Here is a 288,358-nt window from a genome sequence, read left to right as displayed (position 1 = left end):
CCAAACGTTCATTATGTTTCACTCAGGTAGTATAGGCAATATATGCACATTAAACAGTTTAACTTAAAAAGGCAAGTAAGTGAAATCAGATATACTTCAGCACAGCATAACAATGGATAGGTTAATGCATTAATAATCTAAAAGTAATTTTGCAAAGGGATAAAGATTTATAGGGGGTACATAATGTATTGTGTCTAGTGCTAGGCATATGAGATAATCCGACATGGGAAATTCCTCATTTGGTTACCAGTCCAATTGAAGTTTACATCTAGTATAATGATTTCATCAATTTCCCATTTCATAATGATCCATCTGTACATTTATGAGAGAGCATGCCATCAGTTTAATCATTCTAATACCTCATCACATTTATTATTTTAATTCATATTAATGAGGGGCCCTCTCAGCAAATGGCTTAATAAGGATTATTGGCTGTTGTTGTTATCTAAATCATTGACAGCCCTAATCTCCTGAAGACTTAGGCCGGATAAATACTATGAGCGTCTCTTGGAAAATAGCTTTCAGATATCTCTGTGAAATTATCTAGGCTTGGGGGGTTGTCCAGTCAGGGGGCAGGTCAAGAAAGCTAAGGCGGACATAGAACTAGGACTAGAGTCGAAGATCAAAGATAGTAAACGTCCTTTTTCAAATATATAGGGAGGATGAAGAAAGCACCGGGAAATGTGGGCCCCCTGCAAGATTCTCTGGGCAATCTAGTGGTTGCGCCAGAGGAGAAAGCAGACCTCTTTAACCAATTCTTCACCTCCTTTTTCTTGTGCAGGGACCTGGGCTTCCCCACCGTGATGCAAGACAGACTTGAGGGGAATGCCTCCAGACCTCAGGTTGGGGGAGGACCACGTTAAAGAGCTTCTGGAGAAGCTGGACGTGTTCAGATCAGCGGGTTCAGATGCTTTCCACCCCAGGGTGTTGAGGGAGCAGGCAGGGGTTATTGCAGGGCCCTTGGCACAGCTTTATGAGCACTCATGGTGCTTGGGCCAGGTGCCAGATGATTGGAAGATAGCCAACATGGTCCCCATCTTTAAAAAAGGGAGGAGGGAGGATCCGAGCAACTATAGGCCCATCAGGCTTACCTCAATCCTAGGGAAAATCTTTGGGAAGATTATCAAGGAACACATCTGTGATGGGCCGGCTTCAGGGATGATGCTCAAGGGCAACCAGCACGGTTTCATGAGGGGCATGTCATGTCAGACCAACCTGATTGCCTTTTATGATCAGGTCACAAAAGCCTTGGATGTAGGTGTCGCTGTGAACGTAGTCTTTCTGGACTTCAGCAAGGCCTTTGACACCGTCTCCCACCCCATCCTCATTAAAAAACTAGGCAACTGTGGCATTGATGCCTACACAGTGAGATGGATTGCAGATTGGCTGAAGGGTCATACTCAGAGAGTGGTGGTGGATGGGTCATATTCGACCTGGAGAGAAGTGGGCAGTGGACTTCCCCAGGTCTCGGTCCTTGGGCCGACGCTGTTCAATTTCTTTATCAGTGATTTGGACGACAGCGTGAAAAGCAACCTGTTTAAATGTGCTGATGATACCAAAATTTGGGGTGAAGTGAGCACGCTAGTAGGGAGGGAAAGACTGCAGCAAGACCTGATAGGTTACAGGAGTGGGCTAACAAAAACAGGATGCGTTTCAGTACTGACAAGTGCAGGGTGCTGCACTTGGGCAGTAGTAACCAGCAGCACACTTATAAGATGGGAAACTCCCCTCTTGAGAGCACGGAGGCAGAAAGAGATCTTGGAGTCATTATTGACTCCAAGATAAACATGGGCCAACAATGCGAGGTAATGGTTGGAAGGACTAACTAGACCTTGTTGTGCATCTACAGGTGTGTCTCAAGTAGGGCCAAGGAGATGATCCTCCCCCCTATGCAACACTCCACAGCTGGAGTAGTGCGTCCAGTTCTGTGCGCCCCACTTCAGGAGGGATGTGGACAACATTGAGAGGGTCCAGAGGAGGGCCACCCGCATGATCCGGGGACTACAGGGCAGACCCTACGATGAGAGACTGCGCGACCTGAACCTGTTCAGCCTTCACAAGAGAAGGCTGAGGGGGGACCTGGTGACGGTCTATAAACTCACTAGGGGGGACCAGAAGGGTTTGGAAGAGACCTTGTTTCCCCTAGCACCCCATGGCATAACAAGGAATAACTGCCATAAATTGTTGAAGAGTAGGTTTAGATTAGACATCCGTAAGAACTACTTCACAGTCAGGGCGGCTAGGATCTGGTACCAACTTCCAAGGGAGTGGTGCTGGCTCCTACCCTGGGGGTCTTTAAGAAGAGGTTTGATGCCTACCTGGCTAGAGTCATTTGAGCCCAGTGTTCCTCCTGCCCAGGCAGGGGGTCGGACTTGAAGATCTACAAGGTCCCTTCCAACCCTACTGTTATGATTCTATGATTCTATGGATAGCCCAGTCAGGTGGGAATAGTATAGTCCTGAGGCTGGGGCAAACAGCTGAGCTTTCTGAGGCCCCGGGCTGTGCTGCAAACACACACAACCATTAGCGAGATCAGGTTAACCTGATATTGATCTGAGTTAGTGCATTTCCTCAGGTGAGATAACTTAGATGGAGTACACTCTTTTTGGGGTGATTTAAACCCTCCGAACACCTGCATGGTTGGTCATTTAGAATGACTTAATTCAGGTTAGGTCAGTCTAAATGTAACACCTATACATACCCCATTGCTTCAATATATACTTAAGTGTTTTACCAAATAAAGATAAAATTTATCACATGCTTAATCTTAAGATTATTTCAGACAAGGTTCTTTGGGTAAATTTGATCTCTTTTATTAGACCAAGTCAAATAGTTGGAAAAATTCTTTTGAGCACAAATACACTTTGCAAGGCTAACAAAGCATCTGCAGTTGTTCTGTGCTCTTCCTGGACTAGTAAAGAAGCAAGGGACTGGCATGCATTCAAGAAAGCCAGGCAAGGCTCTTTAGGTAGATGTGATATCTTTTGTTAGAACAACTGAGTAGTTGGAAAAACATTGCAAGCTTTTGGGCACAATCACCCTTTTTCAGGCATAGGAAGTCTCTGCTGTTCTGAGACTTCAAGGAATGAAAGAAACTAAAAGTGTGACAGGATGTCAGTGAGAATGTAAATAGGTGGAAATTAGGAAAAAATGTAGAGCAGGGAAGAGAGAGAGAAAAAATGAGGTGGGGGATGGGAGCCAATGGTGTGTAAGGGAGACTCTACAGTAGTAGATTTTCACTTTATACTCCTAAAACCACATTTAAACATGTATGCTAAGCAACTGTGTAAATCAGGCCAACTATTTACATAGCTAAATATGGATTTTTGAAACTCATATGTGGCATCCCAGTTTGAAAATTTCAGCTATTTCTTTTCTGATTTTGTGCTATTTAGAGAGATTTCCTGCCATTTTTAATACTGTTTCAAACTATTTTTTCACCAAAAATGTCTATATGCCTATATTTGGTACTATCACATGAAAGAAAGTGACATTATTAAATAACAGTAGAACAATACCAATTTTTTATAAACATACAAAAAAAAGGCATGCCTGTATTGGTTCATGCAATATTGTTTACATGTTCAATGAAATTCGGAGGTACAACAACTATGGGTAGATAGCATTAATGTTCATGCATATTTCAGCTACAACCCACTTGAAATTTATCTTAAAGGATCTAACTCAATCTAGAAGAGAATCTGATTATCTGGTTACTTTCTTGTTGGATACCCATGTTGAACAAGGAGAAGGTAAGGCTGGGTGGCAGCTTAGGGACTAATTGGATCTGACAGACATGAGCTTTTGTAAGCAACAACTTACTTCCTCAGATGCCATAAATGAACTTGCCAAAAAGAAAGGGTTTAAAATAGAAAGTAGTTTAAATACAGGAGGGGAGCACTGCTAAGAAAAGCAAAAAGTGGACTGAGTAGTTCAACAGAGATAAACAAAGCAGTTGACACATAGAAGGACAAAGGATTTAATAGCTGTTGTTAATAGCTAGTCCTAGTAATGGGATATGAATCCATACTCTCTGTTGAGATCATGCTTAATACGATTCACTCTGTGGATAATTCCACATTTATGTTGGTTTTTAAAGTTTTGTTGTTTAAGGAGAGCTACCGAGCAGTGATAGAAAATACAGAGTTTAAAGTGTTCTGCCCTGGGCTTTTGTGCGTTTCTAGAATTGATATCAAATTTGTGTCCAGCCATTCTGTTTGTCTCTATCAGCCGTGTCCCCTTTTCCTTTCCTTTGTATTTACATTCCTTTCTTTTTGTATTTACATTCCTTTCTGTTTAAAACCCTTTCCTTCTGCAAGTCCATTCATAGCATGTGAGGAAGTAGTCTGTTACCTATGAAAGCTCATGCATCTCAGAACTCATTAGTCTCCAAGGTGTCAACCCGTCGACTACCTTCTGCCTGACTTTGTACTAACATGGCTAACTGCCTCTGTATTGAACAATTTAACATGTTTCCCAAGCATCTTGTTGAACAAGAAGCAAAAACTTAAGCACTGCAGAGACTTCAAGAGACAATTAGTGAATCTCATTTCTGAATTTCATGGCTTTTGTGGGATTAAGTCTTATACTCTTACAGTAACACAGTTTTCCCTGATCTAATTATACATTGCTTTTAACTGGAAGTGACAATTAAAAATGTCTCTTTACTATTATTCAAAAGAGAAACTTACAAGGGGCACAGAACCTGAAGAACAATTGGAAAACAGCTGCTGTTTAGCATTTTCAGTAAAACTTCCAGATTCCTAGTAGGTATGCTTTAGAAAAAGTCAATTAGTAATTTAAAGCAGAACAGAATTCATCAGTATCTATATCCTCACCAGCATCAGGGGAGTTTTCATTTAATTAGCAAACTTGCAGTGGGGGTTTCCTTTGTATGTTTCACAATTAAATTTACATTACACGGGCATTTTTTAAAGCATTACAAACCTCCAAACAGTGATAGAGAGCAGTGTGTCCATCATTTTTATCATAAATAACATGGACCAAGAACACTGGTTGACTTGTCAAATTAGTCAGTGAAGAGGGAGGATATTCCCTGACTGGGCTTCTGTTATGCAGCTAGAGAACAAGGGAACACTCAGATATATGCCTCATCTATGCAATGAAATTACTAGAGTAATACAAAGCCATTGCACACTGGTGTAATACTATTGAAGATACTGAAAACTATGCAGCTGATCTGTAGAAAGTAAACTATATCCTTCTGCAACTGCCCAGAGATTACCAATTAATGTCTGGACTGGGGATCCAGCAAAATACCAAAAGAAAAAAGTACCAGAAGAAGAGCAAAAGCAAATCAAATCTTTCTAAAGATACTATTTATTCTATAAGAACACATACCTACTAGATGAAGGGTGCATCTACACATGCAATTGATGTGCCTTAAGGCTACTGTGCAAGGTTACTGTAAAATAAAATAAGGCTCAGTAAGTTTTGCCAAGGAATGTGTCTACATGTGTGTCCTGTTGGGCGCAAATATGCACCTAATGGGTACATCCACACATGCAGGCATGTGCGCTTGCAGCAGCTCAAATAGGAGCAGCACAAATTTGAGCTGTCAATTTTTGCCTCAAGGCATGTGCCCAGACATTCACTTTGGTGTGGTGCAAGTTGTGCCACTTGGGGCAACATAACCCTGCCCAGCTCATCCCAGTTCTGTAGCCAGGGGGAGCTAGAACCTGGGGCCAGCACCTGTGCTGGCCCCAGCAGTGTACAAACCTGCCCTGGCAAGCAACTCAGGGCTACTTGCCTTCAGGAGCTTCTGAGGCCCAGCCAGTTGGTTTCTGGGGACACTACCCCTTGCACCAGCTGGACTGCTGAAGCAGCCCTGACCTGGAGTGATCCCTAACCTTCTGCCCACTGCAGCAGCCTGGAAGTGGGGACTGCTGCCTGGCTGTGACTTCCCGCCACCTGTGACAGCATCCGCCCCCTTTAACCTGCAGCTTCATAGCTGCAAGCCTACCAGACCCAGTACTCTGCCATCTGGGTAGTAATCGCCCAAAAGATGTACTCCTTTTGATGGCCTGCTCTGAACTGTCCAAGTATGTCCTCTTGGCCCCAAATGGCCAACAGGTCAGCCACCTTGTCTGTCCCCCAGCTGGGTCTCCAGTGCTAGCCATCAATAGGCTCCTCTGCCCAGGTCTCGCCACTTGTCTCACCAGCAAAGATCCTGGTGTTCCCTGTTTAAAAAATTCAAAATTCTCTGATAATAAACCCAAATTCTCTCATTAAAATACCCAAAATAGTGTTCTTTTGCTATTAAAATGAAATGCCACTATATATAGAGAAATCAGTTGGACAAAGTTTTATTGATATATTTACAAGTTTAAAGCAGTTTGAAAGTCTACCAGTGCTTCTATCAGCATGATAAAATGGATTCTAAATATCTATATACTTTGGCATTTAATTTTGGCTTGACATAGAAAAATCAGAGCTGCCCCTACCCCCTTTGGTCACCAGTATGTGCAGCACTGAGCAGTACTAGTGCCCTGCCCCTGCCCTTGCCCCTCACTCTCAACCCACAGCCTGCCCCCCCACCCCAGTCCTCTCGCTCCTGACCCACAGGACCAGGTATGTGGGTGAGATGTTTGTGGGAGTGGCTTGGGGTTGTGGGGTTTGTGGGGGAAATGTGAGTGTGGGGGGACTGTATGGGGGGGCTGCTCAGGAGAGGTGGGTCCCCTGCCCCCTGCAGGGCACAGACCACCTTCACAGCTCATGGACTGCCCCTCCCATCACAGGGGCTACAACTCCCCCAACAGGGGCCAAAGTTTCTATGCATGTCCCCCCACCCCCTACTTACCTGGAATGGAGCCGGGGTCCAGGTCCTGCAGCCTCCACTGCTGTTTGCCTTGCATGGGCAGGCAGCGTGCTTCAGTACCAGGGCAAAGGGCAGGCATAGAGACAATCTGGCACCTACCAGAATGTCTCTTTGGAGGCTCTGGTTGCCTCAGGGCATAGTCCTGGACCATACCCTGCTCAGCTTTTTTCCACCATGTTTTATTTTGATACCTGGATAGCCAGGTATCAAATTTTGAGCCCCTGCTGCAACTATGCAGTGCAGGGACCTGTTTTTGTTGCTGCTTCATAGTTCCCTGGCCACATGCTTCTCTGGCCCAGAGCAGTCTGCAGCTGGCATGGACCTCCAAGTTGTTGTCCCCAGAGCCTGTGCCCAGCATGCCACACCTGCTCCTCTCCCAAACCCTGGTAGTGATGACCAGCACCATGGGCTTCTGTTTGCTGCTGCACTCACTGCATTCCATAGTTGCAGTGACTATCTCCCAGGTGGGCCTCAGCCCTGTTCACCTTACCTTGCTGCATGACCAGGCACAGGGCCCAGTCTGTGGCCCAGTGCCCCAGGACCATTGGCTACCAGCCCCTAAGCTATCTCCCATGTCATAGCAGGGACACTGTTAATATTTAAATTGTCTTTGCCATGGGTGCTGTCCATGAATTCCTGGGGCTCTGGCCCTGGTGCTTCTGGGTCTGCCCTACCGGCTGGGACTGGTGGCACCACATTGTCCAGCACACCCAGGATGATGACCAGTCATCTCTGGACCCCTTTTGAATGACTCATGCCATCTTACAGGAGCTATTTCACCATCTTGGCCCTCCAACTAGAGACCTGGTTGGCCGTTGGCAAGCCCACCACACCTACAAGCCTGCGCAACTTTTGCCACCTGTTTGAAGTGGGCAAGGCAACCACTGGGGAAGCTGTCCTGGAAGTCTGCCGCACCCCCTAGGCTCTAGGCTGCACCGTGCTCTGAGTCACTGACCCCTGGAGGTGGTGGTGGGTTTCTAAGCCCTCAACCTTTCACTGTGGATTGGTCCCTTAGATAGCACTCATATCTCCATCACCTGCCAACCTCAGGTGGGACCACCCATACTGGTGGGGCTTCCACTCAGTCATGCTGTAGGCTGTGGTGGACCACTGAGATGCCTTCACAGGCTTCAGCACTGGTTGGGCTGGCAGCACCCACAATGCCTGGATCTTCCAAAACTCCACTCTATCAGCCCCGGTGGAGAGAAGTCGCCTTGCACCAAGTGTCCTAGACCTGAAGCTGGTCAACGTGACTTCCCACCCCTCCTCATCAGGGACTCTGCTTACCTGCTGCTGCCATGGCTCACGTGCCCCTACACTGGCCAGCACACTTCAACGGGTAACTGGGCCAGAGCCACCCTTTGGTTGAGTATGCCTTTGGGCACTTCAAAGGATGCTGGTACACCCTCACCACCAGCCTCAAGTTCACAGAGGCCAGAATCCCTTGGGTCATTGCTGCAGCCTGTGTGCTGCACAACATATGTGAGGCCCAGGGGCAGTTCTTCTGTGAGACCTGGGCAGAGGACGCACAGAAGGTGTAGGACACTTGGCAGTAGGAGCATCAGGTACCGTAGCAGTGGCAATGAGGATTCAGATTTTCTCTATGCCCTCTATGCAATGTGGGTTCAGATTTTCACCCAATCAGCCATTTTTAAGTGGTCTGCAGCCATACATTTGTGTTTGATCACAACTATAGATCACTTTCTGTGGCCAGATCAGGGGAAAATTGTCACTTCCATGGGTGACTGGTACCACCCTAGTCAGGGGGGGCATGTGCCCCCCCCAGCAACCAGTCAGGAACTCCCGCAGCCAATCACACTGACTGGGGGGGGAGATCCCCCCATGGCTGATCATGCTGACTGGGGGGGCAGTGTCCTCCCACAGCAAAACTTATCAACTGGTGAGTGGCCATGCTGCTCCTGAAAGTGGCCAGGGCACTTGTGGAAGTGGCCACGGCTCTTCTGGATGCAGCTGCAGCCTACATCCGGCATTCACACACCCCAGCTGGCACTTGCAGGGGAATCACCGATGCTCCCGCCTGCTCCCCCGCCCATCGCCTGAGCAGGGAGCGCAGCCTGACAGGGGGTGCATACATCGCCACTGATCATTTCTGTCTGTGCCCTTAGATCTGTGATGTCTAACTGAGCTCCATTCAATCCTGGCACAGCTTCTATTTATATACACGAAACTGAAAGGGAAACTCATAAAATGAACTAAAAACTTCACTATAATACAGACAAAAGGATTCTGAAACCAAAATTTTGATGAGTCTGGCAATCTTGATAGAACAGATACTGAAATATAGTCTGTGATATAGTATTTAATACAGTATAGGGATTATGCAGAGGGGGCACTCTTGCTTTTATAGGATCCATTTGTTCTCAGATACAAGAGGTATGGACTTTAAGTGTGTTTTAAACCGTGCTTCAAAACATAAATGCATGGTGAGATGTATGTAGCTTTGTGAATGAAAAATGCCATTGCATGGAAAATGTTATGAGGATACAAGTGAAGCGTTTATTCTAAGACATTATTCTAAGCATTTATTCTAGGAAATTAGTAATAAAAGGAATGAATAATATCTGTCAGTGTGATTTCTGAGGTATATAGACTTGTGCATGCTTTTCAGTGTTTTATAAGTCTGGGCCCTCTTTGGTTTGAATCCTGCTCATGGTCTTACTAGTAGTAACTAAAAACTCTTGTTGTATGATGTCTGTTTGGAAAATCACAGTGAAATGAGCCTGTAGTTTTACTTCAATTCCTGATGCATAGAATAAACATCATAAAAAACATCCCCAAAGATACTTACTCTAGGCGCAAAGAATTAGAAGAGGCCCAAGACTGAATTGCCCCCTGCTCTTAGTGATACTATCATTGGCAATAATCTAAGTGGTGCAATCTGTGGTAGTTGATATACTAGTTGGCTATATTACCTAACTTTTCTATGAACCTCCAACCTCAAATACCTCTTTTAGGGAATCATTTTTTGGGCCCAGCAACAGTTAGTATAGTGCATCCCAGCATATGATTCCAATTAATATTTGTATATAATTTATTTCTCTTTCAAATTCTAATAGTTTGCGGTTAATATTTTTCATATGATCTCCACTGAAGCAAATCAAGTAAGTCAGGAATTACCAGGCAAATAAATTTTGATGCTTCATGGTTTTGGGTTTTACCAAGAAATGAAAGCTTGTAGGATTTCTTATACAATCATTTGCTGAAAAATACTTTATATATTGCCAAATAATATAATGCTTTGAAAGTGTTTCCATCTAGTAGAACTATTTGTTGTGTGACAGTTAACTGCACAGATTAAATGTAACCATGTAATATAATTTGTATGCACACAATATGTCGATATACTTCAGAAATACATAAATGTAAATTTCAGCAAAACAACCGTTCTGGTTTTTCATCTTCCTTTTCTTTGATTCATACAACCCACACTATGGTTTTCTCAGGCTTGATGTAATTTTGCCTGGGAATGAAATCAAAAGCTAAATTAAAAGAGTAGTCGAGACAGACTGCATTTTCAGTTTGCTTTCATTGTTATTTAATGACCTAAATAGCTTCTCCCTTTTTAATATTGTTTTCTCTGGTTTCTGCTGTAAAGGAATAGGAAGCAGTGGCAGGCATTTACTTAAAAGCTCTGGCATTATCTACAAAGCAAACACACACAAAACACACTCACACTTCATACAGTGGAAATGTGACTTCTTGCTCTGCCATAGCTATAGGACCAGCATTTAGAACGCAAAGCCTAAACCTGATAGGAAAAATCTAATAAAATGTTTGTTTCTTGAAGTCTGAATATTCTCAACAGCAGTCAGCTATTGAAATCCCATGTAGAGTCTAAAGCCAAAACTGTACAAATACTTTCTTAGCCTGAATTAAATCCTTAGAGTGTGACGTTGAAGAAGTATGTTGTCAGCCATGCAGCATCCTCAGAAACATGCATTATCCATACTAAATGGAGTACTCATAAAGTACTCTCTGTTTCTCTCCTGAAAATAAGTGGAAGGTTTTTCTGGTGTGGCTCTTGCTAGAGGATAGAGTAATTTAAAATAGCATGCAAGGCAAAATGTAAAATGAGAGATTTAAAGAGAATTACAAAACTAGCTTTTAATAATTTAGCCTTTTTTATGTAAGTCTATGCAGAAACTGAAACATTGATCTCTAGTTTGCTGTCCTAATGAACAGCCCAATGTAACATTTTTAGGTGGTTTTATAAAGTCTTTCTGTTTCTTTCATTAGAGAACCTCTAAAACGTACTGGAAATGCTTACAGAGAAGGCCTCATTTAACTGACCATTTCACAAAATTTATGGCAGCAGGGCCACATGTCCTATTTCCACTGATTAGGGAAGGTTTATGGAGATAGAACCAAAGGAAAATGGAACCAGCTGAGCTCTGTTCATAAATAGTGTCAGCTTTGACAGGGTTTACAAAAGTGTTTATTAAATACAAGACCTTTTTCATACTGATTGCTATATTCTATCTCGGGCACTATGGCACAGTCACCATATTTCTACACACATAACTGTTGAAGTGTTGGACTTCTATTCGGTATGATATCCTTCTGTTCCCTCTTGTAATGCTGAAAAAAAAATCCTAAAAACAAAAAAACTCTTTAGCTGAGTAATTTGTTCTATGATGGAAGTGTCTTACTAAAACTATGATCCAGCTGCATGGAAGAGGCGAAGAAGAACTGAAAGCCTGAGAGATACCATAACTATTTCAAAATGTGCCCCTTTTAAGTGTTTTATAATGAAGCTATATTTCCATATTTATCTGAAGCCAGACAAACAAAGCAAAACCTACCATGAAGCTGTTCAGATGGAGCTAATGATGTTCTCTTGGCCTTTTGTGCAGACGACATATCACATTGTATAGTGGAATATATACTGTGAAATGTGGGTTGTAAATAATCCATGCATAAAAAGTATTTAGGAATGATTCAAATATTTCTAGCAAATTGGGTAATTCTATTCTAAAATATTATTTATTTCAGATGATTTCTTGTCATGTTTATGATGCATCTTGCTGCAGTATATATTTTATTATGTCATTTTCACATCTTGTTACTGTATATTGATATACAATTTGAAGTTAACTACCATAAAATAGCAGGCTTTAAAATAAAGCATATTGTATCATACAACAACTAAGGTGTTACAGAGAACATTTATTTCCTGATCAAGTGTCATCATCCCTGAAAAAAAATTACTTGTGTTTTCTGACTGCTCTATTTACCTTTGCTATGTCAGTAAACATGTTTTTGTTAGTTTTTCAGTAATCAAACAACAGGCTTTTAATGTTCAGTCAACTATAGCTTTCTGTTCCTATTGATGCAATTCATGGGACTAAAATAATACAACAGCTCTCCAATTTGAAGGCATGTGTTTCTCAGCAGGTAGAAGACTCTTTATATCGGGGTGGGCAATTATTTTGGCTGGAGGTCACTTAAGTTTTGGTGAGCTATTGAGGGCCACAAGGGTAGTGCCACCCCCTGGTTGCTATCTTGGTACTGGAAGTCCCACCCCTAATCCCTGATCTTTACCACTGGAAGTCCTTCCCCTTGTCCCCAGAGTACTCCGGGGGAGGGGGGCGCAGGGGTTGCCAACTCAAAACCAGGGAAAGAAAACCCAAAACCAAATCGTATACTAAAAAAAGAAACATCTACTATGAATTATTTTAATTTTATTTTTAAAAAATGCTCTCTTGATTTATGTGCATTTGCATAGTGTATCTAGAAGCAATTGCATAATAGCTCAAAATACAGTCTTACTCTTGTATATTGTGTGTGGGGGGGTAAGGGGTATGCGTTGGGGGCGTGATCGGGGAGTGTGTGTGTGTGGTGCATGGGGTGTGTGGGAGAGGGTAGGGTGGGTATGGAGGGAAGTGGGTGGAGTGGGGGTATGTAAGAGGGGGTGTGTGCAGGTATGGTGGAGGATGGGAGTCTGGAAGTGTGGGGGGGCTATGGGAGGGTGTGGGTGTGTGTGGGGTTATGGTGGAAGGATGTTGGTGGCATGGAGGGGCGGTGGAGTGTGTGTGGGGGAGAGGTCCTCAGAGTCTGTAGAGTGTGTGAGTCTTGGCCCCATAGCACGCAACTCCCTATGCTCCCACCCCAGTCCCCAGCTGCAGGTGGTGGCAGTGACTGGGGCCAGCCATGCCCAGCCCAATAGCATGCAGCTCCCATGTTCCCAACCCAGTCCCCGGCTGCAGGTAGAGGCAGCATACAGAGCTGGCCCCATCCAGCTCCATAACACCTAGTTCCTACCCAAGTCTCTGGCTGTACATGGTGGTAGTGTGTGAGGGCAGCCCCACCCAGCCAGTAGAGCTCCCACCCAAGTCCCCAGCCTCACCTGTGGCAGAGTATGATGTCAGCCCCACCCAGACCCATAACATACAGATCCCCATCCTCCTGCCTGAGTCTCCAGCCGCATATGGTGCCTGCAAGTGGGGCCAGTCATACCTGGCCCCATAGCATGTGGTTCCCACCCCGGTCCCTGGCAACATGTAGTGGCAACTTGCAGGGCCAGCCCTACACTGCACAGCTCCTGTGCTCTTGCCCGAGTCCCTGGCTGCACACGGCTCTGGATGGCCAAGCTTCTGTTTCTGGTGGTACATGCTGCTGCCATGTGTGCCAGGCTGCTTTTTCCCGAAGCAGGTTTTGTTTTGTTTTTTGACACTGAGATGTTTTTGTGCCATGCTGCAAATTAGCAGTATGATGAATTGGTGCACGTGCACTGTGTTCAGTTTGCAGTGCCTCAACTTTGAGGTGCCACAGACTGCATATGTTTGATCTTCTGGGCATGCCTGTGGTGTCTTTTACCTGCTAGCTATACAGTGGCTGAGCTATGGCCCCTTTACCTCTCTGTCCATCTGCTTGCACCAAAGAGAATTCACGCTTGGCTATATAAAAGGGATATAGTACTCTGGGCTATACCTCCTTAGAAGTACCTGTGTTCAATGGACCTAAATCAGAGACAGAGGGTGATATAACCTGGGCCCCACCAACATGGAGAATAGAGATATTTACTATGGGTATAGGTCACTACTGAGTTGGAGCAATAAGGAGCAGGGAGAGGATTTTGGCTCTCTATATGACTGTTTCTTTCCTTGGCTGTACCTTGAGTAGTGAATTTACTTCAGGCTTTGTCTTTGTGACAAAGCCTAGCCCTAAGTATTCATTAAGTGCAGTGAAGACGAAAAATACTGTTAAAGCACTAGGAATGAGGAGAGGGATAAAAATGAACATTTTTACCTGTTAAAACATTCATTATAATTCTATCTTCTTTTTTTGTGTTGGAACATTTTGTTCTGACTTTTGAAAAAATTTTGTAAGATTCCTCAGGCTCTATTTTCTTTTATAAAAATAAGAACATTATGATGCTACTCTGAGGTGAAAGAATGGTAAGTAGTTGTTGACCCTAAGCTTAATTCTTGGAAGCGAAGTAGGAAGAAGAGCGGGAGTTGTTGAATAGGCAGGATAGGAAAGGAACCGATTAAGTGGTTGGTGAGTGAATCCCCAGGTGTGTACTATTCATTTTTCAAAGCAAAAGAACTATTTTGGTCTTTCTGGGATGCTACATGTTTCAAATGCGTTCAAAACACAAAGAATAAAAGAGCCTAAAGGTTATATACAATTCTGCCTTTATCTGTTCAAAGGCAACAAATACTACAACAGCCAATCTGAGAATTCTAGTACTTACCTAAGACAATGGCTCACATGGTAGACAAAGAAGTCAGTGAAGGCTTTGAGTAGATTTGCACCCAGATGTTCAAAGTGGGCTTGCACAAAAAGAGTTTCTGATCCTCTTTCCCCACAATCGCTCAATTCCAATGCTTTGGAGGTGGGGAGTGGGGGTGAAAAGACAGACAGACAAAGTGAAAATGAGAGTTTCATTTAAGTAGGAAAAAATAAAATAGAAGGTAGAAGAAAGAAAGCACTGATAATTTGAAGGGCTGAGCCAGACATTGGTGTGCAAAGCACAGCTTGATGTTTTCATATTTTCCTCTTTTATTCCCCAGCTCAGAAGTGAAGGACAAATTCTGAGATGCTGTAAACTGTTATGGCTCCACAGGAGTCAATGGCACCAAGAACTCAAATGAAGGATCAAATGCTCAAATTACTAAATGAAGAATCTGGTCCTGCAGAATTATAGAAGATACCTCACATTTTCTTTCAAACATTATTTGTGCCTATTTGGCTATAACCTTAAAGGAAAGAAAAGGGGCGGGGGGAACAGTTCAAAGCAATGAAATGCACATTCAGTGACACACAAAATTCACACAGTGTAAATACTGTGAAATTAAGTTAATTAAATATTTAATTTTTTACCTTCAGGTAATAGCCCTCTCTTACTTAATCACATCATTTGTAAAAACAGTGATCTGCTATAAAACCAGTGACCTTTCTAGCCAGAGGTCTCCAAAATGTGGAGTTCACCCATTAAAGGAGTGCAAAGGGCTTGTGGTAGGAGTCTGCTTTTCTCTCCTTAGTCTTGGCCTGCATTTTTAAAGGAACCAATGTTTTTCTGTCTTGGCAAAAAAAGAAACTTTCAAAATGCAAAACAAGTATAACTGCTGCAGAGACTTCTGCCTGAATTTAAAGAGTCTAACATGATGGTTTTCAAGTCTGAATGGAATACATTCAATGAGTGCTAGCTCAGATGCCATTAATACTATGGCAGCACAGTTGACTGCTCCATTGGTTACCAGAGAACACGTGAAAAAGAGGAATTATCATATAATGAAGATCTTCATTCATTACATTTTTTAAAGTGTGGAACATTGTGACTGACTAGATAGGAAGAGTGTAGAGATTTGTTACTTTTATTGTCCATGAAGAGACCTCGGATTTTCAACATTTAGGCAATATTGTGGTAGTCCCTGATTGGCGAGAGTGAATTTGGCTTAGATAAAAAGTATGGGGGGAAAGAAGGCTTAATATTAGAGCTTGTTAGTCACTTGTTAGAAACTGTAAATCATTTTCCATCCCTTACAAGTATTTCATATTTGCATGAAAAGCGTACCATTTCCAAAATGATTGTCATCTCCAGGTACTGAAAAGCACCTGATGTCTCATGGAAAATATTTCATTAGAACAGTTCTGTCCATTTTTATTTTCTGATTGTTTTCCTCCTCCATTTTTATCAGAAGGGACATTTATATGAAAACAGTATCTTTTTGTCATCTATTCCTGATGCTTATTTCTCACTTGAAGTCACAATTATCTCCATATAAATCAATAAATTGTTCACTCACAGCCTGGTTCAAAGCTCGCAGAAGTCAACATTAATGTTTCCATTCACTTTTATAGGCATTCAGTGGAAGAGAATTTTATTTTGGAATGTGTGAACAGATTGTTAGCTAGAGTGTTTACTTGAATTATAGATGGTTACAGACATAGATGCTAATTCTCATGTGAAACTGAAGTGGCTCGTTAGTACCCACAAAAATTGGTGAAAAATGCAGATGTTCCTCTTTACCCAAGGAAAACACAGATTTCTCATTTTAACGGGGAAAACCATGGATTGTGCAGTTTTGCAAAGAGCAGAGTTCCAGCCTGCAAGGGCATGGGAGGGAGTGGGAGGAGGGAGGTCAGGCAGGGAGCACCATGTGCATGTATATGCACATGACCTCCAGGCACACTGGAGAGCAGCTCCCATAGGTAAGTGTGTGTGTGTAGGGGGGGAGTAGAATTGAGGACCCCATAGGGAGGGAGTTGGGCAGGCCTGGGGCTGCTGCCCAGCCAGGCAGTGCATGGGGCTTGGGGCCCAGGGCTGCAATGCCTGGCCACAGGGCCCCAGTGAGGAGTAGGACAGGACCATGGGCAGCTTATCTGTGGAGCAGGGGTGGGTGAGGCTGGCTTCCTGCCATGGTGTGCACTCCCAGGGGGGCAGGGGAGACCTGTGCCATCCAGTTCTGTGCATGGGGTGGGCACAGGCTGCCCACTGCAAGCTCGGGCTCCTGCCCTGCTGTCTTCCTTCAGGGCCTCCACAGCCCAGCAGGTGCGACTCAGCGCTGCTTGCCACTGCAAACTCCGTACTGCCCTGGCGAGACATCCCCTGTGTGCGTGGCTGCCACAAGGGTGGCAGTGCTGGGTTTTCCCCTTACTGCTCCTGCACAGGCGGGGGAGGTATCACCAGGGCAGCACAGAGCTCACAGCAGTAATGAGCTTCCCTGCATGGCCCTGCTGTTCCCTGCAATGCTGGGTTGTACCTGAAAAGATTCATAATGGGAGACTTAAGAAGCTCAACGTAGTTTATTAAAGAGAAGGTTAATGGATAATGTAACAGGGTATTCTGGGCCTTTAAGGGGGGGAACAGATGGCCCTATTGCATAAGCCTAGTTGCTGGAAGTTAGCTAATCACAAAATATCCCTCTAGTAGCTAAAAACTCAGAGATGAGAGAAGACAGTGGTGCTTTGGGTGAGGGAACAGTTTGTGGCCAGGAAGCTGACTTGAACCCAAGTAAGTTGCTACTAAAAACTCCAGCACAAAGCATGCAGCAGGGGCTGATGACCAGGGATCCTGCTTTTCTCTGATTTCAAAAAAATCCCCAATTTTCATTTTTTAAAAAGTAATGCAAAATCCACATTTTTCCATGTTTAAAATGAGCCACCACTACATAGTGGCGTTTCATTTTAATTATGGGAAAATGTGGATTTTGTGTTGCTTTTTTTTAATGAAAATTGGGGATTTTTTTTAAGTCAGAGAAAACCAGGATCCCTGCTGATAACCAAGGAAGTAGGGCTGTGGCAGCGCTGATAGATGAAGCATCTGAAGTTCAACCTGGAGCAACTGGAGACAGCCCTCACTTGCCCTCCTGCCACAGATCACCATTATGTGGCAGGCCTCTCCCCCTCAGTCATGCCAGTAGTCTGCTGGGCCAGATGAATCAGTTCCATGCACCAGATCCAGCCCATGGGCCACAAGCAAGTGACCTAGTGTACATGGGGGAAAAGAAACAAGACTATCCAGACTTTGTTTCTTGCTTCCTAAGCAGACCCTTAGCTGCAACCTTTTCAAAAAACCTAACTTTATTTCAGGCAAAGAAAAAAATCTTGTGATCATTTTTTCACCACTTGCAAATATAATGACAACATAGCCTCTTTGTAGCTTCCTCGTCCTTTTTTTTTTCAGAACTTGCACTAATGTAGCTCTGCCAAACAATGAAGGTTTCCCACATGAATATGTTTTTTGGACTCCCTAAGCACAGGAACAGCTTTCACAATTAGTCTCTGAATGATTAGCCAGAGAAGTGGTACCCTGCTAGAGGTACCATAGTACTTTGTAACTCTAAGAGGATGAATGTGCACTTGGGGCTCTTTTACTTCTGTATGCTCCAGTAATGCTGTACCAATACAAACCCATTCCAGATTTAAATGGGATGTTATGAGGTACAGAGAACAGTAAAAATGAAAGAACATTTCTTATCCAGAAATCATAGGACATTCATTGCAACCTTGTGCACCATCATTAAATCAGAAGGAGAAAGCCGGCAAAGAAAGGAGCACTGACTGTGCAGCTGTCAACCATATGATCCTTTTAACCTGTCTGCTTTCATTATTTTTCAGAAGATGAAAAACTACTTTGAATGGCAAGAAGAATATGGTGATACTGTGTTTATGAATGCACATATTCCAAAAATTGAAAGTGACATTTTATTCTACACAGTGCTAACCACAGAGCATTATTTTTCACCTTAGGTACAGTTCAGCTGCAAACATAGACACCTTTTGCATATGGAGAAAAAAACTTTACATATATATATACACAACTAAGGAAAATGACAGTGTTTGGGAATTGATTTTACAGCAAGAAATCCAAGAAGCACTTGGTGGTCTGGGGGAAAGGGAGAAAGTGTTTGACATGATACAATCCAGGTGGTCAGTACATGTATAACAGTTCCTAAGTCTCAGAAAGAGTCATTTGAGGTCTACTTTTATATAAAGGAATCCAGTGACAAAGTGGATTTATTTTACAGATAATAATACATCATGGAACAAATTCTGAAGGTAAAAGGATGAAAGCAGACTAGGAGTCTCCTGGGCTAGGAGTAGATACTCCCCATACTCACTGCCTGGTGCAAATCCAGGGCTAAATTCATCAAGCAAATTCCTCAACCTAGTGAATATTTATAAAATAATATTTGTAGATATATTTATATATTATACATATAAATATTTTTTAAATGTTCAGTAGACTAAGAAAGCTGACTAGTAAATATCTATTTATATAAAATGTAAGTATTTATAAATACTATAAAAAATGAAATATATGTCTTTATAAATATTCACTAGATTGAAGATTAGTTTTAGAAGAAGAAATTGGGAGGAAATGCTCAATATCCTGTTGGCTAGAGCCTTCTCCTGAGTGGTCTGGGAGGCCAGAGTTTAAATCCTTGCTCCAAATCAGAGGATAAGGTAATAAAGTAGTAAGTCTATTTCCAGAGAAATGCCTGACCCTTAGGCTAGTGAATAAAATGACACTCACACAGCCTGGTAGGTACATTTCCAGACAAAATAGGCAGTGGAACATCTAAGTGATGGATAAATGAACAGATTGCAGCAAGTTAAAAGAAGCAGGGGACTTGCATGGAGTAACTGACCATGGCAACTGTGTGCTCCCTTTTATCCTATTAGAAGTAAAAGCTGAATCAGCATAATTTAGTGCAGTGTCCATTGGGCACTTATACATGAGCATCAAGGCTACTCTGAACTGCTTGAATTCCAGAGTGGGCACATAGACATGTGCCCTTTTCAGCATGAAGCCCTCACCTCTATTTAAATTGCACAGTGTTAAACACCTAAACCCTTTCATATAAATACATTTGGAGGAGGAAGTGGGGGTGCTGCTCCCCCTTTTCAATTCAGAGGCTAGACCACTGGTTTTCACCTTTTTAGATGTAAGGCACCCCCTGTTGGACTTGAGGCACCCTCAGAAAATGCCAGCTCTTAGTTTTCACTCATTTCTTCACTAGAGACAAGTACCACATGGGTAAGGCAGGGGAACCACAATTGCCAATGTCCTCCTTCTATGAAATGTCAAAATATGCTCAAGAGATCCGGGGTAGAAGGCCATACCCCTGCTACTGAGGAAGGTAAAAAAACCCAAAGTCTTTACCAATCTGACCATAGGGTAAAATTCTTTCCTGACCCCAAATATGGCAATTGGGTTGACTCTGAGTGGAGGTGCAAGACCCCCTAGCCAGAAACCTCTGGCTTTGGCCCCAGCAGAAGTACAGGCACATGCCAGTCAAATTCCCCAACCTTGGCTGTAGCTAACATCCAATGCCTCTGAGGGAGACTTAAAAATACCCTGACATATATCAGACAGAGGTGGTGGGGCAATCAGGAAAGCCCAGAAGCATGGGAAATACCAATAGTAGAACACAAGCATAGCTACAACTAGATCATCCCTGGCCAGTGGCTGTCCAGCCACTTCTCAAACACCTTGAGTGATGGGGAGTCCAAAACTACCCTAGTCAGTCTATTCCACAGCCTCACTGTTCTTCTAGTGACTAAGTTGTGGTTTTTGTTGTTTTCTTGGGGAGGGAGGGTTGTTTTGTTTTTGTATCAAACATCAAGCTACTCTGCTGCAACTTCCAGCCATTGACCTGCATCCTCCTCTTCTCTGCAGCACTAGAGAAAAGGTGCTTTCCCTCTTCTTTATGGCTTCCCTTTTATTATTTGCATGTTCAGCTTGCCCCCTTCCTTAACCAGATAATCCCTGTTAGGTGTATTGCTGCAGCTTAAAATTTTGTGAAGACTAAGGCAAAATAGCTGTTGAGTACTTCTGCCTTCTTTGCATCTTTGGTTAGGAGTTCCCCCTGGCTTGTTAATAGAGGACCCTCATTGGTCCCTCTTTTGTGACCAACATACTTACAGAACCTGTTCTTGTTATCCTTAACCTCCTTTGCCAGGTGCAGCTCCTTCATTATTTTTGCCTTCCTGATAGAGCAGGTCTGTTCAGCTGCAAAGTGGTCAGGGGAAATATGCCCCATGGCCACACCAGCAAGGCCACACACCATAAGGTAGTACTAGCAGGTACTATGGGCTCCCCAAAGCTGCATGTATGTGTGTGTGCAGGCACTCCCCACCCTGCTGCACTGACTGTGCATTCAGGTACACCCCTGGCAGTGCAGCACCCTGCTTCATCTTCAGCTCACTGTGTGGTCCCTATGGCACTGTGCTACACAGGCACTCTGGGATGCCAGCTCCTTTGGCACCACAGCCTACTCCATGCTTTACCATACTGCTCTGCACCCAGGGATGGAGGCGTGCAGAAGCAGCTGGGGGAAAAGGAGAGTCCTGGGACCCCAGATGCTGCTTCAGCCAGAGCAACAGGGGCAGCAGTGGCTGGGTGGGAGAGCAGGGGTCACAAGTTAAGCCTTCATGGGCCACATGCAGCCCATGAGCTGCTGGTGGGCAGTGTGAGGTGAAGCATTCACCAAAGATATGGGAGATCCAGGTTCAATTTTTTCCTCTTCCTACAGAGACTTGAATCTACATCTTTTTTATGTATTCTGCTGTATTGTGTGTACCCCTTAGGAACTCTGACAACAGGTCTTTGGAAATACTGGCTGTGTTGTGCAGAAGCTCAGAACAGACACTGAATGATTACACACATGGTATTGAGAGTAAAATGAACTAGAACAATACCCTGAGTGGAAGAATGCAGCAGTTAAATCCCTGAAAAACTTAAATCCTGTGGAAATGCTGGGGAGAACTAGTGAAGGGTTAAACAGTGCTTTATTCTATACCTGCATTTAATGGATGCCAGGAGAAAGGAAGACTGAAAGTGACTGTATTTCTACTCACATCCGCTTCTGAACTTCTAATGCTTTCAGTGATTTTCAGATTTTCAGGCTTAGTTTCAAAGACAAACTTATCTGTGGCCATATAGTTGTGATAACTCTCTGTTCCAGCTGGGAAAGAGTCATCCTTCTTATGGACAGTCATCGACTGCTGTGTTTGCAGGAAGCTGACTCCACTCAAAAACAGCTTTCAAACTAGCAAGCCAAACAGTGGTGAACTATCTGCATAGCAAGCTTCCAGATGAGCTCATAGACCACCCTGATCTCAGCACCTTGCCTTGATTTTGGTCTTTACCATTCTTTCCTATTCCTCTGTTCCTGGTATTCATGTTTGACTTCTGGTATTTGGCTCGTTTCTGACAAGGACTCTCGGCTCCTGACCCCTGCATAGCTGGGCTCTGGCATTTTACCCTAACCTGCCTCTTAGCTCCTTCCTTGGCCCCTAGTAAATGTCCTGATCAGTAGAGATGACTGCCCTCATCCTGGTTACTGGCAGTGGTAGACTTACAATGTCCAGCAGTTGTGCTCTCCAGCATGCTATGCCACCCTGAGCAGAATACCTTCTCTTCCAGAAGCAGCATAGCCATCTTGGTGTGGCAAAACAGCACAGGGATGGGCTCATTGGCATTGTTACTCAGCCATGCTAATTAGTCCATTCAAAGCCATGGATATGGCTACACGTAATAATGTTTTAAAACAAATTACAAGAAAGGTATCTTCCCCAAGGCTGAACACTTTATCTGTGCCATAGACCAGTGGTACCAACCATTTATGCCTGGCAGGCTGGATGGGCAGTGCCAGGTCCCTCTGCAGGCCAGATCAGCCAGTGGGCCCAACCCAGCATGGGGGGGCAGGCGTGGTGAGGGGCGCCAATCCAGAGTACAGGATTCATAGATTCCTAGATTCATAGATGCTAGGGTTGGAAGGGACCTCAATAGATCATCGAGTCCGACCCCCTGCATAAGCAGGAAAGAGTGCTGGGCCTACATTACCCCAGCTAGATACACATCTAGCCTTCGCTTGAAGACCCCCAGGGTAGGGGAGAGCACCACCTCCCTTGGAAGCCCGTTCCAGACCTTGGCCACTCGAACTGTGAAGAAGTTCCTCCTAATATCCAATCTAAATCTGCTCTCTTCTAGCTTGTGGCCATTATTTCTTGTAACCCCCGGGGGGGCCTTGGTGAATAAATACTCACCAATTCCCTTCTGTGCCCCCCTGATGAACTTATAGGCAGCCACCAGGTCGCCTCTCAACCTTCTCTTGCGGAGGCTGAAAAGGTCCAGTTTCTCTAGTCTCTCCTCGTAGGGCTTGGCCTGCAGGCCCTTAACCATACGAGTGGCCCTTCTCTGGACCCTCTCCAGATTATCCGCATCCTTCGTGAAGTGCGGCGCAAAAAAAAAAAAAATCATTTGTGAGGGGTTTTAAAAGGAATTCCCAGCTACTAAGATCTCCTAGTAAATTCATCCCGAGCCTCAAAACTCAAGGTGGAACTTGAAAAATCCTGACAAAAAACCCCCTCAAAAAACCAAGAAAACTCATTAGCAAACCCTTCCTTTTCTTCCTAATACTAACCAACTTCCATATGCTCTAGCATTCATTAATTAGCAGCAATCATATACAAACTCAGGAGTTGCATAAGCAAAAGAATACACAGTCTGCTTCAAGGTCCAAAGACTGTTGTTGAGAAAGTACTCAGCTTCCTTGTTGCCAGTTGACTGTCCCAGAAAGCCTGGAACACTAAGTGCTTCTGAAGTCTTAGTCTTAAAAGCAGCCATGTGTGTGGGGTCAGAGAAAAGAGCAAGTGCTATAAAAGTGCTATGAAAGTCCAGTCAACAGAACAGGGAGGAGTTCTTGTCTAGGATTACCCTGGAAAAGGAACAGATAGTGATCATGAAGCCTAGGATGGGCATAGCCAGGGCCAATTCTGGGCATGGAGTGGGTGCAGCTACAGCCCAATGCAGCCATGTGGCAGCAGCCCAGGGCTCAATCCAACCATCTGGGAATGCTATGCCTAGGCCTTGATATAGCAATGTGCAACAGCATAGTCCAGTTCCAATCTGGCTATGTGACAATGACCTGGCCATGCCCTGATCTGGCAGTGCTACAAAGTCCCAATCTGGCTACATGGCAACAACCTGGCTGGGCCCTGATTGAGATGTGAGGCAATGGCCTGGGCTTGGCCCTAGCTGATCCAGCCATTCAGCAATGGCCAGGCCCAGATCCATCCCTATTGTAATAGCCCAAGCTGATCTGGCTGTGTGGCACTTGGAAATCTGGCTTGCAAGGGAAGTGGTGGCAGTATTAAAAATTGCTACTATTGCCCTGCCACCAAATTTCCCGACCTGTGGAGAGACCCATGGACTAGATGCCACAGCTTCATGGCTTGCATTTGGCCCATGGTCTGGGAGTTGAGTAACCACATGCTGGACATTTCCTTCTTTGCTAAAAAAAAATGAGTACTTTAAAAACTGCATGAATAGAGTTGCAAATCTTCATAGTTTCATAGTTGGTAGGGTCAGAAGGGACCTGAGCAGATCATCAAGTCTGAACCCCTGCCATGGCAGGAAAAAGTACTGGGGTCAAACGACCCCAGCAAGGTGTTCGTCCAGCCTCCTCTTAAAGACCCCATGGATAGGAGCCAGCACCACTTCACTTGGAAGTTGGTTCCAGATCCTAGCTGCCCTGACAATGAAGTAGCGCCTCCTGATGTCTGGTCTGAATCTACCCTCTGCCAGCTTGTGACCATTATTTCTAGTCACTCCTGGTAGTGATCGGGGGAACAGGGACTCCTCCAATGCCCGCTGGTCCCCTCTGACTAGTTTGTAACAGTCCACTAGATCCCCCCTCAGCCTTCTCTTGTGGAGGCTGAATAGGTTCAGATCCTGTAGCCTCTCTTCATAGGCCCTGCCCTGCTGCCCCTCTGGACCCTTTCCATGTTGTCCACATCCCTCTTGAAGTGCAGCGCCAAGAACTGGACGCAGTACTCCAGCTGCAGCCTGACCAGTGCCGCATAGAGGGAGTATCACCTCCCTGGACCTGCTTGAGATGCATCTGTGGCTGCATGACAAGGTTTGGTTGGCCTTCCTGACCACATCCCCACACTGCCAGCCCATGTTCATCTTGGCATCAATGATGACTCCAAGATCCTTTTCTGCCCCTGCACTGACGAGAAGGGAGTTCCTCAGCCTGTAGGTATGCTGCTGGTTCTTCTTCCCCAGGTGCATTACTGTGCACTTGTCAGTGTTGAAACCTATGCTGTTCTCATCCTCCCACCCTGTAACCTGTCTCGGTTTGATTGCAGCCTGTTCCTCCCTTCTAGCATGCCCACTTGCCCCCACAACTTAGTGTCGTCAGCAAATTTGAACAGGGTGCTTTTTACCTCCTTTTCCAAGTTGCTGATGAAGATGTTGAACAGCGCGGGCCCAAGGACTGAGCCCTGGGGGGATCCGACTGCTCATATCCCTCCAGGTCAAAAATGACCCACCCACCACCACTCTCTGGGTGCAGCCCTCCAGCCAGTTAGCGACCCATTTGACTACATAGGTGTTAATACCACGGTCTCCTAGTTTTTTAAGAAGAATGGGGTGAGAGACAGTGTCAAAGGCCTTCCTAAAATCCAGAAAAAAAACTATGTCCACTGCTAGCCCTGCATCTAGGGAATTTGTGACTTGGTCACAGAAGGTCACCAGGTTGGTCTGACAGGACCTGCCTCTAATGAACCCATGTTGGTCACCCCTAAGCATAATCTCCCCTGCTGGCCCCTCGTGGACATGCGCCAGGATAATTCTCTCAAAAAACTTACCCAGGATCGAGGTAAGACTAACTGGCCTATAGTTTCCTAGGTCCTCCTTCCTCCCTTTTTTGAAAATGGGAACCACACTGGCCCTTTTCCAGTCCTCTGGCACCACACTAGAGTACCACCAGTGCTCTTAAAGCTGTGCCAGGGGTCCCGCAATGACCTCTGATAATTCCCTCCTTTCAATATCTAGATTTTTCACTCCATTTTGTAGGTGGGCTTTTGAAAACAATAACATTGATCAGAGAGGGCTATGATATTAAAGCATTTTAGTCAGGCTCTTGGTGTCAGCAGTTCAGTTCTGCTCTGATTAATTTCAAACATAAAATCATTTTCTTTTCTGAATAAGAATCTGCAAGTTTGCAATTTTTTCCTAAAAACATGCATTCAGCTGGGTTAAATAATGGTATTCCTCAATGACTTTACATTTACATCACAAGAAAAGAATTGTTAGTAAATTAGAAAAAATGAATCCCAGAGAAAATGTGAATTGCTATTGACCTACATTGATGCTCATCCCATACTTTTTAATCTTTTGTTAGCCATTGCTGACTTTGCTGAAAAATGATTTAATGAGTTTCATTAGTGTTTTTCAAAAGCACATATGCAAGTACTATATGAATAAAATTAGAAAGGCATTTAAATGCCATACTTTCATTTAATCTATGATGAATTAAAGTAGACCTTTTAATTGTGTTTTGATTTTTTTGTATCATCTTGGGCTCCTTGACCCCTATTTATGAGGCTGAACACTGGATAGCTCTTCATCTTCACCATACCGAATATGAGACATTACCTAACATTTAAAATAAATTACAAAACCAAAGTCTGTGCTGGATGTTTTGAATGAGTTCCTTCTTCAAAAATATCTTTTGAAGGAAAAGATAGAGTAAAGCAAAATGCAGGTCCACTTTCTTTGAAGAGCATCAGAACATGCCTGGAGTAGTATGACTCAGTTCCTGAGTACCTCTGTTAGTACTTCAGTGGAAAGCTCAAATTAAAATCAAAGATTGGCTTTCTGTACCTTTGCCTTGGTAAAATAAATTGTTGATTGTACCACTTATATGAAAGCACTGTCTAAAGAGCAGGTCTGAACCCAAGCCTTGGCTCTGAATTAGTACTGAAGAGCAGCTCTACCAGGTTCACCCAATGCTGTCTCTGAAGTGAAGCAGACAAGTTTTATCAACTTATTTGATGACTCCTGATTGGTTAGTGTCTTTTTCACATCCTTTCAAGTCCTGGAAACACTAAATCTTGGTGGTTTCTGGGCATAAATGATTTTCTAGGTTATCCATGTATATTTATCAGGGAGCCAACAAACACATTCAGAAAGAGATTGAACCCAGTAAAAAAAGAGAAAAAGGAAGATGTTTGTAGATCATTCATTCCTGATGAAGGTCTTTTGGCCAGAACATGCAGCGAACTTTATTTTTATTTCCAGCCTGTACTGAAGGCTCTTCTGTATGAATGCATTGATGCAAGACCCTCTAGACATAGTTGCCAGATCTGTTATTTTTAAGGATAAAAGATTAAAAATAAATAAATAAAGTAAACCATTTCAGAAAATGGAGTGCATTATAGTACCTATTGCTATGGAATTTGTTTACTTCTCACTTGAATAAATCTTTTCTCAAGCTCTTTATGTATATTCTCTGCAGATTAAATTTGACCTTGAAACTTGGCCTTGACCTTTTAGTTACCTTGATTCTAGTGACTTTGGGAACAACGTATCATTGCATCTCATACAAAATGAATAAATACAAAATTTTCAAATTGTTTTAGAAGGTAGAGAGAAATGAATAATATCTGGGCAATGATATTTACCATAGCTATATTGTCAGAAGAGTTTAGTGCAGAAACCTGGAAAAATAATGGCTATGTCATTTTGTTTGTTTGTTTCAAACAGCCATCGTTAGGTCATTTTTTGAAAATACACTCTAGGGCTTACATGGCTATCAAGGCAACTGTTAGTTAGCCGGAGACCTGCTCCTGATTATTTTGAAAGGTCACAATGACATTATTGTCAAATTTCATAGAAAGGAAAGGATTGTTGCCATCAAAGTAATTATTTATTTAAATATCAAAACATTAAGTGTTTCAGAATGAAACAACCTGATGAAGTAATGTGGCAGCAAAAGGGACAGAACAGTTTTACCCCTCTGGGCAAGGCTTGAGTAGTTTTACACACTTTTTTTTATTTAAGTAATATGCTTTGATACTTACTGTTCTTAAAATGATTATGACTATACAATACTCTGTTCAGAGGAACATGTCGTCTCCAAAGGAATGCTTGATTCAGCTGAACAGAAATGGCAGGTGTTATTTTGCATTACAATGGAATCAGTAGAGAAATCCCCTACAATATGACCATCAGTAGTACTAGTGCAATTACCATCAGCGTCATTACCAGAGTTCTGGAATATCTTCAAGGTATATGATTAGTAGTTATGGAATCCATTAAAATAGCTATTGATTCTATTCACTATTTTAAAAAAAAGATTTAAACCTGAATGCAGCACATGTAATTGCAATTTTGTATTATCTGGCAAATGTTTCTCCTCCCTCTCTTTTTCTTTTACAGAGGTGTATTGAATCTCTGTTATTTTTCCCTCCCACCTTCCTCTTCATTAGTGAGACTATGCAAAAGACTTGGTAGAGAAAAACGCATTCTTCAGAATGCCAGAATGCTTTAAGAAAAACAATATGATAATTGGAACCTGCCTTTCCCTTATCATTCCTTCCTCCTCTTCCTCTTTGTCACTGACATCAGGGTTTTTTACCTAAACTAGTGACCATAGTCTTAAGTCCTCTTTTGCTCCCCCTCTTGTCTCCACTTTCTCTCTCTGTTATTTTAGCATCTTACTCTTCACTCCTTGCTATTCTGTGGTTTCCCCTTTTCTAATGAAACTCACTTTGACCCAACCTGCATCTCTACATAAAGCTTCACTGAATAGATGCTTGTTCCCCTTCCAGTTGACTGAAAAAGTGTTCGCCTGATCTCTAATGACTTCTGCTTAGTGAAATCTCACTCTTCCTTATTGCTTCTTGATTTCATTTTTGTTTGGACACATTTTGAACATAACTTCAGGTCTTCAAAAAGATTAAATTATCCCACTAAATTTTATTCTCTTGTCCTCCTCTTTAGGACTTCATGGGAGTCTTCAATTTTGGTGTCTTATTAATACTGCAGACAACAGTTGGCCAATAAAAATGTATGTAATTAGTAGACACTCTTTGTATTTTCTGTGAGATTTCATTTCTGCCCCTTATTACATGGAATATAGCTCAGAAGACTCAATTTTCAGAAACAGTGGGGAATGTTTGTAAAATGTTATTTCTCTTTGTCCTCTTAGATTCTCCGCATCCATCTATATGCTTTCCATTCTCACTATCTGCATCTAATAATATAATGCTTGCCAATTTTCATTAGGTTTGAAAGAAAGGCATCTACTAATCTGCACAGATATGCTGTAGAAATGAAGGTGAGTGTCTCTGTATCTTTTTGAAGAAAGCATTAACTCTTCAACTTCTCTCAACTATGAAAGTCAAACTCTTCTCTCATCCTTTTCCCATATTTAATCTGAAAAGAACCTTGCTTAATACATAATCTTTTCTTTTTTTAGTTCTGATAATGAAGTCATCAAGGTACGTATGTTTGTGGAGGCCCCAAGTCAGTTGTGTGTTTAAGTATGTGCCTAAATGTATTGACTTCACTGAAGCTACTTACTTGTTTAAAGTTAAGTAAGTGCATAAAAGTCAGAAAACAAATGTGTTTAGGTACATAAAGGTATGGCTTGTACCTCACGTGATTAAAAAAGTATGTCATCATTTATGGAATGTATTTGGTAGCCATGCTGGTCTGGGACAAAAAGAAATGCAAAACTCTAGAACTCTTGGTTCAGAGATGATACCTATTATTATAGTATATAACTGATGATACCTACTTAGTATACTAGGTATGATCTCTGAGCTAAGAGTTCTAAAGTTTTGCATTTCTTATAATCTTTTATACAATTTATATAATCATGTTAATTATATCATCCTATTATAAGGATGATATAATCCTGTTAAGTTTTATACATTTCTTCCGTGATGACATGAAAGCAACTGTTCAGTTTGATGGGTCCACTTCCAACAGCTTTGTGGCAGGGCACTGTTTGTGCCTGCCACTTTAAGGGCCTGAAGCCAGCAGCTGGCAGGTGCCTGATGAGGGCACTTATTTTGCATTCAGGGGTGCCCATATAAATAGGGCATTTTGCTGCTGAAAGTCCAGGCAACAACACTGCCTGGCTGCAAAGCTGCTGGTATCTACTGGAGGTAAGGGAGGAGCTGTAGGGGATGGTTTAGGAGGCTCCTGGTCCTGGGCATGACCTAAAACTGCACCCTGTCAGGAGTGGGTGGCCTGGTGGGGCTCTCAGTGGCACAGGAGTCCCCAGGAAATGCCAGAGCAGTTACCACCCCAGTGAAAGATGGGTCGAGGCACCTTAACCCCAGCTCCCACCTTTGGGTCGGTCAGGTGACAACAGAGGTAGAGGGGGCCAGGCACAGCTACAGCCACCTGAGCCCACCTGAGGAGGGAAGCCCCAAGACCCCGAGTAGAGGGGGAGAAGAAATAGAAGGCTGAGGGTCCAGTACACATACAGACCCTGAGTATTACCCTGAAAGGGGCCCAAGTATGCTTAGACCCAGTCAGGTAATTGGCTGGCCACTACCCCGGTGAGGGTTGTGGGAGAGGCCCAACAGATGGTACATCTGCCACCCAAGGAATGGACTAGCTAAGCCTAGGGCCAAAGGATGCCCACTCCAAGAGGGAGCAAGGCAACATAAATTGTCAGCATGAGTGTCCCGGGGAGCTAGAACAGGACTTACCAGCACTGCCGGAGGAGCCTGCATGGCGCATCTGCCACTTGTTTATGCAGCTGCAGCTGGAAGATGACGCCATCGGGAGCAGACAGCCGATGGGGATAAGAGCGGCTGCGGAAGAGCAGAAGGGAGAGGCGGAGGAACTGGGACCGGGTCCAGTGGAACGGGAGGCTGAGAGCCCAAGAGCGGGGCAGACGACAGCATCCCCAGCATGAGGGGCAGAGAGCCCCAGAGCAGAGCAGGCGGTGGCTCCCACAGTAAGAGGGGCAGAGAGCCCCAGAGCAGGGCAGGCGGCAGCTCCCCCAGGAAGAAGGGCTGAGAGCCCCAGAGCGGAACGGATGGCGGTTTCCCCAGAAAGAGGGGCAGAGAGCCCTAGGGAGAGGCAGCAACCCACTCAGCCAGAGGAGAGAACAACAACAACAACCAGCTGCAGGGCCTCAGATGAGCGGAGGTGGGCAGTAAGGTTGGAGACAGACCACGAGGCCGAAAGAACGGCCGACAAGGGACCTGCAGGTCATGAACTTGAAACCTGCAAGACCCCCAGGTTGAGTGCTGGAGTGGCGTTGCGGGGACGTGACCCTATGAGAGGGGGCGAGGACACGGGGAGCCCCAGGAGGATATAGTCGGGTGGGAGTCGCCGCCAACTGGTCGGGTTTAGGAACCCCTAGGGGGCACTAGGGAGATTTAGGGCCAGATATTGCCCAAGGGGACCCGGGGAGGTCCGAATAGTAGCCACAGCCGGTAAACGGCTGAGGAGCTGGGCTTTAAGTTGTTTATAGGTTTGTTTCTCAGTTAAGAGTACCCCAGCAGGGACAGCTGAGGAGTCACTTAGATGAAGATAGGATTAAGCGTACGTTAGAGGGGCACAACCGGTGCTGTGACCCGGTGCCAGGTCAAGAGGGCATAGGAAGGAGAGGACGGAGCAGACTGGCCCACGAGTGATTTGACTAGGGCAGGGCAGACCCAGGGGAGCTACAAGTCCACTGACAAGAGGTCTGACCCACGAGAGAGGGGGAGCACTAGAGGTGGCGTGAGGTCAGGGTACAGGGTTGGCGGAGCCCCGCAACGTGACTGCTGAGGGATCCCAGGCCGTGGAGTACCCACGAACCGACCTTAACTGAACTTAACATCAAGTCATGGCGGGTGAGAACTAAGGCGGAGACTGGGCCGTAAGAGATCTCTCCGAACCCACAGCGATCCAGCGTGCTCAGCAGCGTCTCCTCCCACCGAAGGTGAACCACCTATGGGTGAGGGTCCCAGCCCAGCAGTCACAATGAGAAAGAGACCCTGTGAGAGAAGGTGGAGTGAGTGAGGCCCAAATGAGAGGCGGGTGGTATGACTGTGTGTGTGACTAAGGCCTGATGGTGTGGCCTAAGCATGCTCCGGCTGTAAGCCAGGGGCGCTGTAACACCTGGATGCCATCTGTGGGGCTTGGGCTGTGGTGTAGGGAAGTTATGGAGCCGTGGACACCCCCAAACATAGAGGCGCAGTAATGGGCAGCCTCCCACCTTATTTAACAGCATATTATTATTCCAACAAGGCGTGGTGGGTGAGACAGGCGGACAGCATGCCCAGAGGTAGGTGGGGGGCTAGCTGCAGGTAGCATGGATACCCACTTTGCCACAAGCTTCAAGGTGAAAAGTGGATTAAAGCAAGGATGTGTTCCTGCCCCCACACTCTTTGGAATCTTCTTCTAGGTAGTCCTGAATTGCATGTTGAAAGACATGGAAGGTGGGGTGTACCTCCATCCAAGATCAGACAGGAAACTCTTCAACCTGCCATGACTTAAGGCAAAGACTAAAGTTAGAAAGGTGCTTATCAAGTTATCAGGGAGCTTCTATTCGCTGATGATGTTGCCCTTATAGCCCACGATGAAGACCTACTACAAGAATTCATGGATTGGCTCTCTCAAGAACTTGCCAGGCATTTGGTTTCACCATCAGCATAAAGAAAACAGTTGTACTAGGACAGGGAGTTCCACAAGATCCATCAATCATCCTTAATGAGAACCAGCAAGCAACAGTATTCTAAAAGTTCAGCTACTTATGTTCTATAGTAACCACCAACCTCTCACTGAATGAAGAGCTTAGTCTGCAGAAGGTGATGCGACAATTATCTAAAAGAGCATGGAACAGCTCAAAGCTTACCATCAAGACCAAAATGGTAGTGTACAAGGCTTACATACTCAGCACTCTCATGTATGGTGGGGAAACATGGCCAGTTTATGTACTGAGAAAAGGTTAAAGATGCTGCATATTCAACATCAAATGGCAAGACAAAGATATCAACACAGAGGTTCTTCAAAGGGCAAATTTATTAAGTGTGACAACCCTACTAAAACACAGATGACTGAGCTGGCTAGGCCATCTAAGCAGATCAGAAGTTGGACACATAGTTCCATGCATAGCATGTTCTTGGGTATCAGAGGCAACAACAACAACAGGACTTCCCAAGCTCACTACAAAGACAGATGCAAGTAAGATATGAAGGCAGTTGGAATCAATACTGACCAATCAGAAACTGTGGCAAGTGATCATAACATGTAGGTGTCATCATCTCCACTGGGGCAAAGTCCATGGCAGAAATTGACTCCAAGAGCTTGGAGAGAAAAGAGCCCATGGGAAGCAAGCAGCTCTTGAACCACTCACCCATGACATACTTTTGTAACCACTGCTACAGATCATGCAAATCTCAGATTGGACTATTCAGTCACTTGAGATACTACAAACCATCTACATCATAGGCTGCAATATCCACCGTCTCTGGGAGATGAAAGGATTCCAAAGCAATAATCTTTTAGGCATCTACCTCCCATTTAACTGGAACACTGAAGGTGTATATTCTCTTCATTGTGGTAAAAAGTAATGTAGCAGTGAAAATGCTATTAGTGAGAGAAGGGCAGTGCTACGCAGTGCTTCAGAAGTGTTGCTGCTCTAGGCCCCTGAAACAGCTAAGTGCTTCCCTGTTTGTCTCAGCTATGGTCTGTTATTACATCCCTGCATACCACTAATGTTCCACTTTTTTTCTCAAGTTTTGCCTGTGACATTCTGTGTGAACTGAACAAGTTTCCTGTGCTCGAGCATCAGGGTCTCCATATTTGATTCCTTACTGAAAGCCTGCTTTATTTCTGAGGTTTACTAACACCAACCCACATCAACTTAACGCCATAAGTCAGTCAATAATAAGCCTTCACCCACTTAACTTAATGATAATAATACTATATAGCAATATCTATGAAGCCCATCTTTGTCTTTTTATTCTTTTAGAGCCAAAGGCTTTTGGCCAAATCTTAACATTGTGAACTGTAAGTTCATAGGATCAATAGGGGTGCCTTGATTCTCCATGATGTAAAGTAACAGCACAATATGGATATCTAATATATTTTAACAAAAATTTTATTAAAGGGTTATTTATTAAAATAATAAACCCTGAAAGATCAAGATTCACAAGGAAAATTACGACAGATTTTCAACGATACCAGTTTTTTTCCTGCTCACTTTCATGTTGGCTGTAAAGAAAGGAATAAATAAAAATGTATTCACATACTAAATGATACTGGTAAAGATAATGTGAAAAAACACTTTGAAAAAGGTCTTGAACCAGTGCCTAGGTATTCTTTATATGGCTGCGCAATATTTTGCAGTTGAGGATAATTGTCTTATCTGTGTGTCTGAAGATGGCTGATGAGGCCTATCTGGGATTGACAGACTCCACTGCACCTTGGGTATGTGATGGGTGGTACTAAATTCTTGATTTGGTCTGCAACATGCAGTTTCTACCGCATCTGCTTTTCCATCTCCTGTTGTTGTTGTGAGGTTTTGAAGTATTGAGATCCCTGTAGCAGACTTCCTTTAATTTGGGTGGTCCTGGGCATTAGTCTCCCATGAGTTGAAATGAATGTTGCAATTTTTTAAGCTGGTCTTGAGGATGTCCCCAAAGCACTTTCTCTGCCCTCCTCTTGAGAGAATGCCTTGACTGAGCTTGGAGAATAAACCTTGCTGTGGGAGTCTGGACTCAGATGCCCAATGTGAAATCATTAGATCACTCCATCATGAATAAATGAGAAACTGTGAGAACTATTGAAGATTCTGCAAAAAGAGATTAGTGTTTCAGCTGTTGTGGTAAAATCGATAAAGGAATGTAATGAAGTCTCCAAAGATACAGTCAGGAAATTCATGTAATTCAGTGGTGCTGCCTTTCATTGCCCAACAAAGATAATGGTGTAATATGCCAGACAGCATTATATAACATTTAGATACCAAGAATTGTCACTATGTCTCAGATAAAATAAAAGTATCATCCTTCTTCCAAAACTCTGCCCAATCCAACCTCTGTCTGATGTTTGATTATGTTCAAGTCTAGCTCCTTTATGTTACTGTTTAGGTTCTGAGGTCTCCATACTTCATGGAAGGCACAGCTGTAAACAGAAATGCTGGAATACTACAAGGGAAGCTTTCCAGCATGAAAGGAAGTATCAGGACACTTCTAAACCAGCTTCCAGGCTTATGATGGTCAATTATTGAGTGAAAGGTTCAGGTGAATGTCTAATTTTTGGTTCATAGTCTGAATCAACCCCGCCCCCCCCCGAGTATGACTTAGAATGCATGACTACACAGGGAATAAGAGCTCTGTGTGGGTTACCAGAACCTTGAGCCTTGGGGCACAGAAGTAAACAGACATGTCATGAATGCTTCTTCCCATATTGTGTGCCTAGATGGGTTGGAGTAGATCAGTAAAAGGTAGACCTGACAATGCGTGTATATGCATGTTAGGAAGAGGCGGAATAATTTGCCCTTGGTATAGATCAGTGGAGATTTATTAGGGAATTAAGAGAACTCTCATTCCTGTGTTCATTTGGATAGTTTATGCTTTCTGCTGAGCCTTGGGAAGCAGAAGAACCCAGGGCATTACAGCCTGTGTTTCAGAGCCCAGAGAAAAACTGTTGCTGGGACCCAATTCAAGGAGAAGGATAAAGGGTTTCAGAACTGATTTGCGTTGGGTGGAGCCAGGCTAACTGGCCACCTGCTACACTCACCACCCAGCATTAGAAGTGACTCAGTAACTGATTGGCACCAGATTATTATAAGGAGCAAAACTGATGCAGGAACATTTATTGTCAAAGTTGAGATCACTCCAAGAATTAAAAAAATACCAAAACCCTAAAACAATAGAGGGTCTATACCGATGCTTTACTCCTTTCTGAATTCAAAAAACCAGTTTGTGCATTCAGAGATTGAGGCAACACGGAGGCACAAACTTTGTAACATGGGTATTAATTTGCTATTAACTGTGGTTGTAGCACTCAACATATTCATAGGTAGGTTCAAAAGCGTTCTATAATAAATGCCAATTGCAGCAAAGTTTGTAGCTGCATTTTAATGAAATGATTAGAGGTGCACTGATACATCAGTCCCATATCATATCAGCACCAATACAAGGAAAACTGACATTTGTCAGCAATTGGCTTTTTTAACTAATGTTGCCGATAATGTCACCAATAAATGCCCCATGCCTGCGTGCAGCTTCAGCACAACACATAGGCAGCCAGGAGCACAGCCTAGTAGTATGGAAAGCAGTGTCCAGTTGGTAAGTCTGTTGTGGGGGTAGAGTCAGGGGGATGGAAGGGATGTTGGGGGATAGATCAAGACCCCTTCAGTGAGGGAGGGAGTGGGGCTGGAGCAGGGGCAGGTGCTGCACAACTGGGGCAGGGCTGAGCATGGGACAGAGCCATGAGTGGCTCATCTGGGGAAGGTGGGGGAGCCGCTCCTGATGCTACATGCACCCCAGGAAGGCATAGGGGGCGTGTGCCCTTGGATCTGTGCGTGGGGTGATGGTGGGATGCCACTGTGGGCTGGGGCGAGGGCTGCACTGAGCTCTTCCCAGAAGAGGGGCTGGGCGGGGCTTCACTTGGGTAGGGCGGTGCTGGGAGGGAGGCTATGGGGGCCTACAGCCAACTCCAAAATTCACTGTAGCCCCCCTCCCAGACCAGGCTCCCTGCTGGGAAAAGTTCCCTGCAGCTTGGCCCAGGCTCCCTGCTGGGAAAAGTCCAGCACCTGTCCTGGCCTCAGCCTGCAGCAGCACCCTTCCCTTGCCCTGTACACAGATCCAGGGTCACATGCCCCCATGCTGTCCCAGGATGCATGCAATGGTGAGAGCTGCTCCCCACCCCCATCCCCACACCCCCCAGAGAAGCTGCTCACAGTTCCATCCTGCAGCCACCCACCCTGGCTTAGCAGTGCCTGCCCCTGCCCCAGGCCCAGCTCCACTCCCCCCCTCACCACAGTGGCCTTGATCTGTACCCCCATTCCCCTGCTTCCACAACAGATTTACCAGCCGGATGCTGCTGTCCAAACTTCCGGACCACATATCAGAAACCAGATTGGTATCGGCCAATATGGCTTGTTAAAAATTGGCCATTGGTATTGGTCCAAAACCTCTATCGAGGCACTCCTGAGTAATTATGGGGTCATGAATTAGATCCCATCATGCCCTACTTCTGGCACCGGGAGAGTCTGATCCTGGGCTACACCTGCACCAGGAAGAATCAAGCTTCTGTGATTGGTAGCCTCCCAGCATGGAAGTGCATGGTGGCTAGGAAACCACAGCTTGGAGGTTTCAGGGATGCACATGGTTCCCCCAAGATTTGATCAGCTGATAGGACTCCAAGTCACAGGGGCCCCTGGCCACATGTTCAATTAATGGCATGATAAGAAGCATCTACAAAGTTATTAAACACATTTTGTGGGATAATTTTTTATCTTATTCCTCTTTTTAGTACACCATTGATTGATTGAATGTGTGGTCAGGTGTCCACTTAAGGCATGGTTAACTGGTTAATCCACCTTATGTGTCACATGGTGATGAGGCCTCTTGTTTTCATTGACAACTGTTTATGAGAAACTCTTTCAAAGCAAAGTTCTTTTTAATCTGCTCAATTTTTATTCCTACTTTATACTCTAACATCATTCTCTCTCAGGGAACTTAAGTCCCTAATTCCTTGCAAATGCAAGTAAAGCAGTTGCTAGGCAGAGATCTGTGATCTAGAGAGCACTGTGCTGCAATATTTAGCTGCACTGTAAATCAAAATCTGGACAAAATTTGTTGAAGTTCTAGTTTGAAATTCTTCAGCTACATAATGGAAAATTTATTGTACAGAGTGGTGATCATACACTAATCTGACTCATTCTCTGGTCCAGTTGCTGAACTTGTCAGGCACAAAAACTGAATGCAGGATATCTGGTAAACATTTCTCCAGGTGACATTATTTTGTTAAAAGCTTTGAGATGTGGATCAAGAGTGCTTCTCCTCTCATGTGTGAGGACTTCATGATCCTATTTTAACAGCACATTTGGTCATAACCAGTATTACACTTACATCCAAATGGTCATAGAGCAAAACAGTATAAAGATGCTGTTTCCTGGCTGGAATCACAAAGCTTACATATATCAACAATAATAACTGTTGTTGTAGCAGTAGTAGTAGTAATAGTAATAATAGCTTTTGCCTAGCAAGCATATGCCTCACAATATTCCTCTTCAGCAGTTGTGTATTAATTGAATAGTAACAAGTAAGGGTCTCAAAAGTTAAATAGTTTCCTGAGGGCACAAAGCAAAATAGAAGCAAAAGTGCGAAGAGAAGCCAAGTACTTTGACTCCAGTTTTCTGCTTTAACCAATAAGAAACACCTAACAGCACACAAAATATTCATGCATGCACACCTAAACAATCCTTTTTCAAAGCACCTTAGAAATAATTCTGAAAAAATGCTTTCCCTTGTAACAATAAGGCAGAATATTGCATAGAACTATACAGAGCCTTGATTCTTCATGGTCTGTGTATATAACCATTTGTATTCACTTCGAATCAATACAAGTTGCATATGTTCTTTCAGTAGCGTATCAATACACTTGCTGTAATGAACTCTAGAATCTTTATTGGCCACTAAAGCTCACTATGCTTGTTAAAATCACAGCACTGATCTGACTACACTATGCTGTTGCCACCTGGAATTATAGCAGGAAAACAATATTAGCATCACTAGTCCTCTATCTCAGGATTTAGATTGAAGGTAGCATGCTGCCAAATAATCCCCCTCTTTCATCAGGCAAATTGTATCCTGATAATTTTAAGAACTTGGGTTGAAAGAAGGTTTGATTTCTGACACAACTATGTACTTTCAGTCTTTTCATTCAGGCTAAGCTTATATTGCCTTTTCCTTGTAGCCAGATTAATAAGTATTTTATCAGAGATTCTCAACTATAATTTTAGCCTAATGATGGATAAAGACAGTGATAACTTGCATTGCTAAATTTTGCTTGGCTGTATAATACAATTTCATGGCTTCATGAACTTCCTTTGTTACTTTGTGCATCAAAGTTAATTAGTTCATTATATGGGAAATACATTGTTAATGCAAGAATAAGGATGAGATTTTAATTTTAAAAAAATCCAGAATGAGGGTTTCCACAGCAACTTTAGCCTCCTAGTCCTTTTTGTCACCCCATTTATACATTCTTTGCATTCCTTCATGCAGACAAGATCATCCTGGTAATGAACCTCTCATAAATAAAAGGAAGAATTTCTATTGTTATTTCTGTGTTTAAGGACTTGGGAAATATTCCAGTATTATGGGAGTGAAGCTATATATTATATTTACATATAACACACGAGCACAAATAATTCTGATCAAACAAAAAAAAAAACCCCCATGGAGCAATATATATTTTATTTTGAAAAAGATTAAAGTTAGTCTATAGTGGCTTACAGTAACCTGGAGTTTTATATAACTCTAGACACTTCAAAAAAAGAAAGCTTTTATTTGTGACCTCTGATGATTGCTGATATGTGTGGAGTATGCTATACTTCATCTGTTCTGCTCTGGAAAACAGGAGCCAACAAAGACTGTAGGATCTGTTCAGGAAATGTAAGTTAGGATAGGCAAAGCCTCATGTACTCCTGATGGTTAGAAAATGGTATTTAGGGGTTTCCTTTTGGGAATCAGCTTGTAGGTAAAGTAGATATGCATTAAAACAATGGTTTATAGCAACAGCAAGGGTTAATTAGTTTTAAACAGCCTGTTTTTACAAAGTTTCCTTCAAGACCACTGTGTCTGATACAGGCAAGTCACAAGACATACAGGTTGGAAAACTGAACACATGTACCACATTGTTCCATAACATGAGATAAGGGACTCTGCCGTGTTGGCCAGGGCACAGCATTATCAAATGGAGAGGTCATGGTCGGTCTGAAAGTTTGGGGGCTGCCCGGAACAAAGTATCTGGGTCATAAATTCAGTGCCAACACTCCTACATGCTTTGTTCTCCCACAGAAAAGCCAAGCGCTGTCTTATCTTTTATAGGTATCTAAGAGCATAGAAAATGCCATAATTTATTAGACTTAAATATTTCTTAGTACCTATTATTGTAGGCTAAAGTGTATGCTTAGCTTCATATGTGCATAAAATTAAGAATATACATGAAACTTTTGGGGAGGAGGGGGGCAAGCTGTGGCCTGGGATTTGCCTGGCTTGAGCTGGTTGGGGGTAGAGGGGCAGCTTTGAGATAGGGAAGCCTCCAATCCACTCACCCCCGTTCCAACTCAGGCCAGACAGAACCTAGCCCACAGCTTGCTCCCCCTTCCCTTCCTGCAGACAGCACTGATGATGAGGCTGGGCTGCATCAACCCAGCCCCAGTCATGCAACGGATTGACCCTGGGAAACAGAAGTTCCCTAAAGCACTCTAAAATTCAGTTCCTTCATCTGAACACTTGTTGAATGTGGGTTAATTTTTCACATGATTGGTCACTCTAAAAATACTCTGCAGCTGTGCATGTGTGTCATGGCACGGCTGTAGAGTGCTTTCAGGGGGCCAGTCACATGACAAATGTAACTTCTGTCTGTGCCATTAAGGGCATAGAATATTCCACCATGTTGGCACAATGTAAAATGGTGTTTAAATTCTATTTCAGAATTTGGGACACTACTACCCTAGAACTATATAGATTAATGTTATTATTTAATCATCAGTACACCATTCAACACAGTATTATAAAAGTAATGCTAATGTTCAGCTAATAGCACATGCATTAATAGATGTCTGAATCCATGAAGATAAACATTTATTCATAAGATAGTGATAAATAATCACTTCCTGAAGAATATTTCAAAGAAACTGTTCCCTCTTAGTTAGAATACAGAAGCTGCTAAATACCTTATCTATTGGCTATACCTGTGTAAGCATGGGAGAAAAAAAATTACATTTCATTTCAGAAGAAAAGACAATGAGTATTCATAATCGAACAAATGAAATAACATAGTGTGCTTGCCTCTCAACGAGGAGGCATGTTCTTAAAAAAAAAAAAAAAAGCAAACCAAAGACATAGGGCATGTGTAGATGAAATGGGGGCCCTAAATTGAAGTGGTGGGTTTTTTAAAATACTGCTTCAATTTAGGACCTTTTAAAGCCCTGTGTTGTGCACACACCCCACTGACTTACCTGCCTGTCTGGCAGTGGGATGGGGACTGCAAACTGTTAGTGGATGGAGGGGTCCCTGGGCTGCGGGGGCGGGGTCTAATGCTTCCCTCCGTGGCAGTGGTGCCGCCTCTCCAGGCAGCACCTGCCCGCAGGCACCCGGCTTGGGTGGTCCTGAGAGGCACCACAGCTGTGGAGGGAAGCACTGGGCCCCCACACAGCTCAGGCGGGGGGCTCCAGGTGGAAAAAAAAAAACAAAACTCACTGCTTTTTTGGGTGGAGCCTGCCTTCCCAGACTGTTGCCAGGCTGCCTGCAGGGCTTCCTGCAGAGCCCTTCTGCTGCACAGAGCCTGGTGCTTCATTTCACAGCTGTAGGAGCAGCAAACTTAAACTCTTCAGAGGAGTTTAAGTTTGCTGTGCCCCAAGGCATTTAAGGCACAATGCGCCACCAGATTTGCAACAGTGGCTGTAATTCATGCACAATATGCCGCTGATGCATGCAAAACACTGACACAATTAAAGCAGTGCAAAAGCATTTAGCCTGCTTTAAAGTGTCGTGTACACGTGCCCCTCGTTTTGTCTACCTGTAAGTACAATAATCCATGAGAACCAAAGTGCTCTGTAAGGACCTTGCAAAGGACCAGAGTTAACAGGGAACTGGCAAAGCGAATTGAGTTTTTGAATTTGGGAAATAAAATTCTTGTTGCTCATTTCTATTCCTTTTTATACATATAATTGGGGGGAAAAAATCAACATGGTAGAAATGAATGCCAAAGGGGGAAAACTTAGAAGTTGCATAGCAGAGAATGTAGTCAGAAGAACAAAAACTAAATATTCCATATACTCAATTTTCTCTTAGACTTCTACTGAATACTGACCAGAGCCAATCTGGCTTAGCAAATTAGATCTGACAAGATCACAGCCCATGGAGAAAGTGTGCAAGCTGGGCGGGGGGGGGGGGTTGTTTTGGTTTTGGTTTTGGTTTTTTTGCTCTTCTAGTCAGTGAACCCTGAGTAAAATGAGCTACACAATTAGCTGACTAGACTAGACATCAAATATATATATAATCCTTAAGAGTTAAATCCTAATATTGTTTCAAAATAATCTTTTGAAACAGCTATTATTACATAACAAGAAGAAAAATAAAACTTATAATGCTTGAATCTTCCTACCATATCACAAAAATCACCATGAGAGCCTAGAAAATAGCTTGCCTTCTGGTTCTTTGTTTCCGTGTCTGTACCCTAAAAAGAGCTTATCTTGCTTACCTTAGCCAAGCAATGGCTGAGGGAGATATGATTAGATCAAGGATGTGAACGCTAGAGGTATATAACTGCTAGTTAAGTTAAAGGAAAAGGTTGGTGCAAAAACAAATGGGAAGAAGGTAGCCAAGAATTAATTCATGCAGAATTTAGCATTTGGACTAACCTTCCAAAAATAGGACAAGAAGCCTAGATACTTTTAAGATGGAGGTGTAATAAGTTTATATGGTATGGTTGCCTGCTATAGCAGCAAAGTGGCCTTTACAACCCAGGAAATCTCTTCTAGTTCATATGGCAGTGAAATAATAAGTGGCACTTATTAACAGCTGTTTCCTTCTTCTCGGAGAACAGTCAGGTTTTCTATGAGTTTTTCTAAAGGATGGAAGAGACAAAACTGCTAATAAAAATAGATGATTTAAAAGCAATGGTAACAATGGGTAAGGATTTTCTTTGGATCTTCAGAAAAAATAACCAACTAGGAGAAAGCTAAGAGGAACTAAAAAGGTGGAAGCAACCTTTTTGTTTTTAAAGAAAAGCTAACATTTAAAATTTGAGGGTTTAAAGGTAAATTCTTAAATTGGGCGAAAGGTAAATTCTTAAGCCCAGCCTGCACAATTTCTCCATGGGCTGCACCTTATAGAAGTGGCCTAATTTTCAAAGATGCCAAGCACTTACAAATCTCTAGTGGACAACTTTTTTCAGAAAATCTATTAAGAGGGTTAACTGAAAAAAAACCACGGGACCTGCCCTACCACTGAACTTGCCAGGGTTATGTAGTAATGAGTAGGCTTCCACCTAATGATGGAAGGCAAAGCTTAGTAATGTGAGAGGGCAGCTTAGGACTTTGCTAATGCATTCACTGGGTAGTCTCCAGAATCAGAACCTCATTGTGCATAATTCGGCATGGAAATCAAAGAAGCAGCACCATTTTATGCCTGCTATAGTTGTCTTTGACTAGCAGAAACCCTGAGAAGGAGAGTGAGCAATACTGATGTTCCAGATTTGGATTGCTCTAAGAGAGTAGTTCTTACCCCAGATAGAGTCAGGGCACCCCTTCTCAACATTGTTTGAATGTGTCAGAATCCCCACTTGCAAACCACTATGGTATTCAACTTACCTCAGTGGTTCTCAACTGGGTGTGACAACCACCAGGTTAAACTGCCCCGTATGCCTGTTGTAGAGCCAGCTGGAAAGGGCTGTGTCATGCCTGCACTCCTCTTGCTCTGGAGTTCTCTGAGCAGCCTAAAGCAGGCATGAGAGCTGATTCATGCTGTAGCCCGTCCCAGTCTGACCATGCACAGCATCATCTGGAAAGAGAGGTGTGCGGGACAAGTGGAAGTGTCTTGTGAACCTCTGTTTCCATGAAGACTGCGGTGGGGGGTTGGACTGGAAAGACCTGTAGCCTAAGCCAGCTCTCCTGCCCACTTTAGAGTTATCAGATAACTCAGTTGAGAACCACACCTCTAATATGTAATACAGGTGCTTGTAATCCAGGGGTATGCAAAATGCAGCCACCAAGCCAAATGTGGCCCACCAGGCCATTCTATTTGGCCTGTGGGGCCCCTAAAAAATTTAGAAAATTAACCTTTATCTGTCCCTGGTGGCCTGTCATGTGGCCCTCGATGGTTTGCCAAAACTAAGTAAGCAGCCCTTCCCCTGAAATAATTGCCCGCCCCTATATGTAATCCAACCAGTATTTTCATTCCTGGTCTACAGACTAGCAATTTAAGAAAACTATTTCTTGCCAGATGGAATTGTGCTATAGGATTTCTGTCTTTGAAAGCTGGTGGGAAGGGGAGAAAATTATCAGATTAAATACATAAAAGTATTAGAATCCTCCCCATGAAAACATGAAAAGCATTGGGGGGGGGGAGGGGGGGGATTCTTCAACCAGAAAGAGTTTGAAAGCTTTCAAAACAGAAGTGTTTACAATAAATATAAGCCTACCTGGTATGAGCTGTAATTCTCCATGAGAATGAGTTGTCATTATGATTAAATTTCTGGAATACTACTACTCAGCATGCACCATAAAAAGGAGGTCCAAACAATTCAGTATATTCTTAGACACACACAAAACATGTATATTTAAATATGTACCATCATGGCAATAAGGTATGCTCACACCATCTGCTCACACCAATCATTCTACAGTTTTTTATATGATTCTATCACTGCATTGTGCTATTCAGGGCATGGCTCTGAGTTAAGTGAAATCTGTTATAAATACCCCACTGACTTCAGCAATGCCAAGTCAGACTTTTTGGAGACCCCTCCTATATCCACCAAAACAGGAACAATATTTTTTTCAAAAGCATCTCCATAAATTGGCTAAAGTTCCAAAGTGAAAAAAAGTCTTCTAACCCATTTCCAAAAGTCATTTAGGCTATGTGCAGACAGTCAAAAAGCCCAAGGCTGAATTGATTCAGTCTTTGCAGGTTAGTCTAAACTGCATAGATTAAACTGAACAGAAGTAAATAGATATTTACCTTTGAGCCAGGAAATGCAGCCATATGCCTACAGTAGCTCAGGCCAGAAGCTGGGGGGTGCTACAGCCTGGACTGTGTTTGTTTCCTCTTTCTGCTGCCCTAGGTGTCTCTGGCACTTGCAGTCCAAAATCACAGCACCAGGACTCTGCAGGGTTGCTCATCACTTCCTCTTCCTGCTTCCAGGTGCCTCTGGGATTTGTAATCCACATTTAAAACCAGCAGTAAGTTTAAGTGGGGAAAGGGATGTTTAACCCCACTCCCTCACCCTAGACGCTAGGCGGGGTCTCCTGGCTAGAGGTGGAGCAGTCCTACACAGCAAAGTGGGCTTCATCCCCAGCTGGGCTTGCCCCCACCACCCCCTTGTCAGCCAGCCCTCACTGCTCCAGTTAGGGAGCAGAGGGGCTGGGCCAGCCTTGCTCTCTGGAGCAGACAGCACAGCCCAGCCTAGGGCTGAAAAGCATGCTGGGATGCTGGGGGACTGTGATTTTACATGAACCAGGAAAGGGTCTGGGAAAGAAGTTTCATAAACAGGTTTGACCCAAATCAGTTAAGTCTGATGCTACATTCAACCAGGTTTATCTTAAACCAGTTTCAGCCATTTTGAAACTGGTTTATATGCACTGAGCTAGTGTTCTGTTACAGGTTTAAACCAGTTTCTGATGACTTAAACTGCTTTATGTGTAACTTCTGTCCCTAGCCTTAGAGACCTGGGAGCCTCACTGAAAATCCATTTAGGAACATTCAAAAACATTTACCAGACAGAAATTTTGGCTTAAAGGTGGGGAAAAACTACATGAAGAGGTTCTAAAGTGAATTTCTCAAACCAGAACAGGTGTCTAAACCAGACCAGAAGAGGGAGAAAGTGACTCTGGATTTTCAGAAGGTTGTGAGAGTGATCAACAGAATTTAAATTCATTATCATCTCACTAGGCTCTAAGATACCACCCATAACCAGAATGAAAATAAATTGCTATCCTGGTGCTTTTCTGTGGAAAGGTAGTTTGTTTCTGTCACAAATAACACATCTTTCATAGTAGAATAATTATGTGAGCACATTTTATTATTTTTGGTACAAAATGTTCTCTTTTTCAAGTGCACTAGTTATTACCTCTGAACTAAATTTAGATGACATTCCAATATGTTGTATATTTCTTTAATGACAGTGTTTTCTAAGTACATTTAGAGCCTGCAGAAATGGAAAAAACACAAGTTAGTTACAGTGTGATATATGTGCCTATGTTTCTGACTCTCGCCTCCCTTATTTCCACTTTGAAGGCCAAGGTACACTTGTACAGCCTGTTCTTTATCATAACAAATTGTCTGAGTCAACAGGGTGGATCTATTAATTGTTACATTCACTTATGACTAGAAATACGACAAGAGGAACAGCAGTAAATTAATTGTTTGTAATGGTACATTCAAGGTCAGCAACAAAATACATGCACTTTTGTACTGTTCTGAATTGCAGAGCTAAAGTACAATCAAATTTTCTCATATCAAAAGGACATTAATCTTGTAGAGGTGTACAAAGATGAGTTCATGAGTGAAAAGACAGTTATCAGAGACCACTTTCAATCAGTGATGAAGAAAATCTAACTACCTGCATTTGCTATTATCTTTTGGACAGTTTCTGGAGGAATGAATATCTCATCATTATAATGATGTGATTCGTAGTCAGTACATTATTAGCCAAGAAAGATGCTTCAGATTGCTGGTGTGACATGCATACTTATTTGTTTAAGTTCAGTTACATGCCATTGATCAAGGAATACAACAGTGATGGTGGCTAGACAGAGGATGTTATGGCTCTCTAAAAAGTGATATGAAACAAGTTTTGTATATTATTGCTAGGAAGGCCCAAATGTTGTATAAACTACCCATTGTCCCCTTATTTTGTTCTGGAAAGGAAACATACACCTATGGATATACACCGTTGATTATACACCTATTTTTATTAAATCAGTATTAATTGTTTTGAAAGGAGTATAATCTCAAGCAGCTTTCTGTTAAATGGGGTATCCATAAAATTTATCCTGGTGTAATTAGAGTAGAATAATATTTTTATTAATAGAACTGAAAAAAGTGATCTATTAAATGCTATGCAGTGTAAGTGTGTTGATTATATACTTAAGTAAGTATGTGTACATTTCCAAGTTCTTTCTTTAATGTATGAACCTTCTAGCAAATTCATGGCCATGGCATGGGCAGTTTGGTGAGAATCACATGATGGGACCAGGACTACAGTAGCAGTGAAAGCTGGTTAATAAACAGGATATTTTCCCCTTCATATATTTTCATGGGGACATTTTCCTACCAAAAACTGTGGTAAAAAAATAAGATGGTTACTCATAGGATGTTCAGAATATATCAACAGCACATTTGTTTACATTTCAAAATATCATATCTTTCACTTCAACCACTATGATATCTATACGTAGGAAGAAAGTTTCTACCTGTAAAATGGTCTCTCATTTGTACTAAGAACTGTAGTAAAAATATAAGTATTTCTTTTTTATAAGCCTGGAAAAACAGGATTTTTTTTCCCCATGACTATCATAGAGCAAGCAACTCCTTTTGCACCATTTTAACCATTGTCTCACACCCTGATGTTCAAAGGCATGCATCTTTCCACATGCTAAGTGCTTTTATGTTCCAAAATTGTCACCCAGTGCTGCATTAGTACAAATATTATTATTAAATGAATTTTCCCACACCTGCTTTGCTCACACAATAATTACTGTCATCTAGTGACAGGTCCCAGTGTTTCCAAGAATAAAGTATTATTCTACTTTGTCTAAAGAACTTTCATCATTGAACAATTTCCAGTACCCCAAAGTGATAATGGCATGCCTGCTTTCTAATAAAACTAGATTTGTTGATGCACATAAGCCTGGTGGTTATATATAAAACTCTTTTGAAAAGTTTAATACAATTCTTGTGAGAGGATTCAAAGTATGTAGGACATAGCAAACAATATTTATGGGTAGATGTACATGGCATTTGCTTGGGGATATATTAGTAGTTATGTTCAGCCTTAGTGCTTCAGGAAAAGTGCCCATAAATTGAACACTTTCAGCATATAATTGACAGAGATTATAAAAATATTGAATAAGATGATTTATAAATGTCCCATATTTTGAGCATATTATATGTACTTTTGTCACATAAAATAGGTTTACTCTAAAACAGTAGCAATAATAAACACTACTTGCATATTCAAATATAGTGCAAAATACTTAATATTTCCAAATGATAGTGATAAAAAAATGTAATTTCCATTATATCAGAGTTAAATGTCTCTGATATAAGCAGAGTTTGCCTCTGTATACCAGGTTTAGACTGTGTACAGACATTCAGGAGGTCAACAGAAGGTTAGATCATATTGAAATGGCCACCTTGATCTAACTTAGTTCACACTTGCTAGGTGGATCTGTGAATCCCCACTTCAGAGTCTGATTGCCCTCCCTGATCCCTCCAAACCCCCGCTACTAACCCCCCTTCCCCCATCCTGACTTATCTTAGTTCAGGTGGCTATTTTTCACACAATCTAACCCCGCCCCAAACCTCCACAAATGTCTGTATACAGTCTAAGTTCTCAAGTAGGTATTTCCATATTTTTTCAAAAGAGACCCCAGGCTCAGACATGATGGGGTCAAGGAGTTGGCCCTTTTTATTATTTCTTTACCCTTAACTGGTATGAAATGGTTGGAATATCTCCAATCATGTAACTAAGAAGTGTAGGCAAGTACCCTGCTGAATCAGGGCCTTATTATTTTACTGGTGTTTAATTCATTCACAGTATTTTTTACTCCACTGCTGATCCTAACTGAAAAACCTGTCTGAACCAATAATATTTTATAACAAAGAAGTAGATATAATGAATAATGTAAAAATGAACATGGAGTCACAATGTTTATTTTAAGAGTATATTTTAAATACTTACAAAGAATAATACATGATTACTCCATTGTTACTGCAAGTTAGGGTGTCAATAAGTTGTTTCCAGGTGTTATATGATTTTTTAATACTTTCTTACTAATACAATTACAATTACAATTACAATCACAAACAAGTTCACATATATGTGCTAATTAAATCTATTAGTCATTCATTAACCCTTTAAGAACTTTGTAATAGTCTCCTTTTTATATAGAGTAGGACTCCAGATAGATACTGAAAATCACTGTATGTTTGGCAGCTGGGTGTCTGTGAGGAGGGGCTGCCACATGGCGGTGCCCTGCTACTCCAGGAGCAGGAGGAGCTGCTCCAGGAGGTCCAAGGAGGTCACTCAGGTCATTCAGAATGCCTCCAGCCACTGGTCATCATCCCAAGCCTGCTGGACAACATGCAGCAGGCAGACCCAGAAGCAGTGTGGCTACAGGCCCTGGAGGGAGAGGGCAAGGCTGGTGGTGGCATCCAGCAGCCCATTGTCAGCATCCTTACCAGGGTCCAGCCCACAGGATGGGGTCCAGGTGATTGCTGTGTGGTGATGGTGGCAGCCCTGGGACAGCACAGTGTGGCCACGCAGGTGGTCGCTGTACATGGTGGAGTCAGTAGGGCCCATACAACCATGGACCAGCTGGTGATTGGCACAGTGAGCCAGAAGGAGCCCAGGATACTGGGCATCACTGCCAAGGGCAAGGGCATGGAATGGGGAGGCAGAGGCAGTGACAAGACAGCTGCTGCATCCTGCCTCTGAGTTATGCATGCTGCCCCTGGTCAGGGAGCAGGGAGTAGGGATGGCTTTTCAATATGGCTGCCATCTCCCCTTGGTGGTAGCAGGACCCCATTGCAAGGCCAAAGGAAGTGGGAACAGTTTGCTGCTAGGAGCAGCATATCTGCTCCCACATCCCTGTATGTGTAGATACCTGCCCAGGTACCTGCAAGTGAACTGAATCTGAATCAAATACATGTGTAGATGAACACAGGGGATTGGCTTTTGGGTGCAATGCTTTCCCTGTCCATGTTCTGCAGTACCGTAACTAGAAAATGATATAACCTCAGCCCATACTCAGATCTATGTCTTAAAACTCAATCTATCCATTAATGAGTATGGTACCAAATCTGCTGTTTCTCTTTCTTTGTCCCTTATAACTAGGTTAAGAATCACATCTTTATCACCTCTTTTAATATTCATGTTCCAGCTAACATCCAAACTGACCAATGAGCAAGAGTGAACAATGGAAGGCATTTGAAATGATCAGTGGAACAAAGATACACTGCATAACATGAAATTATTTTGCTAATGTGCAGTCAAGGAGCCTTAAAGTCCCAATCAGAGCATTTCCAACCATTCAAAATTAATTTAACTGAACAACACTGAGTTCCTGTAAAACTCCTTCCTTCAGGGAGTTGGGCAGACCAGAACCAGATGAAATTTAACACTTCCAAGTGTAAGGTACTCCATCTGGGGGCAAATAACCTTCAACATACATACAGGCTCGGAGGTGACAGCCTGATTTGCACCATGGCTGAAAGGGACCTAGAGGTAATGATTGACCATTGCATGAACATGAGCTGTCAGTACGATGCAGTGGCCATCAGGGCAAACAACATGCTGGTATGCATCAACCAATGCATCTCATGTAAAACTACGAAAGTGATACTCCCACTGTACTCAGCACTGGTGAGACTGCAGTTGGAGTACTGCATCCAGTTCTGGGTACCGCACTTCAATAAGGATGTGGCAAAACTTGAGAGAGTCCTGAAAAGAGCCACTCATGTGAGGCAGGCCATCTGAGGAAAGGCTGAGGGACATGGGCCTCTTTAGCCTAAAAAAGAGAAGGTTGAGAGGGTACTTGATAGTGGCTTACTGCTATATCAGAGGAGTATATCAGGAGCTTGGTGAAAACTGTTCACTAGGGCACCCCTGGGGAAGACCAGGACCAAGAGATATAAACTCCTGGAAGGCTGCTTCAGGCTTAATACCAGGAAAAACTCCTTCACAGTCAGGGTATCCAGACTGTGGCATAAACTCCTTCTAGAGGTGGTGCAGTCACCTACCCTGGAGGTTTTCAGGAGAAGACTGGACAGTCACCTTGCTGAGGTCACTTGGCCCCAGTTGTGTTCCTGCCTAGAGCAGGGGGGCTGGACCTGATGATCTGCAAGGTCCCTTCCAGGCTCTAACAATCTATCAATCTATGATGGAAGCAAGGTTCCCTCTAAGCTGTGTGCATGCTCAGCCACACACACTTTAGAGCCATGCCATGCACGAGCTCATTAATGCCATGCACCCACCTAGTGAGGAGCTGGGTTGCAGCTTCAAGAGGCAACAAGCTGAGCGCGATAGAGGCACCAACACTGGTGTGGGAAAACTTACCAGTCAGCTCAGGCAGCCTGCTAGAGGTGAGGTGAGGCAAGACAGGGACAGGGGTGGGGCTGGGAAACTGCTCCACTTCCCAGCACCAGCACCATGTGCCTCCTCACTCCCAGAGGCATGGCGAGGCAGGGACTGGGGCTGGCATGGGCTCTGCCAGAACCAGAAAACTGCTCCTCTTTCCAGTCCTGATGCCACATGACTCCTTGCTCCTGGAGGTGAGGCAAGGTGAGGCAGGGGCTGGGTTTGGGGCTGGGGCTGGGGCCAGGGCCAGGACCAGAACTGCTGGTGATGCAGGGGCTGGGGCCAGGACCAGGAAACTGCTCCAGTGACAATGCGGAGGCTGGGGCTGGGATTGGGAAAAATGCTCCCCAACCCCAATGCTCTGCTCCCAGAGGCAATGTGGGGACAGGGGCTGAGGTTCCTGGATTTGAGGGGCCTTCACTAAAGTATTCTTTTGTATGTAATGTAAGTGGAGTTGTTAATTAAATTGAAATTTCCAAACTGCAAACTAAATAACAAAGCAACATGCTGGGTACTGTAGAGGGAAAATTAAATTTATTTTGAAGTGTTTTTTATTTTTTGACTATTTCATTTAATTTTTTTAATATTTGTAAGAATTGTAATTCTAGTAATGGCAAAACACAAACCAATATGATATTTAAAGAGTTGGGTGGGTCTGTGCTCCCAGGGGCTAGGGCTAGTGTTAGCTTCTTTTCCTATCATTCTAGGAAGGCCAATATCTTCTCTGCAGCAAGGAACATCTTTATTTTCATTTTACAATGTCCAAGTGTAAGTGTGAAGAGGGTTAATGCAGTGAAACAGCTAAGAAGAACAGCTGCTCAAAATTCAAAGAAGACTGGTTGAAGGAGATGTTTGAAACTGACATGCTACATGCATCTAGTCAGCAGCGCATAAGTCTTGGAGATATTTTCCGGTATGGTGAAAGTGGAGCTGTCTCGTGTACCATCTGCATGCATGCAGGTGCCAATAGCATTTGGACAACCATAAAAAAATGGACTGACTGGGAATTAGGCTGTTTGAAACTGGATTTGACACACTAGATCCACACAGATTCTGTGATGAAACTACTCAATCAAAGCAGAGGAATCCTGAAAAGTTTATTTTCTGAAACACGTGAAACATGGGAAAATAGGATGGAGCTGTCTGAAAGGAAGCAATCAGATGCCAATGACGTCAAAATCTTAATTGATAATGTTCTCCTTGCAGTGAAGTTAAATTTACTGATGCAATCAGTGCAGAACATCCACAGTCACTTTGGCAAATATGTTAAAATTCCTGAAAGCTGGAGAAGTAAGAATTATGCATTTGAATTTATTGACTGCATACATTTTGTAATTAATCAGGACATACTGAATGAAGTGCATACATTGCCCTTCCACACTTTGATAGTTGACAAGAGCACAGATATCTCTGTTAGCAAAATGTTAATATTCTATGTAAAATTCCTAAGTATGGATGATTTCACTCATCAGACCCGGGTTGCTGGAATTTTAAAGCTGACAGCTTGTGATAGCTCTGCTATTGTAGCAGCAATTAGGCAATTTTATGTTTACAGCAACTTAGATATGCAAAAGATGGTAATGTTTACCTCTGATGGTGCTTCAGTAATGCTTGGAAAGTGCAATGGTGTGACTGCAGTACTTCGACAGTCTATTCCACATCTGCTCGAGCAGCACGCAGGGCACACTGGGAAGACTTGGGGATTGATGATGCTTGGAAAGATGTACCTTTGATGAGGTGAATTGAAACTCTACTACAGACCATATACACACTTTTTAGTAGGTCTTCTGTAAAAAAAATCTAAGTTTGAAGAACTATCTAAGGCTGCTGAGTGTGAAACAGTTTCATTTAGGCCACTGAATGAGGTGAGATGGCTTTCTATAAATTTTGCTGTTAGTGCCTTGATGAAGGATTATACTGTGTTGACAGACTACTGTGCACAACAAGTGGCTGAAGACAACAACCCAATTCACAAATACTGCTTGGACAAACTGCGGAAACCAGAATATCTTGTTGCACTGGCCATACTAAATGTCTTAGGTGAACTGGCTGAGCTGTGCAGAATGCTTTGATGAAGTTCACTAACAGCAGTAGAAGCATTTCAGTTTGCCAAAGTTAGAATTGCCAAACTTCATTCACAGTATCTTGGTGAGACTGTATATTTTTCTGAAGGTGTTCAAACCTTACCATCATCATTTGAATCACCCGTTGACACTACATCAGTTATTCAATTCATTAAGCATACATATGACCCCATGGACAACAAATTTCCAAAAGGCGAGTTGGAAGAATGGTCAATTTTCAATAAGGATTCTTTTTCCTCTTCATCAAACAGAAATGATTTCTCTTCTGGCCATGAGGAGCAGAAAACATTGACAACAAGATATAGCACCCTGCTAAACAAATCTGTAGAAACTTTTAAGAAGGATCTATGCAAACAATATTTGGACTTTAAATTAACTGTTAGTGAGAAGATGAAAATTGGGGGAATAAAGACCTTTGAAGATATGGTCACCTACACACTACAACAGGAACAGTTTAGCAAACTGTCATTACTTGTTGATATCTGGGCCACTTTCCAGGCATCTAGTGCAAATTGTGAGAGAGGGTTTAGCTTCATGAATGCAATAAAAGCAAAGTCTAGAAATTGTTTAGAAGTTGATAGTCTGGAAAAGCTGATGCAAATTAAACTTCATTTAGCATCAGGAAAGACTGTTAACCTGGACACTGTAAATTCTGTTTGGAAAACAGAAAAAGGTAGACGGGAGTCACTTTGGTAAATAAAGGTTATAGTATCATCTTTTGTTGTTATACTGTGTTTATACTGTGGGCACACGCCGAAAGGGAGAGGCGGGACCAATTCAGGAACAGACCGAAGCGGCGTTCTCACAGACCACTACACCTTAGAGGGAAATTGGATGGAAGGTTTCTGTTAACACACAGATATAACGGAGCCTATCCTCTTCTATGGTAAAATGTCATACCTATATTGAAGTCCAATGGCTCTGGACTTCCAGCTTCAGGGGTGTACTGGGAGCCATCAACTGATCCAGGCTCCCAGCCATTGGTGTCACAGTAGAGCTCTTGGCTCCAGCTATGGCCCTAAGCCTGGGAGTTCCAGTCTACCACTGTTCCTGGCCAAGGGGACATATCAGAGTCAAGGGCTCCAACGCACCCCTGCAAGAGGAAGGAGCAGTTCATCATGGCTCCCAATCTCAGGGACTCATCAGAGCCTTTGACTCCAATGGGTCCTTGAGTCTAGAAGCAGCAATCAACTGATCAGCACACTCTGCTTCTGGAGAGTATGGGAGACAAGAGCTCCCATGCATCTGAAATCTGGGAGCCTCAATCAGCCTGGCTACATGTTCAATTAATGGTGTGATATTTTGTGTAATAACTTTGTGGCATCTTCCTTGTTTTATCATACCATTAATTGTATTGACATGTTGTGACAGCTGAAAAGTATGCCTATGTGATAAAGGTGCTTGCTGAAGGCTCTATGAAGATCAGACCAAGTGTTTATCTGCATTTGTTTAGATATTAAGCTCTTTGTTGTTGCTAAGAGCCTAATTAAAGTTTAAGACATAGTAAGGCCTTGTATAAAGTAAGGCCTAGTAAATTTAGCAAAGCCTTGAAGTAGTAAGGCCCTGTGGTGTAGTTAAAATTACCTTATCAAAGGAATTCAAGGCTAGTACTGCTATTGGTCAGTCTAAGGACAGTTGAAGTAAAAGGAATCTGAGTGGTTGTATGTTATCAGTACCATTCAGAAGCTATAAATTAGCTGGAATATCTGAAAAGCATTCAGAAGGAAGATACAGCTCTGTGAAAAGGATTAGTTAGCTGTTACCTGTATCAGTGGGCCCACGGACCTTAAGGAGCCTAAGAACTGAATTCCAGGGTCCTTCCCAGTACCTCTCAGACAGCACTAATTGGGGACGTCTGATTTCACTGAACTTTGTGGAAAGAGAAACTTGTTGTACAACAGGCAGAGGGGACTGCCAATAAGTTGCTGATGTAAATTATTCTTGTCTGTCATTGTTTGTCTCGTTACTACACGTAGTTGTGTTTTTGTTAAGTTAATAAACTTTTCTTACCTTTCTACCCCCGACCATACTCTCAATCCCGAACCCTACTCAGGCAGCTGGGACAACATGTGGCTGGGTAACTACGTTTAAGTGCAATGTGTTCCAGAGACCTAAGGTTCATTTTATACCCATCTAAAGATAAGTAAAAACAGGAAATCTAAAAGTTAATCCATTCACTCATGCAATTGCCTTAACATAGCATTAGGGTTAGCTTCTTTTGTGTATTAAAATTTAAAAGATCCAAATATAATTTGGAAGTTCAGACCACCTTGAGATGAACGAGATGCTGAGCTAGCTGCCATGCTGACAAAGATAAGCTTTTCAGATATAATCTGTTTTCCTATTGTTATTTATAAATATCACTTCAGAAAGCAACAAAATACTCCAGACAGCACATTTTAAGTGGCTATTGTACTTCTGGGATAGTGACATTCCTCAGTCTATGCCATGACTTAGAAAACATACAGTAATGCACTGACACATATTATATTACTTAAGCAGATCTTTAGTTATTATTTTCCAAAATCATTCATGGCAAATCCATTTGATTTAGTCACTAATTCCTCTGGCAGGTAAGAAGCAGAATGAAGAATGCTGATAAAATGTGCAGTTCCTATATGAAATGTTGCATAAAACTTAAAGATTCTAAAAGGACATAAATATTTTAATTGCAAGAAAGATAAAAAAATTGAAATTATAAAGAGCTATAGCTTTTCTGAAGCTTTTCTAAAGCTTTTTAAAAAGAAATCTTCAATATTTAAATTCTTCATAACATAATTCTTAACATGCAATAGGAATTATATTATTGGGAAGAACCCATCTGTCAGTATAGCTGTTGTAGTGAAAACAAAATGTTGCAGTTCTACTGACTTATTCAATTAATTTCTGCTGCATTTGAATGAGTGATGATGCAGGTACAAATGTCACAGTTTTTTATACAGTAAGGGAAAAATGAAAATGCTATTCAAATCTAGTGCACAGTTACACTGGTACCATGGATAGCTATTACGGAAGTTTGGATGGTAATGCCATATATCAGTATGGCATAAATTTAACTTTGATTCAGAAAAGTAACTGAGCTTCTGCCTAACGCCATGCTTTTTCAGGATAGCAATAAGACTCATATACAAATCCTGAATAGAATATTTTCTGTAATTCTTCATAAAGTTAACAAAACGTGTTGTATATAATGTATGTAGTCCAAAGCTCTACTTTCCTTTGGGTTTTTTTGACACCTCAATATCCAGGGGTCAAAATAGCAGAAAAAAAGACCTGAAGTAGCACATACCCAGGCAGCATGCACTGCTGAAAAGTGGAGCTGGGCCACTTGGAGCCGTGCTGTGGCTGATGACCATGCTCCTCTCAGCAGGATCTCTATGGCTGCAGCTCTTGGAGGCCCCCAGGACCCCAGGTAAGGCTGCTGTGGCCAGCACAGTGCTGGCTCCAGCCTCCCCTATGCCACCTGGGCAACTTGCTGTGAGCCAAAGCATGCATGGCGTGGGCATTCCCCAGAGACAAGAAGTGTCTTGTCCCGGGGGAATCAAATGTCCACATACATCTGGACACACCCAGTGTGACAGAATATTCCCCCCTATGTTGTTCTCCATCCATTTTATTGAATGACTATTAAAAGCAAGGTGTGATGTCTAATCTGTGGTTTGGTATTTAGAACACTGTTCTGGGAAGTTGGAGAGATGTAATTTCAATCCTTTCTGAATAAGGAAGAAACCTAGTAACTGGAACCCCACATCCTTGGCAAGTGTCATAACCATTCAGCTACTGGGACTAAAACATGGGGGTGTCTTCCTTCTGTTCCTTCCCTGGCTTACTCTCATGTGTGCATACATGTCTGGTCATTGTATAGCTGACTATGCATGTTCTGTGCATGTGCCCATTTCCATATCCATGGCACAGAAGTAGGCTCAGAAACACCCAGGCACACAACTACATCAAAAGAAAAATATAACTCAGTCCATAAAGTTTTCTTGTTAAAATAAACAAGTGTGAGACCTTGCAAAAAAAACACATTTTTTTAAATTACATTTTTGCACTGAAAAATGACAATGAAATATATTACTAAGGAATTAAGGCAAGTAAAACCTTTGGGACTGGAGATCTAGTAGTAATAGCAGTTATAATCGATTGCCTATATTATTTTCTCCATACTGCTTACTCCAGTATATATTCCCTGTAGTTTATGTTTCAATCCTGAGCTGGTTGGCCAAGCTCTAGGGATAAGGGGAAATGCTATTTCCATGCTAATTCATGCCCAAAGGTTGGTATTAGGAGTGTGCAAAATGGGCCATATTCAATTAGGATTCAGATTCGGCCCAAATCGGGGACAAAAATTCAATTAGTTGATTCAGGTCACCGTCTCTGATCGATTCAGCCAAATCTGAATCTGAAGATTTGATGCTGATTCATAGAATCAGCAATTCAGCCATAGATACAGCTTTAAATGTTTTTTCTACATTCCTTGAGGTATCAGGCATGGCTCATGAACACTGAGATGGTGGGGCAGGTGGAGCATACCACAGGAGTGTGGGCCAGGGAGGGCACATGCTTGGTGGCAAACCCTGAAGTGGAGCGGAAGTACTTCCAGTCCACTTCCAGGTCCACTGGGGAGTGCACAGGGGACCCCCCACACCCTCCTCTGTGACTTGTTGATCAGCTGCAGAGGGACCCCGGGCTCCCCCCAGACCAAGATGCACCAGCTGCTGAGCCAGGGAGGTTGCAGAGGGTCCCCACTTCGTGCTCCCTGGTGGACCCAGAAGTGGACTGGAAATTCTTTTGGTCCAATTCCGGGTCCACTGCTGAGCATGCTGGGGACCTCCCCATGCTTTTGTGAGACATTCTATCGCCCTAGCATCTCAGCATTCACGTACCGCTTGGTACCTTGAAGTATGTAGAAAAACCATTTAAAGCTGTGTCGGTCTGAATCATTGAATCTTTCTGAAACTTTCAAGGCTTCTGAATGTCAGAGGGTTCCTATTCAATTCAGAGAGATTAAAGGGTTTCCTGATTCAGAGATTTCAGATTTGGAGATTCAGCCACCGAATTGGGCTGAATCTCTGCTGAATCAAGTCAGCAACCAAAGCTTCTCACAGCCCCAGTTGGTATGTCTGATGAGATTATTGAAAAGTTTGCCAAAGGCAGTAGTAACTATTGTGAATTAATAATAGGATAATAAGCTGTTCACTTAAGTTACTAGTCTGAATTTGGTCCAAGACAACAGTGACTGTATTTCATCTTGGCTGGTTTGTTTCCTTTATGAAATAAATGGAAGAGCTCAGTTTAGCTACTAGTACATGCAAGTACTACACATTAGAGGTGGTAAGAAAACAGGATTTTCTTTCACTCAAAATATTGACTTTTCATCAAGAAATCAAAACCCAAAATATAAACCAGCCAAAACACAAAATATTTCATCCCCAAAGCAAAAGGTCTTGAGTTGAAAATGTCAGCCAAGTGCCATATGTAAATTATAATTCTGCAGATTTGTGCTTCTCTGTAGACTGAATTATATCTCCCAAGATACTCTGGTCCACTAGAGAAGATACAGTGTATCCCCCCTTGGTGAGTTACATGGTGCACCCTGGGGGGCCTAGCCCAATGAGGAAAATGAGACATGACACAGAAAACAGCAATTCCCATGAAATACCATAGTGGCATTTGTCATCCCTTAGAGAGTCACTTTAAAACAAAACAACAACAAAACCATAAAATTTTCTAGGAACATTTTCATTTAGTCCAAAAACCTCACTTCTGCATTGCAAAAAGTTTCTACAAAATGTTTTTAACTGCTCTTACAGTGCTTATCCCAGAGTCATATTATCACTGGGAGGGATGTTGACAGCATGGAGAGGTCTAGAGGAGGGCCACTCGTATGATCAGGGGGCAGCAGGGCAGGCCCTATGAGGAGAGGCTACGGGACCTGAACCTGTTCAGCCTCCAAAAGAGAAGGCTGAGGGGGGATCTTGTGGCCTGTTATAAACTAGTCAGGGGGGATCAGCAGGCATTGGGGGAGTCCCTGTTCCCCTGAGCACTGCCAGGAGTGACCAGGAATAATGGTCACAAGCTGGCAGAGGGCAGCTTTAGGTTAGATATCAGGAGGCGCTACTTCACAGTCAGGGCAGCTGGGATCTGGAACCAACTTCCAAGGGAAGTGGTGCAGGCTTCTACCCTGGGGGTGTTTAAGAGGAGGTTAGATGAACATCTTGCTGGGGTCATTTGACCCCAGTACTCTTGCCTGTCATGGCAGGGGGTCGGACTAGATGATCTGCTCAGGTCCCTTCCGACCCTAGAAACTATGAAACTATGAAACTGGCTCTCACTGCCAATCTCAGCACAGTAGGTCAGCACATATCAGCACTGGGTGGGAAACCATTTTCCTTCCTTGCAAGACTTCAAAAAATGTTTGTATCCTGTATCAGGATGAAGAGTCAGAATCTCAAATATTTTCATGAACTAAGCACCATTTTTGTCCATCCAAACTACAGTTATAGTGGATTAGCATGGAGGTGCAGCAGATGATTTCACTGGTACTGCCTCTTCTGTTCTATGCTATGATTCTTATCTGGCCAAAAAGGGGATTTCAGTATATGAAGGTTTTTGGCTTGTGTTTACCTTTGCACTTAAATTCATCCAGCTCATCCACAATATGTCAAATCATACTTGTAAAGGTAATTTAATATGGTATTAGTAAATTAATATTTAACGCTCATAAATGTCCCCACTGTATTGAGAAGGAAACCAAGGCTCAGATTGGTTAAGAGACTTTTCCAAGGTCAAGCAAAGCCAAGAATATAAGCCATGTTACCAGATTCCCTGCCCACTTGCTCATACCTTTTGCTCTGTCTAGTATAGTAAGGAATTCATTCACTTTTTAAAAAAATAAGATTTTAAATACGTATTTTTAAATTCTATGGCAAACCCAGAAGACTTACTTTTATAATTGCAATGCTATAAATGACTTGTGTTGGGTACCAATGATAAATTAAATTTGGGATTCAGCTGCTAGCCTCAGTAAAGATTTATAAAAGTGCACAAACAACTTAGCATGGATATTCTGTCAATAAAACATGCAGAATGTTTTACTGTATATCATGATCATGCACTGATGTTTGTAGGCGAAGAACTTGAAACGTTTTCCTTTAAGCCCAGTATATGATTTCCTCCCTCTTTGGAAAAGAATCTAAGATTACATAATTAGCTTTTGATCATTTATTTCTGACATTCAGCAAATAGCTATTTGGTTTGCGTTGCAGAATATTGAGAGAGAGGCAAAAGTCAAATATTTTATTTGCCTTTATAAACATCAAGTAAATGACAGGGATAATTCCTTAAATGTAAGACAAAAAATGCAAGAGTGCATTAATTATTGATTAATACAAAAGCATATTCTCACAAACAGAAAACATGATTGTGGTCATACATTATAATGATTAATGACTGCTTTCCAAAAGGCTTCTAGTTTGCCTTAGCAAAATATAATCATATAAAGATTAATTAATCTAAAAGCTTTAGAAAAACATAAATGGGCAAATCAGGTCAGCAGTGTGCCCAAATCTGTACAAAGGGCAGCTTGTTTTAAAATAATTTAATGAATTTGACCTCAATTATGGCCTGAAAAGCCTTCAAATAAAACCCAGTTTAGCAAAGGCATATTTGACATAGCTTTTTCTTCATCTTGCCTGTGTATTTTTGTGAAATAATACCCAACACCAATGTTCTTGTTCTCTACTTCATATCAGAAAGTGTTTGTGTTATGTACTTGTACAGTAGTACGTTTGAAAAATAGGCACTTTAGCACAGCATCCTATCACTTTGTGCTGTCTGGGACTAATACACAGACATTTAGCATCAGGAAAGACTGTTAACCTGGACACTGGTAACAGGGGCTTGTTACAAGTTACACTGGGCATGTCTACACATGTGCCCAACTGTGCAGTTGTTACTGCACAGTCATTTAGTACTTGCTTTAACAAGTTGTTTTAACAAGTAACTGCCATTACTGCGGTCCTGGTGGTGCACGGGTCATTTCCAACCCTTTTGAGCCGTAGTAATGAGCTACTGCTCAAGACACTGACAAGTACCATCAGTGTCATGGTTCATGCCAACCAATGCTACATCGCCATAGTGATGAGCTACACCACTGTAGCTCATTGCTACGGCGATACAGTGACTCATGTAGACCCACCCACTGTGAGTTGCACAAAGGTTGACTGGTTTAGTGCTAGCTTGGAGCAGCCACACCTTTAGTCTAGAAATCTTCTCTGACTGTTCCCTACCTGCACAACTGTTGGGAAGCAGGAGCAGAGGAAGCAGGGTGCACGTGTGCCACACATGTACCCACCTTACCTCGGTAGCAAAGGCAGCAGCTGCAGAGAAGACAGCAGTGGAGGCAGCAACAGCTGATTTCCCCCTAAGGTAAGTGGGGCAGAGAGTACAGTGCAGCTGAATTGGATCTGGAGGGTTTCCCCTCCGGAGCCCTTTTAGCTCACCTGACAGGGAGCTGTGCTCCCCAGCTGTGTGCAGGAAGCGCGCGTGAACAGTGCGTGCAAACAGGTGTGCTCTGTAAGCATGCAACAGTGTTTGCGTAAGGCATTCGCGTAAGGCAGGTGTGAGGTAGCTGCCCAGAGTGGCACCTCCAGTGAGCAAAAGCAGCAGGAGACATGGTGCAGATGCGGAGCGTCGCTGCCAGGGTCCCTGCCCGGGCACAGCTGCCTGCCATGGGCTCTTCTGAGGCCTCCACCCAGACAGAGCACATGGCGGGGTCAGTGGCCCCTTGCCCCCCCGTCTGTGGGGGGGGCTCAGTGGGATCCTGGGGGGGGTTGGTGGTCCCCTTGCCTGCCCCTCCTGTGCATGGCTTAGGGCCCTGGAGGAGCATGTGAGGGAGCTCCAGGCTGAGGTGAGCAGGCTGAGGGGGATCAGGGATGCAGAGTATGAAATTGATGCCTATTTCTGTTCTCTGCAAGCCCGGTCGCCCACTGTACAGCCCACACAGGAGACACATCCAATGCAGGAGTGGCAGAAGGTGTCCAAATCCAGAACTGCTAGGCCTAGAGTGGTGGAAGCTCCCCAGGTTCACCTGGGGAACAAGTTCAATGCCCTGGCAGCTGTGATGGAGAAAGACAGTGAAATTGCCTCTGGTGGGGATGATGCCACTCCCCACATGGTAAAGAATGGGCAGAGAGCAAACACCAGCAGGCAGCAGGAAGAAATGCCGGGTCCACATCATTGGAGACTCCATCCTATGAGGACTGGAAGGTCCCATCTGTCGGCCTGACCCCATGACGTGGGAGGTCTGCTTCGTGCCTGGGGCTCAGGTTAGAGACATTATGGAGAGGATCCCAGCCTACATCCAACCTGCAGACCAGTACCCCATGGTTGTCATCCACATGGGGACGAATGACGTGGCCAGGGGCAACCCTGACTGCATCATGAAGAATTCCAAGGCTCTGGGGGACAAGCTTAAGCAGACGGGGGCACAAGTGGTATTCTCCTCTCTTCTTCTGGTGAGTAGGCGGGGATGACGACACAAGGCCTGCATTGGCTTATGCAGTTGGTGTCGCCAGGCAGGTCTTGGGTTCTTTGATAATGACCCATGCTTTCGGGTGGGGAGCTTGCTGGGGTGGGATGGGCTTCACATCTCTCCTAAAGGCAAGAGTGTCTTCTCTTCCAGGTTAGCTGACCTCATACGGCGAGTCTTAAACTAGCTTCCCCAGGGGGAGGCGGGGCCTGCAGGAAGACAAGGAGACAGACACCACCCGAGCAAGACAAGTAACAAATGCAAGGAGTGCCCAGGTAAGAAACAGGGGTCCAAACAGTCTCCCAAATCAGGGGGTGGCACATACAGCTGGGCAGGGCCTTAAGTGCCTATATACCAATGCTCATAGTATGGGGAATAAGCAGGAGGAACTCGCCCTCATAATAAGGCTTACAGAAACTTGGTGGGATTCATCCCACGACTGGACAGTTAGCATTAGGGGCTATAGGCTTTACAGGCGTGATAGAAAAGGAAGGAAAGGCAGGGGTGTGGCGCTCTATGTCAAGGAGCAATACACATCCTTTGCCAGCAAAATGGGGTCAGAGGGGCAAGCGGAAGTGCTCTGGGTCAAGATACAAGGGGGCCATGGGGAGAGGGATCTAACAGTAGGGGTCTACTACAGACCCTCCAACCAAGGGGAGGAGCTAGACGGGGAATTTTTGGGCCAGCTTGCAGAGGCACTTAAGGCAGGAATGTAGTTGTCATGGGTGATTTAAATTACCTGGACATCTGCTGGGAGAAACAGTCAGCCAGGTTGGACCTTTCCAGGAGGTTCCTGGCCAAGATACAGGACCTCCACCTAATTCAGGAGGTACTCTGTCCCACCAGAGGAAATGCCCTGTTGGACCTGGTCCTGGCCACAGGCAATGACCTGGTAAGGGGCCTCCAGGTCCTTGACCACCTGGGGGATAGCAATCATCGCTTGCTGGAATTCACCATCCAACGCAGGGTGTCAAGGGCCAGCAGCAAGGCGGTAGCCCTAGACTTCAAGAGGGCCAACTTCAATGAGTTGAGATTAGTGGGAGAGGCGCTGGGGTTATTGAGGGCAGGGGAACTCAGTGCCCAAGATGAGTGGTCGTTCTTAAGGAGACAATATTCAGGGCTCAAGGGGTGACCATCCCAACAAAAAGCAAGGGGGGCAGGACTGCCCAAAAGCTCCCCTGGCTCACCAAGGGTGTACGGGAATGCATGATTGCCAAAAAGGCAGCGTACACCCAGTGGAAGGGGGGTGCTATCTCCAAAGAGGAGTATACCTCCTCTGCTCGGGCCTTAGGGGGGCTGTCAGGAAAGCTAAGGCAGATATAGAGCTAGGACTTGCGTCCAAAATCAAAGATAACAAAAAGTCCTTTTTCATATATATATAGGAAGGGTGAAGAAAGCGCCAGGAAATGTGGGGCCCCTGCAAGATCCTCTGGGCAATCTGGTGGTTGTGCCAGAGGAGAAAGCAGACCTCTTTAACCAATACTTCACCTCTGTTTTCTTGGGCAGGGACGGGGACTTCCCCACTGTGATGCAAGATGGACTCAAGGGGAACGCCTCCAGACCTTAGGTTGGGGAGGACTGGGTTAGAGAGCTTCTGGAGGGGCTGGATGTGTTCAAATTAGTGGGTCCAGATGCTTTCCACACCAGGGTGTTAAGGGAGCTAGCAGGGGTTATTGCAGGGCCCTTAGTACAGCTTTACAAGCACGTGGTGCTCGGACCAGGTGCCAGATGATTGGAAGATAGCCAATGTGGTCCCCATCTTTCAAAAAAGGAGGAGGGAGGACCCGGGCAACTATAAGCCCGTCAGTCTTACCTCAATCCTAGGGAAACTCTTTGAGAAGATCATCATGGAGCACATCTGCAATGGGCCGGCCTCAGAGATGATACTCAAGGGCAACCAGCATGGTTTCACTAGGGGCAGGGCATGTCAGACCAACCTGATTGCCTTTTATGATCAGGTCACAAAAGCCTTGGATGCAGGTGTTGCCATGGATGTAGTCCTTCTGGACTTCAGTAAGGCCTTTGACACCATCTCCCACCCCATCCTCATTAAAAAATTGGGCAACTATGGCATTGATGCCTACAGAGTCAGATGGATTGCAGATTAGCTGAAGGGTCACACTCAGAGGGTGGTGGTGGATGGGTCATATTTAACCTGGGGAGAAGTGGGCAGAGGAGTCCCCCAGGGCTCAGTCCTTGGGCCCATGCTGTTCAATTTCTTTATCAGCGATTTGGATGATGGGGTGAAAAGCACCCTGTTTAAATTCGCTGATGATACCTAAATTTGGGGTGAGGTTAGCACGCTAGCAGGGAGGGAAAGACTGCAGCAAGACTTGGATAGGTTACAGGAGTGGGCTAGCAAAAACAGGATGCGTTTCAATACTGACAAGTGCAGGGTGCTGCACTTGGGCAATAGTAACCAGCAGCACACTTATAAGATGGAAAACTCCCTTCCTGAGAGCAAAGAGGCAGAAAGGGATCTTGGAGTCATTATTGACTCCAAGATGAACATGGGCCGACAATGTGAGGTCACGGTTGGCAGGGCTAACTGGACCTTGTCGTGCATCCACGGGTATATCTCTAGCAGGGACAAAGAGGTGATCCTCCCCCTCTATGCAACACTGGTAAGGCCACAGCTGGAGTACTGTGTCCAGTTCTGTGCGCCCCACTTCAGGAGGGATGTGGACAACATTGAGATGGTCCAGAGGAGGGCCACCCACATGATCCAGGGACAACAGGGTAGACCCTACAATGAGAGACTGTGGGACTTGAACCTGTTCAGCCTTCACAAGAGAAGGCTGAGGAGGGACCTGGTGACAGTCTATAAACTCACTAGAGGGGAGCAGAAGGGTTTGGGAGAGATCTTGTTTCCCCTAGCAACCCCTGGCATAACAAGGAATGATGGCCACAAGTTGTTGGAGAGTAGGTTTAGATTAGACATCCATAAGAACTACTTCACAGTTAGGGCAGCTAGGATCTACAACCAACTTCCAAGGGAAATGGTGCTGGCTCCTACCCTGGGGGTCTTTAAGAGGAGGCTTGATGCCTACCTAGCTGGGATCATTTGAGCCCAGTTTTTTCTCCTTCCCAGGCAGGGCGTCAGGCTTGAAGATCTACAAGGTCCTTTCTGACCCTACTTCTATGATTCTATGATTTGCCAATAGGGCCTGGTGATCAGGGGAAAGACTAGGACCTGTACCTCTGAGTTGCCGTTAGAGGTCTGGTGAACCAGAACAGGATTCTATCCCTGGTCTGTGGTTTGGGGTGCGGTGAGGGATGGGTTGAGGGAGGTTGGAGTCCCTGCTGGTCCACTGACTTGCCCGGGAAGCAAAAGTCCTGCTTCCAGGTGCTGGGAGGCAGCAGGGGCTTGTGGGCAGTGACTGATCACTTGCTGGGATGGGCTAAAGGGTATAAATGTAAATGCTACTCATTCTGTTTACTATAAGGAAATTAAGTTAGAAAATGGTGCTATGGCTCTTAATGAAGTTTAATATACAGTACAGTGTGACGGGGTCTGTAACAGGGGGTCTTTTTGGGGCTGATTTTCCTGTAGCCCACCCACCTGTTTCTGGGCTAACTGCCCACCTTCTCTCCTGCCATGCCTTGATGATAATTAATTAATTGATGTTAATTAAGTAGGAGGCTGCTCATTTCTTGCCCTGATGCCAGAGGCGTTATCTCCAGCTCCGTTCCTCCCCTACACTGCATTCCAAGCCTCACAGATAGCATCTAGATGTTATCAGTCACCCTGACCCCACACTAGCTCCAGAATCCTCCTGGCAGGACCCTCCTTTGATATCCCAGCTCAGGCAGCCTACACCGCCTTCATTCAGGCTGCCAAGCTCCTTGTAGCTGGCTCCCCTCTCAGGCATGGTCCCCACTCAGGACCTTCAGCCACACATAGGCCTTGGCCTCACCTCCAAAGCCAGGCACGGTCCCAGGCCCACAACTCTTGGTGCCCCTCGCGGTGGACATCTGGCCCTTTTGACCTTCTTGGTCCTGGCCGCAGCATGATCCAGGTGAGGGGGCACTCTACCTCAGGCCTCACTAACCCCACACTCTCTCTGTGTCCCTCTATTGGGGCTCCACAACACGTACCCCCCAACCTCCGATGTCCTGACCCACCCAAAGGTGGGAACTGGGTTTAAGACACCCTGACCCGCCTTTCACCAGGGTGGTAACTGGCCTGGCATTTCCTGGGGGCTCAAGCGCCACTGAGAGCCCCACCAGGCCACCCACTCCCAGCAGGGTGCAGTTTTAGGTTATACCCAGAACTAGGAGCCTCCTGACCATCCCCTACAACTCTTCCCTTATCTCCAGAGTGTTCCAAGAAGTATCACAGCCAGATGATGTTGCTGCACCCCCAGCCAGCAGCAAAATGCCCTGCTTATATAGGCAGCCCTGAATCAATCCTTAAGGTGGCAGGCACAAACAGTACCCTGCCACAGGGTGCTTTGGGATAAAGATCAAAAGATGCCTTCAAAGCCTTGCTCTGGGGTGCTATATGTTCCCTACCAAGCCTGATTTGAAGCTCAAGGAGGGAAACAGCCACCAGATTCTTCATAGGGCTATCTTTGGCTTGGCTGGGCTAGTTGGAAGGTGGGGAACTTGTGGGGAGAGCCAAAATGCACTCGTCAACTGGTCAACTGCCAAAGGCTGGAAATTCAAACTTTCTGGCCAGGCATATATCTGTTATGATCATAATTTCCCTGATCCAGGTGAAAAACAAAACAGATCCATGAATGATTTCTACAAAAAAAGAAGGCTTGGGGAAGGGTTGTCTCTCTAGATTTATCATGGAAGATTGTGAATTTCTGGCAATGTGCTTGCAGTTTATGCCCCATAGTAACTGCCAGTGTGGTGGCAGGGTGCATATACAGAATGTGTCTGCTGGGAAAGAAGTCAGACTAGCAGTAAAGCTATCAAAGGCACACAATTGTCTGTCCCATCCCTACATAGCTACACATGCTTCTCCCCCATCCTCCACCCTACATAGCTACACACAGAGGCCAGAGGGGAGTGTATGGGGAACCTGTGCGGTGCATGGTGCAAACTACAAAACAAAATTGTAGCATATACAGGGGGCTGACTACAATTTCTCCTGGTGCCTTGGGGTACTGTGGCATGCTGGCTGCACCTCACCCCAGCCTCACATGGACTTGGGAGGTGCATCTGCATAATGGGATGTTCTGACTCTGCACTGCTGGGGAGTTGAGTCAAAGCTTAGTAGCTTTCTTTTCATTGCACTCCCTCCGTGTTAGGGTGCAGGCATCTTGGATCCCAGTGGTGTTTCCTGCCCCGCCCTGGGGCAGCTGCCTCTTTCAGATATGCCACTTGGATCCTCACTCTCTGCTTGCCATCCAGTCACCCCGAGGGGTGGTGGCATCACAGGGGTCATGGTGGCTGTAATGTGGGGAGGCACGCATATGGCATGCCTGTGGAGCATTTCTATAGTCCCAGTGAACACCTGGTGGTAATTGCTAATCAGGGATGGATATGGGGAAATGGGGTACATGTCGCCAGTCTCCATGGTAGCTCAGGTCAGCTGGACACAGGAAACAGACTGTGCCTGTGCAGGAAACAGGCCAGGTGTTTGTCCAATCTCCTCTTAAATACCTCCAAGGAAGGGTACAGCACCACCTCCCTTGGAAGCATATTCCATATTTTGGCAGCCCTCATTGTAAAGAATGTTTTCCTGTTGTCCAGTCTAAATTTGCTCTACTTCAGTTTGTGGCCATTGTTTCTAGATACCCCCATGGGCACCCTGGTAAACATTGTATCCCCTATTTCTTGCTGTCCCTTCCCCGCCATCCCCTGCCCCTGATGAGTTTGTAGATAGCCACAAGATCACCTCTCAGCCTTCTCTTGTGGAGGCTGAAAAGATTCAGGTCCCTCAATCAGTTCTCATAGGGTTTTTTTCTGTAGGCCTTTAACAGGTGGCCCTCCTCTGAACCCTTTCCAGGTTATCTACATTCCTCCTGTAGTATGGTTATCTACATCCCTCCAATCATTGCTGCAGCAGTAGCTGCCATGGCCACAGCATTAGCTGTCTTCTCTATAGTTGTGGCCATGGGAGTTGTCCTGTCTATAGTTGTGGCCATGGCAGTAGTTGCCCTCTCTATGGCTGTGGCTCTCCTAGGATGTCAGGATGTCACCTGCTTCTCCCCAGCCCCAGAAGACTGCTGAAGAGCCTTTAGAATGGATGCTGTCTCCTCCTACCTGACCCTATAGCCAGAAAGCCAGTTCTCAGCAGTCTCTGCTCACCACTCAGATGAGCCTGCAATGTCATCAACAAGTTGATCTCAGTGCTCCCTCCTTCACCTTCAGCTATGGGACTCTGACTCAGATTGTCCATTTGAGATCATGTGGCACCATCTGTACTGCTGAATGCAGAGGCTGCTCTTCTCACCATGAGATTTCCTAGGGATTGAGACAAGAAGAAGAACAAAGAAATGGCTTTGAGACCATTTTCAGTGGTTCAGCTTGACCCTATGTGCTGGCCTGATGTACACTTAGCCATTCATTCAGTCCCACACAAATGCTGGCAAAACACTACAAAATTTAGGATAGTATGAGGAGTAAATTGTACTTGCCTTGCTCTGTCCAGTCACTTTCATGGGAACAGGAAGACAAGAGTACAACTCCACCATGGTAAGTGCCCTCTTGGCTACCTAATTTAAAGGCACCATTTTATAACTGTGTTGCTTTCCTTATAGTAAAGAGCAAGAGCAGCACTTTCACATTATTATTCTTCTGTGGGAAGAGGAGTGACTTATAAATCATTAGAGAGAGAGTGGGGCTGGTGGGCAAGTTAATGGAGCTAGGCAGAAAGTGCAGCCAGCACTTTTTACTTGTTTGGATTATTTGAGGACTCCCAACCCTCACCCCAGCCTCAGACAGTCACAGACTCAGCTGGGCTCGGCAAACCCCTGTACTCAGAGCATCAGTCAATCAATTAATCCTATAATCAGCATCGCCTGTAATCCCAGGTCCTAGCTAGCCCAGAGCACCAAGTTGCCCATCTCCAAGTTAGGACCCCAAGACACTCCAAACTATGAACCACCACTCAAAGGCCCAAGCCCACCCTCAAGCTCCTATCCCTCACCCTTCAAAGCTCCCAAACCAACAATAGCCACTCTCTCCCCAAACCAAACCCTCACTTACCAGAGAGGTTTCCTGCAGGAAGCTCAAATTTCTGTGTCATCTAAGTTGTCACCATCCTCTCCTGGGCCCATTTCCTGGGTCTTCTCAGTTCCAGGTTCAGCATCAGGGCTCAGGAATAGGGTCAGAGGACACCAGGTCCTCAGAACTTTCTTGAGGATCTGCAGATGGCTGCTGGGTAGAAGCTGCCTCACAGCTGTCCTCGTCTTGCTGGTCACAGTGGACTAGCCCTGAGTCTGTGGACTGTACACCAAAGAGACACAGCATGATCCCTCTCAAGGATCTCTTTAAGCTCTTCAAGGAAGCGGATCAGGGTCCTGGCTTCCCCAGACACCCTACTGGCACCCCCTCACACAGAAGGATTTCAGGGACTTTATCTTGGCCCTGACCTGGAGCCAGTTCTGCTGATGCCCCTGTGACACCAACTGGGCTGCAATCCTTTCACAAGTCACCTGATTCTGTCAGTTTTGTTTAGTCCCCTTTGCTGTAGTTGCAATGGTCCTCTCTTCTCCCAATATCACAACGAGGTCCAGCACCTCAGCTCAGCTCCAGTTAGATGCCCACCTGATGGAGTCCCGGGGAAAGGGGGTGGGTAATCCTTTGGTTCATGCTGGCTGAGTTGGAGGTTGATGGAAGAAAAGTTTGTGCTTGCTAGCTGGATAGCTGTCATGTGCTCTGCAGGATGTTTGCAAGGGGCTGAACTGCCTGGGGAATGTGAGGGTCACATCCCTGGGGCTGGAAAGGGAAGATGGCTTGGCACCAGAACCAGCCCCTGAGCAGTCGAGGTCAGGGGGTGGAAAGTTTGCCCACACAGAACAGAAGGGTGGAGGATGCCACTGCATCTTGGGATACTGGAGAACTTCAATGTGAACAGGACATCTATGGGGAGTAGCCACAAGTTAATGGAACAAGATCTGGGCTGCATGGATCAGAGGTAATCCTGTTCTGGAATGGCATAACTTTGGCCACATAATATGTGTTTTAAGCCATTTAAAGGTGTTAATTTGTGCACAATCCAGGGGTTAAGAGCTCCAGGAGCTACTCAAAATTAACATGCAGTCATGTGATTTTTTAAATAGGTTAGTCAGATAACATTTTAGGGGGGTTGATGCAGCCTAAAAAAGGCCTCATAACCACCATTTTGCTTCCAACCATTTTTTCTATTTCTAGCACACATTTTATCACCTACCTTTTTATTATGTGACATCCAGTGGTGTCATGCAGTTTATTTCCAGGAGTTACAATGATAACAGGATGCCATGGGAATTAATGCTTGTACAGTGCTGGAAACTAGTGCTGCTTCTGGGGGGAAAGTAGCAAGCTTCTATGTTTGTTAGAAACATATGTAAGTGATACAATAGCACAACTCATTGTTAACATGATGCTGATGTTCCTCAAATGCAAATGACATCATAATTAATTATATTATTTATATTGTTTTAGTACCTAAAATGTTCTAGACCAAAATTAGGATATAGTCCCTGTTGAAAATAGCTTACAATTTAAATAGACAAGACAAACACAAATAGATAATATACGAGCAAAATATTAGTCATGCATCTTGCTAATTACTCCTTTCCCATAAACAACATTTCTACAATGTTTCCCTTCCTCTTCCTTTTTCTGGGTCCAAATTGTCCCATCAGCCTGCTACTTTTTTACCCTGTGCTCCCCACAGATTAGTATCAGGTTCATGCCTTAGAAAAAGAAACAACTGTGTGGACAATATTTAGTATGTGTTAAATGCACTTAACATGCTAGCAACCATACACTCAAGCAGCAAAATACATGCTGAGTTCACTCATATGATAGCAAACTAATGACTTTTCATGTAAGGAGTATCTACAGATTGCATTAAAACACACATGTTCAGCTACCATTGGTCTGCTCCTTGGAGATAGTACAAGTCATTTTCAGTTCTTCAGCATCCTAGGAAGTACTGTTTCCAGGCCTCCCATTCCCAATCTATCCACCTTCTAGAATTCTACTGCCCAGAGAGATGGTGCAGGCCCCAAGGCAATACCATGACTCACACCAGGAAGGCCCTTGGGGCATCAACCTGAGCATCCATTGAAACCCTGAAGGTTTGCTGAGGTCTGCCACTTTTGCTAGAGTCATTCTGTATGAACAGCAATCACCTAGCTTTGTGAACTGAATTGAACCAGAGAATGTACTTCTTTGACCCCTTCAGGAGGGCCATTGACTGGAATCATAGCAAGGTGCCGGACCTCATCAAGGGAACGAAGGGTGACTGACAAACCCAGGATTTACATGAACACATTCCAGCTCAAGTGGTGGCTCAGGGGTACCAGCAGAACTGGCAGCAGATCTACATGAAAATTAAGTGCATGAAGTCTCAGTATGTTCAGGACAGGGACACCATCAAGGTCTTAGGTGCTGTGAGGACCATGAAGAAACTGTCCAGGGTCCTCAAGAAGGACTACACTATTGTTCCACGCCTGTCAGTCCAGGTCATGAGCTTCCAGGTTCATGATCACTTGGGGAACAAGATACCAGCCTGGGCCAGGAGGAATGAGCAGAATCCAAGTATGGGCCAAGCCAAGAAGCTAGGAAAACAGTTAAAGACCAAGGCATGAGAGGTCTGGTTAGGTACTTGAAGCGCAGATGCAGTCCACACTAGCTTCACAGGTACTGAAGTATGGAGTGGTCTGGTGCTGGTACTGGAACCGTAACTAAAGCCAAAGCCATAGCCCAAGTCAAGACAGACCAAGGTCAAAAGTCAGGGCCTGAGATGTGGTAAGCTGAGGGTTAATCAGGATCAGAAATCAAAGTCAGAGCTTGACGTTAAACCAGAATCAAGACCAGAAAGCTGGAATGAGGGCATGCTGACGACCTATCAAAATCAGAATCTGGTGTCAGAGCCAGGAGTCAAAACTAGACAACCAGCAAAGAAGTGCATGGAGGATCAGGACCAAGAATTTTTGCGTGGAAAAAGATATTGCAGTTTGGGCCTAGCTTTTAAAGGCTGGAACAGGTGTGGTCTGTGACTTCAGGGGTTTGGCTGTCCTGATTTCCTAACTCTTCCCAGCTGGGACCAGGTCATTGTTCTAGGCTTACTGGAAATGGTGCTTGTTCAGGGGATGAATACTCCTGATTTTGTTTGGGACCATCAAGGTCTAAGGTTCTGTTTTATCACAATAGGTCTGAGAACTGGCCAAGTCAGGAAACTAGAGGATAAAGCAGAGCATGAAGTCAGAGGGCACAATGGTTAGGAGATCAAACAGGGAGCAGGGTCTAGGGACAAGCTAAATCAAGAAGCCAGAGGCTCAGGCAGAGCGTGGAGTCAAAGAGTGAGCAAGGTCAAATGACCAGGAGATCAAGCAGACAGCAGATGTGGAACAGAAGCCAGAGGGAACAGCAAAGCAACCTGGGATCAGTTTGAGCCCTGTTACCCAGACACTTCCTGTTCCAGGCCACAGGTTTATATGGGGGAAGTGGAAAGTCAGACAATTCCTACCAGGATACATAAGTTAGGGAGAGCTTAGATAAGACTGTCATCAAGCAGGTAGAGATGGACAACCCAGCCAGGAAGAGGAAGGAGGAGGGGGGCAGCTCAGCACAAAGGTCCACAAATGTGCCATGGAACATCTTCAGTTGTTACTAGCACTGATCATCATCCCAGGTTCCCAGCACAAATTGTCTCCATCAGTTTGAGCTCACTCACAGTGTGCAGCAGAAATGAGCTGATATCTGATATTGGGCTTGCAGCACCCTGGCTTGCACAGCACCATGTTGTGTCTTCTGCAAGTAGGCCAGCATGATGTCCATGGCAGCATCACAGTCCTCAAAGTAGTGCCTCAGCAGAGCAGGAGCTCACACTGATGAAGCATAGAGTACCCATGGATTAGAGTAGGCAAGGCAGAGATTTTTTCAACTTTGCCATGTCATCCCAGGGAGCCCCTGGACATCCTATCCCAGATGGGACAATTGGTCCAAGACAGATTGGAAATCCTATGCCAGGCCAAGGAGACACTGGAATTCAGGTCATCAGTCAATCAACACTTTCTTCTGCACTTAACTGTTTTCAGCTACTGTCAAAAATATGGGAAAAAGTCACTCCAACATGGCATGCTGGGGTGCCTACTCACTGGCCCTCTAGTAGCAGAGTACAAGCTGAGCAAGTTAGGTTTTGTAATAAACATTATCCTGTGCCCACTCAGAACTTGTTCTAACTTTAGTAGCATGTCTCGTTCAACAGATTTAACACATACTAAGGGTGTTTTTACACCTGCTCCAGGGGTGGGGAATGCTTTAATTAGAGCGGCTCCAAGAGCTGCTCTAATTAAACACCTACAGCATATATCATCCCCACACTTCAAAGTGGTGGTGAGAGCACTTTAACTAAAGCTTGTTGAATGAGCTTTAGTTAAATCACCCCTGCTGCCATTTTGAAGTGTGGGGACACTGATACATGAGACATGGAGGCTGCTGCACCATGTTAATTAGCATGCTCCAGCAGACTCGATAAATTGATTAACCAAGTTTGCTCCCACGTGCTGTAGTTACAACACATCTGAGCAGCCTCCCTGCACATCTACAGGCACTGTAAGAGTCCTGTGCACCATGGTCCTTAAAAATCAAAGATGCACCCTCCCCAGTACACACACATACACACACACCCCCTCCCATCAGATCATGTCCATAATATAAAAAGTGCCTGAAAGACCAGGAATTCCTTGGACACAGGGGCACATATGACTTCACTTGCTCTTATTTCCTGTCTTTCAGTCTTACATCCTAGCCATCTCACTGTAGAGGTCCTGGAGCAGTTCCTGAGACTATTCATTCTATATGCTTCTCAGAAGAAATGCATCATGTTTGTTAAAAGCAAAAAAAGAAAATCTACCCAAAATGTTACATAAAAGATTTGATAAATCTGTCTTGTTTCAGTAGCAGATTGTCCACTTTTAAACATGAATTTCTCAGTCCAAATTTAATCATACATTTGTTTGTATAACTCTGCACACATTCACACAACATCCCAAATATTTCAATGTCATCTGTTCAGAGCCAGTGACTCACATTGTCTCTTGCCCTGCATATTGTCTAATCTTTTGTTCCTGGTTAAAGTAGATATAAAATACCACATCTCAGATTTATGGCCACTTTTTGATTACTTTCTTCCTGTGTAAATGACAACACAAGGAGTTAGACCATAGGAAATCAGGCTGAATACCTGTCTCCATGCATACAATAGACAACTACATTCAGTACAGAATTACATTCTGAACAAGTCCATTGTAGTCAACAGGATTAGCAATAGGATATTGCAGTGTAATATAGGAATCAAATTATGACATTATTTCAAAGCAATCCAGAGAACTGCTTTACATCCAGTGATGTTGTGTAGCTATACTGATGTTTGGTGGCAATGACAAACCTGTGTATTTCCTTCCAAATATATGAAGAAAAATTAAACGTTTATAGAAAATGATAGGCATGTATATTTTTTTTCAGTTTCTTACACTTCAAAATTGAACTTGTCTACCTTGCAGACTATGGATGATCAACACTGGTGGACTTATAACAAAAATGTAATGGATGACAGAAGGGAAGACATTTTTATTCAACTTGTTTAAATCTGTTTGCATGCTGTTCTCATGTGACTCTTAGTATAATGGAGCATCTGCCTACAAGCATATAGAGAAGAGTTTCTGTAATACAATTTCATCTGCCAGCTCTCAGGCCTGCAGGTAAATTTGCAGACCTCATGACTGAAGTCATCAGAGAAATAATTTAGCAGACCATGAAAACCTCTGAATGACAATTATAAGACTTACAATTTAAGAAACAAAACATTATAAGAGAAAAAATGTATGGCCTTAACTTAGCAATGTTCTTAAGAACATAATCAATTTTAATTATGTGTAGAATTGCCCTTTGGGACATGGTTAAAGTTCAGGGTATACATAAGTGTTTTTTGCTGAATCAAGTCTTTTCATGTTATATATACTATAATGACTCCTTTCCAAGACACTTCTAGTAGTCCTTAGCAAATCATATTCATATAAGGATGAATTAAATTGTTGTTATATAAACTACTTCATCAGATGCTATGAATGCTATAGTACACTGTATAGTACATATATATTATATGTACTGTATAGATCATTCATAGCATCTGATAAAATAGGCTGTAGGCTATGAAACCCCTGCCTCCTGCTTCTGAATGATTTAGTCTACAAGGTGCCATCTGGTCATACATTTTACCTATATGTTATATTGTTAGTGAGAGGATGGAGGAGAATATAGGAGGAAAAAAGGAGGCAGGAGACATAATTTTTTTCAAACAATTAAAAAACTAACATATGGAAACAAAAGGATAGAATAAAGTTAGGGTAAGATAATGGCATGTAACGTTCAAAACACTTTACTAGCTATGCAGTTTTAGCTATTGTAAAGAGTTTATAAGGGTGTGGGGAGGGGAAGAAACTCATTAAGAACTCCTGTACAGGCATTTTAAACTTGTAGCTTATATACATACAAAAGCAGAACCAGGAGTGTTCAAAGGGAAAACTGAAACCCTATCATTAGCATGCCTTTTTCTTCCATATGGGTATACCGGGCAACTGTGGGGAAAACTGTCTTAATAACAATCGTGTAGTATAGGAAACAGCACTTCATAATACTTTACCAAGTGTTCTTCTTCACGTATAATTAACCTGGACACTGACTTATCTTTGGAATCTGGAATCAAAGTTCAGTAGAACTTCATGAGGATCATTCTATAATGATATTTTTTTAACCTTGCAGCTTTTAGTCATCTAATCTAGAAAGAAAGATATAACCTGTCATCCATATTTACAGCTAAAAATCCCTATTTTTAAATACTTGTAGTGAATTTTTCTATGAACTAAAATGTATTAATTGATAATTCATCAATGACTTGCAAATAGCAGACATACAATCTGTCCTGGACACTTTGTGAACTGAAAAATAAACATTAAAATAATGATTTATTATATACTGCTTCCTTGGGCTGCGTAAAACAGCACCATTCCAATTTTATTTCCATTTTGATGATTTGACGGAACAGCGTGTCGTTGAGTTTCGTTTCCTTCTAAAAGCACTGTTCTGTTTTGTTTCATTGAAATTGTTTTGCTGTTTTGACACTGTTTTGATGTTTCACCCACAGGTTTTTATGGGGAAACAAAAAATGTAGCAGGTAGACAGATCAGGGGCTCACACACACCCCTGGAACGGCTTCAGGGGCTGTGCTGGAGTCCTCCCAGGGGTGTGAGGTTCTGATCTGCCTGCCACATGAGAGAAGCCAGGTGCTGCCACCTGGGACTTGCACCAGGAAGAGCAGTGCTGCTGCTGCTCCTAGCTGGCAGCACCCACTCCTCTCATCCTGCAGTCAAATCGGGGGCACGCACCTCGGGAGGACTGTGGCACAGCCCCCACAGCCTCCCATGGGGTGCTGGCCAATATTCCCTCTAAGGAGTAGTGGTCCTTGAGCGCACTGCTTCAGTCCGTGAGCATGCCACTTCAGTCCTGCCTCCCCCTTTCGGTGCAGCGCAGTCTGCCGGTAAGTGTCCCAAAGTAAGTGTCCAGGTGAGAGCGGGCAGAGTTTGGCCACCACCCTTCTCCATGCTAACTGCTGCCCAGAGCAGCACAGTGGAGTGCTGTGGCCCAGCCATGGCCCTGACACAATTAATCGATAGAACTGAAAGAGCGGCACTGAGGCCGGCGTGGGACACTTACCTAAGGTAAGCTCCTTACTCCTCATGCAGGGCAGTCAGCGGCTCCTCCCTGAGGCAAAGCAAGGCAGGGGCAGGGGCAGGGGCAGGGGCAGGGGCAGGGATGGGGACACGGATGGGGACAGGGGCTGGGGGCTGGCATGGGCTCCGCTGGCTCTGGGGAACTGCTCCGCTCCCCTGCATCACCTCAGGGAGTGAGCAGTCTCATGGTGTCAGGGCTGGGGAGTGGAGCAGTTCCCTGGAGCCAGCAGAGCTTCATGCAGGGCAGGCAGAGGCTCATCCCCAAGGTGAGGCAAGGCAGGGCTGGGGGCTGGGGGCTGGTGTGCACTCTGCTAGCTCCGGGGAACTGCTCCACTCACCAGCCCTGATGCCATGTGCCTCCTCACTCCCCAAGGTGATGTGGGGGAGTGGAGCAGTTCCCCAGAGCCAGCAGAGCCTGCACCAGCCCCCAACCCCAGTCCCAGCCCCCAGCCCCATCCCTGTCTCTGTCCCCAGCCCCAGCCCCACCCCTGCCTCACCTCACCCCACCTAGTCTCGGGGAGGAGCTGCTGCCTGACCTGCATGAGGAGTGAGGAGCTTATCTTCAGTAAGTGTCCCACACTGGCCGCGGTGCCTCCGCCACACTCCATGCCCAGCTTCTTTCTGGGCCGGTATACAGCCTTAAAAAGTTTGTGCAGAAAGATTTTTACTTGTGTGCGGCCATGCACACATGTAGCTTAGAGGGAACACTGGTGCTGGCAGGTCCCTAATCTGCCTGCCAGCTGACAGGAGCTGGGTGCTGCCACCTGGGGCCAGTGGCAGCCAGGGTTGTCCCTGGGGGAGTGAATCAGGGCAATGGCCCCAGGCTTTGGTGGGCCCCGCACAGCAACTCTGCACTGCCGCCAGCTTCACATCTGGCCATTTCCTACCCTCCCCGTCCTACCGCTCACTACCCTACCCCTGCTCAGTTCGTGCAGGGACCTGCCCCTGCCTCAATCCTGAATACCACCAATGTGGGGGGTCAGGGATATTCAAAGAAGCTACCACCACCAATGTGGAGTGAGTGACCAGATGCAGAGCTGGTGCCAGCAGCAACACAGAGTCACTCCGGCAGGGCCCAGGGTGGTCATCTGGCAGGCAGATCAGGGGCCCACTGGCACCCCCAGGAGAGCTATGTGGGATGTGCCAGTGGTGCACGCCCCTGATCTCTCTGCCAGATGACAGAAGCCATGTGCTGCTGCCTAGGACCAGCAGCAGCACCAAACTTCCTGGCGCTGGGTGCGGGATATGCCCAGCACTGGTCTGTCATCTGGCAAGCAGATCGAAAGCCCAGCCCCCACAGCCCTCCTGGAGGTGTGGGCAAGCCCCAAATCTGCCTGTTGGATGACAGGAGGCAGGTGCTGCTGGCTGAGACAGGTGCTGAAGCCAGTAAGCCTGCCTTTGAAACTTGAAACATTTCAAAACTTTTGACACGTTTTGGGTTCCCTTGTTTCATTTAAAAGCTCTTCCAAAGGTTTTTGTTTCATTTTGATTTCACCATTTGAAGTTCAAAGTGCATTAAAATAGCTTCGAAACAAAACACTGGGCAAAATTTTGCACAGCCCTACTGCATCCCTATCTTGCCCATGAGTTTTATATATATTTTTCAATTCAACCTGGGCAAATAAATTGTAAATTTAAACTATGGTGTAAAGGATGGGACAGGCATTCTGTTAAAACAAAGTGGATATATATACAAGAGTTGAAAATGAGATTATACAATTATTACAAAAAACCCCTACTTTAATATATTCTTATTATCAACCTTTTAAAAATAAAATTCTCTCCAAAAGGCTCAAATATCCGATAGCTATGAGAGAAGGCTTAATTTTTCTGTATATAATCATTTAAATTATGTTTCTCAAGCACTAAAACATCTTCACTCAAACATATAATTTTGTACTAGGCTTGCAGCAAAAAATATTCATAGCAAATCTTTTCTTTTTATTCATCCCTCTTTAAATCTTCAAGATGAAAAAGGACCAAGATATTTTGAAATTTTAAAAATTATGTTAACATTTTTCTTTTAATAATTCTACTTATTTTATCACAGTTGCCCATGAAGGGCCCAGTCAAGATGAGAACCATTGTGCTAGGTAGGGACAGTGCAAACATAAAATACAGCAATAATCTCAACATATTATACAATAGAAATTTTCAACCCCCTGCTGCCCTGCAACTGATCTAATCCTCACCACATGCACAGCCCTACAGTCACTGTGTAGTCCTCAAATTTGTGTGACAACAGATAACATAGCTACATTTGACTACAGAACTTCACTAAGGCAGATTTGCCTCAGCAGGTAGCACAAAGAGAGAAGAGTAGGGTCTTTGCAAAGTGATTTCTGGAACTATGGGAATGTTTTGTGGTGACTTGTCCTAGGCCCAGTGCTGTTCAACGTGTTTATTAATTATTTGGATGCTGGCACAGAAAGCTTCATAAGCAAGTTTGCAGACAGCATGAAATTGGGAAGGATTGTGAGCACACTGAAGGACAGAAGTGCAACTCAGAAGGATCTTGACAGACTGGAAAACTGGGGTGAAGCTAACAGGATGAAGTTCAATGCTGACAAATGCAAGGTGCTATACTTCAGGAAGAATAATCAAAACAACATATACAATATGGGTGACACCTGGCTGGATGGCAGCACTACAGAGAAGGATCTGGGAGTCTTGTTAGATCCCAGACTTAATATGCAGCTGCACAAAAAGCAAATGCAGTTGTAGGGTTCATCAATAGCAGCATTAGGTACAAGACACAGAAAGTGATAGCATCTCTATTTGGCACCAGTTAGGTCTTGTCTAGAGTACTGTGTGCATTGTTAGGCTTCACATTTTAAAAGGATGTGGAGAGGTTAGAGAGGGTCCAGAGGCAGGTGACAAATATGATAAAGGTCTTGGAAAGCAAATCACATGAGAAGAGGTTGAAGGTGCTAGGCATGTTCAGTTTGCAGAAAAGGAACTTAAGAGGGGACAGAATAGCAGTCTTCAAATACTTGAAGGGCTGCCATAAAGAGGAAGGAAAATACCTTTTCTCACTGTGGAGAGTAGGATGCAGACTAATGACTTGAAGTTTCAGCAGAGTAGGTTTAAAATGGATATCAGGAAAAACTTCAATTGTTATAACAGTGAGGCAATGGAATAGACTGCCCAGGTGAGTTGTGGACTCGCCATCACTGAAGGTGTTCAAGAAGAGGTTGGAGAGCCACTGGTCAGGGCTGATGTATGCATAGCTATGCCTAGGTTACTGTTTAGCTCATGGACCTTTGAGGGAATTCTACACCATACCCCAACCCCACTTTCTGCTATGTGTTAGGATTTTAAAATTATTATTAAGCCTTATGCAGAGGCACGGATGTTGGTCAAAACTGGGGACTTTGATGGGTGTGCCAGTGCTCCTGGTGGGACTTAAAGCTGAAGGCTCCTGCCTAGAAGGTCTCAGGCCCCCCCTCAGAGTCAGACCAATCACCGTATTTGGGGTCAGGAAGGAATTTTACCCTATGGTCAGACTGGTATGGACTGTAGAGGTGTTTCTCTTCCTCTGTAGCAGGGGACAGAGTTCTCTACCCAGGATCTCTTTACTGTAAATTAACAACATTTTACAGAAGCAGGACATTGGCTGCCACAGTTCCCCTGCTTTATCTGTGGCAAGTTATAGGGTTATAGCTTGTCTTGTGCTAGGGTTTACTGTGTAGTTTTGCTAAGAGGTTATATTATGGATTTGTATAGGATGATTTGGATAGGGATGATCCTACCTCAGGCAGGGGCTGGACTAGATGACCTATGGAGGTCCCTTCCAGCTTTATCTCTCTATGATTCAATGATGTCTCTCTTATTCAATACCTTCCCTAGCATCCACCAGTTATGGGTTTAGAGATGTCAGAGGAAACATATCCAACTATTATGTTCAATAGCTATTAATAGATATATCATCCATGAATTTATCCATTCCCTTTTTGACTCTGGCTATGCTATCTGCGTCCGTAAGTTAACTACACATGAATTCCATAAGTTAACTATGCATTGCATAGAAAGTACTTTCCCTTGCTAATTTTAAACCTGTCACCTACTAATCTCAGTGAGTGCCCTCTAGTTCTCATATTGTGGAATTTGGTGAACTACAGTTCCATGTTCACTTGGTCCATACCCTGCATGATTTTATAGCGTTCTCCCATATCCCCCTCAGCCTTCTACCTTCCAAACTGAAGAGTCCTAGCCTTTACGGTCTCTCCTAGTATGGCAACTGCTCCAGCCCCCTAGTCATTTTGGTTACTGTCTCTCTCTATACCTTTCCTAATTGTACTACTTCCTTTTTAAGATGTGAAGATCAGAATTCACACATATTCAAGATGTGGTCTCAACATGAATCTGCTTAATAACGCAATGATGTTCCCTCCATTTTTTTAATTCCCATCTTAATCATGGCAAAATTTTATTGCCTTTTTTACACATTGAGCTGATGTATTTAAAGAACAATCTACAGTGACTCCAAGGTCTCTCTCCTGAGTCATAATAGCTAATTCAGAGCCTAACATTGTGTAGTTGAAGTTATTTTTCCCCACATGCATTACCTTGCACTTGTCAACATTTAAATGCATCTGCCTTTTTTTGTGCACACACTTATCTTAATGAGATATTTCTGCAGCTCTTCTCTATCAGCTTGGGACTTGACTACCCTGAAAAATTTGGTATCATCTGCAAACTTGGAGATTTCACTGTGCACCCCTATTTCCAGGCCATTGATAAAAATGTTGAAAAAATACCGTATAGATCCCTGTGGGACTGCAGTTTTGATCTCCCTCCATCCTGAAAAGTGACCATTTAGCTTACTCTTTGCTTCCTATCTCTCAACCAGTTCTCAATTCAAAAAAGGGCCTTCCCATCAATCCTGTGGCAATGCAGGTTTTTTTCAAGCCTTTGGTAAAAGACCCTGTCAAATGCTTTTTAAAAGTCCAACTTTATTATGTCAGCTGGATTGCCCATGTCCACATGCTCATTGACACCCTCAAAAAACTCCACCAGTTTGATGAAGCAGGATTTCTCTTTACAAAAGCCATGTTGGCTCTTCCCCAGCAGACCATATTTGTAAGACTCACTCAGAGGCAGGACTAGGGAGGGGCTTGGGGGCTATAGTCACCTCAAAAATCACCTTAGCCTCCACCCCAGAACCATCCCTCCCAGAACAGCCCCTATCCAAGCCCCTTGCCCCAGGCTGTCACCACCCCGTGCCTGCCCACAGCCTACAGAGGCACAGCACCTTAAGTGGATATTGTTAGAAAACAAATAAGTATGTTTGACCAGAAGATGTATATTACAGCTCCCCCAATTTTATGTCTAGCCCACCTCAGCCCCCCTGTCCCCTACCAGGAAGAGGCTGATCCCACCACTGGACTCACTGGTCTGTAGTTTCTAGGATTGCTTCTGGAGCCTTTTTTGAAGGTGAGCATCCTGCTGGCAACCCACCAGCCCTCTGGTCCAGAGGCCATTTGTAATGATAGGTTACATATTATTACCAGCAACTCACTACATATATGGAACCTGCCCCCAGGGCATGTAATCATAGGTTGCACTCAGTACAATAAACTGAGTAGCCCCCACCCTGCTACTGGACTTCAACTGCATTTTTTTTCTAATGGTATAATAGCAGAATAGCAATAGGAACGCTTGTACACACTATACTGCTAGTTTGAACAAAGGCAGGAGATAACTGAGATTTCTCCAGAAGATTCTCATGAGCTTGCCAACCCAGTTTTGCAGGCTCATGAGTTTTGAATCATTTAGATAAATCTCCAGATTTTGGGTTTCTTATCCAAACAGAAAACAAAGGCTGAATCTTCCAATATTTGATCATCAGTATTACCTGTCAAAACGATCTGTAATCTGTTAATACTGTAATGTCTTAAGAATATAAAAATGTGTACAGTTGAATGCTGAAACATTATATAATGGTGTCAGTGTTGGCATGTAAGCTGACATATACAATGATTTGTTCTTGATTTTTTTTTGACAAAATCATGAAGTAAGTTTTGCCTGTATTTCCTAATAAATCTGATATTAACTTAAATCTCTTACGGATTGCATTGCTCACCAAATGTTATGTAGCTAAATCAAAGAGTTTGCTGTAATAAAATTGTAAGTGTAACCCATACTACCTACAATGTCAATGAAATCCATTCCATTACCAACAAAAACAAAGTAAGGAAGATAAAGAAAACAGAATATTTAAGCTTATGGAGAAGCTTCCATAAGTTTAAATCTTCCATAAACTGCTTCTAGCCAACATATCCTTGTTGGCTAGAAGAGCATTTTCAGGTAAAGATGGTTTTGAAGCACCCTACCCCTGGATTTCAACTCCCTAAAGAAAAAAAATAATGTAAAAATGTATTTGCTCACTTGGCCTGCTTGTATTATAGACAGATTATACAGGGCTGGAGAGAGACTTAGCCTGCAATACCTTAGAGCGCAAGGCACTCTTACATAGTCCCATCAGCATCCATTCCATTTTGGCAACTATATAGCTATTCAATGGTACAGAGCCCTTTACATTGCCACTGGATAATGCCTCTGAACATGTGACTAGGTATGACCTTTTTAACCCCATGTCATGTGGCTGGAGCCAGAAAATGAATATCAAAATCTAGCCAGTTCTAATATGTGACAGATATTTTTCACATGCATCAAGAATGGATTTTACCATGAAGGAATATTCAGGGAAATGGCACTTAGCTCTTCAGTGGACAACATACAATCACAACTAGCTAGCACTTTTTGTTTAGTCATTTATTTCTCTTTAAAAAAATCTGTAAGAGGTTTATTCTGTTCTTACAGGCACTGATATAAATCAGTACAGGTTTCTCTCGCTTTATGCTGTACATGCGTTCCTGGAAAACAGGGCATAACTCAAATTGGCATAAAGGGAACCCACTTTACAATGTAACAAATAGAGATATGTTCCAAGACCTCAACTGTACTGATCCCCACACCCATTGCTACCACTTTTACAAGGCAATTTTGGTACTCACCAATAGCAGACAGTATACACAAGCATAGGGTGGTGGTGAACATTACCGCAATGGGGATGGCAACTACAGAAACACATCACAGACAACAAGCAAGGAGCACAGATCCACACAGGAGACTATATTTCGGTGCACATCACTCTCACAATGTACCATACAAAGCAGCTAACTGTGGGCTACCACACTAATCGCATATGAGTGAATTTCCCTTGCATATAACAATTTTTTGGTATTAAAAGGGTTATCACATAACAATGAATTCACACATACAGAACCCACATAAAATGAAGGAAACCTGTAATACTTCCACTGAAGTCAAGCAAAATAACAAAACTAAGACACAGAATCAGTAACATAGCAAGGCCACAGGTACATAAATAAGTTACTTTGAGGAGCAGAAGAGTGGGACTTCACCATGCATCAGCTACACCAGTGGTTCTCGAAGGGCTTCTTTACACATGCTCTGGAGTATGGAGGGATGTTTTAATTAGAGCAGATCTCAGGACCCACTCTAATTAAAGCTCCCACAGCATCTCATGTACTCAGCATCCCACATTTCAAGGCCATGTTTCAAAGTTATTCAACAACCTTTAGTTAAAGTGTCCCAGCTGCTATTTTGAAGCATGGGGTTGCAGAATACACGTGATACCAAGGCTGCTGGAACACGATTAATTGAGTCTGCTCCAATGTATTCTAATTAGAACATTTGGGAGCAGGCATCAGGCATGTGAGGAGGTGCCCACACTTTTTAGGCTCAAGGTACCACATGTTAGAAACAAGACACTGCTCAATGCCCCCTTTTTTTTTGTTTTTTTTACTCATTTTTGGACTATGAATATACAATGTTTTTGCTGAACACAAAAAGAACACAAAAAGACTGCAGCAGGTCAGAATGCTTTGAATAGTATGAATACATATTTGAAATCCCTGGGTTTATCTTGTGAATCATGCTGCACACCTAACAGTAATAACATTGTATGGCACCTTGAGGCACCCTTAAAGGGTTTCAAGGACCCCAGGGTGCCACACCACACTTATGAGAATCACTGAACTACATCATAGTAACTGCATAGTCTTCCTCCTTAATAACTAAAAGTAATTTACTTCAAGTAACTGAAAATAAATTGAAGTAATTTATTTCTTTTGGAAGAGTGGTGAACAACGGTGGTTTAACCTTTTGTTCACCACAAAGTAAAGGTATGCCAACATTTAGTTAGTGCAATAAATCCCCTCTCTCCTTTAGCTCCTGGTAACTTGTTCTTGTGGTTGTGATGAAGGAGGGTAAGTGGGGTGATTTCTAGTCTGCAGTTCTAGTGGGGAACATTTTGGGGGCTCTGTGTGAGGATGTAAATAGCTGCTGTAAATAGTTTAAGTAGGGCATCTAGATGCCCTTTTTACCCCAGGGGGAGATGACAGTCTAGCTTGGCAGAAGGTTGCAGAGACTGATCCCTAATTGGTTTTCCATGACATTATGTTTAATTGTATTGGGTGACAGTTAATCCCTGTGTTAATACTATAGTTTTGCTGAGAGTGTGGCTGCTTCTGCCAGAGAAAAAAAGAGGCTCTGAAGCTGCTGGAATGAGAGAGGAGAGTGGTCCTAGAGAGAACAGAGTAGAAAGAAAAGAGTAGTCCCAGGGAGGAGAGAGAGAGAGAGAGAAAGGAATAGTACCAGGAAGGAGAGAGTGGAGAGTAACCAAGGATCCAAGTGTTGGTGTCACTGGGCATAACCCTAGGTAACTCAGAGGGATGGAAGACCACGAGTGTCGATGAAGCCCCTCTGCTCTAGGCCCAGGCGAGCCAGGGCCCCCCCTTGCCCAACCTTTGTAACCCTTTCTTTGGCTCCTGTAATCTCCTGTCCTTCTGGAAAACAGGATGAGTAGCAAGCTGAAACTGTTATCTGTGGAATGCAAGGGTACCGCTCAGAGAGAGAAGGGAGGAGGGAAAGGGGAGGAGGAAGGGGGCCAGCTAGTGGAAAACTACTGTAGAAATGACCAGGGTATAAATATACACTGTTGCAGGGCTAGGGGTGCAGGATTTGAGACCATACAGTCTCCCTGTGCCTTTTACTTGAGCTCAGATAAACTCTGTCTACTTCTCCCCCCAGTGTGTTTATTGGCGTGATGCACACCAGGCAACGAACCCAATTGTTGCCTCCCTTGGGCACCTTGTGCCAGCAACACAGGGGTGAATGAGGGAACTGCAATGGCACATGATTATTTGGAGCTGAGCAGTGTGCTGTTAGGGACATCAGCACTCTGCATCCCTTCCCCCTGCTTTTGAGGAAGAAAGCATCCCTCCTTCTAGAGAGCTGACCAAAAAGAAGGAGCTGTCTGAAGTGGGGGTGCTACAGATTGCAGAGGAAAGAAGGGAAAAAGTGGAGCCAGTGTCTCAAGCCAGAAGCTTGCCCCTTATGGAGCCATGCCAGGCTTCAGGGCAGTCCTTCAAGAAAGTGAAACTGACTAAGGCTTCTTCTTGGAGAGTCCTGAGGTAGAGCTTCCTGTTGAAAGCAGCAAGATCTGTGACAGTCCTCAGATCTTTAGCACTCTACAAAAAACAGTGTGTCTGCATATCTCATCATCTGACCAGATATCTCTTACAAAGACCTACAAGCAAATTTCTTGATCCACCAGACCAGAATTAAATGGTCTGCTTGATTTTACCTGACCTGGTTGTGAACAAAGATTGAGTTCCAAAACTTCTAACCGTATCTAGTAGGAAACACAACCTTTCTATGACTGTTTTTTGGGAAACAGATAACAAAAACAAACCCAGTGAACTGTTCCACCATTTGCATATTTGTACTGTTATACGGTATTAGAAAGGAAATTGGAACAGACAGTTGCAGTGTTTAAGCAAGTATCATCAGAACTTAAAGGAGGTACAACAAAAGCTGATACAGCATTTATCAAGTAACTATAGACTATTGTATCACTGCAATGTATTTAGCAAATTTTTTTTTTAATTTTTAGCATGGTGTTAAAACAAATCTTCTCTTTGCCAGCAAAAATATATTATCCCTTGGGAGGAAATAGGCAGACACCTGTGTTATGTTATGAGCTGTATTTTTCCCCCACCTTCCCTTACTGATATCTAAAAAAATACTATTACAATAGGTAGTATTTTGTGAAGATTGAGTGTACTGGAATACTGTGAAATCTAGTCATCTCTGTTTGCAAATATTTATTTATATATACAAGGAAACACATTTTTACTACCTGTGCAATGATAATCATTTTAGGGACTTATCATGTCCAGGTCTGGATTTGGTTACAAAAGATAATCTGTCATATTTCAGATTTATTAAATGGGACTCGGACTTTCTGTCAGCAACATCCTCTTACAATAGTTCAAAACACAGCTGAAAGTAAGCAATGAATTTAATATCTGATCCTGCAAGCTTTCAAGCAACACTTGGAGGAGATGGGCCCATTTTAGGGAGCTGCCAGACATTTAGTGTTTGTCCAAAAGAGTTTTAATATTTTGGAGCAGAGGTGATAGATTAGCCTTCTTAGTTTTAGGTGTTTATCTACTAGTTGCCTTCTGCCTTCGAGATATTTGGAAAAGATTGCATTCTCTGGGTCTGAATAGGCTTGAACCTTGGCCAAAACCTTTGAACTAAACTAAACTGGATGACCAAAGGAAATGGAGGTAGATTATTTTGGAATCCCACCCCACACAAGTAGTAATGACAGCAAGCATTTGTTGAAAGAATTATGAGCAGGTATCATAATGAGTTTGTTTTGTAAAAAGAGGCCAATACTGGTATGCCTGTTCTTCAGTTGAATTTTTCTGTTGTATCCAGCTAGAAAATCTTGCGAAACTAAACAAGTACATTTATTCATTCCTCTATAAGTAGAATATTTATAAGTATATATGTTACAAGTGAAAAATCAAGGAAAATACCAATCCGTTTACAATAAGAATAGAGATGAACCAATATAAATTAAAGTTGCATCTGCCTAAATTTACACTATTTTGGGTAAAGGACCACATGAAAGTTTCATATTAAGAAGAATAAACATAATGGGAGAAATATAGTGCTTGCTTCATTAAATTAATATGGCTAGTTTTGTTCTTAGAAATGTAAAACTGCACTTTCAGGGACAGAGAATAATTTTTTGGCTAACGCTATAGTTTTTGCCTTGCCCTTTGGAATGGTGCACCTCTTTACCATGCCTTCTCAAGCATGTGAATACAATCTAGGGTTGCGTATACATATTCAAATAATCTGGAAGAATTCTCCCTGGTTTGGTCTCTCAGTACAGATACTTGAGTGCTGACACGCTGAAGATTGAAGAGTTTGTAGGGCTGACACTATGCAGTCAGGAGGCTCCTTTGTCTATACAGCCGGGGGGGGCGGGGCTTAGTCATGACTGATTGGCTGCCTTAGACTGCCCATGGCCAGCCTGTGTGGGGACTGTGAAAGGGGTATGTTCTACTTCCTGCTAAAGCAGCTGAGTCCAGTGAGTGAACCACTCACTGCATACACATATTCAAATAAACTGGGAGGATTCTCCCAGGTTTGATCTCCTGATAGAGAAGCTAACTCAGAGCTACATGTACATTTGTATGATGAGGTCCTGAAGAGTAGAGAGCCAGTGCACATATCTCATCATGCTCTGCAGGCTCCTTTCATCATCCTGGAGACAGATGGCAGTAGTGCATAGGGCAGCCCTGATTGGCTGCTCCAGACTTCCTAGGATCAACCTATGTTGTCAGAATGTACAGGCATTCACTCTCCCAGGACAAATTCTCCTGGAAGTGATTTAACCTTGGTTGTTCCAAGGTTATTTTTTTCCTGGAGTACCCATTTTTACTCTAGGAGAAAAAGCCTGAACATATGCACATTTGTGGTTTCTTCTGGGAGAGTTGTGATTCTCCCAGGAGAAACTGAAAGTCTGTACAAGACTACAGTCTCCCCAGGGGAAGAGAAAGGGGGAGGGGGAATGGCTACTGCAGAATTATGTTCTCTTCTGAGAGAAGCCACAGCATGTACAGACATTTGCTCTCCCAGGAGAAACTCCTAGTTGGTCCCTGGTTATTTTTTTTCCTGGAGCAGCCATTTTTGCTCTGGGAGAAAAAACCTGAACATCTGTACACTTATAGTTTCTCCTGGGAGAACACTGAGTCTCCCAGGAGAAACAGAATGTCTGTATGGGACCTAACCCTATATGAAAAATGTATAATGTGTTAGATAGATGTATTGTGCTGAAAATACCCTACAAAATATGTTAATACTCTTTTCATGGAAATGTCTCTGATATTTCATCAGAAAGATGTATGTAACTACAACAAAATAATACAAACAGTGGCATGTAGTGAATATACAATTCAATGTCCTTACTGGGCGATGTGCTATTTTATAAGATCAACTAGCTTTGTCTGGTTCCTGGGTGATCAGTGTAGACCACCTCTGCTGTATATAAAAGTAACTGTTAGGAATCCATTAACATAGTTCATTTATTGAAAAATAACTTGAAAACCTATCATTTCCAAGACCAGAACTTGGTCTACTGTTGGCATAAGTCTAATATATAGACTGCATTTTAGCTATTTCCAGAAAAGAGAATATTTATAAAAGAAAATATCTTAACAAGAATAAGGGAACTTGATAACTGCTGGGCCACTAGACATAATTATAAACAATCGAGGTTGTTTTTCTCGCAATTAAATTGGTTACGTCAGGCTTTTTATATGACTACCAGCCTCTTGTAGTAAGTGTATTTAAAATTGGAGAATGCAATATAGAACTGCGTTTTTATTTGTATAGAAATTGCATTACTATCTTAGCACCAAAAATGTAACTTAGGAATTTATAAACTGGTAATAAATATATTTTCCCTTGTACAACTATAAATCACCTTTTCTTCCCTAGTCTTTGTTCTCATGTACCCAGATATTAACATTACATATTTCTTTATTCATTTTTCTTTTTATGGAACAGGTCTATGGAATCTGAAGGACAAAATCCAATGAGCTGCAAACAGCTTTACATCACCTTTACTTCCTTTCATTTTTGGAATTCTATATCTAACATCATGGGTACAAGACTCTTACTACTCTTTAAAGGCTAGGTCTGAAGCCCATGAAGTTAATAAAAAAGTGCTATTTCCTTTCAGGAGCTTCGACTCCAACACTAAGATTCTGGATAAATATTTCAAAAGTTATTTGCAATACTGTCTAGATGTCCTAAATTGTCTTTCTGATATATCACTTGCAATTGTTTTATGCTGATCACTAATTTTGGTTTTAGTAAAACAGAATAATACATATAGGAACTATTATAGGACTGCTTCTGTGTTTTCATTGTGGTTTAGAAGAATATTCTGAGGTACAGTCCTATGTCACCATTAGCAATGAGGAATATATGTGTATATATGTTGTAAATGAAGAACTGAGTTTTGATTAATGTTTTTTCTGAGATATGCTCAGCTCTTACATTATTAATCATTGGACCTTCCTGGGACCTTTGGTCTTTGCCTTGCCCTGCTGTTTTCCATCTTTCTGTTCTTTTCTTCTGTGTCCCAGAACCTAATACATGGTATCTTTTTTGTTAGGCCCTTTAATCTATGCACAACTCTCATGTGAGTTGTCTCATTGCCTGCAAATAGTGTAGTCACAAACCTGAAGTTAAGCATGAGAGTAAGTGCTTATAGGACTAACACTTAAATCACATTTTTCAATGGTTTTTACTTTGTAACTGTCCTTTGGTCACTTGGATGCCAAATCACCCTCAGGGGAATGTTTTGTCAAATTATAGCTTACTATAGGGTGGAGGCTTGTGACTTCCAGCAGCAAGCAGAGATCTTCACCTCCATCTGCAGTTGTTCATCTGAAAAACAGATATGCAGCCCTAGCTGCAGAGAGGAAGAATCATGTTCCATTGGTGTTGGAAAACAGGCCAGGCCTCACAAAGGTGGTAAAGGATCGAGACAACCGCCACCAAAAAGAAGCAACAATTGGTGGTGGAGGTTGGATGCTCCCTTCTGTAGGGGATGGACAGAACCATCTGCTGACCTGGCCTATTGTCTTGGAAGGTCTCTTGCTTGCCTAGAGCCCAGATCTGAGATGTCACAGAGGGAATACCAAGGGTCATCCGGCCCTCTGACCAGTACCCCATGTTGCTCGTTCATGTGGGCACCCATGATACTGCTAGGGGAGACCCCCGAGCATATCAAGAGTGACTACAGGGCTCTGGATGCAAGGGTGAGGGGGCCTGGGGCTGGGGCACAGGTTGTGTTCTTGTTGGTCCTTCTGGTCAAGGGAAAGGGCCTGGGCAGGAGCAGGTGAATCCTGCAATCAACACCGGGTTGCACAGGTGGTGTCACCAGCAGGGATTTGGCTTCTTTGGCCATGGGATGTTGTTCCAAGAAAAAGGATTGCTGGGATGAGATGAAGAGAGGGAAGGGCATCTTTGCAGATAGACCTACTAGCCTAGTGAGGAGGGCTTTAAACTAGGTTCGCTGGGGGATGGAGATCAAAGTTCTGAGGTAAGTGGGGAAGCAGAAGACCTGGAGGAAGAAAAAACAGGAGGCAACAGATGAGGTGCTCTCATACTTCCTGAGAAATCAGGGCAATCAACGAGTTACCTCAGGTGCCTGTACACAAATACATGGAGCCTGGGATACAAGGAGGAAGAATTAGAATTCCTTGGAAGTCCTTGCACAATGATGAAACTATGACATGATTGGAATAACAGAGACTTGGTAGGATAGCTTGCATGACTAGAGCATCATCACGGATGGGTAAAAACTGTTCAGGAAAGATGGGCAGGGGAGAAGAGGAGGAGGAGTTGCACTTTATGTAAAAGAGACATATGATTGCTCAGAGCTCCTGTATGAAGCTGGAGATAGGTCTTTTGACAGTCTCTGGGTTAGAGCCAGAGGGAAGAACAACAAGGGTGATGTCATGGTGGAGGTCTACTATAGACCACCAGATGAGGAGGAAGTGGTGGATGAGGCTTTCTTCAAGCAACTACTGGAAATTTCCCAATCACAGGCCCTGGTTCTCATGGGGGACTTCAATCACCCTGACATCTACTGACAGGGCAATATAGTGGTGTGTAGGCAATCCAATAAGATTTTGGAAAGTACTGAAGACAACTTCCTAGTGCAAGTGCTGGACCAGCCAACTAAGGGCTATGCTCTTCTTGACCTGCTGCTCACAAACAAGGAAGAATTGATGGGTAATGTAGTAGTGGTTGGCAACTTGGGCAGCAATGACCACAAGATGATAAGAGTTCATGATCCTGAGGAAAGGAATAATAGAGAGCAGCAGAGTAAAGATGCTGGACTTCAGAAAAGCAGACTTCAACTCACTCAAGGAACTCATGGGCATGATTCCGTGGGAAGCCAGACTGAGGGGGAGGGGAGACCAGGAGAGCTGGCTGTACTTCAGATAAGCCTTACTGAGAGTGCAGGAACAAAACATCCCAATATGCAGGAAGACTAGTAAGTGTGGCAGAAGGTCAGCTTGGTTTAGCAGGGAACTCTTCAGTAAACTACATCACAAAAAAGGAAGCTTATAAGAAAAGCAAACTTGGACAAATAACTAGGGAAGAATATCAGAGCACTGCTTGGGCCTGAAGGGATAAAGTCAAGAAGGCCAAAGCTCAACTGGAGTTTCAGCTAGTAAGGAATGTGAAGGGTAGTAAGAAAGGTTTCTACAAGTATGTTGGTAGCAAGAGGAGGATCAAGGAAAGTACGAGTCCTTTACTGAATGGCAGAGGCAACCTTGTGACAGAGGATGCAGAAAAGGCTGAAGTGCTTAATGTCTTTTCTGCCTATTTCCCACAGCATACTCTCTCAGGCAAGCTAAAGAAGTATGGGTTGGATTAATAGATTGTAAGGTGGATAACAAACTGGATGGAGCACTGGGCTCAGAGAGTAGTAATCAATGGTTTGATGTCTACTTGGCAGCCCAAATCAAGTGGAGTGCCCCAAGGGCTGGTTTTGTTCAATGTCCTTATCAATGACTTTGAAGATAGCATAGAGTCCACCCTCAGCAAGTTTGCAGATAACATCAAGCTGTGTGGAGCAGTAGATATGCTGCAGGGCAGGGTGATTCAGAGTGACTTAGACAAATTGGAGGATTGGGCCAAAGGGAATCTCATGAGGTTCAACAAGAACAAGTTCAAAGACCTGCACTTAGGATATAGCAATCCCATGCACCAGTACAGGCTGGGGGCTGACCAGCTGGGCAGCAGCTCTGCATAGAAGGACCTGGGGGGTACAGTAGACAATAAGCTGAATATGAGACAATGGTGTACCCTTGTTGCCAAAAAGGCTAACAGCATACTGGGCTGCATTGGTAGGTGTGTTGCCAGTAGGTCAAGGGAAGTGATTATCCTCCTCTATTCAGCACTGGTGAGGCCACGTCTGGAGTACTGTGTACAGTTTTGCACCCCCCACTACAGAAAGGGTGTGGACAAATTGGAGAGAGTCTAGAGGAAGGAAACAAAAATGTTAAGGAGATTGGGGAACATGACTTATGAGGAAAGACTGAGGGAACTGGGCTTATTTAGTCTAGAGAAGAGAAGACTGAGAGGGGTATTTAATAGCAACCTTCAACTACCTGAAGTGGGGTCTGAAAGAGTATGGAGCTAAACTATTCTCAGAAGTGGCAGATGACAGAACAAGGAGCAATGGTCTCATGTTACAGAAAGGGAACTTGAGGTTAGATATTAGGAAGAATTTTCTCACTAGGAGGGTAGTAAAACACTGGAAGAGGTTACCCAGAGAGGTGATGGAAGCTCCATCCTTTAAGGTTTTCAAAACCTGGCTAGACAAAGTTTTGGCTGGGATGATCTCATTGAGGATAATCCTGCTTTAAGCAGGGGGGTGGACTAGATGACCACCTGAGGTCCCTTCTAACCTTAACTTTCTATTATTCTATGATCCTGCCTCTGGTAAGAGGTTGAATCAGACGATCTCTAGAGGTCCATTCCAGCTCTTCTTTTCTGTAATTCTGTGATTCTATAAGCCAGTTTTTCTTCAGCTTAATCTCTCTCACTTTTGAAACGCTAGTCTCATCTTGGTGGTATGACACTTAAAATCTTTTCATTAAAAATATTCTTTGCGTTTTAATGGTAAATTTCCCACATAGTGTATTATCAGAATCTAATTTATATCCTCCTGTGCATATTACCTTTTTTCAGCCACAATTTCTTAAAGTTTAATATTTGGAAGTCTTTCTGCTACTACATAGCTTCATGGCACTTTAAATCTAATGTTACAATTATTCCTTGATGATTTCCAAGATTGATTAATTTCCTACCACATGTGTGATTTATAAGAGTCTCTCAGAGTGTCTCAGTCTTGCTGCTCATATTACATAAGCATGTGCAAAAAGAGCCTCTCTTGATTTTGTTCCCTTATTTCAGTCAATGAAAACTGAAGGATGCAAGATTGAGAGAAAAACAGCTTTTCTCCATCTTTCCAGTTCTTTCCAAGCACTTCTGGCAAGTCACTTTTAGGCACGTCTTACACCGTAAGATGCATAAAAAGATGTTAAATAGGTAAATATGACTAGAAACATTATTTTAGCATGCCAGTATCTGATATTTATTTATGTAATTCCATGTGTTTAATATTCTGATTAAGAACAAACCATCAGTGCTAGCAATTTTTGATGGGGTTTTTTTTGCCTTCCAGATTGCATTAGGAAAATCCCAGAATTTCAACTATTCCATAGTCAAGTCATCATTATACATATTTTCTAATAAGAATCACCTCTAATTTAAGAATTCCATTTATGCAATTAAACTTCTCTGGGGAAATCATATTTTTTTTTAAATTACAACTCATCTACTGGTAGCAGTTATTTTAGAATAACATTATGTAGGTCCATACCAGAAAACATGGAAACAGACCACCAAGAATATTTTACAAGAGATTTAGCTGACCTTAAACTGAAATCTGAGGTGGGGGGAAAGAGAAATACTGTGTATATTGTTCCACAAACCCCATAAAACTACTTTGTAACCACAGCTGATGATAAACAGCAAGCCACTGAAAATCAATAAAAAAGAGCATGTATATCAACAGCTGAATGTCTACAATGCCGTTATGTAATCATTGGCAGTCCCTCAATATGAGAATGACAGTCTTCCAGTAGATAGGGAAGTCAACAGTGAGTCCAGAGATACCTGAAAAAGGCAATCCAAGATCTGCATGTTCAACTGGAGATATGGCATACAGTCTCAGACAGAAGAAGTGAGTCCTCGTAATGTTGGGTCACAGCTCTTTCCTTTTGTCTCTCTTGCCTATTTGCCTCCATAGTGAATAGAGTTTCCTCAAATTGGTCAATGCCTTGTCATACTTCACAGTGCCACTGGGGATAATTCAACATTCACATCTTTCAGGTATTGACATCAATTTTACATTTCTCAAGAGTGGCCTTCACAATGTCCTTGAATGTCTTTTTTTGACCTCCTCTAGAGCAATGACCATTGGCAAGGTGGAAGTACAGGACCTGTTTTTGGAGCTGATTGTCAGGCATCCTTATAACATGTCCTGTCTAACAAAGCCTTGGCTGGGATGATATAGTGGGGATGGTCCTGCTTTGACTAGGGGGTTGGACTAGATGACCTTCTGAGGTACCTTCCAACCCTAATTTTCTATGATCCATGTTTACATTTTGGGAAAGGTGACTACCCAGATAGGGGTAATGCTCAGATTTATCAAAGGACTGCCCTCTAATTGTAATATGTATGGGAGCAGCTGAGTGGTTTGGGGTAGGCTTGTAAAGTATCTTGATTTTTGTGGAGATGAAAATAAATCTAAGAATTTTATATGCTTCACAAGAGGCACTTGAGAGTGATCTGGAGCTCTCAAACTGAGTAGGCACATACAAGAACCGAAGACCAGTAATAGAGGCAGTGATTATCTTGGATTTTGAACGTAAGTGGTTGATGTTTAAGAGATTCCCATCCATATGATACTGAAAGCTGACCCCAGATGGAAGTCCCTCAGCAATGAGATGTGAAATAGCTGTGCCTTAGATGGAAGAAGTGTGCATGCAATCACATATCCTTGCTTGACCAGTTCTAATGGTGAAGGGCTCTGCTTCCAAGCCATTGTTTAGGATGATTGCTGTCATGTTGTCATGAAGAAATCATGATAATAAATTTTGGCAGGCATCCAATTCACATCAAGATCTTCCATAGGGCCTCTCTGTTAATCCAATCAAAGGCCTTAATCAGGTTAATGAAGGCCATGTAAAGATCTCTGTGTTGCTTGCGGCACTTCTTCTGCAGCTGTCTAGAAACAGTGATCATGTCTATTCTGTCTCTGAAACCACATTAGAACTTTGATAGAACCTCCTTGGTGACAGTAATTAATACTACATTAAATACTAAAACTTTGATAGCACATCCTGCCTGTAAGTCTCAGAATTCTTCACTAGCAGTAATCATACAAATTCATTATTCACCGTTGCATCTAGATTTGTCTAAACTTACTGTTTGAGAAGTCAAAATTGTGTGATTGGTTGAGCTAATGCCATATTGGTTTCTAATCCATGGGACATTGGTAAAATTTGAGCCTCCAGAATCCAAACAAAAGTTAGTCATTCCCATTGTTTTAGGCTTTCTAGACATTCACTTGAAATGTGTGGCAGTGCACCTTTGGGTGCTTCCCACTTCAAGGGCCTGAGCAGGCTGTGAGGCATCCTGCAGGTGACTTCAGAGCCAATCAGGCAGTCACATTATAGCCAGGACACCACCTGATTGGAGCAGGGCAAAGCAGCCTCAGAATAAGAGCTATAGTAGAAGAGTACCGATGGCAGTTGCAACCAGAGAGCCAAAGAGTTAATATCTCCTGGCCAGAGTACTGTTGCTCTCAGAACATTTGAAGGACCGGGTAGGAACTATGGAGATGGAGGAAGTTCCTGGTCCTGGAGCATGACCTGAAATTACACCTTGTTGGGGTTGGATGGTGTAGTGAGGCTGCTTGTGGTGCGGCAGCCACCAGGAAATGTCATACCTGTGCCTCCCCAGTGAAAAATGAGGATGGGGTGCTGTAAAGCTTCCCCTCCCATTGCCTTGTGGTTGACCCTGTGCAGGGGAAAGGCTAGGGGGACACGCCCTGAGAGAAAAGCACAGGGCCCAGGCTCATCAACAGACACCTGTGTCCTGAGTGAGCCATAAGCCAAGTTGGGGGCCCAGGTACATTGACAGATTTCTGAGGCCCAAGGGGCATAGGGACCAGAAGCTCCAGTGATGGGGAAGAGTACTGCCCCCAGTGAGAGGGCAGCGTGAGAGGTGGCAGCCGTGTAGAGTAGAGTCTTGGGGGGCATAAAGTTTGCACATGGGTTGATCAAAATAGCTTGAGTTGAGGGCCCAGTGAGGGGGCATGAGTTGAGGCCCTAGTGATGAGGGCATGAGGCCCAGGCACATCTAAGGACATCTGAAGCCTAGTTGGGCCAGAGGTTAAGTGTGGCCCAGTTAAGGGGCCAGGGGAGTAATCATGGGTAGTGATTTGGATGCCATCTGTGAGGAATGGGACACGGTAAAGGGTAGGTTGGAGCCATGTATTTCTGTGACAAGGCACTGGTAGTGCCTGCCACTTTAAGGACTGAGCCAGGGAGGGGCAGGTGCCTGATTAGGGCAGCCATTTTAAGGCCCATCTCCCTGAGTTGAGGGCAGCTTGTGATTAGCCAGCACAGGAGAAACATCACTCTGCTGAGCTCTGCCAGGAACATTGCAGAAGACAGGGTGAGGCTCCCTGTGGTGGGGGAGTCCCCAAGAAATGCCAAGCCAATCACTTTCCCTGTGAAAGGTGAGTGTGGGGTGCCTTGTAACCCCAGCCCCACATCCCTGGTGGCTTCAACCAGCTCATGGGAGTCCTGAGGCAGGGCCCAGGTCAGTGGATGGACCTGGAGCAGCACTCAGGCTCTTCATGAGTCCTGTGCCTGCAAGGACCCTGAGAGGGGGCCAGGCACGGCTACAGCCTCCTGAACATCACAGGGTGTAATACCCGAAGGCAGAGGGCCAGGCAGGGTTATGGCCACCTGAGCTGGACAGAGTGGCAGACCCCAGTGAGCCCCAGTGAGGGGATGGTTGGTATAACCCCAGTGAGGGGGTGGTGTGGAGCCCTGGTGAGGGGACTGAGGGCTTGGAGCCCAGTATGTGTTGTGTGTCTGTTTGTGTGTAAGTTTTATGTTTTCTGAAAGACCCAGCAAATCACTTCCTGTCTCATTCCTTAAGCTTCCTGCTTGGATCTGTATATATAGGGATGTGTATGCATGCGCATGTGTGTGTGTGTGTGTATGTGCTCAGTTAGTGGTCCTTGAAAAGCCAGGGAAAGATCCATCCAAACCAAAAAGCTTCAGAACTATCTCGCTGTTGTGCCACACATACAAATTGTGCATTCAGTTGCTATTGAACTGGCCTGCCTCATATGGGCGTGTCCAAAAAGCATGCATGTATGGTTTGCAGCACTGCAGACCTATCTATGGCACCACCACAAACCACACTTGCTGCACATGTACGCATTCACTACACTGCTAATTTGCAGCATGGTGGTTTTTTGTGACACTGAGAGATCCTGGTGTCAAAAAGACCATAACACAAAAAGTGGTGTGGCTCATCTGGTGGCAACGTATGCCACCCAAAACTGGAGCTTGACTGACCAGAGCCAAGCTCTGTCTGCTGGCCAGGCTCTACTCACCCAGATTGCTGCTCCCGGAGCCCCAGGAGGCCCTCAGAACCCTATGTAAGTTTCAGTGTAGCAGGCTTGCCTTTCAGAGCTTGGGTTGAGTCCCAGGCTTGAGATTTTGCTGTTTTGATTGGTGGAGCCCATCCACCAATCAGGAGGCAGACCAAGGGAGTTAACCCTGGAAATCATGCACCCTGATATTTGCCTGAGGGGAGCAGTGGAGAGGAGCTCCCCCCTCTGGACCAACCTGATTGTAGACTGCAACACTGTCAGGTCCAGAAGACTTCAGGGGCGGAGCCCTGGAGAGTATAAAAGGAGCTGTGCCCAGCACGAGGGCAGACACATCCTGGGACAGGGGCGGAGAAGAGAGCAGAGCGGGGCTTAGAAGAGCTGAGGAGAGCTGCTCAGCAGAGTGAAGCAGTAGCCTGGAAGCACCCCTCAAGACTTCCATCAGAGGGGGGGATGGCTCCAGCAGCTAGGCTCTCGATGTGCAGCATGGCACATGGCATCCAGCCCCTGGGAGCTGCATGAGGTGGCTCAGGTCTGCAACCTCTGGCATGCAGCCAGAGACATGGTGCACAGGCTGGTGCATGGAGCAGGATCTTTGGAGCACTTGGGTGGCTCAGGTCCCCAACCCCTGGCACAAGGCTGGGAGCTTGGTGCAGGAGGTGCTGCATGGAGGGTCCTGGAGCAGACTGAGCCTGGTGCTGCAGAGGCGGCTCAGGCCTCCAACCCATAGCAAAAGGTTGAGTCCAGGGAGCCAGATGGTGCTCGGGCTACTGAGCCAGCAGACAGGGCTGAGCCAGAGGCCCCAGAAGCCCTGCATAGTGGAGCCCTGTTCCAGGGGACAGCGACCCCCCCAAAGCCCACCGCAGGCAAGAGAGCAGCTTGGCGCAGAGGACATGGGCTACCACCCTCCAGGCCTGGGAGCCATGAGTTGCAGGGAAAAAAGGATTCCCACAGGGGAGGGGGAGTCCCCCCTGGTTAATTAAGGGCTCCTGAAAGTGGAGGTCCCACTGGGAGGGCCCCCTGAAGTTACCAGCTTCCTTGAATGGCCTTGGGAAAAAGCCCAAGGGCATTGGGGTTTCCCCTTGGGATTAAGTTTATCTTTGAGGTTCTTGCACCATAAGTGGTGTGATGTCATGCCTTATATTTTGTGAACTCTCATGTTTGTAAATTAGTAGATGAGTAGAGTCCTAGGGCTCTGCTGGGACCCCCTTTTGCTATTATTTCACCTGTTGTTTATTTGTATTTATTTGTGGCTTATTTATTGTTCACCTATACTTATCTATAGTTTATCTGTTGGCTATCTATGTTTATTTTGGGGTTTATCTGTTTCAGATCAGATACTTACCTGTGACTTACCTGTATCTGGAGCACTGGTGTAAGGTTTTATAGCATTTGCCCAGAGGGTATTGTTTATGTTATTTGTTTAGATATCACACACACACACACACACACACACACACACACACATAACTTTTTATTTACATTCACTTTTAAATATATGTACTATATATTTATATGTAGTACATATGTTTATGTTTCTTTTTCTTGTGAAAAGTTAATGTAAATAAATTTGTATATAGTTAAGTCCCCTGACTGTCCTGGCCTGGTTCTATAGGGATGGGGAGAAACTGAGCTACCCAGGTCTGCAGTTCCCCCACAGCACACCAGCCAGCTAACAATTCCCTTCAATCTGAAGATTTGGAGAAGGGGAGTATATACCTGAGTATACCTGGGCTACAAAATGGAGATGTTTTTCCAGGCTGGAACCTGCAGGGAAGGGCTGGTTAAAGTGCAGCGTAGGGGGCAAGGAAGAATTAACAATTAATGGGCTAATTCACTTGACATGGAGCATGGGATTAACAGCCATTCTGTTCTATTAAATGCCCATTATGTAATGCCCAATGTGTAATCCCCCACCCCACTACCTCCCAGCAGTTGAGAGGTGTTTACTGTTACAAATATAACCACCCACCTACCACGAGCAGGCCATAAAGCCTCCCCACTCCCTTCTCTTCCCCACCCTCCGCCTCAACCTGGCTATTCCCCACCACCCCAAATAAACTTCTGTGGGCACACTTAGGGTCTCTAGGAGGGAAGTGAAACAAACACAGAGGCTTTCTGTTTCATTAGCCCTGTGGTCTGTGGTCTCTGTAGGCAACAGATCTTTGGCAGTGAGTCCTGGTTGCACCCCAGAGCAGCTCCATTGCCCGACATAGGTTTGTGAGGGTGAGGAATAGTGAAGTTTGGGAAAGCTGGAGGACTGACCAGAAACTAGACAGAATGCTTTATGTCCACACATAACACTGAACTGGTTCAAGGATGATGGGCTCAAAGCAGTTCTTGATTTTTCTGGTGTGTTTTTTAAATGTTCCATGAAGTTTAAAGTGGTCTAGAGTAGCATGTACACCTAGATTCCTGGAGCTTAAAATGTATTCAGAACAACTGAAGCATTACATTTGTCCGCAGCCACAGCCACAGGACAGAGGCAGTGTAAAATAATTAGGATCATAGGAAAGTAGGTCTGGAAGGGACCACATGAGCTGTTTTAGTCCAGCCCTCTGCTCAAGGCAGGATCATCCTGAATACAACATCATAGTCAAAAATCTCTCTAACTTGCTCTTGAAAAATTCCAGTTACAGAGATTCCATAACTTTTCTACGTAGCCTGTTCCAATAACCACCCTTATAGTCAGAAAGTTCTTATTAATCTTCAAGTTAAGTTTCCTTTACTGAACTTTGAGGCCATTGCTCCTTGTCCTGTCCCCTATAGCTTCATAGAAATTCCATAAATGTAACCAGGATGTTTTACACGTGTAGAGTCCCCAGATCATCATACAAATATTAAGTGAAAAAGTAAAACGCTCTTATTCATAATAGCTCATTGTGTTACTATTCTTTTAGTGAACATGTAAATAGGATTTTATGGCAAGAGCAGCTCTTGGTAGATAGGAACCGAGGTTCAAATCCCTGTTTCAGTGGATATTTAAATACATAGACATACATTGCCACAGGGATGAGAACAAGGTGATTTATGTGTAAAAAGTGGAATTGCTCCAATGTGACAGGTTGTTTTGGTAAGAGGAAAAAAACTAGGTGTTCTAGCACCCTTACCACAAAAAAATCTGTGGCTGACAGGCCATGCCATAAAATCCTATTTACAGGTTCACTAAAAGAATAGTAACAGTGACAATTAGCTATTATGAATAAGAGCACTGGGGAGGGTTCTGGAGCATGGTAATTACCACCCAAATTCTGGTCATCCTTACCATGAAGAAGTTTTTCCTGATGACTAGCTTAAATCTGCTCCCTGTCAGTTTGTGACCATTGTTCCTCATTACCCCAAGAGGAACCCTGGTGAACAGAGCATCTCCAATCCCTTGCTGCGTCCCCCTAATGAATTTGTAGGCGGCCACAGGATCACCTCCCAACCTTCTCTTGTGGAGGCTGAAGAGGTCCAGGTCCCTCAGTCTCTCCTCATAGGACTTCTCCTGTAAGCCCCTAACCATAGGAGTAGCCCTCCTCTGGACCACCTTGAGTCTATCAACATCCTTCTTGAAGTACAGTGTCCAAAACTGGGCACAGTACTCCAACTGCAGTCTGACTAATGCTGCATAGAGGGTAAGTATCATCTTCTTGGTTCTATTTGTCATGCATCTGCTGATGTACAATAAAGTGCGATTAGCTTTGCTGATGATTTCATCACACTGATGACTCATGTTCATCTTGGAGTCCACTATGACTCCAAGATCCCTTTCCGCTTCTGTGCTGCTGAGAGGGTCACTTCCTAGCCAGTAGATGTGCTGGATATTTTTGTGCCCTAGGTGCAGCACTCTGCATTTGTCCTTGTTGTACTGCATCCTATTGTCTACTGCCCACTTTTTTAATCTGTCCAGATCTGCCTGCAATCATTCCCAATCCTCTGGGGTGTTCACTTCACCCCACAATTTAGTATGTGGCCCAGGTGTACATGGGTTTGTACTTCACTCTCCAATTGAGGGAATTATTGGCAGGGCAGTGTGCTGTGGAGGGACACAGCAACCCAGCGGCCGCCTGTGTCCCTTATAGAGTCAGATCCAGTCAATCAATTACTTAACTATATACAGATTTATTATTACAACAAAACCATTAAAGGGTAAGAACATAGATTGTATATATATATGTACAAATTTACAAAACAATAAACCTTATAACATATATATGTGTATATATAAATATATATATGTGTGTGTGTATACACACACACACACACCTAGTTATCATTTAAAATACAGATGAACAATAAAACAAACCAGACCAAAGGATATTGATTGGGCAACCTTATAACTCTATTCATATACAAACTATTACTTCAAATTATTCACATAAACTGTAAGGCACAGTCCACAAATATAATCAGCAGTCCTCAGACTACCTGGGCAGGGGCCCCACTCCCAAGGTACCACTACAGGAAAGGAGATGGTGGGGGGGAAGGAGACAAAGACCCCAAAGACTCTTAAGCACCTCAGCTATCACCCAGGAGTGGCCCACGTAATGCCATTTCGCAACCTTTGGGGGAGTTCCTCTCTCTGGGGTAACTTACTCCTCCACAGTCCTGGAGGGTTGCCTCTTGTTCTCTAGGTCAACCTCTGTTCCCCACAAGGTTTTCCTGCCACCTGACTCTGCTGCCGCTGTCCTGGGTTAGGGCCACATGCATCACTGTGTGTAGTGGGTGCTTCACCTTGTGCTAGGGTTTGGAGGCCTGGACAGCCTTGTGCAGCACCGGGGCTCAGTCTTTTCCTAGACCCTCTGGCCAGCATCATCTGCACTGAGCTGATGTCCAGTATTAGCAGCTGTAGACCCAAGCCATCTCAAGTGGCTCCCAGGATCTCTCACCCTCCATGCAGTGCCTCCTGCACCAAGCTCCCAGCCTTGTTCTGGGGGTTGAGGACCTGAGCCACTCCAGGGGCTCCAAAGACCCAGCTCATGCACTGGCCTTTGCATCATGTCTCTGGCTACATGCCAGAGGTTGCAGACCTGAGCCACCTCCCACAGCTCCCAGGGTCTGGATTCAATGCTGTACATGGAGAGCCTAACCGCTGGAGCCATGGCACAGTCCCCACTGATGGAAGTCTTCAGGGGCTCTTCCTGGGCTACTGCTTCACCCTGCTGAGCAGCTCTCCTCAGCTCTTCTAAGCCCTGCTCTTCCCTCTTCTCTGTCCCCAATGATTCTGTCTCTTGTGCTAGGCATGCAGCTCTTTTTATACACTCCAAGGCTCTGCCCCTGAAGTCTTCTGGACCTGACAGTTTGCAGTCTTCAATCAGGTCCGGGGGAGCTCTTCTCCCCCTCCCCTCAGGAAAGGGGAGTGATGTTATTTCTCTTGCTGCCTCCTGATTGGTAGATGGGCTCCACCAATCAAAACAGCAGGATCTCAAGCCTGGGATCCAACCCAAGCTCTGAAAGGTAAGCCTGCTACAAGTGTCATCCATAAACTTGGTCAGAGTACGCTTCACACCCACATCCAAGTCACTGATGAATATATTAAACAGTAGTCCAAGGACCAAACCCTGCAGCACCCCACTACCCACATCCTTCCAGGTCAATGCCATCCCATCTACTACCACTCTCTGGGTGCAACCGCTAAGAAAATTTTCCACCCACCAGACCATGTAAACATCTATTTCACAGCCTCTTAATTTATTTATGAGAATGGGATAAGATACTGTATTGAAGACCTTGCTAAAATCCAAGAAAACAACATCCACCTCTATTCCTGCATCTAAGTGTTTTGTGACCATGTCATAAATTAAAACCAAATTGATCAGGTATGATCTACCAGCCACCAGACTGAGTTCCATGGGACTGGGAGCTGCTGGGCATGGAGCCTGGTGGAAGGAGGTGGAGCGCAGCCCGAGGGCTGCACCCTTCCTCCATCCACTAGCTCAGCTCCCAGGGAGGCAGCAGTGGCAGCCTCCCACCCACACCCCCGGGAGGGCTGTGGGGCTCTGCCGGGCTCCTCCCCAGAGTGCTAGTCCCAATCTACCTGATATCAGAGGAGGCTGCTCCTGCCCCAGTTTTGTGCTTCCTATTATAGCCTGGGTGAAATGTCAAAACAGCATCGTAACTTCTGAACTGGACCCACAGGGGAGAGCACCGTCTCCCTCCACAACTAAGGAGGACTCTGGGACCTCCCGCTCTGCCCAGTCAGGGGCATGGACCAAGGTGGTCAAGGGCCCCAAGGCCCGCCGCACCAAGGCCCCTCCCTCGCTGGAGCTTAGCAACAGGTTCACATCTCTTGCAGCCCCAGCAGAGCCTGCTCAGTTGCCAGCTCCCGCAGGCAACCCGGGCTCAACCGCAGCTACTGGCCCCACTCTCCCCAAGTCAAAGCGAAAGGTGTTTGTTGTGGGAGACTCCATCCTGCGGGGCACTGAGTGGGCAATCTGCCGCCCCAACCCCTTAGCCCGGGAAGTCTGCTGCTTCCTGGGGGCCCACACCCGAGACATTGTGGAGAGCATCCCGCAGCTCCTCTGGCCCACAGACCACTACCCCATGCTCCTTATTCACGTGGGCACCAATGACACGGCTTGGAGCATCCCCATCCAGGTCATGAGGCATTACAGGGAGTTGGAAGCGGGGCTTAGGGGTCTGGGAGCTCAGGTGGTGTTTTCGTCTATCCTCCCAGTCTCGGGCTATGGGCTGAGGAGGGAAAGGAGGATCCACGCAGTGAAACAAAGACTGCGGAGCTGGTGTCATGGGGAAGGCTTTGGCTTCCATGACCACAGCCCGCTCTTTGGAGATAGAGGCAGCGAGCTGCTGGGAAGAGATGGCCTCCACCTCTCCCCCCTGGGGAGGAGGCTCTTCTCAGCCAGGCTGGCTGACCTGCTCCACCGGGCTTTAAACTAAGCCCGCTGGGGGATGGGGGGACGACTGCCACTGCTGGCCCACTGAGCGACCCTTGCAAAGCCAGCAGACCAAGGCATTTAAGGGAGCCCACCCCTGCTCCAGCCCTGGCACAATCTGTGGGCAAGGCAAGAGCCCCTAAGGGCACACTTGCCTGCCTGTACACTAATGCCAGGAGCCTGGGTAATAATCAGGAGGAGCTTGTCCTCCTGCTCAGTGCAAAGAATTATGATGTCATTGGGATAATGGAGACCTGGTGGGACTCCACCCATGACTGGACCACGGGTATAGAGGGCTATACCCTGTACAGGAGGGATTGTGTTGACAAAAGGGGCGGGGGTGTAGCTCTGTATGTGAAGGAAAGCTACATGTCCCTGCAAGCTGATGTTGGCGACCAGCATGGACAGCTAGAGACCCTCTGGGTAAAAATTCATGGGAAAAATGGCACAGGGGACACAATGTTGGGAGGCTACTACAGACCTCCCACTCAAAGTCCTGAGCTTGACCAGGAGTTCGCCCGGGAACTGACTGAGGCCGCTTGCTCCAGGACCTTGGTTCTCATGGGTGACTTCAATTACCCGGACATCTCCTGGGAAGATCACTCAGCAAAATCCGAGCGGTCGCAAAGCTTTCTCTCGTGCGTGGATGACCTCTACCTGACTCAAGAAGTCTATGGGCCAACGAGAGGCAAAGCACTGCTCGACCTGGTACTGGCTATGGGGGATGACCTAATCGGCGACCTAGTGATCGATGGGAAGTTGGGTGACAGCGACCACGAGCTGATCACCTTCACCATCTGCCGTAAAGCTGGCAAGTCAGTCAGCAACACAGAAGTCCTTGACTTCAGAAAAGCTGACTTTGACAAGCTCAAGAGGCTTGTCGGTCAGGCTCTCAGGGACCGTGACCCCAGGGAGATGGGAGTTCAAGAAGAGTGGTTGCTTCTCAAGGAAGCGATCCTCAATGCACAAGCTAAATCTATTCCAACATGGAGGAAAGGCAGCAAGAAGGCACAGCAGCCCTCCTGGCTCTCTAGGGACCTAGTGGACCTCCTGCGGCTAAAAAGGCAAGCCTACAAAGGATGGAGGACGGGATTCACCTCCAAGGAGGATTATTCTGCACTGGTCCGGTCCTGCAGGGAGCAAACCAGGAAAGCCAAGGCTGCAACTGAACTCCAACTAGCTTCAAACATCAAGGACAACAAAAAGTCCTTTTTCAGATATGTGGGGAGCCGGAGGAAAAGCAAGGGCAACGTTTGGACCCCTGCTAAACCAGATGGGGCAACTGGCAACTGACGCCCAGGAAAAAGCCAACCTATTAAATAGGTACTTTGCGTCAGTCTTTCATCAGTCCCATGGGATGCCCATGCCTGCTATGGGACAGGGAGATCCGGGTGATGGGGATCCCCTACCCTCCATAAATGCTGACCTCGTGAAGGAACATCTTGAGAAGCTGGATACCTTCAAGTCAGCCGGCCCTGACAATCTCCACCCCAGGGTACTCAAGGAGCTGGCAAGCATTATAGCCAAGCCCCTGGCACGGATCTTTGAAAACTCCTGGCGCTCTGGTGTAGTGCCCGAAGACTGGAAAAAGGCCAAAGTGGTGCCGATCTTCAAGAAAGGGAGGAGAGTGGATCTGGCTAACTACAGGCCCATTAGCCTGACTTCTATCCTGGGGAAGATCTTGGAAAAGTTTATTAAGGAGGCCATCCTTGATGGACTGGCCCAGGCTAACATTCTAAGGGACAGCCAGAACGGGTTTGTTGCGGGTAGGTCTTGTTTGACCAATCTCATTTCCTTCTATGACCAGGTGACCTATCACCTGGACAAGGGAGAAGTGATTGATGTCATATATCTTGACTTCAAAAAAGCCTTTGATCTGGTATCCCACGATCACCTCTTGGCCAAACTGGCCAGTTGTGGCCTTGGCTCCACCACCATCTGCTGGCTGGGAAACTGGCTCCGTGGTCGGACCCAGAGGTTTGTAATCGATGGCAGTCACTCATTGTGGTGCCCTGTGACCAGTGGGGTCCCTCAAGGCTCTGTCCTGGGACCCATCCTGTTCAACATCTTCATTAATGATGTGGACATTGGAGTCAGGAGTGGACTGGCCAAGTTCGCCGATGACACCAAACTTTGGGGCAAAGCATCCACACCAGAAGATAGGCGAGTGATCCAGGCTGACCTGGACAAGCTCAGCAAATGGGCGTACGAGAACCTGATGGTGTTTAACACCGAAAAATGCAAGGTTCTCCACCTTGGGAGGAAAAACCTGCAGCATCCTTATAGGCTCGGCAGCGCTACGTTGGTTAGCGCTACAGAAGAAAGAGACTTGGGGGTCATCATTGACCACAAGATGAACATGAGCCTCCAATGCGATGCTGCGGCTAGTAAAGCGACCAAAATGCTGGCGTGCATCCATAGATGCTTCTCGAGCAAATCCCGGGACGTCATTCTCCCCTTGTACTCGGCCTTGGTGAGGCCGCAGCTGGAGTACTGCGTCCAGTTTTGGGCTCCACAATTCAAAAAGGATGTGGAGAAGCTTGAGAGAGTCCAGAGGAGAGCCATGCGCATGATCAGAGGTCAGGAAAACAGATCTTACGATGACAGGCTGAGAGCCATGGGACTCTTTAGCCTGGAAAAGCGCAGGCTCAGGGGTGATCTGATGGCCACCTATAAGTTTATCAGGGGTGATCACCAGGATCTGGGGGAACGTCTGTTCACCAGAGCGCCCCAAGGGATGACGAGGTTGAACCGTCACAAACTCCTGCAAGACCGTTTCAGGCTGGACATAAGGAAGAATTTCTTTACTGTCCGAGCCCCCAAGGTCTGGAACAGTCTGCCAGCGGAGGTGGTTCAAGCACCTACATTGAACACCTTCAAGAGTAAATTGGATGCTTATCTTGCTGGGATCCTATGACCCCAGCTGACTTCCTGCCCTTTGGGCAGGGGGCTGGACTCGATGATCTCCTGAGGTCCCTTCCAGCCCTGATGTCTATGAAATCTATGAAACTGTTTTGACAAAACAAAATGGAACAGTGCTTTCAAAATAAAACACTGTTCCGATGAAACATCAAAACACAAGTCAAAGCTAAACAGTGCTGTCTCGCAAAGCCCTACCATGCACGTTCTTTTTGCTCCCTATGTACTTCAAGAAGGACTTTTTGTTGTCTTTAATTTTTATTGCCAGCCTGAGCTCCATTTCTGCTTTGGCCTTCCTAACTGATCCCCTGCAAGTGCGAGCCAAGCAGGTATACTCCTCTGTGGTGGCTACCCCCTGCTTCCACAATCTGTATGCCTCTCTTCTCTCCCCTAGGCTCTCCTGGATTTCCCTGTTCAGCCAAGAGGGTTTCATGGCTCTTTTGCCTCCCTTTATTTGCACTGGGATGGCCCCCTTTTGTGCCTAAGGATCATTTCCTTGAGGAACGCCCACCCTTCCTGGACTTGCATCTCACCAATGCTCTTGCCCACCAATGCTCCTGAACTCATTGAAGTTATTCTTTCTGAAGTCTAGCACTTCTTCCCCACTAGTTACCTTTCCCACCTTTTGCTGGATAATGAATTCTAACAATTGGTGGTCACTATCCCTTAGGTTACTGTGTATCTACAGATCACCCACCAGGTCATCCCCTGTAGCAAGTACTATGTCCAGTAAGCATTTCCCGTAGTGGGACCGTATACCTCTTGCATTAGGTGAAGGTCCTGTATGCTGGTTAGGAACCTACATGAATGGGCAGATCTAGCTGATTTCTCCTCCCAGCATGAAAACCATGTCCCTTGAGTGTACCACCTTTGAGAGCTTCCTTGTGAATACAGCCCTTTGTTTCAAATTTTCCTTTACTTCTATTGAAACAGCAGTTTAAAATGTCCAAAAGTAAATCAAAGTATGTCATATTAAATTAAATGTTTTGTTTGAAGCTAAAATAATTCACAAATTTAAAAAGTCAGTTTTCAGTTTACTTGAAACCTTTTTTTGTTGTTCTCAGCTGTTGGTGAACCAAAAAGATCAATTGTTCATACAACTCTAAGCAAGACACCATGTTGTGTGACCTGTAAATTAGGCCTGTGCAAGTAGGCAGGTATTCAATCTGGCTTTGGATCCAGCCACTTCAGATGTCAGCAGTCCAGTCTGGAGCTCTGGAACAGTTTGCCACTTCGATCCAGCCGAAGTGGCTCCAAAGCTTCGGAGCCGACTCAGAGATGCGGCCATAGGGTATAATTGGGAATCAATGAAATACCTATAACTTTGCTGTTTTTTGTCTGATTTAGATTAAACTTTCAGGGGTGGTAGCATCTTGCAGAAGCATGACACCCCCAAAGCTTCAAGAAGATAGATGCAGGGGTTGGGGGGAACTGCAGCTCAAATTCTTGAAAGTAAAACTCATGTCACGTGTATGTGTTTACACCACAGGAGGGTGAAAACTGCAGTTCAAATAAGATCGGTGCAGGGGTTTGGGGAGAACTGCACCTCAAGCTTCTGACAGGCAAAACTTATGACATAGATGACCCTGTGTGTGTTCAGGCACAGCAGGCTGAAAACTGCATAGGTGGTGGCCCCTGCTGATGCCACGAAGCCTGCCAGCTGTGTGTGTGTCTCGTTGGGGGAGTCTGTCTTCTGGGGCCCTGCACCTCTGGCTACTAACAGGCAAAACTCATGATGTGGGTGGGTGACACTGTGTGTGTTAAGGTGCACCCTTCCTGGTGCTGGGGCTTCTGCACAACATGGCGGTGTGCCCCGGTGAGCCCCCTCCTCCCCTACAACCTCACATCCGGTCCACCACTTTACATGACTACAGGTAAAATAACTTAGTTGGCTTAACACCAGTAGCATCAGCAGCAGCATCAAAGGTACCCAAACTGAACTGTCACACAGCCTTTCTTTTTATAAAGGAATTGACAGCAGAAAGTAAAGATGTTGTGTTGTGTTGGACATATGATGTTACTCATGGTGTGTGATGGCTTATCTTGCGTTTTTATGTCTATATGTGTATTATGAAAAAAAAAGGAGTACTTAAAAAATGTATCTTTGGAAGCTTTAGGGTTGAAAACCCCTTTGTCAGACTGAGGAAGTACCTGCAGTTGGTCCTAGATGGAAGGAATAGTAAAGCAGCCAGAGGTTGGCCTGGTCCACAATGCAGGCAAGAAAGCTAGTAAGTGAAAATGGAAATGGAGGTGTCAGGGGGTGAAGGACAGGCTGGGGTGGGAGGTAGCGGGGAAGGGGGATGTAGCAGTGCACGAAAAGTGCAGAGGTGCCTGGGGTGTCAGATGTCTGGCAGGTCTCAGTGTGCCAGAACTCCACTGTGTATATTGAGTCCATGAGTTTCTGTACCCACTACCTAGGAGGCTGTTGAAGTGGAATTCATAGGCCAGGCTCTGAAAAGTGGTTTGTACATTCAAACAAGCACCTAACCTCATCACCAGAACCAAAGTCATCTTCCTACATCTCAAAACACAAAACCTGCCAACTGTCTCCAGTACCCCCAAAAACTGCACACCAAAATCTATCCAGGACAATAAAACCCAACTACCTATGGGGGCACATTCCTCACCCAAAAAACACTCTGCCTCCAGTCTCTCAGGCCTGATCCTGAGAGGGAACAAATTACAATGCAAACCACTTTTCAGAGCTAGGCCTATGAAGGGGATGGTCAACTCTGCCTGTTTCTCCCACAGCACCTTACCCACCTTGATGCTGCAGTGGAAGTAGCCTGCCACTTTCCTGCATTTCGAAATCAACTGGCTTGTAGCAATAGTGGTGGTGGCACCATCACTAGCATCCCTGTCCCCCTCCAAGGCATCCCTCATTATTAGTTGCAGGCTGTGTGCCACACAGCAGATGCCAACAAAGTTGGCATCATGGACAGCCTTCACCATATTGGCCCCGTTGTCAGTGACCATGAACCCATGGGTGAGCTCAGCCTACCCAACGAACCACTCCTGCACCATGTGGTTCATGGCTCCCATGATCTCCCTCGCCATGTGGGACTCATCCAGCACCTCGGCTTGCAGTAGAGCCCACCGAAGGCCTAACTGATCGCACCAGTGCCCTGTGAGGGAGAGGTAGGCATGATCACTACCCTGTCTGCTCCAGACATTGGAGGTGAAGTGCAAGGCTACCTGCAGCTCTGCCTTGCATAGCTCCTCCCTCAAGTACTCCCTGCATGCCTCACACAGGGAGGGCACCACTGTCCTACTAAAGGTGGTGCATGCAGGCATTTTGTTATATGGGGCCAGAAGTGCTGTGAACTGCCTGAACCCTGGCCATTCAACTAGGGAGAAGGGCTGGCTATCCAAAGCAAGCATCTCCCCAATGCTCTGGGTGATCTCACTTGCATTGGGAATGTGCCCCCCTTTCTGTCCACCTTTTCCCCACTGGTCCAGGGTGGCCTGCCTCTGCTTTGGTGGGGGAACAGGGCTTTGGAGCAAGTGGGGGACTTCCCTTTTGGCATACACACACTGGTGCCAGGCTGAGCAGGAAGAAGGGCAAGGGAGTGCTGCCTCCTCAGATGCAGCTGCATTGCCTCGGTGGAAAAGGGTCTCACATCCTTGCCACAGCTCATGTGCCTTCAGCTGTGCTGGCAGATGGCAAACCAGGGATCATCTGCCAGTTCAAAATGCTCCCACACTACACTATTCCCCCGCTTCTGGGTTGGGGCTACTCCCCCTGCCTTATCCCACTCCTCAGCAGGCTGAGGCTGAACAGCAGGACGAGCTGCCTCAGCTGAGCCACTTGCCTCCACAACCTCAGCCTCCTCCGAGGTGTTGCTTTCCAGAGGAGACCTGGGTCATGGCGAAATTTGAGGGGTGTGGAGCACAAACTCTGAATGCCAAGTAATGCCAAGCAAATTTATTGGAAATTAGTAACAGCACTGTAGTGCTCATGTAGATACCTGGCCAGGAGCCAAATCTGCTCCCAGTTAGCCATTCACAAGGAGGCAGGAGATAGCTCCCTGGCCTCAGGAGCTGCCTGCTTCTGGGATGGACTCCACCACAGGAGCCCAGGTGGGAAGCAGAGAGCTCCAAGCCCCCTGCTCCCAGATTGTGATCGCAGAGTGGGGGTTAGGGCTGTTGACTAGAATGGGCATCATATAGCTACTGCTCCTTCTGGAGAATTATTACCACAACAGACAAAACATGGGGCAGCAGAATATAAGAGACTACATATACAAACAACTTATTCCATCTCAAATATGGTTGAAATAGTGCACATGCCAATGTCCATGTGTCCAATATGTATACATTTAAATCGGTTAGAGAAAGGAGAATATAGCCAAGCAAGCAACAAAATTAAAGTATTAAATACTCAAAATATGTAATATACCCAATCAAATATTTTCTGTCTGTTGTAGACATCTGTAGGCTTCATCATTTGTCATACAAGGGAAAAAAACCTTACAAATATCTACATAATAAATAATGAAGTAACAATAACTATGACCCTACATTAAACTTCCAGAAAAATATGTAATCTCTATTTTAAAATAATGTCCCAATAATGTTAATGCACAGTCTATAAGAAAATAAAAAACACATCCTTTCATTCAAGTAAAATGAGACTTCTCAAGACAGGAGCCAGATTGTGACTGAACTTTGTGAAGGCTCTACCATACAAGCACCCTTCCCTTCATATAGCTTCTGCAGTCACTGTTTGGAACCATTCTACCCATGTGCCCCTGGAAAATAGATCAGAATAAAGATCATGGACTCCCCTGCCAATACTCCATAGTGCAACAGGACAGTTTGGGCATTTTACACTGGAGGTGTACAGTGATACTAAAAAACCTTAGTGGTGAAGAGGAAAAACTGATTTCATATTGTTTTCCTGTCAGAGGAGGAAAAGGATCCAACTATTTGATCATATCAATGGAGAATCAATTACAAAACTTGGGGATCTGGCTCATCATTCACATCCTTAAAAACTTACTGATGGAGGACAAGCAAAATACAGTTATGCTTTTATTATTGTTTCCTTTGTTGCCAGTGAGACTTAACCAGGACTATTGTGGTGAGAGAGTCCATCATTTTCTGTCTGGATCACTGTCTTCTTGAATGTTATTATCTGGAAGTCAGATATTATTTATTACTATAACTTGCTTTTCATTTCCTCCAAGATTATTTTTTGTACAGTCCTGAGAGTTTGGAGGTATAGTAATGAGTATTTCTTGGAGCTCATATTTCTTCATTTTTGGTAGTTCTAATTCTTATATCCAATGACTTTTTCTTGCTGTGTAAATGGCATCATAATGTCTAAAATAGGCTCTGAGGCATCCTGCAAATGGTGGTAGTTTACTTTGTTCAGTAGATCATCTCTTGTTTCCTTTGGACATAATACTCACTTGATGGTGAAAATGGGAGGATTCATACTCTCTGCAGTCTAACTTAGAAATACAACTCTATCTAGAATGGAGAGAGTGAATTCAATCACATTAACATGCCTGAAACATGGAGTATTGCACCTAGGCCTACACATCTGTCTGAGATGAGATATAACAAGTCTTGAAGATTCCCCGACAGTTACAGTTTTGTTCACACTGTTCTTCGATTTATAAAAATCATATTTTTATTGGAAAGGCAATTGGCGTAAACATGCATTGGAGAGAAAGCTTTTTATTTGAGATATACAACAGAATGATTATATTGGTCACTTAAATATCCTGGCTTTCTTTAAGAGTTATAGCTCTTATGCAGAGAAACCAATTTCTTTAAAATCATTTTCTTTGCAAGCCAGTTTAGGTGAACAGTGAGATGAACTCATGTACATGGCAGCAATATGTAGACTCTGATCCTAAAATCTGTCAAATGTTCAGTAAAGCATCTGTGTACAATACAGCAGTTCTACAGAAACCACATTAAATATTCAAATAATGCCTACAAATTGCAGCCAGAATATTTTATTAAACAGTACTATATTTGTTTGCATATCATTTTTATTATTTCAGAGTAATTATGGTAGAATATTGAATATTCTTGATTATAAGGCAGTAAATGAAAAGCCTGAAGGGAGGAGCAGAGAGTTCACCTTCTCTTTTGTTTGCCTATGCAAATACACAAGCCTGTTGAAGGAAGCAGATTTGACAAAAGGGCATATTGTATTTTAAGACTCACTGCATCACTATAGAAATGTGCCCACTGAAACAGTAAATCAATGTAATAGCCCTTTTAAAATTTGGTCAGGATACTCAGGTTGATGATAACTTATCCTTGAGCCTTGATTCTTAAAAGATCAAAAATGGTCAAAGCCCAGAGTTTTACTACCTATCCAAAAAGTATCTCCTGTTTAATCAATTACTAGACCCTGCCTCCCAAGAGACACTATATCTTCTATTGCTCACTGCATTTACTGCAATGAAATTGCAATAAAATTTCTAGTTATTTGCCCAACAGACACATTTTCAAAGAATAGGTACAATGCAGGATTACATACAATGCTCATGTGGTCACCAGTCCTTAAGAAACTAGTTAAAACAGTTCTGAGGAGATAAATGATTAATAGGGCTGTGCAAAATGGCAGCATTTCATTTGAACCAGTGTTTCAAATTTGGATTCAAATTTTGTTTCAATTCGAAACAGCTGTTCTGTTTTGTTCCGCCAAAACAGGGTTGAAACAGCAAAACTGTTTTGACATTTTGGCCATAGGATACAATGGGGAAGGACAAAACAGCCTTTAACTTTGTCATTTCTGACTTGATTTAGATGAAACATGCAGGACTTGTAGTGCCTTCTGAGGGCATGAATTCTGCCAAGTTTCAAGGAGATACATGCAGGGAGTTCAGGGAAACTTAACCCCAAAATTTTGAAAGCAAAACTTGTGTCATGTGTACGTCTTAAGCCACAGCAGGGTTAAAACTGCATTCATGCTATCCCCTGCTGAGGCCACAAAGCCTGCCAAGTTTCAAGAAGATAGATGCAGGGGTTTGGGGGAAACTGTACCTCAAGCTGCGGACAAGCAAAACTCATAACATGGGTGACACTGTGTGGTAGGGCGCAGCAGGATGAAAGCTGCAGGCCTGCTAGCCCCTGCTGCAGCCATTTCCAAGGAGACAGGTGGAGGGGCTTCTGGGTTCTGGGGCCCTCCACCTCTAGCTGCTGACAGGCAATACTCATGTCATGGGAGCTTGTGCAACTGTGTCTGTCTTGGGGTATGAGGGAGGGTCAGAAACTACTGCAGGCCTGGCTGCTACAGCCTCAAAGCCTGCCAGCTGTTAAGGAGATAAGTACAGTGGGGTTCTGGTGTCCTGCACCCCTAGCTGCTGACAGGCAAAACTTGTGACATAGGTACTTGTGCTAGCTAGCTACTGTGTTATGCAATCAATCATGATTCACTCAGGGACCAGCTCAATACACAGTAGCTAGCGAGGATAACAAGTTAATGAGCAAAGATTAACACCTACAAAATCACAGACTAAGGAGAGGAAAGAATCAACAGAGAGCCAGGAACTGCTTCTGCCCAAGACAGAGATAGTCAGTTGCAGAAGCACCCACATTACGAGTTTTGCCTGTCAGCAGCTAAGGGTGCAGGACCTCAGAACTCCCCTGCACCTATCTCCTTAACATCTGACAGGCTTTGTGGCCACAGCAGGGCCTAGCAGTTAGGCGTGCATTAGTTTCCGCCCCCTCTCCCCCGCCATGCCCCGAGACAGACACAGTTGCACAATCACCCATGACACGAGTTTTGCCTGTCAGCAGCCAGAGGTGCAGGGTCGCAGAACCCAGAAGCCCTGCACCTATCTCACTGACAGCTGTCAGGCTTTGTGGTATCAGCAGGGACTAACATGTCAGTAGTTTTGACCCCACTGTGGCTTAATATATACACAACATGTTTTGCTTTCAAACATTTTAGGTACAGTTTCTCCAAACCCCCTAAACTTATCTCCTTGAAGCTTGGTAGGGTGCATGCCCTCAGAACAGGCTACCATTCCTGCAATTTTCATCCAAATTAGGCCAGAAATGACAAAGTTATAGGCTGTTTTGTCCTTCCCCATTATAGCCTATGGGCGAAACGTCAAAATAGTGAAACGTTTCGACTTGCCTCATTTTGTTTTGAGGCTGTTTCATCTATATCTGTTCCATTTTGATTTTGCAGTTTTGACCTCGAAACGGGTCGAAACAGCATCAAAACAAAACTGTGGCGAAATTTCTTGTATCCCTAATGATTAACTTTTAACATGGTCCAGCAAATTCTATTAGACTGACAGTGTTCTAATCTAACATGTATCCAAACGATACAGTTTGTCCAATAAAAGATATTACCAAGAAAATCCTGGACCATCATGGGTACAACATCACTCTAATCCTATGCATCTATTTAAATAGGTCTGTCATATAAAGAAACTGCGAGAGAAAACAGAATTAGCAGAAGTTGCCAAAACTCCTTCATGCTATAGAAATCTGTCACAGTTCTTCCCTACTGGAGTCTCCATTCCTGGCATTCATTTGATGAGTTAGCTGAAAACCCTGTTAGTATAGCTGAAAACCCTGTATACTCATTCACTGTTTCCTTTTTTTCACCAACTTCTCTCTGTTAGAAGGACAGCTGTCACATACAAGTCCCTGACTTTGTGACGGTATTCTTGAAAAAGTTACTTCATGGTAAGCCTAGTACAGCAGAAGTACCAGAGACTTTGGCCTAACACTGAAATCTGATTATTTATTCTTCCAGCCCAAAAGAATGCAACTTGTCAATGAATTGTCACAGGCTTGGCTTATAGCAATTCCTGTAGCAACTACTTCTTGAAGTCCCATCAGAAAAGAGCAATAATAGATATCCAAGTGCTAACTAATAGAATTATTGACTACCCTGCAAATCTCTGGACATACGTCCTACTGTACTCACCTCTAGGCCATCAATTCATCATTTATTTGATATATGGTATGATAAATAGTAATCAGTAAAGACAGATATGCCTTGTGGTACTTGCTTGCTTTCCCATCTAAAACATAAGAGCTTTCCTGTTTGTAGGAAATAACCGTGGATAACTATGTGAAATTGTTCTTAGCCTAAAATAAACATTTTGCACTTTCATAAACTTTTTCTGGTTCCACGCTTTACAAGTTCTGTAAGTTTATTAGTTTAATATGTTCTAAAATATTTTCATAAACCATAATGAATAGAAATGCCTCAACCAAAGGTTTTTTAATTTCAAAAGTTTAATTTTTAATTTTTAATATTTTTTATGTAATTTAACTTAAATTTCTAAATGAAAAGTCATTTGGAATCAAATATCTTAACATGAAATGTTAAAATAGAAATTCAAAATGATCAAAATAGCCTTTCTCAAAATAAGAAATTCTTCAAAACCAAACTTCTCCCACAAAAATGTTGATTATAATAAGTTGGCATATTTTAATGAAAAAACTATGTAAAAAATTCCCAACCAGCTCCACCTCTAAGATATTATTTAACATGATAGTTGGAGACTGTAGAACTGGAGCTTGAAATGTAGGAATTTAAGCTTTAGCCTATAACATTTTTCATTATATATTATCCAAATGCTTTTTTTAATGAAAACTCCTAATGTGGTCAGTTTTCTTTCAGTACTTTAACAAAATTATAAAAAATGTAATCTGAAGGGAAAAAAAAGATGTTGCTTATAAAACTCACAGGCTTGCTTTAAAACTTTGAATAACAAACAGTTCTGAGATGGATTGTTTCCTCCATTGCTTTCCTCTAAACCTTTTCCATCCACTTCACCACTGTACATTTTATTCTTCCTCCAGAAGAGTTAGATCAAGATGGAAATTTGAAGAGGCTGGCTACCCAATTTAGCTTGCAAGATTGTACATGCTTGCTCTTCTGCCAGTATACACATTTCAGTAGTCAATTATTGCTCATAATTTTTCTTTTTAAATGTTTTTGGTTTTCCTTAGATTATTTCTTTAATACACTTTCAAGGAAATCTCTCTACTACATCCAGTGAGGTAGATGTCATCTCTGGTACAGCTTCTACTTGTTGAGCAAATGCTTGGACACTTCCTATACTGATAGAAGCCACTATGCCACCTACAGCCAGGGACAGAATTGGTGCATGGCAGAGATGAAAGACTGCCTCACTCAATAGGGTGATGAGGACACCCAGGAGCAGCTCCACAACATACACATCAACCAGGGGTACATCTACATGACATGTGACTGCACAGTGGTTACTGCACATTTATTTAATACTTATATAAGCAAGTACTAAATAAATGCACAGTAACAAGAGTTACTATGCAGTAGTACCAGCAAATGTCTCTCAAGTGATGCTACTGCACAGTAGCCAAATAGTACTGCACAGTAGTGTATTAGCACTGTTAGTGATGTGATGTGTAACTGTGCAGTAATATTCAGTTACCACGCAGTCAGCATCTTGTGCAGACATGCCCAAAGAGGCATTTCAGCAAATTGCTGCAGAAATGATAGGGAGGAGCCATTACCAGGACAGGATGCAGCGCAGGGGCAAAACAGAAAGGATTAAGACCTGCTATGAGAGGACAGGCTGTGACAACAAGACATTCAGAGGCAGAAGGCATACCATACATTTCTATGATAAGCTGTCCTGCATTATCATGAAGGATAGGAGTATCACCATTGTGCACATCTATGCCACCATCAGGCAAGTATGGTAGCAAGTGGTAGAAGTCACCCAGGCACAGGAGGTTTATGAGGGCACCTTAGAGACAGGGGAACTTGGGACGCAGGTGCAGCTCCCCAAGGACACAGGGAATTCTGGGAGCCAGTTCCAGATGGAGGTAGATCTTAGCTTCCTTGACCAACTCCTGACCAGTGGAACCATGAGTACTGAAAGGCAGGACTTAGGAAACAGTTCTGACAGCATAGTTGTTTCCATGTAGGATGTGGCCCTCAATGCTGTGTTATCTACAACTCACATGATCCCATGTGATCTGTTTTCTGAAGGATTTCACCTTCTTCAAATCAGGCAGATACCACATGCCTGGAGACACCTTTTCCTAGGTTAAGGCCAAAACTGTTCCATACTCAGTTCTTCAACATTCCTCACAGCCCCTTCCACTTACCTAGACACCATCCAACAGTCCTCCTGGTCCCAGCATAGGGACCTGAGTTTTTGGGACTCAGGAGACTGGTGGAAGAAGGGCTATGCCATCTCTGAAGATCAGGGAACAGCAGTGTGACTGGGACCACAATACTTAGGGCCTGTGGACATGTGCTTCCCAGACACTGCAGTCTTCACTAGTCTAGCCATAGCCCCAAAAGTATCAGGGCTCTTCTTAGTTCCATAGGCCTCCAAAGGGGTACCAAGACAGCCCTAGAGAGGTACAAGACCACCAAGCTTCAAGGGCTGACCATATCTCACTGTCCCACTGTCTGAAATGTCACAGGTACCATGTTCAGCATCAGGGCCCAGGATCCCAAAGTCCTCCCCAGTGCCATGCCCAAGACCCACAAGGGAGCTTCCCCCCTCCCCCGAAGACCATCGTCCTGGTCATCAGGAGCACTTCAGACCTGGCAAAGAGAGAGGCCTGCTAGCTCTGGTCTTGGCACATGAGGCATCCCCTAGGTGTAGTGGAGTATCTCATGGTTGGGGTACTTGAAAAAGGTGGAGGATCGAGGACCTATGGATGGGGGCATGAGTGGACCTCAGAAGGCCATGAGGTAGCAGCAACTCTGGCCATGAAGCAGGCTCCTTCTGTGGCCATCTGCATCCACATCTGCAACCCCCTGCAGCACAAGGGCCATGCCTGGATCTCTTCTCTGGCAGCCACAGAGCAGAGAGGGAGGGAAGGGTTACTGTACACAGTAGTTTTTTGGTGTCACATCAGGTCATGGCCAGACAGATTTGGGACAGTCAGGGATTGAGATGCCAAATGGGGTTGGGAGGAATAAGTAGATTCCAGGGACAAGTCAGGTCAGGAAGCCAGGGGGTCAATCCAAGCATGGGGTCTAGGAACAGGTCCAGTCAGGAAGCTCAGGGATTGAATAGAGAATAGAGTCAGAGAGCAAGCCCATTAAAGAAGCCAGGAAATCAAGCAGAAAGCAGAGTGTAGAGTGCCAAGTGCAAGCTGAAAGGGACAGCAAAACATTCTGGGATCAGTTTGAGTCCTGGTGCCCAGATAGTTCCTTTTGTGGGAACTGGAGGAGGGTCAGCTGACCCTGGATGGTCATTCTGGTGCTAGTGAGTGGACAGAAGGCTAGGCCCTGCTGGAGCCTTCAGGACAGCTTTGATTAGCCAGGGAGACCAGGTTAAGATAAGGAGATATGCTGGTCAGGCTGAGGTCCCAGACATGAAGCCATGGCCTGACACCCAAGGGTGCATGGTCCCCTGTGGTAGTCAACTGTTCTGGGCTGCCCTGTGTGTTTAGTTGCTCTTAGCAATCTCTGGAAGCCCTCAGGGCACACAAGGATATATGCTGTGGACCACTGCTCGTGCAGGCTGTCTGCATCCCTCCTGCCCCAAACACCAAATGTTTGTGTAGTGCTCTACCAATAGGGGTTCCAACCACACAGACTAAGCTGCTCAACTTCAACCAGTTGATTTCAGTGCTTGCATGCACCCTAAATAAAATGGTTATTGTCATTGTTTTAGAAGACCTGGGGAGGCACTTCCCCAATTTCCATTGGCTTCAGGTCCCTTGTCACAATATTTTCTAGATGGTAGTGGTTGCTATTGTTTGGAGAGCCATGGGCATCTTGATTCCAAATGCAATTTAAGGGCCATGTTTGGTGCCTGGATCACTGAAAGGATCACAGATCTTTTCTTAGGCAACATGTTCACATCAGGAGAAACCTTTTTGGTAGAGCTAGCTAGCTTCCTCCAAAACTGTGAGATGAGAACTTGTTCCTTCAAGTTCCTTCACCCCCAACAAACAATTCAGTGTCCATATGTAGAACTGTCAAACATTTGTTAGAAATGGAGTATTGTTAGAAATGCACAGCTTGCATCTTGCACCCGATAAGAAAGAAACACTTTCAAGGACTTTTTTCCTTGCCCAGCCTTGCCACAGCTTTTCTTATACTAAATCGCAGACTCTCTCCCAGCTTCTCCCTAGCCTTTCTCATACAGATTACAGAAGCTGGAATTCAACTGACTGTGTCCTTGAAAGCGGGGGGGTTTAAACTCTTGGTGACCTATAGTAGTCTCTGAGCATGCTTAATTAGCTGATGCATATTTACCTCGCCGCCCTGCATACTTAAGTAGTTAATTATAATATGCATGCGATGTATGTAGTGATGTAACCACATGTATGCTTGTATGAAACGGAAGTGAGCTGTAAGAGTTCCTGTTTCTGCACACGTGCCCAGGAGGAAAAAGATAAATACAGCCTGCAAAATTCCTTGGTAGGTTCAGAGTAATCTGAGTTTTTGACCCTATTTGCAAATACACCTTTTGTGCCATCTAATGAGTGTGTATCTGTGATTTTAGTGGCCTCCAGAGAAACGAACTGCTTTAAGCATCACATTCACATAATGAATCCCCTTTAAAAAAAAGGGAACACTGAAGAAAATGTGTTCTGAAGATCATGAAGTCCTATGCTAATGTAACCCTACTGCTGGACACTGGCTGGCAGCAACAAGGACTGGGTTCAATTTTTGGAGTACTAAATATTTTCATTTTAGCTTGAGCCTCTGCCCAAAAATCTGGGAACACTAAAGTAATTACATGGGTGTCCCGCATAAACAAAACCCCTCCTTGCAGATGTAATATAGAAAACAGAAGAAAACACCAAATGCAATGTGAAACACTAACTACATAGTTAGTGCCAGGGGAAGCTGCTTGAGAGTGCAGGTCCTCGGGCAGTGTGAGGGGCCCCTCGGTGCCTTTGGAGGGATAGCAGTGTGGCAATCTTTGCTCTCACAGAGAGGCTGTATGTGTATGTGGGGAATGTCTGCAGCTTCAGACAGCATGCACACACCCCACGCTTCTGGGCTGGATTATATGGCCTGCTGAAGCAAAAACTGCAGGAAAAGAACTCCAAAGGAAGCAAGTTGGTTAATGGCTACAGCTGGCCCAACCACACAGCCAACTAAAACAAAGGCCTATCCAAAGAAACAAAGGGAAAGACCAAGCCTACCTTCTAGGCCTGGGCTGCAGGTGATTTGGGTCACAACTCCACTGGGAGCAGAAAGTTGCAAGCTCAACCCTGGCCCCAAATTGGCAGGATTAGAAATTCCCAGGTTCCAACAGTGTTTAAGCTGCCAGGCCTAAATCCTGGCCAGGAAATCCAAGGAACTAATACTCTTTCTACCAATATTAATCTCTTACAAACTCAAAAGAGAAAAAGGGGAAGAAAAGGAGGAGAAAGCAGTGCCCAAACACTGGGACATTCTCCCTCTCTCTCCCTCTACTTGAGCTTCCCTTTTCACTATCTGCAAACTCCTTCTCTCTTCAAGAAGAGTTCACTCTTCAGCAGCCCCCTGGCAGCTTCTCCTCCCCCAAACCAGCCTAGCTCACCTTATATCCCTTGCATGACATTACCCTGGCCTTGTCCAGTCAGGGAGTGCCACACTCCAGTTCCTATCCCAACCAACTCACCTGAAGAAATCTCTGCTCCCCCTGACCAATGAGGCCAGAAGGTTTTACATATTTGCCCCAGATACGGGCCCAAGCTTGCCACATGCAGAGCACATGGCCAAAGTATAGGAGCCATCTTGCCCACATGAAAAAAAAAGACACACAGACAAAAACACCACAATGTACAACCCAAGTGTGTGGGGATGTTACACAAATATTATGAAAAAGTCCCATATGTTTGTGCAGACACAGGACTGATAATGACATTTGATTTTATTTGCTGTTATTTTTTAGCTTTAAAAAAGATACAAAGGCGAAGTGCAGTATCTTAAATCTATGACCATATCACAGTTTGGCCTGGCTGGCAGCAACACTAGTGTCCTATCTAGTTTGTGGGTTTTTTTAAAGCTTTGTTTACATCAGATTTTTTTAATCAGTTATGCTATCAGGTTATTTATAAGAAACCAAATAATTTGTAAACAGACATTTGGTTTACAATACGTCTCATTTCAGAGATTTAATAAGCACACTTTTTATTGGTTTTCTTAAATCTCTAACCGGACACTGCTGCAGTATGCACACTTTCAGCAGCAAAAAGGATGCAGATGATAATTCTTCCTAAAGCAAGCCAAGTAATTATCCTGCACTTCAAGAAGAACAACTACTACTCCGCTATCAAGGAGGTACTGCAGGAACAATGGAAACAATGGCTGCTCTTTTCTGTATTCCAGATTAAGGGACTTACTGAGCTACGTTACTATGTGTAGAACCAAGGTTCCCTAACAATTAGTAAACTGCCTGAAATATTCATTTTCCTTAAATGATTGCATCATATGAAAACTGGAATACTACATTTTCAAACCAAGCAATGTTAAGATAAGATTGAATCATCTTATTTTACTGAGTGTTTGGACAAATAAAATATGAAAACACCAATACATGGAATTTAAAATTACTGGTGCTTGTGAGTTTTCTGAGTTGAAAACGTCACTAGGATACTCCACATATTCACCTTCTTATGAATAAAACAGCCTTAAAATGTAACTATGCATTAAAATGTATTTTGTTTAGTTATTAAACTGAAGAGTACTGAGCAATAACACTGTTGATGCTGTAGCAAAACCCCCAGTTTTTCTCTTTTTTTAATTTAAAAATACACTCCCTCCTCTTCCCCTAACCATTTCTGACTTTCTCTCTGCCCTCTCTATCCCTTAGAAGTGATTAAAAGTAGTACTAGGTAAGCTAAGCTAAGTTCTTGTACACTATTATTGTAATAAGCCCCTTTTTATATTGCAAATAGTGTTTTGTTATATTTGTATTGATTTTTCTTGTTTTATATTATATTGTATTGTATTCCTATCATTTTTGCATTGATTTTTTTTTTATTGTTTATTAATACTGTATGGTAATGTCAAGTAATGTCAAGTTTCCATTTTGTATGTCAAGCCTCCATCTTGTGTCCTCTGCCCAGGTATAACCTATGACTCATGCCTAACCTGTCTCATGTAAATTGGTTCCTGAATGAATGGGGATGAATGAGGGTGCTTGAGAGGCAATGGCAGTAGGTCTAAAAATAGCTCCCTCTGAATGACCGAATCATCAACTCAACGACCCAACCATTACCCCACATTGACCCTCCTTGGCTCAAGATTTGGAAGACAAAGACTGCTTCAGAAGCCAGCCAACCCACCATTACAGACACCTGAAACTGCCTGCCCTAGCCTGGACTGCACATGCTCAATACACCAGGGGCTGGCCCTTGCTTGGGCATGCCCCTGCCACTAGGGTCATAGAAGGTATGCCCCTATAAAAGGGGGCAGTGAAAACAGACCCCATGGAATGCCCTTTCCATCTGGACCAGTACCATGTCACAACACCTATTCACCCAGAGACCCTGCAAGCAACTCCCCTCTGGACAACACCTTGCTGGAGAAGACCCCAACTGGCCATCAAGGATCAACTCATGGCCCAGGATAGGTAGCTATCACCTACCTTCCTTCCCCAAGCAAAGGACCTGGACTCTGTCCCTATAAATGTTGATTTCAATCCCTCCACTAAGCCTTTTTCTCTCCTTCTACCATTGTGTGGGTGTGTATGTGAGTGCTTGTGTGTGTGTAGGAACCAATAACTTCATGGGTCTATGTAGTGTGTTGTCTTTTTAATAAACCTGTTATTTTGAAACTACAAGTTGGGTTTTTGTCTTACTGACCTCCCAACCCTCCCCCTTGATTTCACGGCTATCTCCCAGCTTCCTATCTCTGTTTCCAGCCCCAATCTCCCAGCTTTCTGCCTCTCTCTTTCCTGGCTGTCTCCTCCTTGCAACCGGGCTTTTTCGCATGCTTCCACCCCAGCACCAGTTCCTCAGCCCAGCTTCTCTCTAGTCTACAGGTTCTAATCCTGGTCCTGGCAACTTTTATTCCCTACACTTTCACAGTTTCACCTTAACCTTCCCCCAGGTATCCCAAATACCCCAAGCACACACATACACACTGTACCATCCAAGTTAGGAACTCACCTGTGTGTATGTGTGTGAACTGGTGAATATATATATATGTCATCATGTGCCTGATATATGGATTAGTGATCTGTGTATGTGTATTGGGTGTGCATGTGCTGGTAGTTGATTTTGTCTAATCTTTTATGTGTGTAGTGTGTATGTGTTTGAATTGGTGATAGGTGTGCATGTGTCTAGGCTGGTAATTCTGGATGTGTATGTGCCTGAGTTGGTAGTGTGTGTGTGTGTGTGTATGCACCTAATTGATTTATGTGTGTGTGTATGTGCACTTGTGTCACACCCTCCCCTCTAACACTGCAAGTTTGAGATCCTGAGAGTTGGCCTGACCCCACAGGGCAACAATGCCAAATATAATTTGCTCTTTAATCCTTCACCAAAAATAAACAATTAAACCTAGAAAAATAATATCTACCAATAAGGATATATTAATCTTCTTTTATGCCCCTGTATTACTTTAAAAAGTAATGAGAAGTGAAACAATTCAGGTCAGCGTAATACACACTGATAGGATAATTCTGTCTCCAGCGGCCAGGCAATGTTGAGGACATTGTATTTGAACCATGACAATCTATAGTATTTGGGTATTTAGATATATAAATATTTAGGTTTCAGTATATCTCTTATATGGGAGTCAGACACCTAAAAGACCTTTGAAGATCTGAACCCTGGCACCTTGTTTCAGATGATAATAGTTAGTGCTTTTACATGTATAGGTATCAGTTTCAACCTTTCTGAGCCAATTAGTGCTCCCATTATACCCAGACAGAATAATGATGAATGAAAAACCTTCTTGATAAATTAAATATAATTGAACAGTGAATGAATTAGTTCTATTAAACAACAGAATTGGAATTTAAGTTATCTGGTCACTACTTCTAGATCACCTCAGAATGTAGTCAGAGTCTTGCTGTGAATTATATCACTAATTCTATTAAAGTATCTGATGTACCTAAGTATGGAATTTGGCTTAAATCTATACCAGTATTCAGAGATCTGGCTAAAAGAAGTCTAAATTATGAAAGGAAGAATATTTTTCTTCATATAAATTTTATACTAACATGCAATTTACATTTTTCTTGATTTTTCTTAATGAATATAAGACAAAATAACCTGCTATCCTGGTATATGGTCTCTGTCCATAGCAGTACATAATATTAAAGGTCCTTTGTGGGATAGAGAATTTAGACATGCTTTGGGAGTATCCCAAATTACTTTCTTAATGGACTATTAGTTTTTAAAATGACATTGCAAGCATATGTCTACTGAATCACAGTTCTAAATTTGCGAGTTACAAAAATGTACACAGAGGTTCTTTGCTGATCTGAAACAAAGTAAAAAATGGTTGAGGATCTACCTGCATATTTAATAAACTAGTAGTTGTATTGAATTTTGTACCTTGCCCTTGGAAATTTTCCTGTATGTTTTCTAGGGAGAAAAATAATTTTTGTCAAAATTGTTTCCATTCAGTTTGTCAAATTTGTGATAATCCAAACCTTTCCATTCTTAGCCAGTGTGAATTGTAAAATGTCAAGGTCTTGTTGGATAACAGGTCATTGTCTGTATGTCCCTGTCAGTTTGGATGGATGTACCTGGTTCTGTCTGGAAGGACAACTCTGGTAGACCTTGCCTTTGAAGTCAACGCTAGTGCATGTCAAACTTTCTTTTACCTCCTCAAAAACTGTACACTGAAAGTCTTTCTTTCTCTTGTTTTCTCTCATTTTGTGTGTCATGAAGCTATGCAAATTTATTACCTGCTGCTATTGATCATTATGATCTTGACTTAATTGGTATAAAATATGCACACAATAGATAGAGTTTAAAAACTATTCTAGAATACTGAACTGATATCAGTATCATACGCATAGGCTGTCTACATACAAAGGAAAAATCAACCACTATATCTGATAAGAACCCTACATCTGGATAACAATCATATATACTAACACAGACATTTTAGATCTAAAATTATTCATTCACATTTTGTGAGTTTTAACACCAACCTATTTACAAGAATAATTATAACTAACATCAAGTTCCAAAAAGAAAACAGAAGTGGATCAATGATAACGTTGGTCACTTCTCTTGTTCTGTTCACCACATTGGTGATTAGACACTTTCAGGAACATAAGCTATAGCAAAAACTTTGTTATCCAGCACCCATGGGGAATGAGGGGTGCCGGCTAACAAAATATGCTGGTTAATTGAGAAGCCCAAACAAGCATCTTTGCCTGTTCGGGCCGGCGCTTCTCCTGCCGCGTCCGGGGCATCGCCAACCATCCTGCCACATTGCCAAACCTCCTGTGGGCCCTGCAGCCCATGAGGGACAGGGAGGCAGGCCCTGTGCAGCCTCCTATGCTTCAGGTTGTGGGGCTCAGCAGTGTAGGTTGCTTTGCCCTGGGCTGGGGGGGCTCAGCAAAACCGGAAGTGCCACAGTGGGCACTTCTAGTTTCACTTTTACCTTACAAGCCAGCATGCCAGTTAATAGAGCATGCTGGCTTGTAAGATGCCAGTTAAAGCAGCATTTACTGTATGTGAATTTCCCTGCTATCTGCCCCTAATTATGTGTGCATGTGTTTAAAGGATTTGGAATAATCTGTTTAATACAATGGTTTAATATTTCAGTAAAGTAGTACTACAAGGCTTTTTTCTCTTTTTCTACAAAAGAACAGTGCCAAGAGAGAGAACCTGACAAATACTTTTAAGTTCTTTCATTTATCCAGAAACTGAAGGGAAACGGTATATGGCCCCTAGTGACTTGAAATTACAGTGTCTGTGTTGCCTTAATAAAACGGGACTTTATAGTGTGCTTTCAAGGTTTTCCGAGTAGTCCATGTACTGTGTAGTCCAAGGCTATAGAGTTACATAAAAGCCCAAGTTTATTGATAGTTTTCCACTGGTCAAAGAGTAGCTTACTTGCAGGTTATTCAAGCAAATATTTTTTCTTTTTAAATTTTATTATCTGAGAGCTATATACAGAGTTTGTTCTTGGTTTAGAAACCCTGAGCTCTATTAAGTCCATTCAAATTGTTTCAGTGGAACTTAAAATCCAGGTATGAAATAAATATGACACGCTTTTTTAGGGAAGTACAAAACTGAACAGCAGTTGATACAAAGAGAGAGAGAGAGAAAGAGAGAGAAGTTATAAACAACATGGATTTGAGTTTTAGAGCAGCAGTCGTTCCACTAAGGAACAGAGCTTTTGAAAAGCTAATGGTGGAGATATATCTTTGAAATGTTGATTATACAGTAAAAGCTGCATTAACCAGCATTTCAGTAACCAGAATAGTCTATTAACTGGAATTTGGAGGGGGAAGCTCGTACTCAGCAGCCGCCGCCGCCACCCACCACCCTGTGCTGCTGCTGCTCCGCATGTGATTCGCCACCCCACTGCTTCGCGTCCAGCCAAGAACCCCTGCTTCAGGTAACTGGAATTTTTAGATAAGCCCCCCCCTTAACTCACTCATGCCAGATAACAAAGCTTTTACTGTATTTTGTTTATAAAGTCAAGTTTTAAAGGTTTGTTTTGAAATTAATTTAGTGCAACACATACTCTCAGTGAAAAATTAAATGCTAATACAGCATCTTATAGTTTTTACAGATGCTTATGCTAATTAGTATTACTGTCAAAAAGAATTAATGTAACCTTTACTAGAAAACTGAATAAATAAAAAGTTAAAGTGTTAAAGGTGCTGTGTTATATTCAAATGTCAGCATTACCTTTTTGAATTTATGTTTCTTGTAAGATATGGCATTTTGATGTAATCACTCAAGAGAGTGGGGAATTGTGCACAGATATAGTTATATTTTAAATACTTTACATTGAAAAGTAGTAATTAACTACTAAACTGGTCTCATTTGATATTCATTTTTAAGGTTTAAAATTTAATTTGGATTCCTACCAAATTTCCATAGCAGCAATACCATGTACACTGGTTTTATAATAGTAAAACTCCATTGATTTTGGCAAAACATATCCTGGATTTACTGTGGTATTAAAGGGAGAAGAATTAGCTACTCTGTCCTTGGAAAGATAAATATGTGATATTTTCCCACTGTTCCGGTAGACAATTGTGTGAAGACAAATCTGTGAAATCCTGTGATTCACTCTATTTGCCTTAGGATGCTTAAAATCATTTTCCTTGATAGTGTCCAGAAGACCTAGTAACATTTTGCATGTTAATTATATCTATCCCATTAACTCCTTCACAAGATCCTAAGCTACATTCAAAACCTGACATTGTTGATATAGAATGAATAAGTAATTTGCCGACAGTAAAATGCAACCACTTATGGAATGAAATGCAATAACATGAGTGCTTGCTCCAATAAAGTAATATATTGTTCTATTCTTAATAAATTAATAGAATATGCTTGTGCTTTCCATAAAATCTTTCAAAAGATACCTTTTGAAAAATGACTGAATTGCTTCTGACTTATGATTGCTAGAGTTGAAGAAACTATTCTCTGTTGTGCTAGCAACTTCACTTACATTAATCTAGAGCTACAGCCCGGCATAACATGGCCCTAAATAGATAACTTCATGTCTCATAAAAGTAAGTAATAGAAGTTAAAATCCTAGCTTACTTTCACCTTAACTGAGAAAGCTCTCCACCTGTTAGGTTAACAGATCTTATCAGACTTTTCTTCAAACTCGATAAATTTCCTGGCCCACAGAAGAGAAGAGTTGAAGCTCTAAGCTCATATCTTTTCTGGAAGAGAACAGAATGGCTAGGAAGTTCATTTAGCTAGTTTCAAAGAAGTCCAATAAAGTCTGTTAACCTAACATTGTAAAGTATTCCATTTCTCTATGAGTGCCTCATAATATACAAATACTCCTCAGAAAGAGACAGAGACACAAACATAGGAATGATTCTCCATAGGAAAGGCTAACAAATCTGGTATTTCCCTGAAACATGACTGAACATCTTAAGATTTTGCCATGAAGATGTAAAAAATTGAAATAAAACAGACTTTTAAAGACCCTAGTTTTGGCAATTCTTATTTGGAACAAAAATGTGTCATCCACAGGTTTTACTCTAAGCAATCTAGTTAATAAGACATATATCAACTTGTATAATTAAACATAAAATAATTTTACAAATAATAGGAGATTAATAACTATTAATATGGGCTGGGCAGAGGAGCCACATACTTGGGGGCCCAAAAGCCCTGCCCACCTCCTCAGGAAGAAGACTATCACTTGAAATGAGTAAAACTTCCCGCATGCCCATCGTCTTAGCCTCCCCCACTGGCCCCCAGCAAAAATAAAAGTCAGCACTTATGGGGCTGGGTGTCCAAATGGACTCTTTCTATGCAAGCCAAAAAGATCAGCATAGGGGTGAAGCAAAATTGGTACAGGTGCTCAGATATTTTTTGAGCAACTATTTTCTCTAAGTATGGCTTTTTACTAAAAATAAAAACATTTTATCTTTCAACTGTATTACCCAGCAAAATAGTTGCTCTTCTGCATCACATGATTTTACTACTACTACTATTTTTCTGTATACTAAGGAACCTTTACATACTGAGCAGTGCCTCTGACAAGAAATGTCTGCTGTCTACTCAAAGTGAGGTCCAATAAATCCTCCAAGTGGAAATGAAAATGAGTCTCAAAGTTCAGATCCAAATTCTGATTGCAGATTTTTGCTTCTGCCCTCCACAGCAATTTAAGCAAATATCAAATCCAACTCCATGTTTAGATTCTTAAAACTGTAACGTTCTGGGTTGTTTTGGTCTTGGTTATTTATCCATTTTAAAATTCCTGCCAATTTCTTTATAGACTTCTTATCAATGCCAAGTATTCATCTAAGGCATATGTTCTGTTATCATTCAATTTTCAGCTGGAACCATTACCTACCTCTTTAATTATTACTTCCCCCACACTTTGTGACCTTGAAGGGCCTCAGTAAACTACAACAGCAATTGCTATTGCTTCTTTTTAGAAAACCCAATTTCTTTTTATGTCCATTTTAAACTTCCAGTCTGATGCACTTGACAGGAATCTGTTCTTTCATCATTTCATTTTGTTGAGTGTAAGAACTCACATCTCAGAGCTTCTGATCATTACTGTAGGCTACATTTTGTCTCATATGCTGAAAAACAGCCCAAGGAAGGGTCTGCGTAAGCTCTTACCTTTCACTTCTTCTTTTTTCTGTATTCAGAGAGAAGAGAAGGAATGGAGGAAGTACTGTCCACTGGCTAGGGCACAGGTCCAGGACTCCAGAAACTAAGACTCCAGTCCTTATTTCTCCATAGGTTTCCTCTGCACCCTTGGGTAAGTGGCTTAAGTCTCTGTATGCCCCATTTCCATGTCTGTAAAATAAGAATAACATTAACTTTTCTACCTCACCAGGATGTTACAAGGATATATAAATTAAAATTGAGGTGCTATAAATTCAACAGGATGTCATTCAGAAAATGAGCTAATGCTGGGTACAACCAACCCTCACCTGAAAGCACCTGGTTCTCAGTCAAAGTGCATTAATTAACAATTTGTCCACCTCCTTCTTGAACACTTCTCTGCATAGTTTTACTGATGCCTTCCCCGTGGTTGTTCAACATCCATATGATGAAGCCATTTTCAGAAGTGGTGAGACAACAATGGATGAAGTGCCAGCAGCACAATGACACCTAGCTTGCAGCTGGTTTATGACAACAAACATCACCAGATTTCCATATTCTTAGCCAAGATCAACATTCAGATGATGAGCACCTGGCTACAGCTGAGTCCAGAGAAGATTGAGCTGATTACTTCAAAGAACTTTATGTCTATATAACATCTCAAACCATAACAAATAGGTATATCACTAGAGCTCCTAGATGCAATGATAAAACTAGTATTAACACAAGAATCTGCCACTCTGACCATAAAATCATTCTGAAGCCTTCAGGTTTCTCTGGTACTCTTCAGTGCTATTAAATGTCCAAATAACTAATAGCAAAAATAAATAAATAAATGCTCACATCCAACCTGTGATTGGTAAAAAGCTTGTATGTTCATCCTATTGGACATACACTTATGTATAGTAGTCCATCCATCCATCCATGAAGTCTGGCCTTATTTACTGCAAGAATTATTTTCTAAAAAATGAATCTGTCTACTCTAAAAGCTCAAGTAGTGCAACTAGCTGTTCAATGACAAAGAAATATCTGAATATATCTCCATATTATCCATTTTCTCCACTGATTGCTACTTAACAAAGTCCAGTCTGTGGTCTTGGTTCTGATATTCAAATCCTTCCATATGTGCTACCTACAGAAGAAATTGTCTCTCTTTATAATTGTGGCTTCCCAACAGCATGGTATGAACCCTTGGTACAACAAAAAAAAGTTAGTGTGGGGTGAGGAGAGGCTCTTGAATGAAGAAGACAGAAGTTTCATGGACAAAAAGATTATCAATGGTAGAAATAAGTTCTGAAGTTTTACCCAAATTTTGTTAGTTTGACTTGGCTTTCTCTTAATAAACTACACATACAAGTGGCAACACATAGGGGTGCACGGGAGTGTACATGCACCCCCTAAGAGCACTGGTGCACCCCTTGACAGCAGCATTTCCACACTTAGGTGATGGGTAAGGGGGGCAGGTGAGAGCACTCGTGCCCCCCTGATAGCACCGGCCAGGGAGTGGGGATGCCAGGAGAAGCGATCCCCACAGTCCTCTCATGGCCAGTCGCACTGACCAAGGGAGGTGGAGTTCCCCCATGGCCGATCACGCCGGCCCGATCTGCCCTGGGGGGGGAGGGGCAAGTGCCCCCCGACTCAGGAGACACCTGTCACCCATGACATATATGCACCAAAGCCAGAGAAACACCTATAAACTAATCAAACTATTGTTTTTTCCTATAAAAGAAAAGAAGGAAAGAGGAAAAGAAGATAGCAATTATTATTATTTTTATTTCTGATTTTAAATACTTGAGAAGTGCTCCCATGCTAGACCATGTGAACCATATAAGCAGCTAAATAAACAGATGCTAACTAATTCCAGTTTCAGTTCAATGCCTTGCAAAATGTATCTTCGCTGAAGGACATTTTCTGTATATTGCATACATTTTCCTTGCAGAATTTACTCTCCCCATTCTGTTTTGATTTGACCATAGTACAAAGCAATGCATTGACCCTAACAGAGGCATAATTACTTGAGGGTTCTGCTATGTCAATATCTATCATTCTTTTCCAGCATGACCAATTTTTCTGTTTCCATTTCTACACTCTACTTCTTTTCCATTGTTTATTTCCTGAGTTATCACCATCCTTTTTTTTCCATTCCTCTGATGTCTGTCATTGTTCCTCAGCTTCTCTTTAGCTACAATCTCTTTACACTTGGGATGCAGTCAGCTTATTAGAAACTGTCATCATCCTGACTGCTTTTCCCCTCATATTAAAGTTATTCCCATTTTTAGGGCATCTTTAGAAAATTATAGTGTGTGTGTATATGTGTGTACGCATGAATGCAGGCATACATGCACTATTTCAAAGGGAAATTGAAATTTGATTCTCTGGCTCAAACACCAATCCTATTGTTAAATGGAGCTGTTGTACCTAATAGCAAAAGAAGTAGATGCCTCTTTCTCTTTACTAATTATACTTGCAATCAGGTTAATAAGGCCAAAATCAAAGAGTGTTATTCTTGTGCCTTTCTTGAGCGCTCCACAGAATTCTAGACAATGAACCTTGTGAGGATGTCCACAGGAAGGAGGAAGGGGAGTGGAAAGGACAGAAGGGGTTGGTCACTGACAGCTGTCTTCAGTCACTTTCATTTTGCTACTGCTAGCACAAAAACTGCTTAAAATAATAATGGCAGGGGTAGGGCAGCACAGTCACCTCACTACCCAAGGGTTAGGAAGTACATACTCACAAGGAGCCACAGAAGTCCTCCTGCTTAGCCAACTCAGGAACCAAAAGTGAATCCATTTCTCATTTGGCTTTCTATCCCTCACCCCCCCGCCAAGTCAGTTCCACTTATTGACAGCACAGGTGGCAAAACTGCCCACTACTATTGTGGTAGTAATGAATTCTTAATAGATTATTTTGGGAAGACTAGGGGAACACAGTGTAACAAATGGGCTGTCTGTTGATTTGAATAGCTTAAGCTTTATGTATCCATAGCTGAAAGGAAATTTTGGATGCCTATATGAGCTGGGTGGCTGCTCCAATGCGCTGTAATTACAGTGTATCGGAGCAGACTTGATTAATTGAGTCTGGTGAAGCATGGTAATTACTGCGCTCCAGGCAGCCTTCGCATCTCGTGTATCAGTGTCCCCACACTGAAAAATGGTGATGGGGGCACTTTAACTAAAGTACATTCAACAAGCTTTAGATAAGGAGTCCCTGCTGCCATTTGGTAGCACAGGGATGCTGATACACCAGATGCTCTGGGTGTTTGAATTAGAGCAGCATCAGAGCCGCCCTAGTTAAAGTGCCCCCTCAGCATGTGGACAAACACCCTTTGATGCACACATTTGTTAAAATGTTGGCAGCACATCACTTTCTGCTATTACTTCCTGCCCTTCATGTTCCCCCCCCCGCTATATAACTACATTTATTATGGTTGCTATTGTCTCTTGAGTATAACAAACTTAAAGCTTTCTTCTTTTTAACTGAGCTTACTGAAAAAATCCACTTTGTGACCAGTCTTCAAGATAATGTGGACACATCGACATTAGCTATGTAATGTCTTTGTTAACTGCTGTGAGATTTCTCTCCCCATTTAAGAGAGAAACAAAGCAAGCAAGACAGCTTACTTGTGAATCTTGCAATATGATACCTGAAGAGTATGATTTTATTAAAAGTAAAAGAATTCTTGTAAAATAATTGAACTATATGAATTGGCCTACTGTATATTCTTGTCAGGAAACTTTCTGCTTCTTCTGTTTTATTTCTTTTTTCCCCTTTTCTTCTATATCCTTTGCTGTCTCACACACAACTTTCATCAGTGCAGCTCTTTCTGCAGTTACTTTCTGTTTCTTCCCCTCAGTTATTGTTGAATGGAAGCTTCTTTTCTGTTATCTTAATTCTCACTTTTTAATTAATTAATTCATTGCCTTTCACCCTCCATTGCCTTTCTCCATTTTGTTTCAAAGCTATTAGCATTAGATTTCATTTCTGGTGGTTTCCTGTTTTCCTGTTCAATCTATAAAGATTATCGGCTTTAATCTTTTTTCACAGTACTTCTGAAAATGTATGTTATAAACTATTGTCTTCACCTTGTCCATCTTCTTTCTGAACACTTCCTGTCAGTGCTAATTTTATGTCTTTTACAGTTCTGTTATTTGCTGATCTCATCCTTAAATGCTGACCAGTGATTTCTTCTCCCTCAGTTCCCACTCTTCTGAAATAAAAGGCTTGTTCAGAAATTGCAGCAGAGTGAATCGAGATGATTTTTAGTGTGCTGTGAGCAGTTTGGGTCTTTAGCCCTCTCTACTTGTGCAAATAAAATCATCTAATGGATGATTCACACAACTGCGCCTCCTTCCATGCCACACATGGATGGCAGGAGACGCAACTGTGGGATCGGACATTAGATCCCATCATGTTTTATTGCCAGTGCAGGAGGAGCCCCATGCACCCCAGTTAAGCGGCTTTCAGCCGCAAGGGTCCCATACACACCTCTGGGGCTGGAGGATCCCTACTGTGGTGATCTCCTAGGGCCTGGGGGGGGGCGGGGAGGGGTTGTACACTTTAGTGATTGCAGGGCTGGGACCCCTGTCTGTTGATGGGGCTGCCAGCAGCCGGGGAGACCTTGCTACACGTGCAAATTAAAGCTCAATAGGAACCAGCTATCAAGTTAGCACATATTTTTGAGGTCTAACTTTAGAGCAGTTTAGAGCTTTTTATTGCATGATAGCTACTTTGCAAGAGTAGCTGGTCTTCAGATAATTGCATAATTAACCAGTTAAATGCACAATGCCTGTAATATGTAGGGGGGCCTTTGTCTCAGTCCGTGCATTGCCTGCAAACCACCTGGGCTGAGCTGCTTCTGATTTGCCTTTGATGTTTCATGCTTCAGCTTTCACTGGATGTGTAATTTAGGTTTGATTTACAGATTCTGTTTAGTTTCACACCAACCTCATTGCATGGCCCTTTTCTTTTACCTTCATCCAATTGGAAATAAATCATTCTTGGTGCATTTATATAATAATCACTCTTCTTGGGGTAACATATTGAAGTACTTTTCTGTTGAGTATTTTCAGTTATTATTTGTATTAAGATAGTAGTGAAAGGCACCACTCAAGATCATTGTTCCATTGTGCCAAGGATTGAACAGCCCCTGTCCTGAAGAGCAGAGAGTGTATATAGAAAAAAACAATGAAGGAGGCTGGAGAAGGTACAGCACCTATGCAGCATGAACTGTGTTAATGGCCTGCAATTGAATTTGCACTTTTTTGTGGTAATTAGGTTTGATTAGGTAGTGGAGTTTGTACAGAAGGACAGAAAAGGAGCACCAAGGAGATGGGGAAAGGAAGAGAAGGGAAGAATATTGCATGGAGGATACAAGTGGGCTTAGGCTAAGCTGAAGGCTAGCAGAGGGCAAATACCCAGTGAGCAGGTGAAATGGTTTGAAATAAAATTATAGAAAATTCTTTCTTGACATTATCAGTTTTGGAGGGTCACCTTTACAGCTGCTGTGTGTGCTTCTGCCACCTGGGCCTCTCCCCTTGAGCTGATTTAGCCCTGTAGTCACTCCTTCATCTAAGATCATAAGATTGGGAAGTGAACAAAGACTGCATGTATCCTTTTGCTTCCAGAGGGGGCTCCCAGCTGCAGAGATATGAGTCTGGGGCAATGGCAAATGCAGTATTCCCGGCTGGGTCTCATCTCTCTCCTTGTCCTCTGACTGCCCACTATGACATAGTGAATGTCAGAATTGAGGTTTGGAGGTTTGCTTAGCCACTCCAACCAGAGGAACAGAAAGGTAAAAAAATTGTGAGGAGAAGCTCATCATTATTTTATCTCACTATTGAAGATGTGGCTGCATTTATCCTATAAAATTAAGTGAACTCTAACCTTATATTAGTGAAACTAATGATCTGAATAAGGAGATATTTTGCTATGAACACTCTTAGTTAATTGAGTTAATGATTGTAACTCAATGCATTCATTAGCACCGTCTTCCAGTTTTACTTGCAGTATGACATTAGCTAGCTTTTATAACTGACATTTCATTTCCTGCTCAGTTTGAATATTACATGCTTGTAGTGGACAGTTAGAGAGGATGATTAATGTGTGCTGTTCTCTCTGCTTCTTTTCCAAACCTGTTATGCAGTTCTTCTGTGTGCTAACAGAGTATGGCTGGATTTCCTGCTCTGAGTAATGGACAAAGAGATTTGCATATGCTATTTCATAGAAAAGCTTATGATGATCCTTAGAGTCTATTTTCAGTTATTATAATCACTTTATAACTATTATCATTATCATTATCACCTCTTTTTAGATAGGGAGCCATTTAAGATCAGTTGCTCCCTATACTATTTTAGATAGTTTATAGACTGTCTGTTTATGTTTTTCTATATGCTTTTCCTTCTAAAGAGCAATTATGGAAGTATTTACCAATACCAGCGTTATCTTTTTTCTTGGACATCTTTAACTATGCTCAGTAAATGTCAGTGATTGCAGCTGGCTGTAGAAGTAGGATCTTTACAGAAGATTTCAACAAGACTTTCTCAGATCCTATTTATTTCTCAGATCCTATAAAATTAAGCGGGTATTGGCTACACTTGGGCTAAGTATAAACATTCAAAAAGCCCCAGCCTGAATTGACTGAATCTTTGCAGGTTAGTGTAACCTGTGTAGATTGAACTGGCAAGCAAGTGAATAGGCACTCACTTTAGATTCCAGAAATGCAGCACTTGCTTTCAGTGGCTCAGGCCAGAAGCTGTGCGGCACTAGAGTGAGTCCTCTCCAAAGCTGAGCTGAAGGATGGGGCAGGGCCAGGCCCTGGCAGGCCTGAATATGATTGGGGAGGGGTTTAAATCCTCACCCTGACCTGCAGGAACTCCAACTGATAAAAGCCGATATCAGGGTCCCTCTTTCCTTGCCATTCCAAGGGTATAGGTGACAGGCAGTCCCTGTCATGGTGTCCCAGAGAGTACAAACCTCTACCTGGTGTGGGGGCTGTGCTGCAGGCAGGAGTGAGGTGGGCAGAGCTGCCGCAGCCTGAACAAGACAAGCAGTGGTAGTGGTAGTGGTAGCACTGGGGGGGGGGAGTTGGGAGACTATGACCACCCCAAAATTTGGCTTAGCTCCCATAGCCACCCCTCTAAGTCCCACCATTGCCACTTGCCCCCTGTAGGCTGCAGCAGCTTTGCCCACCCTGCTCCTGCCTGCAGTACAGCCCCTGCACCAGGAAGAGGCTTATACTCCCCAGGACACCGTGACAGGGGCTGCTGCCTCATCAGGGTCTTCCCCCATCGCTGCTCCAGTGGCAAGGATAGGGGTATGGCCAGATGCTGGCCAGCATGGCCACTTGAGGCAAAAGGGTCAGGGAGGGGGTTTATTTCCCCCTCCCTCTCCTCTCTCCCTGGGGGACCCCAGCTGGGGGCAAAGGGCAGAGGCAGCAGTCAGGGCTGGCAGACCCCAGCTGTGGACCCCTGGTGGGAGAGGGGATGGAAGGAGGAATAAACCCCCTCCCAGCCCCCCTCATCTCAGGAGAGGCATGCTAGCTGGCATCTATCCACTCCCCCTGGAGCAGGAAGTGGGGAGGGACCCTGACAGGGGCTGCTGCACCCTAAGCTGGGGTCCCATGGGGGAAGGGGAGGGTGGAGGGAATAAACTCCTCCCTGCCCCCTTCACCTTAGGGGGCCATGGCTGGTGGGCGTCTGGCCACACCACTGCCCCTGCTCTGGCTAGAGAGCAGAGGGGCAGGGCCAGCCCTGCTCTCAGGAGCAGACAGCACAGCACAGCCCAGGGCTGCAGAGCATGCTGGGATGCTGGGGGACTCTGATTTAACTGAAACCAGGAAGGGGTCTGGGAGAGAAGTTCCATAAACCAGGTTGACCTCAATCAGTTAAGTTTGATACTACATAGAGTCAATGGACCTATAAAATCAAGTCCAGTCCCCTGCCACAGGCAGGATTATAATGAGCTCAAACTAGCTCAACAAAGTACTTATCCAGCCTCCTCTTGAATACCTCCAAGGGAGTGTGTTTCAGGTTCTAGTTACCCTTATGGAGACGATGTTCTTCCTTATGTCCAACCTAATTCTTCCCTCTGTTAGTTTGTGCCCATTGGTCCTCATCCTCCCAAGGGTGCCATCTTGAAGAGCTGCTCCCCCAGATTTTGATGTTCCCCCCAACATACTTGTAGGTGGCTAATCAAGTCACATCGTAGCCTCCTCTTGCCCAGCCTGAACAAGCCCAGCTCCCGGTGTCTCTCCTCATAGGGCCTATCCTCATTCAACCAGGTTTATCTTAAATCAGTTTCAGCCATTTTGAAACTGGTTTATGTGTGCTGAACTTTTGTTTTGTTACAGGTTTAAACCAGTTTCTGATCACTTAAACCAGTTTATGTGTAATTTCTGTTCCTAGCCTTAGAGACTGAACACCAACTCTGATGAATCACTGGTTTGATTAATTATGGAAGGAGGTAGTTAGCCATGCTAGTCTGAAGTGAGGCAGAAAGCAGGATAGTTTTGCACCTTATAGATTAGCTGGACCAGAGATTTTTCCATCCATCCTCCACAACCCATGTATACTTATATTACATTAAAATATTATATTTACCATTCTTGGCTGCTTCTTTCAAAGATTTAAAAACACGGTTTCTGACATTTTGGTTTTTTACATTTTTGTTGGAAGTTAGTACTTAGTAGATTTGAGAAGTGCTTAAATTTGATTCTTATAAGAAGATAGTGTTTATTTTGATGCCATTCTCAGGAATATTGTGTAGCAAATGAATGTTCTGATCCACAAAATACATGTTGACAAGTTATATTTTATCAGTTCCTGATAAAATCATCTATTAATTTTCAGATTGGCATTTCCAAAAATGGCATCACAGCATTGAACATCTATAAACTGATAACTTGTGATGTTTTTCACCACATGTACTTATTCTCTCTTTATTTCAGTTTACCTACCTCTGAAAAGGGTGCTTCCTATCTTAAAGGCTTATTTAATATGGATAAAACTCTTGAGATCCTGGAATGAAAGGCACCATTATTACAGTACTATACTTTGTGGATAGCTACAAACTGTCAGTTAAGGTTTTTCTATAGAGATGTTGGACTGGACTCAAATACAAACAATTTACTGAGAATGAAACTGGCTCAGGAATGAAGCAAATATCATACTAGACATTCTTTTATAAATAGTAAAATTACACTTGATGATCACTTTCCATTATGCTATAGCAGTAATCTTCAATCAGGGTGCTTTGAAATTCTGCAGTATGCCATCCTGGCCATATACGGACCTTCAAAAAGAAGGGTGAGGAATCAATCTAAGTTACATGGTTTTCTGTAAGAAGCCTAGCTTAGTTTGGGAGCAAACAGTATACACGTTTGCCATGGCAGTGGGCAGGGGAGTACACACAGGTAGCCTGTACTGACCAAGGCCCACATGTGGGGTGTGCTCCTGCATGCCTGCCAGCATGCCCTGCAAGATCCCTAGGCTTCTGGAGACTGCCAAGCACCTGGGACACCTCTGCAGACCCTCCCCAGTGCCCTGCCCTAAGGCTTCAAGAAGAGCCCCGGAGTGAGTACCCTCCCTCATTAATTGCAAGTGCCTGTGTGTCCTGGCCTGCCTGCAACCTGCCATGGTCACCCACCACCCACACCCAAGCATGCAGATCCAGGAGCTGTAGTATGTCCTGCTTTTCACCCTGCACAGTTCTCTGGACATGACATAGCAGATGGTCACCACAGGACACAGCTTCCTGCCCCAAAGCCAAAAGCCAGCCATCCCATGTAGGGCCACATACCTTATCCTATATCCATCAAGAATCTTGGACTAGGCCAATGATTGCCATGTGGCTGATGAGGATGAGGCCATGCAGGATGCCAGGGTGTTCTGGCACCACCTCCAGATCATTGAGACAGCAGCAATGTGTGGGAGCAGATCATCCTAGACACCTGGGAGAATGAACAGCAGGTCCAGATCTTCCATGTATGCTGGGCCACCTTCATGAACATTGTCACTCAGGTGGCCACCTACATTGTGTCCCAGGATGTGCTCACCCCTCGCTCCGGAGGTCTACTGGCCAAGCCACCCTATGGCCTCATACTTTCCAGGAACTTCCAGCAGATGCCCCAAGATACTAGCAACATACTGTGTCCTGGCCTGGAAATTTCCAGTGTCTTCTTCCTGTAATACCGAGGCAGCTGGCTACACTCCATCTGCTCCTGAAGTTTCCAGGAGCGTCCACCTACTTGCCCTGGCTTGAATGCTTAGTTCCACTCCCTCCCCTCCCAGCTATAGTACTCCAGGGCCCTGTAGCTCTGGGTCAAAAAAACCCTACAGCACCCCAGGTGCCAGCAGTTACTGAGCCACAGAGGTCACAGAGTTACCTCAATGCAGGACCAGTCCTGATGTTCTGCCCCCACCACCTCAACCCACCAGAGGCTTGCTACCCACACTGACTTCTGCTCATAAGTGGGAGGGCTGTCTACACTGGGGTGTAGGTCACAGGATACTTGGGTCTATCTGGTCTCTGAGATGTGGTGTGCAGGTGCCAAATTGCAGTCTATGGGCCTATGCCTAAGAATGGGGGTTCTCCTGGGTTCAGTGTTGGCATCTGTGTGTATGTTATGGTGGGGTGCTTCAGGACAGGGTGTTGGGGGTGCAAGGGCATAGCACAGGGATGCCCAAATCACAGGATGTGTGTAGGAAACGCAGATGCCTGCCTTCCCTCCACTGCCTGCCTACAGCTGACAGATGTCTAGAGGCAGGAGTTGGGGTTGGGGTTGGGGAGAGGGACTGTTCTTGTTTGGTGCTGGGGCAGCCAGGGTGCAAAGCTTGCTGGCACTTACTCAGAGCAGCTAACAGTGGGCCAAGCACCAGTGCACCTCCCTGCAAGGGAGGGGTAGGGAGGGCCACAAGGCAGGCTGAGATATTTTAGGACAGCAGTCTAAATTGAATTGATAGGGAAACAATACAGAAGTTTGATGCATCAGTCTAACCTAAATCAATCTGAACTGAGTGTACGTTGCACCAGGTCTGTTTAAGGCTGCTTACACCATTTTTAGACCTGTCTATGTGCGCTGACCTTCTGTACTGTTATGGGTTTAGATCAATATATGTTCATTTAGAGCAGTCTAAATGTAATGTTTGTACATGCCCACAATATTAGTGCTAAAAACATTCTGACCTGTTGTCTTGCTGAGTTCTTTGCAATAGGAGATTTGCTCTGGCATTTTCCAAGGGGTGCCTCAAGTCAATGCAGAGGTGTCTTATGTCTAAAAAAAAGTTGAGAACCACTGTGGTACAGTCTCAGGTTTTTATCACCTTTAAGTAAAAGCATTTTAAAACTAAACCTTCTGCTCTTCATTTTTGGAGCAGATTGATATGAAAGCCTTACTGTCTTCCTAGATTTTGTGATATGTGGAGTAAATTTAAGATGTCTCCTGTAGGAGGAGATTTGCTTCATACTATTTGCCTCCTGCTTCAACTTTTATAAGACTCTTCCTTTGGTAGATAATCAACAGGCTACTGTGTTGTTCTTCCACTCACTGGGTACCACATACTTTTGGCTGGCTTGTATCAGAGGAGTATCTAGGTACTGTTTCCTTCTTCAGCAGTGTCTAGAACACTCCATCTAGGACTCCATATGAGAAATGCAACCAACTGCATCATCTCTGAAACCCATTCCAGGTCTCTGGAGCCTCAGCAATAACTCTTGCATACCCTCAGCATTCCAATAAAGTTGTGGACCCATTCAAATCAGTCTTCTGCAGGGTTGCATGACAGTTAAATCAAGGGACACTATAATTTTGTTAGGGAATCTCCTGTCCATTGGCAGTTCACTCACAGAGTCCACTGGAAAAAAAAATTCTGCATGAAAAAACCTGGCTCATTTTCCTTATCATTTACAGAAGCCTTTTGGCCAGTCTCCTGTCAGGACCTCAAGAGTTTCTTTTCTTCATTCTCTCCTCAGCTTTATCTTTTTCTGCCTCTGGTCACTTGTGTCTTGCATTTTTAAGGTTTCATTTCCCCCTATCAGAGGACAGTCTTCCAAGGCTTCAGGTCTCTTCCCTATTGCTTGGCTACAAAGTAATGTGAGAGAACTGTTTCCTTTGGATGACAGATAGTTCATTGTCATATGGTATTTTCAAAGTCAGTCAGTCCCATATATATGCACAAGTACATTACATATAAAGGGGCTGATTTTTTCTCTTCACCTGGAAGAGAATTTCAGCATTATCTAGGGCCGTGTAATTATGAGCATATGTGACAAGACAAAGTACCAAGACTCAGGACAAATCTTAAGGTAGCCCCTGGAATAAACTCAAATTTTATTGGTTTTATATAAATTAGGACATATGCCCATACTATGTCTATATGTTCCAAACAGGAATTCAATTCACCCACATAGAGTATGATTCATTATTATGTTATACCAAGTTCCCCCCATCGACATCAACAGCACACACAGAGTGGTGAATCAATCCTTTTGTATTAATCAGTTATTGCCCTATGTCAGCACCACTATTTTTCCTTTTGTAAATATATGAAATATTATGGACTCAGGCTCATCTTCATGTTTAATTCCTATTCATATCACTATAGAGCAAATCAAACCGCAAAATATTAAAGTCAGTGTCCACATTCAAAATCTTGGGCTATGTGAATCACAGGCCATCAGAATTTCTACTTGGTTGCATTCTATGAAAAAAGTAATTTATAAAGACACATTGTTGCAATCACTGTTTCACCTCTGCTGTACCCACCCTCCCTAAGATATTGGCTACCAAAATTCCACCAATTAAAGAATAATATCATGATAGCATTTCTGGTTGACAATCTTAAGAAAACAGTAATCTTGCTATAAAGTGCAAAGGCCACTATCTACTTTCGTCCTCTTCTGCTAAATGAACTATAAATTGGTATTGAACTGTTAAAAAAGGGAGCACTAAAAAATACTTACTTTTATGAATTAGACCACTAAACATTATAATAGAGAACATGATCTGTCTCTCCTAAATCTAAGCCAAAGCAGTTTGCTAGTCAGTTGTCAATATAAAATAGTGATTCCAAGTCAAGGAGAAGCTAAAAATGAGAATATAGTCTCAAACATTTGAAACTGTAGAGCATACTGATGGAAAGTGATAAAGCAATAGTGACTGAAACATTTTGCAAATAATTTTTAAAACATAGTAACAGGAAATACTAAGGGCAAGCAGCATATAAAATAGCAAAAAATAAAACACACAAGATAAACTACATTTCAAAAAGTTCCCTATCACATACATTCTTTTATCCATACCTCACTATCCTTCACCCTCCCCTACCTTAGTGCAGTGACACCAAAAATTTTATTTCAGTGTTTCCAACTTTCATGAGACTTCAAGCTGTAGCAAAGGATACTACTTCTCCCATTACCTCAGATTGTACGTCTCTACCAAATTATGAGCTCCATTTTGTACTATAAATACAGACCTAAACTACCCAATGCAGAATGTACTGTACTGCATTCTGAACAACAGTACTGCAAGGAAGGGTGCTTAGCACTGTCAGAAGGAAGCCACTTTGCACGATCTTCAGTGACAGGCTTATACACCCCACATGGAATAATGTTTTTGCCCTACACTGCAGTAGGCCTATGTGAAGCAGCAAGTATTTGATTCGGATTTGGCCAATTCAGAGGGACAGCAATTCAATTTGGTGATTTGAATCATTGTCCTGATTCGATCCAGCCAGATTGGATCCAAAGATTCAGTGCTTTTCAGAGATTCAGCCATGGACTAAACAGGCAGCAGTCCTTGACACCAAACACAGTTGCCTCCAACTGGTAAGTCTCTTGCGGTGGGCAAAGGGGGGAGGGAAGGGGAGTGGGGGGGGCAGATCAATGCCCCACAGTGAGGGAGGGACTGAGGCTGGGACAAGCTGCCCAGCTGGGGTGGGCAGACACAGGACTCAGGAGGGGGGCTCCTGCCACTGAGTGCCATTATGCGCCACTGGTCCAGGAGGGCATGGGAGTGAATATGTGCCCCAGGATCTGTGCGGGGCAGGCTGGGCCAGGCTGCACTCCGGCAAGCTAGCCTCAGCCACTTGACAGCAGGCTGTGCTCTGTGAAGTGGGTGGAGCCAGGCCTATGCTCCAGGCTGCAACTGGGGCTAGCCACCCAGAGCACAGTGCTGACTCCACCTGCCTCGCAAAGCACAGCCCCATGGCGGACAACTGAGGCTGGCCTCCCAGAGTGCAGCCATGGCTCCGCCTGCCCTGTAGAGCGGAGCCCGGCAGTGGGGGCTTGCTGCCCTGACTGCAATCCTGGCCATGGAAGGGGTGGGGTGGCTTGCACTGTTGCATGCCACCAATCTGGGAGCTGCTCATAGTTTCATAGTTTCTAGGGTCAGAAGGGACCTGAGTAGATCATCTAGTCCGACCCCCTGCCATGGCAGGAAAGAGTACTGGGGTCAAATGACCCCGGCAAGGTGTTCATCCAGCCTCCTTTTAAAGACCCCCAGGGTAGGAGCCAGCACCACTTCTCTTGGAAGTTGGTTCCAGATCCTAGCCACCCTGACTGTGAAGTAGTGCCTCCTGATGTCTAGCCTGCATCTACCCTCTGCCAGCTTGTGACCATTATTTCTAGTCACTCCTGGTAGTGCTCAGGGGAACAGGGACTCCCCCAATGCCTGCTGGTCCCCTCTGACTAGTTTGTAACAGGCCACTAGTTCCCCCCTCAGGTCCCTTAGCCTCTCCTCGTAGGGCCTGCTCTGCTGCCCCCTGATCATGCAAGTGGCCCTCCTCTGGACCCTCTCCATGTCGTCCACATCCCTCCTGACATGTGGCACCCAGAACTGAATGCAGAACTTCAACTGCAGCCTGACCAGTGCCGCATGGAGGGGGAGGATCATCTTGAACCTGCTTGAGATGCATCTATGAATGCATGACAAGGTATGGTTGGCCTTCTTGACTGCATCCCCACACTGTCAGCCCATGTTCATTTTGGCATCAATAATGGCTCCAAGATCCTTTTCTGCTTCTGCACTGACAAGAAGGGAGTTCCCCAGCCTGTAGGTATGCTGCTGGTTCTTTCTCCCCAGGTGCATCACCTTGCACTTGTCAGTGTTGAAACCCATCCTGTTCTCATTCACCCACCACTGTAACCTGTCCAGGTCCAATTGCAGCCTATTCCTCCCTTCTAGCTTGCAGCTTATCCAGTGGCTCTCACTGCTGCTCCTGCCGCTGGTCCACAGCATGGGGTGGGAGCATTTGCCCCAGGATCTGTGGCGGGCAGGCAGTGCCAGGGCTGGGCTGGGCAAAAGGCAGAAGGCACTGGGAGCAGGGGCTATGCCCTCCACCACTAGCCCAGTGGTTGGGGGATTGGCATGAGACTGAGCCCTTCTGCTGCCTCCAGACAAGCAGTGTGCAGTGATGGGAGCCTGACCTCCCCATGCCTCACAGAGAAGCAGAGGTCTCACCCCGGTTGGGTGAGCAGCAGCAGGACATGGGGGGGGGCACATGCCACCTAAAAACTCACTGCAGCCCCACCTCCCATAGCCTCTGCCCTGATTCAGAGGCACACGCCCCTTCCCCCCACATGCCCTGCTGCCGCTCGCCCAGCTGGGGTGAAGCTGCTGCTCATCCAGGAGGTGTGGAGATGCTGGGTCTGCCGCTTAATGCCACTTGCCTGGAGGCAGCTCAGTGGCTCAGTCTTGTGTTGGCCTCACACTGGCTGGGCAAGCAGTGGGGGATACAGGCATAGCCCCTGCCCCCAGAGCTTTCTGCCTTCCATCTGGCACAACCCTGGCCCCACCTGCTCCACACAGATCCTGGGCCACACACCCCCACCCCATGCCCTCCTGGATCGGTGGCAGGAGCAGCAGCAAGAGCTGCTGGGCAAGTTGCCACATGAGCAGCAGACTGCCAGACCCCAGCCTGGGTCCCAGCCCCAATTCCTCCCTTGCTGCAGGGGTGTTGATCTGCCCCTCCATGCCCCTTCCCTTCCCCCTCCACCCACCACAACAGACTTACCAGCTGAAGGCAGCTGTGTCCTGTCCAGCATGGTCAAGGACTGTTGCCTGTTTAGTCTATGGCCAAATCTCCAAATCAGCACCAAATCTTTTCCTAATCAATTAGGTCTCTGATTCAATTTGGACTTTTTGGTCTCCCAGTTTGATTTGTATTTGGCTATTTGGCAGTCGCATTGGGTCGAATCTCCTCTGAATTGAATTGGCTACCAAAGCTTCACACAGCCCTACACAGAAGCCCTCTGTGGGGCCAACCTTACTAAGAGAGAGGGATAGGATATTTCAACAGAGTATATGACAGACAGGCTCTACTTAAAGGCTAGATGTTTCCCTTAACCAAGGGAGTGGGGAGAAGCAGAGGGAAAAGGGGAAGGGGAAGGGAAAGGAGAAGAGGAAAGAGAAGGGAAAGGCAGGGAGGGAGCAAGAACAAGAAAACCATATGGCTGATAAATCTCAGGTTGCCAGAAGGTGCATGCTTAAGTGAATCTCTGGGGGAAAAATGTGTAATTAGTGCCTTGTTACACATTACACATAGCACATGCTAACTGCATTTACAACACTGAAGTCCGAGCATTCAAGAAGTGAAGGACATATTAAGTGCCATCGTAGCATAGAGTATCTCCAAATTGAATTACCTAACACAGAATGTCAGACTGCTCCATAGAAGTAATGTCACTGGGATGCTCAGGAGGGTTGGGGAGGGTAAGTGCTTAATAAAACAGCCTCCTTACTACAGTTTCAGTGGGATCCCAGGGCTAGGACCAAAAATATAGATGGTACTAAGCATCAATGTGTGACTGCTCAGAAAAGTTTATAAGTCATATTAATGCTTAGTACAATGCAAATACAACACATCCAAAGTGTAAAGTGTAACAAGGCCCTAAGACCTGCTAAGAAACAGGATGGGTGCTTCAATAGTCTTAGACACCAATTTCAGGATTTGGGGTAGCTGGAAAAGCTGAAATATGCTATATTCCAGAAGAAGGCATAAGGCAAGAATTCTGAGCCTAAGAATAGGCACTATGGAATCAGAGCTAAAAAAGAAAAGAAAAAAGACAAAAAAACCCCCCTGGTGATTAGGCTCTATAAATCTAGCTAGTTTGGAAGTATGCATGTCCCAGCACTTAAACCTATTTGCAGCAGATCGGTGACCACAGACAGTGATAGTGAATCAGGTTGTAACATTATGATCTCAAGTTTAGGTTCCTAGTTATTGTCAAATCTCTTTGGAATGGGTTTTCTGTTGATGTAACAAGGACGAGCTTCATTACAGCTATGCGTCAATGACATCAGTCTCACCAACTAAGAATCTGATCTATTGTCTCTCCTTAAATAAATAACCAGATTAGCACATTCCTTGACTCTTCTATTGCTAAAACACTTCCCACCCCTTAAGTTATTCTCAAGACATTTTCATAAACTTTCATTCTTTTTGGTGTTCTATGAGGCCTTGATCTGCTTGTGAATTAATAAATAAGAAGAAAAAAATCCAGAGAAGACTAATAATCCATCTTCTTTAGCGTCCTCTCACTGATAGCCAACTGAGGCATCTTCAGATGCTCCAGCACTACGACTAATTATGCAGTACTAGACTTTGGAGGGAAATCATTTTCTGACCCCAATTGATGATTATCACATGCTCATAGGAGTGGTGGTTCAACAGTATTATTTTTAGTTTTTATATACTAAATGCACTTCAAGTTATTAATTACACATTTACAAGTCTCTTAAAAAATCTAAACTCCTAAATACCATATTTTCTTTTAAATTTACCAACAGCTGAATTGAATGTTTAGGCTTAGCTGCTCTAGTAGGAGCTCTGGAAAGAAAATTGCCCTGAGAAACATGCTTCTAAGGGACAGTTACTATAAGGTGATCTTTTTTCTTATAAAAAGAAAAAGTGAGTAACCTTCATTAGAACTTTCTAAGACTTCTTGCCTTGGGTCCAACCAGTTCTATCAATTAATTTATGGGGGAATGTATGTGATTGAGATAGACAGACAAAATGCAATTTTGTGCTGCACCTTTATGGATCCTCCATTCTGTTCTTCAGCTGCATCTAGAATTGGAATGGTCCATAGAATAATGTCAGTTCTGTAGGGTTGCCTATTCATGGGTGGCACCACTGCTTCAGGATCTCATCAGCAACCAAGGGATGAGATGTGCTCTGACCCTGCTTCTAGCATTCCCTCTCTACCCCTCTCATGCACAGACTGCATGGGATCCTTGAAAGAATTCACGTTTCACAGTTGCTTTACCTGATGAATCTTTCCTCAGCTGGTGTTGGGGTTTGATGGGGTATTTAGTTCACTCCAGTATTTTACCCAATAGACCAGAACTAGTGCTGGTATCTTACCCACTGTATTTGCCATTTTAAGAATAGCCATCTCTAAAGGGTGGTCTTTTCACTCATGTCACTCCACTATAGTAAAAGTCTTTATCACAGAAAATGTACTTTGTTTTCTCTGTTTCAATACAAGTAAAAATTCTTCTTTCATAATCTGTTTCACACAATGCTGTGGTATTTGCCAAAATGTTTAATTAAATACTGTAGTAAATTATATGCCATGTGCCAGTTGCGTCACATAGTCTGAGTTGAAAAAAAGTATCAATTAAAAAGAGAAAAACCCTACAGTAAAATTAAAAAGCAGTTTGTTTTTTGTCTCATTCCTCTTGTTTTGACACCACTTCCCACACTTGCAGAAGGGCAGGTGGGATTTAATTTCTCTTTCATTCTCTAGACCTGAAGCTAAATGTCAGAGAAAGCATTTTGTCCAGCTCCAGCCAGTCATTTTGAGGTAATTACAGCAGTGAATGTTCAACCCAAAGTTTTCCACATAATTAGAGGTTTAGGTTAGCTGCCTATCTGTTAGCGAGTATTTCAATTCTAACTCATCTCTATGTTAAAACAGACCCAAAAGAAGCATGAAAAGAATGATATTCTCTGGGCTACTGTAGAAAGATTAAGTTAAATTGCCTACAATAGTATAGGTCTTTCAACTTTTAATTTAAGAATGGTGAAATTCTTTAATTCATTTGATGAAGTATGCAACTCTGCTGTCTAAAGGATGGCAATTACTATCTGGTACTGAAACTAAGAATACAGGTTTACAGATATGGGCTATAGCCACGTATCTTGAATAAATAGAATTGTACAATTAAAAAAAATACAAATACAGTTGGTGTCCCGGAAAGTGAAGTAATGCAGGGACCTCACCAGCAGCTCAGGATGAGGCGCACATGGAGCGGAGAGAGGAACCCACACGGCTCATTAGCCACCTCTTTGTACAGTTGCGGTTGGCTGGTGACATCAGCATCAAACGCCGGCCGGCTAAAATAAAAATGGCAGCTGCAGCTGTGGAGGGGGCAGATAGCCAGGAGACAGAGCTGCAGCTGATGCAAGTGGCAGAGTGGGCTCTACAAACAGATGCCAAGGAGACCAACAAGCTGAAGGTGATGTTGGCTGGGGAGAGAGAAGCACCCTGTCGAAGACCCCTGCCGAATGATGGAGGAGCAACTGGCTGGCTGAGTGGAGGGACAGTGGGAGTGGCATCCTAGGGCACAGCAGGATCCAGGTGGGAGTGCTGGGACAGCGGGGTGCAGAGGACAACTCGCCAGGAGGCGAAGATCCTGGGGACAGCCCTGAAGGTGGTTATGATTGGAGCGGCGATTGCCGCCGGGGCCCTGGGAGCTAGTCTGGGGAGCAACGAACCGAGCAGAGAGTCGTCCCTTCCCTTAAGGGTCCAGGGACGGGGAATAGGTTGTGGGTCAGTAGAGGTGTATTTGGTTTTTTTTGGACTACCGTAAGCCGGGGCAGAGTCTATAGGGATACGTCCTTGTAGCAGAGTTGCAGGGAAGCCTGGGTAGGGGCTATAGTGGGGAAGGTTCCCTGTGGGACAGGATCAAGGAGTAAAATGCTGCAGGAGCTAGCCCGTGGAGCAAAGAGAGCCTTCCGCCATTGACTCTGGGATGCAGAGTGGTGAACGTGATCACCGGGGAAGACCGCAGATAACGGCTAGGCGGTCGATCGAAGGTGGTGTGAGGCCGGGGTGTAGGGGTGGCGGAGCCCAGTGAGCTACCATCAGGCCTAGCCCAGGCCACTGAGGGACCCACTGACTGACCCCACCTACTGAGGAACACCAAGACACGGGAGGAGAGAACTACCTCGAAGACAAACGGGCCCAGAAGGGGCGTGACATCTGCCAGGAGATCAAAGTCGCCCAAAGGCAGCTAGATGAAGCCCAGCGGTCACAGTTGGCAATACCTATCCCTCATTTTGGAAGTTTTGTAGCATGGAATTAACAAATGGGATATTTCTTTATACTCTGAGGCTTTTGCCATTAGTAATCCTATTTAGGATCTTAACACCCTTAAAAAGCTGCAGTTTAGTTATGGATTCATTGTAAAGTGGAATTTATCACTCTTTTACAAGACAGGCAGAGCTTTTGGCAATGAAAGTGGCTCAGGATTTTATTTTGCACCTTGTCAAAAACATGCTAGACCTTACTATCATTGCAGTGTCACCATCACAGTCTGTAAAGTGTACTAAAAGAATGTAACCAAAGCAGCTAGTTAGCTCTAAGAATCTCTTTTTATCAAATTAAAAGCCTGGCATCGCACCACTGATTTAATGAACATTTTCATCTCTTAAGGTAATGGCATCATTTCAGCTCTCTGAAGAAACAACACTATATTATGGACTTGCAATCAAGAAGCTCATTAAAACCGTAAATTCCATTTCACATATCCCTTTGCATACAATTAAGAATTAAGTTCCTTGAACTGTATTTGAGCCACAAGCTGTGATTTCTAAATGGTCTTTAATAATCACACCACGCAAGGTATCAATAAAAACAACTCTATAAACTGTACTAGCACAGGCATCAGAATTAAGTGTCTCATAATATAAAATTAACATTGCAATGAAGTATGCAGCATGGGTTTAGGAAAGACCCATGTCAGAAAGCTGATATTACATCAAAGTCATAATGTATCACCACTATCACCTTTGTCTGTGGCCCCATACTGTCATCGTCTAATGCCAGTGCTTGCCATTCTCCTGCCATCTGCACAGCTCCTGTTAATCACTACTGGTGCTCATGCTCAACACCCATTCCTTTCACAGTGGCCCATGAAGTTCCAGCATGGCATACACACATCTCTGAATGGTCACCTTCCAAAATAGGACCAGAGGGCTTCTGCTCCACAGCAGGCATGCCCTCATTATCTACATGTAATCCACTTAGATAGCAAGATATATCAGTGCTCTAGCACTGATACCAGACTATGGCCATTTCAGCTGCAGCTCTTTGTAACTGTGGTAATCCAATGCTTTAACTTTCTCACCCCTTCTGTGGTTCCCCAAGCCTCAGTACACTACCTTGAAACACATAAACATCTTTTAAAGGGTCCACAGAAGCACCACCCATGTGAATGCTCTTGTAAACATTGACCATGGTGGTACCTGCAAAAAACTGCTCTTTCTGAGGAGATCCTTTTACATAAAACTTCATTGCTTGAACACTCGGGTAAATGAAAAGGGTTATGAATACCAGAAAAAGATATTGCTTCATTTTACTTGGAAATATCTTTACAAATACTCTTTTATTATATGCATCCAGCTCTGCACTTTAAGGAGTTGCTTTCCTCTTTGGGAAGGGTATGTTTTGGAACAAGTGAAATGTGCATATGGAATAATGAGGAAATCTAAGGAGTTCATATGGAGCTGCTGTGATAAAAATCAGATTAAGATGTTTGCAGGGAGGAATGCTGTCACTGAAGATAATTGCTAAAATTTGCATTTACCACTATAAAGAATGAATTAATCTATATATTCATTGCTTCATATAAAAAAGCCATAGCAAAACTAGGGTAAATTATTGTTCAATGTGGAAAGTTACCACAGGTTTTTTTCAGATGCAAGGTTCACTACAGAAGTACTTCTTTTACAAAAGGGTAGTGCGTTAAAATGATATTTGTTACTGTCACATGATCATGGAATATTTTAATTCAGCTATATGGAAGCTTTAGAATAAGAGATGAGAAAAAAATCTTACTTTGACTATTTTCTCCATCATTATCCACTTTATATTCAGTTTCAGAGAGACTAGGAAAAGAGGAGCTGAGTGAGATAGTAAAAAAAGCTTGTGAAAAAAGTAACTGCAATAGAAGACATTTTGATCCCTATAGACTAGTGTACTGTGAACCCAAAGTAACTCTGGTGCCTTTCCTGGAGTTGCTTTAGATTTACAGGGCAAAACTACATGAGAAGCTTGCAGTGGAGCTGCCTAATTAGTTCTGCAATAAAGTCTCAACATTTCCACATGCGGCCCTATTAGGCCACAGAAAACTAATCAACTCTGCCACAAGTTTCCAAATACTATCTTATGGTGGAGTTCTTTGGTGCATGGCTATGCATGTGTAGATGCTGACAGGGACAGCTGGGGCACATGTCCTTCATGTGGCTTCATGAACCAGGGTTTTAGGGGGTAATCTGCATCTGGATATGTGGGAGGACAGCAATATTGTGGATCTCTCTGTCGGGGACTCCAGGCACATACTTTCCTTTCTCCATCAATCCAGGCAGCGGTAAGATTCTAAACACATGCACATCATGTGCGGTGTCTGCCCAGCCTGTTAGTGAATACTAGTGAACCAGCTCCAGTGATCCACCACTGCTTGCAGGATCACCAATGCAAAGCCTTTCCTGTTCATGAGTGACTGGCTCACCTGTGATGGAGATAGCACAGGGTGTGATCAGCAGCAGGACATTATGATCTATCCTTATGGACAATGGGGGACAATTTGGGCCAGGCTATGCATATCACCATTGCTTTGTTTGGAAACATTACTTGATCTAATTGCCCTGACTGCTGATACTAAGACACAATTAACACCTTCATAGGTATGCATACGTGGAAATTTCAAAAACTTTCATTAAACATGTGTCTATATAACAGACCCAAAAGTTTGCCAGAAACCATTTTGCAATTCTGTTATCAGGATAGTTAGCTGGTCACTACTATTGGGGCATGAAAAAGTTCTCAATGTCTCTGAAGAACAAGTCCAGTATGCAGGCCTTATACACCTATAAAATGTGGCCCCAACTGGACCTGGGAAAAATTTAAAGAATTGATTGATATTTGGTTGGAGGAAAATATCATTGAACAGCTGGAAAGTAGAGGGAATAAGCCAGTGTATATGGCAATTGCCAAGGAAATTAAGGTGTGCAGGCCTAATCAGGACTGGTCACCGTGCCACAGCAAGATCAAGGCCATGAAATGTGCTGTTCATTGGGCCAAGGATGAGAATTCTTGTTCATTCTATGACCATCTGTCCATCACTCTCTCCAAGGTCTCTGCTCGTTTGGGACTTATGTTCTGCTGGAGAGCACAACTAACAAAGAGACCACAGAGTGTCCTGAGACTCAAACATGAAACATGTAAGAGACGCAGGGCAAATTCTCACTGCCACTGGATGATGGGGATGACAAAGAAGAAATGATCTTGACCCTGCTCCCAGTCTCCCTGATAGCTTCACTGGTGAGCACAGAAAAGGAAAATAATGCATTGGATGCACCTGTCCTTTCCCTCCCGGATACGTTTGATACATCAGAAGTTCCTGAGACTCAAAGATCAGTTTCTATTCCAGAAACTTAAAAAGACCTGTGGCCAGGGACTTGTAAGTATCGAGGAATGGGCATTATATCCATTTGCTCCACTATGGCAGGCACTATTTGGCACCATTGAGTTGGAAGTGCTGGGGGATTTCTGCAAGTAACATTGGCAGTGGTTAAACTTCTTTTTACCAGTTGGGGATGAGATATTTGACCATGAACACTTATCTTTCATATTCCTGTTACCAGCTACCACACCCAATGGAAGCTAGGGATGTAAGAAGCTAGGAACCCAGCTCACACAGGAGCAGAGAAAACGTGGAAATTCTGCTCCAGACAGTGGCACTCCAGAGAGAGCATGATGGAGCCTTTGGTGGAGGCCACACAATCCTGAGTGTGGTGGGACAAAGTCCATGAATGACTGGTGGGACAAAGTCCAAGAGGTGCTTAGGGTGGTTAATCAGTGGCAGACATAAAGCATGACCAATTCTGTGGAATTCAGAAAGCAGCTCCTAGACCACATAAACTAGTTTCTTGACCTGGCCACACGGTGCTGTGCAGATTTCCAGGAGACACATGCACTGATTAAGGATCATGTCCTTAAGCACACGAACATAAGCGGGTACCTGCCCCGTCCCCATCCCCATCCCCATCCCCGCCCCCCCAGAAAGTGCACAGAAGTTCCTCTAGGCTTGCCTCTTTCTGGGAGGTAACTAGGAGTGAAACTGCTGAGCCTGTTCCCTCACCCGCATTGTTTTTGACCGAGGGGTATCCTAATTTCAGCAGAGCCAGGAAAGCACCACTGCAGTTCAGGGAGAAAGGGGTGGGTCACACAGGGGGTTAGGAAAGAAAAGCAATTGATGGGAGAGGGGTTCCTACAGGGACCCGGGGAGTGGACATCCTTTATTATGTTTTTGTCATTTTATTGTCATATGCCCTCAATTCTGTTGTCCCCTCCCCCCCAACAAAACCTCCATGAAGCCAAACTGAACCTTTAACATGTTTAATTGTTTTTAAATGTTAACAAATCCCTCTAATGGTGACTCTGTCAACTACTCCTGTTGTTGCAGCAGGAGAACAAAGCCAGAGATCCTGTCCTGAGTATACGATAATTACCCTCTTAGACATGTAAAGTGGCAGGGATAATATTGTGTATTAGGCATGTGATCTTGAGGTGTTGTACATTTGGAGCTGGACTCTCCCCTGTGTACAGATGTTGGCTCTGCAGATCCAAGAGGCAGAAGCCTTTTGTGAAACTTTGCAACATTTTACAGATTAGATGCTCAGCACCAATTGCAGTCCCCTCCCTTTCCTCAGATTGTGGCTTGGCCATGCAGTGGTGCACAGTGAGAATGGTAAGTTAACTAGCCAGACATGGTGGCCAAGAGGCTGCCAGATGCCCCCTCTCCTTCCCTCCAACTTGGCCCACTGTGGCTAGTGTCCCCCTGGGTGATGGCCAAAAGGTAACTGCTGCCACCAGTACACACCCTTTTCTCCACCCCCCTGTCTGCCCTTGTAGGACAACCACTCTGCTCCACTGCCGTACAGTCCTTGGTACCTGGGTTTCTGTTGCACAGGGCTGCAGAAAAACTGTTGTGAGGGTCTTGTCATGCAGCCGCCATCCCCCCTGAGGGGGGCTTTCTGGGGAGGTGTCCTGGCGATGGCCACTCCCTGCCATGACAATGGACACAGAGTGTGCCACTGCTGTGTGCACCCCAGGGTGTACATGATGTGCTTTTTGTACAGGCTGAAGGTTGCCCAAGCCACTAGGCCTTGCTGCTGCTTATCCTGCTGGTGCCCTATGCACACCTGTGCTCCTGGTTTGGGACACTTAGCTATGACAGTGCGGGAAGCAAGACTGGTCTGCCATGTAACTTCCTCCAATGGCTGGACACATACCTGTCACAGAGCTATACAACCCTGACCTCCAATACCAAGGATGACATTGCTGCAGGAATCAATACCTTCCTCAGTGTGTAAGGGGTGTGCTCCCACCCAGTACTGGGGAAAGGAAAAGGAATGATAAATAATATTGTTTGTGAACCTTATCATGATTGTGCATGTGCTGTGCTGTGCTCTGGTGGTGGGAACAAGGGAACAGGGCAGTGCTGTCATGCCATCCTACCCTAATAGTAATCCTAATAGAATCCTTAAACTACTCATATCTTCAGTGAGTGCTCTGTGGAAAGAAATGATCCAATATTCATACAGCATGCAGGCACACTTAATGGTCCCATAGGATCACAGAACACCATTTGCGGGTTTGCTGTAAGAATGCCAAGTGAATACATGGTTTTGAGGAGTGGGGATTTGGAAATTCAGCAAAAAGTTATCTTTCAGTGGAGGTAACAGGGTAGAAGTGGTTCCTCAAGGCCACTGCTTACACGCAAAGTCTTGTGAGCACTGCTCTGCTTACATATTTATGCAATGCAACAGTAGCAGTCTTCACTGGTGCCTGTGAATACCATGTTCAGAATTGCCTGTCACCACTGATGATGGGGTTCTGGGGAGTTAGTCTGAGGATAAGAACCTTTGTCTACCTCAGAGACCCAGACACTGTGACCCATTGACCCAGCCAGACACACCAGTATCGGGGACCCCTGCCCGACCAACCATGATTACACATGTCCCTTCCCTGGTGTTGGCACAGACAGAAGCCTCAAGTTTGGCCTCTGTATGACCCAGTCAAAATCCAGGGGGAAAGAGTGGCTAACACAGGACAAAGTAGTACACCCTGATGAGTGCAGCTGTGGAATGAGAGAAGTGCATGATAGTTTAAAGTGCAAATGAAAGCATTCAAAGTGGAGAAGCTGTTATTAATTTTGTGCCAGTTTTGGATTAATGGAAGGGCACAAGTAGTCATGCATTTATTCAGTCATTCAATAAATATATTCATTCATTCATTCACTGCCTCAACAGGTGTGGAGACTGTGATCAGGGACCAATGCCTTGATACATGGGTGACTGGTAGGTAGCTGTCTGTTGCACCATGGCCCAAAAGGGACCCTGTGGGTGACCCTCCTTGGCGTACCCATTAGTATATGGCTCATTGGTTACCAACACCATCCACAGATTTTAGGCACCAAAAATTGCAAAAAAGCATCCAGAACAAGTATACCCAAAAGAAACAAACTTCCCAGGATGGGACCAGCATGTCTGTTGTACAAAACTTTTGCACAAAAATGAGGGTTGGAGGGAGGTGAACTTTTCCTGACCTGCTCAATAAGAGACCTATAGATTGAGGGCACAGGAGCTCGGGTATGGGTACTCCTTATTGATCCAAGATGTCTGACACTGAGGAGAGAAGAGAGCAGACCAGGGAAAGAAGAGAGCCAACCAGGGCACGTAAGACTAAAACAGCTTGGTTGTATGCAGAAACTATGAGCCGGGTGTGGGTGCTGAGGGCCCCTGAGGTGCTAACCTAGTTTGGCATTGGCAACAGCCTAAATACCAAATGCCTAAATGTGCAAATACAGACTTGCACATTTACCTGGATGTGTCCAGGAGACTTGCCCAGCAAGGCACAACAAGACAGTGGTCCAGTGCAAGTTAAAGCCCAAGAATATGAGAGCTGTTTTCTGATGTCAAGTAGCAAAAGCTCAGTGGAAGGGCACCCCCATACATAATGTGCTGCTCATTGGTACCTCCAACAACTAATGGAGGACTTGAACGCCAAGCAATGAGACAGTTAGAGGCATCCAGGCCATCCTCTGGTTCTGAGAGCTCACCAACTCAACCATGGGTGTTTTTTCCTGACCTATTCTTACCTGCTCTTCTGATTAACTGAGCACAGAATTAGTTCCCTACATTCCTTGAGTTTCAGCTCCACTTGTTAATCCACTGCTACTACCACCGAAAAAACACAGACCGCTTAAGAAGCCTGTTAATGATGCCCGGAAAGAGAATTGTCAGTGTCATCAGTACTTGTACGGTGTGGTTGCAGGAGATAGCAAGACAGGCATGTCATGTCTGTGGCCAAGTGCCATCCAGGCAATCTGGCAGGAGGAATTCATGAGAAAAGGAAAGAAAGGGCAGTCCAGTTTGGAAATATAGAAAAACAGTATTGCTTAGTGCAGTGATAGTCACTGATCATTGCTCATTATTGATTATCACTTGTTTGTTGATTTAAGCATAAACAATGCCTATGGTTATTGCTTCCTGGCAAAAAGGTCTTGTAATAAATCTTGTTGCATATTGCCTAAGGTTTAAAAAGTAGAAGAGTACTGCTTCTTGATAACAGCTACCTTATAAATGCTGTAACATTTGGCTATGTATGTAAATTATGCTTAATTAAACAGTAAAGGTTAATTATATTTTTTTTTAAAGTGGGCCATTAGGAGATCACCAAATCAACAACTGTTTGCATCATTAGCAAGGGTTGTTTAACTTGTAAAACTGGAAAAAACATTAATTCCCAAGCAGCACCAGTGTGGCACAGGGGGCCAGAGTACTGCAGGTTGGGAGTGAGGGGCACTGGCAGAGCAAGGCATGCCCAGGTTGCAAGTGAAGGGCAGCAGAAGGGCTCAGGGGGCTGTGGCTTAGGAGTGAGCAACAACAGAATGGGCAGGACACCTCTTTTTTTGAACTGGAAATATGGCAACCCTAATGATGTTGACATTGTCAGTAAGGGCTACCTGCTGTAGTTGCAGGATAACCCATGGGTCTGACTGTGGGGTGAGCCTGTGCAATCATGACTAGCATGGCAGCCAGCACAAGGGAAAAAAAACTTTATGAAGCATGGTGGCTACAGGCTACACTCAGTGCTATAACAGGGTGGGTGCCACTTGCTCTAAGGGCATCTGAAAACAGTCCAGGACATGGCAGATTAAGCAGTGATGGTTCTGGTCTCATTAAGGGCTACCTACTGCCATGGATCTGACTGTGGGGTGACCTTGTGCAATTGCAAATGGTGCGGCAGCCAGAATAAGAAAAAAAATTATGAAGCATGACGGCTACAGGCTGTAGTCAGTGCTGTGAGAACACAGGCACCATTCGCTCTGTGTGACTCAAGAGGAAATGAAAGCAGTTCAGAGTGCCCCCTTTAGGTACCCAAGTGGTTCTTCATTCCTGGATTGAATCAGAGGCAGTTTATGGGGTTGATAGCAACTCTACCATGAGTTCTGATTCCTTTTGCCTGTAGACCAATATGGATGCAACCTGTATCCCTCACCCCTTTAGGCGGCCAAGCGATCCTTCATTCCTGAATGGAACCAAGGGCAGATTATGGAGTGACGGTGCCATTGGCACCCTGTCCAGGGCCTGGCTGGGGGAAAGCATGGATGTCCATGCATGAAAGCAAAGGATTGATTCATGTTGGGCTGGGTGGACAGCAATGTCTGGTGTGTAATACCTGGAGTCCAAAGAAACACATTACATTCATGTGCCTAAAACTGCAGATATCCTCTTCCCCTCCTCTCTGCAGTTCAGAGCAACATCTGGTGAACAAAGGGGTCACTACACAAAAATTGCAGCAGCATCTGGTGGACAAGGGGCTCATTACATGTCATTGAGTGCATTTCTGTTTTCACGTGATGAATCCATGGACACATCAGCTTAATTCCTGGCAATGCAAACTAAAATACATTTGAACCATGAAAAAGGCATTTAAATCACCAGAAAAACCCATACATGAAAGCTGTAACTTAGTTAAATCACAAAAAAGAGCAATTTTTATCATGTGCACAAGTGCCCCCAATGCCTGGCTCATAGCATAATACCATTTTGAGTGAGGGCAAAAAAAGGCATTTTAAATATTTCTCAGGATTAAAGTTAACTTGATCCTTGTGTGACTTTCATGATGAAATTTCCTGATGGAACACCCCTACAGATTAATAGCAGAGTTTTATTTAGGATTGAAAACTATTTCTAACTATAGAGGCTTGCTACCCTGATACTGTAGATTTCATTATCCACACCTTGGTTTGTACAGGGAATTTTTTTGTCACAAAACAATACTCACCATGGGAGAGCAGTTTTCTAAAGTGATTTGTGTCTGAAACATGAGCAAAAACACGCAGATGCATGCTGCTCTGAATAAAGCACACATATGGTCATTTAAATCACAATACAGTTGGTCTTACTCTTTGTATGAATTACCTATTGCAAGTAGATGTAAGGCAGATGGCAAAGTTTTGGTTTAAAGTGATACGCTTATTGAAATAAGTAACTATATGCTATAAGGAGCTTTTGCTAACTGGCAGGGAAATTGTTCTATTACAATGCATTGGAAGCAAAAGGGATGTCATATCAAGGAAATGTTCACACTCCTCCGTAGAATTACAAGTGATTTAGAATTACATAATTTGACCAACTGATCACTTTTCTTTTCTTCTTTATGTAGTACAAACTTCTTTAATCTGGCCTAAAAACCTTGGACCGCTGAATCCATGAAAAAATAAAGAACTTATTTAAGATGTATTTTTGCTACCTCACACATTTCACATATCTGCTGTATCATTTTGATTTCACTGTGTCTCCAATTTCTCATGGTCTTCTATTTATTAGTGACACTGATAGGAAATTCAGAGACAGAAACAATAGGCCAAATCCTAAACTTGATTAGATTGCTATAGCTCTATTTAAGCAAAGCTCATTCTACATCTGCTGAAGAGCAGCAATTATCTTAACATTTGTTTGCAGCTCCTCACCAGCTTCTGGTCCCAAATAAGTATTAGGAATAATTAATGTATACCTTGAATCCTGGAGTTTTATTACAGTTTTATTTCACTTTTTGAGGTACCATTTCTATAACACTGCACTGTATTCTAGGGGGGCACTACTTGGATTTAAGATAGTAGTACCCCCTGGTGATAGCCAATATTGTGGAACTTGGTTACCCTAAAAACTATGAGGAGGCTCATAAGCAACACTTTCATCCTTTTGCATAATGATATTGCCCACCTCTTCTTTTATAGCTCACTCCATGCTATTTGTTTTTTCTTATAATTTAGACCTTTCTTTTAAGATGCCTTACATCCAAAAGAAGCACAATTTTCACATCATTTAAATTGAAATGTAGCAAATGCAGTATCCCTTGGAGGTGATGGAAAAGAGGCAGGAGACCCCTCCCACGGCATGTGTTGAGGCAGGAACAGCCCGCCATGACAAGAAGAAAAGCCCTGAGAATAGGGCAAACTTACCTTCTGCAGGTGAAGCTGGGCTGGACAAGCCATAAAGGGAGGAACGCCTGCACAGTTTGTCTTTTATCTGCGGCTGGGGCCAGTGCAACAGGATAACATCATCAAAGAACACCACTTGGTGCGGATAAAAGTTGGCAGCGGGGAAACAGTTCAGGGGACACAGCAGAAAGGGAGTTGCTGGATCATCCCCCCGAGCCAAGCGAGAACCTCCCAATGAGAGGGGGGAGAGGCTGAAGATGGACCCAACAGAGGGGTCCAGCACCTAGTTAAAGGACACACCACCCTGGCCGGTGAGTGAGCCAGGCTGGAGGAAGGCATTGAGGGATGGCAAGGTCATCAGACACAGCATATGTGAGTGGGGGGCGGGCTGAGGCCCCTCCCTGGAATTTCAGTTATCTGTTTCTCTTTTGATTCATTTAAGCCCTGGGATCAGGAGAAAGGCCACAGGAAGCGCTCAGAGGACCCCAACACTCATAGACAAGACCCATCACCAGAGTCACCTCACCACCCTGAATACACCCGAGCAGCAGAGAGGAAAACTGTTGTGATCACCGAGAGCCAGAACAACGGAGAGGGGACATGACACCTAAGTGGAGTTGAGCTAACCATCATTTCGGCTGTCCCAAGAGGCTGGCACATGGCTGGGGTGTAGGGGAGGTGCAGCCTCAGGAACATCCAATGGTGATGATGCCTGGTGCATGCCCCGCTGTAAGAGGGAATTCTACTACTGAACAAAATATCCAAGACATGGCAGGAAAGGATCAGGATATCCCTCAGGGAAATCATGACCCAGCATTAAGGCAGCAGGAGCTGCGTGAGAAAGGCTCCACAAAGCTAGGTGGGTACACGCAGTTTTCCCATAAAAATCAATAATCTCTTACTGGGATGCTTAGTTATGCATTGGGATGAATGTTTGCTGTGTGCACTAGGAAAACGTGTGATTCTCAGAAGGGTTGGAGAAATATGGATATAGGGTCAATACTCATTTCAAAACACAACTGACAAATTCAGACAGATTTGTCTTACACGTATACAGTAAATATTGTTCTACTACCACAGTATTTCAGACTCAAACAGACAATACTAGAGCAAACTTTTTGCTTAGAATGTGATATTTTCTAATACATTCTTAGGATTTAAAATTTTACTAACCTAATATAATGCATGCATTCTTGAACATTTTTTCCTCATTTTAAGTAGACATGACTCTTCTTGTATCATATTTTATTCTTGAAAGGAAAGTCCCTCTTCTCACTGGTGTCTGAATTCATCAGTATAACACTCCTCCAGTATCCCAGGGCAGTGGTGTAACACAGAATTTTATTCAACCTAATTTCTTTAAGGTTCCAGCTTTAAGATGTCAGCCCCATGGAACAATTGCTAAAGTCTTACTAGCCTCAGCATAATTTGTACTGCTTTCCAAACTATGACCTTGATTCTCTATACTGAGGCAAGTACAGATACACAGTGTGTTCCTGTTTGCTCAGGAGGGTGCAATGGCTCCAGCAGCAAGGAAAATGGAGGCAGCAGCCTAACTAGCATTCAGAGCAGGAGCAATAAGATCTTCTGCATAATTAAACTGTTGTGTCAGCTTTGCCATATACTGGGGAAAAGTAATATTCCCTGCAGGGGGCTTGTAACTTCAGTGAGAAATTAATGGGAGCCAAGAAATCTGCATTACACAATCCATTGTTTCCTGCAGAGAGGTAGCTAGCAAGATGTACACAATCTCACACAAAACAATATGCTTCCCAGCAAATCAGAACCATACTATTTCTTTCCTTATTATTACATTTGACTTCCTTCCTGCCTATACTACTTCTCCTCTGCAATTAGCTGAAAAAAGCAATAAAATATTTAACTGCTGAAGCAGTGGACAAATGATGCTGCAGGTGACTGAACAAATATGTATATATAATTGCACAGACCTTTGGTTTAAAGTATGTCCTTAGGTAAAGTGACTACTGAAATGAGTTTTGTTTTAGAATAGGACTAGGGGGATCTCATTTTAGGCTCACTCAATTATACATTCACTCAATGTTAGGGTTTTATTTTTTTATAAATTCAAAACTAGACAAAATAGGTATAAGGAAAATCTCAGCATAGGGACATATAAAATAAGACTAGGAAGCACCTATTTGGTCACTGAGTGGACCTTCCTACTGTTACAGGCAACCATTACATACCATCCTTTTCATAAATTGATCAAGCTTCTTATAGGGTTTTTTGCCCTCAATGCTCTTACTGAAAGACCCCTCCAGAATCTCTTTCCAATGCTGGCTAGAATCATAGAAAATTAGGGTTGGAAGGAACCTAATCCAACCAACAGTACAAAGCAGGACCATCCCCAACTAAATAATTCCAGCCAGGGCTTTGTCAACCTCCAAAGATGGAGATTCCACCACCTCTTTAGGTAACTTGTTCCAGTATTTCACCATCCTCCTACTGAGAAAGTTTTTCCTAATATCCAAGCTTCAGGTAGTTAAAGGCTGCTATAAAATCACCTCTCTGTCTTCTCTCCTCCAAACAAAATAAACCCAATTTCATTAGCCTCTCCTCATAAGTCATGTGCCCCAGGCCCTGCAACATTTTTGCTGCTCTCCAGTGGATGTTCTCCAACTTGTCCACATCCTTTCTATAGTAGGGGCCCCAAGACTGGACACAGTAAACCACATGTGGCCTCATCAGTTCAGATTAGAGTGAAATAATTACTTCCCTTGATCTGCTGGCAACTTGATCTAATGCAGCCTATTATGCTATTAGCCTTCTTGGCAACAAGGGCACACTGTTGGCTCATATTCAGCTTATTATCTACTGTAACCCTCAGGTCCTTTTCTACAGAGCTGCTGTCCAGCCAGTCGGCCGCCAGCCTGTACCGGTGCATAGAATTCTTTTGTTCTAAGTGCAGGACTTTGCACTTCTCCTTGTTGAACCTCATGAGATTTCTTTTTGCCCAATCTTCCAACTTGTCTAAGTCACTCTAAATGCGAACCCTACCCTCCAGTGTGTCTACTATACTGCCCCAGCTTGGTATCATCCACGAACATGCTGAGGGTGTCATCCATGAACTTGCAGCAGCTCTGCAATCATGTCAGCTAACTCCCTCAACACCCTAGGATGCATTACATCTGGCCCCATGGACTTGTACATGGCCAGTTTTCCAAATAGTCCCTAACCTGTTCTTTTACCAGTAAGGGCTGCTGATCTCCTCCCCAAAGTGTGATGCCCAGTAGAGTAGTCTGGGACCTGACCTTGTCTGTGAAGACTAAGGTAAAAAAGGCATTGAGTACATCAGCCTTTTCCTCATCATCTGTCACAAAGTTGCATCCCCCATTCAGTAAGGGACCGACCCTTTCCCTGACCTTCCTCTTGTTGCTAACATACTTGTAGAAACTGTTCTTGTTACCCTTCATGTCCCCTGCTAGCTGCAACTCCAATTGTGCTTTGGTCTTCCTGACTTTATCCCCCCATGCCCAAGCAATATTCCTATACTCCTCCAAAGTTGCTTGTCCAAGCTTCCACTTCTTGTAAGCTTCCTTTTTGTATTTTAGCTCACCATAGATTTTTCTGCTAAGACAAGCTGGTTTAGCCAAACTGGCCTCCCAGGGAATTCTGACCATCAGTTCCCTAAAAGAGTCAAAGTGTACTTTTCTGAAGTCCAGGATCCATACTCTGCTGCTCTCCTTTCTTCCTTTTGATCATCTCATGGTCACTGATGCCCAATTTGCCATCCACCTCTACATCCCCCAACCAATTCTTCCCTGTTTGTGAGCAGTAGGTCAAGAAGAGCGTAGCCCTTAGTTGGTCTCTCCAATAGCTGTTCCAGAAAGTTGTCTCCAACACTCTCCAAAAACTTTCTGTATTGCTGTGTACTGCTGTTTTGCCCTCCAAACAGGTGTCAGGGTGATTGACATCCCCCTGAGAACCAGGATTGGTAATCTGGAAACTTCCATTAGTTGTCTGAAGAAAGCTTCTTCAGACAACTAGCAGAAGTTTCCAGCTAGCCAGATGTATGCAATCACTTGCTATACATCTAGTATACATCTTGCTAGAAATGGCCTTCTGATTTCCAACCTACATTTCTTCAAGGTCAGTTTATATTCTTTTGCTCTTGTTTCAAGAACTTAACAGATCTTCTAGCTCCTTGGCAAATTTGCAGCATAAGGTATGTTTTAACTTTCCATGCATGTGGTTTGTGGTACCAAAAACTACATACCTCTGCTCACCTGGATGCTGCCTATAGGTGCAGTGATATAACATTTAACCTGTTCCAAGAATGTCACTGAATGGAACTGGTTTGCATTTGTCCTTGAACAGCAGTGTCTGCACAAACTTTGCTAAGGGTTCAAGTTAACCTTAGGTAGAGCCTTTACCTTTTAGGGATTACTTTGCTGCCAAAACTCCATCAGATGTTTGAGTATCCAGACCATGAAGCCTTCCAGTGCACACAGTTCCCCAAGGATTCTGCTAGACAGGGTGGAAGAACCAAAGTAGTTGGTCACCAAGAAAGAGGAAGATGCCATGGCCCACAACTGCAATATCTGTTCCTGCTTTCTCTGCTTCAGGGGCCCACCAAGATATCCAAAGCTTTGACTCCTCTGCTGCAAAGGGGCTTGTCAGTTTTGGTTCCATACTATAGCCCTGGTGTTCACAGGCTACTTTGGAATAGAGGTGGAAGTGGAGGCGTTGCCAGATCCTGGAGGGACTATGTGACCCACTACTTGTGGACTCTTACTCATGGCTTTACAAGATCGCTGCAGTTTTTCAACATGTTTTGGAAAATGATTTGTCATTTCAGTGGCCAATTAGATCTCAGTGTCAGATAGTACTGTATATTTTTGTTAAAAAAAAGAAAAGAAAGAAACATATTTAAAAATGCAGAAAATAGATACAATTTCCCCTGCACCTTTTTCAGCCTAAACACTCAAATATTATCACAGGTTATAAGAAATGGAGATCTACATGGGTGTTGCAGAAACTAGCAGCCATTTCAAAACATAACCATTTTGTGTGCAATGATCTGGACCATCATTTCTCTACATAGTGGTAAACCATGAGTGTGTTCAACAATGCCTCTATCAGAGTTTTCCACTGATGTGGTTTCCCACTTTGTCACAAACACACAGAGTGAGGGCAGCCATTTTGCTATTAGTTTCTGAAACACCCTGTAGCATCAAAATGTGCATTTTGGTTCAGACCATTATAAGATAGAATTAATTTCCATAATTTAAAGACTGGATTTTGAAAGGCTCAAAATTTGAATCTGACAGAGCATAGATGGGATGCGTCTCAGCTACATCTCTGCCAAAAGAATGGCAGATGATAGAGAAGGAACCACACACACAAAAAAACCTAGACCAGCAGAACAGTCCCTCTACAAAAAGGGATAAAGTAACCCTGTTAGAGGATCAAGATGCTTACCACAAACATTAGCAAAACATTAAGCATTTTCCAGTGCTACTAATTTTTAATTAGCAATCCAGGACTTGATTCTCCTTTTTTGGTGTCTCTTCTAAATCCTCAGGGCAAAGTGTATTATCCCAAATGGATATTTCACACTAATGCTAAATTGAGCATTACAAATCTGTGGTACACTAATTTAGCTCAATTTGATAAGCATTTTTAACAGCCTGTCTTAAATGACTGAATAGGAGGAATATGGTGAAATTAAATACAAACTTAACTCTGTTGGTTTTCTAGTTGAAAATGTTGCATATTTTAAAAACTGAATTGCCCCCATAAAATATATATTCAGATAGAAGCATCACTAACACAAACAATACCTGGAGCCTAATACAGACCTAGATTGGATTACAATTGGTTTTCACTTCTGTTTTGTGGAGAAAGAAAAAAGGAATTCTGTATTTATCAGAAACCATTTGATTGAGGCACTCTCATTTGTTTGGAAGTAGCATAGCCTGAGGTTGGTATTACACAGCTGACATCAAGCAACTTCTTAATTTGTCACCAAAAGTTGAAGTCAATGTCAGAAAAATTAGATGGCCAAGTCCTACTCAAAACGAGTTCAGAGAAAGACTTTTTATGTCAACATCTGTTCATTTGTTTGTTGTAATAAATGTAGTATTCTTCAGTAATGCTGAACTGTTATTCTTGGGGCAAAGCCTTTTAACTGAAGTTTTCTACTTATCCATAAGATAAGATTAGCAGAGGAAATGGCAGTACACAGATTTCTCACATTGTCCTGTCTTCTGACTATTGTATCCAACCTTATCCAGGAGGGACTACATCTGGCCAAAGAAGATGGTTCATTCTCTTCCTCCATCTAATGTATGGTCTCCCTCCAGCCTGTTCAGATGATCAGGTAATTATGCTGCTCATTTTCTTTTTCTGTTTGAATGCTGTGTAGTTTTGGATCATTGCAATCACTCTGTGTCACATCAGAAAATGTTTCTACATCAGACACCGGAGCAGAATGTCTTAAAATATCTCATTATGTAGACTTTGACTGAAGAGATTAAAATATGAAAAGGATTCTAGACCACAGGTAATTAGAGAAGTATTTAAACTATAACATTAAGAAATGAAAATTGCAATAGATTATTTAGAAACATATTTATAGTTAAGGTGCCTTTTACATGAATGTCTGCTTTTTCAAGGGATTGTGCTTAAAGCTTTCTGAATCTTAAGAATGTTGTTATTTTTTTCCTGTTTTAACTTAAATTTGGTTTCACATTAAGAACTGACCTTACTAAAAGATGTTTCATTTTGAAGCCTTGTTTACCTATAAGTTATTTCTATTCTTTCTGTCAAAGATTAAAGTCTTTGATTTCAGATGCCGATGGCAAAAGGTCAGATGACAAAGGGTCAGAAGCTAACACAACAAACTCTGTGGTTGTAATTTATGCCTCTGTATTAACAGTGTTGCATATACACACCCCTGTCTGTGCCTCATTTCAAATTATTTAAGTTTTCATATGAAAGAGACAAACTGACCTTGACGGCCCAGCACAAAAGATAAAGTATCTATAGTAACGAGATTAACTGACTTTAGTAAAGTTGTAAAATTAAATATGCTACGCGCGCCATCCTGTGACCAAACAGAACCAGTACCACCCAAGTAAAAATAACCCCCCTTTTTTATGAAACTTGAGCAAACAAAGCACAAGTGCCAACTCATTAATTATTTATAATTGGCGTATAGTAATTGGTCACCTGTGTCAGATAAAACTTTGAAAGAGCTTCCGCCCAAAGCAGAGAACAGAGAACAGAGAACAGAGAACAGAGAACTGTGTATACACTCAAGAAGAACAGATCATGCACGAATATTTCTCTCCGCCTACGTTATCTTTTTGGCGTATCCCCATTTCTCTCTCTATCTCTGGTGTTATCTTTCTTATCAAGAGCTCTCGATAATCTGCAGACTGCAACGACTTATATGAATCGCTCGGAAGCAACTGTCTTACCCACCCTGTAAATGCTGGGTAACATGATATCTGCATGCTGTAACTGAAAGAATAAATCAACCCCACTGTCTGCGCTCTAGCCATCAGAAGCGTAAGTAAAATAAATCTTTTCTGAAAACATCACGCTGTGTGTAAATCATCCTGACTCCTGTTCACCATTATCACCCACCTGCCCGGTCATAAATCCCCCTCCTCGTGCCAAGCCAGTTGTGCCGACCCAGGCTCACAGGTCAAGGGTGCACCGGCGTATGGGGCGCGACACTTTCCTACAGAAAACATTAAGAACAGTTACCTCAATACAAAAACACTCACTTTCTGCTACGAAATGCTTATCTTTCTAAACTAGAGCTATGCTAAAGTGAAGGAAGAAATAATGGATGAAAGAGTACATTTTTTGAGAAGAAGGCAGTCTTACAAAAATAATTAACAAGGACACACATATTTTCTAACTTTACTGCTCAAAAATGTGCAGGTATCTGCAACTGCAGTGTAGAGACTGTACTGTTGTGGATGAAAATGACTATCTAGATATTCAGCTGCTTGATGACCACTATACACAGCACTCAGACAGCTTTGAAAAATTTAAATACAAACTTTTGACAGAGAATACTGTATATTCTTCTACTATAACTTTCCTATGGGATCAACACTGGAGATTAGCATGCAAAGAAATATTTTCTCATAATAGTAACATCCTTTTTCTTCTAATAAGTATATATCAAGTGAACAGACTGAACATGAAGCTTCATACAATTCCAGGGATTTAAACTATGCATATATTCAAAGCAATAATTGCCCAAGAATATATCTAAAGTTTTCCTTCCATATCACAGAAATCTTACCAGTCTAAGAGTTTCTACCATTCTATCCTGAGATATTTCATTTCTGGCTAGAATTGCATTCTTTTTTATTGAAATACTGTTTCTTTTTTCCTTGTTTAAAGACCAATTTCAGTTAGATTCAGTGATGCCTAAAGAAGTTGACCTGAAAAAAATACATTCAAATATACCTCTTAGATTGTTTCAATTTTGTGAGTAACTAGGAATCAATGATGCCATGACAATCACAGTAATTCTTCTAGGGTCTAGCAAATGGATAAATGAACCTTTCTGAGTATTGTGCTGGAATCATAAGCAACTGGATCTTGGGATCTTAATTGGTAAATTAAATTTTACATGTAGAATGATTGTCATGGGAGAATATTTTGTATTTGGCTCTCCTGCTAATAATAATACTGGAAGAAATCAAGGTAAGATATATATACATTTCTTCTTCTAGGGATTCAAAGGAAATCACCAAGAACTAAATATCTGACACCTCAAGTGGTTTCAACATTGGAAAATTATCAGAAAGTATGTGTATTTAGGTCAGTGATCCTACACATAATCTTCTGGTTTAGTCAGAGCATAACATTTCTAGCTTTGTAATGTAAAACAGGAGTTATGAAGATAAGCTTGTTTGTTTTTTTCACTTGGTTAACAGGGCAATGCAGCCCACCATATGGCTATCAAAAAAGTTTGTAAGCATGAAAAGAATGATGTGGACAATACTTACTTCATTGGTAGGCTTGATGATGCTATTTCTAATTCTATTATGTTTATTTGTGAATGGTTTCCCACCCCCAGTGCCAGAACTAATCATGAGGCCCTGGTGATGCTACAGTGTTTCTGGACTTGCAGAGGTTAGAGGTATGTGGAGTGTGTCAATGAGCAGTCATTACAATGATCTAAGGAAGCAACAGGCTAGATTAATGGGGGAAGCAACTGGGCAACTGAACATTTTCCATCCTTCAGGATAAACATCCTTAGAATATCCTGTCACCAGGATATCCTCAGGGATTGGTGATTATTATTTATTATAAGGACAGTGAAGGAAAGCCTCCTCATGTAAAGTTTGCCCAATGACAATGTATTTCATCTTATTCTCTTTTCATCTGATTCCTCCAGACCCTCATTAGGGTTCTCAAATCCCAAGGCAGATGGAGGAACACATGTACTCTGTCAGAGGCAAACCCTGCACCATCACTCAAATTGAACCACATAGGATCCTTTCCCTTAGCTTGGATAATGTTTGCAATGACTGGCAAGCCTCTTCCTTTAAGCATTCCCAAATTTTACTGCAGGAACTGGCCATAGATATTTTCCAATAGGTATCTGGTGGTTGCATTTTATCCTTAGAACACGTAGCATGTTAGAGTGGGGTGTCAGATGGTTTGGAAAGAGAACACACAGCAACGTGCCTTATGTATATTGACATTACAACATATGTTAAATGTCAGATCATCTGCCAGGCCCAGACTGCTTTTTCTACATGGAATTGGAAATTCCCTTCCCCTCCACACCTTTAATATGCCACCTCACCTGTGCCAATTTAGGAAACTAACAGGAGGGATGACAAACACTAAGTTATGAGAAAAACTTTAAAACAGAAATATAAAAAAATAAAATAGAGAGTATTGACATAAGTTTATGGCTGCAGAGTGCTTTAAAAGTGGCCAAATGCATGACAAATTAACCATCATCAAATGAGGGTTCAGATGAAGAAGCTCCAAAGTAGAATGCCTTAGGGAATTTCTGTTCCCTAGGGTCAGTTTTTCAGTATGATCAGGGCTGGGCTGATGCAGGCCAGCCCCACCCCAGGTGTTCTCTGCAGGATGGGAGGGAGGGAAAGGGAGCAGAAGGGAGTTGCAGGCTGAGGTTTGAACGGGGGGGGGAGGGGAAAGAGGGATTGGTGCTCCCCCACCTCCCTTCCCCTCCAGGTCAGGTTGGACAAACCACAGCCCACAGCTCCTCCCTCTCCCCCTCCCTTCCTGCAGACAGCACTGCAGCTGGGAGTGGGGCAGGGGTAAGGGAAAGAGGCTGCAGGCAGGCTCCTCCTCTGGTTCAGCTCCAAAGTGGAGCTGATCTGGAGACCCAAATGTGTGTTGGGTTGTGCAGTTGCTCTAACTCATGGCACTTTATGTAAAGCGCTATGAATTACACCATGGACCTTCATGTCTGGCAGCACCCAAAGACTGACATTCTTTTGTTTAGTACACAAAATATAAATATGCAGTTAGTTATACTCTTTTAAAACGTTATAAAGCCAAGAAAGGAGGTTCCATATTTGTTTTTTATTCCTCAGTGGGTTATGAGTAAATTGTGCATACATTTTTAAAAGTCAAACCAGATTTTTGTAGCTATTAGACTTTTAAGTCCAGGCTAGAATCTTAATTTTCACCTCTATTCCATCTACCAGAACCTCCTGCTTCATTACTTGTAATAGGATTCTGCAGTTAGAACTAAGTTGACAGTGTTATTGATGATTAGACAGAATAGAATCCACACTATATTTGCCCAGAAGAATAGTTTCTGTCAGCAATAGAAGTACCCAGGGCTTAAAGACAACATGTAAAATGGTTTCATCTGTAATTTTGTTCTGATCCTGAGAGGTGAAGAACTGCTACATCTCTTTGCTGTCAGTAGTCAGCATCTGAACTGAGGTATTTGACTTTAAAACATAAACTTTATAACATATACCATCCAAAAGGCCAACATTTGGGTGGATGGTATGTCATGTTTCATATTGACAATAATCCAACTTAATTTGGAAGGAAATAGGGCCTAAGTACAATTGTTCAAGAAGCCTGAGGCAGAAACACTCTAGGTATTGTGCTTTACTCAAAATGCCCAAGATAAGTGCAGGAGTGAACAGAAGTGACTTTTGTTTTGGTTGGGTAGGAGGGGCAGCAATGGAAGTGGCCTGCACTGGCCAAGGCCAGCAGGCTAGTATGTTACTGCATACCTCCCAGGAGGCTGCCAGAGCAGCCCCAGCTCCCAACCGGCTGATGGCTATCAGCAATGATTAGGAGGAAGGGAGGGAACAGAGCCCCACTGCCACGTAGGCTCTCTCCAGCTTGCTGGCTTATGTCTTAGTAAGGGCCAGGCCAGGTTCACATGGCAGAGGTTCTCTGTTACCCCAGCTACAGCAAGGAATTGAAACTTGGGGTTGCATTGCTTTTTGCCATTCTGGGAACTGGGGGTGCGAAGACATGGACCCCACCGCCATGGGGACCTGGCCCACCCATCCCCCCCAAGACCTAAGCCAGAAAGCTGTGGGGCCCCCATGGCAGGGTGGCTCTGTTCCACCCCAACTCCCCATTCCCAGCAGAGGAAAAAGTGGCACAGCACTGAGCTCCTGGCTGCAGCTGGAGGAATGGAGCCCCTCTGCCTGGCCTGGCTCCCACCAAGACTCATGCCTGCAAGCTGGGGGCATGTTTACAGGGGGGGCTTCCATTACCCCACCTCCTTTCCTGGCTGCACGGGAAGAAGGCAGAGGCTTTTCTGTCTCCACTCTGTGACAGCCCAGCAGTGGGGCTGGGCCAGTGCTCACCTGCAGCAGACAAGCACTAGCTGAGGGTAGCAAGCCACCCAGCGAGGTGCCCCTGGGATGCAAGGGGAATGTGATCTACCTTGACTCACCCTGGGATGTGGTTCAGACATTCAATAACGTGCTCTAACCCAAAGTGCATTAGTCTGATACCACATCCATCCAGGGTTAACTTAGAATGAGATCCACCATTTTTAAAGTATTCTGTGTGCTATGAACATCTTTTTGGTTATGGCTGTAGCGCATTTCTGCATATTTATTGCATTATAAGTGTAATGTCTGTACCTAGCCAGTGTGAAAATCAATTTTATACCTCATATAGATTGGGCAAGCTGAGCGTATTTAAAAAAATCTGTTAGCTGGCCCTGATCAACTCTAGGCTCCCCAACAGGGTGTCATGGTTCTAAGCAATATCAGTTCCCCATAGTGCTATGTGCTAAACAAACATAGCATTAGAAAGTCTCTCCCACAAAGAGCTCACAGTGTAATCTGAATAGACCAGACAATACAGATCTGTGAGGATCATGGAATGTTTTTTCCTGTAGCTTTCTTCCATAGTACTGGGCATAGTTATTTTTCTGGCATCATCTAAACACATTCCCTAACACATTCTCTGTCATTGCAATGGTAGGGCATTGGCAGCATTCTTGTTTCCCAGCTCTTCATCTGCATCATGTTGCAAGGCTTTTATTCCATTGGGTAATTGCTAGTTGTGCAGCATGAGGGGATCAGAGCACTGGCTGCCTCCAAATACAGTGGACTAGACTTAACATGAAAGCCCTTTTACTAATATATTCCTATGAAACATTGCCACTCTTACCTTATACATTGGAGAAAAAGGATTTACTCAAAGTGGCAAAAGAAGTCTGAAATTGAACCCAGGTCCACTGCCTTACCTATAACTGCACTTAAGCACTGGATGGATATCTGTAACTGAAGAAACATGTAAACATTAGTAATATGTGCAAGCCCATATGTGAGCTTGTTAGAGAGCTCGTAAAGTGAGAGTGTTCTTTAAAGAATCCAATCTATTTCCCAGGGTGCTGATAGAAGCTCAGCTGTTAGTAGGAAACTCCAACAAGAACTCAAGTGGCCTCTCTAAGAAAACTGTCTAATTTCATCAAAGGCAACTTTGACAAGAGTCACATTATCCTACACACCTGCTGAGCTCAAGCCACTCAGATGAAAAATGAGCATAAGGCTCTTTCTGGTACTATTAGGATAACTCTGACAATATGCACCTGAATCCTTTTTAAAACTTGCAGTCTGAACCAATTGATATCATTTGTGAAGGGGACATGCCTAAGGCCTTCTGGGTGTTCTGTAAATAAATAAATACATTGCCTGACATGGCAGTTCTGAAGGCAGAATCCTGCTGCTGGCCATTAACAAGCTTCCTTAAATAAATGATCATCCTGGAGATGCATGTGAGAGTTACTTCAGTGGCTCTGCCACAGCAGGTGTGTAATGTGGCGTCTCTTGTTAAACAAGGATTAAAACAAATGATTTCAAAACACAACAAGCCTCATTCTGTTACTCCAGTGCTAGATAATAAGGGTTTTTTCCTCCCTCTGCACATTAGCTGGCTACAGTACACATAAAAGGCTAAAATTAAACACTGTTGATATTTTTCACTATATTTTACTCTTCCTGGAATTATAAATTTTACCCCTGTTGTCACTAATGTGTCTAAGGAGAGCAAGGTTTTATAGCATAATTGTAAAGAATGCCATTCTATGAATATACAGGCATACCAAGAGCATTATTCCTCATTTGATAGCTAACTATGCTGTTATATTTCATACATTTTTAATACAGTCATACCTAGCTGTCAGTGTCAGGCTGCAGTGATTAATGGTACAGCCATGTAGATGATTACACAATACAGTTTGTATCATCTGTTTCCTGCTTTATGTTCTAAAGATGTGTGAAGTGAAATAGGTTTATTGAACATTTATTTACAGATGCTATCATTGCATAGGCACTTTCTACTTTCCTCCTCTCCCACCACCTCCAAATTATGCTACTTGTATAATAAACACCAACATTTATCTATGACAAGTCGAAGTGCATTTTTTATATTTGATGCTACTTCTTATCATTTCCAGAACACAACAGAGGACAGCTTAAGCAGCAAAAAAGCAACTTTCAAGAAGTGCTGCTTTTACTTCACTTCCATTAAGGCTTTGCTCTGTGAAATCTGGAACTTATTCCCATATTATAAAAGAAAATTATCTCCTTTGAGTCATGGATCAAAAGTCAATGATATTAATATTGATACTACTGCCTATGGTTAGTCACATAAAAACACCTAGGGCACATTGCTTTATGCATTTAATTTCTGACACTTCCATTTTGTCATTTAAACGCCAGTATGCTTAAACTATGGTCCATGGAGGGACCATATAAATGATAAACTGTATGAGCTGTGGCAGCCCCTGCACTGTAGCACTCATGTCCTAGCCAGCCCTGTCATTGTCTACATATGCATTGCGGTGGAATAAATAACTCCACTGTAGGATATTATTCTGGCCTAATAACTCCGAACATGCAGACAGTGACACTTTAATGAGTCCCATATAGATGCCTCAGTGTGTTGTAATCATATACAAGAGTACACCATACTTCTACAATTCAATACAGCATTGTGGGCTTTGTTTTGTTTTTCATTTCAGTTTCACTGTGTCCATAGTAAACTGGAAGGATTATGAAGTGTGTGAGATAATGTAAAAAAAGTAGAAGATGATGTACCAAATTCTTTTTCCTTTTTATGCTCTGCTTTCTGCATCTCCTTTCACAGCATCTGATGAAGTGAGTTTCAGCTTACAAAAGCTTGTGCTGTATATATATTTACTTTGATTAATTTGTAAGGTGCAAAGCTCCCCTGCCTTCTACCAAACTCCTTCCATTCAACCTGCAACTATACCATGCCCACATCAAGGTTTAGAAATAAATAATTAGGACCACTAGAAGCTGACATTGCTGATCTTTCTCTAACCATCATGTGAGGGATAGATAGCCAGATAAACCTATGTCTCTGCCCAGGATAGAAGACATTATAGTCAGCTCTGAGTGTATCAGCCAGTCATTCTGGCAGTCACTTAGTACTGTACTAGGTACTGAAAACTGGCTGGGACTGTTGGAAGATCTTATGCTGGCGATTTGATAACAGGTAACAAACACAAAAAGGTTATTATAACGAAGATATCTATCAATTATTTTTCAGTGGTCATGGGGGACAGGAAAAGTGCAATGAAGAAAACTCTGGTGAGATATTAGGCATGATTTTCAAACTATGAGAGTGGTTAAACAATTGCATAGCTTATCAAGAAGTTTTGTTTTTAACTGCAGATTAGACACTAGACAGACACTTGGCTGGGATGATTTAAACATGGATGGCCCCATCCAGAGCAAGGGATTAAACTAGATAACTTCTTGAAGTTCTTTCCAACCGTATGATTCTATAACCAATCAAATAAAACAAAACAGTGTCTAGCATTGTCTGGTGTCAACCTGAACACATAAGGTGCCCATAAAAAGATATTAAGGCAAATCTAATGGTATAGACCCTTGCTGGATAGATACAAAGAAAAGTCAAATGAAGGGAACAGAAGTCTTTTGGGGTGTTGACTGCCAAACTGGCATTTCTAGTGATTTAAATCCTAGTGGTTTCCATCTGTCTGGAGCTTTATTGACTGTGACCAATTCAAAGCACTTTGCATGTTACATTGTAACTGATTTTTCTAGTTGTATTACAAAAGCATATTTGCGCACATGCAAATGTCCACAGACCTGGCAAGGCATGCATTCATAATAACTTAAGTAGTTGTGCAGGAGAAAAAAACTCCCAAAGTTGCCTGTTCATGTGCATCATGCAGGAATGTCAGTATGACTAGTTAGTGGAAAAAACTAACACTAAGGATTCAAAAGTGAAAGATCTGAAGCTGCTGACAAAAGCATATTATTTTCCTTGTAAAACAGTGAAAACAGTACAGCTCATATATCTGTCTCTCACTGGAACTACAGTAAAACCACAATGTGATATGACAGCAGAATTGAAGTACATAAAACAGAAATACGTTGCAAGCATATACATAGTAAACTGCTACAACCTGTACCAGTAAACTGCACTAACTGTACATAGTAAACTGTCTAAAATCTGAGGTTAAGTGCTATATGTTCCTTTTATTTTCTAGCTGATTTCATTTATTTGCTCAGCTCTTGTGGAATAGTGGTGATAGCTTCTTTTGTGTCTGGCTGCTCTCTCATGAGAGAAGTCCACATAAACATGAACTGAAAATTCAAACAAACGAAAGGTAGTGTCCTATCACATAGAATAGGGAAGTAAAGACAGCCAGCAATGGCATACCTCTGACATTATTTTCTTCTGCTGTTAAGTGATGGGTAAATCTCCAAGGCTAAATACAGACACTCAAAAAGCCCAAACCTAAATTTATTCAATCTTTGCAGGTTAGTCTAACCTGCGTAGATTGAACTGAGAAGCAAGTGAACAGACATTCACTTTTAATTGTAGAAATGCAGCCACATGCCTGCAATTAGTGGTAGCCTTAAGGTTTTGGGGGCCCTGGTCAAGAGAGTCATTTGGGGCCCCTCAGAGGTATGTATTCAGGTAAATATTAAACCACCATAGTTGCGTCATGGATCTTTTTAATATTCTTTGGGAGAATTAGATAGTCAAGTGTTAAAATGAAAATACAGCCACTTCCTTGCAAAAACTGCACCCCCACAAAAAAATTTGAGCCCCCTAACATGTAGGACCCTAGCTGGTCATCTGGTTTGCCCTCCCCTAAGGCCACTACAATTAGGGAGGAGTTTAAACCCCCCACCCTAGCCTGCATGATCCCCATCAAAAATGGTGTATGAAACACAGATCCTAGCATTCAAAAGTGATTTACATATTGATAACTAGCAATAACATCTGCTAGTAGTATTACTAGCACAAGTTATTACTAGTTATCAATATGTAACTTAATATATATACCTGACACTCTAAAATATGTCTTAGAGATCAACAAGTCATGTGGCTACTAAGCCGTAGACAAATCCCATTTTGCATGTAGGTTTTCCTGTTTTGATTCATTATAGATATCTTTGGCTACATTTTAAGGCGATTTTAATTCCATTTATTAAATATCAAGCACTAAACTGTGCTGAGTCCATCCAAGGTGTATGGAAAGAAAAGGGTTCAGAAAACTGCTGAAGGAGATGATGCTGACAGTCCCTTTTTAATCTATAGCTCAGTGGCTAGAACACTCAGGAGAGTCGTAGAAGACCCAGGTTCTATACCAGCCTCTGCTTGAGGGGATTTGAACCCCATGTGGTCCAACAAAGTACCGTAACAATATACAGTAAGAGTTTTTTTATCCGGCATCTTACAAGCAGGCATGCTCCACTAACCGGCATGCCGGCTTGTAAGAGAAAGTGAAACCAGAAGTACCACCGTGGCACTTCTGATTTCTCTGAGCCGCTATGGCTTGGGGCAAAGCAGCCTGCACTGCTGAGCTCCCACGGCCCTGGGGCATAACAGGCTGTGCAGGGCTATGCAGGACCCGCCTCCCTGTTCCCTGTGGACCCCACAGGAGGGACAGTGACGCCACAGGAGGGGCGGAGGGGCCGCTCAATTAACCAGCATATTTTGTTATCCGGCATCCCCCATTCCCAGGGGTGCCTAGGTTGCCCCACAATCTCTGCTGCTGCCTGGAGAGCTACCTGTTGCCAATTTTAGGCCAGCTTTATTACCCAGGACAAGTACATGGTCCCGTACAAAAGATCTACCTCCTTTGTATCTATGGTAGAGTTAATAAACTGTACTCACTGCAGTGGATCTGTAACAATCCATCAACCTGTTCCCTGAAAGTTATGAGTATTTGCTTACATAAGTGATTACAATAAAAGCTGTTATCCTCTTCCTGAGGTAAAGCTGGTTATTGCATTGCGTCTAATGGAAATAAATCTAGAGGGGCATAACAAAACAGAAGCTTTTGCATGTAATAGATTTTTTAATTTGTCTACAAAGTATACAATGGATCATTGTACTATTGAAATATTTCCCTACTCCAGATCAATGACTCTCTTTAATGGAAATCCTTTTACCAGTGGATTAAATTATAAACAGCATAGTACAAAAGAAGGACTCTTTTGAGGAAATGTAGTTTCCATTATTGACTTTTCTTTGAATATAAATTATTAATCACCAGATTGTCTGTCTTTCAGAAGGGTTACCATTTATTGACCATTACTCTCCTCCTTAACACTCAGTATTTTATATTGGATTATAGCTGTCCATGTGTCAATAGATTAATTTATAGAAATCAATATACAATGTCTGGCTGCATTCATCTCTCTCTCAACTCTTTACCCCTGACCAGTTGATATGATACTGAACACTTGTCTTTGTCTCCACTGACTTTAAAGATCTTGTAAAGTCTGTGTTAATTAATGCAACTCCTTGCACTTAGGTTCTACACTGATGTAATTTTCTAATGTAGATAACCCTAGAGAGGTCCCATGCAGCGATTCTGTAACTACATACCAGGAAACACTATGTTGCAGTACTTATTTTTGCAGCAGTAAAGATAGGGAGTTTGGGAGACACCATGAGTCAGCTAATGAAGAGTTCTGTACAGGTCTAAATCCCTGAAGTAGTGGGCACTGAGTCATAGCCTCCAGTGAACCATAGTATTGATAAAAGAGCAACTGCACAACTACTATGCTACCAAACAGCCATGTTTGGGACAATTTTCTTTCTCCCCTTTGCAGAAGTCTCTTTTGTTTGGCCTGTTGACTCATTTTGCAGCATTTGACCCAATGAGCAAAGTTACAAGTTAGCAAATTCTAAAATACTCCCCTATTGTTTTTAAGGTTAACTTTCAGAAATTATAGATCATGGAACGTGACCAAAGTTAATGATAGGATGATGGGATTCTCATTCAACTATAAAATTGTATGTTTATGTAAAAGGATTTTTTTAAAAGCTCTTTGTATCATATTAACTATTTGCCTCTTACTTGTTTACAGAAGATTCATGTACTGTTTTCAGAATGGATACGTATGTATGTAGGTATGATCTCAGCATGCATACAATTCTTCCTTAAAAAAATGTGTGTGTGTGTGTGTACATACACACAATTTTTCCCCAATAGCCAGAAGACTATAATAGCATTCCTAAAGAGAAAGATGTATTGTATTCTATTGTATTAATTTAAGAATGCTATTCTTAAATATGTTAATCAATCAAAATAGCAATTAATTGCAGAGGCAAACGTTTTCTGCTGTCAATTATTAACAGTGCTTCTACTGAATGTTTTGGGGGAGGTTTTTTTAATATCATCTTTTAAAAAACAAGTTTTTATTAACAAACAGCAGAATTTTTCTCTGCTTATAGTGAAAGCTAATATCTGTATCATCATCTAAACATAACAGTATCATTGTGACTCAACCCCCTTATTTTCCCTGATTATTATAAATATTGTGGGATTTGTATTCCCACAAAAAGTTTGGTCTTATCAAAGCTGGCCAGACAGTTATAAGTATTTTAGTACTATTCTATATTTGTCTCTTGCCATGCATAACTGAATTTGTTCCCACCTTAGGCACAATGATAGAGGGAAATATTCACTGTGTTAATATATAATAAATTTTCTACTTTAATAGTTCCAACATTTTATTGCTGTATTTACATCTACTTATTCTCTGAGTGTCCTTCCTCACATAGTGCCATATATCCTAATTGGGAAGCTCAGAAAATAAAACAGGAAGACTGGGAGATTTAGGCCTCCTTGTTCTTTATGATGTCATAAATTCCTTAAGTGGCATTATGAGTATTTTGACCATGCAACAAGAAAAGGAAAAGGTCCCATCTCATTTTAGAAAGAGACTACATTTTATGTTGTAAGAAAATATATGTAATCAGTATAACATTGATAACTATAGGAGACCTTTCATCTACAAAAAAGAAACCATCCCACCATAATGAGGAAAAATTCATTCAAATATTGAGGAAACTTTTAAGCAAGTGAATTAATCATATAATATGCAACTTTGCTAAAGGCTTTGATTCCAAGTTATTAAATATGAGAGTGATTTTCAAAGGAAAGGAAAAAAATCCCATAGAAGTTATCACATGTAAGAAAGACCTTTGCCTTACTGCACTTGAGTTTTTTTCTGAACTACTCATCTCAGAGTAGTTAATTTCAGCTCATCCATTTCCTTCAAAGGTATGATATTGGACAAAGGCCCATTTTCATGGAAGGGGGTGGAATATGTAGATTATTTCCAGCAATAGAAGACCAACTTTCCAGTTCAAATGGCCACATATCTGAGTGACAAATACATGAGTATGTACACTTCTCCAAGGCACTGATAAAAAAATAGCCAGTAACATAACCTGTGATGGGCAAAAAGGGAACTACTCCCAAGTGCCAAATTAATTGGAGGGCCGGAGTGGCAGTCCTGTGAGGAACCTATGCCATGGCAATATCGGCATCCTGCACTGCTGCTATGGTTGCAGTAGGTGCAGAGACACTGAACTGCTTTGCTGCTTCTGTAACAGCACCAAGCAGAGCAGTTAAGAGTCCTCTCCCTTGCCATTCCCCCTGCTCTCCCTAAGTACAGACAGTCAAAAAGCCTAAGGCTAAACTGATTCAATCTAGGCAGCTTCCTCTAAGCTGCCTAGGTTGAAGTGATAACCATCTGAACTGACTTTCAGTTTTCAATTGGGAAAGACAGGGGTAGGCTGGCACTGACCCAGGCCAGTAGGTGGGGGGTGCTAGAGCACATCTCCCAGCATGCTGGCCATTGCCAGCAACCCAAACCCCTCTTGTCCCTCAACAAGGGGTTAAGAAGCCCCCCTGTCTGGGTGGCAGCCCACCTTGGGGGAGCCCCCCCAAGAGGTTTCCCCCAACCTGGGGTCCCCAGCCCATCTGGGAAGTCCCCCCTCCTCCTTCCCAGATGATGATTGCTTCAGCTGATGCCACAGGGGATAGGGAGAAAGAGTCTCCCAGGCTGTGTGCCTGCCTGTGCAGCCCAGTATGAGGGCATTGGGGACCCCTGCTTTGGGGGCTTCCTCCACCCCCGCCCAAGGTCCCCCAGACCTAGATAGCCCCAGAGAACTCAGGGGAATTCTTCTCTTCCCCAACCTTAACCCCTTGCCTTAGCTGCTGTGGGTCTCAGGGATATTCCTTTGCTCCCCCGCATTAGTTTTCCCTCAGACTTGCACCTAAAGCAAAACTGGTTGTGGAGGAGCCAGAGAATTTCCATCTGCTACCTGAAGCGGCCTGAGACTCACAGGAGCTAAGGCAAGCAGCTCTGGGATTGCGGAGGGGAAAAATTCCCTAGGACTGACCCAGGCTGGGGGACCCTGGGCTTGGGTGGGGGGAAGCCCTCCAAAGGCAGGGGCTCCCTGGTGTACCCACGCTGGGCTGCACAGGCAGGCACCCAGCCGGGAGGACTTCTTCTCCCTCCCATGGCAGCTGGGAAGCAGGAGGGCGAAGGGCTGCCAGGGTCTTAAAATCCCCCAGCACAGCGGCTTTCTATCCCCACACACGCTGTGTGGATCCCGGCTTAGTGAGTCTGTTCCCCTGCACCCTACCCCTATGGGCTGACGGACACAGGCAGGAAGCAGGCTAAGGAGCAGAGAAGCGAGGCAGTTCCTGCTCCACTGAAGCAGGCAGCATAGCCCAGGGCTGCAAATCATAGTGGGATGTTGGGGAACTGTGATCAGAAACTTCATAAGCTGGTTTGATCTATTAAGTTAAGTCTGATACTACATCCAACCGGTTTATCTTAAACCAGTTTTGATCATTTTGAAAGCAGTTTATGTGCACTGAAATTGTGTTCAGTTACAGGCTTAAACCAGTTTCTGATCACTTAAACTGGTTTATGTGTAACTTCTGTCTCTATCCCCTGAGTTCCCCTGCTCTCCAGCAGGGTTTTGCCCAATGTTCAAACCCTGCTAGTTATGCCTCTGATAACAGCATTTTGTGTTTTTCAATGGAAATTACAGTGTAGAATAGAGATAGTTATCTTGGGCATTGGAAGTGGTATAGCCATAGCAGCCTGAAGTTCCATTTGGGCTAACTAACCTGCTTCTTAGCAGAAACACAAATTTCCTTCCCATTGTGACTAGATGGCTTCAGGAGCAACTGCAATGTAGACACACCTAAAGAATGGAGAGAGATGATGAAGAGAGGCACTTTTAAATGACAATCCAGTAAAATGACTGAACTGCAAGAACTGCACCATCAAACCCTTGCTATACTTAAGATATATTAATGATATCTTCATCATTTGGACTGAAAACCTGCAATCTCTGATTGAGTTCCATCAGAAATTCAACAATCACCATCCCTGCATCCAACTTTCTCTAGAATACTCCAGCACCAACATCTCCTTCTTACACACGATGATCAGTATCCAGAATGATAAAATACAGACCATGCTATACAAGAAACCCACAGACCAACCTACATACCTGCACATAACCAGCAATCACCCTAAACACACCAAGCCTTCAGATATACAGCCAAGCCCTCAGATACCACTGAATTTGCACTGAAGAGAACACCCGGGATTACCACCTCACCAATCTTAAAAAGGCTTTCACCCAACAAGGACACTCCTCCAGAGAGACAGATCGCATGTTTGAAAGACCCACCTGGATACCACGTGAAGAACTCCTGCAGTACAGAAAAAAAACCATAAATCGCACACTGCTGGTTATGACATATCAGCCCTCCCTCGAACCTGTACAGAAAATCCTCAAACAATTGCAACCCATACTAGAAAGAGACTCTATTCTTAAAAAGATCTTCCCAGAGCCACCCATCCTAGCCTTCAAACAAGCACCAAACCTCGCTAACCTCATCACCAGAAGCAAAATTCCTCAAGCCCAGAACACCACGAGTGGATTCAGACCATGCCAAGACAAGAAATGCAAAATCTGCCAACACATCTCCACCACCCCCACAATTACTATACCCCACAACAGAGCCATCAGCATTCACAGATTTTACAGCTGCACCTCCAGAAATGTAATACATCTCATCCAATGCACCAAATGCCCTGATGGAAAATACGTAGGAGAGACCAAACAACAACTGTGCACTAGAATGAATGCACACTGGAAATCTATCAAAGACAAGAATACCCAATTACCTGTGGGGGCACATTTCTCACAAGAAAACCTCTCTCTCTCCAATCTCTCAGTCATGATCCTCAAAGGAAACTGACAAAACACTTCCCAGAGATTAGCCTATGAACTCCACTTCATCAACCTCCAGGATACTAAAAATCATGGACTAAATATAGACATTGGATTCATGATGCGTTATAACCCGCCTGACATCTGACTCCCCAGGTAACTATCCACTATTCATCCCCCTTCTCTCCCTGCAACCCAGCCTGTCTCTCACGCATTGACCCCTCAATCTATATCTTCACTGACTGCCTGTCTTGAATGCACACCAGCCCAGCCTCTGACTTCTTTACTTTTCATTCTATCCAGGAAGAGCACACACCAACTGCTGTAACTTCCTCAGCCTGACGAAGGGTTTTTGAACCCAAAAGCTTACTCAATATTTTTTTTCCCCAACTACTTAAGTTGGTCTAATAAAGATATCAGATTCACTCAAATAACCTTGCCTGCCTATGTTCTTAAACCAATATGGCTACAACCTACACCCCTGAATCCAGTAAAATAAAATACTTTGCTGTTTGGAATTTCACCTAGCTCTGCTGTGACCTTACCTTGAAACTTGACAAGGTTATACAGTTTCAACTATGAAAAGTTAAAATAGTTCCAAAAATGGTTTGATTTTCTGCTTGTGAAAATGGAGTATGGTCAGATTACTTTTTTTTTTACAGAACAAAGCAAGAAAGAGAATGAAAAACAAGCATGGTCAAGAAACAGCATGGAGGAAGGAAAAAAGCTGGACCACTTTGTTGATCCATGGTTCTAACAACTTGAAGCACGGAAATTATGAAACCTGAACTCTGCTGTAGGTTGAATTGACTGGAAATGGTTGCATAGAAATAAAAATACTAACTGAACTGAGTGGCATTCCTGTTTGATCAATATACTACACAACCTGCTGATCAAAAAGTTTTTGAAGACTGCATTTCCCTTCTCTCTCTGCTGTTAGTATTAATGGTTGATCAGAGGTAGAAAATAAATCTAACAGTGTTATTAAAGTTCTGGAATAAAAAACAGCTGCTTGCTAATGTTTTAAAAAAAATGAAAAACACTCTTTACTGGAAGCAGCAGTGTGTTACTTTGACCTATCTCTGCAGCATCTGTATAGACTGGGTGCTTCAGCAAGGCTTTCCCAGTCACACGCCCTGGTTCTCAAGGGGGACTTCAATCACCCTGATATCTACTGAGAGGTCAATACAGCAGTGCACAGGCAATCCAGTAAGTTTTTGGAGAGTGTTGGGGACAACTTCCTTGTGCAAGTGCTGGCGTAGCCAACTTGGGGCCATGATCTTCTTGACCTGCTGTTTGCAAAGAAGGAAGAATTGGTGGGGAAGTGGATAGCAACTTGGGCAGCAGTGACCACAAGATGATTGAGTTCAGGATCCTGAGGAAAGGAAGGATGGAGAGCAGCAGAGTAAGGACCCTGGACTTCAGAAAAGCAGACTGACTCGTTCAGGAAGCAGGATTCTCTGGGAAGCTAGTCTGAGGGGGAGAGGAGTCCAGGAAAGCTGGCTCTACTTTAAAGAAGCCTTACTGTGAGTGCAAGAACAAATTACCCCAATGCACAGGAAGACTAGCAAATATGGCAGAAGACCAGCTTGGCTTAGCAGGGAACTCTTCAGGAAATTAAATCACAAAAAAAAAGCTTATAAGAAGTAGAAACTGGGACAAACAACTAGGGAGGAGTATAAGAGCATTGCTTAAGTATTCAGGAATTAAATCAGAAAGGCCAAAGTGCAATTGGACTTGCAGTTAGCAAGGGACATGAACAGTAACAAGAAGGTCAGCTAAGAATATGTCAGTAGCAAGAGGAGGATCAGGGAAAGTGTGGGTTCCTTACTGAATGGGGAAGGCAACCTTGTGGCAGAGGATGCAGAAAAGGCTGAAGTGCTCAATGCCTTTTTGCCTCAGTCTTCACAGGCAAGGTCAGCTCCCAGACTGCACTGGGCAGCACAGTTTGAGGAGGAGGTAAGCAGCTCTTATTGGTGAAAGAATAGGTTAGGGACTACTTAGAACAGCTGGACATGTACAAGTCCATGGAGCCAGATTGGATGCACCCAAGGGCGTTGAGGGAGTTGGCTGATGTGATTGCAGACCCACTGGCCATCGTCTATGAAAACTCATGGTGATCAGGAGAGGTCCTGGATGATTGGAAAAGGGACCCATAGTGCCCATATTTAAGAAAGGGAAAAAGGAGGATCTGGGGAACTACAGACCAGTCAGCCTCACCTCAGTTCCTGAAAAAATCATGGAGAAGATCCTCAAAGAATCCATTTCTAAGCACTTGGAGGAAAAAAAGGTGATTAGGAACAGTCAGCATGAATTCACCAGGGGCAAGTCATGTCTGACCATTCCCTTTTATGACAAGGTGACTACTGTCTCTGTGGATGCACGGAGACCAGTGGCTGTGGTCTACCTTGATTTTAGTGATGCTTTTGATACTGTCTCCCACAAAATTCTCACAGGCAAGCTAAGGAAGTATAGACTGGATGAATGGACTATAAAGTGGATAGAAAACTGGCTGTAAGCATCAAGCTCACAGAGTAGTAATCAATGGCTCAATATCTAGTTGGCAGCTGGTATCAAGTGGAGTGCCCCAGGGGTCAGTCCTGGGGCTGGTTTTGTTTGATGTCTTCATCAATGACTTTGAAGATGGCTTAAAGTGCACCCTTAGCAAGTTTGCGGATGACACCAAGCTGGGAAGAGTATGGCTAGAATTCAGAGTGCTGGATGTGCTGGAGAGTAGGGCTAGGATTCAGTGATCTAGACAAACTGGAGGATTGGGCCAAAAGGAATCACATGAGGTTCAACAAGGACAAATGCAAAGTCCTGCACTTAGGACAGAACAATCCCATGCACTGCTACAAGCTGGGGGCTGACTAGCTGGACAGCAGGTCTGCAGAAAAGGACCTGAGGGTTACAGTAGATAATAAGCTGAATATGAGCCAACAGTGTGCCCTTGTTACCAAGAAGGTTAATGGGCTGCATCGGTAGAATTGTTGCCAGCAGATCAAGGAAAGTGATTGTTCTCCTCTGTTCAACAGTGGTGAGGCCACATCTGGGGTACTGTGTTCAGTTTTGGCCCCCCCACTACAGAAAAGCTGTGGACAAATTGGAGAGAGTCCAGCAGAGGGCAACAAAAATGGTGAGGGGGCTGGGGGACATTACTTAAGAGGACAGGTTCAGGAAACTACGCTTATTTACTCTGGAGCAGTGAGAGATGCGCGGGTGAAGCCCGCTGCGCCCCCACTCCCCCGAAGCCCCCCAGACACCCCCTCAGCAGCCGCCGAGCCCCCTGCCGACCCCCAGCACAGCCGGAGGTAAGCGGGCTCGTGGTGGGAAGGGGTTAACTCCTCGCTTGCTGGGAAGAGGCCGCTGCCTGGTGCCGGGCTGGGTCAAGCCCCCGCCCAGGCCCCTACTTGGCCCAGCCCCCCAGGGAGCCCCACCACTGGAGCCGCGCGAACAGGCTGCGTAAACAGGCGCTTGAGTTAGCGCGGAGTTTGCGCAGGGGAGGGTGTGGGAGGGCACAAGACCCTGCCTGCGACCCCCCCCAGCCATAGCCAGCCCCAGCCGTAGCCAGCCTACCAGAGGCATGACACGGATGGGCATGCGCCACACCCCGAGGGTCCCCTCGGGCTCTGCGGCCCCTCCACTGGGCATCTCAGAGACGGCCACCCAGACGGAGCCCATGGTTCCGGGCTCCATGCAGATGGAGCCCCTGGCTCTTGGCTGCGGGGGCTGCCTGTCCCTTTTTCCGGCTCTGGGGCCCGGGAGCATGGCTCCCAACTGGGGTCTCTGGTGCACCAGCTGGAGGAGCTCCAGGCCACAGTCCAGAGACTGCGTGCCATCAGGGACTGTGAGCAGGAGATAGACTCCTACTGCCAGGCCCTTCTCCCCCGGGAGCCGCAGGGGAGAGCTCCGTCTCCCTCCGCGACTGAGGAGGACTCTGGGACCGACCGCTCTGCCCAGTCAGGGGCATGGACCAAGGTGGTCAAGGGCCCCAAGTCCCGCCGCACCAAGGCCGCTGCCCCGCCAGAGCTTAGCAACAGGTTCGCACCTCTTGCAGCCCCAGCAGAGCCCACGCAGTTGCCAGGTCCTGCAGGCAACCCAGGCTTGACCGCAGCTACTGGCCCTGCTCTCCCCAAGACAAAGCGTAAGGTGTTTGTTGTGGGAGACTCCATCCTGCGGGGCACTGAGGGGGCAATCTGCCGCCCCGACCCCTTAGCCCGGGAAGTCTGCTGCTTCCCGGGGGCCCACATGCGAGACATTGCGGAGAGGATCTCGCAGCTCCTCCGGCCCACAGACCACTACCCCATGCTCCTTATTCATGTGGGCACCAATGACACGGCTCGGAGCACCCCCAGCCAGGTCATGAGGCGCTACAGGGAGTTGGGAGCGGGGCTTAGGGGTCTGGGAGCTCAGGTGGTGTTTTCCTCGATCCTCCCAGTCTCGGGCTATGGGCTGAGGAGGGAGAGGAGGATCCACGCGGTGAACCAAAGACTGCAGCGCTGGTGTTATCGGGAAGGCTTTGGCTTCCATGACCACAGCCCGCTCTTTGGAGATAGAGGCAGCGAGCTGCTGGGAAGAGATGGCCTCTACCTCTCTGAGGAGGCTCTTCTCAGCCAGGCTGGCTAACCTACTCCACCGGGCTTTAAACTAAGCCCACTGGGGGATGGGGGGACTACTGCCCCTGCTGGCCTGCTGAACGGCCCTTGCAAAGCCAGCGGACCAAGGCACTTACGGGGGCACTTAAGGGAGCTCACCCCTGCCCCAGCCCTGGCACAATCTGTGGGCAAGGCAAGAGCCCCCAAGGGCACACTTGCCTGCCTGTACACTAATGCCAGGAGCTTGGGCAACAAGCAGGACGAGCTCGTCCTCCTGCGCAGTGCAAATAAATATGATGTCATTGGGATAACGGAGACCTGGTGGGACTCCACCCATGACTGGACCACGGGTATAGAGGGCTATACCCTGTACAGGAGGGATTGTGTTAACAAAAGGGGCGGGGGTGTAGCTCTGTATGTGAAGGAAAGCTACATGTCCCTGCAAGCTGATGTTGGCTACCGGCATGGACAGCTAGAGACCCTCTGGGTAGAAATTTGTGGGGAATTCGGCACAGGGGACACAACAGTGGGAGTCTACTACAGACCTCCCACTCAAAGTCCCGAGCTTGACCAGGAGTTCGCCCGGGAACTGACTGAGGCCACTTGCTCGAGGACCTTGGTTGTCATGGGTGACTTCAATTACCCGGACATCTCGTGGGAAGATCACTCAGCTAAATCTGAGCGGGCGCAAAGCTTCCTATCATGCGTGGATGACCTCTACATGATTCAAGAAGTCTATGGGCCAACGAGAGGCAAACCACTGCTTGACCTGGTACTGGCTACGGGGGATGACCTAATCGGCGACCTAGTGATCAATGGGAAGTTGGGTGACAGCGACCACGAGCTGATCACCTTCACCATCCACCGTAAAGCTGGCAAGTCAGTCAGCAACACAGAAGTCCTTGACTTCAGAAAAGCCGACTTTGACAAGCTCAAGAGGCTAGTCGGTCAGGCCCTCAGGGACCATGACCCCAGGGAGATGGGAGTTCAAGAAGAGTGGTTGCTTCTCAAGGAAGCGATCCTCAGTGCACAAGCTAAATCTATTCCAACACGGAGGAAAGGCAGCAAGAAGGCACAGCAGCCCTCCTGGCTCTCCAGAGACCTAGAGGACCTACTGTGGCTAAAAAGGAAAGCCTATGAAGCCTTTCTTTCCTAAAAAGGAAAGGCTAAAAAGGATGGGATTCACCTCCAAGGAGGATTACTCCACGCTGGTACGGTCCTGCAGGGAGCAAACCAGGAAAGCCAAGGCTGCAACTGAACTCCAACTAGCTTCAAGCATCAAGGACAACAAAAAGTCCTTTTTCAGATATGTGGGGAGCCGGAGGAAAAGCAAGGGCAATGTTGGACCCCGGCTAAACCAGATGGGGCAACTGACAACTGACGCCCAGGAAAAAGCCAACCTATTAAATAGGTACTTTGCGTCAGTCTTTCATCAGTCACACGGGATGCCCATGCCTGCTATGGGACAGGGAAATCTGGGTGAGGGGAATCCCCTACCCTCCATAAATGCTGACGTCGTGAAGGAACACCTTGAGAAGCTGGATACCTTCAAGTCAGCTGGCCCTGACAACCTGCACCCCAGGGTACTCAAGGAGCTGGCAAGCGTCATAGCCCAGCCCCTGGCACGGATCTTTGAAAACTCCTGGTGCTCTGGTGTAGTGCCCAAAGACTGGAAAAAGGCCAATGTGGTGCCGATCTTCAAGAAAGGGAGGAGAGTGGATCCGGCTAACTACAGGCCCATTAGCCTGACTTCTATCCTGGGGAAGATCTTAGAAAAGTTTATTAAGGAGGCCATCCTTGATGGACTGGCCCAGGCTAACATTCTAAGGGACAGCCAGCACGGGTTTGTTGCGGGTAGGTCTTGTTTGACCAATCTCATTTCCTTCTATGACCAGGTGACCTATCACCTGGATAAGGGAGAAGAGACTGATGTCATATATCTTGACTTCAAAAAAGCTTTTGATCTGGTATCCCATGATCACCTCTTGGCCAAACTGACCAGTTGTGGCCTTGGCTCCACCACGATCCGCTGGCTGGGAAATTGGCTTCGTGGTCGGACCCAGAGGGTTGTGATTGATGGCAGTCACTCATCATGGTGCCCTGTAACCAGTGGGGTCCCTCAAGGCTCTCTCCTGGGACCCAGACTGTTCAACATCTTCATTAATGATGTGGACATTGGAGTGGACTGGCCAAGTTCGCCGATGACACCAAACTTTGGGGCAAAGCATCCACGCCAGAAGATAGGCGGGTGATCCAGGCTGACCTGGACAAGCTCAGCAAATGGGCAGACGAGAACCTCATGGTGTTTAACACTGAAAAATGCAAGGTTCTCCACCTTGGGAGGAAAAACCTGCAGCACCCTTATAGGCTCGGCAGTGCTACGTTGGTTAGCACTACAGAAGAAAAAGACTTGGGGGTCATCATTGACCACAAGATGAACATGAGCCTGCAATATGATGCTGCGGCTAGTAAAGTGACCAAAATGCTGGCGTGCATCCATAGATGCTTCTCGAGCAAATCCCAGGACGTCATTCTCCCCTTGTACTCGGCCTTGGTGAGGCCGCAGCTGGAGTACTGCATCCAGTTTTGGGCTCCACAATTCAAAAAGGATGTGGAGAAGCTTGAGAGAGTCCAGAGGAGAGCCACGCGCATGATCAGAGGTCAGGAAAACAGATCTTACGATGACAGGCTGAGAGCCATGGGACTCTTTAGCCTGGAAAAGTGCAGGCTCAGGGGTGATCTGATGGCCACCTATAAGTTTATCGGGGTGACCACCAGGATCTGGGGGAACGTCTGTTCACCAGAGCGCCCCAAGGGATGACGAGGTCGAACGGTCACAAACTCCTGCAAGACCGTTTCAGGCTGGACATAAGGAAGAATTTCTTTACTGTCCGAGCCCCCAAGGTCTGGAACAGTCTGCCAGCGGAGGTGGTTCAAGCACCTACATTGAATACCTTCAAGAGTAAATTGGATGCTTATCTTGCTGGGATCCTATAACCCTAGCTGACTTCCTGCCCTTTGGGCAGGGGGCTGGACTCGATGATCTCCCGAGGTCCCTTCCAGCCCTAATATCTATGAAATCTATGAAGAGTGAGGGGGGATTTAATAGCAGCCTTCAACTATCTGAAGGGGAGTTCAAAAGAGGATGGAGCTAGACTGTTCTCAGTGGTGGCAGATGACAGAACAAGGAGCAATAGTCTCAAGTTGCAGCAAGGGAAATTTAGGCTAGAATGTTCTCACTAGGAGGGCAGTAAAACCCTGGATCAGGTTACCCAGAGAGGTGATGGAAGCTCCATCGTCAGAAGTTTGTAAGACCCAGCTAGACAAAGCTTTGGCTGGGATGGTCTAGTTGGAGATGGTCTTACTTTAAGGACCACCCTGTGGTCCTCCTGAGGTCCTTTCCAACCTTAATTTTCTATGATTCTATCTCCAGGATAAATGAATAAAACTAAAAAGCACGTGACCATAGATGCCAGCATAATGTGGTTCAAGGGGACACTTGCGTGTCTATACACAAATGCCAGGAGCCTGGGGAATAAACATGAGGAACTTGTTCTTCTAAATCCAAATAACTACAATGTTATTGGGATAATGGAGACCTGGTGGGACTTCACCCATGACTGGACCATGGATATAGATGGTTATACCCTGTACAGGAGGGATCGAGTAGACAAAAGGGGTGAGGGCGTAGCTCTCTATGTCAAGGAAAGCAATGAGTCCCTGTAAGCTGACATTGGCACCCACGGTGAACAACTTGAAACCCTCTGGATTAAAATCTGTGGATACTATGGTGGGGGTCTACTACAGACCCCCTACCCAGAGTCAGGACTTCGCCAGGAGTTCACCAGGGAATTTGGCTGAGGCCACACAATCCCAGTGTATGGTTGTCATGGGAGACTTTAACTACCCAGACATCTCATGGGAGGAGCACTCAACCAAATCCAAGCAGTCACAAAGCTTTCTCTCATGTGTGGATGACCTCTGTCTGATGCAGAAAGTCTATGGGCTGACAAGAGGTAAAGCACTGCTCGACCTCATACTGGCAACCGGGGATGACCTAGTTGGCAACGTAACAATAGAAGGGAAGCTGCGTGACAGTGATCCTGAAGCAATAACCTTGACCATCTGCCGTAAAGCTGGCAAGTCAGTCAGTAATACAGAAGTCGACTTCAGGAAAGCTGACTTTGACAAGCTAAGGAGGCTTGGTAGAGAGGCCCTAAAAGGCCACAACCCAATGGAGAGGGGAGTTCAGGATGAGTGGTTGCTCCTCAAGGGAGCAATCCTGGATGCACAAGTGAAGTCCATCCCGTCTCAGAGAAAAGGCAACAAAAGGGCACAGCAGCCCCCTTGGCTCTCCAGGGAACTGGTGGACCTCCTACGTCTTAAAAGGAAAACCTATAAAGGATGGAGGACTGGAACCAGCACCAAGGAGGAATACTCTGCTTTAGTCTGGACTTGCAGGGAGCAAATCGGGAAAGTCAAGGCTGCGATGGAACTGCAGCTAGTTACAAATATCACAGATAAAAAAAAGTCCTTTTTTAGATATGTGGGGAGCCAGAGAAAAAGCAAGGGCAATGCTGGACCCCTGCTAAACCAGATGGCAACTGACGCCAGGAAAAAGCAAACTTGTTAAATGGGCACTTTGCATCAGTTTTTCATCAGCCCCATGGGACGGCCCTGCCCACTATGGGTCAAGGAGGCCCGGGCAAGGGAGATTCCTTGCCCTCCATCGAAGCTGACCTCATAAAGGAACACCTCAAGAGGCTGGCTACCTTCAAGTCAGCCAGCCCTGATGGGTTACACCCAAGGGTACTCAGGGAGCTGGCAAGCATCACAGCTCAGCCCCTGGCACAGATCTTTGAGAGCTCTTGGAGCTCTGGTGAAGTGCATGATGATTGGAAGAGGGCCAATGTCATGCCTATCTTCAAGAAAGGGAGGAAAGTAGATCTGGCAAACTACAGGCCCATCAGCCTGACCTCTATCCTGGGGAAGGTCTTGGAAAAGATTATCAAGGAGGCCATCCTTAACAGACTAGCTGAAGGGAATATTCTGAGGGATACCCAGCATGGGTTTGTTGCAGGTAGGTCTTGCTTGACCAATCTCATTTCCTTTTATGACCAGGTGACTTATCACCTGGACAAGTGGGAAGAGATCGACATTGTATACCTCGACTTTCAAAAAGCCTTTGACCTGGTATCCCACGATCACCTCTTGGCTAAACTGGCCAACTGCAGCCTTGACTTCACACGATCCACTGGCTGGGGAACTGGCTCTGCGGTAGGACCCAGAGGGTGGTGGTCAATGGGAGTCAATTATCTTGGTGCGCTATGACCAGTGGGGTCCCACAAGGCTCTGTCCTAGGGCCTATACTGTTTATCATCTACATCAATGACAGTTTCACATAATTGGACTGTTTCTATTAGCAGAAACCATTCAGACTTTATTAAAAGTATTTGTAAAACTCATTTTCATTAAATATGTGACATCTGCATTTCTCTCATCTGGGCTCTGCCTTACTACCTCAGACAATCCCTTCCAGCCCAAATGTCTATGAAATCTATGAAACAGTCTCTGGAAACTTCCACACCTGGAAACTGGTGAGTGAGTGAGTGAGTGAGTGAGTGAGTGAACAAGGCCTTTCTACTCTGCTCCAAAACACATGCATAAAAGCTATACCATGTATCAGCTACAACTGATGGGTAGCACCATGGAGATAAATTGATATCAGATTAGGTACCTGAAAGGACAGGATCAGTTCTGTAACTGATATCAGTCTTGTTCTCCCTTGAATAAAGAAAGAGTTATAACCAGAGTGTGTATACTGCAGTTCATATAGACGTGCTGAGTGCACTGGTAGTGGTATAAGAGCAATAGCATAGAAGTCAGTTCAAGTAAACCACCCAAATATTTACTCAGCTTCTTGGGCAGGTTTTGTAGCTTTCAATTAATTCTATATCAGCATGGCTACACTGCTGGCAGTTCTTTAGCTAGCTAGTTAAAACTATTTCAGGTATGTGCGTGAGCAGCAGTTACAATAGTGACGTCAATGTAAACAGAAACACTCCAACCTGGTGAACGGATGAAATAGGAAGAACAAGTATATCTGTTATTACTATCTGATATTGCTGCTCAACAAATTTAAAAGCATTTTAATAAGGGATATAGATGCATCTGAATAAGCAGTTCCCACTCTGAGACAGGCAAAACAATGAAATTATAACTATTTTATACTTATTAACTGTGTCTGCACAGTCTAAGAAGGCTCTTTGAAAAACAAGTACTTAAAATGTCCTATCTTTAATTTTAAAAAATCTTAAAGCTTTTGTCATCAGTCAACATCATTGCACATATATGTTATTGTTATGGCTGCAAGAAATGTGGAAAGGATGCAGACAGCAAATTCACTGATCAAATTGTAACGAATAAATAAATTGTAGGTTAATTATCTGCATCCTGCTAAGCATTTTTAAGATGACAATATAATAAGTAGACTCATGAAGTCTATTTTGAAGGGCAATCTTTTTACTTATTCACAATGCCCTATTTGTTTCAAAGGTCAAGCATCCCTGTCTGGCTTTTACATTGTCATCCCTAACCTGTTACTCCTCTACATTGAGGCATTACTTTTTATCAGGATATCAGGATATAATGTTTGAGAGTGATAGTCTCAAGCAATGATTTACATGACTTTGATAAGAGGAGAGGGGGCAACAACAATTTCCCATGACCCTAAATCAGGGGTGGGCAATTCTTTAAGCTGGAGGGTAAAGAGAAGGAAAACAAGGATGATTAAGAGAAAGGAGAGGCTGCTGTATGAGGACAGGCTAAACAGGCTAGGACTTTTCACTTTCAGAAAGAAAACTGATCATGAATGGTGTGGAGAAAGTAAATGGGCATTTACAATTTTCTGTCTCACAATGCTAGAACTAGGGTACAAACAATTAAATTATTAGGTATTGGGTCTAAAACAACATTAAATGGTAAGTGATATGTAATTAATTATACAACATGCAATTAACTCATTTAACTTAATGGCATAGGATGTTGTGAAGGTTAATATTATTATTGGAGTATTAAAGAAATCCATGGGTCCATCAGTGAGTATTATACATGATTCTTAGGGGTGCAACATCAAAATTATAACTTGCTAGGCCTCTGAATTTTGAAAGCCTTAGGGTGAGAGAGGGGATGAATTATTTAGCTACACCCTGTTTAAATACTCTTCCCTTAGCATTAACTCTCTCTGCCACTATACAAGGAAGAATAATGGACTAGATAGGCCTGTAGTCTGTAGAATTTCTTAAGTTCTTGAATTCTTAAGTCTATTCAATCCAGCATGTCTAACCATGTAAGTAATCCTCCTAAAATCCAGATGCATTGGGTTTCATAGATTCATAGATTCTAGGGTCAGAAGGTACCTCAACAGATCATTGAGTCCAACCCCCTGCTTAGGCAGGAAAGGGTGCTGCGGTCAGATGACCCCAGCCAGACGCCCATCCAGCCTTCTCTTAAAGACCCCCAAGTTGGGGAGAGCACCACCTCCCTAGGAAGCCCATTCCAAATTTTGGCCATCCTTACCATGAAGAAGTTTTTCCTGATATCTAGTCTAAATCTGCTCTCTCTCAGTTTGTGACCATTGTTTCTTGTTACCCCAAGAGGTGCCCTGGTGAACAGCAGATCTGATCCCTTGCTGCGTCCCCCTAATGAATTTGTAGGCGGCCACAGGATCACCTCTCAACCTTCTCTTGTGGAGGCTGCAGAGGTCCAGGTCCCTCAGTCTCTCCTCATACAGCTTGTCCTGTAAGCCCCTAACCATATGAGTGGCCCTCCTCTGGACCCTCTCAAGTCTATCAACATCCTTCTTGAAGTACGGCATCCAAAACTGGACACACATAGTACTCCAACTGCAGTCTGACCAATGCCACATAGAGGGGAAGTATCACCTCCTTGTATCTGTTTGTCATGCATCTGCTGACAGGGTGAATATAAATCCCTAAAGCAAGAAAATTTCAGAGGCATATTTTCTTCCAGAGATTATTTATTATTCTGAGAAAAAATGATGGCATGATATTCCTCCCCCAACCCCCAAACTCTTTCAAAGGTTGCAATACATTCTCTTTAGAAAGCAAGCAAAGTGATTTGCCCTGTGTCTGGTGTTGGAGAACATAGACCACAAGAGATTTTGTTTTAGCTGGTCCTTTCATAGAATGCAAAAGGCAAGAGACTTTTTACTTCACCATCTCAGCTCAGTTGCATTATGCTTTGTTAACAGGAGCAGTCCAGCAGAGTCAGAAATAAAGGCATGAAATTAAAGTAATAAATTAATAAACTAATTAGTAGTAAAATTAAGTATCAAGGCACAAGTATTGTTGCTGTTTTTATTATTATTATTGCTATTAATAAATACTATCAAATGTACATTAGCATTTGTATCTGAGGTATAATGAAATTACTTCTCGGCTTCTGAAAGTATAAAATTATGGCTGCAAACAGACATCACCTTTGTGCCACGATAATTTTTTTTTATGGCAGCACAAAGTGAAAGCAAACAGACGTGCATGCCCTTCATCACACCACAAATGCTCAAATGCCTGGGTGCCACAAAATGTAGTATCTTGAAGGCTCAGATCGAGCGAAAACATTTACTCTTTAATTTGTGCTGCAATTTTGTTGTGGAAGTCTGTTTTAAGGCAAGAAAGTGTGAGCAGCCAGAGCTGTCCAAGCACTCTTGGGGCTTCAGAGGCCCAATATCTGATCATAAGCTCAGAGTTTTTATGATCCAGGATTTTGGTTCTGTTCATTAGACCATGGGCAATTTCAGACCATGATCCGAGATCAACTGAGTTCAATAGAAAAATTCAGTTCAAAGTTAAAAGCTCCTCTGCCCTTTTTTTATCAAGTCTCTTTAGGTTCTGCCATCATAGGATACTCAAAATGTTGCTCAGATTGCTAAATCCCAACCTTATTCATCCTCTTGGAAAACCATGAAGTTTGCACTCTCCTCACTGTCACCAGGCAGATTTTTTCTTTGTTATATTTGTCTCTTCCCCTTCTCTAGTATCCCTGGCAGATATTTTTGATCAAGGGAATTCAGGTAACTTGGGGCTGAGAAGAAGACAAAGTGTTATAACAGCTTAAACCAAGATCAAAGGAACATCTATTCCCAGCCCAGCCTCTATCCTTTCATCTATTCACTATCTTGCTTTTGCATTCTGCCCTTGTCTCTCCATAGAAAGATGGCTGGTGAACCTTATGTTTCTTATGTAAAATTCAGTAGCAAGACCAGGCTTTGCATGGTCTCCAAGAGAGTAGTCCCTGACTCATCTAGGCATCACAAGATGAAGTGGAGCATCAAGGTTGACAACAACAGCAGCAACACAAGGCAACCTTAAGCCATAAAGGATAAAACATTGGCAGCAAGTCCTTGCAATTTGAAAGCTATGAGCCAGTAAATATTAGTATCTTTTGCCTCTTGACTAGGTACCATACGACTTCCAGGACTATCTCCAAGGAGCAGGATAATCAGAGAGGCAGAAAATGACTACGGTCTAGGACTTTTAGACCATTACATCAACTCGATACTTTTACATTATTTGTGCCAGGCAAGGTAGTTAATTCCAGTGGGATGTCTGTCACAGCTAGCATCCTTCCTTTGATCCTTTCCTCAAGAACTCTAGTCATAAAGGATCACAGACCAGCAAGAACCTGCTAGCCATGAATAAAATTAGATGTAGGAAAAGTAATTTAACCTTTCCTCATGTTCTCTGTCATACATATTATCTTTAGTCAAAGAATCACTACTAGCCTGGCTGCAATGCCAGCTATGCTGGTGGAGGGAAAAAAGGATTTTTTTTTGGTTATGCTAAAATAGGATTATGCACAATGTCTTAAAAGAAACTTTTTAAAGCAATTTCTGAAGTTATCAAGTATTCTACCACAGCAATGTGCTGTGTGCTTAATTACCATCTCAGTCAGATCCATTTTCCTTCAATAGTTTATTTAGTTTTCATACACCTTGCAGCTATAGTTCAGAAGTCAATATTAAGTAGAGCCAAAGAAAAACAATTCATTTTCCTGTAGTTTAGTTAGCCATTAGCTATTGAGTTTGTGATAGCTATCAGTGAGGGCATATAGATAAGATCAATATGTTTTTCCAAAGAATTAGGCTAGTTGAAAGACAAGTGAAAAACTCATTATGTATGTTTAGTCATTCCTTTGCCTTCCTCTGTTTTAAAGAGTATGAACAAACAAAGCACTTTTATTCATGTGAGTATCTGTATTCATGCAAAAAGGCCAAATTCTGCCTGGCCAGGCTTAAATAAATGTTACCTCTTTTTGACCTAAGTGGTTGGTTACTCAGGTTATTTTAATTAGCAGATGAAATTGATGCAGGAACCAGCATTTCTTTGACATAAATCTTTTTCTTTATTTACTGTATTTACTCACATACCATATGCACATTTCCCCTCCAAAATCAACCCTTCAAATTTGGGGTGCATGTCTTGAGAAGAAATTAATTTTTCTTTGTTGGAATAGAAGCATGCAGATGCTGTGCTGGAAGGCTGTCAAGATGCTTGCTGTTTGCCTCTGGCCCCAGCAAGTAGAAAGGGCAGCGTCCGGTGTTAAATCTGTCACAGGTGCATTACCTATTGACTCAGCTCTGTAGCTTGTGCTACTGCAAGGTTCTGGGATCAATTCTTGTTGAAGTGCTGCCATACCAGGAGTTTCCTGCTGAGTCACCCAAACTTTGTCCAGAAATACCACAGGACATCTTTACATGTGCTCCAGACGTGGGAGGGGATGCTTTAATTAAAGCGACTCTGAAAGCCACTCTAAAGCACCCACAGTATCTCCTGTATGCAGCGTCCCACACTTCAGAATAGCAGCAGGAGTGCTTTAATTCAAGGTCTTTAATGAGCTTTAGTTAAAGCAGCTCGACCGCCATTTTAAAGCATGGGGATGCTGAATACATGAGATGCTGTGGGCACTTTTGAGTGACTTACCAAGTCTGGTCTGAAGTGCTGTAACTACAGTGTGTTTCATAGTTTCATAGTTGGTAGGGTCAGAAGGGACCTAAGCAGATCATCTAGTCCAACCCCTGCCATGGGCAGGAAAGGATGCTGGGGTCAAGCAACCCCAGCTAGGTGATTGTCTAGCCTCCTTTTGAAGACCCCCAGGGTGAAGTAGTGCCTCCTGATGTCCAGCCTGAATTTACTCTCAGTCAGCTTATGGCGGTTATTGCTTGTTACCCCCGGTAGTGCTTGGGGGAGCAGGGACTCTCCCATTGCCTGCTGGTCCCCCTTGGCAAGTTTGTAGGTGGCCACCATCCCCTCTCAGCCTTCTCTTGTGGAGGCTGAACAGGTTCAGTCCCATAGCTTCTCCTCACAGGGCCTACCCTGTTGCCTCCTGATCATGTGAGTGGCCCTCCTCTGGACCCTCTCCATGTTGTCCACATCCCTCCTGAAGTGTGGCACCCAGAACTGGATGCAGTACTCCAACTGTGGCCTGACTGATGTTGCATAGAGAGGGAGGATCACCTCCTTGGACCTGCTCATGATGCATCTATGGATGCATGACAAGGTGCATATCTATAGGCACCCACAGTTTCTAGACACTCTGGACATGCCCAGACAAGTACACACTTGTATTTCCCTGTGGACAAATAGCAGCAAGACATAGTTGTGCCAGTGTTACTTTCTCCCAGGGAACACAGCTGCACGTGCACTCTGGCACGTGGCAGGTTGGCCCAGGTGAGGTAGGGGTGGCTGAGGCCAGCATCTGGGCTGGCTCCAGCAGCCTTACCTGGGGTCTTGGTGGCCTTTCAGGGTTCCAGCAGTGGTGATCCAGCAGCAGGGAGCTTACCCAGCAGCTGGAGCATGGTTCCACATGGTCAGGCTCCAGTTTCGGGCAGCTTATGCTGCTACCAGGTACATTGCCCTGTTTTTTTCTAGCACAGGTTTTTTGACATCGGGATCTCCTATTATCAACCCCCCTGCACCCCACTGCAAATTATCAGTGTGGGGAATGCCTGTATGTGTGGAGTGTGCTAAGTGTGGTGCCGCAGATGGACCTGTGGCCTTGCATACTGCACATCCACACTTTTCTGGATGTGCCCTTGTGTTTCCAGGAGGACATACTCTATGTTGCATGGTGAGCCATGACTCTGGAACAATCTATTTTCCCTAAATTCTGCCTTCCTAAAAACAAGGTGCGTCTCTTATTGGGAGTGGGTAGTATGCATGTAAATACTGAAATACAGCTGTATTTGTTTTACTATTGTATTAGAATGATGCTGTAACTGTGATGGTCTAGGAATTTTGTGAGAGGCAGCAATTTGTACAGGTGAACTGTATTATTGAACTGACTGCATAGTTGGGAGAGAGTTAGACCTATGAGGCGCATCCACACAAGCATGCATGTGCCTCTTGCCCCTCCTCAAACCCCTTTGAGGCAGGGCAACAGGCACATGTGGGAACAAAAAAATGTTCTCCCTGCTGCAAATTTGCAGCATGGGGAGAAAATTAGGCCCCTGGATATCAAGGGACCTAAAAAAATTGATGTTTAAAAAAGTGGGCCAGGGGACTGTGCCCTGAGGCAACCAGAGGCTGGGTCCTCCATGGAGACACTCTGGCTGCCAGAGCATCTCTACGGTTGGTCCTCACACAGGTGCTGAAACAGAGATGGCTAGGCCACATGTTTCAGCACAGGGCTCTGGTGCTGGTGAGTAAGGGGGAGGGGCGCCGGAGGAGAGGGGAGGGGACCATGGGGGGGACCCCGATGACCCCTTCCACTCCACCAGTCCCCCGCCATCCCCCAAGGCTCCTGACCCCTGCCAGGGCCAACCCCTCCTCCCACCAGCCCCCTTGGGCCTCCAGCCCCTGCTGGGGCCAGCCACTCCCCCCACCACCCTCCTGAGGCCCCTGACCAGTCCCATCCCCCCTAAGCCCCACCCCAATCCCTGCCTCCCCACCCCATACTTTAAAAAAACCATCTGTTGGGGGGCCAAATCTCCTGTTGGGGGGGCCAAACCCCTTGTGTGGGGTCCATTGCCCTGTGGGAGTGCAGCAAAACATGTATTCATGAATTCATGAAACATGTATTTAGAGTTTACTTTATTATTATGATAAAAGACTTGCTTTAACACTTTAAGATATATCAATAAAACATTGTCCGACTGATCACTGTCTCTTTCTTGCTCCCTGTCTTTGTAGTGGTCTTTTGTTTTACTTGTGGAGGAACATGGATTTGGAAGTATTTTACAGGGTGACTTTGGGATTCTTTTTATCATGGATTTTTCAGTTTTCCAATAGGGAACACCAGAATTCCTGCTAGGGAGGCCAGTGGCAGGACCCTGCTTGCTCAGAGCTGGCATCTTGGACCCATCTGGCTGTGGCTGACCTCCTAGACAAATGGGGCCAGGAGGACATGCTTTGACAGGTCTAAGCAGGCCACCATACCTGGAAGATCTTCCAGGTGATAGCTGCCCAGATGGCTGGGCAGGGGGCTCAAATGGCAGTAGTGCTGCATAAAGGCCAACTCTGCAACTGCAGTCCACTGGAAGCCCCACCCAGAAGTCCTGAGGGAGCCAAGCTGGCATCATCCCCAGTGACACACACTGTGTCCTGGGGGACTAAATTGTCCCAGGCCAAGACCACAGACCTTGCTACACTGGGGGGCAAGGCCTGAGGTCCAGAGCCAGTTCACCTGGGGCAGGCACTCCAATGCCCATATGTATAAGGGCCTGGCTGGCCACATGTAGGAGTATGGGCACAACTGGTCAGCAGGTCACTACTGCATACAGATCAAGGTCCTGTGAACACAGTGGGTCCATGTGACCAACCACAACCACTGGCCAGGGGCTGCCCACAGAACCATGCCTTTTATGTGGCAACTAGATCACCCCAGGATTCTGGGTGGAGCCACACTGTGTTCTCCAACATGGGCAGCCTGCTGGAGCCTCCAATGCAGTCTGGCAGCAGTGATGAGACATCAGTGGGGTAGGACCCATTGGGACATTCCACCACAGTCCTTCCCCCAGCTTTATCCAGCAGCTCTAGCAGCCTGGGCCAGAGCCTGCCCCACCACCTCTGGGTTCATAGCCCCACCCAGCAGTCCAGGCCGGGGATGAAACCACCCACCCTGACAAACTCCAGCTCCTCTCCAGAGGGGACCACTGCCAAGCCAGCCAGATGCCATGCCTCTGCACTCCAGGACACTGCTGGGAGCCACATACTATCACTGCCAGCAGGGACAGACTCGGGTCGCTGGGCACACCTGCCACACCCACCCAGTGAGCCCCACATTGGGAGGAGAAGTGTGTGGTGGGGCTGGGGGCTGTGGCCAGGTGGCCTACAGCATGGGGTGCAGGATCAGGTGGTCCACCAGCTCCTTGCACCTGATGCCCTGGTCTCTGCTGCTAGGCGTGTGGCTTACCTGGGGCCTTGGTGGGTGGGGGGGAAGTTGGCCTTCACTGGCATTGCTGCCACAGTTGGCACTCCCAGCGCTAGGCATCCACCACCCACTGTGCCTCCTCCACCAAGCCTCGCAGAAGAGTTCCCCTCAGGCCTTACAGACATTATGCAGCATACAGGCTGCAATGATGACCCAGGGGATGTTAGCCTCCACAACTTTGAGGCAGGAGGCGAGGGTGTGCCAGTGTCCCTTCAGGTAGCCTAAGGCACATTCCAACAGTGCATGTGTCCAGCCCAGGCACTGGTTTAAATGTTCCTGGCAGGCATCCAGATAGCCATGGCAGGGCCACATGAGGCAGGGAAGAAGCAGGTAGGCAGGGTCCCCAGTAAGAAGGGGTGGGACTGTCATCTCACCCAGCTGGCAGCTTGGCACCCCTGGTGTGAAGTGTTTACTTTCCACCAGGGCTGGCAGGATGGAGTTCCAGAAGATGCAACCATCATGGGTGCTGCCCACCCAGCTGGTGCTCATGTTGGTGAAGACATTCTGGGGATTAATGACAGCCTGCAGCATGATGGAGTGAAAGCACTGCCAGCTGTAGTAGGGGCAGTCACCATGAGGCAGTCAGATTATGGGAATGAGGGTCACATCCAGGGCCCCAATGCACTGGGGCACATAACCCAGCCACCACCTCCAGGAGGTCTTGGACCCAGAGCGCGGTGTGCCCCAATACATCCTGGAGGGCACCACAGACCTCCAGGATGGTCTCTCTGGCAGTTGCTTTGCCCACACTGTCCATGGCTGATGTAGCATAGGCTGGCAGGTGTGGCCAGCTTGAGCATGGCAATGGCCAGCCAGGTCTTCATGGGGAGAGGCAGACACATGATGGTGGCCTGCCACTCCAGATGTGGACAGAGCTGTTTGAGGATCTCCTAGAAGGTGGCCTGGATCATCTGAAAAGAGTCCAGCCACTGCTCGTTGTCCCAGGTATGCTGGACAATGTGTAACCAACAGTCCTGGCTGGCCAGGTGAGCCCTTAGGTGGCAGGTCTGGAGCACCAAGAGCTTGAGGACAGCACTAGTGGTGGTGTCCATGTGCATGTCATTGGCATCCCTGCTGGGGTCCAGGTGGCATCCCAGAGGCTGGGCAGCATCAGCACAGATGCAGGGTGCCTCAGACACAGTGGTGAATCTAGCCATATGGTCACGTAGCACAATGGGGCAGGCAAAACTGAGACTGACATGGGCCAGGTGGCAGTTTCTGCAGCAGTGAAGCACAGTAAGCAGGGTGACAGTTCGTCACTGTTGGTATCTGGGGATGGAGCAGCCATCACACCATGGGCACGGGCTCTGGTGACATTCAGAGAGGGCTGTGCCAACATGCTGCAGGCTGCTGCAGGCCAGAAACACAGGTGGCCAGGAAGCACCACATGGGGCTACCTTTTAAAGAGAGTGTCCCTTGCCCTAGGTAGTTGTGGCCAGAGCCTCCAGCTCCTTCTGGATGCTGCAGGGGGGCAGAACACAGGAGGCCTAGAGCGGCTAGTGCCATGAGGAGCAAATCCACTCCCAAATGGCTGCACAGTAAACCCATATAGCATTAATTGTATGTGTAGACATGTCCATATAGTTATTTTATCAGCTACTGTAAATCACTTTGCTGTAATAGGTTTTCTTCAAATTAGCACTGTCCAGAAAGCCACATGCAGTGAAGTAACATCAGTATCCATTTGTATAATGTATTCAAAGACATTAGCAGTCTTCATAAGCATTTTTGTTGCTCTAAGTAAATAATAGTCTAAATTAATTTATTTTATAAAATATCCAATCAATAGCCTCTCCCCCACCAGCCCCCCAAAAAAGAATCCCCACACAATGCTAAACAAGTATTGCAGGGTTTTGGGGGGGGGTTTCAGAAAGTAAAATGTGAATGCTTAGAAGCATAGGAACAGAGCTAAATGGGGTTTCTGAGCCATTAAGTCTATTCTCTTTACATTCACAGTCATTCATTTACCCAAAGATACCTAAAAATTGTCCACTCCTAATTCTCATACACAAGTACAAGCCACAATACCCAAAATTCTTGTGTAAAATTTTTAAAAAATGGATACATGGAAAATATTGTTAATATAAAGTAAAAAAACTCTCCCAAATAAGTATGGTCTCTCCAAATATGTATGTTTTATTAATGTGTTATTTATGTAGAACTTACTGATGATGTTACTCCTGTTCAGTAGTCCAAATAGGATGGAAAGATAGAGAATCATGTATATTTTTCCTACTCAGTCTTTTTTCTGCATAACTTGCATTGAGATCCTTTTGAAAGGTAATGAATTTCAAAATGATACAGAACGTGACAGCTAACTTTAAGCCACATTCCCTATCTGTTGACTAATTTCATTAATATTTTATTCATTTGGACAAGGGTATCTTTTCTATCTTACAATAAACCCACAAAGAATATACCATGACAACACTTCCACTGGCAGAAATTTAAGATGTTGATTTATTCTATATTCTTTTTTTATGAAGAAACCTCTGATGTCAGCATATCCTTGTTTGGTTTTCTTTTTTTTACTGAGGTACGTTTGCCTACTATTCACAAATTCAATTACCTTTTCTTGGTATTGAACAGTCTTTTACATTATTTTATTCTGCAGCTTCAAGTTTTCTTCCTGCTGATCTTTGCTTTGCTTGCTTATTTAAGTCTGCTGCCATCTTTTGATGATGTGTCAGCAGGTCTCATCAAGAGGGAAACAAACAACAGTCAGGAAGTGAAGAGCAGCTTTAGCTCACGCTTTGAATCAAGTTAAGATGAGGGCTGTTGTTTCCCTGCCAAGATAAAACTCTTATACTGACAAGTATGAAACATAAGTGACTTGTCCCTCAATTTACCCTATTTTCAACCAGTAACTGATTGTCGATTTCTTTCCCATCAGTCAAGTTAGGAAATCAAGCAGTAAAAGTAAGATTCATATGGTATGTAATTGTAGTACATCTACTGTCATATACATAAATTAATGCTTATGATTTATCAAATGTTCAGTCTCATTCTTGGCCTGAGCAATACTGAGCACCTATAGGTCTCATTGGCTTGAATGAAAGCTGTGAGTGCTTTCTACCTTCCACCCATCTGCACACTTTAATCTTAACACATCTTGCCAAATGCCATGGACCATCCACCATGACAACAACTGTGCATCCAAAGGGATGTCAGCATTTCAGCACCCCATCACAAAACTACTTTCTACAAACACATCAACATAGTCCTCAACCTTCCTTCTTGTGTATTCCCATTACCACTCAACAATAGCAGCGATGCATATTTAGTCTCATCAACCAGATCCAGACGTGCAGGCATGTGTGATCTGGGGCACCACAGATGTCTCTGGAGAACCACAAACAGCACATGTTGCATATTAAACCATGCATGGGGCTGTTAACTTGCAGTGCCGGGGAAAAATTTGCTTCTGGGATTTTCCAGTAGCAAAAAAAATCCCTGAAGAAAAAACCAGTGTAAAACATGCCGAAGTGGCATGTGCTGGGACAGACACAGAAACTGGGGAGCAGGCAACACAGAGCTGCCTGCTCCCTGTTTCTGCATGCTGTGGAGCCCCCATACTGAGACACGCAGAGACAGGGGAGCAGCCAGCCCAGGGCTGCCTGGTTCTCCATCTCAAGGCACACTGCACCTGAGCCAGCCAGGAAGCAGCTGGCTGGGGTGTACAATGCCTCAGCATGCGGGGCTCCTCAGTGTGCAGAGATGGGGGAGCAGGCAGGATTGGGCTGCCTGCTTCCCCATCTCCACATGCCACTCCCCAGCAGGCTAGCACCTCACCACAGGTGCTGCCTACCAGCTAGCCCCACACTGAGGCAACCTGTCCCCCAGGCAGTTTCCCCACTTCATCCTTGCAGCACATAGATAGTGCAAAGTGCCACTACTATTGGTGCTGCTGCAAAAACATGCCCCTGCTCACATGGACGAGACCATAGGTATCTTTGCAGCATAAAAAAAATTGCCAATTCACAACAGAGAATTAACTGGCTGCAGATGAAACAGAGTTTGTGAAAAAACTAATGCCTCCACTAGGTTTATTAATCATTAGGGTTGTGCGAAGCTTCGGTCCCCGATCCAATTTGGCAGAGATTTGGCCTGATTCGGTGGCTGAATCTCCAAATCCAAATAGAATCAGGAGACCCTTTAATCTCTCTGAATCAAATCAGAATCCTCCAAATTGATTCAGAGAGATTCGATGATTCGGACATAGACACAGCTTTAAATGTTTTTTCTACATACCTCAAGGTACCAGGCAGCTTGTGAATGCTGAGATTGTGGGGTGGATGGAGCATCCCACAGGAGCACTTCCGGTCCACTTCTGGGTCCACCAGGGAGCATGCTAGGGGGCCCCCTCCGCACTCCCTGGCTTGGTGACTGGTGACCCCTGGGTCTGGGGAGGCACCCAGGGTCCCCCCAATGGCCGATCACAGAGCCAGGGGTGGATGGGGTGCACTCCCTGGTGGACCCAGAAGTGGACCGGAAGCACCTCTGGTCCACTTCCAAGTTCAACACCGAGCATGCAGGGCTCCCCTTCCCCCGCCCCCCCGGTGTTCCTGTAGGATGTCCCATCTGCCCCAGCATCTCAGCATTTACGAGCTGCACCTGGTACCTTGAGGTATGTAGAAAAAACATTTAAAGTTGTGTCAATGGCTGAATTGCTGGTTCTCTGAATCAGTATCAAATCTTCAGGTTTGGATTCAGCCAAATCAAATCAGGGACAGTAATCTGAATCAATGAATCGAATCACTGTCCCTGATTCGGGCCAAATCCAAATCAAATACAGACCATTTCTCACACCCCTATTAATCGTGTCATAAGATGTGACATCTACTTAACAATGAACTGTGAATGTGGACAGCTTCTAAATAGACATCACATCATGTAGCTTAAGGTAATGTTGGTGTTGTAATAGCAAAGTCTGTTCAAAGTAACAGCTCTGAATCACAGTATTATTATTGTTATTGTTGTTATTATTCAACAAATATGTGTATGTTTAGATGAAGGAAAAAGAGTAATAGAAATCTAGAAAAATGGTTGGTTATATTTTGTGACTACATATGTACCTAGTCTGAACATACATATGTAACTGCATACCTGCCCAACCACTATGTAGCCTGCTATGAATGTTCAGTTGACACGCATCCACACTGAAGGAGAAGTGGAATGTATGTAGAAGTGCCAAGTGTAGGGTAGAAAGCTAACTTTTAACTGCACAAAGGGAAATTGAATTCCCCATAAAATGTGCACTAAGTTCTATTAGGCTCAAGTAAATTCATTAAATCCACCATAGGATTTAATGAATACTTGCCCAATGCAAGTATTACCCTACAGCAGAGTTGTTTACTCCACCACAACACATGTGGTGGACACTGATCAGGGCTGGCTGGGGCATGAGGGGGCTGCCTGCCAGCTAGCCCTACTCTGAGGCAATCTGTCCCCCCTCCTTAATATTACTATGTTTTCTTTCAGAAAATGGAGAATACAACAAAAGGGTCCACTATCTTGGATCTTGTTTTAATCAATAAGAAAGAATTTGCTATCAATTGAATGAATAATGATAGGAATGTGGAAGGAAGTAATCACTATATGACAGAAGTCATGATTCTAACAAAAGGAAAGCATGAAGTTGTAATGCAAGAATGGACTGCAAAAGGAAAGATTTCATCTGATTCAAAGAAACAGTAAATAAGGTCCCAGGGATAGATAGATTGAAGAAAAAGGGTGCCCAAGAGGTTTGACCCTAAAGATATAGCATGGGAGGCTCAACAAGTGCCAACATTGTGGAAGGATAAGAAGAACCGTAAGAATCCAATATGGTTAAAAAGGAGCTGCTTCGTTACTTCAAAATAAGAATAAAAAGAGACAGCCAAAAGAAAGAAGGGTGAACCAATAAGGAACTGTATCAAGAAATAATAAGAATGTGCAGGAACAAAACTGAAAAGGCAAAAACTGAGATCCAGCTGGCAAAGAATATTGAATACAATGAAAAGATGTTCTATAAATACGTCAGATGGAAGAGAAAAACCAAGGAACCTGTGCATCCATGGCCCAACAGTAACAGTGTTCTATTAACAGAAGGTACAACACCCCCAGAACTACTCAATGACTACTTTGCCACAGTCGTCACAACAAAAAACATATAACTAAATACTTTTAATACAGACAAAGGAGAAAAGTTGCAAATCATGATAAGTAAAAGCACAGCAAAGAGCTCTTGAAAACCTGACATATTATGACATATCACCCCTCCCTCAAACCCATATGGAAAATCCTCAAATAATTGCAATCCATACTAGAAAGAGACCCTATTCTTAAAGAGATCTTCCCAGAGCCACCCATCCTAGCCTTCAAACAAGCACCAAACCTCGCTAACCTCATCACCAGAAGCAATCTTCCTCAGGCCCAGAACACACCGACTAGATCCAGACCATGCCATGACAAGAAATGCAAAACCTGCCAACACATCTCCACCACCCCCACAATTACTACACCCCACAACAGAGCCATCAGCAGTCACAGATCTTACAGCTGCACCTCCAGAAATGTAATATATCTCATCCAATGCACCAAATGCCCTGATGGAAAATACGTAGGAGAGACCAAACAACAACTGTGCACCAGAATGAATGCACACCGGAAATCTATCAAAGACAGGAATACCCAATTACCTGTGGGGACACATTTCTCACAAGAAAACCACTCTCTCTCCAACCTCTCAGTCCTGATCCTCAAAGGAAACTCACAAAACACTTCCCAGAGATGAGCCTATGAACTCCACTTCATCAACCTCCTGGATACTAAAAATCATGGACTAAATATAGACATTGGATTTATGACACATTAAAACCTGCCCAACATCTGATTTCCCAGGTACTTCTCCACTATTCATCCCCCTTCTCTCTCCTGCACCCAGCCTGTCTCTCACCCATTGACTCCTCAGTCTACATTTTCACTGACTGCCTGGTTTGCATGCATACTAGCCCAGCCTCTGGCTTCTTTACTTTTCATTCCATCCAAGAAGAGCACACACCAACTGCAGAAACTTCCTTAGCTTGATGAAGGGTTTTTGAACTCAAAACCTTGCTTAATAATTGTTTTCCAACTATTTAAGTTGGTCTAAAAAAAAATATCAGATTCACTCAAATAACCTTCTCTGCCTATGTCCTTAGACCAACACGGCTACAACCTACACCTTAGAAAAACCTTACATTCACTCAGGTCAGCAGGACCTGATGAGATTCATCCCAGCATACTAAAGGAACTGACTGAAGAAATCTTTGAGATGCCGACCAAGCTATTTAAAAAGTTATGGATGACAGGTGAGGTCCCCAATAGAGGACTAGATATAGCCTAATATAGTGCCCATCTTTAAAAACATAAAAAGGGAGGGCCTGGGGAATCATAAACCAGTTATCCTGACTCCAGTATATGGGGAGTTACCGGAATAAATTATAAAACAGTCAGTTCATAAACACCTGGAGAAGGAAGAGCTGATCACTAGCAGCCAATGTAGATTTTTAAAGATCAACTGAAGTTGGGCCAATGTGAATTTCTTCTTTGACAAGGAAATTAGTTTCATGAATGAGGGTGATGGACATAATATATTAGAAGTTTGTAAGGCTTTTGATACAGTCCCACATGGCACTCCCACAGGCAGATCAAGGAATTTGAAAAGAAGGGTGTGAGAGATGGCTGCCATAGTTGTAGCCCCCACCCTGTCTCTGCCCCTCCACTTACCCACTGGCAGAAGACCATAGCACAGCACCAGCTGCCTTGGACTTTTTTGACTCTCTTAAACAGGCAAGACTCCCTCAACCCAGCTCAGTCTCTCTCTGTTGCAACCTCTCTGGTGTAAGCACCTCCCCTGCCATTCCCTCCCACCCCTTCTCCTCTCCAGCCTGCTACCCTGCAGTCCCTAGCTGGAGTGAGACAAGAGCAGTCCTGGATGTTCCCCCACCCCTGAGTCAACTGGAGACAACAACAGGAGTAGGTGGTTCCCTCCTTCCTCACCTGCTCCCTGCCTGGTCCCCCCAGGGGTCCCACAGGAGCCTAGATCTCCAACTGCACTTATGACTCTGTAGAGGACCCAGGTGTCCAGGGCCATGGGAAACTGGAGCCACCAGCACAGTACCTATACTGTGGAAGGGGGGTGTAGCTGCACCATTGCACTCCCCTGGATCTTCCCCTCAGCATTATCATAATTTACCTGGAGAAATGTAGCCTAGATTGAATTACTATCAAATGGACACATAATTGGCTAAATAACTATAAATAGAAAATAACCATAAATGGGTCAGTGTCAAACTGGCAAGAGAAAGGTAGTTAGCTGTGTTAGTCTGAAGTCAGAGAGAAGGCAGGGCAGGGCACCTTGGAGACTAACATCTCTGCCCTGCCTTCTGCTTTACTTTAGACTAATATGGCTGACTACCACTCTCTACTCATGTAAGGCACCATCCTCAGCTGAATGAAATGGACCGCAATCAACCTAACCAAGGAACGTGCTCAGGTAAGCTCAGATACCTTCTTTCTGATACTGTGGGCTCTTCTACACATTAAATTAATGCATCACAAACTCTGGCACAGTTCAGGCTGGAGTTTATTGCTCCTGGGTACAGCATTTACACATGTTCCCAGGACTGCAGCCTATTGAGCCAGGGTGGAGCAGCCCCAGCTGGCAGAGGGTCCCAGGGATCAGCTTGCAAGCCCACGGCTGCTCCAACCTGGCTCAACATGCTCTGGAGGGGCTGGCTGGGGCATGAGGGTGCTGCAGTGTGGGGCTAGCTGGCAGGCAGCCCTCATGCCACAGGTAACCCTGGTCAGTGTCTACACATGTGTTGTAGTGGAGTAAACAACCCCGCCGTAGGATAGTACTTGCTTTGGGCAGTACTAATCTATGGTATAGTTAATTAGTTTACTCTGGCCTAATAGCACCACATGTGTAGACAGTGGTGCTTCACTTATGTTTCCATTATAGGTAGCATTCCTCATACTGTCTAAACTTGGTAGAATTTGAAATACATGTGTATAACAAGCCCAAGGGCAGACTCCACAGTACTTCGGATTTAATGCTCATTGGACACAATAGATGGAAAGCAGTGGTGAAGGAAGCTGTCCCTTTGGGAGCCAGCATATAGATTGGAAGCCAGAACCACTCCCCTTTTAGATGTGCAGCCCTCTCATTGAGCCACAGATCTTCTTCTGTCTACATATGTCCCTGTCTTGGGACCAGCATCAGGAAGAGAGGTGGGAAGGTTTCTGAATAATGCCTAACTTATTCCCTGGGAAACAGGAGAGGTACATTCAAACTTCCTGTGGATGGGGTGGTCTATTACCTTGTCTGCAACTTCCTGGGTAAGTGTCCTAGCTGCTAGGGTTCTGGGTTGAAACATGAATGCCCCCTTCTTCTAACACCTGCTATTCATAGGTATTTTCCTGACTACACTTTCAGGTGATATAGTCCTACAGAGTTGTATATTTGCCCAGCCAGAGTGCAGCCTCCTAAGAACACTCAATAGTTGTCTGGATGTCTGTATCCATACTGCCCATGGAATAAGATGGCAAACTATAAGCAAGTGCCAAAAACAGCAGCTGTGTGGCTTTGTAGATGTCATTTGGGTACAGATGAAACAGGATTCTGTGTTAAGTGGTTAAAGCTGTTTATATGTTACTAGCCAATTGCCAGTTAAAATTGATGGGGGGATCAGGCTGCCGGGGACAGCAGCCTGCATCCAACCCTGCTCTCCCCCCCCCCCACCCCGATGATTCAGGCCAGGGCTGGGGCTGAGCTGCCCCCCCCCACCCTTTGCTGGCTCCAACGTATTTGTTCAGACACTACCGCCTGCAATACCAGGGGGCATGGCCAGGGATGCTTGCCTTGCTCCCTGCCCATCCTCTCCATTTTCACAGCCTGCAGGGAGGAAGGGGATGGGACCAGGGCTGCTGACCTGCCTCTGCCCTCCATCTGCTCCACTGCTGCTGCCTAAATGGTTGGGGGGTCAGGGCCGGCAGCACTGGCCTAGCACGGCAGGGGGAAGCAGTACTGCTGGCCCATCTGCTCTGTCACCTGCTGGGAGAGGGAATTGCCTCACCCCCCCTCCCTGCTCCATCCCCTGTGTCCCCAACATCATGGCAGCATTCTGCTGTGTTGCCACCTTCTGTCCAAATGCTGTATTCACAGGCTGATTGGTGGTTTCCATTAGCCAATCAGAGTGTGAATCAAAAGTTATGGACAGACAGACTATGGCTTCTATAATATTAGAATACTTAGACCTGCAAAGTACAATCCAATGTTCTTGCATCTGTATTGGCTCCTAAAGCTGTAGCACCACATGCTCCCTAAATAGCACTCTAAACATCTACACAGCATTCTACTCTTCCTCCTAGAGACCTCCATCTCCATTGAGCACAGAGGGCAGACAGAAGCTATGCTGTCAAATTGGCTTATTTTTTCTGGGTGTGCAAATCCTTCTTGATGACCAGGGATCCTATAAATCTGTTTGCCACAGAAAAATGTGGAATTTGCATTTTTACAGAGAATCTTCAGAAGGGCTGGGGAGAAAAAAAACACTTATTCAAAATAAAATGCTGGCTCCCCAGTGGGGGCCAGCAGTTCTCACAGCCACTGTGGCAGCCTGCCAGGGGAAGACGCTGCCAGCACACAGAAAGGCATCCAAGATGGTGACCGCCTCCTCGTCCCTTTGCTGCTAATTGGCTGAGCAGGCTGTCTGTCATGCGACCCCCCCACCCCTCTCTGCCAATTCTGGCAAGGGGCAGGGCTTGTCAATAGAAGGGGGCACCTGAAGGGTAGCCCTCTTGGACAATCGGTGTTGAGGAAGGGGGGGAGCAGCTCGCCGTGGGAAAATACATATTTTAATATTTTTTATTAGAGAATTTTGAGGGAGAGGGGGGTTTCCATGTCAAGCTAAGATCCCTGTTGATAACTGTCACTTTTCTGGCTTGAATGGCATCATGGTTACAGGGCTAGCTGCAGCCCTGATCCTTTTCTGGTCTCTCTCAGTGCTACTCAGGTCCCAGACCTCATGAAATTACCTATTCTGTGGTGGAGTTTTGCAATTCTCCTGCTGTCAGATTAGACTTTCGTATCTTGGGCATCAATTGTGCTTACCCAGCATGCCTGATTTGAGCTTGGACACCTACAGGTTTTCCCTTCAGAACTCTGTTACCAGTGGTGAACAATCAAACAGCTTTCTTAAAACATAGCAGAAAGCCTTCTTAAAATAAAGGGATTGTTTTTTAATATTCCGAACAAAGATTTTAGAGGGAAAGGATTTTGAAACAACAATCTGCATACATATTTATATTACCTGAAATCCTGCCATGCCCTAAGGCATGGCATCTTCAAACACTGTCATCTGTCATGTATCTTACTCTGGTTCTCCAAACACCTTTCCTTCTTCCTTGAGAGAGAGTTCTTTTGTTCTTCTGCATCCCTGGGCTTTTTTCTGTGCTGGTATTTCTGGTTTAAAATTCTTAAATATTTGTCAAGGAGCTCTTGAGACATTCCTTCCCTTCCTGTTAGTTTTTCCCACCAGTTCCCCATTAATATAAACCAATGTATATTTTTACAGGAAACATCCTAACATGCAGGCCAGCATGTAGTATTCATAAATTATTATAGTGCAGCTACAAATCTATCACATATGGCTAGCCTCACACAGTGATGTCCCACCTTCTAATACGGTCTGTTCACCACAAATCTACTTTTGCTTCAACATCCAGAAAGTTATCAGAATTCTGAGACTTCTGTTTTCCAGATGTCTCAGACATTTAATGGCTTTGATGAAAACATGTGATGTCATAAATATATTTGGTTTCATCTGAAACACCATGATTTGTCAATTCTTCAATATGTTGATGGAAATATAGACTGACACCTTTTAAAACAGATCAGAAAACAAAAAGGTAGGGACTGGCATGCTGTTCCTAGTTAACAGAAAACAGACTTCTCACACATGCCAATCTTCACTAAATGCATCTTCCTGAGCTATTTCTTTGAACACCTTTAGAAAGAAACATAAGCTTTTATGAACACTTTTGTGCTTGACTAAGACAAAAGAGACTTCAGTGAAGAATGTACTAAGATAGAAGACAAGAATAAAGTTAAAAAGCAGAGTAATTGAAGTGTAAAATTCAGTGGGAACACACCAGTATGAATAAGAAAATGAATGAGGTTGTAGTTAATATGGTTTCATGAATATAAGTACAATCATAATCTGGATCACGTTTTGCACTTTAGACTGGAAATATTTCAAGCTTATATACATTTTGGACTATTATAATAAATTACCTAAAAATACGTCGCATCTTTAGATGATGTGAAATTGAACTTTTGAATGAACCTGGATAACTCCTGTTCCCACCCTCCTGTTACGTGACCGTGAAGGAAAATTGGAGAAAGAAGGCAGCAGCCAGACTAATTTATAGGACTAGAATCAGTTAAAGAAGCAACTTCTAGGTATTCAGAGGAATTTATACAGCTTTAACAAGACTTTGTGCCCAAAGCATAATGGATGCTCACTCTGTCCCTCTCTATCATTCAATCCTTTCAACTCAGCTTTACTCTACACGTTTCCTTTACCTTCCTTTCCTGCCCTGTCCTCTTCATCTTCCCCTTTTCCCATTTAGATTATCTGCTCCTAAATAAACTCATGCCTTCACTGCCCCCACAAAAAAACCTGTGGAACCAAGATGACATTTGTTGCCTTCAATTTTTTTTTCCATTTTGCTTATGTCTTATACCATTTCCTCACTCTGTGAATGGCTCTTCTGTTTAAACTGCAAATTCTATGGCTTGGACACCATCACTGAAGCATATCAGCTACAATATACCATATTTTCTCATATTCCACATACACCTGTTTTGCAGAAATCAGCTCCTCTCCCCCTCAAAAGTGGCATGCATGTCTAAAGTTAACCTTATTTCTGGCAATTTTGTAGTCTGCTAGCTGCTCCTGGTCCCTCTCTTCCTGTTTCACACCCACGCAGACGTTTTAGCTCTTTTCAAAATCATAGATCGACCCATGAAGACCAACCTTCGGGAGCAGTTAAGGTTTCTGCTTTCGGTTAAGCTTGAAAGGAACATGAACAAACTGAAGATTAGGCTCTGTCCCTGCTCTATGAAGCTATGACTCTGGAAAAAATCTTTTTTCCTTCATTCTGCCTTCCCAATAAAAAGGTGTCTGACTTACTGAGGGTCATGTGGTATGCAAGCAAATACTGTATAATTGAGTAGGATACACTATTCAGTCCAGGTGTACTCTAAAGTTTCATGTATCTTGGCCACTTTTCAGCAAATATGGACTCCATTCCAGTCTGGAAATGAAAGCCCATTCACTGATTTGCAATCAGATCACTGAAGCTATGAGAAAATATTAGATTTTATGAGCTGCTAGCCAAGCACCAGAAATACAACATAAAGCATTTAGCAGCTAAATAAGCTATTAATAGTCCTAACAGGGAAGGGAGAGAGGGAGAAAGGAGAGGAGAGAGAGTGGTTATGTGCTTAATACAACTTCCTCTCATTCTATGGGGACTTTCCATTGATTCATGGAAGTCAGATCAATTGAGACTTAACTGGTTGGTGAATTCAATCCCTATATGTGGCTAGGTAGATTGTTGCCTTGGATCAGAGTATAGTAGCTCCTAGCAGTTAAAAAATAATTGTTTGAGTGAAGTATTTCAGGCCCAATAGCCCCTCTACCACACAGTTAGCACCTCTCTCTTCTGGGATTTTATACATTGTCGAGGAAACTTTAGTAGTATATATAAGGTCTTCCATACAATTGCAGTTTGTTCACTAAAGGTAGAAAATGCCCTATTTTTTTTTTCAATTGAGTCCTATTTACTCAGACAGTTCAAAAATCTTGGCAAGCGTGAGAGCAAACCTGGTATGATGTTCCATGTCTGGGAGGGTTTTATTAATATGTGCATAAACAGCACTGTTCTGGCACCGCTTTTACTAGTAATATATGTTTTTTCTAAGGCATGTTGTCATGCCATAGAAATGAAGTGACCACTTAATGCTATTTTAGCAAAAACTTCTTTGTATCACTGCAACTCATTTTCAGGAAATGCTCATCAAATACATAACAGAAGCATTAGCGAGGCATTTAGAAATGAAAATGATAAGTTAAACATTTTGAAGTTGTATTTTGTATGCCAAAAAGGAAGTTCTGCTTCATTTCACCCATCATGTTTTGAGATATTTTTGATTATTTCCTGTCTGTAGAAAGACTGCAAGTGAAACCATCTCATTTATTTAAAGTACGTTAATATATTCAGAACTATTGTACACAGATGTTACCATCATTTACAGGAACAGTACAATTTGAGGTTAAGATGATTTCATTATAAATGGCTTGTGGGTAATTTTAAGTGCCTTCCAGCTCTGTCAACAGAAACTCAAACTCATCATATACCAACATAGTTCCATCTTTCTGATGGTTGTTAAAGGTGACAAGTGAAATGACTTCTGGCAGTTGCACTCAGCTCCCAGGAGAACAAGAGTCAAATTCAAGATACCTGCTGTAAAAGAATGTTGTATGAATGTGATACTGAATTTGACAGGTTGAAACACAGCCTCAGTGGGATAGCAAGGATAGACTAAAACAAGTCAAGTCCCATTTAAGTGTCTACAGGGCTTGAGGATTATATTATGCAACTGCCAGAGTGACAGAATATTAGGTACTTGCTCCCTTATATCAAAAAGCTCTATTAATTTGATCATTGGCATTATCTGTCTGTTTCTGCAACCAGGAAGGTAACCTTGGGCAAAGCCCTATTAGTAATATGCATGCATAAAGGGTGTATTAATATATCCAAGATGCATATGTGGATGCCTTGATTACAGGATAGTTCCAAAACTGCAACTGCAATTATTATTTTGCAAAGTTTCTGTGTTTTTCCACCTGACTTTATTATTCATGCAGTAAAGAATTTGGGGCAGGGGAGGAGAGAGGGAAGAAAGAAATAGAATTCTTTGCTTAAAGTGTGAAATACTCTTGTCATATATCTTAATGTGCTTACTCAACTACCTTTTTAGTTTAACAACCACTTTAAATTGCACACTACTGTAATTTTGAGGACTTCATAACTTCACCTAGTTGCCCAGCAATAGTACAATAGGAGCCCAGCTGAACCTGTTCGCACAGGTTCCAGCTGATTTGCTCCAGCTGGGGTGAGTCCAGAGCTAGTGCGTGGAGGGCTGGCCAAGGTTACAGAGTCATGGCTATGGTAGCCAGGGCAGCAGGAACAAGCTGCCCCTTAGAATGACAGAAAAACAGCTATGCCAGGGCTAGAAAGTCACCTGACTGGGAATGGTCAGGGCTTGAGCACCATATAAGCTGGACCTTAACCAAGCCAGGCAGTCTGGCAATGAGAAAGAGGCAGATATTAGGACCAGGGGCCTGAAGTCCAGAAAGAAGCAATAACTATAGAAGTCTAATCTGCCACAACCCAAGAGAGGCAGCAAGAGGGCCAGCAAGCTTGCAGCCTGAGAGGGGCGAAGAGTGAACAAGAACAGTAAGGCCTCAAGAGGTCAAATACTAGACTAAAGCTAAGTGCCCACTGAAGTAATTAATTGGTACCACTTGTGAGGCATGGGCATGGTTGTAGAGGAAGTCATCGGCCACAACATTAGCCCTTAGGGCAACTAGTGCTGGGGGGACTAGTCAGGGCAGTGGGGAGGAGGCGGTTGGCCAGCCAGAGAGCTATATTTGGCATCAGAGGGCAGGACAGCAGGGTTCAGGAGGAACCTACAGACTAAGAGCAGACAAGAACTGGCTTTGGGACCCTAGGGCAGCCTCCCTTTTCAACAATCAGATCAAGGCAGGGCAGGTGAAGGAAAAGGAAGGGGACTCAAGGAGCCAGAGTAAAGGCAAGAGTCATGTGACCACCAGGGAGCATCACAGCTGCCCCTGGGGATCAATCCTGTTACACCTCTGTTATCAAAACCAAGGCATATAAGCAGTAGTTACAAGTAGATAGTACTTGTAACTACTGCCTTTGATCCTTTTATTGGAAGGCTATTACAGTCTCTCATTGTTTTCCAACCTAGATTTCTTGAGGGTCAGCCAATATCCACTTGTCCCTTGCAAACATGTCCCTTGCTTTCTCTTGTGTTTATTCTCACCCCCAGAAACAGCTTCTGCCTGGCCACTGCTACTGCTCAGCATGGACAGGTGAGTAGCAGGCATGGGGTGGGTCTGGGTCAGGGCTGTTTGCACAGGTTCCAGCTGATCTGCTCCAGCTGGGGTGAGTCCAAAACTGGCACATGGTGGGCCGAGATCAGGGCTGGGGCTGTGCACTGTTGGTGCAAACAGGGAGGAGCCGCAGGGTGCACAGGCTCTGGGCTGCTGGGTGGGGCTTGCTGACTCTTGTTCAGGTGTGCGATTAAATTGTGACTTTTTTTTTTAATCTCACAATTAATTGCAATTTTTTTTTATCATTTGTCAGCCCTAAAATACATGTAATACTTAGTCCAGTTTAAATGCGGTTTAGACAAAAAATGGACAGGTGTACAAGCCTGTTTAATCAGTTTAAAGTCTTTTTGACTGGTTCAAAAATGTACCTAGAATATCAGGTATTCTCTTGAATTGGCTCACAGTGCATCAGTTCTGAGTGATGAGTAGACAGACACCAATTGTTCTGTGACACAGGTCTGATCAGTCCTCCAGGCATCTGAAACTGTATCACTCCTCACCCCTCTCCCACCAAAATATATCTTTTTAACAGCCAGTTGCATCCTCGCTCCATACTCAACTGCAGTCCCTCATCATGCCTTCCAGCCCCTGAGAACCCAGAAGTGTGGAATCAAGCACTCCCCTCAGCCCAATCACCGCATGTCAGGCAAGTTCCCTGCAGAGTTTGGTCAACTTTTAAATTCATGATGAGGAGAGAAGGAAAAACAAAAAAGTACAAATGCCTCCAGGCATAGGTTATGCACACCTGGGACCATTAAGCATGGGTGTGAGGACTCCTCTCACTCACCACTTTGAGGCATGTTGGACTGCATGCTCACTCCCACCCCCTTGTGTGCACAAGGAGATTATTTATGGGAGGGGAAAATATCCCAAGATCAGCCTTTGAGCAATACCACTAGGATGGAGACAGATGTAATGCACTTTAAATTCCAGGAATCTAGGCATGCACATCAGTTCAGACTGGTTTAAAACTTCCTGGAACTCTTCAACAGCACATGGAGAAAATCAAGTGCCATTTTGTGCCAGCCTTCTTGGAACCAGGTTGATATTCTGTGCTTGCTCTGCACATAGCATTCCTTATCTCATGTCTGGTCAGTACTCCAGGCATCCTAAACTGCACCACTCCTTACCTACACTTCCCGCTACTCTCCCTACAAGGAGATACAAGGCAATGAGGCTGCTCTGGGATGCAATCAGGATTTTAATGCCCAAAGATCTACTGCCTACAGAGACCACAGTCAGCAGTGGTGGGGAAGCAGAAAGTCTGTGAATCAGTTTCAGTTCCCTTCTAGGGTCCCTAAGTGGGGGTCCCAGACTTATTTGAGGCAGTGGAATATAGTCAGGTTCTATTGCAGGGGGCAAGCAAGAAGGGGATCAAAGCTTTGTAGCCCCCTGTTTGTGCCTGTAACAATCAAATTAGCCCATTAACTATTAACTGCTCCTCACCCTTTATGCTACACCCTTGCAGCCAGACCTGCCCCATAGGAGCCACCCTGAGCACATATCTCTATGCAATTGCTGGCAATACAAGGTACTTGAGTAGGGTTTTTTTAGGGAAAGTCCTTTTAAACCTTCATGGTAAGGATGATACTGTGGGAAGTTTCAAAACAACTGGGCCCAAGAATGAAGGATGAAGGGCCTCCACCCATCCCCGACACAGGCATAACTGGTCACTCTGTGTCTGGGTACACTGCACATAGTTTGGTAGCATAAAGCAAGTACAGGCATCAGTTTTGCAGGTGAGGCATGCAGAGAAACTGTGTGTTGGGTGGAGAGCAGCAGTTGCAGCCCAGAACCAGGGAGCAAGAAACAAGTAGCAACCCCTCCAATACCTTCCCACTGTAAGGGAATGAAACACAGGCAGTCTAGTGTAATGGTTAAACCAGAGAAGGAAAGCAGAGGTCTGGGGCTGGGTCAGAGGATGGGAGCCATATTACCAAAACCAAAGCAAAATCCAGAAGCAGAGTGCACAATGTAGTCCGAGGTCAAGATCTAGGAAAAAAGATGTTAAGTACCAATCTGAGGGGCAACCCATAGGGCAATTCCAAAAACAGAACCAAACCATGGTCTGGAGCTAGGAAACACCCACGTGGAAATCCAAAGTCTAGAAATAAGGTAAAAACCAGGACCAAACACATGACACACCAAAAATGTTGACTAGTCTGTAAAGCTAAAGCTCCTGCTGATGTTAAATGGATAGGCAGACCTCCCAGCAGCCAATCAGTCTGCGTGCTATACCTAAACTGGGGCAGAGTTCCCTAGGTGAGGCTTACTGCAGGTGTAGCTGCTGAGGTACTTGGCTGAGGTCAGTCTGCTTGCTCAGAGTCCCTGAACCACCTTCCCCCATTGTGCCTGGGACCCACCAGCCCAGGATCCATAGCAGGCAGATGGAATCGATGAAGTGGCTTTCCAGGGCAGGGGATGGAGAAGCTGGGGAGTCCTTACCCCCTTGTTCCAGTTTTAGCCTTTGGGCTCCAGCCTGCCTTTAGTCATAGCCCTTGCTAGGCTTAACAAGCCACTCCTAAAGCCACTCCCAAGCCTCCAGTTACAAACTCAGACAAACATAACACAAAACCACTTAGGCCCACATGGGCCCTTTTGAAGAGCTCTTTCCACTCCAGGAACCAGGGCCAGAATGCCCCTCTAGCCCTGGAGGTCTGTGTATATCCCCATCCTGGCTCTGCTCTTTCTGATCAGTCAGCCCCTTTAACTGGGTAAAAGGTTCCTCCTAATTGACCCATTAACCCTTTACCAGAGGTGTGCTCAACTTCTGGTCCATGGGCCAGAACCAGCCTGCAGATCCAGGCCATCCAACCTGAAGTCCCAAAAATTTGGTGGTTGCAGAGCAGTGGCAACAATTGCCACTCCCCGTGGGTCAGGAGATTTGGTAGCAGGACAGCCCTGTGAACTAGATAGTGTGCTACGTTAGCATGGCTGGCACCTGATCCTTGCACACAGCTAGAAGTGGCATAGGCTTGATCCTACAGCTCAAGGTCCCAGGAGTTGCCACAGGGCTAAAGAAAGTATGTAGGACCCCAGGAGCTAGTACTGGGCCCAATTTTGGCTCACAGATCCTGATCCAGCCCACAGACCAGCCCTAAGCCACTTATCTGGCCCACACCAGCAAAATATTGAGCATCACTGCTCTAGCATTCTGCAGTGAGCAGGCTAGCTCTGCTGACTGGGGTTTGCAGCCTAAGGCTCTATATCCCTTTACCTCGGCTACCTATCTTCCCCCAAGCTACTTGCTTCTTTACAGCTGGCTTTTGCTCACCAGCCCACACCTGATTGCAGACCTTCCCTGCTGTGCTTTTCTTCTTAAAGTAACAGGGTCCTGTGACCTCTGTTACAATGCCCAATATGCCTTCACAGGACCTCCCAACAGTCGGTAACATTCTTGTCAAAACTGATATATGCTATAGCCTATGACACTAACTAATATCCTGTAATTTTGAATAAAAAGTGTTGCACTGTACCTGCTCTGAAAATCCATTTTAACCAAGTCCCCTTCCCTCAGGCAGGAAGGCAGACTCATAACACTTTGTAATGAGAAAACCTCAAATCCCTTAATAGAACATTACAAGAATTATAAGGTGTAAAGAACTGTCTAAAGGGAAGACAGCAACCAGTTGTGCTAAAGAGGAACCACTGACCTACAGAGAGGTTAACAGAGGAGTACTTTAAGGATTGCTCTTGGCACTTAAGTTATTTAATATGTGAATTAATTACTTGGCACAAGGAGTAAGAGTGCAATAATCAAATTTAGTGGCACAAAGTTGGGAGGCATTGTCAATACAAGCGAGGAGAGGAATATCCTACAAAAAGAACTAGATGATCTTGTGGACTGAAGCAATGGAAATGGGATGAAATGTAATTGAACAAAGTGAGAAGTCATATACTTAGGGACTAATAACAATTTGTAACAAAAACTGAGCAAAAGAACAAAACTTATTTATTAGCCAATCACATGATAAATAAGCACCACCAATATAATGTAGTCTTGGAAGGGCAAATGGATACATTAGGAAAGATCTTTCCAGGAGAGGTGGGGGAATTATTAATAATATTGTATATGGCCCTGCTGAGTTCATGTGAAATACTGTTTATTGGTCCAATCACCCTCCTTCAAGAAAGATGGAAATCAAACTGGAATAGAGTTACCTGGATGACCAGTGTTAAGGTAGAAGCTAATTTACAAGAGGAGATTAAAAGAGCTCAATTCATGTAACCTAGCAAAACAAAGGCTGAGAGGAAGGCTGAGTATATTCTGTCAATATACTGATGGGGTGGACACCATGGATGGATACTATTTTCTTTAAGCAAAAGGACAGTGTTGCCAGAAAAACAAAAACTGGATAGAAACTAGCCAGGAAGAAATTTATCCTGGAAATCTGAAAAAGGCTTCTAATGGTCTGAGTGATAGGAACCAACCAGTAAGGAATTATAGGAGGAAAAAAAAATTCTAACTACTTTCAAGGTGGTTCTGGATCAGTTTATTATAGGGATTACTGTATTTTCTTAAAAACAACTTGCACCCTTCCCCCAAAAAGTCTCCCAAAATTGGGGTTTGTATATTAAGTTGAGAAGCTGATTTTCTAACTAGAACAGAAACCCCTGCTTCAATTCCCAGTTCAGAGTGCAGCAACTCTGATGTTACTATTAAGGCAGCTAAGGAAGTCAATTGACTTAATGGTTTACTTTATTAATGGCTCACCAACCCAGAGGTGTTAACGACGGCATTGTCTTTTAAATGGTCTTGATGTTCCACTAATGAAGTTAACCTTTCTTAGAGGAATATTGCTGTCTGCTGGCACGCCCCTGGTCCCTTTGTCTTTTGCACAGCTCTTTAGCTCTTTTTAAAATCATAGGTCTACCAATACAGACCAATATTCAGCAGCAGCTAAAGTTTTAGTTAAACAGGAAAGGAAGGGCAAGGCAGCTAAGATTAGAGTCAAGGAAGAGAACCATTCCCCACCACTACAGAGGAAGACACCCCCTCCTCCCCCCACAGTCCTAACCCCCCATGTAGCAATAAGTCTGAACTTGTTTGGTGGGACAGCACCTGCTAACAAGGGACCTCCAGGTTTTAATTACAGCAGAAGCAATAGCACACCCTGGTCAAAATCCACAACCTTGGCTGCAGCCAACATCCAGTGTTTCTGTAGATGCAACAATAGCCAAGAAGAAAAATTAATTCCTGGCCCCTTTATAGCAACCAAAAGTACAGAAGCATGAAGAAAAACCAAAATAGTTTTCCTATTCCTGGATCTATGTTTCCTTTTACTCTACAAGACAATAGAAAGTGGAACTAGATGTAAACTAAACTAAGTGAAAGAGGAAAGACTCCGCTTTGTGGAATGTTATGCCCTTTTTCAGGATCCAAGAGAAAGGTGTAGGTATATTACAATTAGAGTTTAAGGCCTTGTGAGGCTTAGAATCCTGGAGTCATGGAGAAGCAGGGCTGGAAGAGACCTCCAAAGATCATTTAGTCTGACCTCCTGCCTGAGGCAGTATTCAGACTATCCAATACAAATCCATTGTCTAACCTCTTAGCAAAACTACACAGTCAACCCTGACACAACCACAAGACACAACACCCTAATCTGCATAAAGCAGGGAGACCCTGGTGGCCAACATTCTACTGCTGCAAATTTTGTTATAATACACTCAAGTGATACATGAAAGAGGACCATGCCCCCCACTACAGGGGAAAGCAAAAACCTCCACTGACCATACCAATCTGACCAAGGGGGGCGAAAATCATTCCTGATCCCGAATACGGTGATCAGTCTAACTCTGAGCACCGGGGCAAGACTATTTAACCAGGAACCTCTCGGGTTGTTGGGATAAGTTGTTACTCCTTGTGGCATAATACCATGGACACTCAGTAGATTCCCAGGCAGAAGTAAGCTTAGGAATTAGCACTGGTTAAAGCAGCAGTAACTTTCCTTAATAGCAGGCAGGGGTCTGCAGCAAGGGGAGCCAGTGGCAGCACAGTTTTTCAAGGTGGCCAAGGGAAATAAAAATTGGAAAACACCACTGAAACAACAATCCTGATACAAGAAATTGGGTGTGGGTATCATCCTCAGTCCTCAGCTTGGTATCGACAGAACCTCATCCTTCCATAAGACTGCAAATCCTCCCCGAGGCTAACATACAGCCAAAAGATTTTGCTCAGGTTCTCTTCCCCCCCATGAATTTTCACATGGGGAGAACATGTGTTCTAATGCCCTCCATAAGGGTATTGAATAGTTATTCAGTCTAAATAAAACAACAGATAAAGAAAATCTGCTATGTCGCCATAGCAACGAGCTACATCAATGTAGCTCATCACTATGGTGACATAGTGTCAGCAGGCACAAACCGCAGATGTAACTGGTAGTACCTGCTTTACCAAGTACTAAATGACTGTGCAGTACCAAATGCACAGTCAGGGACACATATAGACACACCAGTGAAGCAGTTACAGTGGCTTATTATTCAGGGGAAAATGTTGTAACCTCCTATTTTATTCCTATTAAAATACATGTTGCAAGAAGGAAATTGTAAGGCTATACTGAATATAGTTTGTAGGTTGTTTTACACTTCTATTTTATTGGGGGGGTTTTAAACTTTAAGGTATCTATAAAACATTAGCAGTGAATGGCTGATTTGTTTCAGTTCCAGCAGGTACACTCCAGGCTCACTGCGAGACTTTTCATTTTGAAACTGTCTTTGACATAACATTGCTATGTTGCCATCTGCCTGAGTGACAAATCCCAGCTAAACAGCTTTATTGAGACACCCCCCTGTCCCTGAACATACAATTTACATTAAAGTTCCAGGGGCAGTTTAAAATGTCTGAAGACTGAACACAAACACTGCAACTTGCACAGTATGAAATATAAATCAGTGAAAGGTTATACTAAAATATACAGTGTGAGACAACTATGTGGAGAGAGGCTGAATGAAAAAGATATACTGTATTTATTATTTATTACTTATTAAGAGCAACTCCTCTCCAAAATCCTGTAGTTTTCAATCTCATGGTGTGTACCATACAGGACTAAAAGTACGGGGATCATTTCCCTTGAGATATGGTGAGAGTCTGAGAGCCCTGTCATTCTTTTATGTTCAAAGTGCAAAGGTCCTTTACTGCCATCACCTGGAATAAATGAAACCAGCAAAGAAAAGTCACTCTTAAAGCAAAAAGCTGAAAAAAAAAGCAAGTTTTTCTCTAATACACAGCTACAACAACAGAACATTAATAGTTCCTCATGAGGGAAAGAAGCAAGTATTCACAAAGGCAGTAGCAAAACTGGCAAGTAATCTCTTGAAAGTGATTTAGGTACACTTATTTTAGAAGTTTATTCTGCTGGTGGTATTAAACACTGAATGCCCCATGTGGAAAATGAAATACAACAAAGCATAGAATCCAAAAGTAATCATTCCTTTCACACAGGTGAGGCATTGAGATCAAACTCACACAGAATGAGCACTCCAGAGACCTTATAAAATCATTCCATAGACAACACAAATGAGGATGGGTGCCTGATTCCCAGGGTATGTTACCATTGCAATTTTTTTCTAAATGTTGCCAAGTATGGAGACTGCAGCATCTCCAGGCTCCCTGCCTCTCCTTGTAACCAAAGGCCACAAGGGATTGGGGATTGTATCCAAAAACTTCCTTTCTTCACACATTTATATAAATTATTTATTATTCATTTGCTTTCCTACAAAGTGCTATCATACATATAAATCTTCACTGTGCTCTCCATCCACACACACAAACATACACTATTCAATCTATGTTGCTTCCCTTGCTGCTGACACTCCACCAGTGATGCCAACCCCAACCCTTCCTTGGTCTGCTTCTCTACAATCTTCATTCTGTGCTATTTGTAGCATGTGGAAAACCTTCCGCAACAGTCTGGAAGATAAATCAGGGCATCAGCCTGTTATGTTCTCCTGGGAAGCTAGGAAGGAGAGCCAGAGCTTAGTTTGGCATAGTTAGGCTTAAGAGTATAAACAGAGAATGGCTTAGTGAAGCAGATCATCTGTAGTGGGATGTGTCCTGCCACAGCTGATCTGTTTCATTGGGCGAAACAAACATGCTCATTGTCCTGCATCTGGCACGGGCCTGATCCTGCAGAACAATGGGTGACATGTTGCCCACTTAGAGATGTGCCTCAAAGATTCTTTGCAGTGCAAGGAAAACGGAAAGCTGGGGTTTCCTACTTTAAATTTTCATGGCAGCACGAAGACAACATCTGTTTCCACCCTGGGAGTATTAATCAGTGTCATCAACTGGCTCTTTGATCCTTAGAGAATTGCAGAGGTGTTAGAAGCTGTGGCTATGTTAAGGAGATAGCAAAGACTCCATGTCTCTATTTTCTGATTTAAAAATCAATAGGTTTCTGCCCATTGATGCCAAGACAATTACATAAATCTAACAAGGGGAATACTACTCCTTTGTCACCTGCTCAAACTTAATAAGAACTCCCTACCCAAAAATACATGTTCAGAGTGTTCATTGAATCAAACAAACAAAAATAATTGCAGAAGCACTTTTGGCTCTCTGCTCAGGGTTTTAGCATGCACATTTCAATCCATGACAGTAATCTTAGTTTTAAAATGTGCTTGGTTAAGAAGCAGAACAGCCTTATATTGTCTCCTACTGACAGATATCAATAGGGAGTTTTCAGAGTGTTCGGATTCCCTAGGAAAAAAAAAATCCGTAATTCTTTGAATAAAAATCTATATTGTTAGGGAGGGGGAAAAACTTCTGAAGAACTGATGTTCAATAAATTCTCTTTTCCTCTCACATCAACAGAGAAAAACAGTATTAAAGGTGCTGATGTTGTATTTCAAAGTCTTATATCATGAGATTTAAGTAACTTTGAAACTTTGACAATGAAAACCACAAAACACTTCAGGTCACATATATCCACATTCCACTAACTAGGCATTAATAATGCTACAAGGAAAAAAAGACCACCAGCAGAGTTATATCTGGGCTGGTTCTTCTCAGGTATACCTTGTGGGATTAGATTTCATTTACATAAGCATCCAAAAGTTCAGCTACTTTACCAATCTGCTTAGATTTGTCAGCTAGAGGAAATGCTAGCAGACCAACCCTCAGTGGATGTTCATTGTCATCAATCAGCTTCATGAGAACATATCATGCCAAAAGAACTTCAGCACCAAAGTTACATAAACGAGATAAAGGGTGCATCTGTGGCCATACGGAACCTCTGTGCGCCATCATTTAGTACAGACAACAATATTTGCAGAACAACAAATGGGTGTAAACTGGGGATGTCTACATATTCATTAATGTACAGTAATTACCGTGCATTTATTTAGTACTTGCTTAATGAAGTACTAAGTACACAGTAACTAGAATTACAGTGCACCAGCACCAGTGCATGCTGGGTTTTTTTGTGATGGTTCCTATTCAGTAGACTAATAACACTGAACAGTAGTGGATTAGTATAGTTTTTTTCCAGCATACTACTACATTAGTATGGTTTTTTACCAGTAGTGGATTAGTATTGTTTTTTACTGCACAGTGTACAGTAAGCATCTCGTGTAGATGTACCCACTGATAATTAAATTTAGACTGGAAATTAGAAGAATGTTCTTAACCATTACAACAAGTAGCCTTTGGAATAGCATTCAGATTGGAATAGTGCAGGCAAAACGTTTAACTACATTTAAGATGGGCTAAAATATGTTATTTGAAGAGATTAAAAGATGTGATGCCTATGATATCCATGGCTTTGAGTGTTTACCAAACTTTAGGTGTTACCAGGAGTAAATGAACTAAGAAAATACCTGGAATAAAAGGATGGAGTAATTAAAAGACCCACCATAACTGAAACTTTCTGGATTTATGGAAGAAAGCTGGTAAAGTTTTAAGCAATGTTTCACACTGTATTTTCAGCTAATTGGTGCCAACAACAAGGAGAAGTACCTCAAATTTAGTAATAACAGAATGCATCTTCACATGCATTTGATCCAGGCTTAGTTTACTCATGTGTAAGATACACTGGAGTAAGCATTCCTAGGCAGGCATCTACACATTCACAGATTACAGAGCAGATTTCCTGCTCTCAGCACCAAACTTCCTGCAGCCCTGAAATGGGCCCCTGCCACTGGGGTGAGATCTAGGCTCCAGCTCCAGCTGCCAGCAATAGGCAGCCCTCTTCAAAAACCAGCCCACTTGCTGCTCTCTGGCCAGCCACTTCCCTGCCCAGGAGCAGCATGGCTGGCCCAGTGCAGGGGCAGCATGCAGCAGTTCTCTCCTTGCCCACTCTGCCTTCCTGCACTATGGCTGCTCCTGCTCCTGTTCCTGCCCCTAGCAGCAATGACCAGTGCTCCAGGCTCCTGCTGGCTGCCACACTGGCCCACCATGCCAATGCCTGGCCCATGGCTTTCTCGCCCCACCTGGCTTCCCACCCCCCCACACACACAGTGACTACCTGCCTGGCCACAGCATGCCATTCCAGGTCCACCACTGCTACTGCACAGCTGCTGCCATCAGGGACACTGACAAGGGGCTTTTGGACACCAGCACTAGGGCTTCCATCATGCTCCTGGGTCTCCAGCCAGGACTGGTGGCAGCATTTCCGCCAGCACACCTGGGATGATGAGCAGTGGCTGGAGCCAGGCCACCTTCTGGGACTTCCTTAAGCAGCTCCATCCCCATCTGGAGCAGCAGGACACTGGCATGCCCCTCCCTGCAGACACCTGCGTGGCCCTTGCACAGCCCAAGCTGGCCACACCCACCACCCTGCGGTATGTCAGCCACCTGTATGACATGGGCAAGGCCCTCCAGGATGTACTGGCAGACACTGTGATTCATGTGCATGACCCCCAGGCTGTGGTGAAGGGGTTCCTTGTCCTGGGATTCCCCCGATACATTGGGGCCCTGGAGGAACCCACATCCTCATCACCTTTCTGCACCATGGAAACCACCTCTATTACAGCTGCGGGGACTTTTACTCCATGGTGCTCCAAGCTATCAAGGACCACCCCTGGGTACTGGCTGGGAAAGCAGTGCACATGATGCCTGCATCTTCCAGAACTCTAGCCTGCTGGGCCTGGTGGAAAGTAGCCACTTCACCCCAGGGGTGCAGTGGTCATCTTGCCCTTCCTCACTAGGGATCCCTCCTACCCTCTCCTGACCTGGCTCATGTAGCCCTGCACTGGAGATCTGGACCCCTGCTATGCCCACTTCAAAAGCTGCCTGGGCCCAACCCATGCCTTGGTGGAGTGCACCTTCCAGCACCTCAAGGGATGCTGCCACTCCCTCACCACCTGCCTTGAGTTCACTGATGACAGCCTCTCCCAGGTCATCATCACAGCCTGTGTGCTGCATAACATCTGTGAGCCCTGGGGGAGCTCTTTGGTGAGGCCTGGGCAGAGGAACCACAGCCCACAGAGGACACCTGTCAGTGAGAGCACCACCTGCGGTGAGAGCACCACAGTCCCCCTCCCCCAACCCTTTCAAGGTGCCAGGAGAGCATGGGTGCCCAGTAACCATGGTAAGTTGGGGCACAGGCCTGGGCCCAGTTGTCTACTGGCCAAGTCCCTCATCCCCACTTGCTCCACAGGGGACAGCAGGCCTCTGGGTGCTGGCCTCAGGCAGCCTGCCTCCTCCGACCCATTCCCAGGCCTTACCATGTGACCAGGGATGGCCACTGGCTCCTCTTGGTCCTGGCTGGCTGTGACAGTGTGTGTCTCCAGGTAGTGTCCTCTGATGGCAGGATGTGTTGTGGGGGTTAGGGTCCCCCCAGGGAGGAGCCAGCACTGCTGGTGAACAGGGCATGGCCAACTGTGCCTCATGGCTAGCTCTGGGGCTGCGGAGCTGGCAAGGCAGGTCCCGGCTGGGGCTCCCTGAACTGCTGGTGTGGTGAAGACTGTAGCCAGGGACCTTGGCAGGATGTGGCATTGGACTTTCAAGGGCCCCTCCTCTAGTGACGTGTCATCAGAAGTACCACGCCAGGGTGGAGTCTTAGGCAGGCTACTCATGCCATAGAGGCAGCCCAACCTTAGGCAGGAGAGGCTCCTAGCTCAGAGTCTTGGGGCTAGCCTGAGGCAAGTCCCCTAGTAGCAGGGCAAACCTGGGGTCACATCTACACATTTGTTACTGTGCAATAACTAATCCTGCTTAAAATTTGCTACCTGCATTTGCAAGTAGCAAATTTACACTGGATTAAGGGTTTTTACTGTGCAGTAAGCTCACATGTAGATGCGTGCACTTACTGCGCAGTAAACTACACTACTGAACATTTAGGCATCTCGTGTAGATGCACCCACACATTGATGTTTTTTAACATTTCCTCTTAACTCAAGCAGAAAAGACTAATTATTGAGTTAAGAGGAAATGTTAAAAAACATCAGTGTGTGGGCGCATCTACACAAGATCATTCAAAATTCCCCAAGAAAGTATGCAAGTCAAGAATGAACTGTAAAGAAGGTGAACAACGCCCCCTGACTACAGGAAAAGAGGCTTGAAGAAGAGTAGCATAGCTCAAGTCTGAGTTTTCCCAAAGCACTACATGAAGCTGCACCTGCTATGATTAACCTCAAGCCAAGACATTTCCCAGCATTTGGGGAAAAAAAGATGCAAGAACTGCAGTGAATTGCATCTCTTTTAAGCGTTTACAATCACAACCAGTATGTATATCATGTGGACTGAAAAAGGAATGACAACAGCACCATTAGGTCCCAATAATTCTTCATAGGACTATTATCCCTGCTAGGAATTTATCAATTTTAAATTGGTCAGAACTACACCAAACTATGTGCGTACATCAAAAGTAATCAGAGTACTGAAAGCAAGACAGGCTGCAGAAGATAAACAAGTCAAACTCAGTGATTCTAAAGTTCTTCTCTCCCCTAAGAGACTATGTGAGCCAAATGTATGGACAAATATCAAACTGGAAGAGAAATGATTTGTCATACTACTGTGAGAAAAAATATCTGTTATCACATCATAAACATATCAAGCCCTTACACTCATCAAGACAGTACATTTACTGGGGAAGCAAGTGACCAGTTCAAAAACAGTATGAAGACACCTTGCAAGGGACAGCAAAGCTGTCAGAGAATACAGAAAATAACTGAATTTCCATTTCCATGTTTCACACTCCAAGGAAGAAGGTCCATTAACTCTAAGAAGATCTTTTTAAAAAAATTCAAAAGCTTGGCAGGCTCATTACTCTGAGAATCAAGCAGCAAGTAAAAGAGCAAATACTGTCAATACACTCACAGGACACTGCAGGAAAAAAAAGACTGAAGCTTTCATTAGTATATAGACTCTTCAAAAAAATTCAACAAATATATTTAAAGGGAAACATTTTCCACTATGTACGCAAGCAGAAATTAAAGCATACACATGTGTTATCAACACACTTTTGGGAGACAAGTTTTCCAGATTGCTATTTAGATTGTATTAGGCACGGAAAAATACAAGTTTTTTACATGAAAAAAACTTTGTGAAGATGAAGTAGAAACTGGCCCTAGGTTTTACATAGTTTCCATTTTCTGATTTCAGTGGGAGTAAGATGCACAGGAATGGCCCTAAAAAGAACACAGCTGATCTGCGAGTAGTAAGACAAATTTGTAAAATTAGACAGTATTTATACCTTACTTCAAGTAGTGGTGTGAGAATAAATATAATGCCTGGGAAGTGGTGTCAGATTACTAAAACAAAAGCACCTTAGTACTTTAAAACCCACAGGTGCATTTGAAAACCTGTCCCTTGATGTTTAAAAATTATGGAACACAGCTTGTAAAAGTTATGCAACTTGGACACTTTTAGAAATCATTTTGGTTTTGATTTAAAGATCCATTATTGAATGTTTAAAGCTGAACAAAGAAGTAGGACTCAGAGCTGAATGTGCTTTAAAATATATTTCAACATTAAAAAGTAATTAGTGCATGCACATGCCTCAGGGCAGGAACAGTCTCCTATTCTATGTCTGCATAGGCCCTAACAGAATGGGCTCCTCCAATTTTGGTCAAGACCTTTAAGTACTAAAAATAATACAATTAATATTTTTTTAAATATGAGATAATTAGTCTTCTCATAGGATTGCCTTCCACCACTCCAGACACAGTTACTGCGTACACAGCAATAAGAGCTTAATCCTAAAATATTTCCTAGAAATTATCTCTGGAAAAGATAATGGCCTTAAATCTTGCCTCAGGCCATCAACTGTCTCAGCCAGTCAATAATCCCCAGAAAATGCCTCCCTCATTATTACTTTATTATTAATGTTTAATTATTAAACACATTAAAATTAGTTTTCAAACAAGCATAACAAATGAAGGTGAATGTTAAGAAACAGGCATTCAGTGAAAATTAAAGAAAATTAGGAGAGCAGACTATCATCTGAAACTAAATGGGATATGTATCCAGTGAAGAGATGTGACTAAATGTTTATTGATGGGTTTGAGGGGTCTGGAGACCTTAACTTATCTCATATGATTGGGCCAAAAATTGTTGATGGGTTATGGTGCCAGAACAAATTAAAGCTGGAAGAAATTCTTAGCAGACCTGGAGAAAGCAATGCATTTGGAGGTATCCTTTTTTTTCCACTAGGAAGTTTAGTACACATAAACCACTTTCAAAATGGCCAAAGCCAGTTTAAGATAAACCCGGATGATGGATGTAATATCAGACGTAACTGATTTAGGTTAAATTGGTTTATTGAACTTCTGCCCCAGATCCCCTCCAGATTTAAATTAACTCACTCACTATCTCCCAGCATCTTAGGATGATTTGCGCCTCCCCCACAAACTCCCCCTCACAGGGTGGGTGGGCTGGGCTTGGCCCAAAAACTGTCTGCTCCAACCCAGCAGGGAAAAGTGCTCTAGGACTCCCCAGCATCTAGCCTGGGCCACAGCAGGCATGTGCCTGCACTTCTGGAATCAAGAGTGAATGTCTTGTTCACTTGCTTATCAAGTCAGTGTACACAGTTTAGACTAACCTGCGAAGATGGAATCAACTCAGCCTCAGGCTTTTTGACTGTCTGTACTTATTCAATAAGACCAAGTTCTCTAAGCAGTGTTTGCCTTTTATTCTTTTATTCTCTCTTTTCTTTCTTTGCATTTCTATTACTGTGTTCTGAAGTTCAGTCATTCAGTACAGTTTGCTTTCCACCTTTAGTGTATCTTGCCTTCTCGGATGACATGACATGACACACAAGGACAGTGTTCTGGTTATCTCTGGCCAGAAGATCATTTTGCCTCCAGCAGTAAGTTGAAGCTGTCCAGAGGCTGCTTTAGTTTTTGGACCCTGACAGTGAGCTGGGTCAGAATCTACTTCCAGGGAAGAGGGGGGAGCAACGTTGACCAAAGTTCAAATGTAATAGAGAACTTAGTACAAGGAGTTAGAAGCTAAGAAAGAAAGAACTGTGAAAACTGAAGCTGTTCAAAATGTTCATAATACCCCAAATCACCCAACACTTGTCTGTTACAAGTTTCATTCATACCAAAATAGCTGCTACAAATTCACATGTTAAAATGCATTGTTTAACAGCTATAAAGATAGCTAATAATTTATCGCTGTAAAAGTGCAAAGCAGTTTACATAAAGTCAACACAAAACATCAACACTGTCATTTTATGGATTATTAAGTAATTAATTAAATGTATTCTTGGTCAATGCTGCATTATTCAGTGGGTAGATCTTTCAAAAATGGGGTCTGAATTTAGGTACTAAAATCCACATTTAGGTCCCTGAATAAAAGGACATGACTTGATCTTCACAGATGTTGACCAACAACAACTTTCACTAAGGCCACTGACAGATGTTAAAAAGAAGGTGCTATGGGATCTGATGTGTGATTCCAAATGTATTCAAAGCACCTAGCCATAGGAGGGCACTCTGCACTCCCAGAGTTGGGACCCCTGATCAGCTGACCAGTGCTCCCAGCCTCTGAAGCACACAAAACTGTGCTTTAGAGGCTAGGAATACTGTCTACATGTTCAATTAAAGGCATCATAGGAACCAGCAACAAACATATCTTTTGTAGTAACCACTGACACCTGGTTTTATCACATTGTTAATTGAATGAATGTGTGACTGGGTCACTACTTAAGACATGATTAAGCAATCATTCATGTCTTACATGTAATATGTGTTAGGGGCCTGACTTAAGATGCATTGACCATGCTCAGTTGTCGGCATTCCAAAAATTGGGCCCCTTTGGACACTTAAGTATACATTTAAGCACCTAACTTAAGGTGACACTGTTGAAAAAGGTGGTCAGTATATTTTGTTTGACTGCACTTTTGGAAGCAAGGACTATCTTTTTGTTCTATGCAAAGTGCTTTGCACAATATAGTTCTGGTCTATGACAAGGGCTCCTTGGTTCTACTCCAACACAAATAGGTAACTACCATATTTACTCAAATACAAAACAAGGTTCTCCCCCCAGGCCCCTCCCCCAAATCAACATGGGGGGTGGAGAAAGTTCCTCATCTTACATCCATGTACAAGGAAACCTCATTAAATACATTGTCTATCATTAAACTGCTGCCAAAAGCAGCATGGAAATGGAAACCAACTTTGAAGTTAATTAAATGCAGTCAACACTAAGCATGACTATAAAACACCAGTCTCTCCTATGTCATGCAAGCATACTGAAGGAAACCTACCATAAGATAGGGTAGCATAGCCCATCTGAATAAGATATGTGGCACGCCCATTGTATTCAGTCTCTCTCAATGCCAACACTTTCAAATCATGGTGAGCCACTACATTGAATACATTTTTAACGTCCTCTGTACTCACACAGCTGAACAGTGCCTTTTTTTACCAGCTATAAATATCTGGTTCTTTACCAGCTATACATGTCTCGCTGTAACAAGACTGAGCTCCAGGGACAGCTGTCATGCCCCCTAGTGGCTGTATGATTCCTGCCCAGCTTGGTCTCTAAGAACCTTCCCTTGACTTCTCACCTGCCACCCCTTGCTCTTGTTAACAGGAAGCTGCCCATAGGTCTTCGAGTGAGCCTTCGTCTATTTCTTCAAATGGGCCCCTTCTCTGTCTCTGACCCCACTGATCACATCAGTCTCTCCTGTTAGATGGCCCATTCAGGCCCACAAGTGCCCCAAGGCACCCATTTCCTTATGGGCTAATCATAGATTTTCATAGACATTAGGGCTGGAAGGGACCTCGGGAGATCATCAAGTCCATGGTTAATCACATGGGTTAAGTCACTGACCCTCCCCTACAATTATGTCTATGCCTTGCAGGTGTTTTCATCATCACTCCAGTGGGACACTTGTCTCCAAAGCCACTAGGCCACCTCAGGCCTTTACTCCCTTGTTGGGACTCCAGCCGTCCTGGCTTCTACCCCTCTACTGTGGCTGGTCCCTTAACCAGGACTCACTGTCCTGGACCTGGCTTCTGAGCTCCAGCCCCTTATCCTGTCCTCTGAGGCCTTTATATCTTCCCCACCTAGGCTCCAGACCCTATTCCCCCAATTTATGCCCATCTCTTTGCTCTCTCTGCCCTTTCTCAGACTCTAGGTCCCCCTGCTCCTGTCTGTTCCTTCAGCTTGACCTTGCCAGGGCTCAAAGTGACCTCCGGCCACTAATGGGACTTCCAAGCCACTGTGGTAAAACTCTAATCCAAAATAAACTCTCTGGCTATAATACAAATCCCCAACTGGGTCTAAGCACAAACCCCAGCTCCTTGGTGGCATCACTCCACTTCCCCCTACCCTATGTCCTGAGTCAGCAACATTCTATTTGCATTACTCCCAGGGTAGTCCACATCTTTCTGTGTCCAGGTCCTTTTCTGAATCTCTCCTGCCCTGGAACTCTTTCCTCAGTGGGCTGAGAGCCAGACTGACCACTCTGGCTCAGGCCCTGATTTGGGGGCTGGAAGTCATGCCCTATTTTTGTCATGTGACTCCCTGATCTGCTGCAGGTGTTTCTTTGTTTCATTTGCCAACTCAACCCCAAGGAAACTTACTGCTGCAGGCTTCTGTTGTATTAATAGCTTGTAGCAGGTCAGTCTCCCAATCCTTATTCCCTGGCAGCTCATAATGGACATCTTTCCCCTCCTGAGGCTCTCCCTGCTGCTCCTTCACCCTTAAAGTAACAGGAGACTTTGGTTCTCTGTTAGACTGGCAAACATCACCAAACAGGACCCCAAACAGTTCACTTCCTCTCTCAGCCTGTCACATTATGATTAGTGTGGCTTCCACTTCCACGAGATGAAGCCAGACTAGGTTGCCCTGCACCTCACCTGAATATACATTTTGAAGGATCCCAGGATTCATAACAAGAAGACCCACTTCCAGCACATGGATCCTTTTTTTTTTTTCTTTTTTTTTTGGGGTGGGGGTGCGCACAGGGGGTATCTGGAGTTCACATACATACTGAGCAGTTCTGAGCTGTGGGATCACTATGGCTTGAAACAATGCAACTCTGCTGGGGTCCAGCCCAATGAACAATATGATAAATCATGAGCCTTTTATCTTTGGACTAAATTTATGCATAGCTAGGACTCTATGTAAGAAGATACAAAAGTACTGCTTAAAAGGGTGTTTATCGAGTACCTCTGCTAAAGCTTGATGCATTTTTCTTTTTTTTTGAAACCGCTGCAGTTCTGGGGGGACAAAATCTATTGGTATCCATAATAATTTGCCTATATGCATATTACTATGAACATGTTTATTCCAAAATCAGTGGTTTCAAATTTTGCCCCTCACTTCCATGTGCTCAGAGAGAGCAGGATCTGCCAGTAAGTAAGGGGAAAGCAGCTGCAGAAGAAAGAAGTTTCGGGGAAAGAAAGCAAGGGGGACACCTAGAAATCTGAACACCCTTTATTTAGTTTCCTTGATGTAGTAGTGGGAAGGGGACAAATTCAAGGCAAACCTCCAATAATTAGATTGTATACCTGGAAAATTATAACAATTTAATAAATATTCCATATACTGAATCTAATTTTGGAGGGGTCATCTTATATTCAAGTAAATATAGTAAAATGGACTTTACTTATACACGCAGATCAGATGACTTTAACACTCATATAAGTATGTCTGTTTTAATATGCTAATCTTGTTAGACAGGATGGCAAACCTTCCAATGAATTGTGGCAAACATGCCCTAAATCATCACATGTGAGCAGTATTCCATGATCCAGATTCAGCTTCCTCTATATGAGCACCACAGGACATGTTTAGCAATATTGGATGGTGTATTTCTGCCCTCCTTCAAATTTTGGTTGATTCTGTCTAATTTTATACTAGGTCAAAGCTTGCCATATTCATTGCTTAAAGATTAGTTCTTTCCAGTTGAATGACTTTGGAATCTTTAGTGTATAGAAGTGAAGGGTGAGGAAGAGCTGATAAGTCTTCAAACACAAAAAAGTGATTACAAAAAGAGTTGCAATCAATTGTTCTCTGTGTCCAGGGGGAACAGGAAAAGACACAGCATTCTTCAACTTCACCCAGTGAAATTTAGATTAGATACTTGAAAGATTTTCCACCTATGAATGTGGTTTACCATTGCAAAAGATTATCTAGAGACATTAAGGAATCTCCCTCACTGAAAGTCTTAAACACAAGTTAGGTAAATAGTTGTCTGGGAAAATTTTGACAGAAAGGATTCTGCCTTGAGCTGGAGTTTGGAATAGATACCCTCCTGAGGTGCCTTCCAGCTTTATTTTTCTATGCTTCTATCTTTTTTTTTATTAAACAGAGAAGTATGTTTGCAGAGAATTTTCTGGAGAATGTCAGATTAAAAGGAATCTTAATTGTACCAAATTGACTGGAGATGGGTTTGAACCAAAACCTGAAGCCTAAAACCTCTGACATTTTAAGGAAACTCGGATCTTGAGCTAAGCCTTATATCTTAGGCACATCTCTGGATATTTCACAAACACTAAAAAGATGTTAGTTTATATTCTTAGTCCAAGTCAACCATGATAATGGGAGTTGTAGGTAAATTCTTTCCCACTGGCCATGTCTACATGAGATACTGACTGCGCAGCAGTTACTGCACAGTCATTTAGAGCTTGCATATACAAGTACTAAATGACTGTGCAGTAACTGGCATTACTGCATAGTAGTGTCCCTGAATGGCTTGTTGGTGATGCCGACTGCGCAGTAGCTCATTACTACTTCGCAGTAGTGTCACATGGCACAAAGCTTGATGCGACACTACTGCGTGCAATAGTAACAAGCTACTGAGCAGTAACAATAAGCTACTGTGCAGACAGCATCCTGTGTAGATGCAGCTACTAAGTAAAGAACACATTTCTCTGAAGTTTTTAACTGCCATAAACATGGGTCTTCTGTAAATTGTAAAAATGTGCTAAACCTGAGTGCCTGAGCATTCATTTTTCATTTGTGTCAGAATAATGACAGTGATCCTTATGAGTTAATTTGGCACATGGAGGTTATATGCATCTCCATGGGAATTCCATAGCGATTCAGCAATAATTAATGCACCACTGAAACTATTACTGGTATGATTTAAAGGTAAGTTGCAATTCATTATTACTTAATTAAACTGTCATTACAATAAAATTAATCACGGTATTGTAAAAGTAAAAAATTACTTCCATAGGAATCCAATGATAATTTTGAATTAACAGGTCTATGATACCATTATAATTTGACAATATATTATAATGAATGACTAACAAATAATTATTTCCCTTGAAATCCATTGCATTTGAATTAATTGTGATTAATTCCTTCTTATTCATGGGGATGTTTGCAGGTCCATTCAGGTATCATGCAGGGATAATAGATAATTAGCTTGGGCATGTTTTAAAAGTTTTCAAATCTGAGGATGAAGAGCAAACAGTCAAAAATGCAGCTGCTCTTTTGAAAGCCTAAGATGCCTCTTTCACTGCAGACAGTCAAACTAGGTCACAATGTTCATTTACTGCTATTTCCAGATGTTACCAAAAGTCAAAATAATCTGGATTTATAGCATTTTAGTGGAACAGTGAAGTGAAGGTATGTGCTATCACTGAACTCGCTCTGAAGCATTGAAGCATAAAGTTTAAGAGAGAATATTCAAGCACTAATTAATTATTCTGAAGTAATCAAAAGAGATCTTCTACATTGCCCTTCATCTTTTTTCAAGTACATCTGATCAAAAATGTCCCCTTTTTGTTGAAAATATTCTGTGTTTGAAATTTTTCATCCAACCCTAGAGAAGGTCAAAAATGGAAAAACATTTTTTTCAGCTTGCTCTGATTTCAAGTTTATCATCTGAATAAGAACTAGAATAAGAAATCATATAGCTCTGCTTCTTGTTTTGTTTGATGTTGCATTAAATTAGTCCTGCAAATTTGGCTTCATAGACAGTTCATGGGGAAATGACTAGCATAATGCAAATAATAATTATTTGCTCACTGTATGAGCATATAAGGAATGAAGCATGCTCTAGTGTAAAAGTGAAATACCACATTCTGTCTTCAGAGATGCAAGCATATTTCCCACTTATTTAGCAGACAATGAGGACTAGATTCTTTGCTAGTCTATGCTAATATACACTAACATTTGTCAGTGAGGTTATGCCAACTTAATTGAGCTCATTGTTCTATACTTTTGATGTCAGCTAGAGTTGCATGGGTGCATCTGGACAATAATTAGCAGAGATAGTTTATGACTTAGCTAACAGTGTAAGAGCAAATCATAAAATAAATTAAAGAAAATGCATATATAATTCAAACAGCAAAATTTCCCATTATGTGATTTCATTTAAACAATGAAAACAGCTCAGTACATCAGGAAAATGAGCAAATTACTGTCTACCCATACTCCTCCCCTTTTGCTTCCTCCTCCCACCCCACATATTCAGTGGCATCTCACCCACCCTCTGCTAGTGGGTCCAGTCCCAAGGAGTGAAGAGAACTGCTTTGGGACCCCAGAAGGAAGAAGAGATGTGGACAAGATTGCATCTCCAGGAGGGGTGAGTTGATCTCGACCCTGAGGGTAAGGGTGGGATTAGAACTGAGAGGCAGCTGTCTTGGGTGGGACCCATGCAGAGAAGAATGGGACAAGCAGCCAACTTACCTAGAGACCCCAACTAGGGGGCTCACAGGACTAAGACTGGTCTCTCCGTCTAGTAGGCAAGCAACAACAACCCTGGAACATCTGGTGTGGTTAGGGCAGAGTATGGGAACAGTGGAGCCCTGCAAAGATAAGTGGACCAGCTGAGCCTTTAACTGAGTTTTGGTACCTCTCTAACCATCAAAAGGCAGGGCAGGAAAATTTGTAAAGACAGAGCATGAGTGTTACAACAGAGACACAACTCAGCTCCAGGCAGCACGACCCTACTCCCTTACAGGTGGCTCGACAACTGGCTTAGCAGCCACAGGCAAGAGTAATTATAAATAGATCCAGGACAGAAGGGCAGTAGGTTTCAAATGGAGTCCTACAGAGGTCCATCCTAGGCCCAGTGACATTCAATATGTTTATTAATTATTTGGATCCTGGAATAGAGAGCTTCCTGAGCAAAACTGTTAATGACAAAGTTGGGAAAGCATGTGAATACACTGGAGGACAGGAGTGTAATTCAGAAGGATTTCGACAAGTTGGATAACTGAGCTGGAACTATCAGGATGAAGTTCAATACTGACAAATACAAGGTGATACATCTCAAGAAGAAGAATAAAAAACACAAATACAAGATGGATGACATCTGGCTTAGTGGCATAACTAGGAGGGGAGGAAAGCAACTGCCCTGGGTTCTGACTTGCTGGAAGGATTTTTTTTCTCCTCTTGTTGCTACACATTTCAAGAGGTCTTCTTTGCCTTCCTCAGAGGCTTTGGGTGTTGGCTGCACCTGAGGCTGGGGATTTTGACTGGGGAAAGCTAATGCTCCTGCTGAGAATTAAACCCAGAGATTCCTGGCTACAGGGCCTTACTCCTCTACTCAGGATCAGACCAACTGCCATATTTGGGGTCAGGAAAGAATTTTACATCATGGTCAGATTAATAAAGACTTTGGAGGTGTTTGACTTCCTCTGTAGCAGGACTGTGTGACCCTCTTTCTTCGATCTCTCAAGCATATTTTAACATCCCTCACAGCAGCAGGACATTGGCCACCATTGTTCCCCTGCCTTGTCTTTCGCAATTTAGGGTGTTGTGCCTTGTGGCTGCTTCCGGGTTTACTGCGTAGTTTTTATAGGATGGGTTTTTATAGGATAGTTTGGATGGGGATGATCCTGCCTCTGGTGTGAGGCTGGACTAGGTGACCTCCAGAGGTCTCTTCCAGCCCTACTTTTCTATGATTCTATTATCTGCCCATTGGTATGTATACCCTACGATGGTATTATGTGCAGTACTGCATCTTTTGGTTAGCTGGTATTAGCTTCATAGTCCATTGACTCCATGTTTATTGACTTCTGATTATTCAAGCATCTGATTAGCCAGAAACATTTGTGCACCCAAATGAGATTTATTTAGCTGGACAACCACCATTTTTTGCAATTATACACAGTTTGCTATCCTACTTCATGTGTAATGTAGATACATAAGTGTCCACATGACCACTGAGCATGCACAGTGGGCTGTTTTGTTTTAAATTTCATATGATCTCTAAGGCTGCTCTAGGACAGAGCTTCCCCAACTTTTTCTTACTACTTACCACCTTCCAGATTTACCGGCTGCCTGTGTATCCCAACTAGCATGTGTGCTATACTTTAACCCCTTAAATTCTAACTATTAGTATAATGAAAATGAAATAAACCATTACATAATTTCTCCTGCATATGCCCCACAGATGTCTTGTGTATCCCCAGGAGTACATAGACCATAGTTTGGGAACCCCTGCTCTAGGATATATCACCTGAATCCAATTGCAATGGTGACAGTGGAGCTGAACTCTACCCTGCACCTATCCTCTACAGACCTGCCTCTTACACAGAGGAAGAAGGGGAGAAAATGGTATAGCCTGAGGATTTCTCAGTATCAAACTTCTGGTCTTGAGAGAAGCTTCCTGGCTTTTTCACTGCAACTGAGCATATTGGCTAGAGCATGGACTAAGGATTCAATTACAAAAGATGAGCTAAGTTTCTACTCTTTTTTCTCCCACAGAGAAATAGTTAATCATTAAGGTTTGTTGCATGTATTTTGTTCTTTTTTTAATAGTACCTACATCTCCAGAAAAGAGGTGTCAGAAGCAGGATGGTAACTGAATGGTAAAGTTTATAACTTTATCCTCCCCTCCATTACACTGTAATGAACATTACAGTGTTCATAATTACATATCAGTGGGAGGATTGAAATAATACCTGTCACATACTACACCTGATTCTTCAAAGCACCAGAGACTTCCATTTACCCTTTTCAAATGCATAAGCATTGCCAGAAAAAATATACTGTACAGTGAATAGCAGAATATATGTAATTATCTAATAAGCAGGCTGGTAGACAGTTTTGTAATGTACTGTCTATATTATCACAAAGTGAAATTAATTTCAAAAGTAGTTCAACTTTTTATGCAGTTTAAACTGAACCGCCATTAAATTATACTTTTTCACAGCTACATGAACTGAGCCATGAGCGTTTTCCCTCAACTTCAGTTCAAATCCAGTAAATGCCATGGGACTGTGGGGAAAGAGCAAATATTGTCTATGCCAACCTGCATAGCAATCCTAATTTAGAAGAGACCATTCTTTCAGTATTCACCTTGAGGTATTTCTTGTTGTAATACAACAGTTTTAATGAAAATTCAATGAAGGTTTGTCCACACACAAGCTATAAAAGTTTAAGGTAACTCATGTGCTAGCCTAGTGGTTGCAACACAGATCTTTAAAACAGTTATACAGTATTTTTTAAGTTGTTACTTCCCACCATTGGAAGGTTGGTAAGGGTCATGTCCTTCAGGATGCATCAGCAGCAAAGCTGCAATTTCAAAAGGCAAGAAAAGCAGCAAACAGTTCCTGTTATTTGTTCAGTTTCCATGGCATCAAAGATAGAATTTAAGGAAAAAAGTTGTCTCCATATCCTCATCCCAGTATTAGGAGACCACAGAAATTATCATTTCTTTTCCAGTTTGTTCCTCTATGCTGTGGTTCTCAGGTAATGAGCATCTTTTGGCACTGTCCTCTGAGATCTGAATGATAGTCAGTGAATGGTTGAGGGCATGTGTCATAGATTTTTGGTTTGGAGGTGCCAATAGCTGTTTTCTTGAATGCCATCAATAAGGCGCTATCAAGCAGTGTTTTCAGGAAGCATTTGTAATGTAATTCCATAGACATTAGGGCTGGAAGGGACCTTGGAAGTTCATCGAGTCCAGCCCCCCACCCAAGGAGTAGAGCCCCCTGCCCAAATGGTTAGAAGAGTCAGGATCTGGCAGAGATCAGATTCCTATGTATGTGTTGTGATAGAAGTTGGAGTTTATTGTAGTATTCCTGTGTCAACTGTGTTCATATTGTCATAATGTTGTGTGCTTCTGTTTATGTACAATACTAGCATAAAGAGAAAGAAGAGTTAATAGAGTCCCTGCTAAATGCCTGAGCTGCCTGCATGTGGTATTGGACCTCTAGCATTCAGAGTCTCGGTTGACATACCAAGAAAGGTGAGATGGTCCACACTCAGGAAGTTGGGGGGAAGCTGAATGAGATGATTGTAACTAACAATGGAGAGACCAGGGTGAACAAGTGGGCTGTCCACTCCCAGCTAGGAGAGTCTGAGCAGAGAGTCTGGAGTCAGGGACCAGGGGTTAGAGCCTGGAGAGAACAGCAGAGCAATTGTTAGGAGTGTTCTGGGTTGTGTGAGCTGGACTGGAACAGAGGAACTGCTGAACCCTTTGGAGGGTGACAGAAGACTTCCCTTTTTATTGAAGAGGCTTTGCTGCTTGAAGCTTAGGGTTGCGCACAATCTCTGCAACAAGAGGTAAAGTCCCTCTCTTAGGAGAAGAACTGGATATTAGCTCTTTGAATCAGAGACACGGAGAGCCAGGGAAGGTGAGAAACCAAAATGCCAGGGTCACAGAGTGGGCTTGGGCTTCCCCAAAACAAGCCTGGGCAGTTTTGGGGAACACTCTCAGAGATCAGAAAAGGCTGTGGTGGTCCCAAGCAAGCACCCCCTGGAACACACAGTAACATTTGCATCTCCATGGGCAATCTGCTGGAAAACATGTCATGGACCTTGTAATGACTAAGCAGAGAATATGCTTATTTAACAGAGCTAAGAGAAGCCCTGCAAAATAGCGTGCCTTCTTTTTATGTCCATCCCTTCTCGCAGCAGTGGAACCAAACAAGTCTACTGTTCATTTGGTTTCTATAATTTAGTATCCCCCAAGTGTTTGATCACAACCCTTTTACAGGTGTCAGTAGTACCCAAGATTCAATACAGTCTCCCATCCAACTACCAGCCAAGCCCCAGTCTACTTTGCTTTCAAGACCAAGGTAGGCCAGTTCAGTGTGGGTACAACCTACAAAGAAGTAAGCTACTGTGATTTACTACAATGAACCCTCATGAGATGCTGTTGGACTGAATGAATATAGCTGCCTGTGACAGAACAAAGGAGCAGGTAACTCTGCCTAGTAATGTTAGAGCTGTTACAGAGGAGTCACAATTCCTTAAATTCATATTTGTATCCTCTGCAGACATACACAGAGTCTACTAGGGAATAAATGGACAGAAGCCTAGAGGCTGTGTTCTCTGCTTCTTGACTTATTCATTCTTTGCTATCTTTATATGTTTTCATGTGCATCTTAAAATAGTGTAGTTACTGCTTAAATGCCAGGCAAAAGAGGTATAAATGGAATCTTCTGAAATATCTTTTAACATACAATGATAAAATTCTGTGAAACATACCTTATTCCATTGTGAATATACCCTGCAGAGTTATGAAATACTATTTTATCAATACTGTGATACAGTGCTCTGAAAACTGTCGCCTCAAGCTGGGCATCAATCAAACTAAGAGACAAACTAATTTAAAAAGGTGCCTACTTGATGCAGTACTCACTAAACTTATTTTTATTATAAGGTTTTATTATTTGAAAGTGTTTTGTTGAAGTGGGTGGGCAAGTAGGGGGAAGAGTGGGTTGCCCCAGCCAGCAACCACAAAGGAGTTGAAGTAGGAAATGAGAGAACTCTGTGGGTAGTTGATTGACAACTTTTAAATTCTCAAGTCTTATTGTGAATTTAGCTCTTACCACAACTTTCTGGCCCAACTGCCATTTTGGGTACATAATAAGGCAGGACACTGCCCAGACAACTGGGAGGGAGCCAAGAAAGATGCGAGTGAGTGATGATCACCTGGGATTCAGAGAACTTTAAAATTCTCACAGCAGTAGTCTGTTTTACCACTAGTTTCCTCCCCAGTCATTTTGACCAATTGACTAGGTATGGGAAACCAAACTTAAAAAAGGCTACTATGTATCCACTCACCATGGTGATATTCTGAACACATAAAAAAGCAAAAAAACAAAAAACAAAACCAAAAAAACCCAAGCAAAAATCACTTTACTACCAAGATGTCTAAATGGCACTACATGGTTTTTAGGTGTCTAAGTTACCTCAATGATATTATTCTTCAACTCGTGTAATGGTCTGAATTGTGGAAAACATCTTGGTTTTTTATGCATTACTTTTTTTCCCTGTGGAAGTAAGTTTACCATAGAGCAGGTACTCAGAAATGATTCAGCATAACCCCGAAGATATCTAACTTTACTTCAGTTCATTGCAATTCAGTTTTGCCATGGAGAAATAAAAGAAAAAATCTGTGCGACTTCCCAATAGCAACCACTTGTTTCTGCTCACAGCATGAGCTGTGGCTTACGTGTACAGAGGATTATCATCTGTGATGGAGTGGTAAAACAATACAGAGTCCATCTAACAAGGAGAGGAAAAAAACCTCTTCAGACACAAACTCATTAAGCCAAGATTAAAGCCCTCCTCACTGGGTTTAATGAGGGTCAATGATAAAAGCCCACAGGTAAGTAAGAAAGCCGCTGTTATCTGTGGGGAAGGAGATCAGAAACTGCAAGACACAAGAAAGAGAAACCAGGGCAAGAACAGCAATATATGCATACTGTGATGGGGGAATAAGTCTGCCCCATCACAGAACTCCAGGGGAGAAAAGGGAAACAGAGAAATTACCTTGGCAATGAGCCTGAGGAGAGAAGGGGCAGGGATACCCGAATGGAAGACAGAGGGGCCCAGATGAAAACAAAAATAAAGAGCTGCATGGGCAGAGAGTGTGGAGGGAGAGTGCCAGTTGCGAGAAATGTGGGATACAGCTAGAAGGATTTAAAAGGATTGAGCTCCTTGGTGGTCTAGCAGCTAGGATTTGGTACTCTCACTATTACAGCCTGGGTTTGATTCCTAGCCAGGGAATGTAGACTTTACACCTTCAAGAGCAAATTGGATGCTTATCTTGCTGGGATCCTATGACCACAGCTGACTTCTTGCCCTTTGGTTGGGGGGTTGGACTTGATGATCTTCTGAGGTCCCTTCCAGCCCTAATGTCTATAAATCTATGAAAAGGTGAACAGAGCCTGGAATTAGTTCCAGAAAGAAACCCAAAAGAAATATGGAGACAGTACAAGAAAGAGATGACAGACAGCCAAGAAGGGAATGGAAGAAGAGTCCTAGAGAGAGACTTACCTGGGAAGCTGAAGTGAAGTGATGACTGAGATCTCTGAGCGAGTCCAATAACCGGAGATGTCTGGTACCTTCCCAGGGACCTGAAAGAGAAAAGAAACAAGAGTGCATGAGGATTAATAAGGGGAAGTGAAACCTACATTTTGATATCAGTAGAAAATACAAGGTGGCACAGGATTGCCATTTGCTTGGGACCCATTTGGAGAAAAATGGGGCAAGCAACTAAGAAAGTGAGAGTTCCCAAAGGGAGAGGGAATTAAATATATCCAAGAAGTTAGTTGTCTAGGAGAGACATAATAACTGTGAAAAAGTGTTAATTTGCTGAACCGCAGTTGCAAAATCTTCTTAGTCTCTCAGGACTGTGTTTATTTCCCTACCTTATTCTATCAAAGTTGTGGCAGGAAAGAAGTAAAAGAAATTAACCAGCTCATTAAAAAAGACTGTGATTTATTTTTGTGGGCATAGCTAAACTCACAATGGTGCATTGGCGGGGAATTTGAAAAGAGCTGGAAGATTAAGGATGAGTCCTCATAATTTAAGGATACAGTAATGGAGTATGCTGGAACCCATGTAAGGATGGCTACTCTGAAAGTTTAGCAGCAAGCCCGTCAAGTGTTAGTGCAGATAATGTAAGCTCAACAAGTATAGCTGGAGGAATTAGTATGAGTAAGGAGCCAAGAGGCTGAAGCAAGAATGGCAGTGCTTAGTCAACAACAAGAGCTCAGTGAGAAGATAGAGGCTCAATAAATGGCTATATTAGGGGCCTCAGAGAAATTCCAAATCCCTAAAACGACAGGAGAGGCTGACATAGAAGCCTACCTAGAGGCTTTTGAGAGAACTGCTATTCCAGCTGCATGGAATCTGACCCAGTAGGCTTCTTTGTTAGGAACTTTACTGATAGGCCAATCTCAAGCAGTTTACAGGGCACTTTCCCGAGCAGAGGCCAATGATTATACCATGCTGAAGAAAGCTATTTTGTATTGACTAGAAATATCCCCCCAAAACTCTTCAGGCACCAATTCTGTGCCCCTAAGAAACAAAAAGAAAAGTGACCTGGGATACTGGCTCAGATTTTGAGAGACACATTAGAACATTGGCTCCAACCTAATGGGAAAAGCATGAAGGATGTAATAGAGATAGTCACTCTCAAACAGTTCCTTGAAGACCTTGACAAACAGACTCAGAGTTGGGTTAGGTGACATCTATCCCAAGATATGGAACAAGCCTTGCAACTTGCAGAAGCTCCCTCAATGGCTGAGAAACTTGGAACAAAGGGAAAGGTTCTAAAACTGGAGTAATAGTAAAGAAGTGGAAAAAGTATTCCAACCAGGGAAACCACCAACAGAAAGTGGAACAATATGCTTTAGGTGTGGTGGATCCAGTCACATTGCCTGGCAATGCCCTAAAAGGCTGAGGGATCAGTGCCTCTGTGAAAGAGTCTGAAATAGAGAGAGGGATCATTAAAAACAAATGGATTGTAGCTTTGGAAGGCTTAACAGAACAAGTGGGGTACCAAAATCCATAGTACAAGTCTAGGTCAGTTCAGTGATTGTCGCAGCCCTACTGGATTCAGGTTATGCACAAACAATGATACAAGAAAGAGTAACTGACCCTCAAGAGGGCAAGCCGGATAGAAGCATCAGCATGTTATGCATCCACAGGAAATCATATACATATCCCTGGAGAAGACATATAATTACTGTTATGAACAAATCGGAAGAAATGTCAGTAGGCTTTGCCCAAATGCTCCCATGTCTGATGCTATTAGGATGGGATTGGCCATACTTTTATGAAGTACTAGATCAAATCTGAGGCAGAAGGGTGAGAGACAAGATGGGGACAGAGAGAGAAGAGGAATTAGAAGATGGTTTCCATGGAGAAGAGGCTTAATCTCCGGACCAGGTACGCAACCATCCTGACCTGGATCTAGAAAAGATCATCAGCAAAAACTCCAGGGAGGAACAAGCCACAGAACCTGCTTTCTGACAGGTAGATGCATCGCTAAACAAAATGGAGTAGTGGAGTGGCTGGAGCTACTGACAAGTTATGGTCACTTGTGGAGGAAGTGGAGCAGATCTTGGTACCCCATCGATACCAGAGGGATTTGATAAGAATAGCCCATGCCCTACTCCTAGGTGGACATCTGGGTAGAAATAAAACAATTGCATAGCTCACACTATGAGTGTACTGGCTGGGCCTACATAAACAAGTGGAACAATTCTGCCAATCCTGTCCTGAAAGTCAATGGTATTTACACTGGTTACCACCGTGGGCCCCTTTACAACCGTTAGAGATTGTGACATGGCCTTTTGATAAGATTGCAATGGACATTATCAGCCCGCTCCCTACGAGCATTGCCAGCTACCAGTTCATCCTTGTATTAGTTGATTATGTAATTCACTACGTCAACACGGTACCCATAAAAGTTGTGATGGCCCCAAAGGTAGTGGAAGAGTTGGTCAGATGGATGACTCGAGTGAGTATACCTCAGGAAATACTATCAGACCAAAGTACGAATTTTATGTCCCAAGTAATCAAGGGCGTATTTGATACTTTTAAGATACGACACATTAGGGCATTGGTATATCACCCACAGACTGATGGTCTAGTCAAAAGGTTTAATCAAACATTAAAAGCGATGATCCAGAAAAGTATTCAAGGGGATACTTGTCTTTGTAGTATGAGAAGTGCCCCAAGCATCCTTAGGATGCTCTCCATGAGCTGACATATGGACATAAGCCATGAGGCCTGATCAACATCATATGCAAAGGTTGGAAGGAGAGTTAGCCTGTGTATGAACAGGGTTCTCAACAAACCACAGAGTTCCAAGAACAGTTAGGAAAAGCAAGACAGATCACCAGACAGAACTTAGAAAGGAGTCAAGCCATTCAGAAACAAAGATATGATCAGAGTACTAGAGAAAGAGAATTCCAAGAGGGTGATCTAGTCCCAGTAATGTTGCCAGATCACAGCAATGAAATATCCTCCAAATGGCAGGTTCCTTTCAGGCTAAGTAGATGGATAGGTTCCACAAATTATGAAGTGGAACATTCTGGGCCACATAAGATGAAACAGGTTTATCATGTGAATCTGTTAAAGAAATGGAAAGAATGTGAAAATTAGTTGTTGGACCCTAGAGTTGTACAAGAAGGGGCACCAAAGATTACAGAAGCACAAGGAAAGAATTGTACAAGACCCATGATTGGAACCCAGGTGCCAGAAGAGGGAAAAGAACACCTGGAAAAGTTGGCTAGGGAATTTAAGGATGTATTTACAGAAGTGCCAGGCAAAGCACAAGGAATGTGCCACCAAATTAGGACTGGCCCTGGCCAACTAGTGAGGGAACACTGAGGAAGGTTACCACAGGCCCTCTATATACCAGTGCAATGCAAAAATAGGGCATATGTTAGACTGGAGCATCAAAGAATTCCAGAGTCCATGGAGGAGTCCCTTGGTGGTAGGACCAAAACCTGATGGGGCCATCTGACTCTGTATCAATTTCAGAAAAAGTGAACTCAATTCCGTCTTTTAATGTTTGGCATTGGGGAAGCATCAAACAAATGCTGGAAGAGATAAGGCAAGCTGAGTTTATCTGGACATTAGATTTGACAAAAGGATATTGGCAGATTCCCATGGCCCAGAGGACAAAGTATAAACAGCATCTGGAACCCCATGGGGCTTATATCAGTTCACACAGATGCCTTTTGGTCTCCATGGGGCAGTGGCCTCCTTCCAAAGGTTAATGAATAAGATACTATTAACACATCAAGATTACGCTGTGGCATACATTGATGATATAGTAATTTTTTCAAGGACATGAGACCAACATGTACGGCAAATTTTGGAAGAGTTCAGGCACAACGGATTAACAGCCAATCCAAAAATCTGTGTTCTGGGACAGATCAAAATGAAGTATTTGGGTTTTAAAATAGGAAGTGGGGGGGGGAAATCACACCCCTTACTGATAAAATGGAAGCCATCCAGACATACAAACAACCACAAACCAAGAAACAGTTGAGAGCCTTTCTAGGTTTAGTAAATTATTACTGGAAATTCATACCATGGTTTTCAGAACTAGCAGCCCCATTGACAGGCCTGTTACCAGAAGAAAAAAAAAAAAAATGGGAGGGGCAGAACACTAAAAGCTATGGTGGTGTTCATTCAGGTAAACTCAGCTTTATGCCACGCCCCAGTATTATATACGCCAGATTTTAACCAGACATTTCAATTGCATACAGATGCTTCGGCCATGGTAATAGGGGCTGTCTTCATACAAGAAGTGGAGGGGGCAGAACAGCCTATTGCATTTGCAAGCAAAAACTTATCTAAGGCTGAGACTCACTACTCGACTATAGAAAGAGTGTGCTTGGCAATAAAATGGGGAGTCAAAGTATTTTGTTATTATTTATATGAAAGGAAGTTTACTTTAATAACTGACCATTCACCACTGCATTGGCTACAAACATCTAAAACTGAAAATACTAGACTAATGGAGGTGGGCCCTGGCTCTTCAACCTTTTTGTTTCTCCATAGAATGTCAACCAGGACAGCTAAACGTTGCAGCAAACTTCCTCTCACGATTGAAAGATGATAGACAATCACAGGCACCAAACAGGGATAATGAGAAAGTGGATCGCAAACAAACGGATACTAGGAATGCACAGATGAGGTGTGTGATAGGGCAACAAGTCTGCCCTGTCACAGAACTCCAGGGGAGCAAAGGGAAACAGAGAACTTACCTTGGCAATGAACCTGAGGAGAGAAAGGGGTGGGGAGAGAGGGATGCAGATGAAAACAAAAACAAGGAGCTGTGTGGGCAGAGAGAGCAAGGGGATAGGGCCAGCTGCAAGAGATTCAAGAGATAGCTGGAAGGATTTAAAGGAGAACAGAGCCCAGAATTAGTTCCTGAAAGAAGAAGAAAGAAACCCAGAATAAATATGGAGAGAGTACAAGAGAGAGATGACAAATGTAAGAGAGAAGAGAACAGAAGAAGAGTCCCAGAGAGAGATTTACCTGGGAAGCAGAATGAGGTGATGATGGAGACTTCCAAGTTGATGAGCCCAATACCTGGGGATGTCTGGTACCTAAGAGAGAAAGAAACAAGAGTGCATGAGGATTAACAAAAGGGCACCCTACATTTTGACATCAGTAGAAAATACCCAGTGGCACAGGATTGCCATTTGCTTGGGACCTGTACAGAGAAGAACAGGGCAAGCAACCAAGAAAGTGAGAGTTCCCAAAGAGAGAAGGAACTACATATATCCAAGAGGTTAGTTTTCTGAGAGAGACACAATAACTGTGCAGAAGAGTTATTTTGCTGAATCACAGACATGATGTCTTCTTAGTCTCAGAACTGTGTTTATTTCCCTACCGTATTCCATCAAAGTCATGGCAGGAAAGAAATAAAGGAAATTAACCAGTTCGTATTAAAACTAGAGACTGAGATTTATTTTTGTGGATGTAGTTAAACTCTCACACATACATACAATATATCCTCAAATGTCAGGGGCATAGAAAATGAAACAAGAAGAATTAGAAATATTAATATTTAATAAAAACAATAGCATAATTGATATCAAAGGATTTGGTGTGGAATTCTGTTTCCCTCCGTGCATCTAGATGGTAGTTTCCTAGCTGTCTACCTGGCCATTTTTGGTCCTAGCTTCATGCTGTGGACATAACAACCTTCACATATAAAATAAGCAGGTGCAGTAGCAGTACACTGGCTGGACACCTACACAGGTATGTGCATGGTATTTGAGTACAAATCCTGAAAAGTATGATAGGAGGAAAAGAAGGGCCATCCTATGTTTTACCCCAGAGTGGTCAGTTATTTGGGTCCATGGGAAGGAAGTTGGTGAGCTGTCACAAGCTAAGTCAGCACCTCTCACAGCTCACTAAAATTGCCTAAGTAGCTCCTGCATGCAGCCAGAAAGCTAGGATGGGGCCATGAGTTGGTAGGGAGAGGTGTTTGTGAGTGGGACAGGTGGGTGAGGCTGGGAATCACAGGGCAGAATCATGGGGTGTTGACAGCATGGGGACAGGGTCAAGCTGTGATCTGCTCCCTGCACACCTTTGCCTGCAAAACTGGTGTCCATCGTAGGGGCACATGGGCAGCAGATCATGGCTCTGTCGCAGGTGCTGGCCATAGAACCCATGTGGGCAGTGCACTCCACCAGGCAGAATTGGACCACAGGCAGGGAACCAGAAAGCAATCTCTGGAGCTGGGCCCAGGATCTTGGGGTGGTAACAGTACAGGGCTAGAGTCCAGGACAGAGCTGTGATCTGCTACCCATATGCCCCTGCACATGGAACATGCACCCATCACAGGGCCATGCAAGAAGCAGATCACAGCTCTGCCCTGACCCCAGTCCCACTGTCACTGCTCCATAATCCCATTTCATGATCCCAGCTTTACCTGCCCATTCCGCTCTCAAACACCACTCCCCACCCACCGACAGCCCCATCCCAGCTGCCCGGCAATGTGCCATACTCCATGCCCACTTGGGTCCCAGCCCCAGTGGTGGGTGCAGGGTGGAAAGGCCCATGTACCCAGGCAGCAGGGCTGGGTTTGGTGACAGCAGCAGCCAGAAGGAGCTACTGCCACCAGGGCTGCAAGGTAGTGAATATGTCCATTGCACCACCCCATGATCCTGCCCTGTGATTCCCAGCCTCACCCACCTGTCCCACTCACAAACACCTCTTCCTACCACCCCTGCCCTGCTGTGTACCAGGGGCAGCAGGACTGGCCACATATGCAATGGTCCTGGCTGCCTCCCATGCCTGGGCCTGGCAGGGCCAAGGAACCCACTGTGAGCCAGAAAAAATCCCTTGGCAGGCCAGATGCAACCTGTGGGCCATATTTTGCACACTCCTGTTTTAGCCCCACTAGCTGAGGAGATAAGGTACTCACTAGGATGTAGGTTCCATACCCCACCCCTGAGGAAATTTTAATCTGTTTCTCTCTGTTTTCTCAGCACAGTGCTCTCTAATCACTAATAGCTTGGATATCCATTAGAAAAAACAATACAGTAGGATACAGATGGTTCTTGAAATGTGTTGTGGGTATCTCTGTTTTTCAAGATAGAGGATGGGACTAGTGGAAGGGTTACTTTAAATGGGCTTCTAATTGGGAGAAATTGATTAAGAAACTAAGCTGGAAGGTCATTTGGGTAAAAGTGATCAAAAATGACACCGTTCACTATTCTAAAAAATGACAGTATGAATAACAGACTTCAAAAATGCAAGATGAACAAACTCGGGCAATTGGAAGTAGGCTGTCTTGGTAACAGTCTAGGGTGACAATGCCTGAAGGAGAGCTGGCATTTACTTAAAGAAGTAGAAATTAAATATATATGCCCAATATATAGTATATTAAATGCATAGTATATTGGAAGCTCAAAACCGAAAAAAGGAGTATAATATTACAGTAACAGAGCTGCTCTTTAATGACCTAAAAATCAAAAATGAATCTTATAAAAGTAGAATCAAGGGCACGTGACTAAAGATGTGTAGAAACAAAACAGCACAAGCACGTGGGGATAAATTCATAAGGCTTAAGAGTAGAATGAGTTTCAGTTAGCAAGAGACATAAAAGCCAATAAAAAAAGTTGTATAAATACATTAGAGGTAAGAGGGGGACAAAAGGAAATACAGATCCACTACTTCAGTAAAAGATAAAATAATAATACAAAGCAAAAAAGGCTTTCATTGCTTTAGCCTTCACAATAAAAGGCTAATTGTGACTAGATTTTTTAATTAAGTTAATTTTAACAAGATACATGGCAGGCTAGATTAGGGAAAGAACAGATTAAAAAAATATTTAAACTAATTCAAGTCAGTAGGGCCTGATCAAATTCACTCTATAGTACTTGAAAAAACTATAAAAAATCTCAGAATCACTAGCAATTATCTAAGAAATTATAGAGGATAGATGATGCCTCAGAACTGGGTAAAGGCAAACAAAGTACCTATCCTTAAAATAGGGGGAAAGTAGGACCCATTGAAATACAGATCAGTCAAACTAAATTTGATTCCCACAAAGAATCTAGGGAAAAAATCTGTTAAACTATCAATTTGTAAGTACCTAGAAAACAATTAAGTGATTACAAGGCAATTTGTCCACAATCAAGGATAATGCCAAACCAATCTACATTCCTTCTTTGACAGGTAATGGATAAGTGGAAATCAGTAGATATGATATATCTACACTTTAGTAAGGTTTTTGACACTGTTATACAGAACAGTCTCATAAGCAAATTAATTAAGTATAGTCTAGAAGCAATAAGACAGGGCTGCCCAGCTGGCAGCCTACAAGCTATATGTTCCTCTCAAAGTGTTAGCAAGCTGACCTTAGGCTCCCACTTAGCTGGCACCACCCTCCCACACACACACCAAAATGGCTCTTGTCCCCATGGCTCAGAGCAGGCTGGAGTGCCCAATTGGGTGCATGCAAAGAAGGGAGCTGGGCTGCCCACGCTGCAAGAAGATAGTATGTGTGGCCAGAGGAGGAGGACTGGGTGCTGCATAAACAGCAGGAAGGGGGCTCCCCATGATATGCAGGCAGCAGGGAAGGGCACTAGGCAGCCTACAGAGCCAGACCAGGGAATCAAGAGGGGTACCCACCTGCCCTCATGGCACATGGTTCCCACAGCTTGTGGCCCTGGATCTGTGGCCCCTATCTGCCCCAAAAGTTAGACAGCCCTGACACAAGGTAAGTGCACCACTGGATAGCATAATCATTCTCTATCAGTGGTTTACTTTCAAACTGGAAAGACATTTCAAATGGGATCCTGCAAAGTAGACCCAGTCATATTCAATATTTTCATTAATAACTTGGAGAACAGGATATAGATTATTATAAAATTTGTGGATGACACCAAGCTGGAGGTATTGTAAGCTTGCTGGAGGACAAGATCAGAATTCAAAATTATCTTTGAAACTGGAGAGATGGTTTGAAAAAAAGAAGAAAAAAAATCAAGGGAGGTAAACCTCATTGTAAACAAGTAAAAAAAAATGCTAGACATAGGAAGGAGAAGTCAATGAATAAATATAACATGGGTAATATATGACTTGGCAGCAGTACAGCAGAAAAAATACTACCTTTGAGTCAACAATGTGATACTATTGCAAAAAAGGCAAATCTTTCTTTCATAAAATATCATATGAAGAAGTAGTATTTCAGAAGTATATGCAAACAAAGCTTTGAGTAAAGCTCAATAAAGTTAGAGCTGCGGACACTGAATGTCTGTACTTAACCTATATTTCTAAGATTCCAGATAGCATTAGTTTTGTGCTTTTCATAATGGTACTGTTTAATAGGGGTGTGTAAAACAGGCCATATTCAATTCGGATTCAGATTCGGCCTGAATAGGGGACAGTGATTTGATTCTGATCACTGTCTCCAATTCAATTAGACTGAATCTGAAGATTTGATGCTGATTCGGAGAATCAGTGATTTGGCAATAGACACAGCTCTAAATGTTTTTTCTACATACCTCAAGGTACCAGGCGCAGCTCATGACTGCTGCAATGCTGGGGCGTTCATCCCATGGGAGCACGGGGGCGTGGCCCTGCGTGCTCAGTGGTGAGCCTGAAAGTGATGGAAATACTTCAGGTCCACTTCTGGGTCTGCCACCAAGTTCACTGGGGCTCCCCCACACACCTCTTCAGCTCAGCGATCAGCTGCAGGGGGACCCTGGATGCCCCCCCAGACCCAGGAGGCACCAGTCACTGAGCCAAGGGGTGAAGAGGGAACCCCTGTGCACTCCCCGGCAGACCCAGAAGTACTGCCAAGCATGCTGGGGAGCCCCCCACGCTCCTGTGGGATGCTCCATCTGCCTCACCATTGCAGCATTCAAGAGGCACCTGGTACCTTGTGGTATGTAGAAAAAACATTTAAAGCTGTGCCTATATCCAAATCGCTGAATCTTTCTGAATCTCTCCAAATCGATTCAGAGGGTTCTGATTCTATTTGGAGAGATTAAAGGGTCTCCTGATTTGATTCAGATTCAGAGATTCAGCCACCAAATCAGGCCAAATCGAATAAGGGACCAAAGCTTTGCACAGCTCAACTGTTTAAAGAGTACCAATGAAACTGGACACAGTATTCCCACTGAGGTTTCACCAGTCAAGGAAAGCCTCAGTTAAGACAATTACTTAAAATGTTACTTCAAAAATACTACTTCCACATATGATACTTTCTTAAAGAAAGTTTAAGTATGCCTGTTTTCTTTATAAGTTCTGATGAAGATACCTGACACAACTGTTTTTGACAATCTGGTGAATCATGAGTGAAAGAGGGAAACTGGCTTTTGAAACCAGATGACTTTTTAACTGTTTGGCTTCAGGTCTCCCACTCAAGTAGATCACCATGATCTAATTCTAGTGTCAACGTATTTGGTCATGTCTACATGGAGAAGCTTACTGGACAGTAGCCCATGACTACTGTGCAGCTGTGGCATGTGGCAGAAAGCGTGATGTGACACTACCACACAGTAGTCTCAGGCTACTGTGCAGTCAGCATCACAAAAGCGGTTTGGTAACACTCCTGCGCAGTAACTCTGGTTACTGTGCATTTATTTAGTACCTGTTTATGCAAGCACTAGATGACTGCACAGTAATATGTACATAGTGAGTGTCAAGTGTAGACTGAGCCTTTGAAAATGAAACAGAAACAGAAACTGTAGGTGTTTTGCTCATTAAATTAAAACTGAAACCAACCGAGAAGACTTATCTGTTCAGGAGCCAGAATCAAGAATCAAGAGAAAAGACAACAGCTAGAATTTAGATATCAGCAAAATAGTCATCCGATTTTAAATTTGACTAAAAGGAAACCTGATGGACCTTGCATAGCACAAAAGATTAAACTGGATCTAAAAGATTTTATATCAAATAGCTTACAAACTTCTTTACATTTGGATGTTATTTCTTGTTATTATACACATCAGTATATTGACTTTTAGACTAATAAGGAGTCACAATATTGGATACAAGTCTTAGGAAGATCAAATTAATTAGGCTAGTTGCTAAAGATTAAATGTTATAAAACTGACCAAGCAGTATCTAGAAGTATGAAGATATTTCACTGCACTTAATAGAAGTGGTGATTCTAGACAGCAACACTGGGAAACATCTGGTAGCACCGATATTCACAATATATAGTCATAAAAAATATAATGAACACTTTTTAAAATGTCAACGTTTTGTTTTAGCATATGCAGTTGGTTCCCACTCACTGCCAATGCTGCCACCTACAACACCTACAAATGGTGTCCCCCCAGTCTCAGGAGGGGGGGATGGATGGTCAGCATTGACCACATCACTAGAAAAATTCCTTTTAAGTTTTGCTGAAGATAGCACACTTTCTAAGGACATAATTAACAGAGCCAAAGAATACCTTGCTAAGGTATTACAGTCATCACTTCATTGCAAAACAGTTAATGAGCTTTGTTTTGCAGTGTACAAAAGTAAACCAATCTCACAGCTTCCCCCCACTTCTTTCTCTATTCAAAATTAACACATCAGGAAATGATTCTGTGGCATGTGACTGCTTTAGCCTGGATTATAGCAGCTACAGAAGTATGTTAAATCTGAAAGATCTTGGGTGGCACAAAAACCTGAGTGGAGCTCTTTTTCCAGACAAATGTCTCCATTCTGTTACTGATAAATTACTGCTGGCATGTAACTGTGCAACATGCAAAACTGCAAGATTCAAGTGCCAAAAAATTTACATTTCTTGTACTGAATACTGGAAATGTGGTGAAAACTGTACAAGGAAAACCAAGTAGTCTAATGGATGATGTGTTTGATCACCCCAAAACATTAAAAGAAAAATTATTTTACTAGTTACATTGATTTGTTTAATATTATGTTGTATGTTATAACTCTTGTTATTAATTCCAGTTTTATATACAGCATTTAGATTTCAACTGATATGTAAGAAAAATGTCATAAATAAAGTAATGTTGAGATAATTTGCTCTGAAAGAATTGCAAACCCTGCTTTCTTTTGTCATGATGACATTGAAAACGTCTTTTTTGGATTGTTTGACCTTGAAAACTTTGGGTTAGACACCAAGATTACCTTTGTACCACACTCAGAAGAACCGATACCAGTCACCAAAGAGTGATTGTTGCCATGTTCAAAGATGGCGCCCTCTCACGTTCTGTGCACCAAATAATGAAGTCTACCCAAGTTTTTTTATCCTTTCCTATGCATTTTCTTAAGTATGTGTGGTTACCTTAGTCAGTTTTGGTTTTTCTGTGGGGGTCTATGCCAGGGGCTGAACTAAGATTCTCTGGTGGTAGCCTGTTTCTAGCTTCCAGGGCTGAAAATAAGGCCACAGATATCAGAAGAATTGCAATTAAGTCAGAAGAGTTGACAAAAGTGAAAATGTTTCATTTCTGATTATAAGTAAGTTGTGACTAGTGGTATAACTACTTTTTTGAAAGGTGCCTAAAGTTCACCTATTACATCTATTTCAGCATTAAATCTATATAGATGTTCCTTATATTACTGCAGTTTAAGACAATTACCTATGTATGTGCATTTGAGGGCACTTAAAAAACAAAAAACCCCACTCAAACATAACATTCTCACACATAATGTTAATTATGGAAGCTAAGTAAGGTAAGGATGACTAAGCAAGTGGGGAACAAGCCCCAGACACAGCCAAAAGAGGGGATAGGCACCAGAAGGGAGCACTCTCCCATTTCTAGCCTTCCCAATCTCCACCCTTGCACCTTCTTTGCAGCAGCTCTGGCTCTGGAGCAGAAAGGGTAGCATTGCAGCTGCAGTGGCACAGAACTAAGTGAGGCTGCACTGGAAGGCATCCTGGGAAACGTAGTCTAGCAGAAGGCCAGATAGAGTTGAAGTTTAAGACTAAATTTGAGATGAATGGGTTGATTAATTTCAAACTTAGTCTATAAGGTGCAACACACATGTGTATGTGTGTGCACACTTTATAAGCTAACTAAATTTGAGATTGAGCGATTCATCCCTCCATCCATATCATTTTTGCACAAGCTTTTGTGAGCTAGCGCTCACTTCACGTGCTGCAACGTGGTCTAAGCAGAGGTCCGCTGCTGCTGGAGGACATATCACTTCTTTTGCTTCCCAAAAATAGTGGGGTTTTTTGGCTTCTCAACACACATGTTGGTAGCAAAAAATAGAAAAAAAAAAAAAGAGAGACACTTTCCCAGGAGCCGAAAGTGTCCAGTTGATGCTCCAGCACCACACACTGTTGCCACTGTTCTTCCCTCACTATTGCAGAGAAGGCACAGGGTGCAGAAGGCAGGAGGGGACAGGGGACTGCTTAGGGCTCAATATTGGCCACTTACGTTCCTGAAGTTACTATTCCTCCTTCATAACTCTTTGTTGCCTAAATAGATGTCTACAGTGTCAATAGTGCTGAGTACACAACAGCCTCCACTAAGCTGAAAAAAATTGTGTGTGCGCACAACTGGTATAAGATAGTAGGCTCCATAATTTGTAACACGTCTGAGAGAATCAAGTTACTGTAAAATAGTAGCAACATTTAAGTTGTTCTATAATTATAGCTACATTATGGCATCATACCAAATATTTATGATGCTATAGTGTAGCTATGATTATAGAACGTTTAAAGTCACTTTAGGAAATTCTTACAGACCTTGATTCATCTTCCTTCCCATGTCTTTATCCTCATGACAAAGTATTTAGCAGAATTTGCAGATTTGTTAGAATCTGACATGGTCATTAGGGCTGTGCAAAGCTTCAGTCCCTGATCTGATTCAGTAGAGATTTGGTCCAATTCAGTGGCCAAATCTCTGAATCTGAATTGAATCAGGAGACCCTTTAATCTCTCCAAATTAAATTGGAGCCCTCCAAATTGATTCGGAGAGATTCTGAAAGATTCGGAGATTCGGACATAGACATAGCTTTAAATGTTTTTCTACATACCTCAAGATACCAGGTGGCTCATGAATGCTGCGATGCTGGGGCACATGGAGCGCCTCACAGGAGTTCAAGGGGCTCCTTAGCGCACTCAGCAGCAAACCCTGAAGTGAACCAGAAGCACTTCCGGTCCACTTCTAGGTCCGCTGGGGAGCATGCTGCCTCCCCCCACACACACCCCCCCCCAGCTTATTGACTGGTGCCTCCTGGGTCTGGGGAGGTACTTTGGGTCCCCCTGTGGCTGACTGCTGAGCTGGGGGAGATATGTGGGAGTCCCCAGGTGTACTCCCCAGTGGACCCAGAAGTGGACCGGAAGTAGTTCCAGTCCACTTACAGGTTTACCACCAAGCCCAGGGGGGGCCCCCCGCACTCCTGTGGGACACTCCATTTGCCCCACCATCACAGCATTCATGCCTGATACCTTGAGGTATATAGAAAAAACATTTAAAGCTGTGCCTATGGCTGAATTGCTGATTTTCTGAATCAGCATTGAATCTTCAGATTCAGATTTGGCTAAATCAAATTGGGGACAGTGATCCAAATCAACGAATTGAATCACTGTCCCTGATTCAGGCTGAATCCAAATCAAATACAGTTCATCTCACACACCACCAATGGTCATGCTGCAAGTGCTTCTGCTGTGGTCTTTAACTTGCCACTTCTGGGCTGTCAACCATGCACCTCAGCAAGAATGCCATCCCAGCCCACCTTGATTTGCTCTATCAATAATATTTTAGTCACAGAAGCTGCAATGCTGTTGTGAACTCATTAATACTATTTCTCAGTTCTTATTGGGGAGGGGAGAAGGCCTAATGGCAAGTCATTACAAAATAAAAGTTCCTCAAACAATCTGGAAAATATATCATACTTTCCAGTTATATAGTCATATACAAGCCACCTGGTCAGCAAGAGCCTATTCCATTGAATACTGAACATCCTTCATTACCACCAAAGTAAACAGATTTGAGGGGTGCTCAGATCCTTACAAGATGAAGTCCTCACATATTAGCAACTATCATTTTGGTTTCCTAGCTTGGCTTTATAAGGAAGCATACATTCATTATATTTTCTGCATGAATTTGTATTAGTTCCTAATTTATAAACCACAGATGCATTGTAAGTGTTACTTTTGTTATAACTTGAAATTTTTGATAAGCCAACTTGAGTTCTTTGATTAAAAGTTACCTTTGCCACCTTACTAAAACTCTTAATTTGGTTTAATAACTTTACTTCACTTAAGTACATATATATCCTGACATCCCAAACAAATTACAATGATATACATACCAGAGTAATGACCTTCTCATGATATAAATAATAAAATAACAATGTGTACCTTCTTGTGCAGCCTAAAGGCTATTACTCAAATCCTTTAAGTGCCTGCAATAAATTTTATACACACAATTACCTGATTTACTTTGAAAGTGTTATCATATAAATTATATGTCCATATAAATTTGTCTGCCAGGAAAATTAATTATAATAAAATACTACATTAATAAAAAATGATGCTTCATCCATAGTTATAATTGCATGTAAATATTATTATAGGTATGAATCATGTACTAGTTTGAATTGCTGCATTTTTTTCTTACAAGGCTTCTGTGGTATATAATTATCATCTACCCAATGGCTGGCAAACAAGAAATTTGGTGGTGATTTTAGTTGATTTTAAAATTATGGCTATATCTGTAATAGTAGCTCCACAGTTAAAGTTGTAATATGCTTTCAAATAAGCTCAATATTTATGACTATTCCTCCCTCTATTCACCAAACTTTCTTAAAAGCCTACTTTGTTCCCTGAAATATTATATTTGTAATTTTGAGCAAGAAGATAATTTTTTTAAGTATGAAATGACTCAAGGCAGATAACGTCCTATACCCCTGAAATGACTCAAGGTATTTTAATGTGTTTTTCCACTTATTGAGAATAAGCCAAACTTCTTCTGTGGTATCATAATACTTTTGATTTAGGTAGTCAATGGATCTGATTCACTATTATATTGTTTCACACTGATAAAGCATTGTTGATGTTAATGTCACTAAACTGGTGATATCTAGAATTACTGTAGACAATTCGGCACTAAACTGCAATTTATTCATTTGTTCAGTAAGGACCAGTGACCTGGAATGAGCTCAGAAGGCAGTTTGATTACTCATTGTGTTATTCATTGCCTGAGAAATTTAAATATTACAAGCCAGATCCTCAACTATTATAAACACTACACTATCTCCATCACTGAATATTTTGTTCTAGGGAAAACTCCATACCAGTGGCATAAATCAGAAGTATTGGAAATGGTCCGAGTTTCACTTTAGTTAAGACAATATACACCAAAGACTATATTTGTGGCATCCTGGATAAGAGCATTCCGACTTTCAGACCCTGGTTTCTATAACATCAGTGCTAATTTTGAACTTCCAAAGTTCCAGAACATATCAGAATTACAACAGTATTATTAATTTAACTACTATTTGTAATTTAATGGATATTTGGTCTGGCATTTTGAAAATAATTATAATATATTTGTGTGTTATTTTAAAGTAGATCAAGTTAAATGTATATGTGTATTTCTGAAAAGTAAATAGTAATATTTTCGAAAGCTGATTTTCTCAAATACATAATATGTATTATGGTGAAAAGACATAAACTATAAGCAAGAAGCAGACTGTAAGCATAGATGGAGGGCAGTATACTGGGCCAAATCCTAGCCCAGTATACAAGTAGTGGGCACATCTACACATGCACATTTACTACAGGTGCGTCAATACATCAGTCTGATATTGGATCGGCACTGATATACAGAAAACTGTCTATATCAGAAGTCAGCCTGATGTGGCTGATAATTTGGCTGATAAATGGCTTGTGCATGAAGACAGCTGGAACACAGCATGTAGACAGTGAGGAGCACAGCCAGCAGTGTGAAGAGCTGCAGGCAGCTGGTAAGTCTTGTGTGGTGGAAGTACAGGGGGGAGGGAAGGGATGTGGGGTGGCAGATCAAGGCCCCTCATTGTGAAGGAAGCAGTGGGGCTAGGGCTGGGACAGGTGCTGCCCAGCCAGGGTGGGGGCACACAGTCCAGAGCCACGGTTCATCTGGGGAGCACAGGAAGTGGGGGAGCAGCTCCCATTGCTGTGCACTGCTCAACGAGGAGCTGCTCGTCTGGCAGCTCCCGCCGTTGCTCCAGGAGGGCTTGGGGGGTGGGGAGCTGTGCCCCCAGATCTGCGTAGGCTGGGGTGGGCTGTGGCTGGGCCAAGCTGCACTCACGGTGGGCAGCAGCAGTGCTAGGAGGGGCAATTAGATGGGCTACAGAGAATTTTGTGGTGGCAGCAGCCCCAACAAAGTCCCCTACCACCACCACCACCCTTTTCAGCCCCATCCCAAGCCTTCCCCACACAGATCCAAGGGCACACACCCCTCTCTCCATGCCCTCCTGGGGTGCCCACAGCAATGGGAGCTGCCCCCACCACATCCCCCTGAACAAGCCATGGCTCCATCCCATGCCCACCCCACCCTGGCTGGGTGGTGCCTACTCCAGCCCATCCCAACCTCATCCCCACTCCCTCCCTCACTGCAGGGGCCTTGATCTGCAACCCCATACCCCTTCCCTCCCTGCTCCCCTTCCACCATGACACCAGCTGCATACAACTGTGTCGGAAATTGGATCGGTATCAGCCGATAAGCCTCCTTAAAAACCAGCTATCGGTATCAGCCCCAAAAATCTTTATCAGTTCACCCCTAGCATTTACTACAAAGGAACCAAAATTGATGCACAGTATGGGCATGCATCTACACTGCACAGTAAATATGGTGACTTATGCCGACTTGAGCATAAATTTGATGCATCATGCTGGTATCAAATCTTTGCCAGATTGGTTACTGCTCAGTAATGCACATGTAGACGCCTTACTGTACAGTAACACTGTGTGTGTGGACTGACTTGGGACTAACATCAGTCCCAAGTCAGTCCACACACTGCATTAATGCGCTTTAACACCTGCATGTGTTGACGCCAGCCAATTCCCACTTACTATGCAGTAAATTTAAGCTGGCAGAAATGCACATGTAAACACACCCACTGTATCCATCTCTAATAGGTGGCCTTCTTGGGGCCGATTTAACCATGGCCCGCCCACCTGTTTGGGCTAACCACACGCCTTCTCACCCACCACACCTGGTTGTTAATTATTTAATGGATGTTAATCAAGCAGGAGGCTGCCCATTTCCTGCCCCAATGCCAGGGGGCACTATCTGCAGCTCCATTCCTCCCCTACACTGCAGCCCAAGCCTCACAGATGGCATCCACATGTTCTCAACAGTCACCGGCTCCAGGCTGGGCCCCAAATCCTACTATTTAACCCCTCTATGATCCCTCCACCTCTAGGCCAGTCAGAACCCCAGGCCCACAGCTCTTGGGTGTTCCTCACAGTGGGCCCCTGGCCCTTTGACCCTTCCAGTCCTGACCCCAGCATTGACCAGTCAGGGGAAATGTCAGACAGGTTCATGAGTCCATGGTCTCACACTCTTCCTCTGGGGTCCACCTTCCAGACCCTCCAACAAGGGGCAACCCACCCAGTTGTGGGAGCTAGGGGTTAAGAAACCCTGACCCACTTTTCACCAGGGTGGTAACTGGCCTCGCATTTCCTGGGGGTTTCTGCACCACTAAGAGCCCCACCAGGCCACCCACTCCCGGCAGGGTGCAGTTTTAGGTCATGCCCAGGACCAGGAGTCTCCTTACCATCCCCTATAGCTCCACCCTTACTTCCAGATGATATCAGCAGCCCCCCAGTCAAGCAATGTTGTTGCCTGACCTCCAGGCAGCAAAACTGCCCTGTTTATATGGGCAGCCCCAGATTCAAAATGGCTGCCCTCATCAGGCACCTGGCAGATGCCAGCTCCAGGTCCTTAAAGTGGCAGGCACAAGCCATGCCCTGCCACACCATCAAACATATATAGCATACATAGTATAAAAGTAAGAGCTATCACCTAGTAACAGTCATCCTACATACTACTTCTGATAAGAAAAAAAATGCATGTGCTTGAGAGTGAACAAAAATAGGTGACTGTTATGGAAAAGGTTTTATATGCAAAACCATATAGATGTGATCCCAAGCAGAAATATGCTCCTCTTGGGGGCTTTTGGAGTGGCCTTTATTTTTGTGAAAAGCCAAGATTAATGCAAATATTTCCATCCATGTCTCTGTCGCAGAGGTCTCAGGTGCCCTGCGACTGAGAGCAGAAATGGCTCAGGAGAGACTCTTAGTAGCAGGAAGGGGGAAGTGCAGCTGCCAGTCACCAGGACTGCGCAGGTGCTGGTTGTCCTAGCAACCAGGGAAACCTAGACCCAGGCAGGGGCGGAGCTTAGCCCTTCTTAAGCTCAGGGAGAAGGCCAGGAGGGCAGTTCCCCTCCGGCAGCTGAGGGAGGAGGAACTCAGCCAGAACAAAGGGGAGAACTCTGATGGCTGGAACATCCCCTGGTTCCTGCTGGGGGTTGATGTGATGCGTTCTCTCTCTCTCTCTCTCTCTCTCTCTCTGTCTCTGGTAGGCTCAGCTTTGTTTGGTGTGCATTGGCCCAGCCCTGGAGCTAGGGGGGCAGCGAAGAGCCCTGACTAGGGGGGCAGTGAGAAGCCCAGAGCTAGTGGGGCAGAAAAGAGCCCTGACTAGGGGGGCAGTGAGAAGCCCAGAACTAGGGGGGCAGTGAAGAGCCCTGACTAGGGGGGCAGCGAGAAGCCCCGGAGCTAGAGGGACAGCGAAGAGCCCTGACTAGGGAGCAGTGAGAAGCCCAGAGCCAAAGGAAGGGGGCCAGGGAGGAGCTCCAGAGTTAGGGGGCAGTGAGGAGCCCCAGAGTTGGCACGGGCGAGAAGGCCTGGAGAGGGCAATGCGGGACAGGCTAGAGGGCGCCGGTAGGGGCACGGACTCTGAGATGAGCTAAAAGGCGCCGGCCAGGGTACAGATGGAGGGATAAGCCAGAGGGCATCCATGCGGCAGGAAGTAGGACAGACCTGAACAACACCGGATACATCTGCGAGGCTTGGGCTGCGGTATAAGGTGAGGACAGGAGCCGCAGATAGTGCCTAAGGCACCGAGACCGAAAATAGGCAGCTTCCTGTTTGATTAAGGTCTTTCAATCAATCAAAATAACAACAAGGCATGGCAGGATAGAAGGCGGGCGGTTGGCCCTGGATCGGTGTGGCAGGGCCACGAATAGACGGCCCCAGGGAGGCACCACTGTCACAGTCTCCTACTGATTATGGATTTTTCTGACATATATAAGTAAAATGTCCTGTAGAATTTGCTCAGTAGCAGAGAAGATAAAAATCCTACTTCTTCATATATCATTATAGCTACTGCCTGGTCACATTGTGATTTGGTGAGTAGGTCGTGGATCTGAAATACTGCATTTTTTAAGTTTACAATTTTCTCAGGTATAAACTAATCCTTTTCTCCTACACAATACCCAGCAGGTAGCTGGGATGCTGCAAGCCCTGCTGGGAGCAGCCTGGGCTCCAGCAGCTACCCAAAGCCAGGATAGCTGGTAGCAGCCACAGAGCCTGGGCTGGGGGGCAGGGGCTTTGGGTGGGTGGCACAGGGTAGCAGGGCTGGGGGTTAGGGGCTTTGGGTTGGGGGCAAGGGGCACAAGCAGGGCATCCTGCCATGTACCCCTTGCCCTCATTCTGGTTTGCTGCCATGCCAGCACTTTGGCACCTTCCGAGGTAGGCATTGTGGTGTTTTTTGGCACTCCAGCCAAAAAATGTTGCCTACCCCAATATAGTACTTTTCAGTTCTCATTAAAATAAATGGGTGGGTCCAACAACCTTGCTTGTACAGTATGCAGTGCTGCAGACCCATCTGTGGTGCTATACACTGCATGTGCTGCACATGCATGTATTCCCCATATTGTCAATTTGCAGCTCAGGAGTGCAATACCAGGAGATCCCCATGTCAAAAAGAAAAAAATGCCTGAAAAAAGTGGGGCAGCTCATGTGGCAGCAGCAGGTCCCACCCAAAACCAGAGCTTGGCCAGCTGGAGCCACACTCCAGCTGCCAGCCAGGCTCCCTGCTGCTGGATTATTGGAGTCCCCCCAGAACTCCAGGTAAGGCCTCAGCCTCCCCTACCCCACCCAGGGTAATTTGCCATGTGCCAGTGCACACATGCACAGGCATTCCTCAGGGACAAATACCAGGAGCACATATTGTGCTGCTGCTATTTGTCCCCGGGGAAAAGCACGTGTATGCTCATCTAGATACACCCAATAACTGTTTTTCAGAGTAATATGTATTCTGTGCTTATGCTGAAGCATATATTAGATAAAAAGCATTTCTGCATACAGGTAATAATGCCATCTTAGTCACCTCTCATCCACGCACACAAGATGTAGCAACAGATCCATGGAAACAGTAAAGAAGAAAACTTGCAGAGAGACACAAAAATAAATAAATAAATAAGGGGTTCTAAGTATTGTACTGAAGATTCGAGAGAATTCTGTTTTCTTTCATACTCTTAAATGGCAGTTTTCTAGCCACTTACCTCATATTGTTGACTCTGCATCTACAGTGTGGTTTCATAAACATGCATGTGTGGACTGAATGTGCTCAGTTACATATGTACCGACTGGGCACGTATCTGCATAAATCTGGGGGAAGGGACAGCAAATACATTTTCACTAGACAAAATATTTAACAATGAGCCAGACCTGAGTGGGCAGGAAATTAAGTAGTTTACAATGCAGTATAGGCTTAACTATTTAACTAAATATTACCACATTATATACCCATCCCTCCATTATGCAATGATTAATAGAAAAAAGTATCAAAGTAATTGTAGCAGGCTTACTTTTTTGGAGCTTGCGTTGAGTCCCAGGATCAAGGGTCTGCTGTTTGATTGGTGGAACCCGCCCACCAAACCAGAGGCGGCACAAGGGAAGCAATGCCCCACCCTTTTCTGAATGGAAGGGGCAAGGAGCAGTTGGACCTGAATTGGAATTGCACCAGTCAGGTCCAGAGAACTTTGGGGGTGAAGCCCCTAAAGAGTATAAAAGGGGAGTGTACTCAGCAGGCTGGGGAGAGACTATGAGGGACAGCAAGGAGAGAGGAGATCCAGAAATGGTCATCCTCAAGACCCTGCTTGAGCTTCAGCAGTGCGTAAATCAGCACATGGGAATCAGGCTCTAGGAACCACTTGTGGAGGCTTGAGCCTGCGAAACCAGCAAGCGATGGGCAGTCAGTGTGCAGATTAGCACAAGGAGAGCTGGTCCTGGGAGCGACTCGCAGCTGCTCAGGCCTCTCCCATTACACAGGTCAGTGCATAGGGAACTGCCTTGGAAGCAACTCCAAGATGCTCAAGTTAGCCCTGGCCCTGAGCCCAGTTACCCGAGTCCTGCAGTGCAGCTCCACTTTTAACTAAAAGAGCCCTGGTGCCCAGAGCAGGGCCTAGGAAAGGGGAGAACCCCTGATGTAAGACTGGGGATGGAGCCTGCAAGGGCTTGGCTCCCACGAGAGAGAGAACCCTGGGTGCTCAGTGCAGAGTGCCAGGCTGTCAAGGAGAGCAGAGGGCACCGCTGAGGAGAGGCTTTTGTGGGATCGGCCACCAGGAGATGAGCCTTGACTTCTCCAAAGAGGAAGCATGAGTTACTGGGGAAGTGGGCCCAGCAGGGATATGGGTGAGGAGGGTCTGCCACCTCCACCCTCCATTGTGGGAGGGACATGTCCACATCCCAGGGCCCTAAAGGGGAGAGGCTTCAGTGAAACCCCTCAGGTAGGTGCTGAGTGCACTCCCTATTTTGAGGTTAAGGGCTATATAGCCTGAGGTAGTCTTTAAGAGGTTTTATACAGTTTATGTGTTTTAATGTCTCAATGTGTATACTGGTATTGGTATTCATGAAGGTTTATAGAAATATTATTGTTAATTTACTTGGGATATATAGGTTAATATCCCTATGTGTTAATTGTGTTTTACAAGTTGTAAGTTATTTGGTTCATATTTGGTATTACATGTGAATTGTGGAACATTATAGATTATATTTATTATATGTTAAGCCTTGTAAATATTCTATGTTTTATATTAAGCATCTGTATTTATTCTTGTAATAAATTGTACATAGTTAAGTATTTGGTTTTGGCCTAGCTCTATAAAGAAGGAAGGAAGCTGCTCTAGTAGCTGACCCCTTCCTCAGCACCCCGCCTGGCCAGCACCAATGTCATCAGAGAACAGGGCACACCCCTGGGCGTACCCAGGCTATATAATAAAGACATCTACTAAAAAAGCCTAACCTGTATTTACCATTGTTAATTTTAAAAGAAGAACCAATGAAGAATGGGTTGTTACCTCCTAGCATTTCAGGCTTTAGGAAAAAAAATGGTTAGAAATGAATGCCAGAATTGGTGGTAACTTTCAGAAGAATGAGACAGATGAGGTGAAGCAAAGAAATCAATATTATTTGGGGATTTGGAAACTGTCACCATGTCATAAAAATATCCGATCATTTTCTTATGATGGGAGGCAATGTTCCCAAATAGCAACGGTGTACTGAGAGGTTGATTATATAAGGTTGTCATCACAGATGCACACATACTACAGAGTAATAAGCTAAACTAAAATCTTCTGCAGACTTCAGAAAAGAGGAAGCTGAAAGGCACTAAGCCCATTATTTTGCTTGTAAAGATCTGAGACAGACGACAACCACAGCAGGTTGACATGGTGGGCCCCCAGCACATGGTACAATCAAAATAAGTGGACTTACAATTTCCTAAAAGCAGTTACTGCTGATGCTCTAGAAGATCCCCAAAAGCCCAAACAACACCGTTAGTTTAGCCATTAGATCAGTTAAAAGTATTTGTAACAGCATGTTAAAGTACTGTTGATTTTTAAAGTTTTTTAAATATAATTTTTTCTAAAAGTTTTGGCAGATGTGTTTGGGGGAACTGTGTTTTTAAGGACTGAGCTTCCTAAAGACAAAATCTGGCATGGCACTGTGAAGTTTTTGCAGGTGTTGTGCGGATCTCAAGATCCCAGCCTGGCACATTTTGAAATGCTAAGTATTTTAAAGTATTCTTGCACTCTGAAACATTTGAAAATAAGTGGGTACAATTAAGGCCCACTCTGCCAATTTCTAGGAGAGTGAAACCACAGTCTCTTATCATCTGTTCAGGATATGCTGCTCATAGGGAAATGGGGAGGAGAGTGTAAAGTAGTATAGCATAGTGTAGTGTAGTATAATATATGGGAGGCTCCTAAGGGAACAATAGCTGAATGCACTGGGCCTTTAAAAAGTCATCTTTCTGTAAACTGCCTTTTGGGTCAATTTGCTATTACATTGGCCAAAACATCCAACTCTACTTGGTTCCATGTACAGGATTTTTAAGGCTTTTCTTTTTCTGGAACCCTTCAAAATATTATTATGATCTTGCAAATGCTTGTGTCTGATGGTTAACTTTATGCACATGAACACTTTTATGGTTTTGTGCAGGCTATTCAAATGTAGTTTCTTATATAACTAAGTGTTGGTAGAATCAATGGGTTAATGTGAAATTCTCTCCCAGAAGGAGCCTTATCCTTTTTACTTTGAGGAAGACTAGTAATGTCTATAAGAACAGAATCAGAACCTAGCTATATATCCCAGCTCTACCTGGTATCTCTCTGATAAGTAAGGTACTAATTAGGCCAAATGCCAAAACCACAGAGCCTATCAGATTAATGTAAACATATAGAAATACTCAAACACTCAACATCATTATCTTAGAAGTTACTAAATGAAAGCAAGTTATCTTTTCTCCATTATGGAGAAACCTGAATGTCCCATGATTTCCTCCTACTTGCTATCTACTCTCCCAGCCCTTCCCCAGTCTTACAGACTCATGCTACTCATGGGGCACATCTACACATGCACTTAATGCAACTGAATAAACTCTGGTGTGATTTAAGCCAGAGTAAACTGATCCAGATATCACCATCTACACATGTGTTTAAGCACAGTAATCTACTCCACCATTGGATAGTATTCGTGTCAAATGGTACAGTAAATTAGTCTATACCCACCTCATTGCTACACATGTGTAGATGGCACTGCTTTATTGCATAGCAAATTAGTCTACTGTGCAGTAAAGTTCACATGTACATGTGTCTAGGGTTGCCATCTCAAGGTTTTTTTTACTGATAATCTGCAAACTTTTTACTGATAGAGAAACTTGTTTACTGATATGTTTTTAACATGGGTATAAAAATGTATTGGGTTGCCAGTCTTGTGTGACTACAGCTATGGTTCTCAATCTTTTTAGGCTCAAGGTACCCCATCATGATTTTTCTGAAAGTCATGGCACCCTAATTGAGAACCACTGGCCTAAAACTGCAAGCATTTGACCTGGATATGATGTCTGTAGGACTTAATCTTGTATCCATTTGTTGTCACAGACACAGATAAGGAAAAACTAAAAAATATTGGCAGGGCTGATATCAATCAAAAAGAAACATCCTTTATGCCTACTCAAGAAGTAATCCAGACACCTAGACAGTTATTTATGTGCTTGGGTGTAAGAGAGTGGTTGAACTGAGCATAGAAGAAAGTGGCTGTGGGAGCTGGGCATATTCTTACCTGCAGCAGCATGGGCTCACCCAGAGTCTGCAAGCCCTCACCCTCACTCACCCTCTGCTGAGCTAACCCTGTCACAGCTGCCACTGATCTGCCCATAGACCAGGGCTGTAAAAGCCTTACTTTGGCTGTGAAAGAGATAACAAATTTGTAGTGGCTGCCATACAGCAGCAGGGATGGGGAGAGAGAGATTAGATTACAAGGGGAATTCTGGCTCTGGTCTGTGCTGCCAGCAGGCAGTGCAAAAGGCTATGACTAGAGCATGGGCTGTTACCACAGCCCTTCCTGGCGAACCCTAAATGCTTCTCCCAGAAGCAGATGAGGGTGGGGTGGTCTCCTCTGCCTGGTGTACCTCTTTTTCTAGGAGGCAGTTGTGGGATTAGACCAGGAAGAGCTATAACAAGAGTGCATGCTCCAGATATACCTGCTTCCCAGTCTGCCTCCACAGGAGACATATGGGGCATTTAAATTTGGCCATGGCAGCACTCATGTCACAGAACCTCTGGAATGGACTTATGACATGCTTGTTGAGAAGCATTGTTTTACACCCTTCTGCCCTCACCACCCCACATCCTGATACTCCTATATGCATTCCACACTGTGCTGCTCCCCCTGCCAATTCTCCCAGCCTTATATCCACCAGCCCCACTCCTCCATCTAGGCATGGACCCCCAGTGAAGGACTACTGTTTCCCTACCTGTGAAGGAGCAGTATTACGAGCAAAGGGAATGCAAAAGCAGCAAGAGCACATGGCTTGGGAGGGGAGTGCAAAGAGTTAGGGAGAATACCAGGAGCCATAAAACCCTGAAAAGGGTGCCCTTCCATTGCTGAGCCCCTGCTCGGACATCAGGAGGTGCTGTTGTGTTCTAACTATGCTTCAACAGTGCCTCCAGCTTTCTTCTGATTGTAGAGCTTGATGGATACTCCAGTGGCTTCCTGCTTTTACATATGGCAATAACTTTCTTACAGATCTTTACAGACAGGCATTTTTAGGCCTGATTTTTAAGGAGCCTCTGTAAATTTATTGACAGTTGGCAACCATGGCACCACTTCTTCCATCATGTTTTGTTTTCCTTCTTGCCATTCTTCCTTCCATTCTTATTTTTTTCTCTTGAATTTCACTGTTTTCTTTCTTTGCAACTTCTCCAATCTCTTTCCTTTCTTTTCTTCCTTTACTGATCCCCATTAGTCTTACCCACCCTTTATCAGTGTTCATTTTCCTTCCTGTTTACACAAAGTACTATCTCAGTTCTGTTTATGATTTTTTGTTTTATTAAAACAACACTAACTTGAATGATGGAACTTTTGGTTTTAATTGTTGCAACCAAGGAGACAAATTAATTGCCTGACTCATCCTGGCTAAAGGACATACATGCTATGACATAAAAACTCTGGACAAAGAATTTAGTGCAATTGTATCCCTTACTAATAATTTAGGATGTATTAAGCATGTCAATATATGGAAGTAAAGTTGTTGATCTGGTTAAGCAAAGTTTATTCTAGCTCCAGTTACAACAATGACCTTATTCGCTAAACAAAAAATAGAACACATTACATGAAGATTCATAAGCAGGGATCCTGGCTTTCTTTGAATTAAAAAATCACCAATTTTCAGTTTAAAAAAAGTAACCCAAAATCCACATTTTTCTGTGATTAAAATGAAACACCACACATGCACATATATGTATATGGATATGGATATGTGTATGTATTAGTGGTGTTTCATTTTAATCATAGAACTATGTGTTTTTGTGTTCCTTTTTTTGAACAGAAAATTGGGGATTTTTTTTAAATCAGAGAAAAACAGGATCCCTGTTCATAAGTCTCTCGCTGAGTCACCTGACTCTCTACTTCTGGGGTGGGCAGCCATTTTATTTAAGGCCCCTTTGCTGTTGTAAGTCTGTATTGTATTGTCTGCTCAAAGGGCTGAGGCTGGCCAGCTGAGCCTGGGCTCTCTACACGTCCCCCTCAGTAATAGGGCAGGGGCCCTGTTACATACTGCCAATAGTACAAAAGGGGATTGCCAAAATAATTAAATAAGGTATTATAAGGAAAAAATACAGTGTATGGTTTGGTGTATTCTCATTTTATGATGAAGGAAGAAACCTGTCCAGAAAACTGAGAAGAATTCTGCCTCACCATAACACATACAATACAAACCGGGACTCGTGCTTTCTTGCCAGCCAGTAATACAAGCACTCTAACAGAGCTTATCATTCCTTCTGACAATATAAGGAATTTGATAATTGACTTATTTCTCCCATCACAAAATTACACTTAGACATTATAGGCATTTATATACTTGCTCCGGGAGGCAAGGGTGGGGGGATGCTTTAATTAATAAAGTGCCCAGAGCATCACATGTATCAGTGTCCCTGCACTGAAAAATGGTGGTGGGGGTACTCTAAAGCTCATCAAATGGGCATAAGTTAAAGTGACCCCACCACCATTTTCAGAACGGGGATACATGTGACAGTGGAGTCTACTGGAGCATGGTAATTAATCAAGTCTGCTCCAATGTACTGTAATTACAGCGTATCTGAGCAGCCTAGTTGCATGTGTATAGGAGCCCCACAATGCCAAGTAAAACTCACAAATAAATCTTTAATTCCTATGGCTGACCTCATACAACAACAAATCCAGGACATAGACTAGGTGCGAGAAGAAGTATGGACACCTTGGTGCGCTATTCCAAAAAGATGTCACCTTGCATCCACTATTCAGAACGTTAAGTGTGGTATGCATGGTAATACAAAAAGTAACTGTAATTGTGTTAATTGGGATGTGCTGCTATCTGCATCACAAATACCAGAATGTTAAACTGTGAAACCAGATTAGAAAGGGATTAGCTTTAGCTATAAACAAGGCTATCGTAACCGATGATACCCACTTTGTTAAATATTAATGCTTATTTGCCAACTAATGTTACTGTATTATGCTTTGTATAACATAACTTCATGAGTTCTACTCAATCAGGTTATGTATGGATGAAGTTTTCTCCCTCCTCTGAAGGCATAAACCATGCCAAAACCAGTAAGGCTAGCAGAGATCTGGGAATGGATGCCATCTACTGCTAGTGGACTGTTGGACTAGAACTGTGGGACTTCAGTGAATATGTGCAGTCATTGTGGAAAATTCAAGACAGGACTAAAATTAGTATTGTCTCCTGTTCCGGTGAAGTGTTTAATGTGGATCTGCTTTGATACCAGAGGAGCCTAAATTTGGAGTTTGTCTGAAAAGACTATGAACCAGGGGAAACAGATATAGAAATTAGCAGAGACTGGAATGCCACCTGAGATGTATGAAGACACAACTGAGGAAACAATACAATACAAAGAGGGAAACATAGGCCCCACTGAAACATTGATTAATATATACAGCTTATACAAAGGCTTTGCTAAACTACTGGCCAAAGTAGGCCTGACCAGTAAACCTGACTGATGCATGAGCTCTTCACATAAGCAAAATTTGACATGTAGGCCAGATGGGTACTCCTGCCAGAAGATGGGAGGAGAAGATGGTTGTACAAGGTGTAGGAGAGTCCAGGGCCTGTCTGATAAGACTAGAACAGAAACTTGCAGGTCAGGCTATGAAACAAGCCCGTGATACAGGACAGTTTGAGACATTTAAGATACAGATGGAATTCAATATGTAATTTGTTTTGATCATTGTATGAAAGGATGGTTGGAAAGTACGAGAACTTTGTAGCAGCGTAGGAGAGTCTGTGTGGTGTTGTGCTGACTACTTTGTCATAGGTAAAAATGCCTTAATTCATGGTCTGATGCACTTGTTAGACCAAAACATTTTAGAGTTCTGCCTGTAGACAATAAATCTAACTGAAAGTTTGCCACCAAACTGAGCCTGTGGTTGTTCTGTAAGACAAGACTGGTGTTGGGATCTCCTGGTTGAAACTTTGGGCAGCACTGCAGTTCCTGAGACTTCAACACTAACAACACATCAATAACACCCAACAAGGACAAATAGCGATGACAATGCTGATAACACCCAACTGTAGTTTCCTATTATACCAATCTTCCTTCCTGTGGAGGTGAAAACTATGAGCTTTATATTATAACATATGATTTTGTTTGGTCCAAAGAAAAGAAGAAAAGCAGGAGAAAGGAAGCACAGATTTTAGTTGGAAAGTAAAAGACAGGGTCTAAAAATACCCAGAAACAGAGTGTTGCAGCCACAGTCATACCTGTTTCTTGGCCTGCTTGGTAGCTGTTTCTGTAACTTTGAAAGAAGTTTTCCTTGAGGACAATCTCAAATTCCGAAGGACCCTGGAAGATGAGCATAGGGAATTAGTAGGGAAACTGTACTCATAAATGTAGCAGTTAGGACCCAGACCAACACCCAGACCAAGTCTCCTATAGAGAGCCCATCTAATTTTCCTTTTGTATCTCACTTTAAGAGCCCATCCAGTACACTATCCTGATTAATTTGCCCAGAATTAACTGGGGCATTTGGTTGGTTAGTTGTGTTTCCACCTTAATTTCTTTTGTAACTGAATCATACCACCAAGTCTCAGTAGTTTCAGCTTTAAATTGTGTAGAAGCCATGGCGGTTGATTTCTGATTACTCTTCCCCTCCCTAGGCTATGTCAGTCACAATCATAATAATTTTCTCTGTAACACAGATCGAGGTCATATTCCTCATTTACTAAGGAAGTGACAGCAGCCATTATTCCCCATTGGCTTTGAGCTGCTCTTTTAACGGTCTGATTTTCACTTCAGAGTCTGTGATTCTCCCACTATCCTGCACTTGTTCAGCTACCTAGAGTGTGGCCTTAATAGCTACCTCACTGTCTCAGTTTTACGCTTTCTGGCTTGCACTTAGATTAGCTACCTCCGACTGCCCATAATTTACTTGTCAGTCAGCAGCTTGGAGACCTAATTCCTTCTGCTAAAGCCTTGCGTTTCAGGTTTAATACTCATGCTTATAATTGTGCACATGCCTCCTCTTTGACTCTTAACTATGCTATAATATTTTTAACCTCCTTATTTAGGGCTTGTACTTTTTCAGATGTCTCATTGCGAACATGTATAATCCCAGAAGAAGAAAGAAATTCTTTCTCCCTGTGTTTCTCATTTTAATTCACCCATCCCTTTCCTTATAGAAGTTCCTCCAGGATTCTGGGATGTCAAATGTCTAAACTGTTCCCCTGTTATTTATAAAGTCTTGTTTGAAATGGTTTTTTGTTCTCTCTTTAGCAGGGCCTTTTGGCCCTCTTTTCCCTGTAGGGCCAAATCCTAAGGTCTCATCTGCACTTCACCACAGAAAGTGGCAGGGAAGTGCAAACAACTTTGTACTATGTCCATCTACCCATGTTATTAGCTCAGAGCAATAAACTCCAGTGCATATTGTGCCAGAGTTTATTGCTCCTGGGCACTGCATTTGAACATGCACTTAGGACTGCAACACACTGAGCTGGTTTGGAGCAGCCCCGGCCTGGCAGACAGACCTCTCCTATCCTCCCCTCCCTCCGGATCCCCTGCCAACTGGGGCTGCTCTGACCTGATTCAACATGCTGCGGGTGGGCTTGATGGAGCACAAGGACGCTCCAATTCAGGGCTAGCCAGCAGGCAGCCCCTGAACTGATGCACCCTTGTACCCCAGCTAGTCAGATCAGTGTCTACATGTGCATTGCTGAGCACTAAAGAGCTTCACCATAGCATAATACTTGTATTTACAAGTACTAACCTGAGGCAGAGTTAATTAGCTTCCTGAGGCCTAATAGGGCTACTTGTGTAGACATTGAGACTTTACTGCAGAGCTAATTAGGCAGCTTTGCAGTAAATGTCTCAGGTAGATGCATCCACCATGTAGCAGCTTCCTGCCAAGAGTGTCACATATGTTATATGCAGGGATCCTGGTTTTCTCTGATAAAAAATCCCAACTTTTTTATTTAAATAGTAGCCCAAAATCCACATTTTTCCATAATTAAAATGAAATGCCACTAATAGATATAGATTAGATTAGATTTAAAATGATTATATATTATATATATTATATTTAAAAGGTTTTGATATAACTATATATAGATATAGATGTGTGTGTACACACACACACACACACACACACACACACATATATATATATAACTTTTTAAATATGAAAAGTGTGGATTTTTTAATCAGAGAAAACCAGGATCCCTGGCTATATGTATCACAGATGTTCTGGTAGGCAAGAGTCAACTAGGCAAGAGACAAGTCCACAACCCAACCTTTTATTGTTTCCATCCCTAAACACAACAAAAAATGTATCCATCTGGCTACCTGTGACAGAAAAATATAAATTCTCACCTATGCTGCCCGTGAAGACTCAGGAGGGCCAAAGAGAGTGGCACCCAGATTGGCAGCAGATCTTAGATTTACTGAGTTCTCCAAGTTCCCTCTAGCTTATGCCTTGTGTGCATATATGGCTTACTTTAGTAAACATTCTTTGATTTCCCTATTTAAATGTCTTTGTTTTACTGTGGGAACTGGACTGAACTGATTTTTCCACATTCCTGGAAGGTATCAATTAATGGTGTTTTATAATATTGTGAAAATTAAGGTTTTTGAAAAGAACGATTTATTGCCTTTCTTCACCATATTGGAATGTTGTTTACTACAATTCCATTTTCTTTTCATCTTGTTTCATGGTCTTCTTTTACAAGGCTGCTTTGTATTTAAGAAATGTAACAAAAATATATTACAGAAAGTGGCATTCAAATTCCTTCCCATGGGCCAAATCCAGCCTGCAAGACTTTGTCATCCAGCCCATGGATCTCCCCACAGGTCTGGAAATTTGATGGCAGGGAAGCACTGGGAGCATTAATTTCTGTGGCTCCCACAGCAGCAATTAATGCTGCTCTCACTCCCCTGCTGACAAATTTCTGGACCTTCTCCCCTGCTGACATTGCCTGGGGTACTGGATGGTTAACTAGTTTCTTTACTAGTTTCTTTACAGCTAAAGGAGCATGTAAAGCATGTTTCTGAGTGACTTTTACAATGAGTATACTCACTTATTGTAAAAGTCACTCAGAAACATGCTTTACATGCTCCTTTAGCTGCACTTCTGCAGTTTTATACAAGCTCTCTAAAATGGCCAATGTAGGTTTATAGGATTACAGTTGAGATTGGTACTACTCCATAGGCTAAGGGTGGAGTGATGGGTGTGAAGTGCCGGTGAGACCTTAGGATTTGGCCCTACAGGGAAAAAGGGGGCCAAAGGGCCCTGCTAAAGGATTACATCAGGTTGGAATCCCAAGGCTAAGCTTAGGATACTGAAAGGCAAATAACCCAAATTAGTGTTATTTTGGTATGCATTTCTGGGCTGGGTTTAGAGATAGGGTTAGGGTTCTGGTATGTGTCAGAAAGGTTCCCCAGACTAGGGTTAAGATCCAGGCCATTATCAATCCCTGGACTAAGGTTACAAAGATATGGTTAGGCTTCTGCTCATTAGGGTATTGATATGGGTTGGTAGTGCTCCCCAGTCTAAGGTTTGATTTAAGCCAGTAGGACTCCCCAGATTTGGATTACACTTGGGGTGGGTAGGGCTCCTAGAGCTTGGGTTAGAGTACGGGTTTATAGGACTTCCTAGACTAGAGTTAGGGTATGGGTACATTTTAGAAAGGCTCCCAGCTTTAAGATTAAGATTGGGGCCAGTGAAGATCTATGTGCTAGGGTTTCAGGTAGGTTCTTCCAGGTCAAACTCCCAGGCTATTAGGTCTCCCTGAGCTAGGATTAGGGTTGAAGTGATTTGGCTTCCAGGCTAATGTTAAGGTTAGTTTTGAGCCCCCAGGTAGAGCTCACTGGTCTACAATTAATTTTGGGACTGGTACATATGGGTTGCTTGAGCACCCTTGGATAGGGTTTAGGTTTGTAAAATTCCATGGTTTAGGGCTAAGACTGGAGCCAACAGTTGTATTTTATGAGCAAAACAACAATCATATATCCTCTGCCTTCATTTTGCTTGTCTAAGCAGGCAAATTCTTTTATTCTTCTCTTGTGATAGGCTTTCAATTGCTCAATCATGTAGGCCATCTATGTACTTCTTCAAATTTAAATGATAAATTTAAAGCCAGTCCTCTGGATTTAATATCTGATCTGTGTCTACTGTGAGGGTTCATGCCATTTTGAATAGAGCCAACTGCTGTTCCAGTTTGACTTACTACGGAAGTTTTTCATTAATGTTTTTACCATTATGATTTAGAGAATTGTTATCCAGAAAGGCTATATATCCAATTTACATTTATCTATAGGCTAACTGCTTGAAGTTGTGATTCTGTCCCAGTTTTAAAAAAGAATGGAGTAGAATTGAATGAGGTTAGAGAGAACCTTCTACAAAGCCAGGGAATAGCTATTTTATATGCTGATCCTGATGCCTCTACAAGTCTGGACACAGGCTACAGATTTTCATTTCACCAGCAACTGAGGACCAGTCAACCATTAACCTCAGGGCTAGAATACTGTGAACTGTGGAGGCCCCACACTTTATTTTCTGGCAGGGTTCTTAAGTATTTGGGAGAAAACAGAGATGCTGCTGTTCTTCTTAAGCATCAAAGAATGCAGGTGACATACACACTACGTATTATAGTCACACTATGAAGACTGAAAAAAATCACTCTGAAAGAAGAAAAGAGGGGAAATTGTCTGTTTGCTAGGTCCTAATGTGTAAATGGGATGTTGAAACCTTTAAATATTTTAACAATAAGAGAGGGAAAGTTGGTATGGGAAGCAACAATATATTTGCTGTTTGATAGCTTGTGTTTAAAAGTTATCCCTAGTAACCCAAATTCTATTTACAAAGTTTTCTGTAAACATTTTTTTCCCTTAGCAGTAGTATGTTAAGCTTGCCATCTCTCTTTCTCTCTCTTTTTTTCTGTCTAGCCTCTCTCTGAAGTTAGCTAGACTGTGACATTAACAAAACCTGCTTATTAGGATGTTAATAACTCTGAGGTTAACTGTAATGCTTTCTAAAAAATCCTGAAGAAGTATGGCCTATGTTTCAACAAAGAATTAGGAGAGATTCAGGAATATTATAATATTGCCCACCTTTTCTTTCTTTAAAACATATCTCCTATCAATGACTTAAGGCAGCACTTTTTCAAAAGATAATGCGGCACTTGTCTTTATCTCTACCTTGGGTTTCTGAAGTGAATAGGAATCCTATTGTAGTCAATCCACATTACAGTCAATAGCAATCCTACCATTGTCTGCATTCGGGGCAGAAATTCAATCGTGTTTATACACATGCTCTGGGAGTGGGGGGACAGCACTTTAATTAGAGTAGCTCCAAGAGCTACTCTAATGCTCCCAGTGTGTCACATATAAGCGTCCCTGTGCTGAAAAAATGGCAGCAGAGCACACTTACCTAAAACTTATCAAAGCTAATTTTTCAGCACAGGGGTGTTGATGCACATGATGCTGGAGACTGCTCCAGCGTACTGTAATTGCAACATATTCAAGCATCCTCATTTCATGTGTAAAGGCCCATGGGAAACACCATGCCTCTAAGAGTTCTAGTGTAATGCCCCTCTGGAAGACCACCTCTGTTTTGAGCTATGCCTAAATGCCACAATTAAAGTTCATGATAATTTCCTAGGCAAGGATGATAAAAGTTCTGTAAAACTTTTTCTTTCTACAAATCAATTAGCTAGGACAGGATAGTGAGTAAATATTGATATTAATTCAAATTTTGCCCCCCTGAAGTTACCAGCTTCCTAGAAGGGCTTGGGAAAAGCCCAAGAGCATTGGGGTTTCACCTTGGGATTAAGCTTATCTTTGAGGTTCTGGCGCCATAAGTGGTGTGATGTCATGCCTTATATTTTGTGAATTCTCGTGTCTGTAAATTAGTAGATAATTAGAGACCTAGGGCTCTGCTGGGAACCCCCTTTGCTATTATTTCACCTGTTGTTTACTTGCATTTATTTGTGGCTTATTTATTGTTCACCTATACTTATCTATTCTTTATCCGTTGGCTATCTATGTTTATTTTATTGTGTTTATCTGTTTCAGATCAGATACTTATCTGTGACTTATCTATCTCTGGAGCACTGATATAAGGTTTTATAGCATTTATCCAGAGGGTATTGTTTATGTTATTTGTTTAGACATCATCTATATATATATATATATATATAATATATGTATATAATTATATCCACGTTTCTTTTCCTTGTGATAAGTGTTAATGTAAATAAATTTGTATATAGTTAAGTCCCCTGATTGTCCTGGCCTGGTTCTATGTGGACAGAGGGAAACTGAGCAGTCTGCAGTTCCCCCACAGCACACCTGCCAGCTAACAATTCCTTTCAAATGGAGAAAGGGAGTATATACCCAAGTACACCTGGGCTACAAATGTTTAAATATATCTCTTTTTTTTCCTCTGAGATGCTGATTCTTTGCTATAAAGGTTCCCATCAACAGACATGCTGTTATCTCACAAGGTAGCTTCCCTATCCTTTAACCACCTCTATCTTATAATCTGTCCAGACACCATCATTCAGTTTAAGTCACACATGATAACCTTTGAGAGGACATCAATACTTATCTTCTAGAAAATAGAATAGGATATCATTATAAGAATCTTTAAGTTGTCATAGGTTTGAGCAAAAAGCCAATGATAGAAGTGGAGGTACCTGTCCCATCATTCAGTGTCAGAAAAATCTAATTGAACAATTGAACATAGAGTAAGTAATCTAACAGCTTGAACAAAGAATTTTCATTATGATCTGTATGATTAAGTGATTTATGCCAAAAAGAGATAAGTTTTATTATAAAACAATTTTGCATGCCATTCTGACTGAAATGCTTGCAGTGAGTGATCTGGTGGTCTGTATCAATTTGTAAGCCTAATAAACTAATACACCACACTTTGTTTAATTCTCAAAGAGCACAGCATGTCATCTCTTTTATCATCCTTGCACCAAATTTGATTGCCAATTAGAAGCACATAAAAATAATAATGTTCAAGCTACAGGGTAAAAAAAAAATTATTCAAGTTAAACGAGCAACCACAACTGCAAAATGAATAGTTAGCACCAGCTCAAGAGAATGTCAAGTTCTTAAATGAATAACAGTTCAGACACAAGGTTAATATTTTATATTCTGAGAGCAGAACATGCAACACAGAATAAATGAAGGGAACTTAAACTAGTATGACTGCATTTAAAGTTTAATAAATTACCATGAAGCTTAATTGCTTGTATTACAACTAATTTCATGGTTAGACACTGTCTTGAGCAGCCGGTCATAAAAAATCATTGTTCTGAAATCTCTCCATCTATAAATGTCTTTTTCTTTATTTTAACACTTTAATTATGAACTGTATCTACTCTATGTTATCATTAAAGACAGATACTAATTAGTTTCAGTGCCCCAGAGAAATACCACCAATCAGCACAAGTGGCTTCAGTGAAGCCTAAAGGGGAAATCTCTTACTTGAGTTTCTGAAATCAATTCAATTATGCCATCTATCCAGTGTATAACAAACACTCACACTGTGTCTACATTGGGAATGGCTATGTGAACATTGCAAAGGTAACAAGAAAAAAAAATGTCAGGTATAAAGTTGCTGTTAATGGTGTATCAGGCACATTGTATAAAATAATAAGAGTTAGTAACTGCTGACAGTGATTTTCCTACATTTTTATTTGAATTGCTGAAAGCTTTCTGCCAAAACAAAAAAAAAAACTGGGTCTCAATAACGGTCTGGTAGAAATGACAGGCAGTTTCAAATTTTTTCTATATAACAAATCTCTGATTTTTCAGAGTCATTTTATCTCAGGCTTTTGTGCCTCCTAGAAGAGCAATGACCAGGAAAAAAAAATGAAAATAAATGTGACTAGGATTAAATCAAACCACTTATATTAAGCAAAGCGCTACTCTACCTGGTACTGGCTATGGGGGACGACCTAATCGGCGACCTAGTGATCGATGGGAAGCTGGGTAACAGCGACCACAAGCTGATCACCTTCACCATCCGCCGTAAAGCTGGCAAGTCAGTCAGCAACACAGAAGTCCTTGACTTCAGAAAAGCCGACTTTGACAAGATCAAGAGGCTTGTTGGTCAGGCCCTTAGGGACCATGACCCCAGGGAGATGGGAGTTCAAGAAGAGTGGTTGCTTCTCAAGGAAGCGATCCTCAATGCACAAGCTAAATCTATTCCAACACGGAGGAAAGGCAGCAAGAAGGCACACCAGCCCTCCTGGCTCTCCAGGGACCTAGCAGACCTCCTGTGGCTAAAAAGGAAAGCCTACAAAGGATGGAGGACGGGATTCACCTCCAAGGAGGATTATTCTGCACTGGTCCGGTCCTGCAGGGAGCAAACCAGGAAAGCCAAGGCTGCAACTGAACTCCAACTAGCTTCAAGCATCAAGGACAACAAAAAGTCCTTTTTCAGATATGTGGGGAGCTGGAGGAAAAGCAAGGGCAACGTTGGACCCCTGCTAAACCAGATGGGGCAACTGACAACTGACGCCCAGGAAAAAGCCAACCTATTAAATAGGTACTTTGCGTCAGTCTTTCATCAGTCCCATGGGACGCCCATGCCTGCTATGGGACAGGGAGATCCGGGTGATGGGGATCCCCTACACTGCATAAATGCTGACCTCGTGAAGGAACACCTTGAGAAGCTGGATACCTTCAAGTCAGCCGGCCCTGACAATCTCCACCCCAGGGTACTCAAGGAGCTGGCGAGCGTCATAGCCCAGCCCCTGGCACGGATCTTTGAAAACTCCTGGCACTCTGGTGTAGTGCCCGAAGACTGGAAGAAGGCCAATGTGGTGCCGATCTTCAAGAAAGGGAGGAGAGTGGATCTGGCTAACTACAGGCCCATTAGCCTGACTTCTATCCTGGGGAAGATCTTAGAAAAGTTTATTAAGGAGGCCATCCTTGATGGACTGGCCCAGGCTAACATTCTAAGGGACAGCCAGCATGGGTTTGTTGTGGGTAGGTCGTGTTTGACCAATCTCATTTCCTTCTATGACCAGGTGACCTATCACCTGGATAAGGGAGAAGAGATTGGTGTCATATATCTTGATTTCAAAAAAGCTTTTGATCTGGTATCCCATGATCACCTCTTGGCCAGACTGGCCAGTTGCGGCCTTGGCTCCACCACGATCCACTGGCTGGGAAATTGGCTCCGTGGTCGGA

At 43.7% G+C, this 288,358-nt stretch overlaps 2 long non-coding RNA genes across 2 annotated transcripts; one reads left to right on the top strand and one right to left on the bottom strand.

The window, feature by feature from the left end:
- Nucleotides 1–60,257: 60,257 nt before the first annotated feature.
- Nucleotides 60,258–218,006, bottom strand: LOC149870442 (uncharacterized). The gene is made up of 5 exons (XR_016440755.1): nt 217,939–218,006; nt 132,071–132,250; nt 69,663–69,902; nt 68,763–68,918; nt 60,258–62,707 (listed from the first exon to the last, which is right to left on the bottom strand). It is a non-coding gene; the product is annotated as an uncharacterized LOC149870442 (long non-coding RNA).
- LOC149870441 (uncharacterized) lies at nt 212,861–222,017 on the top strand. Its single transcript, XR_016440756.1, has 3 exons — nt 212,861–213,392; nt 221,043–221,085; nt 221,639–222,017. It is a non-coding gene; the product is annotated as an uncharacterized LOC149870441 (long non-coding RNA).
- The last annotated feature ends 66,341 nt before the right edge of the window (nt 222,018–288,358 follow it).

This window comes from Crocodylus siamensis, chromosome 2 (genome assembly GCF_052110815.1).
Source record: "Crocodylus siamensis isolate JL-2025a chromosome 2, ASM5211081v1, whole genome shotgun sequence".
NCBI lineage: Eukaryota > Metazoa > Chordata > Crocodylia > Crocodylidae > Crocodylus > Crocodylus siamensis.
The sequence above is the reverse complement of the archived record's forward strand: the minus strand, read 5'-3'. Positions and strand labels throughout refer to the sequence as shown.